Consider the following 288,358-nt stretch of genomic DNA (forward strand, 5'->3'; position numbering starts at 1 on the left):
AACCAATAAACCAAAATATTTTTTCATAACATTTTAATTATATTTTGAATTCTTGATATTTTTTTGAGGTATCAGACTTTTGAACCTCACTTTACCTTATAAACCTAAACCAATGTTGTCATTTTATGTTGATTGAAAAAAATAAGTAATAAAAGAATTACGTTTTTAAAGGTTGATTAAAAAGAATGTACGATATTAGTTACTGCTATAAATATAAAGAAAAGGTTGAGTGGGATGAACATTCAAATCTTAGTGCTGTGTAAGGCAAGATGTGTGAAATCTCCTACCTAACACTGTGTAATATAATACAGAGAAGTGAGTATTGAATATTCAGTGTGTATTTCATAAGAGACCTCAGTTTTTAAAAGTCTCTGTTAAACACAAATCTCCTTTGATGGCTCTCAGGAGAGCGATTCTGTTGAGTGCTCCTGGCTCCCTCCCTAAGAGCAGCTCTCAGATCTCTGCTGTCACTTTCACCAAGATTGCTAAGGCTCCTGAATGCTCTCAGGGTCATTTTGACACTGCACTTTTAATGTGTTGAGTAATATTCACTTTTTCTGGATACAGATTTTCCTTATGGCTTTTTTTCAGGGGATACAATCACATGCTAAGAGGGAGGTACATTATGTTCTGATAAGACTTCAGAACTTGCATTAAAGGGATAGTCCACCCCCAAAAATAATCCTGTCATCATTTATTCACTCTCATGTTGTTCAAGTTCCGTATGCATTTTTCTTCTTCTATGTAACACAAGAAAAAAGATATTTTGAAGAATGTGGGTAACCAAACAGTTTTTGTCCGAACTATGGGACTCAAAACAGTTTGGTTACCAATATTGTTCAAAATATCTAATTTAATGTTCCTTAGAAGAAGGAAACTCATTGGAAGACATTAGGGTGAGTAAATGATGACAGAAAAGTCATTTTGTGGGTGGACTTTTTTCATGTTAACTTCCAAATGAGAAATGTATGCTGCAAAGTTTGTCCTGAGAATATTCAAGATTAAAGGTCATTTTCAACCCAATCAGCAGACAAGATTTAATTCATAAATTGAGACGTGACACACAACAAGTTCCTTTTTGTAATATTGATAATGTACTTCCAGAGTACTAGTGTTGAGTTGCAGGGTTTTCATACAGACTTAGAAGTGGCAAGATTGGTGGTTGTGAAATTGGATGTCTTGCTCTGGCTGTCTGGAAGTAATACAAACACTGAATTCAATTTCAAGGCACTGTTTCTGTTCAGGAAGAATTTTTAGAAATAATTTAAGAGAACTTCATCGGTACACTATAAAACACCTGCCATGATACTTTTCGACTTTATGTCATTAAACACTCAGCAGGTGTTCTTTAATGCAAAAACACTTCTTGTTTTGAGTGGATGCTTTTTGGATTGCCTGTTTTCCCATGCTAATGTGGAGTGAATGTTTTAAGCTGTTCTTTAATGGAATAGTTCACCCCCAGAACATTTTTTGCATATCAGTTGCTCATGTAGTACTTCCAGTTTTTTTCAAGCGCACCAGAAAAGAGCTGTTTAAGATAAGTGCTTAATTTAAAGCGAGCTGAAAATTACCATAAAGTGCCACATATGGTGCTGAAAGATTACTGGAGATTCAGTCTTCTGTTTTTTTGCATCATTATCATTGGATCAAAACCAACCAAGGATTTGACACAAATTATGATAGTTCTCCCATGTCAGTCATTGTAATTGCATCTCTAATAAGACCCAATTGCTCCAGAGCTCCTGTCAGTAGATTTGCATTTCCTTGAGGCATTTCATAAACTCTGGAGTCACAAATGACTGATTTTAACTTTCAAACTGACAAATACATGTCTGAAAACCATCAATGATCTAATCAGATTAAGATTTCTTTCTTTCTTCTTTTTTTTACTTTAATATGCATATCTCATAAGTGATTCCTCAAGATTTGAGACTAAACTATTTATTCTTTTTCCTGAGTGGGCCAGCGGTGCATTTATTTTTTCTTCTGTTTTTCTCCTGCCTGTTCAATCACTCCACAGCTGGTATGTTAGCTGCTGAACAGTCCCAAACACTTCATCGTAGATTGACTGCATTCATTTTCATGGCGAATTTTCAAACACAATTTATTCATCACGGAACAGGCTGTCTTCTGCGACCTCTCAGCTCTTTGACAGTAAAGCGACGGGCATGGTGTTTGCATATACACAGATCACAAAGAGGTTTGCTTTGTTCCATAAAGCAATCTTTTTGCCTTTAATGTTGTCATTTTTTGATCTGTCAACTTCAAAGTAGTAGCTGCTTTTGCACACAGCATACAGAACTACCAATTCCCCCCTTTTTGTTTGTATCAAAGGTTTAATTTGGTTTGTTGTGAACAGATTTCGGACTGAATCTAGTGAGCAGGGGTTTTGTCATATCGGATCATTTGATTTAGGAAGATGTGAGGCTCTCTTCAGTGTATTGCTGTGATTAGTCCGCCAGAGCTGCCTGATCTGTGTCGATGCCAACTTTGTCCATATTTTCTCTAATTAATTGACTTTAGATGAATCAGTGCCTGAATCATTTACATAGCTCATAGGGCCTGTGTCCAACTTTGGAAATAAACCTTTTCGTCATATTATCTTCAAACTAACATTGATTTAGATTGCAATCTAATCTAACCTGACACACTGCAGAAAATCATTTTCTTTATCAGTATTTTTGTCTTCCAGTAAAAAAACATATTTAAAGATCCTTAAAACAAGATTGTGAAATATATCTTGAAGTAAGTGTATTTCTTACCTCATTTGCAAATTACATCTTGGTTTAAGCATGAACCTCAATATATTTGGCCAGATTTATGTTTAAAAGGGGACACAAATTTTATTTTTTTAATTATATTTATTGGATAAAACAAAAATATAAAGATTATTTTATTTTATTTTATTTTATTTTATTTTATTTTTTTTATTTTTTTTTATTTTTTTTATTTTTTTGCAGTGCAGGTTGATCACCCATTTACCTGTAGTTGAATAGCTGCAATTTAATTGCCACCCTTTGTGCTTTGTTTTGTCAATTTACTTTGTCCCAGACGTGTGAGACACTTTGTATGTGAGGTTATCGGAATTTTACAGTAGGGTTTACAGATGGGTTTACCCTTTGCTTTTCGTTTGAAATGTCTGCTGGTAAGTGAGAAGCTTATAGGATCCTACTATAGGAAAGGAAACTGTCTGACCTTTCATTATCAGTAAGTCAAAGGTCTATTGCAGTGTGCCAAGAGCCTCAAGGGTCTGGCCCTGACCCGTTCCCAGGCATATTATGGCCCTGAAGCACTGAAGTGAAAACGGAGGAATGTTCCTCCTCCCTTTCTCATCAGACCAAGAAGACTCTGACACATGTAACAGAGAGAAGGTGATGAAAGGCATTTGTTAACTTCAAATGAATTGACTTTGTTGAGTCAGCAGCCCAAAAAGTGTATTTTGCTTCAGAAAAAAAGTTTGATTTAAACCGCATCACTCAAACAAAATGCTTTTTGAGTTAGAGTGAGGGGGGGGGGGGGTGTTTGATTTTTATGATTTCTATATAATACTCAATGTATCAACTAGGAAAATAATATTTTTATGTTGTACACAGTGAATTCAATTTCTCATACACCTTCCCTATGTAAATGAAAATACAGATGTTGATATAGAATATAATACACATATAATTAATACAGATATGAAGATGAAAAGAAATAAAAATCATGGTTTCCACAAAAATTTCGAGCAACACCACTGTGTACAACATTGATAATAATAAGACATTATTATTGGGCACCCAATCAGCCTATTAGAAAGATTTTTGAAAGATCATGTGACATTTAAGACTGAAATAATGGCTGCTGAAAATTCAGATATATTACCATGGGAATAAATTACATTTTAAATTATATTAAAATATAAAATGTTATTTTAAATTGCAATAATACTTTGCAATTTAGCTGTTATTATTAACCTAAATTATATCCCATTGCACTCAAAAACACAATATCTAAAGGCATTAAAATAGATTCGCTAACAGGTTTTCAGGTTGACTTATGCATGTCATTTATTTTATGTAAACAGCGTTGTGAAGTAATGGATCGTTTGGGTTTTTTTTAAGATTCCTCCCAAACAGCAAATATAAGAGCATGCAAATGAATTCTGGTCTAGTTTGACTCTCTTTAACAAACACAATTTATGATTTAATGTTTAACTCTTTCCTTCTCCCGCTCTGGAATGGAATCCTATCAGGAGACACAGCAGTGTTGTAGTTACAAGCGATGAATATTTAAGCTCACTTGTTTGTTCCACTGCGCTGAAGAACTGCTGAACTCTGCACTTGAGATCAGGGAACTGGTTTATGGTGCATCAGAGCCTCCCCCACCAGCGGCATGGGGCGACTGATGTGGCCTAATCTCTGTCCCGGAGTGCGACACAGCAAATTATGCATTGGTTGGGAACACACACACACTGCCTTTCCACGCAAAATCCACTTGTTATCTTAGTCAGGCAGAAGTGTCCTGATTTTAATGCCTGTTGGAGACACACTCATGATGTGTGAAGCAAATGTGGCGTTAGCACTTTGTGACTAGACTGTGAAGTAACAGCTAAACAGTCAAACTTAATTGAAAAGCTGATCATTTAAATAAAACCACCAGCAAGCAGGCAATGGATTTTTAATAAGTGAGCAATAATCTTGAACACAAAGAAGAGGTGTCTTCCAAAAGGTCTATGTTTCAACATGTACAGTATATGACACACTGTCATTATATTGTACACATCACATCATTTCCTAATAACCCTCCTGAGAATTTTTAATCAATGGCATTTGTGAGTCAGCCATTTGTGATAATTGGTATCTTTTTATGAATATTCACAAATGATGAAACAAGATTATCAAGTAAACAATATGTGTAATATTTCACACAATAAGCATTTCAGAGATTATTTATTAACCTCTCAAGCTGGATATGATTGTGATGTTACTAATGAACATGTCCCAGCATCATTATTGGTGCTGTGTAGTGTTATTTCTTTTTGCTCAAAGAAACATTGAAAAGATTCATGATTTTTGCCTGCTGGAGAGTACGTGGACCAAACAAACAAACAAACAAAAAAACTATATATAGGATTGAAAAAAAAAATGACTAAAATGATTACTGAGATATATAACTCTGTTTATCTTTGGAACACAGTTTAAGATATTTTAGATTTAGTCCGAGAGCTCTCAGTCCCTCCATTGAAGCTGTGTGTACGGTATACTGTTCATGTCCAGAAAGGTAAGAAAAACATCATCAAAGTAGTCCATGTGACATCAGAGGGTCGGTTAGAATTTTTTGAAGCATCGAAAATAAATTTTGGTCCAAAAATAGCAAAAACAACGACTTTATTCAGCATGGTCTTCTCTTCCGTGTCTGTTGTGAGAGAGAGTTCAAAACAAAGCAGTCTGGATATCCGGTTCGCTAACGAATCATTCAGTTCACCAACTCGAACTGAATAATTTTAAACGGTTCGCATCTCTAATACGCATTAATCCACAAATGACTTAAGCTGTTAACTTTTTTTTAATGTGGCTGACACTCCCTCTGAGTTCAAACAAACCAATATCCCGGAGTAATGCATGCACTCAAACAGTACACTGAACTGCTGTGAAGAGAGAACTGAAGATGAACACCGAGCCGAGCCAGATACCGTACACACAGCTTCAATGGAGGGACTGAGAGCTCTCGGACTAAATCTAAAATATCTTAAACTGTGTTCCAAAGATAAACGGAGGTCTTACGGGTTTGAAACAACATCAGGGTAAGTTATTAATTACATAAATTTGCTATCTGGGTGAACTAACCCTTTAAGAGTGAATGCATTTGTGTGAATGTGTGTGTATTTATATATATATACATACATACACACACACACACAAATGCAAATACTCTTAAATATAGCTTGAGCTTGAGCATTTAAAGCAGGAGACAATGTATGGTAACTGCTAATATAGTTATCGTTATAGTTATCGTATTTGGTGTGAATGTGGCTTAAGAGATCACAGATCGATATGGTCCTCACTACAGAACACAAGATCCAGGGGCGTGGTTGGATCCATATCCAACTCCTCCCACCTTACATATCCCTTAACCTACCCGTCTCCACCCACTGATCCCTAAACCCACCAATCTACCACAATAAGTTGCAGCTTATAACTGCATTTTTATTCTTTAGTAACTGAAAAATGCATGTTAAGACAAGCACAGAATATAAGCTAATCAACACAGGTGATTGTGTTGTCGTTGTGTAACTTCAATAATGCTTTGCTCAGATCTGTATGTCCTTGAATTTATTATTACAGAGCAGATGGCGAGGGTGGCAATGTCATACATGCTGTAAATAGAGCAAATGACATTTTAAAGAATATGCTAAGAGGTGACGTCTGTTCCCAACATCCACACGGAGTACAGGACAGAACGGCTCTAAAACCAGTTAACCGAACACAATTAACCAAGCCAGTTGCCAGTGATGAACAGCTCTGCAATGTCGCCAAGTCTTCCTATCTCCCAGAACTGTAAATGAATCAACACAGGAATAAATCACCCCCGCTTTTATGTCAGCATTTTGAAATAACCTTTGTTTCGGCTTTTAAAATGATATGTTTCTCATAAGATGTGTTCTCCTATCATGGAAAAAAGGGCTTGACACAATAAAATCAATCAGAATATATTCGCTGGCAGTATATTAAAAAGATCAGGCATGTGCCTCTTTGTATTCATCACTTTCAGATGTCACTCTGAACAAACAACAGTCGTTTCTTCAGAAGTAAATCACATGTCGGTCGTTTCATCTGAACTTAAAGTGGCAGGCAACGATATGCAGAATAAACCAGTATGGATGAGCTTCAGGCGAATTCACTAATGTCTCACTCTCGTGCAAAGCATTTTAGCCACAAACCAGTTTAACAGGGCACTAAATGCATTTACATTTACATGCAAACATTCTTGCTGTTGATAACTCATTCATTTTTAGGGAATTAACTTTTAAGAAATGCTTACTTGTAGTGGACCCTATGGGAGGATTGCAGAAGCCAAGGTCGTCAGTGCGGTGTCAGCCAGTCAGGAGATCTGGAGGGAGGATTTCACATCTTTAAATTGTACACACACCAAGCTAAAGAAGGTCATATTGGCAATCAAGGGTACAAATGGTGACATAAATCATGTCAAGTGCAGTTACAAGAGATTGACATTCTGATAGTGAAGGTCACAAGACAGTTGATCCCTGTTCCATGGAACACCATGTTCCTTTAGTACAACAGTTTTTACACTACCAAAAGTACAAGTTAGATTTTCAGATAAGAGGTTTGTTTTATGACTTTAGACTTGAGCACACATGAGTTAGGACTGGGGGATATAGTTAGATCAACTGCCTTTTGTTTTACTTCCATTAGAAATGTAACTAGATATGTTAAATGTAAATTTAATTAGAAATGTTTAATGTAAACTATTGTAAAAATCTAATGAGAAATAATCAAAGCATTATTTCTATATATGTGTATGTATACTACTGTTTAAAAATGGTGTGGGGTCAGTATGTTTTTATTATTATTATTTTGAATTAATGAATGAATAGTTTTATTCAGCAAGGATGCATTAAATTGATTTAATGTAAAAGCACAACTGTTTTCAACTAAGATAATAAATTCTGAAGGATCATGTGACACTCAAAACGGGAGAAATGGCTGCGGAAAATGCATAGAAATAAAAAATAGATTTTAAATATAAAAATAGACATTTGTTTTAAAATGTAGTAATATTTCACATTTTTACTTTTTTTGATCAAATAAATGTCTTTTTTAAGCATAATAGACTTTCAGAAACATACATAAATCTAACCAATCCCAAACATTTGAAAATAGTGTAAAACGTAAACATAAAAATATAACTAAAACCCTTTTCACCCTGCTGTCCACTAAATGAGCAAAATAAATAATTATAACACCTTCTGATACATACAAAATACTTATTCAGTACTCAAATGAATCTTGAATCAAAGTTATGAATCAGTTCAATTAAATGGTTTGTTTTAAAGGAAACGTATGGAAATCATTACAGTGTTGCTTAATTTTAAATTGCCAGCAAATCTCCATGAAGCTCTCTGATAGCCAAAAGTTCTAGATAGAGTATGTGCAATAAATATCTGCCAAACAAACAGTAATGCTGTTTTCCTGGTTTCAATTTGTCACTGCATGTAGATGTGTTAGTTTCATAATGCAAATTTCTCTTATCTGAATAGACTCATCTACAGTACATAGCTATGTTTTTGTATTGTTACACCAGGCTCAATACCTTGTTGACTTTCAGGGGAGCTCACAGTAAGATTCTCCTGCAATCAGCAGGAATATTTGCCTCGGCTAAAGTGCCTTTTCCCACTCAGCTTGTTCAGAGGGAATTTGTGGTACATACATATTTCTTGATGTGAAGGTAATGACTCACTCTAAGGCAGACAGAGCGCTTCGTTGACCTCAAGTACACAAACACAGACACATACAACCTAGTCCTGAACGTAAGCAGATACAATGGTGTCTAAGTACAGAACTGCTATTGTCTGGTTCACTTATAGCTCAGCAAACAGTCTAGGTCTAAACATGTGTGTTTTAAAACATGGAATGCATGTATTTATTAGTGATAGTTGTCTTTATCAGTACATTTATGCGTGGTATAAAACTTATACTGTTTTTTTTTTTTTTCGTTTTTTTTTTTTAATAATCTACATGTGTAACACTGTCTTTAATATGCATATTTTACATACTGTATAAACCAGATTAAACAAGTGTGGAAAGATGGTGCAGTAAAAATACACTTAACAATATATATTAAATAATATTTTATGAAGTGCTTGCTTCTCAAATAAAGTTGTGTTGTTTAAAGATTTGTCAATATTATAACAATTTTAGATATTTTAACAAAATATTTAGATGTTTTAAATCTAAATTAAGATGTTTTAAATAATTAAAAACCCTTTTATATAAGGTCATTCACCAAGACATGAATAGTCATTTATTCAATTCATGTCAATAAAAATCTATTTTTTTCATTGTATGGCAAAATGCAGCCTGGAATTTTTTTGTGTGTTTTATAGATAATCATTTTTGACCAGTAAGCTATATTTTTAATTTGACTTAAAACAGTAAAACAACAAAACGATGCCACATTCTTACATATTTATGTCATAACACATAATAGCCTCCTAAATATGTCTGCCTTCTTTTTTGGGTGCAGATTTGAAAAGTAGCATTTCTGTAGAATGAGTTGGTTTTGAATGGTTGCTGATAGTTTGGTGTGCCAGCGGGAGACCGCATCAGATGCTCAGGTTGATTTTTAAGTGTGGAATATATGGCAGACAGTCTGTCTGATCTGAGAGAGTTCTCTGCACCCCTGCAGCTTCACAGAGACTTTCTGAGGGAGAATTTTTGATGTTTCTTGGTTTCCTGTGCCCTGCTTTTAACACCCTGAGACACTGAGGTAAAAAATGGCTGATGGCTGGAGTGCACAGCAAAGTGAGATCTCACGAATATACTGTACAGATGATTGTTTGGACAGTCAGTCCTTACTTTCACATCAGATTTCCTTCAAGATTCCCATATGGTTTCATTTACCAATTTTCATGAGTGCCAGAATCTATTTTAGGCTGTAGAGGATAAAGAAACAGTCATTTTGACCCTCATGTCTTTTCGAACCAAAATTACGTTATTTTTTTTCAACAAATGCACCTTAAAAGTAGTCCTTCAGACTTTTGCAATATTTCAGGTCTCATGAAACCAATGAGAAGCTTTGTGTAATGTACAGATGTAGGTTTAGCTGTAAACTCGCAAACCATTGCCCTTGATTCAGTGAGTTGTTAACTGAAACAGTGAATTAATTGAATGATTTGATTTAGTTACCTTTTAATGAATCAAATATTCATTCACAAAGAACTCTCTCTTGGACACAGCGGCTATTGAGTGAAATATATATATATATATATATATTTTTTTTTTCCGGGGGGTTCAGAAGAACGTAAGTCATACAGAGTGAAAAATAACTGGTGTAGGATTTACTTTAAACCAATTTTCTGAAAATTGCTCGTAAATTTTGAAGCAGAAAAACTAAAACAGTACTGCACATTGTAAAATGTACCTCAGTATTTTTTGTTTGATTTAGAACTTCAACAATAATTTTTATAGTGCAGACTTGGAATGACAGCAGCGTGATTTCATTTTTAGATAAACTTTTTTTTAATGTGATGAATGAATAACATACTGGATATTACTCCTGCAGCTCCACTACAGAAAAAAAGACACACATTTCTCAATGCCAGATTGTTTATTTCTGTAGTGCTCCAGTAAATTTGTTTTGTGGTTTAAAACAGGATGGAAATTAAATTCATTTTTATGTGACATTTTCAGTGTTGTTTGATTTCTTGAAATTAAAGCCACAAGTTGCAAGAGTTCCTCCCTCTATGCAAACGTTCCCTGCACTCAATGTAACAAACTCTTTTTATATAAATACAAAAATATTTGGACTCTGAAACTATTTCCATTCTAGTGCAAACATGGGTTACCCCACAGAAACTTGAACTGTGGTTGATGGAAGTAGTGCTCCACATAACCATCCAGTGAACCAGACGGTGAGAACAAACAAGTCATCTCACCATTAGCATGCTTCTAGGAGGTGTTTAAGATGTTTAGACTCCCTAAAGGGCGGATAGCAGTCCACTATTCTGACAATTTCTGAAGGCCTTGACCACAGGTCAACTTCAGCATTTGACAATAAAGCGGTGTTATTGTGCAATAGCATGAGGTTTTCTTCTCATTAGAAGAACATTCTGACAAGGTCATGGAATCGGGTTTATCTCTGGCTTGAAAATGGTAAGCCGTGTTTAACAAACGGCAAACAAAAATGTAAAGATAGACTTGTGATTTTTCATTAACACATTGGCATGCATGCCTTTGACAGGGAGCAGACAAGTGCAAAAGGTTAGAAGAGAGAAAAGGTGAAATCGACACGGTTTCTCCAAGGAGATCTCACACTTCTTTTCCACAAATAAAGAATCTTTTCATTCAGTGTCAGTGAAATGCCTTGCACTTTAAATAAAGAATGTGACAGATCCTGGGTTTGTGACCGGGTTGTGTCCCTTCCCCTGAGACGTACAGGAGGGTCAAACAGAGGAGAAAATGAATCCCATTTTTCTGATATGTCTTTGACTCATCTGAAACAAGCAATGGTGAGAAAGCTGAAGTAGATGGAGCTCCTCTGTATAGTATAAGCATACTTGAGGGAGAAGGAAATATTGCATATAAGAAAGGGTAAAATATGGTGTTTTATTGCACAAAGCTTAATTGTTACTTTTGCTTTATCATCTATAAAAGAAATAGATGACTGAATATTTACTTTACTTTTGCTTTATCGTCTATAAAAGTACACAATATAAAAATTCTAAATCCAAATCTGAACTATTAAAATTATTGTTAAAGTTCTTAATCAAACAAAAAATACTGAAGTACATCAATACTGTTTTCGTTTTTCTGCTTCAAAATTACCAGCAATTTTCAGAAAATTGGTTGAAGTCAATTCTACACCAGTTTTATATATATATATATATATGTATATATATATGTATATATATGTATATATATATATATATATATGTATATATATGTATATATATATATATATATATATATATATATATGTATGTATATATATATATATATATATATATATATATATATATATATATATAATGTATATATATATATATAATGTATATATATATATATATATGTATATATATATATATATATATCGTTTTTTTTTTTTTTATGACTCCCCTCATCCCCTGAGGTAACAACAACTATATTGAAGGGATTTTATATACAGCAGTGAACAGACGACCTTATAAAAAAAATTATAAATCCTTTTATTAGTTTGTGGATTTGTGGATTAGTTTGTGTCTGCGGTCTTGGGTGGCAGGATGGGGGGCTTATGATATTAGACTTCGTAGCCTATAATAAAAGATAATGAATTTCAAACCTTAACTAAACACATTTTTATTCAAAGATTAACCGTCTGTCATTACTCTTTAGTCTGCCACAAGAAACAACAACATTAAAATCATGAACTCAAATGTCATTGTAAAAAAAAAAAACAATGACTGTTGTAACAGTGCGTAAAACATGCCTTTCTGTAACACTAACGCTAATGAGCTTAAACCACTGATCTATAATATAGATCAGTGGCTTAAACGTATTTTTTGTACACAGTGCCGCGAACTGTCAATCACTCCTGTATGCATGCATCACTGTCCTCCTCGCAGCTGCAGTAACTTGCGCTCTCTTCATCAAGCTTTAAAACAAAAAGGGGACAAAAGGGTCATATTGTCTTATTGCATATAGATTAATTAGATAAATGAATATCTAAATTCGTGCCTATTCGCCTACGGTATTTATTTTTTTTTTTTCTAAAAAAAGATGCTGCAGCCAATGAGCAGCCGGCGGGGGCTGGTTGCAGGGCGACTCAACCTCAGCAGACAGTTTTTAATGTGTATCAGACAATAACTACTCAAGATTTTGCTTTAGTATAATTTTCGGGACAATTAGGGCCAGATTCGGGATTCGGGACAACAGTTTAGATTTCAGGACTGTCCCGAATTTTTCGGGACGTCTGGTCACCCTACCTGAAAGAACTACTGCATTACTTCATTAGCTTGCGTCTGACCTGCAGCGATATCATTCTGACTCGATGGGATATCAGCCAGCGAGTTAGATTGTGTCCGTGATCTATAAGTACTGAGAGTCTGAAGCTAGCAGAGCATATTAAATGTTGTTCTTTTAATTGTTGTTTGCTGTATTTGAATATTTACGAGCCGAGTGTACGCGTTTCACACATCCTCTCCGGCCACGTTGAGTTGTTACTGACAGCCGCAAAAGAGACGCATGCGCTTTTCACTTGTAAAAGAATACTGAAAAGCGGCAGCCCAGGCAAAAGATTAAAACCTCTATTAAAACAGATGTCCAAATCAGCGTACCGGTACGCTAAAAGCACGTTCTGGGCGCACGGAGAGGTGGTGGTACGCTCAAGAGCTATATTTGGAAGTGGCGGTACTGAGTACGGTTGCGTACCGGCCCACTTAAAGCACTGTGTGTATATATATATATATATATATATATATATATATATATATATATATATATATATTCTATGCTTTCAAAGTAATCTTTCGTTAAGTTTCAACAACACACACCCACACACACACACACACACACACACACACACACTTATATATATATATATATATATATATATATATATATATATATATATATATATATATATATATATATATGTATATGTGTGTGTGTTGTTGAAACTTAACGAAAGATTACTTTCAAAGTTTCTGCATCAATGTTACTTTCCTGACAAAAAGGAAAAATATTTTTACTTGTTTCCAGATACTGAAATTATGTTTTCGGCTGAAAACAGAAACTAACATTTTTAATAATCAGTTATTAAATCTATTTAATTACACTCAAGTAAAAGCTACTGCTAAATATGGTTGTGTATGATTTTTACTTTTGAGCACCAAAGTACAATTAAATCCTGATTTAGTAGAAATATTACTTAATTAGAAATATTTTACTTTAACACTATGTTTTTGGCAGTATACCGTGACATATTAATTAAGTGAATATTTGACAAAGTCTCCATGCTATTTAATCCTATTTTTGTACGCCATGATAGTGTATTTTCTGTGTACCCCCTGACCCCCACCCAGCCTCCTTTCCTCCTTCCTCTGTGGTCTTGTATTTGTTTATTTGTGCTGTTTCTTAGTTTGAATTAATATTGATCCTCATCCAATCGTGTAGCTCCGTTGGGATTAGTTCAGTCAATAGCACTAATTACATCCAGCATTCCATGGCCTGTTCCTCTGCAAATTTGACACTGTCAATAAAAATAGATTCTACTTTTGCTGTTGCATTGGCAAAGTTACAAATGGAAATTACAATAAATAATAATGTGCCTTTGACTCACTCTTTATACATAATTAAAGCACAGACATCAAAGGGGTGATGGGAATGACCTTGGGTTATTAATGACCTTCATTTATGGATGAATGAGCGATATGATGGGTTTTTTTTTTCAGAAGAGCAGAGTCTGGGAGTCTCTTGGGTCTGCCAAAACTGCCTTCCTCCTCGGTTTGGCCAATTAACTGAACATTTTTCCATTGTATATAGCTGTATCACGGTGAAAGCATTAGCTGCTCCCTTTTTGTAACAACAGGAGGGAATTATCCGAGCCCAAATATTTCTCTTTCATAAAGATGTTGGTGAAAGTTTACATGGGAGTTTAGTAAACAGACATGAGAGAACCTCAGGTCAGCCAAATCCCTCCCTCAGTGCAGCCAGCCAACAACACAGTCTTCCTGAATATCACAGGAAGCAGGAGAACCTCTTAATGTTTAAATATATGGGAACACTTAGGGAAGAATAAACATTAAGATAAGATTTTTCCAACCCCGGCTCTGACCTCATAGTAAGATGATTAAACCATTGTCCTTTTCCTCCCAATTGTAACAAGTTCAGTGTTTTTCAGAGGATTCATTCCAGCAATATTTGAAGTCTTGCCAGTATTCAGATTCGCATATGCTGCGGTTGCCATTTTATACAACAGAAAATAAGCAGGAAGTGCCGTGAAGGTTTCTATTCTTCAGGATTCTTCATAAATAAGTTGGTCAAAATCATCAGATCGTGAGGTTATTTAGAAATTAAATTCATACTGGCATAATGGGTCTGATTTAAAGAATAGTTCACAATTGATCTAATAGCTGTTTTAAAGCCTCTTCCAAGCAACATAAAGTGGTCGTAATTAGATGCAGCAGACAATGAAATGAACAGCAGTTGCTCACTGGACGGAAGCAAAGTTGATCCCAAATGGAAGGAAATTGGTTTCCAGCATGGTGTACACAACATACGGGCCTGACTAGTTGAAATATGATGGCCATTACAGATTCATAAAACACTGGCTGTAGCTCTCATCAGCTGTGCCCTGTGAACAGCTCAGAAGAGCGTTTCAACCGCCCACCAGCCTACCAGCCTGGGACAAGCAGCAGAGCGTAGAAAGAAGAGCCATGTGTTGAAAAGAACATAACATTTTCATTTAGCATTTCATTTAACATTTAGCATTTCATATGAACCTGTATAGCAAGCCCAACGTTTAGCTGTTGGTGTTTCAAAAATATTTGTATGCCAAAGAATTCTCAAATGCAGATTACAATGCATGTAATAAATCACAAAGATGTCTGCACAGATACTCAACATTTGGCTGATATGATCAAAATTATTGGCAAATTATTATTGATAACTGATAAATGGTAACAGATATAAAAATTCTAAAAGTTGTAAATAAAATAAGATTGTTGAAAGGGTTATTATAGTAAACTAAAATTAAAACTAAATTAAGAAATTGCATTACTTAAAAAAGAAAAATAACTAAAACTAAAATAAAAAACTATATATATATATATATATATATACAACCCGAATTCCGGAAAAGTTGGGACGTTTTTTTAATTTTAATAAAATGAAAACTAAAGGAATTTCAAATCACACGAGCCAATATTTTATTCACAATAGAACATAGATAACATAGCAAATGTTTAAACTGAGAAATTTTACACTTTTATCCACTTAATTAGCTCATTTAAAATTTAATGCCTGCTACAGGTCTCAAAAAAGTTGGCACGGGGGCAACAAATGGCTAAAAAAGCAAGCAGTTTTGAAAAGATTCAGCTGGGAGAACATCTAGTGATTAATTAAGTTAATTGATATCAGGTCTGTAACATGATTAGCTATAAAAGCTTTGTCTTAGAGAAACAGAGTCTCTCAGAAGTAAAGATGGGCAGAGGCTCTCCAATCTGTGAAAGACTGCGTAAAAAAATTGTGGAAAACTTTAAAAACAATGTTCCTCAACGTCAAATTGCAAAGGCTTTGCAAATCTCATCATCTACAGTGCATAACATCATCAAAAGATTCAGAGAAACTGGAGAAATCTCTGTGCGTAAGGGACAAGGCCGGAGACCTTTATTGGATGCCCATGGTCTTCGGGCTCTCAGATGACACTGCATCACTCATCGGCATGATTGTGTCAATGACATTACTAAATGGGCCCAGGAATACTTTCAGAAACCACTGTCGGTAAACACAATCCGCCGTGCCATCAGCAGATGCCAACTAAAGCTCTATCATGCAAAAAGGAAGCCATATGTGAACATGGTCCAGAAGCGCCGTCGTGTCCTGTGGGCCAAGGCTCATTTAAAATGGACTATTTCAAAGTGGAATAGTGTTTTATGGTCAGACGAGTCCAAATTTGACATTCTTGTTGGAAATCACGGACGCCGTGTCCTCCGGGCTAAAGAGGAGGGAGACCTTCCAGCATGTTATCAGCGTTCAGTTCAAAAGCCAGCATCTCTGATGGTATGGGGGTGCATAAGTGCATACGGTATGGGCAGCTTGCATGTTTTGGAAGGCTCTGTGAATGCTGAAAGGTATATAAAGGTTTTAGAGCAACATATGCTTCCCTCCAAACAACGTCTTTTTCAGGGAAGGCCTTGTTTATTTCAGCAGGACAATGCAAAACCACATACTGCAGCTATAACAACAGCATGGCTTCGTCGTAGAAGAGTCCGGGTGCTAACCTGGCCTGCCTGCAGTCCAGATCTTTCACCTTTAGAGAACATTTGGCGCATCATTAAACGAAAAATACGTCAAAGATGACCACGAACTCTTCAGCAGCTGGAAATCTATATAAGGCAAGAATGGGACCAAATTCCAACAGCAAAACTCCAGCAACTCATTGCCTCAATGCTCAGACGTCTTCAAACTGTTTTGAAAAGAAAAGGAGATGCTACACCATGGTAAACATGCCCCGTCCCAACTATTTTGAGACCTGTAGCAGAAATCAAAATTGAAATGAGCTCATTTTGTACATAAAATTGTAAACTTTCTCAGTTTAAACATTTGCTATGTTATCTATGTTCTATTGTGAAAATATTGGCTCATGTGATTTGAAAGTCTTTTAGTTTTCATTTTATTCAAATTTAAAAAACGTCCCAACTTTTCCGGAATTCGGGTTGTATATATATATATATATATATATATATTACTGGTGGGCATAGATATTTTTTTAATCTAGAATTTTAATCTTTAATCTCACTGTAATCTTGGAATTAATCTAGAGTAATCTAGGTTAAAATGGCTCATTTGAATTCTGGCGAAGGCATTCAGAATATGTGTGCTACACAAATAAAATAAAATAAAATAAAATAAAATAATGAACTAATGCCAGGTGGTGCATTAGTTCAGGGACTCATCTCCTGTTTCCAAAATGCATCACAAACTGCTTGAGAAAGCTGTAAACAAATTCCACATTGCACAAGGTGCAAACAACTTTACGGCTGTTTCACACATAATTGGTCTGCAGTGCATATGCGTTTCGTATTTTTTTACACACCCATGTTAACGGATTCCAGCGTTCACGCGGTTGCGTTCCAGGAGCATTGCGTCTGTGAAAGTGCAGCGATCGTTTACATACCGAGTAGCAGACTGCAAACATGTTCTGTTTGAAAGCACAATGAGTATGAGTCCGCAGCACCACATACGTAATGCACACAGACTGCATACGCACTGGAGATGGATTATGCGTGAACCAGGCATGCGTCTTGTCAATGTTTCCATTGGGAAGCTTCTTTAAAAAAAAAAAACATTTCCCTGAAGCAAACCCGGTGGCATCTTAGCTGCATCCATGTTAGCACGCTACGTTTGATGTGGTAATTTCACAGTAGGCATACACACAGGTGCAAAGACTCGTAGGTATACATCCGTGCTAAAATATCAAGGTGAAACGCAGCACGTTAACGCCGATAACGGCCCACCACTAATATATATATATATATATATATATATATATATATATATATATATATAACTACTAAAAATGACAAAATACACAACGATTACTAAAATCTTAAAATAAAATGGAAACTATAGAAATGCAAACTGATTCAAAATCTAAACTATAATAATAGTAAAAAATAAAAACTACAATAGTATCTCAATGATACTAAAATAACAGTATAACTGGTTTAAGTCTTTAAAGAAAAGTCTTTTTACTTCAAAATTTTATATTTAATCAGTTACTTGCAGATTCTGAAATGTGAAATTAACTACCTGTCACACTCTCATGTGTAAGAAGACCCGTTTACCAAGAAATTTTGGAGCACTTCATGCTTCCTTCTGCTGACCAGCTTTTTAAAGATGATGATTTCATTTTCCAGCACACGTTGGGTTGTTTTTTTAACCTAACCGTTGGGTTACACATATTGGGTCAATGTGTTGGGTTATCTTAAAATTTGTTGGGTAATTTTTTTTCGTCGTTAGGTAATTTTTTTTTGTTATTACCCAACTGTTGGGTTAAATATGTTTCCCGCTTCACTCCGGTTCAAATTTGAACGGTCCAGTCAGCGACTCAGCGTGGACATCAGTCTGCCTGATTTTGAAGGGTAAGTAACTGTTAATATAATCGTATGATGTATATAACTGTTATAGCATTAAGTAATGTGTCTGATACATTAATTTTTTTTTTTTATACGTTAAAAAAGGTTTGTATTCCCTTTAGTCCGTTTGTTTCCCCCAGAGAATCAGATCGATTGTAAATTAATGCTATTCCTGTTTGTTCGCCAGCATCAATACATTAAAAGATTAACGTTAGCTGCAAAACTTTTTAGACAAGTATTACTTAAAGTCAATAAAAATGTCTGGTGAAATGTGAAAGTTGACGAAATCATTAGAATTAAGCTAGAAAAGCCACACAGACCATTTATCGGATCGATAGCAATTTTCTGTTATAAAAGTTCAAAACCCAGACGAAAGAAAAGTGCGCAGTCGTGAGGCAATCCGTTCTTTCAGCGGAAATTTATACCAGTGCCCCAAATTTACATAGCGTGACTAACTACGACCAACCTTTAAGAGGGGAGCGTAAAACAGAAGACATATCCGTCTGAGTGCACCAGCACTAATTAATTGTACAGTAAAAGTGTGTTTATATTGGTTTATTCATATTGAATATTGTTTTGCATCTATTAGAATGCCCTATAATTACAGAAATTTCTCTTATGAAGCTAGATTGATTGACATGTTTTTTAAATGTGTTGTACTAAATGTGTTTATACTTATGTTTTAGACAATGGACTTTTTTGTGAAGGAAAAATTGCAACAATGGAATTTCTGCCTGTTGATTTAAACATTTCAAGGTAAGTTACCTATTTAAATTAATGATACATAAGTTTTCTTACTTGCCGCATTCCGTCCAACAAAGCTTCCTTTCATTTACAGTGTACTTTTGTTCCTCCCTACAAGTCCAAATCAATTAAAGGGTAAAGGGTGGTAAAATTTACTCACATTAGCCGCAAATATTGCCACAAGTTTGCTGGAGGGAGTGAAAACTGGTTTAGTCTGTCTCTTAGTGCAAATGATAGTAGATCCCCACAAAGACTGTAAAAATGTAAACTGTATGCTTACTTTTTTTTTACTTGTGCTTTCTCTGTACTTTTGTCATTTAAAGGCCTTCATGCAGAAATTGTCTTTAAGACCCTTCCTGCCATCTGCACCATACCACACAAATGGAAAAATGGTGTGCACATCATACACGGAAAAGAAACGGTCCTTCATTGACATTCAACTTGTAAGTAAAAGCAACACTTAAAATTACAGTGCCCTGTGTAGTCGTCACCTTTATTTATTTTGTATAAGACACACGTTGTACAATACAAATCGTTCCAAGAAGATATTTTGAAAAAAAAATATGACAGATTTTTAATTTTTGGGTGAATTATCGCTTTAACCAATTTGAATTCACTATAGCTTTTAACTCATTTAAATTCACTCATTTGTAAAGTGAGTGTATCAATGAAATATCATAACAATGCATGTTAACTGAACTTTTTTTTTTTAATACTTTTAAGGTTGGCACTAATTAGTGCTGTACTTGAATCACGAGACAATCCAGAATCCACATGTCCTGGTGCTTGGTGACAAGAAAAACTCCTCTCAAGTTTCTATTATTTTAAACAGGGAGACAATGGAACAGAAGACAATACTACAAGCAGTTGATCTGTGTTTCAAACATTTCTTTGTATATGACATCGACTACCTTAAGCCCTCTGCTCCCATTTGAGAATTTTTGGAACACACAGTCTTTAATAGTTTCTTCTGCACACTGTCTCCTCCTTAAAAACTTTGAATTTAGTAATCAGTAAAATACTTTTTTATTTTATTGATCATCAGTAGGTCAAAGAAAGGCCACTGTCAAAGAAACATGGGCTTCAATACCATCTTAGCAGTGCCACAAACTGATCACCTCCATGCCATGCCGAATTGAGGGAGTATTTAAAGGAAAAAGGAGCCCCTACCAAGTATTGAGTACATGTACACTAAATTAACATACTTTCCAGAAGGCCAACAATTCACAAATTAAAAAAAAAAATTTTTTTTATTGGTCTTATGAAGTATTCTAATTTGTTGAGATAATAAATTGGTGGGTTTTGGTTAAACTTGAGCCAAAATCATCACAATTAAAGGAACTAAAGACTTAAACTACTTCAGTCTCTGTGTATTGAACTTATTTAATACACAAGTTTCACAATTTGAGTGGAATTACTGAAATAAATGAACTTTTCCATGACATTCTAATTTATTGAGATGCACCTGTATTATTATCCATATGAAGACAGGCTATCCAAGACAGGTAAACACACAAGGTACCATGGAAGACACCAGTCAAAGAAATCTAAAAATTTAATAAAAAAAAGAAAAAATAAGGCAAATAACGAGGGGTAGACAGGTGAAGGGGCTTAACCAATTATGAACTAACAAGAACAGGAACATAATCAAATAAGGAAAAATATAAAATAGGCCACAGAAATGGACTAAACTAAAGTTCATAACCGTGATTGGAGGCTCTGGCGGAGGATGACGACAACCAAAGCTCAGGGTGGAGCTGATGGAGGGAGAAGCCAGGAGGGAGCAAGAGAACGAGGTGTAGCTGGAGGAGTGGAGACCGATTGTTTTGTGTCTTTACACAGCAATATATCATCAAGAGTCGCAGGGTTTAATTTGGTTTTGTTTGTGTATGTTTGATGACTCTCAAAGCCGAGATTCCCATCCACTTACATTGTACGACTGACAGATTGCAACGGTTTGAGTTAAAAATCTCTGTTTGTATTCTACTGAAGTAACGAAGTCACCTACATCTTGGATGCCCTGGGGGTAAGCAGAAAGGCATAACATTTTAATTTTTGGGTGAACTATCCCTTTTAACGTTTAACTATGTTTAAATCCATTACACAGATTTCTGCAGATTTTCTCATAAAAATGCTGCAAAAAAAAAAAAAAAAGTCATTAGATTGGATCTGGTTATAGGTATTATTCCACACATTTGTCTTTATTTCTACTGTGTGAAATACTGCACTAGTATTACTCAGATGTATTTGTGCAATTTGATCCATCTCCATAGAGCTGATGGCAGATGGGTTTGAACACTCAACTCAACAGAGTTAATTTATGTGAACGCACCCCAGAGCCACACACACTGCTGACTCCTGCAGCTTGCATGTGCTGTCACTGCTATGATGCAAATAATTTGTTTTGATGAGTTTTTCTGTTCATCAGCACAAAAAAATGAAACACTGAACGGAAAGGTAAAACAGGTGCAGGCAGGTCTTGTTGTGCCTTGTTGTGTGGAGGGAGGGGCGGTAGAACGAACAAGTTAGACTGGAGACTAAAATTATATTTTTGACAAGCATCAAGACATGAGTCTCACTTGAGCTCTGCTGCTGTAAACAGCTGCAAACATTCAGCTATTATAAAGTGGTTATGGAATATTATAACAGAGCACTGACACCAGATGCAGAGTTGTTTTGGGCTAAATTTGAAGATGTTTTCATTGTTTACATGCAGAAGAAATATTCAGATATGGATCTTTATTTATACAGTTTGCATAAATAAAAACATTCCATTGTGAACAATTTCTTTTTTTATATTGTTATTTACTATGATTTATTTGTTTTTATTATTCATTCGTATTGTTATTCCCACAAAAATATATATATATACACAAAAAATTGTTTTTCAAAGACATTTCTTATGCCCACAAAGGCAGAATTTATTTAATTAAAAATGTAGTAAAACATTTGTGATACTGTATATTGTTATAATTTAAATAACTTTTAATATTTTAACATATTTTAAAATATTTTATTCCTTAATTTACTCCTGTGATGCAAAGCTGATCTTTCATTATCAATTACTCTCGCCTTTAGTGTCACTTGAACCTTCAGAATTTGCTGATTTGGTCCTCAAAAATATTTCTTATTATAATCAATGTTGAAAATAGCTCTGCTGCTTAATATTTTAGTTTTTTTTTTATTATTATTAATCTCATGATTCTTTAATAAATAGACAGTTCCACTGTAGGAGAGTTAATTTCAAAAGTAATGCATTACAATTTTATGTTACTTCCTTTAAAAAGTGACAAATTGTGTCCTTTTATGAAAAGTTATGAACCTTTGCGTTATTTTTTTCAATTGGGATGGGTTTGCTTGTTTGTTGTTAATAAAAAGGTAATTTTGGCAAATTCAGCAATAAAAATAAAATAAAAAAATGAAACCCAAATGTTTATCTAAAGTAATTTTGACTTATTATGGTTGAACTGGATCATCGAAAGTCAGCAGCAAAAACACTGGTTAATAAAATTTAAAATATAAATCTGGTAACATTATAAATGTCTTTGTTGCATCTAATTATCAGCTCAATAATTCAGTATAAAACATCAAGCTATGTTATAATTTATACCTGCTCTGACCTTCCTTAGACACTAGTATACAGATGTAATTGCTGTGTAAATCCATTGAAAACAGTCAGTGTAAAGACACACAATCACTGCCCCCTTTAGAAGTGCCCTGTACTGATTTTGCAATGTAAATTTGTCAGAAGGCAAAGTTTATTTTTCAGAATGCCAAATAGTCAAAAAATGCCTCCATAAAATTTTCCATGAATGATAATATGAACAGTCGCTGCGATAAATTAGGAACAAGCATATACACGTGTGTGTGTGTGTGTGTGTGTGGAAGCATGCATAACATGTGTCAGTGTATAATTAGTATGCCACAAGGCTGTTTGCAGTTGATCGGATCTTGCAGTTCAGTGCACACTGCATCTGAATTCTGAGCAGTCCGGATGAACTTTGTCAACCTTCAGCTGTGCCCTTCAGATCAGCACTTTCTTCAGCCCAGATATGCTCTAATTATCATCCACTTACAGTATTTCAATAAATAATTAAAGCATAAGTCATCAATCAAGACTGAAACATTGATAACAAGAGAGGACAAAAATCCAATACATGCCAAGCCTCGTGACTCAATATCATAAATAAGTTGTGGGTCGTAATATTCGCATAAATCACGTCCCAAATATTACAGAGTGTGCTGCGAGCAATGAGAATTTTGTTAATCATAGTGGATGCTGATAATTCGATGTGTAAAAATAACACTGCCGCACTCAAGAGCCTAAAAGGCCTCACTCTGTGCATGTAGGAGCCGAATCGCATTTCACTGGCAGTAAAACTAAAGGAAATGCCCGGCTTTTGGAGAGATTGATAGTTATTGATTTAGCCAGAGGCGGACAGACTCGTTCCTGTGGTTCCTGCTCTATAGCAGCTGCGGTAGTGTTGCATATTTTCGGCAAGCACGGACCACCTGCAGTGCATTGCAGCCTGGCAGAGACGCTTTATAAGACTGTGATCCTAAAATTCCACATGATGCAGCTGTTATATGGATTATGGACACAGACGCACGCTCACGTGCATGAAATCTGCAACTTTTGTCCGGTGATGATTGTTGTTTTCTTCTCTCAGTACCTCCGGTGGGTCTTTCCAGATAAGAGCGACTGGTTGTTAGCTGCTGTCACCGGTGGGATTTCGCAATGAGCAGACGCCCTGCAAGGCTCCATATGCAGGAACATTCTGATAAGATGAGTGAAACTTAAGCCCTCAAGCCTCCGAAAACAAGCGCCTGTGGCCTGCACAGAAAAAGTTCTGCAGAAATTACTTTTCCTCCCCGCTGGCTTTATGAGGTTTAACAAACTCATCTGTGCTTGAAACAGGAGGCTGAATGTGATGTCCTCGCCACATTCGAACGAGAGGTTCAGCATTCGTTTGAACCGCTTGACAGGGTAATTGAGGGCTCCACATTGACGCAAATGGGTCTATTATGGTGGCATGATAGCCTTGTCGTGCACTTGCCATTTTAATGAATAGAAACGTAATGGCTGTCAATGGAGAGCAAAGAAAAGACAATTTGAACAACACTAATAAACTTTCATTTAAAGGAATAGTTCAGGCAAAATTGTAAAGTTTGTCATTATTTACTTATGCTGATGAGATCTGAAATCTATATGCTATTATATTTACATTAACATTCAAAAAGGGTAATTTTTGAAGAATCTTCACTCAGGATTTTCATATAATGACAGCTCTGATAATAACAGAAAATCTCTATAGAAGCATTAGTCCATAAAAAATTGCATTCTTTTGAAGCTATATAATAGTTTTGTGTGAGGGGAAAATTGTTTGGTTATCAACATTCTTCAACATATCTTCCTCTATGTTCTGCAGAAGAAAAGAAGAAAGAATTGCATACAGCTTTTGAACAGCGTGTGAGCAAATAATGACAAAATTTTCACCTTGAAAAGGGCTGAAGCTCTGCAGAGTTTAGCTTCAACTCTAATTAAACACACCTTATCCAACTAATCAAGTACTGTAGGCTTATTTGAAAACTACATGATATGTGTGTTGGAGCAGAGTTGAAACAAAACTCTGCAGGGCTCCGGCACTCCAGGAATTGAGTTTGACACCCCTGCCTTAAAGCCTTCATTGATTCATTGAATACAGAAATTACATACATTTTAGTCATTTTCACACTTAAATCTGTCCTATGGCTTCAGATTCAGAAGACTGGAATTTAATGCACATGTTGTATAGACTACTTTTGTAGGGCTTTATAGTCTATTTTGGGTCTTTTTGGAGCGATTACTTTTCACATTTGGCTCCCAAACTCTGGAATAGCCTTCCTGATAATGTTCGGGGTTCAGACACACTGTCTCTGTTTAAATCTAGATTAAAAAAGCATCTCTTTCGCCAAGCATTCGAATAATGTATCTTAAATTGTGAGTGTAGTTGCATCTGATCAAATGCGCATTTTTATTCTTTAGCTTGGGTTAAACTGATTAATTTTACTTTGTTGGATCAGCAGCTATGCTAATGATGTCTCTATTTGTTTCTATGTTTTGCCATGGGATTTACATCCCGTGGTAACTAGGATTAACACAAGCTCCAGTCTGGATCCAGAACACCTGAGAAGAGATGATGCTGACCCTCAGAGGACCTCAGATGATGCCAACCCTGAATCAACAATCAAAACTAACAAATATTGCTACAATGTGACTGCATCATGTAATAATTATTAATTATTAATAATATTAATAATGTTCATCGTCTGGCTGACTACGTCTTGTTTTAATTTTTCTACAAATCCTGTCATACATGCACAAACTGACAGTCACCACTTATAAGCTATTACTAAATATTGTAGAAACATTCTTTTCTGTAAAGTTGCTTGGTAACAATTTGCTTTGTAAAAAGCGCTATACAAATAAACTTGAATTGAATTGAATTGAATTAAAAGCTTAATAACTATGAAAGCTAATTTCCGCCAAAGGATAATTTTTTTTTAAAAAACATAATTGCATTTTTAATCTCACAGTTTAGACTTTTCTAAATAAATGTGAGTTTATATCCCACAATTATGACTTTTTGTCTTGCAACTGTATCAGAAATGTCAAAACTTGCAATTTCAAGTGAATTGTGAAAAATCGCAATAACCTTTTTATTTTAATTTCTAAATTATTCCTAGTTTATATCTCACACTTCAGATTTTTTGTAGCAATTTAGAGTTAGAAATGTCAACATTGTGAGTTATAAGCCTGCAATTGAAAGAAAAAAAATAAACTCTGTATATAAACTGAATATAAACTCAAAAAATCTATAAAAAAAATCATATAAAAAAAATCTGAATTATGAGTTGTAAGAAAAAACACAGTAAAAGTTGAAATTACCTGTTTTATTATATATATATATATAAAATAAAATATGTCATATTCTAGGTTCTTCAAAGTAGCCACCTTTTGCTTTGATTACTGCTTTGCACACTCTTGGCATTCTCTTGATGAGCTTCAAGAGGTAGTCACCTGAAATGGTCTTCCAACAGTCTTGAAGGAGTTCCCCGAGAGATGCTTAGCACTTGTTGGCCCTTTTGCCTTCTGTCTGCGGTCCAGCTCACCCCTAAACCATCTCGATTGGGTTCAGGTCCGGTGACTGTGGAGGCCAGGTCATCTGGCGCAGCACCCCATCACTCTCCTTCTTGGTCAAATAGCCCTTGATGCCTTCAGTGTGACTCCACAATTTTCATAGTCATGAAAATAAAGAAAACTCTTTGAATGAGAAGGTGTGTCCAAACTTTTGGTCTGTACTGTATATATATATATATATATTGTGGCAGAAACAAGCTTCCATAGCTTCAAACTGTAGTACAAAATCTGCATGAAGATCCTATAAAATTTTCAATTTGTGTTTCAAAGAAAAAGATGAAGGCATTGGGGTTTGGGACGACACAAGTAAATACTTACAGAATTAAAAATTTGGTGTGAACTGTTCCTTTAAATATTTTGGTCTTCCATACAGTAGAGCTTGTTTGTGTTTGTGGCTGGAAATGTTTGTACCTGCATAAATTTTACTCTCCCATGAATTCTAATGCATGCTCCCTAATCAGAGTTTGCCTTATATCTTCGGGGCCATGCCATTTTGATGATCGCATTACGATGCTGCAACACTCGCTGTGTTTAATGCGTAATCTGTGTTGCCACGTTAGGAAAATCTCCCTGAACTTTCTTACTTACTGGAGGGTAAAAATGCATCAGCATTGCATCGGTAAATGTGTGATTTATGTGGTAACAGAGATGCAATCAGAAGAGTCCGGAGTCATCAATCACAACTATGTTTTTCTCTTCCCAGGCTGTGTATGGAGATGGTGCCGCCTCCGCAGTGCATTGACATGCAAACCAGATCCCACTAGAGACATGGAGAGAAGTATCAAACCGAGGACTGACTGATGAATGACTAAGGTTTGCTTAAAGGTTACCATCTCTTCTTTTCGCTCTTTTTATCACTCTTTCTCTCTCCTGTCATTCTCATTCCCTCCTCCTGATTAATTTGTCTTGATTATATGCCATGAAATGATTTGACGCAGGACACACACAAATAACTCTGCTCTACTGATGTAACATTAAGCATGTCCGCTCACATCAGTTCAGCTCTCATTGACAGTTCTTTCCTAGTATTTAGTAGCTATTTTTGAAATGCACTAGAACTAGTTTTAGCATTGATAGAGTCATGCTCTCAAGTAATGCATGTATTTACAAAATGATGAGTTAATCTTGTCCATTACATGTGGCCTTTTAGTATAAAACTATGTAATCACCTCATTCTTTTTTTAATGCTATATAACAAAGCTCGATTGTAAGAATTTTCATGGACCAGTGTGAGGAATTCTGTCATTCACTGTGCTTTGGTTTATTGTCAAGTCAAGTCAAGTCACCTTTATTTATATAGCGCTTTAAACAAAATACATTGCGTCAAAGCAACTGAACAACATTCATTAGGAAAACAGTGTGTCAATAATGCAGAATGATAGTTAAAGGCAGTTCATCATTGAATTCAGTGATGTCATCTCTGTTCAGTTAAATAGTGTCTGTGCATTTATTTGCAATCAAGTCAACGATATCGCTGTAGATGAAGTGACCCCAAATAAGCAAGCCAGAGGCGACAGCGGCAAGGAACCGAAACTCCATCGGTGACAGAATGGAGAAAAAAACCTTGGGAGAAACCAGGCTCAGTTGGGGGGCCAGTTCTCCTCTGACCAGACGAAACCAGTAGTTCAATTCCAGGCTGCAGCAAAGTCAGATTGTGCAGAAGAATCATCTGTTTCCTGTGGTCTTGTCCTGGTGCTCCTCTGAGACAAGGTCTTTACAGGGGATCTGTATCTTGGGCTCTAGTTGTCCTGGTCTCCGCTGTCTTTCAGGGCAGTAAAGGTCCTTTCTAGGTGCTGATCCACCATCTGGTCTGGATACGTACTGGATCCGGGTGACTGCAGTGACCCTCTGATCTGGATACAGACTGGATCTGATGGCTACGGTGACCTCGGAATATTGTAACAAAATCTATCAAAATCAGCTTTTGTCGCACGTCTATTCATTTCACTTGACCTTTTTAGATGCTATGAATGCTTATAGTTTAAATTTGTCACAAAAGTATACATTATTTAGCTGATTGACTACTAGACAGGGTTCTGTCGAAATGGGAAAACTTTGAATTATGAAAGCAAAAGAAAATGCTTTGTAAACATCAGTTTGAATCGAATGAAAAAGGAAAAAATCAATACTGCTCTATACCACAAGCTGTTGGTTTGCAGCAAAAGCTGATAAGTTAGGATCTTTTTTTCACAACAAATGTCTGCAAAATTTCCCATTTTGTGTGTGTTTTTTTTTTGTGCAATTATGATTAATTTGGCTTTACCATTTAGGTATCCAAACTGAACAATTTTAGCCTTTTCTCATATCCACCTGTAATTTCTATATGAATTCATAACTGCTTTCAATTTATGGCTAACTTTTGCATTAGTGCACAAGACCCTTTGTACAACATACAAAGAGATAAAAATGATTGTTGAGCTCTGTACATACGGATATATACACTACTAAAAATAAAGATTCCAAAAAGTGGTTTTCGCACCCATTTTGGGTTCCCCCGAAGAACCTTTCAGTGAGCGGTGTCGAACCTAAACTCGCATGAAAACGCGTCTGCTAAGAGGTGTAGTCTACGTGATATGCCGTATTCCCACTAGAAAAAGCCAAGGATTTCCATATACCCACTTAAAAAAGTGTCAGGATATGTAACTTAGTTTAGTTTTGAAGCGACACCGATTGAATCGCGGAATCAAGTCAAAAATGGAACTTGCTGTATAAAGCAGAACATCACAGAATTTGGCTATTTTTGAATGAATACATCTACAGTATGGCTGTACAATGAATCAAATATCGATATGGACTAGTGTATATGAATATTAAAGTTAAAAGAAATTACAATTGTTCTACGCTTGTCTGGGAATGAGCCCTCAATATGTGCATTTTTGTCATTCAAATACACACGATGTTCGCTGTGTTTTCCGACTCCGCCCTCATCTCGCCCCCAACTATGACTAGATGCCGACTGTATGTATAGAATAACCTTTCAGGTAACAGTTCTTAAAATAACAATTTTTTTTCCAAGTGCGAGGAACATTTCAATAAACTGAAGAACCGAAGAACCATGTTTGCTTCAGAGAGGTTATATGGAGGTTCTTCATTGAACCATCAATGCCAGTAAAGAACCTTTATTTACACCATACCTCAATAGCTTATGGTGAAAATCAGGCCACTTTATGACAATCGTCTCATGGTCAAAAAGGTGGGCCAATTAATCTGAATTTACTTTAAACTTTTTTAGATTTTCGTAATTCCTGAAGTTTCATCCAAAAACTTTACAAACACAAGCTCTACAAGTCTTCATAAGGAGAGCAACCAACAGTGTGCTGCTCTTGTGAAGCTAACAACTATTAAACCAACGCTTTCAGCGAAACAAGTCGGCACTTCACATATCCTTCCCCTTTGAAGCCATTCAGATATAGAATCAGGTTGACAGTCCTAAAGATGGATGACATGGTTCATTGTGACTCCGAGAGTAAACCAGCTTCGTTATTTGAGAATATTCCGCACTCTCAGATCCTTTTCCTTTTTCTCCCCTGATGAAATAAGAGAAGCAAGAGAAAACAAAGATGGCAAGAAAAACAAATGTGATTCACTCAGAAAGGACTCACCTAACAAGATTTACAAAAAATGACTAACATTAAAGATTTAACACATCTGTGTTTTCCAAGTCCTCATAGAGCAACTGAAGTGTTAGATTCAAGTTTTGAGTTGTTGTTTTTTCATATATTATTATTGTTATGTATTAAGTACATACGAAGTGTGAACCTCTTCAATAGCATCAGCAGACTTTAAAATGTGTTTATCTTTGGGATGTTTTAACAATGCTTCAGTCTGTATGGAGGCTAAATTCACTTCCTCCCAGTGACATCTTATTACGGTGGCCATTTAAGCCCCAGTGACAAGGTCAAACCAAGACGATTTCACTCGTCACATACTAATCGAGAGAGGCGAGACGATGGCTTTTGTGGATTTTGACCACAACAAGACATCAATATCCTCAAATGAGACACTCTCCAATTATAAGAGCCCCAACCCTTATTAAATATCTGACCTCAAGTATTTCCAGGGCAGAAATAAAAAGTGCATGGTGATTTGGTGACTCTTATGTTTCCTTTTAAATATGGAAGACAGAGCATGTTATTTCCCTTGTCATGAGATAATTTTCCTGCTTTACAGTCCTATTACTATAGTCACTTGTAAATTAATTTGGAGCTGAAATGAAGAAGCCTGGGGACGACCATAGAGAGAATGATATGTAAAACTCCTGCTGCTTATTCTGTTCATGGTGAAGTTCTGTCAAAGCGGTTTGTCGAGGCAATCTCACGGGTCAGTGCACGCTCTAAATTACGTTACACATCCTAATTGCTGCCTGTAGCAATTAGAGCCGAAATATGGGTGCAATAAAATTAATACATAGGCTTTGTTTGACTGGAGAAATTTTGTTTGTGCACTAACCTGATTGTATTTATAGAAGCCATTTGACATGTTGGCTTGCATTTGGATTCAGCATTAACTTTTCAGCGAGTGGAATCTTTCCACTGTGCACAATGTGTTGCTATTATACTTTTGTTTTCTCTAAATACTGCTTATTTTGTGTTTTCCCTTCTCTATAGTAGGTGCAAGTAAACCTCTCATTAACTCCTAAACACCGTAGCATTAAGTACAGAGCTACCAGAGAGAACAGTGCAAGTCTGGAGCAGTTTGGAAGAGGAGAGAACCAGAAGGATAATTATAGAATCTCATGACCAAACACCAGAGAAAACATGTTTTTGTTTGTCTTCTGTGTCCCTTTGAGAGGAAGGGATCCTGGATGTTTGGAATAGGGCGGCAGACTGTGGGTTTTAAACTCTCCTGCCTAATCACGTCGGAAAAGATCAAATATTCAGGACAGAAGGACAGCCTTTTCCTCGCCCACCATTTCTCTGCATATCAAACACAGGAAGAGTTGAAGAAGAGAAAATGTCAAGGGGCCAGAGCCTCGTTTGAACCTAACTTCTGTAATTATCAAGGCTAATTTAAGTTGCTATTTTCCAGCACTTGCTGGAATGTAAAATCTGTGTTTAGTGAGGCAAGTGAAATGTTGAATTAAATGTTACTGGTGTTGACTTTCATTTCCCTGAAAAACTGAAAATAATAATTAGAGCGATGATTAATAAATACAAATAAACAAATTTTATGTTAAGTCTGGTTGCTGCCTCTCTCTATTACTACTGCCACTAAAGGTTAATCACTGACATAAATGTCTCAAAGCTCATAGCTGTTATTATCATTTTTCTGTTGCATGAACTGAACGCATGAACTGATGAAATGTCACAAAATGCCATATTAGTTGCTTTAGTTAAGAGTCTGCCCAATGCATATATATATATATATATATATATATATATATATATATATATATATAAAGTGCATTAAATGGTGTCACAATATGAAACCACTTATGACCACTGCTGAATCCAGCTATCTCTAATATAAAAGCATGTCAATGAAGAGATTTGTTTTACCGTGGTACTTAACATCACATCATTTTCAGTTCTGTTCTGTTTCAGCATATCTTCACTAATACATGACAAGTTCTGTGTACTTGTGGTAACATAAAACAGGTATTTGTGCTAATGAGGTGAAACTTCTCTATATACAGTTTCAGAATTTTTGTTTTATTAGGGGATCTAAAATATTTTACATTAAAAAAAATGTAAAGCGTTGCTATGGACGACAGTAAATATCAGGAAATATCTGATTGCTAGTATAGCAACTGACCAAGATTTGAGTTACCTGCTGCTCATTTTTCTTATTTTTAACAGTAAAAATGAACTTTTATGTAATCATAAATGCCTACATACAAAATGTCTATGCTAATCGATCCTGCTGCTTAGCACTAGTTTAGTTGGTTGCTAACACTCATGTGCTTCTTTATCTAGCCTAGGCTCACTGGAAAAATGGGCTTCTATCTACATCTTTTGCAAATCTTCAAAAACGTAGCTATACATACAGTACAATTCACTGCAGTTTCCAGCTGAAAAAACAAGAACAAAAAAAAAAACACTAGTGGCAGTAAAACACCAACAACTTGTGTTCTGTTTCTCCTGAATTATCATGCTTCTTTTGGCATGGTTGCTGCCACAAAATACTTTTATCATACTGCAGATTTAAACTAATACATTCTGACATTTGCATCACATAGCCAGAATCTTTTTTTTCTGATTTAATAACCTGTGACATGCAAGTCATGATAAAAGATGTCAAAGACTTGTTAAAGCAAACTAACATGGTTGCTTCAGCAAATGTTGATTTTGCAAATGTTGCTTCAGCAAATGATGAATTTTTGAACTGGATGTTGGTTTGATGTGTGTGCCTGCCACCAAGCACATGTAATGAAAATGTAATCTCCTGGTGCTCACGACTGGTTGGACTTTGTTATGTGGCACACCATGTTCTGTTTCGAGAATGGTTAATTTGGAATGGTTTGGATAGTTCACTGTAACAGTCTGTAATAGTGTTTAATGTTTTGCATTATTTGATTTTTGGAAAGGTTTGGTATAATTAAATTGAATAACGCACACAAACCAATCATAAGTCAAAACATGGCTAAATCTGGCTTAAAAAATCAGAAGTGGTACTAAATGAAGAGCTATTTGGGAACTGAAAGAGCTGGATCTTAACTGCTGAGCTGAGCTGAGCTAAGCCAAATGATCTTGCTAAACTTACACTAAAGCTGAAAACACTTCTTATAAGTATTATTGCACTGTGGGATGTGACAAATGAACTGATAGCATAGCTGTAGCTTCTTTCAGTCCTGAGACACCCCTCGATCTCAGCCCTGTCAGATATTTATGAGTTGAGCTACTGTCCACTCACCTCTCAATACAAGCCAGGAAAACACATCTCACCCCCTGACACATGGAACTGGCCAAAGGCCCAGTGATATTCTGTAAATATGAAGAAGTTGAGCATCAGGCAGTTTTTTAACTCCTCTGCCATGGATAGTTGACTCTTTTACTCATTTTCTCCTAAAAGAGTTATTTATTTATTTATTTTTCTTCTGTGGGCTGCTGTCTCCCTGGGCTATTTTTTATACATTTCAGGGAAACATGGAGGTGTGAGCACACTTATTAACGATCTCTCACTTTGTTAATTTGCTGACTCACTAATGAGCGAATATCTGGTTGGAGTCTGTGTGGATTTATGCCCTGAATCCGGGCAGGCATCTCAGCTGTCTGTCCTTTAGAAAGGCTGCAGTGACCGGAGACATTAAGGGAGGTAAAATACTGGTGCATTTAAAAGAGAATGGAATAATACAAATGGAGTGTGTATATCTGTCAGTGTACCTTGCTGAAAGAGAGAGAGAGGGACATTTTTTTGACATTTTCATGCAGGTCTATAAGGTGGTTTCTGTGATCTCATTAGTATTCAAGGGTAGGCCTATTTTTTGTAAACATTTTTAGACATTCATATTCACAAAGTCTGCATAGTTTCTAAAAACATACGTTTTCCCAAAAAGTGCAGTTCATAAAAAAAAGTAATTTTAATGAAAAAGACTGAAAAAATGCTAAGGTACGAACATGTTCCTTGGTTAACAGTAATAAATCTGGGATTATGGGATTTTTTCATGGAATTTTAAAGTAAAACATTATTACATTAATCCACATAGATCTTTATCTATTAGATAGAGAGAGAGAGAGAGAGAGAGAGAGAGAGAGAGAGAGTTGGAGAAGAAAAGAGTAAATGTCTAGCAGAATTTGTTTGTAGGTACCACTTGATGTTGAAATTCTTTTTGTGTGTGTGTGCCTAAACTATATGCAAAAGGAGATCAAATCTGATAAAGATATATTGTTTGTAGATAATAAGTGATGTTTTTATGATGTATTATCCTTTTTTTGGATTTCTAATTCAGTTGGAACAAAGTCTCGTTGCCTCTCTTTGTCTTGTTTGTGTGCGATTAGACAACACTAAATCATCTTTCTTTCATTCTCTCTCGCTCATCATTAATGCATGATCTGCATGGCAGACTATTTAATCTGTTGGCTTGTTGAGACTCAGTTTTGATCTCCCTCTCGCTGCGTTTTCTGCTGATTATATTCACATGCCAGGATTGATTGAAATTGAGACATAATTAGTTTAAACAATCCCAGGCATAAAGAGGCTCTCTTCATATTTCATGAATAAGTCCGTCTCTGCCCCTCCCCTGTGTTCCTGAACACCATGTCAGATCAAGATGGCCCATGAAATAAGAGATGGATTATATTACTTGTGAAATTCAAAGGAGGGATATTTTGAGATGTGAATATTTTTGATAACATAATAATTATAATAATAATAGCAGTTAAAAATGTTAATGTGATGTTAACTTTATATTAAAATATTGCACTGCTTATATTTCAGTTACAGTAAATGTGCTGTATGGATGTATGACTCAAATAATTTGGTACTGTCACTTGACAGGCACCCAAAAAATGAAAATTGTGTCTCAGTATGCACACCCTCATGCCATACGAAACATGAACTTAAAGTAAACAAATAATTCAGAATAATGGTTCTGTGGACTGGATTAAATAATTCAAAAGAACGCTATGTGTTAATGAATCATGAATCATCATGATGTTCACGTTTTTCTCACAAACTCACTAATATTTTAGGGAGCAATTGAATTTCAGTCTGTTGCTCACACTAATTCCTTCAGAAGACTTGGAATATAGTGCAAGAGTCACGAGAACCTCTTTCTTGATACGGTGTGTTTTAGTCATTTTGAAGCTTGACAAGCACTAGTCCCCAGTCATTCTTAATAAAAAAATAAAAATTAAAAAAAGGCACAAAAGAATTAAAAATAGGCCATAAGAAGGAATCTGGGTAAACTGTTCATTCAGTATGAATGTATGCATTCTTAGTCATTTTCATGTATCTGTTGTAACTTAGAAAAACTTTTATACTTCTATTACATTGTTGTCATGTAAACATACCCTCAGATGTCAGTGTACCATGTTAGCTTTAAATCCTTACACTAAGCTGTCATATGGCTTTAGAAGACTTATATAGTGCAATTGTCATGCAAACCTCTTCTATTTTGGATCTAATTTATAAATATTAAAGCTTTTTAACATCATTAAATGTAGATACTGTGTGACTGATAACATCTTTATGGAACACACTCATTGGTTCGCACTGAGTTCACCGTTTTAACGGATCTTTTTCAAGATCTGAGGTAAACTATCTGTTGTTGCTTTCAATATGGCAATAAGGTGACACAAAATTTTATTTAAACTCATATTAGACACTTTTAATTTTGAATAAAGCACATAATCACCTGAGATTATCATAATGTCATATAGTTTGTATGTTGTTGTTCCAGCCGCGACATTGCGGAAATAGAAGGCTAGTTAGGGCAAAAACTCAGTTTAACATGGAAAAGATATACCTTTCATTGCGCATCACGTCACGTGTAGTTGGGACATGGTGCTGGTCTGCGCTCAATAATTCATCACATAAAAAAGAGTGGCCAAAGTATTCGTCCAAAAAATCACCAGAAACAAATCAGACGGCATTTCAAAATGATTTCAGAATTTCATTGGGTACTTTAAGAAAACAATTCTTTTTTAGCAATAGGAAACCAGTTGGTACTACTATCCAGGCTACAGTGCTTGAACTAGCTATGGAAGCGGGTTGTTCTTCCATGTTTTTACTGTTTGGCTTTGGAAACCAACAGAATTTTTCAAATACAGAATCTCTTGACAGATTTGTTCGCTTATGCAGCCACCAGGACTCTTAAAACACCTGCATGCACAGCTCACCAGCCTTGTTTACTGTACCAGTCAATGTCTCACAATGCAATTATATGAATGGAGTCAGCAGCGCCCAATGCTGAGATCAGAAAGAACCACAAACAGAGATGAATCTGCATTGCATCCTGGGTGATCTTTCGTCAGAGCAGTCACCAGTGTGCCTCCCCTCATGACAGAGTCACTTTTTATATCTCTATGCTAATGTGATGAGGCTTCGCTTGGCCAGGCTCATTAATCTCACGGATGAGTCTGCTTGCTCTGGGCCTGAGCCACAAGTTAGACCACAGTGTGTGTCCCCTCCCCGCTCTGCTCAGAACCTGTTCCCTGAGGAGTCATGACAGCACACTTCACTCATTCGCTTTTCCTTCAGTGCCATAAAGATGTGAGGAGAATGCTAAAGCTGCAGTCCTCTGGTACAAAATTTAGTCTGTTGCCTCACAACCTACAAAAGGCATCATATTCACCTTTATAAGCAACTGATTTGGAACGCTCTACGTTGTTAATGGTTTAGATAACATGGTGACTCAAAATGAAGTTTGATTTTAGCGTCTATTTCTGTTAAAATTGTCAGCATAAAAATACAATAATTTTAATTACTGAATTAAATTTGAGCATATTTCTGTTTTGTGCTGTATTTCATTTGTATTTTGTATTTCACCAAAGGTAAAGATTGGGGTCAGTAAGGTTTCATTTCCTTTTTTATTTATAATTTTTTATATAAAGGATGCATTAAATTGATCAAAATTGACAGTAAAATCATAAATTCATAAATCATAATCATAAAAAACTGGCATAAACCCCCCCCCCCAAAAAATGTCTATTTCAAATAAATGCTGTTCTTTTGAACTTGCTTTTCATAAAAAGAATCCAGAATTGTTTTTATCATTGTTTTCAGAAAAATATTTCAACATTGATAATAATAAGAATTGCTTCTTTGGCACCAAATGAAAATAATTTCTGCAAGATCATGTGACACTGATGAGTGCTGAAGATTGTGCTTTGTAGATTGCAATGCAACATTTATTTTAAATTGTAATAATATTTCACAATATTACTGCTTTACTGTATTTTATATAAAATAAATTCAGCTTTGGTTTAACATAAGTGACTTCAGTAACATCTTTCTAAAAAATATTTAAAAAATCTTACTGACTCCAATCTTTTGAATGGTAGGCTAAATTAAGTTACCTCAACTTCAGTTTCGGTCTTTTTGTGACACAAAACTGTTGTATTGCATGAGAGTAAAAAAATTGAATTCCTTCTGGAGCTTAAAAGCTTCATATTCACGTAAGGGTTAGTTATACATGACAGAATTGTAATATTCATTTGAGCTAACAGAATACATCTCTGTGTTGTTAGATACCATGTTCGTTTTTAGCCACTGATAAGCAGACAAGTGTTTACATGAGAAGCTCAGTGGGGTTACTGAACACTTTAAATCACTTGTCCAGCACAACATGACCTTGGAGCACAGACGCACTTACAACCAAATGAAAACTATCAGCAGCTCATAATATGACATCTCTTCAATAAATGAGAACACCTGGGTGAGCTGCAATGACTGATTTTTCTTTCATTAGTTCTATACAGCCTGGTGTGGACAAAGATGCTGCATTATGTTTTCTCTTTTTCTCATTATCATGTTTTCTCTTTCTTTCTTCCCCTCTCTCTCTTCTCCAGGTGGAGAACATGAATAATTCATTTTATAATTCATTCGTTTAACCAACTTGATAACATTTCAAATTGAATGAAAAACCTCAGGGAACAAACACAGGCGCCTTTGTGTGTTTGACAAAGAAAGTTTCCTCATTTGAGCAGGTGAAAAAAAAGCGTCTTAAGAATAAAAAAAACAGGAACTGTGACTCTGTTGCCTTGAACAAGGACACCAGTAAGGGTGCGTTAAAATCAGTATTGTTATATTGACAGGCACTTATAATTTTTGCATTGTACTTTTCAATAGCAAATGCATTTTATGAGAGTCCTGGGCTCTCCGGTGATTGGTGAAGTCAATTTAGTTAATGTTAGATTTGATGTAGCACCATAGATGTGGCTCTTTTGGCTAGTAAGAAACAGAAAACTGTTTCCATGGGTGAGGCTATTACGGAAAAGAAAAGCTTCCCTGTCAAAAGTATCTGCATTTGTTGAATTGCTTCACTGATAGCATAAATTACCAGAGTACTCTTATGATTATAGTCAGTCCTACGCTTTTTCCAACATTAAATTCCACACTGAAGTGCAGTTGAGCAAAAATCCCACAGCCTACATTAATGAACATGATGTGTTATAAATGTCTTTATATTCTACATTTGTTAGATTTAGATGGCTTAAGAGGCATAAATTGTGAGTTTTATAACCAGTTGTCCTGAAACAATTAGACAAATAATAATTTGCGATAACCCACTGACTAAGCTACATTATTTCTGGCTTTTCACCAAATAAATAAATGCACATGAAATATTGACTTGAGACATAATCTTGACTTCATATTATCTTAAAAGATCTGCTAAGAAAAAAATTGTCTACAGTAAGACACGTTAAAACAGCAACGATATGTAATAATATTTTTTACCCTTATTGTTGGTAATTAATACTGAAAGGAACAGTTCACCCAAAAATGAAAATCTGCTAAATACCCCCCCCCCCCTCAGGTCATCTAAGGTTTGGAAGAGTTTAAGAAAAATGTAGCATTATACATAATTTGCTCATCAATGGATCCTCTGCAGTGAATGGGTGCCATCAGAATGAGAGTCTAAACAACTGATAAAAAACCCACAATAGGCCACAAGTTACTCACGACTTAAAATCTGTCATTAAGGTATTTTCATGCTAAAATAATCAGCATCTGTTAATAATATTGACTTCTTAGTGTAAAACTCACCTCGTCTGATTTAGGAGACAGATATTCACAGATCAAGTTTATAACTGAAAACGGTTCAAAACAGATTTAAACAAATATGTCAGTGGATGTTGATGTGAGAAGACAACAGTGGATGTCCTTTTTCACTGGAATCATATTTTGGCCAGAAGTGATGGTTTAAAGTTAAAATATCTTACTGATGGATTTGTTGCACAAGATGTTAACTGATAAACTGGAGTCTTGTGGATTATTGTGAAGACTTAATGAGCTGTTTAAACTCTGACGGTACCCATTCACTGTTGAGAAAGTCATGTAATGCTAAATTTCTCCAAATCCATTCCGATGAAGAGAAAAACTCATCTACATCCTGGAAGGCCTGTAGGTGAGTACATTTTCAGCAGATTTTCCTATTTGGCTGAACTACTCCAATCCCTTCTCTGAGGTTATTTTTGTAACAAACAAATATTTGACAAAATTTGACACCATTTGCATTTGAATGAAACAAGTGAGTGGGAGTTTGTGATATGATATACAGTAGGAGACATGAAAGTATTGTATAAAGTTAATATGCAGCATCGTCATGAACGATGGTGAACATACAGTAAGTTCAACCTCTTGATGCTGTGACTGAGAAATCAAAATCAAATATTCCAAAGAGCTATGGAATAAAGCTAAAAAAAACAATAAATCTCTTAAATCAAATAATTATAGTTTCCTAGGTTGATGTTTATGCCAGAAACTGACTGGCTTTGCAGTGTCTGGTTTCTTTTAATACATTTGCAACCTTCCTCAAATGGGTACAGGTAGCCATATGAGATGATTCAGGGCTTACATCAGAATTTCTTACAATCTAAACTCACACAAGCCTCAGTGTCAGACCAGATCATGTTTCTAGCCTGGCATGGCTCTCTTTTTCTGCAGGGAATAGAGCTCCATTTTCTTCTACGCCAATTCTGGCCATCTGAGGTAAGCAATATTCACACAATCTGCTGAAACACCCCCTTATCTATACAGGCCCATTAATATTACACATTCAGCAACTTAGTAGGCACAAAAAAAATTGCTGCATATAGTAACTATGACCTTACACTCATTTTCTCTCTCACTCTTTACAGGTCTTAAAAATGGCTCTGATATCTTGTTGTCACCGTAAGTGTCAAAACAAGGAATAAATAACTCCCACATGCATTCGTTAAATCTGTGCACATCATTCATTTAGTCAAGGCAGTTGAGTTAATCTAAACGCAGGAGGTAACAGGAACAGTTTAAACCATGAAGAAGAAAAAAATAATTTGGCTGCCTAGGCTAAACATCGAGATATGTATTTTTGGATCTATGACATGGCTAGAATGCAGCATTCAGCTGGTCCAACCTCAATCAAACACACCTGAACAAGCTAATCAAGGCATTTCAGATTACTAGAAAGCTACAGGCAGGTGAGTTTGATCAGGGTTGGAATTGACCTGTTCTCCTTGAATCTTTAAAATCCCATTTTACAGAGGTTGATATTACAGCAACACGTATTCATTTTAGTTTTGTGCGCTTTGCTGTCTGCTTCTTCTGACGCACCAATTCAGTGCATTTTCCTGCAGAGATCACAGGCTAGGAGGATGACAGCTCGAGTGTATTTCTTGTTGACTGCGTGTTTGTTCGGATACTTGAGCATAACTCATGCTATTCAAAAACGAACCACAGGTAAAAAAAGATCTGTTAATTTAATTTCACAACCTGAAGAAATGGAGAAATAAGTGACTCTCAGTCTTTGAAAGTATTTAACATATCTTATGAATGAGTAGTAGGTTTTAAAACGCTTTTGATTTGAAGCAGACATATGTATAAACTTTTTGTATATTGGTTTGAGACCCATTGAGAAACCCCAGATTTACAAATGCTGAAACCGCACTCCCTGGCCTCCCCTAATAATTCTCTTGAATTCTCTAGTGGATGGTTTCTGTCCAGCGACGCTGACGGTTGTTCCGTCCCATCGAGGATGTTCCTCTGATGAAGACTGCCCTGGAGGGCAAAAATGCTGTCAATTTGACTGTGGGCCTGTTTGTGTGCTGCCTGTTTTCAGTGAGTTTCAGTTAATAATAGACGCTAAGGCAAAAAAAAAAAAACACACCCACTAGTAATGCACTGGATTAAATGTAAGTTCGAAGCAGAGACTTTGCCTTTTGTTGTTCACCTCTAAAGTCTGTTTGAATTAATCCCTTAGGATGGTTTTAAGGACTGGATGGCTTTACAAAATAAAGAGGAATAATACTTTGAACCGTGGTTCTCAATTCCAGTCCTGGGGGACCCCTTGCTCTGCACATTTTGCATATCTCCCTTATTTAACACACCAGATTGTGATCGTCAGCTTGTCAGGAAAGTGATCCATGAACTGGACCAACAAGTTGATCTCAATCTGGTGTTAAATAAGGGAGACATGCAAAATGCGCAGAGCAAGGGGTCCCCCAGGACTGGAATTGAGAACCACTGACTTGGAATGTAATTCATTCTGTAGGTAAAACTAGCTATTTGCGCTTTGAATGTTTTGTTGTATAACGAAGTGGCATACTGTCTATATCAGGGTTCCTCAAATCTTGCCCTGGAGATCCAATGCGCTGCAGAAGTTGGCTCCAACCCTGATCAAAGTCGCCTGCCTGTGATTTTTCTAATGATCCCAAAGACATTGATTTGCACTGATTAGCATGCTCAGGTGTGTTTGATTTAGGATTGGAGAGAAACTCTGCAGGAATGTGGCTCTCGAAGTCCAGATTTGAGGATCCCTGGTCTACATGCACAAACTAAAGCTGACTATCTGTGTTCACGCAGTGAAGCCGGGTCAGTGTCCCATACCGGAGATGATTCCACTGTGTGCTAAAAGCTGTTTCAATGATGGCCAGTGTCCTGCCACACAGAAATGTTGCCAAACCACCGGTGGCTTTGCATGCAGTGAACCACGTGGTCAGGGGAGAGGACCGGGAAGCGGCTACGGCGCGGGCCAGGGTCAGGGAAGCGGCTACGGCGCGGGCCAGGGCCAGGGAAGCGGCTACGGCGCGGGCCAGGGCCAGGGAAGCGGCTACGGCGCGGGCCAGGGCCAGGGAAGCGGCTACGGCGCGGGCCAGGGCCAGGGAAGCGGCTACGGCGCGGGCCAGGGCCAGGGAAGCGGCTACGGCGCGGGCCAGGGCCAGGGAAGCGGCTACGGCGCGGGCCAGGGCCAGGGAAGCGGCTACGGCGCGGGCCAGGGCCAGGGAAGCGGCTACGGCGCGGGCCAGGGCCAGGGAAGCGGCTACGGCGCGGGCCAGGGCCAGGGAAGCGGCTACGGCGCGGGCCAGGGCCAGGGAAGCGGCTACGGCGCGGGCCAGGGCCAGGGAAGCGGCTACGGCGCGGGCCAGGGCCAGGGAAGCGGCTACGGCGCGGGCCAGGGCCAGGGAAGCGGCTACGGCGCGGGCCAGGGCCAGGGAAGCGGCTACGGCGCGGGCCAGGGCCAGGGAAGCGGCTACGGCGCGGGCCAGGGCCAGGGAAGCGGCTACGGCGCGGGCCAGGGCCAGGGAAGCGGCTACGGCGCGGGCCAGGGCCAGGGAAGCGGCTACGGCGCGGGCCAGGGCCAGGGAAGCGGCTACGGCGCGGGCCAGGGCCAGGGAAGCGGCTACGGCGCGGGCCAGGGCCAGGGAAGCGGCTACGGCGCGGGCCAGGGCCAGGGAAGCGGCGCGGGCCAGGGTCAGGGACAGGGCGCTGGACAGGGTCAGGGACAGGGCGCTGGACAGGGTCAGGGAAGCGGCGCGGGACAGGGCGCTGGACAGGGTCAGGGAAGCGGCGCTGGACAGGGTCAGGGAAGCGGCGCGGGACAGGGCGCTGGACAGGGTCAGGGAAGCGGCGCTGGACAGGGTCAGGGAAGCGGCGCGGGACAGGGCGCTGGACAGGGTCAGGGAAGCGGCGCTGGACAGGGTCAGGGAAGCGGCGCGGGACAGGGTCAGGGAAGCGGCGCTGGACAGGGCGCTGGACAGGGTCAGGGAAGCGGCGCGGGACAGGGTCAGGGAAGCGGCGCTGGACAGGGTCAGGGAAGCGGCGCGGGACAGGGCGCTGGACAGGGTCAGGGAAGCGGCGCTGGACAGGGCGCTGGACAGGGTCAGGGAAGCGGCGCGGGACAGGGTCAGGGAAGCGGCGCTGGACAGGGTCAGGGAAGCGGCGCTGGACAGGGTGCTGGACAGGGTCAGGGAAGCGGCGCTGGACAGGGTGCTGGACAGGGTCAGGGAAGCGGCGCTGGACAGGGTCAGGGAAGCGGCGCGGGACAGGGCGCTGGACAGGGTCAGGGAAGCGGCGCTGGACAGGGTCAGGGAAGCGGCGCGGGACAGGGCGCTGGACAGGGTCAGGGAAGCGGCGCGGGACAGGGCGCGGGACATGGTCAGGGAAGCGGCGCGGGACAGGGCGCGGGACAGGGTCAGGGAAGCGGCGCGGGACAGGGTCAGGGAAGCGGCGCGGGACAGGGTCAGGGAAGCGGCGCGGGACAGGGCGCTGGACAGGGTCAGGGAAGCGGTGCGGGACAGGGCCAGGGAAGCGGTTATGGTCAGGGAAGCGGTGCTGGACAGGGTGCGGGACAGGGACAGGGCGCTGGACAGGGTCAGGGAAGCGGCGTGGGACAGGGCGCTGGACAGGGTCAGGGAAGCGGCGTGGGACAGGGCGCTGGACAGGGTCAGGGAAGCGGCGCGGGACAGGGCCAGGGAAGCGGTTATGGACAGGGCGCGGGACAGGGAAGCGGTTATGGCCAGGGCACTGGACAGGGAAGCGGTGCTGGACAGGGTGCCGGTCAGGGCACCGGACAGGGCCAGGGAAGCGGCTATGGCCAGGGTGCCGGACAGGGCCAGGGAAGCGGTCAAGGGAATTGACGGGGATGTGGCAAAGGTCAATGTTGTGGTCCGGGAGATGTTCATGGGAATTTTGAATGATACTTTCTGGAGATCTTTTCCAGAGCTTTTATTCAAATGGCATGTTTTCCCAGTTTGCTAAAACAGTTTAGAAAGACTTTGTCTCTCTACCACTACTACCACCTCAAATAAAAAAAAAACTGCTTGATTTGAAGACCTGGTGTTTGGTATCATTTGGCTGTTTTCTTGCATAACTTCTTTTTTTTTTTTTTTTTTTTTTTTGGCCAATTTAAAAGAACTGTTGTGTATTACATTTATTATTGGCTAAGCTGAATAGTCTGCAGTCATTACTCCAGTCAGAAATCATTTGTATTATGCCGATCTGGTGCTGTAGAAACATTTCAGGAATCCTGAAAACAGTTCTTAGGGTGCAAGAAATACTTCCAGGAGCGCTTTTGATTTTTTTCTGAGGCAGTATGTTAAAGACTGCATGTTTCTAAGAGATGTTGATTCTTAAACGGTTGCCCAAATAAATATAGGAGTAGCATAACCAGGTGTTACAGGTCAAAAGCTCATTGTGGACCAGTGGATTTAGAATTGGAATAAAGCTTGGCGTGTTTGTGTAAAATATACGGTTTAAATAAAGTAAAAGAGGCTTTTTTTTAAAATGTTTCATGGTGGGAGTTTCGCGATTTATACCGGTATGGGTGATAACCGGGATATTCAAAGTAACAATTATCGATATAGTGTTAATTTAGTGTGTGGCGATATACTGGTATTAGCAATAACCACAATATTTAAAATTAACTGTTCTCTTATGATTACACAACAGGTTAATACTCCAGTGCCACTACCTGGTTGAGCTTCCAGGTGACCGTATTGTGTCTTAACGCTGACACCTGTCACACAAGAAGACGCAGCCACTCTGTGAAGAGCAGTGTTCATCAGATTAAGTTGCCATTATTTTACTAATCCCAGACTGGGAAATGTTATATTAATCTGTTAACAGCTGTTTTCTGTGTTCATATATTTAAGTAAAGTGTGATTTATTAAGAACCATGTTTTTTTTTTTTACTCGTCTTTGTTTTGTATTTGCAATCAATACGTATTTGCAATCAATACGAAAGGGTTCATTAGATTACATTTATGTATAAATAACAAATAATAATGAACAATATTTCCACAGCACTTGTTAATCTTAGTTCATGTTAATTTCAGGATTTACTTATGCATGAATTAAAATCTCAAGTTGTGTTTGTAAACATTAATGTACTGTGAACTAACATGAACAATGAACAACTCTATTTTTATTGACATTAACAAAGATTAATAAATTGTGTAATGTATTGTTCACTGTTCATTCATGTTAGTTAATACATTAATGTTAACAAAACATCTTATTGTAAAGTGTTACCATTAATATTTATTCATACTGTTGAACTTGACAGTATTTTCTCTCTTGATATTTCATAGGAGCTTCAAAAAAGATATTTATTTTATTTTATATAAAATAACCCCCCCCCCCCAGGTTTCTATAGACATCACGATATATCAATACAATAACCATGATATGAAAAATCTAATATCGTGATACACCGCATGTACCATGAAATAGGGCCGTGTTAGAGATTTAATCTGGATCTTGACTATCCCTGCGAATTGTTTGCTCAATGGAAAAGGAGTCTATTATCCACGTATTTTGTAATTGTGTTTAATTATATAATTATAATTTATAATTATAATTTTATTTATTTATTTTTTTTGGGTGGATGTGCAAAATGTAATGAAAAGGAAAACATATTGCATTCAAGTAAATTAATTTTAATACGTATGTGTTCAAAAGAATATAATAACGTTTTTTGTACATCTTTTTATTATTTTGGGAAAATTTCACATACAAGGTCAGAATCCAAATCAAATTTCATCCATTTTCTTCAGGACACTTGAGGACTACAGCACCAGTTTGGAGAACATTGTTAATAAAAACAAGACTTGTAATTTTTTATTTATTTATTTTAATGAATATAGTTGTTGATTGCTGAATAAATTGTTTGCACACTCTTGTACATTACTGTTGTAAATTTTGTTCTGGATAATTTGAAGAAAAAAAAAAAAACAAGAATTAGAAGAACCAGCACACACCACTTCGGTCTGCGCAGCGCTGCATGAAGTCAAACACCCCTATTGGTACCACAACATTGATCGCTGTAGCTCCTGACCACTGCAGATTCATTTTGCAGTTAATAGTGTCACCATAGAAATGCACAATCCTCTCGTAATTTGGCTAGCTAATAAGATTATTTTTGCAACAGTCTGAATAAAATACGATAACCATTATGCCCTAAAATGTGTATTTGTATGAGTGTGACACACACACACAAAAAATGGATTGTATCTCTTAAAGTCAGAGATGCCTTGTAGGATTAGGATTAAAAATGCATTCAGAGAAATGATAATCCCAGTCTAAATGTTTAGGGTTGTCGTCAACAAGACTCAGGCCTTTATATAATATTATACAGATATTTCCTGGTGATGTTTTCTTAATCAGTCATTTTATGTGAATTGTAGTTATTATCTGAATGAACTTCAGTTGAGTGTCGAGTTATGTTTAGGTTTGATTTTTGTGTGTTTCTCTGTCAGAATCTGTCAATTCTGTCCATAAAGTTTATTTTTTAGTAATGAACTTGAGAATGAATGTTATCTAAATCCTCAATTATGAGCTCTACTCTGGAGAAAAATAACAATAACAACAACAGCATTCCAATGTGCTGCAGTAGAAGGACACAGTGATGCCAGGGGTCAGGGGTGCTCTAGTAAGCAAGTCTCAGGCCATAATCAAAAGCAGCCCTGTGTGTATAAAAGAGAGATAGAGAGGGCTTTTGCCCTTCAGTTCAACTGTGCACAAATTGAAAACAGTTGCGGGAAGGTAACACAGTAAAAGTTGCTTTCTTTCATAACAGAAACAATTCATAACAGAAAAACAGAGATAGTTTGGCAAATCAGTTCTCCCATCATTATTACACACTACAGCTGGGGTTGGCAATTTCATGCAAAGCAAATCAGATTTTGAGTTTGCTTTTAGGAATTTATCAATTTCTTTATACAACAAATGCCATTTGAGATTTAAAGTGATGCTTTGTCCAAAAATTAAAATGTTGTTATCATTTGCTCACCCTCATGTTTGTTCCAAACCTGCAGAACTCCATTTCTTCTGTGGAACACTAGAAAACAATACTTTGAAAAATGCAGTGTTTTGGTGCTATAAAATGAAAATCAATGAGCTCCAAAGCTGTTTGGATCCCAGCATTCTTATACATTTTTTGTGTTCTGCAGAAGAAGAAGAAGAAAAAAAAAGCATTCCTGAAGGTGAGTAACTGATGATAAAATATTTTTTTTAAGGTTTTTTTTTTGGGGTGAACTATTCTTTTAAGTGTATATGTTAGCACCTTTGTCAAACAAAGTCAATGTTTGACTGTTAAGTGCTAAAGATGTATAGTCAATTTGTTGCGTAATGACACAATTTTGTAGTACCTCTCTTTTTATATATATATGTATTTAATTCAAACGTTTCAAATACCAGTGCTCATCTCAGTTTAGCCAACCAAGGTAAATTCTAATGCCACAGATTTGTATCTGTACATAAATATGTATGGATGAACAAGCACCCAATTAAATTATAAAGAGTTTTTTTATATATATATAATATTTTAATTAATACAAAGTGTCATCCTGTGGAGTAAGAAAATTATTAGTTTGTGTGTGATCCTCATTCATTTATGATTCCTATTTATCTCTGTAACCATTTACAAAGTTGGCAAGTGTGTGAAATCAAGTATTTAAAATTAGTCCCAATTTTAAAAGTTTTCTAATGTACAGTCTTTACATGTAAACAATTATTAATGCTTCTACGTATGGTTAATGTCATGGAAGTCTCATACAAAACTCTGAATATCTTTTGCATATTGATCACATATTATACATGATAGCTGGCTAGTATCCCTGTTTGCACAACTGTACATAAACTAGCTAACCTGTATTCAACAAATGCATACACGAAGCATCTACTACGCATTGAAACTGCTGCAACAATGGAGAAATGTACTTAAGTGAAAAAGTTTTGCACGATGGAGTCTACCATGTGGAAACTAGACTTCTATCTGCAGAAGAGAACCAGAGGGCAGGACACACTTTACAATTCATCTCAGTGAAGCTCCTCGGCGACAAATGATCAGCCACAAAGCAGCATTTCCATAGCTTCATTATGCAGTGGGTCCCCGGGCGCAATAATCATGATATCAAATGACAGGCTTTCTTCGGGCCGCCGCTGAAGTTGTAAATAAAAATATGTTAATTTGGCTTGCGGTATTTAAGCGAGCAAGTTGCAAACATCATTTGTTTGAGTTAATTTGTACAATATCAGCGTGTTCTGAGTAGAGAGATATGAGTCAGGGAAATGACTAATGTTAGCTACTGAATTAGCTAAGTAATGTGTGATGGTAAGCATTAGTTTTATATTTTTGTGGAATTATGTCTTGCATGGATGTCAGTGAGTTTTCTCATATGATGACAAAATAGAATTAATGTCTGTGAAAACTGTTTATATAATACCAATATTAGAATTTACAGAATTCAAAAATACATTAAATTCTTTTTGCCTGCTTTTTTGAACACATTCTTTGAAATTTAGTACATACAATTACCCACACAAATATCTAATTAATAAAATGTATTATAAGAGGCATGGTGCTCTTGCACATTCGTGAGGCTAAATCAAAAGTCAATGTCAATGTTAAACTACAGATCTCTACTGTATGTATAATTGAGCAGAGCTCTCAATACTGCCCACTAGCTGTGGTGGAGGAGTGCAGGATGAGTACTAGCTAATCGTTTCTGTTGTTAATTTTATGTTTCACTGTTTCTTCAAGTTAAAAGTGGTCTCTCAGTCTTCATACACATAAAAACATTGTTTTACACTTTATTGGACTTTGTCATTTTTTTCTTTCAAGGCAAGTTAATCTTACAAAGTGTATATTATAACACCCTTTAATGTTACATAATAGAATTTCCCAGCCAGCACTATAAAACAGTTGGAGTGGCTATACACAGCAGTGGTCATATAAAGCATTTGAAAACCTATTGGCTATCTGAGATTGTATCCTCATGTCTGTTGATCATTTATATAGTATAGACATAAACATTTACTTATCTTTTAGACACCTGACAAGTTTTGTGATTACGCTCGAGCCTTTCCCTCTCCACTGTAACGTGCAGCTTTAGTAAGGTTCTGTGAAAAAGTTTCAGCTTTTATTTTGCTTTTATGTTCTCAGTAAGATATCACGGTTTCCTCAAGTGCATCGAAATGATCCATCCTCATAATTTGTAATCAGCTTTGACAAAACCCCTCAGCTAGCACATCTTTTCGAAGTGACTAGCAGCCTTGTGGACTGAATAATGTGCGCTGCATGTGACAAGGCCGCTTGTCGGTTTCTTCTGTAAATCATGAACACGCGATGCCTTGACAATGGACAATACCAGCTTTTGTGACAAAATTGGTTTAGGGTTAAGAACACGGTATATGTGTAGAATATTGCACAGCAGTCAGTTTTTTTTATGTGTCAATTATAGTTTTTTTGCAAATGAACTCTTTGCATGATTTGAGTCATTTCAAGAATAATGTCTATTTGGACATGACTAAAAGTGTTAATAGTGAGAAGTGTGGCATTCAGGCAGATTTGTGATGCACCTGTTCTAATTTGTTTTGTATTTTTTTCTATTGTTGATTGTTTCTCCTGTTTATTTATTTATTTCTATTTTATTTTATTTATTACAATTTGTTTTTGTTTTTTTGAGGGGGCACTGGCTGCTTTGCTTCATGGGGAAAAAACGCCGTTGAGTTTAACCACTTCAGCTGTTATATTGATTTTTTGAAAATTAGGCATATGCAATATTGGACCCACCGGTGGGTATCATAATGCAGAATTAGTCGCGGGCGTTCACTAGAAACAAAACATTGTGCTCATTTGTGTTTGAGAGAGTGGAGCGCGCGCGTGTTGGGAAAGTGGGTGTCGCTGTGCACGCTGCTGGAGGAGCTTCAGAGCGATGTGTCGAGGACTTTAAACACACTGTGTCATACAGTGGTGAACGGAGGGAGATCGCGGAGTACTGGATCGTGTACTGCAACACTTCTGATGCAATGAGTCCGACCGTTCCCATCCTGATCCAAAGTGTCTGACGATTCACTTTCCGCGCGCGATGCACTGATTGCCGTGTGTTTATGGAGACACCCTAAAAAAAGCAGTCAACCGGGAAATGGTAACACATGAACCTCCTCACTGGAAGGAACATGGTTGAGAGGAGCAGTAAATTTCTGTTCATCGTTGTCGGCTCGGTTCTGTTCATGCTGATTTTGTATCAGTACGTGGCTCCGGGGATGATGAACTTCGGCTCTCCGCACGGGTACATGCTGGAAGACGATGCGGATCTCTTCCCGACTCCTGATCCACATTACGTGAAGAAATACTATTTCCCCATCAGGGATCTGGAGCGGACTGTGGATTTTGAAATCAAAGGGGAAGATGTGATCGTGTTCCTCCACATCCAGAAGACCGGCGGCACCACTTTCGGGAGGCACCTGGTCCAGAATGTCAGGTTGGAGGTTCCGTGCGACTGTAGACCGGGACAGAAAAAGTGTACCTGTTACCGACCCAATAGGAAAGAGACCTGGCTCTTCTCTCGGTTCTCCACCGGATGGAGTTGTGGCTTACACGCGGACTGGACCGAACTAACCAACTGCGTACCCGGGGTTTTGAACAAAAAGGAGAACAGGATGAAAAACCAAAGGTGATGCTCGTATAGAATTGTTTTGTCTTAAGTGTTTGACTGTGTCTCAGAACCCCGTGAGCTCTTTACCAAAAACGTCTGGGGCATCATAGGCGTGTGCAGTCACAAAGAGATTTGAAGCACAACCAGTGTGTAGAAGAACTTTAGCGAGTACAGAATAACACTTGCCCTCATCTGCGGTAGGCCTATACAAGACTATACAGTTATATTTATGCATAAATTCATTGGTTACATTGGCTTTTCATACTACACGTGGGTTAACCTCTTTTAAAACTTTGCATAAATGCCAGTACAAGTTAGCACTGCTTTTAACCCTGTAGGTTAACCCTTACACGAGATGCTACAACGTAAACGGCGAGAGTTGTCATTAAATATTCACGCACTTACGTAGGCTTTGTCGCGTAAACTTTCAAGCTCGATAAGTTCTTAAGAGAAAGGGTTAAAATGCCGAACAGTAGCTAATGCTGGCGCGACTACTGATAAAGTATCATGTGTTTTAGCAGACTATACACAAGAACAGCAGATGTACTTGGTGACATTAACGGTGGGCAATAGTTTTTTTTTTTTTAAAAGAACGCGTGCTGTTTTCCCACCTCAACCCATTGAAATCATAAATATGCAAAGAGCTTTAAACCAAGGGTCCTAAGTGTACAGTGTGAGAAATCGGAAACCTAAACATGAAACAAGATAACCCAGGATTAAGTTTACCTGGGGTTAAAACTGACAAACGGTTAACGATTTCAAGTTTGGATAGCCCAGTGATGTTGAGTCTAGTTGGATTTCTGTTTACATGAAACTAGATCTCAGCCTTTCAAAAAATGAACATGGAAACCATATGAGGCCTGCACCATAGTATTTTACTACATGTAAAAATTCAGAAAAGAAACTGTTACTTGAGCTAACTTCTTTCAAACAAGGAAGAAAGCATGTAGCATCTAGAAGCATCTAGAATATAGTATTGGCTCAAACCTAGTGACAAATTTATTGAATTTTGGACAAAACTATGTTTACCATGTTAAAGTTTTGTAAGGTAAAGCTTTCGTGGTGCCTGTCCTTCGATTTCAGGTGGAAAACAGAACTTGCTGTGTTAGATGTTTGTGGCATTCCATTTTGCATTTTTGTGTTTTCTCCAGTGATGGAGGTGGAAAATTACTGTGTTGTAAAACAGCCACTTGTAAACACTGTATTGAACATTGGCTGCCAGAATAGTGGTTACAGACTCACCACATCAGGACACTCCATAGCAGTTGTCATATCAGGAATAACCAGCCACTGGTAGTCAGTGTCATCTTGTTTTGTATTTTGGTTAAGACATGGCTTAATTACCTTTAGACCCACAGCTAGTGGACATTGGAGTAGGTTTTGAAATGTGTTACACTTAGTTTTGCAATAATGTGAAATCCATCTCAGAGCCATGTACGTAGACTGTTTTAGTTTTTAATAGGATTTTGCAGATTAAATTATCTAAGCTCTGCAAAGTCTAATACATTAGATCAGATTTAGCAAGTAATCACCAGCCCGACTCCTCTTCCTGAAAGAACACAGTCTAGATCCAACATCCCCTCGAGTGTAAAACATCCCTCGTATCACAGCGATGCCATTACTCTTGTTGCTTTTGGCGACCTTAGGAATGCAGCACTGATATGGATGCACATTCCTCTCCTTGATTAATCTCTCCTGTGATAAAGGCAGACAGACCGCACCAGTGCTATTCTCCCCTAATTCATCACGCATGTGTACATGTTCGTTTTGTCTGTGAAATTAGCACAGGGTCAGCTGTAAAAGAGGTGAAAGGAGTTTTGTCATTTCGCATTTTTAATATCTGCATTATTCTGATAATTAGATGGGAAATACTGTGCGTAGATAATTCGGATTTGATATGCTGCTTTGTTGCACAGATCAAGCGCTCTTTTTACATAAGTTACAGTGAATTCAAAAGGCCAATGTAGGGTGAATTGAAACTTTGTTCATTGCTATGTCTTGAAGCTGTAGGGAGTTTTTTTGATCTATAAAAATGCTCAGAAATTGGGTGCTTAAGGAAAATTAAAAGGATGAATAAAAAATGTTAAAAAGGCAATTGAGCCGTGATGGCGGTCACAAAGGAGGCTGAGAAAAGCTGCAGTGTTTATGACCCGTGAAATCTCTTGTAGAGATTTTGAGCTGCTGAGGACTGATGGCCTGTTTGTCTTGCTATGGTTGAGTTTTCAGACTTGTGTTTTTAATACAACCAAATATTAACGTGAAAGTTTATGCTTGTATATCTGGCATACAACTAAAAAAAGAAAAGAAAAAAACACATTGTTAGTTGCTAGAATCCAGACTGCTTGTTATGGATTGTTGTTCATAATAACAGTTTTGTTCATCACTGAACATTTCACAGGGATGTGTGTTCATTTTAATAATAATTGTGTGCTTCTTTATTGTCAGAATTATGTGGAACTACGTAATTTACATTTTTGTGAGTAATTCATTAAAAAAGAACCGTTCATAAGGGTCATTTGCTTGTGAATCACACTTTGTTGATTGGTTGCATCTGCTATCATTTTACTTGCAGACTGAAGCTCTAATTATTATGGGTGTTGTCATGATGTTGACAATTAATTTGAACGTTTACTTCACATTTAGAATGGCGGTGAAATGCTTTTTTAGTGGTAGACCGATACATCGCCAAGGCTGCTATATATTGGAAGTTATTTAGGATTTTTAATTTACTGGATTGACGGTTCAGGTTTTTTGTTTGGCTCATGGTCTTCCAATTAAATGGTGTGATATTATATATTATATCAGTTTTATATTGGCCATCAGCTATCCTACGCTCTAAAATATCAGTACTGGCCATCAAAAAATCCATATTGGTTGACCACTACTCTTCTATTTTAATGATTTTAAGATTTATTTGTGAGATTAGGTGCACTTTGGGTGGCCACAGCGCAGAGTTTAGCACCTGTTGTCAGTCCAGTGAGTTTCAGTTCATGGAAGCCAGCGCCATTCCCACCAACAGGCAGGAAGCCATCTGACAGCTGTGCCAATCTGCATGCTTGTTAGACATGTTTAACGGGCTTGTTTACATTTAAATCTCTCTCGGTTAGCGAGACTTTGGAAGCGGTGCCCACTCTCCTCTTCATGGCCATTTATTTGGCAAAGGACAAGCTTTTAATTACACATAGGTCTTATTCGGAATGTTGGGATTTCTAGAGTCGCATTTTCCAAATCGCATTCACGCCATTCTGCTCCCCCGGGGACCTGATGAATGTGAGAGCGATCGGGGCATTTTAATTGCTTAACGAGATGTGTATCACCACATTCTCATTCAGGCACCGGTTTCAGTCAGGAAGCCATCTGGTGAGTGGTGTGTGTTGCTCTCAGGCATGAAGCACAGGGGTTTCTGATCAGATCAGTGAATGGAGACCAGAGGAGAGTGACGTCTCATGTGGGTGTGAGAATTTTTCCCACCGGATGTGTGTATGCAGTCAGTCACCAACGGTTGTGTTTTACCCAACCCCCCACCCATCCACCCACCCACCTCAGTGGTTGACTACCAGTCTGTGGCCCTGCTGCTCTAGATAGGATGTAATCTGTTTAATGAAGGGTCTGTGTCTGCTCTTTGGCCGATATGCTCAGTAAGAATAGGTGAAAGGGGGCTACTATTAGACCTTATGTTGCTCAGAACTAGAGATGCAATGATTCTGTTAGATAAATAGCTGATAATCGTTAAATGAACAGTGAAGCACTTAAAAATGGCTTCAAATGCCAAAAGTGAATTTAGGAATCATTATGCAACATAATGCACGGTATGGAAAATGTATATTCTTTTTGAGATTTGCTAAAGATTACATTTAACAGTATAATGAAATAAAAACAAACAAGACAAAAAACAAAACTTTGCTAATATAATGCACATTCTTACTTAAAATACCCAAAAATAAAATTACTTTTCAAATTTCGAAAATACGGATCCCACACATGTCATGCAAGACAAAATTAAGAAATTGTGTGCATGATTTACTAATTTGTTCCCTGGATGTACTAAAACGTGCACACGATTTACTAATTAGTTCCCTCGATGTACTAAAACGTGCACACGATTACTATTTCGTTCCCTCAATTTGCTACACGATTTAGCAAATCGAGGGAATGAATAAGTAAACCGTGCGGACAATTTATAAATCGAGAAAATGAAATAGTAAATCGTGCGCACGGTTTAGCCTTTTTTTTCATGTATGCCATGTGTGGGGCTCCGTAGGAAAACAATCTATCTTGCCTTATTTTATACAGCAAAGTTGAATGTGACCACTGGCTGTCAGGCTTCAAACAGAACCGTGAAAGTTTTCTGTTTGACACTTTTCTGCTACTTTGTGAGGCTGTTCTGTCGCTTTCACAACATAATTCTAATTTATGGTTGAATTGTCTTCTTTAAGTAATCTATTTGATTTCTTATTTCTAGCCATCATAGATGAATATAGAATCCCAGTTGGGGGTCATCCTGGTTAGGAGGCCTGGCGCAGTGATCAAGCAGACACAATTAACTTGAAATGACAAGGTGCCAATGGGGTACCAGACCACGTTGTCATGTTCCTGTTATACTTGACATTTGCTGTGATTATTTAGAGGGAAAATGAAATTGTATTGTTATACTGGCATGCAATTGTGAGCTGCAAAGAGTAATTTGCAAATTATCATATTAGGCCTTTATGAGCTTGCATCAAAGATTATGGAGGGAGAAAGATCTGTCATCTAATTACTTTAAAAAATAGACGAAATAGATGTCTTAGACCACACTGAAAATCCAATTTAGAAAAAAAGAGAAAATTTTTGAAAAAAGGTGTTGACAACTTAAAAAAAATCTGATATTATGACATTAATCGAATATGAAAATAAAAGAGAGAATTAAGTCATAATTTTTTTTTAAGCTTTATTTTGTTTCAGCTTTTCATGTAATCTGTCATGTTGGCAGTAATGAAACAAATGTATTAAATAAAATTAAAAAAAAAAATGCTAAAAATAAGCATTTTGGTTAGTGGCCTTTGACTTTTGGACCTCACTGTATGTATCTATAAATACAGTATGTATTCTTCTGAGAAAGTGCCCGTGTGTGTTTTTCTGTGCATGTGTGTGAGCAATGAGAGAGGATTCTTGGCTGTGTGCACCTACTGTCATTTTTTATTTTGCCTATGTCCTGTCTATTTTAAGATATTGCAGCAGATTTTGAGTCACAGTCCAGTAAACAGGCACAGAAAAATCCTGCAGTACTGCTGTCAGTCTTTTCTTTTAATTTCGTATATATCCACACTCATTTCTTCAGCCTCTCTCTCTTTCACTCCCTCCATCTCCTCCTGTTCCTTCAGCGGTGTCAGTGTCTAATCAAACAGGCAAGATCATTTTCCACACTGTGGCTTTATGGATATGGGCCGCACCGTATACCCCAAGCGTGACTAGAACATTAGAGGGAATGTATTTTCATGGAAGATTTACTGTAATTTCTAAAATGGTAGGCCCTACTAATGGACAACTGGCTGCCTTCTGTATTGTGAATAGCAATTTTTGGTGTACAGGATACCCCCAGAGTCTCCAATCATGGTGTCATGGAACAATTACATTCTGTTTAGTCTATGTTATTTAGACTTTTGCTAGGTCAGCTGCTATCCTGAGATGAATGTTTTTTTTTCGAAACCTCATGCCTTTAGCCTGGATCACTGTAGATTTTGGCAGGTGAAGTCAGTATAAGTGGACAGGTCATCATCACACTAACTGTCTTTAGGTTGAAGGTTGTAGATGTGCAATTGGACTCTAATCACTAAAACTTGAAAGGGGTTATGCATGGAATATTATGCAAGCAACAGGTACAATTGAGGATGTTTCCCAATTGAATGGACCAGTTTCCCAATTGAATTAGAGGAATAGTTCAACCAAAAAGAAAGAGTTGCTGAATGTATAGTCACCCTCAGACCATCCAAGATTTAAGATGAGTTTGTTTCTTCATCGATTTGGAGAAATTTAGCGTTACATCACTGTACTTGTAAACACACAAAAAACATGTTTTCTCGAGGTACTCTAGAGTTCTGGTGGTTAATATGGCACAGTAGATGATAGTGAGGCAAATGTGTGGAGCACAAAGCACCATTGGTGTAAAGATATTGCATGAAGATGTTCTTCACAACAGTCAGTTCTTGAAGATGTTGTTCTCCATATTTGGCTATGAGGACTAGAAAGCTACATTGTGACTGTTATAGGTCTAGCCCTTTGCTTAAGAGTGTGTGCATATCGGTTTGCCGGTCCACAAATTATAGCCTGATGTGGTTAGAGGTTGTGTGATCTTTGTGGTTTGGAGGTCAGTAGCTCAGAGCTTATAAAATCCTCCAGCTCTCCGTGTGAACCCGGATCCTGGCTCTTGCAGTATGAGCCAGATGGCTTGGCGGTCTCCAGGTCTGCTTGGAGCAGAAAGCGGAGGTTCTGACAGGCTAGTTTTTCCCGGGCCGGTAAGAAAAAGCGCTTGGAGGCAGGCCTGATAGCAGCACCCTGACCTCGATGTGTTAATCCCATCAGATCAGTGTGGATTAAATACAGGCTGCTCAAAGCCCGTTATGTGGTAATGCGGAATCTTTGCCCGCCCACCGTAAAAAATCAAGAGACCCGTGCTTACAGACGAATAGCTCTAAGAACGTTTTATCTCTATGTTTGTGTCCTTTTACACATTTTTACTTCCATTGTGTTATGAATGATTCATCTTCAAGTTGTATTCACAATTAGATATTCTGGGTCTAGGGGTTGAGACACAATGGTTGACTAATTGTCCTACAGCTGACTAGACAACTAGTGAAGTTGAATATTAGATACCTTTCTTTAATTTTTTATATTTTTTGCATAAATAAAAATGCTATGTAAGTGTGTGACATACAATCCTCTCAGAAAAGCTGAGCCTTTAAATTCATCCACTTGAAAGCACTGTCAAAACAGCCATGCATGTCTCTGAGACGTCACATCTCATACTGTTTTTTGAGCCTTCTGAAATGTTGCATTTTTAAGATGGCAGGTCAAGATAAAAAATAATCCAATGTGAGTGTAATCTCGCATATAAAGATGTCACCCGCTGTAAGTAGAGGAGCTCCGATCAGGATTTTTGAGGCCGATCGCCGGTCACAGAATGCTTAATCTGCCGATCCGTTCACTGATACCGATCTTTTTAAAGCCTTCTTTTTATCATGTAGAATTATTTATAGTGATGATCAAATGAAGATTTTTAGTCATTTATTCAGGGCCTGAATTTCATTTTTGAAAATGTATTCCTCTCTTCGGTGACTCTTGTGAGAGGATTTTTTTTTATTTTATTTTTTCATATGAGGGGTGGATGGGGCCATTTTTTCAAAAGTATATATTTATCTCACCTAAATGTTTGCTCATGCACTGTATTTTTGTTTTTACAGTCGCGTAATTGTTGCACAATAGCTTACACAGGGCAATCACAAACATTCTTAATTAAAACTTAACATTGACAGAAACTGCCTTTTCTTTTGCATTTATTTATCTAAAATGCCATGTCTAAAAAGACATTTTAAGAATGTCACAAGATGCATTCTAATCAATGTTAGTATGCTTTGTCCAGCAATTTGTGTACAACACATGTAAATACCCACTAATGAACGTCTAATTCGTGACCGGTGAACTTGAAACCAGCCTAATTGTGTTAGGATTCCTAGTCAGTCAGGCAACACAACGACTGAAAATATGTAACTTTGCACATCCCTTGTACGGGTATCGTAGCAAAGAATGCCTTTTCGCTTAATTTCTATTATAGGATGAAAAGCCGTTTTCATATCACTGGCACTGACTACTGAAAAGCTTCTTGTTTACCTCGTTCTTTGCTGATTATCTTGGCCCATTTCTGCTTGTTGTCTGTGGAGATTCGGTAATTGCTAGACAGCGTTCAATAGTGTTTCTGTTAGATAAGCTGTTTTTTTCTGCTTTTTTCAAAGAAAGTCTTGCGTTAAGAGGTGCTATCACTCACATTTCAGAGAGTGTGTGCTTTTTTTTTTGTCATCTGACATCTTAACTGTGCGAAGACAAAGTGCTAACAGAGATTGTAAGTGTGTGTGAACTGATCTAGGGTAGTTCAAGGGAAGGTCGTGATGGGCTGCCGGTGTTTTAGGATCAGCATACAAAATTAGCAGAGGACGCTGAGCTCCAGCAAATAAAGTGCTTACCCGGAGAAGCTCAGAATGTTTGTGTTCTTTATGAATGTAAGCTTACGTGTGTAAAGATGACATTGGCCTTAAGTTCTCTGCTGTTGTTTGCAATAACATTTCTGTGTTTTATGCTGTTAATGCATTATTAATGGCTTACATAATTAATATTTGTGATACCAGGTTGAGTTTAATGCCTTGTGCTGTGCTGAAAATGGTTAACCTAATTTGGTGGTATCAGTAAAAATTGCTTGCAAGTCTCTAATTACGCTATAGTTTTGGAACTGATGGGTCGTAGGCCTCATTGATCTGAGGATATTCAACTCAGTTTTTTAGTTGAAAAAGCATTATTTTTGGATAATTTTGGCAATGATTAAATGTGCATAAGATCAGTGAGGCCTATACCATCAATCAGTTGCAAAAACAAAAAAGGTACTTTTGTGTGTGTGTGTGTGTGTGTGTGTGTGTGTGTGTGACCCCAGACCAGAAAACCAGTCAGAAGTCGCACGGCCATATTTGTAGCAATAGCCAACAATACATTGTGTCTGTCAAAATTATCTATTTTTCTTTTATGCCAGAAATCATTAGGATATTAAGTAATGATCATGTTCCATGAAGATATTTTGTAAATTTTTACCCGTAAATACATCAAAACTTAATTTTTGATTGGTAATATGCATTGCTAAGAGAGAGATTTTCTAAATTTTTTTTTTTTTTTTTGAGTTTCAAATTGTTGTTTCTCAGTCAAATATTGTCATATCCTAACAAACCATACATCAGTGGGATGCCTTTTTTTCTAGCACTCACTGCTACACTTTTTTTTATTTTTTTTATTATGATGTGTGTGTGTGAGTTTCTGTTGTTTTACCTCACAGCCAGTTTCTTAACTTACTTGCAAGTGCCTGACTGCTGTCTGATAATATGAATCTTGTGGCCCGTGAAGAGAAACGTGCCCTTGAGCTGGACCTAATGTCGGCACTGCATGAATGAGCGCTTCAGTGCCTCCTCTATATCTAATGGCTTTTTAATAAACAAAGACTTGACCACCCTTCAGCCTGCCCTTTGTGTTTAGCATAAATGAATACATGAAGATGAACACAACTTTTCTGCTAATGCTAGACTGTACATGTGCTCACTCTGTTCTTTTTTCTTTCTTTCTCTCCTGCTGTCGCTTTGTATGTGTGCAGTTTTCTTCATCTTACATCCTTGTTTACAAAATGCTCTTGCTTAAAAAAACAACAATTCTCGCTGCTCATCTCTGTCTTTCGCTCTTATTACATTTTTTTCCCTCCTGTTTGATTGGGAATCTTGTTTTCCTAGTTTTGGCTGGTGTAGCACCTTCCGAAACATTGCTGGCATTATGACGGACAGGCTTTGAAGTCTCATTGTGTGCCACGCTGCCAGGTAAAGCCCTTGGCGATGGCACCAAATTGATTTCCGCATGCTGTGGACAAATTGCCTTGCAATGACTAATTAGCAAACATTTTTATAATTCATAATTAGGACCCCCACTCTCCCCGTGTGAGTTGGCTTGCTGCCGAGCCTTAATTTGCAAAGCCACGAGTTCTGCCTCAGAATTATAAAGACTCTCATCCTCCCCCAACTCATGGCTGAAGAAGGTGTCTTAAATTTTGTTAGGATACTGTTTTAGCACTTGTTTATGTATAAAAATGTTGAATATCCTAGGCTGCTCGGAAACCGGTCCATGATGCATCAAGACAGTGGTGAAAGTTTTACAAGTGAAAACAGAGTTTGCATGAACGTGGCCATCATAAAAGATTTTAATACTCATACTTGATTTGGACTTTTCAGCCACTGCAAATTTTTCTCAGCATCCCTCTAAAACCTACCATAATAACAGTAAAATACAGTAGCATGTATTCTCTGCGGCCACTTTAAGTACCATAATAAACAACATTTTAACTCATATTTCGATTTTAAGTGATTTTATGTATTTTTTTGATAAGCAGCCATGTCATGACATGTCATGTCATGATCCTGATCACGCCGACCGTATATTAGGCTATATCTTATGTATTGAAGGTAATTCTTTATAAAGCAGACCCAAAGCAGAACACCGGTCTGCCTACTGAGTGTTATAACTCACAAGTATGGTACAAGTTAGTTATCCACCGTAATAATATATGTATAATACCAGAGCTGTAGGTAAATGACTAAGTACAAAACAACAGAAGTTTCTTAATAATGACTTTATGCACATGAGTTTGTCTTGCGGCTATGTTATTTTATTTTATAAAAGCACAGGTTATTGATTTTCAGTACAGATGCCTCCCACTTAACAAGCAGTACTTTAATGAGCATTTACAAAACCACACAATTTGCATAACAAGCTCCTTCTTATAAACAGATGTTTTACAAACATGATAAAAATGCTGGCACCCTTATAGCAACGTTTGTGCATCTTAGTGTTTTGGTGCTTCTCACTTTAATGTTTTAACATTTGTGATCTAGCTCTTGATGAAATCATAAATAGAAAATACTTTTTTGTTAAATGATGATGAAATTTATGGCAAATTTATTTACTTTATTTTTTTGGGAACAAATGATGATGATTATTTTTTAAAAATGATCATATTTTTGTTAAGATGTCAGCGGTCTCGGTAACCTACTGATGCTCTTTGATAATGTTTATGAGAAGTCAAGGGTGTATAAATAATGTACCTTCCAGTAGTATTGGATCAGTATCCAGTGAATCTGCGAAACATCATCTAGGAGTTGTAGAAAGTAGTTTGAAGTTGCAGTGATGGCATTGGTTTAGTTGGTTAGTGTGCAATGAAATGTGCTAAAAGTTCCTAAAGCACTATCCAGATGTTATTCATTTTCTAAACAATGTTTGAGTTATAATTATTGAGGTTCGATTTCTGTGATTAAAAGTTCACTCAAAAAAGAAAATTTGCTGTAAGTTTACTCACCCTCAAACTATCCAAAAGTTTTTTTTTTCTTTTCTCATCATCAAAACATATTTGGAGAAATTGACATTAATTAAGTTGGTCACCAATGGATTCTCTGCAGTAAATTGGTGCTGCAAGAATGAGAGTCCAAGAATGTGTCTTTTCTGGGGCTGCCCTTGACTAAAGATTTTTCTGGTCAACCAGTAGTTGTTCATGTTAAGCGGTTAGCCAACTAATCGCACGTTTATATTAATAAACCATAAATCATATTAATGAGTGTTTAATTTCCTATGTAGTTTGCTACAAAATGCACCAGAAGAAGTAATGATTATGAATGCATCAGAAAAAAAAGTGTTATAGGAGATGTATGGCACTTGCGTACAGAGTACTTCAAATTTAAAAGTAATGATTATGAATGCATCAGAAAAAAAAGTTTTATAGGAGATGTATGGCACTTGTATACAGAGTACTTCAAATTTAAATTGGGTACAATTAGGGATGTAACAATATCAAAATCTTATGATACAGTGATAATGCCGTATGAAAGTCCATGATATAATTTTTATGTTGATTAAATAAATCATATTTTTTTACATATCAAAGTTATTCTAACTATTGCACTTTGAGAGTTCAAAATTAAGAGCTCCAACCCATGTTCTCAATTAAGAAAACTTACATCAGTAAAAAGTGAATTGACTTGTACCTGAACTTTAAAGAGGGCTCGATCCTCTTTTTATGTGCGATATACTGTATCAGTCTAAATTACGTACACACTAATGTTTTAGGAAGCCAAACAAATTAGATTAGCTATAATAACAACAACAATGACAGTAATAGCCATATATTGTAAAACAAAGGCACTCTAAAACAAATGAAAATTAATATTTCATAGGTATATTAGATTTGCTTTACACTATAGGGAAATTGCAATATCTCTTTCCTAATTTCTACACTTGAAAATGATATTTTGAATTTGAACTGCGTTTAAACTGCTAGCTGTCAGCAATTCATAGTGCACTTTTAAGCTTTTATTTTGACGGAAATGGCAGTTGAGCTTTTATTTTAAAGGAAAACTCCTGCTTTGGTGAAAACAGTCTTACAAAAAAATCATCTCACTACAATTCTAGTGAGATCCTGTAATTATCTGCCACGAAAATGAAGCCAAACTGGTGGCTCTTGCATTCCCAAACGTGCACTAAACTCTCACAGCACATTAAATAAATGTTGACTGCATTCATTCACTGTGAACGTTGAGAACGTGGGTCATTCTGAGGTGCAGAAAACCTAAGCCTAAGTCTATTTAAACATGTTCTGCGTGTCTGTGTTAATGAATGGAGCAGAAGCGCTTCTTCATTCATTAAACACGCGGAAGCGCGCGTGACGCTCCGGTGATTTCAGCGTCTGCTGTCTCACTAAATAAGGACATGAACACATGAACAACATCTCCAGAACTGCTCTGACAGTCACTTCATGAGCATTTGACCGTTTGATTTGAGTAAAACTAGCGTAATCACATACACAGAACTGTAAAGGTATGTCAACCCGTCAAAATAAAAGTCCGGATAAAGACTATTGTTCAGCAGAATGTACATAGCCTACAACTAAAAAAAAAAATCTAACATTTTATTTTTTTTAAGGTTTACTCGCACAACATTTCTTCCATGTTTTATTTTGAATAGTAAATCCCCTTTGTTTACCAAACAGTTAAGTTAATTTTCAATAATTAAAAGATAAATTAAATTAATGTTTTATGTCTTTAATGTTTAATGTGCATCTCAGAAAATGCTTTATTTAAAACCCCAACTGAATGGCACTTAAAAGCACTTAATTCATCTGTCAACTTTATTGTCATTGTTCACAGTACAAGTACAGACAGAGAAACAATGGCGTATAATTAAATGTTTATTTTTGATGCATGCATTGCATTCTATGCATTGAAAAAATAAAAATATTTTTTTTTTCTAAAAAAAGGAAACTTAGTTGTTCATTTTAAGAGACCCAGGAGTCTTATTTTCTATTGCATAATTAATATTGCACTTATTAAGCAAAAACACATTTTATCCGATTACTCTATTAATCGATGGAATTTTTGGTAGAATACTCGATTACTAAAATATTCGATAGCTACAGCCCTATTTAATTATAATATTGTGTATATAATTAAGGGAAGAAATTTCTTCTACAGTGGCCTTTATGAATCTCCTTCTCGAATTTTCTTTTTATGTTGGATGCCATGCCAGCACTGTTGTCATTTTATCCAGAATATTGTCTGTCAGGAAGATGCACCTGACAGGGTTAGTTATAGCATTCAATGAAGATCAAATTAAGTGAAAAGTTAGCCGGAAAAACAGTTTGCTCTTCTTAAATCCTGACAGAATAAAAATTATCCATGCATGTCTGTGAAAATCAAATTTACCTGACCTCATTAGACAAAACTACTTAGTCTTGTCCACGTTGGTCTTAAGACTCCTAGCCACCCCTTCCCAGTGTCCTGTGCTGCCCCACTCTAGAGAGCTCTGAACTGGGGAGGAAAGTTTATTTGTGGAGACCATATAATGGCACATAATGTTCCCATATTATGCACTTTTCTGCTGATACGGCCATGCTGTCGACAACTCCACCGAGCTGGCAGCTCCGTGCAGCGTTATCTGCTAAAGTGAGAGGGAAAGAGAGAGAGAGCGAGAGAGAGCACAAGCTTGATTTATTGCCTCTGCAGAGGAGAGAGCGAGAGAGGAGGGGTGAATAGTGAGAAAGAGAAGCTAGATTCTTTCTTTGACTCACTGGAGTTGAGTGAGACAGGTTGGAGTTTGGGCCCGAGTGAAGGAGGAATCCAAATGAATGAAGAGGTGCTGATTTTTCTCCCTCCTCATCTGCTGGAGACTTTTCTCAAACTTCTCTGCTTCTCCACATCCTCTGCCGGCTACAGATTCTTCTGTGTCCTTCTCCTGGGAACCTGTTATAGACCTCATCTGACCGCTGCTCAACAAAAGCCTCTCGGGAATTACCCAGCATGCTTCTCGGTCTGCAGAGAGTTCTGCCTTGATGCTTTTCTGGCGGTGGAGTAAGAGACGCTCCCCCTCTGCTGAAACCCCTGCTGTGTTATTAAGCCCTGTTTGAGTCCAAACTCAGCCGTTAGAATTCCAAGATAGCTTGTGTGCAGCTTTTCCCACTTTATTCCTGAGTTTGTTTGCACAGAGAAATTGCATAACACCTAATGTATAATTTGTACGATCGGTTACACATTAGCAATGCCTGACTAGGAAAATCTAAGCAAATAAACTTTAGTAAATCATTCACCAAATGTAATAGCCGATTCCAGCACCACTTTTACAGAAACATAACATCTTGTTTTTTTTTTTTAAAACTAGCATGATTATAATACATTGATTTTCTTTTCTTTATCTTTTTAAAAATTTTATTCAGATCTACTAAAGCTTGATTACAAATAGGGCTGAGCAATATGGCTAAAAAGATTATCACAATAATTTTTTTCATATCAGTCGATGTCGATAAGTTGTAGTAACCAGACCATTAATTTTCCTTTACAAAATAAATATCTAAATAGAAACATAAAAATAATTTCTTAGTTTCTACATGTTCTAATGAGTAATATTTTTTCCCAAATCAAGAATCAGATTGGGGTTGCCTTATAATATTAATTGTAATATCACATTTTGTGACCAAGCATTAGTCTCCCATAGTAGCGTACATTTAGATCATGATAAACACAGTTAAAAGCACACATATAGCACCTCAAGTCCATGGGAAAAATATAACTATATGTTTTTTAGGTAGCCTATTTGTATGAAAAACAGTAGTCTTAAAACATTTAGTATAAATACACACATGCTATAGTTTAATCACAAATACGTAATATAATTAACATTACTCTTGTATTAAAATTCAGTATGAATATCCCAAATTTCTGCCATAATACCTTGCAGTGATTGTAACAGAATATTGATGGTAAATGATGGTGATGTGTAGAAAAGCCTTCTGACTGTCTCGTTGCCAGGGGCGTGTCTAGAGCAATTTTCAGTGGGGGGGCAATGCTGGGGCACTGCCTCCAAATGGGGTGGCCGCCAGTGACAAAAAAAAAAATCTACAGTATATTACATAAATCCTATTGATTTTATAATTTTTTTTAACTTGAATAAAGTTACTTGTAAACAAATGCAGTAATAAACAGAAATGCATGTGGGGCTGTCAGGTGATGATTTGAACCTGAAGACTTGTCAGACAAGAGGTGAGGTGAGTTAATCACAGACTGAAGACCCAGGTAAAGAATAAATTAATCTTTTCAGTATCTTATAGCATTTTAGTTTTGTATTGTTTGTAGTGTGATCAACGTTTGCGTAAATACTAGATATGTTGGGGAAGTAACGCGTAACATTTTGCTAAAATGAACGAAATGACTCGAAAGATTCGTTCATTTTGCTGAATGTGACTCAAAAGTCTGAGTCGGTATAATGATCCGAACTCCTATCACTTGTGTCTCGACTTCCAACACTTGATAAAGTAAAAGTCCAAGTCCGCGACGAGCGTTGTTTCTCTGACGACGCTGCACTTCTTTGAATCGCGAACTTCAGTAGAGTCTATAAAATGATTGGCCATAAAATGAACCAATCACAAGACATCTTATAGGGGGGGCACCTGGGGTGACCAATCGAATTTCAGGGGGGGGCGGTGATCGAGTAAACACATCTGCTCTAGTGAGCTCGCACCATGTGGCAGTTTGAACTTTAATTTTCGAGGAAAATTATATTGTGATAATTATTGTTATCGAATTATGGCCCTGCCCTAATTACAACACAAAATAATATTGACCCATACATTAGTTTAAAACAATTAAAAATTATGTTTAAAATAATACACTTACTTTAGAATTAAGACTATGATTTTTTTTTGCACTTTTACTTTCTCTGTCTAAATATATATATTAGAGCTCAACCTAATAAATTCTTTTAAAGCACTTTTACTATAGTTATCATACAGCATTTTAAAGTACCATAGTGATATCCACCAGATTACATCACTTAAAGATTACTTTAAATAGCACAGTACATTTCGATAAGTCATTCACTCCTTTTCCATTGTTTATTTAAATTTTTAACAGATTTGTTCACAAGAAGTGTCTGTTTCCTAAACATTAGAAATGCCATACTCTCACTTGAGTGACTTTACAGATCTCTATTGACACAAAGAGGCTTTATGTTTGGGAATGTTTATTTAATGGACTATTCATATGAAGCACATTCATCTTTTCCTGCTCTCAGCTGTGCCCGCTTGGACCGTCAGTCATCCCGTGTCAGTGGCCCTAGGAGGCAGCCCACAAAAGCCCCTCTCTGTCTCAGTCTCTCTGAGAGCAGCAGGAGGGAGATGGGATCTCTGCTAATGTGAGGCCTCTTAAAAACAAGCTCCCAGATCTCTTCTGTTTTCCAGAGAAAGATTTACATTCTTTTGCATGGAAAAGTGGGGTCATTGTTGGTTAAATCTACCCCACCCTGCGCCTGCAACAAGCTGAAAATGCAACTTTAGCTGTTGCACATACATTTTTCTTTTTAGTGAGTTGGCTTTCTTCTGAAAAGCAAAATTAGATATTTTTTTAGAATGTGTGAGCTGCTCTTTTCCATGCAACAAAAGTGAATGTTAATTTGTCCTGTCAAATTTATATGCTTATTACTTATTAATTTATACAAGTATTTCATTAAATTAAATTTGAAAGTTTCCCCTCCAAATATGTTTTTTTTTCTTTTTTTTTCAGTTATCTCTAAAATTTGAGTTACACTTAATTAATTTTATTATATTTTAATAAATATAATAAATTAATATTTTATTACATTTAGCTTTTTTCATTTAAGTAATTTTAGTAATAAAGCTTAAACTTTCTATGTCAGCCATGGCAACATTTCTAATCTTCATTTAAGTTAAACAATTTCATATAATATTTATTTACATTTATTTCAGCCTCATGATTAAATTGACAAAATCATTTTAATAGTTTTGTTTTATAGTTATAGTTAATAACAGCTATACTGGTTGGAACTGTGGTCTAGAGACAAATTTCCTGTGCATGAAGCACTTGTTCAGATCTGGGATGTGACATTTCCTGGTCCCATTCCTTCTCTCTATCTTGTCCCTGTCAATACAAATGGCGAAAAGCACAAAAAGAACACAAAATGGGGTGTGGTGAAAGCCCTTGTGATTCACTCTGTTGGGTTTAAAGTGACTCCAGTGAAAGACTGAGTACTGACTGCTCTTCAGCCTTTATTTGAGAGTTGACATTTCAGCAGACGTTGATACACTCCATATCAGTGCTTAAGCATGATGGATGACTCACAAGAGCTTTGTTGACTTGTTAGTAGATCACACAGCAGCTTCTGGAAGAAGCAGGTCTGTTCAACGACTGAAGATCACAGTAATGGAGTCATTGGCCAGACATGGAGGCATGAATTTGCTCTTCAAAGATTAAATTGGAGCATTAACTACACAATAAACTGTCAAATTCCAGACCATATTTCACACTTGTTGGGGTGTGTGTGTTTTGGTCAAATTCTGCCTAAATTGCTTTGCACACTATTCTTTCTTTTCTTCACTCTGTTATGTTGGGCTAGATTTAGTGTGGCGGGATTGTCTCTTGAGGGCATATTTAACAACAAGTTCTTACATCCAAATGCTTTATGGCAGATATCTTTTGTCAAGAACTGCTGGTTTTTGCAAATAGGCTAAGATTTCTACATCATAAACTATGTTTCCGTCACCCCGTTTTAAGAATCACATCAGAAGCGAGTGATGGAAACACCACATTTTGAAAAACAGAAAAGAAAAACTCTTAATTTGCAAAAACTTTTTTTATTCTCGATTGGGGTGGTTTTTGACTTGTGCGATAAAGTGTTAAAGGAAACGTGTTAATGAAAGTGTTATTAAAAGATGGAAAAAATTCCCTTATGTACATCAAAAAAGTCATTCAAATTTGCGCAATTGCATTGATATAATATATTATTATATTCAGTAGCTTTTATATTTAGTGATATTTAGTTTATCAGGAAGTGACAATTATGTTCTCTTTGACTCATTGGATGGAAATGGTGCTCATTCGCAAATGTTTTATGCAATATTTCAATTTTGCGCACAAGTTAAATTCTCAATTTTGGTAGGAAACCCATCCAATGTTGAACCACTTCCTAGTAACTTTGATGGGCTTTCACTGCATATGATATTCGAATAATTCTTATTATGCATTGTATAAGAAATAATAGGATTTTTACTAGTTCTGGACAATGATTAATCACATCCAAAAGAAAAGTTTTTATGTACATAATATATGTGTGTGTATTGTGTATATTTATTATGTATATATTTATTATTTATTGGGTCTCACATTTTACTCCCGGGACTAAAACTTACTCGTGAGCAGTCAGTAAACAGATGATCCTGTAAGTTTTAGTAGGTTTATTTGCTGATTTACTTGCTCATTTTGCACCAGCTAATGTGATTTTCTCGAGCACAGGAAGTGGTGCCTGCAAGGCAGAGAGAGTGGATGAATGAGTAAAAGAGAGAAAGTGACTCTGAATATGAGAAAGTGGAGGGACGAAGAGAAAAATGTACGGTGTGGTGGGGCGGGAGGGAAATATTCCGTCGTAATCCTGCTGTTGCTGTGACATGAATCAGGTGACCTTTAGCTGTCAGCATCTCAGTCCATTAGAGAACATGATTTGCAATCAGCAAGAGAAGAGAAATGCTGGAGGTTGCAGAGGAAGCGGGGAAAAAAAATGTATCCACTGACAGAAAGCCATAATGTAAGAACGGGAGATGGAGGGAGGAGGAAATGTGAGTATATGAAAGAGTGAGGGAGAGCAAGTACTTGGCAGGAACACAATGAGATGTCATTTTTTCACTCTGTTTGTATGGTGATGTATTGAAAGGATTTGTCTTCCTTCCACAAGTGGGAGTGACCCCTGTGGTTTCCTGTTGTCTGGATCACTTTTCATTTTTTACACACTCTTCAAGATCCTGATGTCCACCACGCCGAAACCGGGAGGCTCTTACCTGGATCTGTGCGATTTGCACAATCAGATTGAAATGTGTTTGTTAGGCGCTATTGCTGGATCAAACAGAGGGTCATGTGATCTCACCCCTCTTTGCTTGACAAGCGTGCTAATTGAATTGTGGGAAAATGCTAATCATTGGCATGTAGGGGAATGTTGGTTTCTTTCTCGGCTGCCATTGCACAGGATTCGTGCAAACACAAGTGTTATTCACGGTTCTTTAGATGCGATTTATCTACCTTGTTTTTATATAATTCATGATGTAACCAGTCAAGAGGTGCACAACACATCATCAGAATTGTTAGCACAGTATGCAGTGCTAGTTGTGTGGTAAAGTGCAATTTTCAGGGATGGTAAGCAGCCTGTTGCTGGTTTGATTCATGCAAGGAGTAGATTAAGATCTTTCCATGGACCCTTGAGCAAGGCTTTTAACCTCTGTAGTAAGTTGTCATTCTGTAAGGACAATAATTTGACTGGTAGTGGTCTTTTAGCAATGACTAAATCTTTAAATGTAGCCATTGATTATATACCAGAGAGATTTCAATGTGGACCAAATTTTGATTTAGTTTTAGTCATAGTCTTTTGACTAAAATGCCATATAGTTTTAGTCATAATTTAGTCTTCTGAATTGTTTTTAGTTTTAGTCAACTAAATCTACAGTAAATGTAGTCGGCTAAAACCTAATGGGTTTAGTTACTATAGGCCTAGGTTTGATATTAAGTTTTTACCATGATAGACACCGATTTAACTGCTGTGACACACAGCATGCCTTTATGTTAAATTTAAATAAAACCACTTCTCGTAAAGAACAAGAATGTCTTATTTTTAATTAAATGGTTATACAGGCTAATTATTCATTCTTTATAGAAACTTGCTTACCATATTCTTTGTTCTTTCAAGCAGACAAATTTATTTCTATAAATAAGTTTAGATGAATCTTTAGGGCTACTAAAGTTTTTTAGTCAAGAGCAGTGCATGATTTTCTGTCTTTCTTTTGTTGCTTGATTAACATAAATGACTTGGACAATTGCAACTAAATTAGGTTGTTGTTTTGCTGTTATTATATAAGTTTTGCTGCTTAATACATATATATTTTCATGATTCGTTCAAAAGAAGGGAAGTTATTTTAAATATAAATTAGTTAAATTTTTATTAATCAAAAAGCATGTCTAATTAATTGAATTATGAAGCTTACAATATTAAGCAGCAATTTATTAAAGGTTTTACAAAACAAAATTTTTAAGGCCTTATTAATTTTTTTTCTTCTCAAATTCAAATTCTGTTTTCCAATTTATTTTCTGGATTCCATTTGATGATTTCTTTAAATATTAATGACCAAAAGCATCTCTTATTAATTGCTTTTGTAAAACAACAAACAACAATATATATATATATATATATATATATATATATATATATATATATAAATTTATTTATTTTTGTGTTGTGTATTTACATTTTCCTGCTAAATAAATTCTGGTAAATATATTTTTTTCTGATAAGTATTCTTTCAAAAATAATGTTTTAATAAATAATAAATATATTATTAGTATCAGTACTATCATTAGTATTAGTTTGCATTGTGGATATCATAGGGCCCTAATAAATCTTTTAGAATTTTATAAATGCCATATTTGGTGTATTTAATCTGATATATATCTCAGTCTTATTTGGTGGAGTGTGAAGTTCTCGACCGTGGCTAAGGTGGTCCTGGAGTTTAATAGCTGAGTTCTACACTACAAGCAGATGCTAGTGCAAGCGAGAGAGGAAAAGGTGTCTGACAGAAGGAGATGACTATGGCGAAGTGTTTCTCTGCGATCCGTCGTGTCCACCCTCGCAGTCACTTAGCGTTTTTGACAGAGCAACTCAAGCTTTTCAAGCTCCAAGACTCTAAAGTGCACTTAACAGCTTACTATAACAACGTGTTTTCAGCCGCGCACTCGGGGCCTGCGCCGAAGAAGAGCACTTCCTCAGACTCGTCGGGTCAAAGATGATGTGCTTCTCTTTCACTTTTACTCTCTCTCCACCGTGTTTATTTTCACGTCGTCATCAGTCACTTCGCATCTGAATGACAAGCCTGCTGAATCATCTGGAGACGGCTAATGCACATTTCGTGTCTCGCAGGAAGTGCATTCGGTAAAATTCGCCGCTGGAGTGCTGCTGTCTGACTTGTTTTGCTAATATGAGAAGTACTGTGTTGTAATAGACTTGAGTTTTTGTTTTCACACAGCTTGTTTTCTTTTTGGTAGAGAGATCATTATGCTTATAATTTGTAATTATGATGCATAGTAACATTGTTGGAGCTTTAATTCAGGCATTTAAAATGTAGCATGAGGAAGTTTACTTGCATGAATTGCAAGCACTTAAAATGTCTGAGTTGTTTTATGCTTTAATGTCATGAAGCTTCTGTAGGAAGTGAAGTGCTGCTATCAGGAAGAGCTCAGATCTCTGTTTGCGATAGGACATAGATTGGTCTCAAATCTTGTCATGTGATCTTCATCATCTTCCTCAGAGGGATATTTCTTCATATGCAGATGACTTTGTTAGAGGTCAGTGTGCTCCCAGAGATCAGGGCTCCACAAACAGAGCTTTTTTTCTCTTGTGTGCCATTGTATGCACCCTTATTTTAATGATGCAAAACGGATGCAAACATTTAGCTTGGAGTTGTTTGCTTTTACATTTTTGAGTCAAATGAGATCTCTTTAACATCTCAGTAGTTTCGCTTGCATAGCAATATGTTTAAATGGGGAGCAAATGGGCTTAAAATTGTTCTTGCTTCTCTGCTCATAATTTTGTTTTCTAGAGCCTACCAAGTGGGAAAGCTTTAGTAATCAAAGTTTACACATCTCTGGCAAACGCTACTCTATTTACAGTTATGTTTTCATCTGAGATGCTTCTCCTTATAATTGCCAACTTTTTGTCAGCTAAACAACAGCTAAAATATTTACTTGTAGTGCCTCCTCAGATTTGAGCATAATATTTTATTAATTTAACCTCAAATTCACGTTCAAATCTGTTTTTTTTTTTAAGTCTTGTAATGGCAAAGCTGAATTATCGGCATTCATTACTTTAGTTTTCAGTGCCATCAATAATCATTCTAATATGCTAGTTTGGTGCATAAGAATGTTTTTTATATTATTATTAGGAAAGTTGAAAACCGTTGAGCTTCTTGATATTTTTGTGCATTTTTTTCCCTTCAAGACTCTTTGATGAATAGCAGTTCAGAAGAGCAGCATTTATTTAAAATAGAAATATTTTAGAACCTTAAAATATCTTTACCCTCACTTTTGATCAATTGAATGTGTAATGCACTAAATAAAAAGTATTAATTTCAAAGTGTTGAAAAAAATCTTACTGTCCATTAGTATGAGGATTACTATGAGTAATGAGGATTCTATACACCAGGTCATTTGGTCTTAGGAGAATTACAAGAAAGAGAAATCTCTGTCACCAAAATACACAAACCAATGTCAAATGCTATTTTGTAAACCAGGACCAAACTATCTGAGCTATACCATCCACATTTCATTTTATAGCTCTGTATTGTTACTCTATGTCAAAAAGTCCTGCCTAAATGTATTTCGCCCAAAGAAATTTCAGGAGAAACTTATTAGACAAAGTTTAAATGAAACACTGAGAACTCCATTAAGCGCCTGAGCTATGAAAGCGCAACCTCTGAGCAATAAATTTTCCTCAGGGCTCTTCTGGACGAAACCCTGGCGATGGCATTGCGTGAAACAACCAGCTAATAAAAAGAAGAGTGTGATGATTGTGCTGGAGTCCTCGGCGCTCCGGGGCCGTTATCGTCTCATCCATCCGTCTTAACTCTGCTCCTCACAGTGCTCGGAATGGAATTCTCTCCCCCCCCCCCCCCTCTGCCCTTTTGGAGAGCTGGCAAGTGTGAAAAATTGTTAAGCAGCTCTCTCCTCTGTTTTCTCCTTCTCTCTCCCACTCTCTGTCCTTTGTCCTCGAGCAGGCGTGTTCCAAACTCTTGACATCAAAAGAAGGCGTCTCTCACTAGGGAAACTCTTTTCACCGGGCAGCAGAAAGGGGAACACGAGTGAAACAGTATCTGTGGGGGTGATTTGTGGCCCTCTGTATGTGTTTGAGGGGGGCGGAAGGGAGTTGTGGAAACCGAGTGTGCAGTAGCCAGTCTACACTGGGCCGCTGGAAACATAAACATGGGCTCATAATCATGGCGCTGAACACACAAACACACATGGCCCTTATTCGTCAGTTTTTTTTTTTTCACATATGCACCCTCGCTTCTGTTTCTCCCTCCATTAACTCCTCTCTTACAGTCACCTCTGAACTGCTTTTTACTCCTCAATTCCACTTCGTTATGATCTTTATTGGTCTCTTTAACTAATATGCTGCCTCTCATTCTTTTTTCTTTTACTGTGTTTGCTCACCAAGGTTTACTAAGTCAGTTTTTTATTGATTTGATTCATTCATTCATTAGTTTGCGTGCTCTTTCACTTGTTTGTTTGTTTGACATTTTTGATAGCAGTGAATATACATTTTTTGGGAATAGTTTTTTTCTGTTAATATTTATAGTAATTCACAGGTTAGTGTACTTACAGTTTTATATAAAAGCTATTCTGCATCAACAAAAATATAATATTTAGAAGCATCAAGATTGTGTTTAGAGTATCTCATATTTTGTTGGTATTGTAAAGTAGTTGTTCACACAAAAATGAACATTTGCTGAAAAAATATACTCACCCACAGGCCATCCAAGATGTAGATGAATTTGTTTCTTCATCAGAACAGATTTGGACAAATTTAGCATTACATAATTGGCTCACCAATGGATGCTTTGCAGTGAATGGGTGCCGTCACAATGAGGGTCAAAACAGCTGATAAAAATATGACAGTAATCCACTAGTAATCCAAGCAATCCACTAAAAAAGTGTATTGTTAGTAGAAAGCTTGTGTGTTTGTAGGAAACTAATCTATCATTAAGACGCTTTAACTTAAAAATGTCAATTCTGGTTAAAATATGAGTCCATTTAAAAGTGATGTAATGCTAAATTTCTCCAAATCTGTTTTGATGAAGAAACTAAGTCAGACTACATATTGAATGGCCTGTGAGTGAGTATATTTAGCAAATGTTAATTTATGGTTGGACTATTTTTTCAATGGCAGGAATTTATCATCAAACCCAAGTTTGAGCGTGAAGACAATAAATAAAAAAATAAAATAATGGTACATTTTCCACTAAGGTAAATGTTTATAACACTTTGCCTCTAGTAGACCATTTATATTATCTTGATTTGAATGTCTCACATCATTAACATCAGCAAAGGACAAACAACCCACTGTGATTTAAATGATACTGCTTGCAGTTGCAAATAAATTAGAATTCACTGAGAAGTTAATGCAGTAAATCCGTGACATCAGTAAAGTTGAAGAAATCACACTTGCTCTCATTCATTTCTGACATTCTGTCAGACTCTCAAGAGGTGCAAAACAAAGCTAAAAGTGCTAAGACATTATCAAAAATATGCACTTTTATAAAAAAACAGGTGTTTTTTTTATTGCTGCAATGGTCTTAATATTCAAATGACAAGCAATTCAACAAAAGCAATGCAACTTCATAATCCATATCAAGTACATAACCACAAATTGATGTTTAAATAAGGAAAATGTAGTGTTTTAAAAAGCTGGCATTGAAAAATGGTCCATGTCCAAATTCAGTGTCTGTGCTAGTTTGGACACAGCACAAGCTCTATATTCTGTGCATAATAGAATCACTTACAGTATTGCAGATTATAATTATATCTAGTATTGTGCAACACTTGAGTCAACACGTGGGCTGGCATGTCAGGAAACCAGTGTTAACTAGATAACATCCTACCACACAGCAATAAGTGAGTAATTATACTGCCATTTCATCTAAGAGCAAACAATAGAATGATATGACAGGGTCTACAAGGTTTATTTCACACACCGAGCGAATGTTATAACCCTTCGTTGAACTGACATATCAAATAGCATCCGTCGGTTTGGTGTCGGAGATAAAAATCTCTAATGACAATAACAGACGTGAACTTACTCTAATCAAACAGAACACCAAGTTGCCATATTGACATCTTTTACAGCCTGGATCAGAGTTGAATAGAGGCCAAGGCTAAAGTGTGTGTGTGTGTGTGTGTGTGTGTGTCCACTTTAATTATGTTAATGTAGCACTCAGGCTCAGTGAGAGGAGTATTAGTCAGTGGGCAGGGCCGGAGAGTGAATGGAGAGCCATATGGAGCCCTTTGCCAAAGTTATGTTATACAATCTGCTGCAGAAGAGCTATGCTAATTCTACTGACAGAACCATTTCACACTACAGGACGCCTGGCTGAGAGGCCGAGAGAAAGGCATTTTGAAGAGCGGAAAGAAACATGCTGAGTGTGTATGAGTGAATGAAAGTAGGAATAAACAAGAGAGTAAATATATAAAGATATGAACAATTTGAGTGAGTCTCCATTATATTTTACTGACTTTTTCATATTTTCCTTAACATAGCCCTTTTGCCTTAATTATCACTGCATATTGCATTGTTTTTCTTTCTTTTTTTTTTTAAATATACACATTATGTAAACTGCTATCATTCAACACTTGATCAGAATGTGACTTAAATGTCACAAGCTATTTATTGTGATAATAAAGTGTGTTACAAACTTAAAAACCGAACACTTCTGAGGTTAATGAATTAGTAAAGATGTGAGGGAATAAATTAAAAGAGTGAATTAAACGGGGAGTGACTAAATCTTAGTACGCAAATAATCAAATCAAAGAGACAAGTGATTGAGCAAAAGAGCAACTGAGTGGGTGAGGAAAGAAAGGAAGAAAAAGAAAATGTGAACTAGTGAGTGACTGAAATTTAGTGAGAAAGCACACAAATGCATGAATGAGCAAGTGAATGGACAAACGAGTGAATTAAACCTATCAATTTATTAGAAAGAAAGAAAGAAAAAGAATAAAAGATGGCAAGAAAAAGAACAAAAGAAAGAAAAAGATAGTGAGTGAATGAGTGAACTAGTGAGTGAATGAGTGAATCAAAGAAAGAAAGAAAGAAAGAAAGAAAGAAAAAAAGAGAGTGAACAAGTGAATCAAATAAGGGTGCTTTCACTTCTCTAGTTCGGTTCATTTGGTCCGAAGCAAGGGCAAACAATTATACACTGTAGCATTTTTCAGCTTTTTTGGTTCCTTTTCACACCACACTGATTGCTTTGGTCCGAACCAGTTGAAAAGAACCAAAATGCAGTCACGTGACAACATCCACATCACTCATTGGCCATGACGTATTTCCTAAACTGCTTTTCGATTGGTCAGAATTTACATGTGGGAATATTCCAACATAAGAGAGAAAGCCAGTAAACAACATGGAGACAACACAACTATGGAGAGACGACTGCGCGGGCTGGTTTTGTCCCTGGCCATAATCTAGTACATTGTTTGTATACACCACAATATGCAAACAATACATTTCTATAATGAAGCGCGGATGCGGCTTGAAAACAACGGTTTAATGCACTGCAAACGGCGAGTGGGCATCGCTCGTAACTTCAAGCGGAGGCGTGCATTAATTGTTCTTAACTCTGACATGCTCATGGTCTTCAGACCAAATTTCTATGAGGCTCCGCACATCCTCACTACTCCAAGTTTGTCCATGAGCTGCCATGCTAAAGTGCAAACTGTCAACAAACACTTCCTCATCCCATAATGCACAGCGCAGCTGACTACGGCAGCTGGTTTAGTCCAAAAATGATCAGTACTTTTTGCAGTTGGGTCTGTTGAGGTCGGATCACGTTCTCACCACAATGAACCGCTTCAGAGTTCGTTTGAAAGCGTACTGAGACCACCTCTTCAAGCAGGTCTCGGTACGCTTGTTTGGTCTGCTTTTGGTGCACACCCGAGTGCGATTGCTGCTTTCACACCTGCCCAAACGAACGTGTGAAAGCACCCTAAATCAATTCACTGAGAAAGCAAGTGGATGATAAAAGAAATGGAAGGAAAGAAAGAAAGAAAGAAAAAGTGAACTAGTGAGTGAACGATTGAATCAAATAAATCAATTCACTGAAAGAACAAGTGGGTGATGAAAGAAAGAAAGAAAAAAAGAAAGAAAGAAAGAAAGAAAGAAAGAAAGAAAGAAAGAGAAAGAAAGAAAGAAAGAAAGAGAGTGAACTAGTGAGTGAACAAGTGAATCAAATAAATCAATTCACTGAAAAAACAAGTGAGTGAGGGAAAGAAAGTCGAAAGAAAGAAAACTAAATAACTAACTAACTAACTAACTAAATACTGGTCAGATTGCTATATATATATATAGGGTCATAACTGGTAATGTATAATTTATGGCCAGTCAGATTTCTCAATTCAGTTCTTGCTGTAAAATCTATTTTAAGGACGGGCTGCTGAATTGATCTAATGATTTGGCTGTTGGACTGCTGGGAAATGTACATATTTGGTTCAACCATGTGCTTAGAACCAATAAGCAAGATGATCTGTCTCTTCCTCTCTCTGTGTGTCTCGCTCACCTCACTGTCACCTCGCTCCGCCCCTCTCGCTCTTCCTCTGATGAGCACAGTAAGTGTGTGTCGGCTGCGTTTGATTTGTAGATCTTGTGTAAACACTTGCAGATCCCTACATGCTCACTAACTAGACTTCACCCCCATCCTGTCCCCTCTTCTGTTTATCCTGCTTTTCCTTTGCCCCCGTTTACCCCAGGGAGACAAAAGGGCAAAAAGAGTATCTTTCTTCACCTAATCCCCACCTGGAGGCTTTGTCTGAGACCCCATCTTTAAAACACAAGTGCACACACACACACGTGCATTTCTCTTGTTGCATATGTTTCTGCTGTTAATGTATGTTTTGTGTTTTCTTTCTTTAACCATTTTGTGATTATGTCAAGAACGGGGCCCCTACATTGTGAATCATTTAAATGGGTTGTTGTGTGTTTAATAGATTGGTTGTTTCGACACTGTGGATGGAGTCTGTTTCCTCTCATATACTGAGAGAGAAAGAGGCCAAATGAAAGAGTTTAACCTTAGTTTAGATGGAAACAGGATGATGCTTTCTAGACAGCCTCCCACCGATGATACCTTTAAATGGAGTCGAGTAGGTTGACATCTCTTCTGTTTGCTGTATTTAGACAGGGCATTGAGAGCTGGCTTTTATATATCTGCTCTGCCTGTCATATGACAAATTACAGTATTTTTTAAAAAGTATTTTAATTCATAAACAGGTTTATCTTTGTTGAAAGGCCTGTAATTGACCAAAGCTTTTTAGGTTAGCTGGAAGCAGGATGTGGTGTGTAGTATATGCACCAGATGTTTTTATTTTATTTTTATTTATTTTTATTTTTATTTTTTTGTTTAATTTAATGTTTTAATCATTAATTTTTCATTGTACGACTACTGTTTTTTTTATTTAAATGTAGTATTGTTTTTACTGTACTACTTTTAGCTGATATTTTCATGACAAACCATTTGTCATTCATGATTATTATTTAGAATAATTAAATTTTTGGCTGATAATTAAGGATGGTTGCAATGATCGTTACAATTAGTTTGATTTGATTTTATTCTTTAATATTTTTCATTTTTTTAAATGTATTTTTTACTACTGCTATTTTATGTAAATCTTTTCATTTTCATTTTTTTTTAAAAATTGGCTGATATTTTCATGATAAAGCATTCATAATTTATAAATATTATGTATAACAATTATATTATTATTATTATTATGATGTATCATTTATTTACCATTTATGAATATTATTTAAATTTCAATTCAATTATTTTAATTTCAATTGATTTAAATTTTTAATTACATTTTTACTTATAATACATTTTTTTATTAATAAACTTTTTACATTTAAATTAATTATTATTTTACTTCTAATTAGGGCTGGGTGATATATGAAAAAAAATATATCTCGATATTGTAAAAAAAATTACGGTATTCGACATATATCTCGATATATTTGCATTTGCATTTAAATGATAAAACACTGGGGGAAATAAATAAACTGGGTTAAGGTTTTTATTTTTTTTTTACACGTTTTTTAGCTATGAACACAAGTCTGTCTCTGGTTTAAGAGAAGCTCTGTGACTTGAAACTATGCTCCCACTGCCATTAAAAACCTTCTCTATTTGCTGATTGCTAAACTCAGACTTGTTTGTTTTAAGATCCTCTACGGCGGCACTTCCTTGATGAAGAGCGAGCGTTTGCGTGCGCATGGTTGCCAGATTGCTTAAAATAAGCAAAACACCAGGAAGTAATTGTACCTATGTAACAGCCAAGCTTTGATACGGGATATTTGAACTCTTGATATCTGGCAACTGCAGTGTAGAGCAGTTTGCAGTTACATGTTCCGTTTTTTGGACATTCGGCGTGTTCTTTTGGGAAAGTATGCTTGAATGTGAAATATTCAATATTCACAATATTTTCAAATTTTACATTGTCGTCAAAATTATTCAGATATTATTGCTAATATTCGATATATCGCCAGCTCTACTGCTATTAATATAATTTTACATTTTTAAATATATTTTATTTTACTGCTACTAGTTTGCATGATATTTTATTTTACTGCTGCTTGTTTTCATGATATACCATAGCCCATTTTTAATGTTTAACCTCCAGTTGTAGCTCATCTGACTTCTGAATCCTGTTCCTTTAGTCTAAAGTTCTCTCATCAGGCATGTGATTCACCTTAAACCTTCGAGAACAGGGCACTCAAAGCCTGGTTAATCTAACACTCCGCTTACATTGCTGTTCTGTGGCGGCTCAACACCGACCCACAATGCTTAAATATTAATACAAGCATTCTTCCTCCCCAGTGCTCCGTTATCATCGCTGTCACTCTCAGGGGCACGGCAAGCTTATACTATTGTCACACACTTTCAATTTCAATTAAAGTGGGTGCACAGGGATAAGGTGAGTACCGACAAGAGGATGGAATAAATACCTGTTAAAATGCTATGCTTGTTTGAATGGGTGCTGTGGATTGATAAAAGATTAAAAGCGCTGAGAGTGATATGGAGTTTGTCAGCACTTTTATCTGCTTTAACATGCCAGAAAAGATGGGACCCAGTCATCCCTCACATCCCTCTTCCCTTGTTTCCTTTTCTCTTTGCATTTGTCTTTCTCTTCCTTAAAATGATGGGGATTTTAGTGTCTCAGCAGGCATTGGCCTGAGAGAAAGATTTTCGGTAATGAATAGACAGCCCAAAGCTTTTATGACACAATCTTTTGGTTGATACAATTCCATCCATCCATCCATCTTCTTCCGTTTATCCGGGGCCGGGTCGCGGGGGCAGCAGTCTAAGCAGAGAACCCCAGACTTCCCTCTCCCTAGACACTTCCTCCAGCTCTTCTGGGGGGACACCGAGGCGTTCCCAGGCCAGCCGGGAGACATAGTCTCTCCAGCGTGTCCTAGGTCTTCCCCGGGGTCTCCTCCCAGTGGGACGCGCCCGGAACACCTTCCCGGGAAGGCATCCAGGAGGCATCCGGAACAGATGCCCGAGCCACCTCAGCTGACCCCTCTCGATGTGGAGGAGCAGCGGCTCTACTCTGAGCTCTTCCCGGGTGACTGAGCTTCTCACCCTATCTCTAAGGGATCGGCCAGCCACCCTGCGGAGAAAGCTCATTTCGGCCGCCTGTATCCGTGATCTTGTCCTTTCGGTCATGACCCAAAGCTCATGACCATAGGTGAGAGTAGGAACGTAGATTGACCACGACACGTAGATTGAACCTTTCTTCACCACGACAGACCGGTACATCAACCGCATTCCTGCAGAAGCTGCACCGATCCGTCTGTCAATCTCCCGTTCCATCCTTCCCTCACTCGTGAACAAGACCCCAAGATACTTAAACTCCTCCACTTGAGGCAGGAACTCTCCACCAACCTGAAGTGGGCAAGCCACCCTTTTCCGACTGAGGACCATGGCCTCGGATTTGGAGGTGCTGATTCTCATCCCAGCCGCTTCACACTCGGCTGCAAACCACAAAAGACACAATTGTTGTAGTTTTTTTATTTTTTTTTGTAGTTTTTATAGTAGTCAGCGTAGATGATATTGCAATAAGTCAATCAAAAAAAAAAAAAAAAGAAAGTTGATATAATTAAAAAAAAATTATTATTGTTCCTAAATGTTAAAACCATTTCAGAGGAAACATCATTAAAAAAAATAAAAATAATAATAAGCATTTTAATGATAAATGCAGCATAGGGATGTGGATGAACCTTTTTGTGTGACACAAATAATTTAATCAAATTGAATCAGTTTTGAATTGATTCATTGCAATGTAGAGTTTTCAACTGATGCACAAAAATGAATCCAACTACTGATTTTTTTGCTATTGACGTTAATTAAAACTCTTGCCAAAACACCGGCCAAATAAAAATGCATAAAAATTTCCAAATATATTTTGGTTAATGGTAGTGTTGCAGGTGCACCGATACTTCAAAAGTATCGCGATTCTCGGAAATTAAAAACGGCAGGATTCCTAAATTTATTAGTATCGATACTTCAAAGAATGACTGCGTTCCAGATTTGTAAGAGACGTATTTCATGTTGGTGTGTGCAACTTACTCTTCCATGCCTCCCTATGGACGTTTGTGTGTTTTCTCCTCACGCAAGCAGCAAAAAAAAGCACCACAGAGATGGCTGCATTAGTGGCTATACTAAACTGATTTGGCTTTACTAAATTGTGTGCATAATCGCATTAAATAGTTTAAATAAGTTGTTCAGATGAACGAAGCACGAGGTTTCATATATAATATTCACATTAATCAGGGATTAAACGTGGAGTTTAACGTGTTCTGTATGCTAAATATGAAAACGAGCGTAACTGCACAGCACCTATAGCTGCGCTTTGTATCTGCTGATTGCTGATCGAGATTTACATGCTCACTGACCCTGTATAAGCATTAATTTCGTTCATAAACGAGATGTGTCAGTTCATTCAACTCATTCACGAATGAGAAGATCTCTCAATCTCGTTCAGTGAAGGGCGGATTCGTTCACTACATTCAACAAATCACATGCTCCGTCACATCTTGAGTAACTCTTTGACAGGATGAAACAGTTCACAGAGCTGTTCAGGAGCTGCGCATGCGCTACTAATAGCGCTGCACCCGCACGCTGCTGTGGAGGGAAGAACTTCAGTGAACGAGAAATATTTGTAATATATATGTTCATATTTTATTAGGTTCTTTGATAAGGTTACAGTACGAAGGTCTAAGTAGCAACTTAAGTAGCAGGGAAGAACTTCAGTGAACGAGAAATATTTGTAATATATATGTTCATACTTTATTAGGTTCTTTGATAAGGTTACAGTACGAAGGTCTAAGTAGCAACGTATCTTCCGTGATGTCCCCGATGTGCGGGTCGGGGTGGGTAAAGAAATTTTACTTTATTTGCGGGCTGGGGCGGGCCAAATAATTTCATAAAAACGGGACCCGCGGGTTTGACAAAAACCCGACCCGCGCATCACTAGGCTGCATGTGCGAGCACAAGTGATACTGTGGCCGCCGGTCCACGACTGGCAGAAAAAGATGATGCTCATTAAAGCTCACTGGCTGAGTTTTCTCCTCTGAAAGAAAATGTTGCACAACTGACAGAATAGTTTACAATATCTGAAATATTGCTGCTAAATTTTATTTGCTTTTTTTTTTTTTTCTTGAATGCCATTGCTTAAATTGATATTATTTATCTTTTGACATTTAATCTTCTGAGTTCAGAAACATTGTTTAATATAATCGCTGTTCATATTTTTATTCAAAGTTCAGAATCAAGATACATTTATTACTCTTATGTTTCTTATGATAACTGAGATAATGCTGCTAAATTTATTCTTTCTTTACCTTGAATGTCATTGCTCTAATTTATTTTTTATATTTCATATTTTGTTCAAATGTTTAATATATCTGCTGTTCATTTATTTAGTGTGTTATATGATTAGAATGTTGTCCCGGTTTTAAAATAAAGCACAGCAATGATATTTGAGAGTGGATTTTCCCTTTTCAGGAAAAGTATCGAAATCGCAATTCTTGACTTGGTATCGGTATCGAAACAATGCTTTTGGTATCGTGACAACACTAGTAAATGGCTAAAAATGGCTTAAAAGAAGCCATTTGCCAAAAAGATGAGTTCAGGTGATTCATACAGTATGATAGTTTAACTTGCAAACGTTTTTGAAGTCGCTGCTAGTCAGACCTTAGGTTTGAATGATTCTTGTGGTTATAACAACACCCAGCATTAGCACACTTTAGAGAGGGCAGGAAATTATGAGAAGGAAAAGGGGAAACGTGATCTGAAAATCCCTATTTGAACTTACATTTTGCTCTTAAGATCAATGTCCACCAGTATTAGTTTTTCAAAAATAATTATTAATTATCATCTCATTAAGTGTTTTAATCCCAGCATTGAATTTAAGCAGATGTAGAAAGTAAATTCTAACAAAAAAAGGAAGTGGATCTGAAATAGTTTCAGCAAACCACTTCCTGGAGCTTGATTATCTATAGCTATGGCAGCTCTGCCAAATAGATTTTTCTACAGAGGGAGCTGGCAAGCTGTATATTTGTGTGTTATGTGTTTGTATTTCTCTCTTTCTCTCTTCAGGTGAGTGCTGCAGGGTTCATTCTTTTATCTCAAACTCTCCGAAGTATAACTGACAGGTTGATGCACATGAAAACATGAACACTGACAGACACTCTTTTTGCTCGTCCTTCATTTGCACCTGTACAGTTACCGTCTGTGTCAACAGTGTTATGAGCTTCTCGCTGGCAGATTTGGATAAATTGACAACTCCAGTGTTTAATGACACTCTGTTGTACTTATTGTTTGGCCTCTCTTTAGTCTCTTTTGCTTTTGCAGGTGTCCTTGCATATGTCTGGATACTTAACTGCTGCATTATGTTCTATAGTTCTGCCAAATAGAGCCCCGTCTTCATCTCTTCTCAAGACGACGTGTCTTCACGAAGGAAATTGCATTTAAACCTAACAAAATCAGCTCCACATTAAAGACGCCTCACATCCGTTAAGGAAGGAACAAAATGTGTAGGCTATGTGACCTTTAAGAGGAAAACAAAAAAGAAATACATGTCCCATTGATTCAGGAAAAACATTCATTCGAATAGAAATCATCTTTCAAGGTTATGACTCACTCCAAGGCGTCATATAAATCTTCTCTTCTTGTGTTGAAGGTATCGATTGATGAATAATGTTACGAGCGGCTGGGTAATTTCACTTGTGGTGAGAGGATTCTTTGACTATTTATAATGGCTAAAAAGAAGCCAAATGCCAAAAAGATGAGTTCAGCTGATACATATGATGGTTTAACTTGCGAAAGTTGTTGAAGGCGCTGCTAGTCAGACCAAGCGTTTGAATGATTGTCTGCTTTTTGAACTTCAAAAGATCTGATAGTGGATTGACTGCACAGTTCGTTTCTTTTAGATCGACTTCTCTGGTTCAGTGGAAAGGGTCAGACTGTATGGACTCTACAGGGAAGCGCCGTGTGGAAACTCAGGTGAACAAAGTTCTCATTAGCACCATTAATATACCTTGCAAGGGTTCCATGGCAGCCTTTCCGGCTCCTCATTAGTTGATTTCAACCTTTCACAGTGACCCATTATGGATCATTGTTTACCCCAGGATGAGGTGACTTATAACGGAACTTGGAAACTAGGATTTAAAAGAAGCCAGAGGCCTGTGCGCCAATTTAAGAGCTCTCTTAAACTAGAGCCGAGGAGCGTTGCTTGGAGACATAACTTCATAATGAGGAGCTGAGCACTTGATTGATTACTTGTCTTTGTGACGGCTCAGCTGTGTTTATCTTCAAGGTAGTGTGGCGAAGCTTTTGTGTACCTGTAAGGTCAGATTGCATTATAGTGGTGAATGCTTCATTAGTGCTGCTCGTTGGCAACAATGTTTGGTTTTGCATGAAGTCATCTGAAGTATGGTTAAGTTGCGGTAGTTTCTCACTTTATTTAGGCTCTGAAGAGTCAAGGTAACCGTTCAAGAATCCCAACAGGACGGTGTTTAATCTTCGCAGGTGTAGTCTTTTGTTTTACAACCACAACAATTAAAAATTATATAAAAAAGGGACATTTAATTAGCTGGTAATATAGAAGTCCTTCAAGTGCGGTTATGTAACTATAGCTGTGGTTGCTGTGGGCAGATAATGAGCTCCTCATGTTTCTTGATGGTATTAAAGTCGGTTAAACTCAGATCTCTAGAAACAAGTAGATAAAGGCTGCAGCAGTACCAGATGTCAAAGACCAAACTGAAGATCTGAAGCTCTTAAAACTGATATAGTTGTGCTCATAAGTTTACATACCCCTTGCAGAATGTGCAAAATGTTAATACTTGAAACAAAATAAGAGGGATCATGAAAATCGCATGTTATTTATAATTTTTAATTTAGTACTGTCCTGAATGAAATATATCACATAAATATGTTTACATGTAGTCCACAAGACAAAATAATAACATACTCTACATACCCTTTAATCTTAATACTATTTCTAATTTCCTGGATGATCCTGGGTGTTTTTATATTTTGTAATAGTTGTTCATGAGTCCCTTGTTAGTCCTGAGCTGTTCTTCAGAAAAGTCCCCCAGCTCCTGCACATACTTTGGTATGTTTCCAGCATCTTCTGCATATTTGAACCCTTTCCAAAATATTACTGTATTATTTTGAGATCCATATTTTCATACCGAGGACAACTGATGGATTATTCAAACTGTTATAAAAGGTGAAAACATTTACTGATGGTCAAGAAAGCAAAACAATGCTTTAAGAGCTTGGGGTTGTAAACTTTTGAACAGGATTATGATTTGTAAATTCTTCTCATTTTGTTTAACGAACATATTTTTTCACTAAGTACTGGATTTCAGAAGACACATAAATACTTATGTTTCCCAGAAGACAAAACAAGTACAATTTAACTTGATCATCCAATTTTAAAAGTTTACATCCCCTTTAATGCATTGTGTGGCCTTCTTGAGCAGTTAATTATTGAAATAAATTTTTTTATCTTGTGTATTATCTATTAGCTTATTCAGGACAGTACTAAATAAAAAAATAGCATGCAATATTCATGATCCCTCTTATTTTGTTTCAATTATTAACATTTTGCATATTCTGTAAACTTTTGAGCACAACTATATATATATATATATATATATATATATATATATATATATATATATATATATATATATATATATATATATATATATATATATATATATATATATATATATATATATATATATATATATATATATATATATGCTGTCAAACAATTAATTGTGATTAATGTATTTATTTATTTAATTTCATTCATTCATTCCAAATACTGAAGTCATAGTTTTGATCAATTTACTTGAGGGCAAGATTTTCTTAAATATTTTGTTAAACATATGCAATGCATTTAACAAATTTCCCTAATTTTCTAAAAATTTTTCAATTTTCCATCTTTAACCTTAACGCTTCACACCTACAGAACAGGCTCTCACTTACAGGTAAAGTACATTATTGATTATAACAAAGACTGCTGTAGAATCCATGAAAATTATCTTATGCATGTTAGTATTCTTTAATAATTTTTACATTTCAGTATATTTCTTTTATATATTTATATATTATCAAATTATTTGTATATTTGTAGTGGCCCAGTTGAAGATTGATCCCCCTACCCGTCCCACTAAAGGATTGTAAATTAGGCTGAAGGGAGTGTCTGTGTAAGTGTCATGAAGTTGAAGAGTTCATTGACACTCTGGCTTTTTGAAGCTCTTCATTGCTCTTCACTCTGTCTAATTGATTGGAGAGCTGCTTGTCCAGCACTCAAGAACTCCATTTAACTCTCACAGAAAGAAGAGAAGGAGGTGGAGGTGGAGGGGGCTTGCTTAGTGACTGAGTTAAGAGGGGGTTGGTGGGTTGAGGGGTGAGTGCTTGTGTCTCCATCTCCTCACTAAATCTTTGTTCGTTAGATAGACTGTTGGATGGATGTGTTTTGGATTTTAAATGTGGAAAAGTAACATATATAGCAAAGTAAAAGAGTGGCTAATCCTTTGGAAGAAGTGACCTTGTAATCTGCAATCTCTGGTATAAAATGTACGTGCGTGTTTGTGTACCTTCAGAAATAGCATGTTGCCATTGATCACCTGTACACACATGAACGTCTTCACTTTTACTTCCCCTCATAGTCTAGTTTCACTTCTTTGAATACATTTGTTGCTATAAAAACATGGGAAATTATACTGAATAATAATAAAAAAACGCTGATACAATAGTTCTTTGTCTCACTGAAATCTGACTGAATTCAGCGTCGCTCCTGATAATTGTTAAGTGTTTTCTTTACTAATGTCTGCTTCTTGTCTTTTCTCATTGTCAAAATAACAAAATAAATGATCATATGTGGTGACTGGTGAGGAAGTGTAATATATTCATTATGCTGTGTTTTTAAAACAAACAATGGATGCAACTGTCAAGTTCACAGAAAATGCTGAAAGTAATTAATTAGGCTAGTCAAAGGAAATGGGTATTCTGTTATGCAAGGCACAATACAAATGATATAACTTGGTATAGAAGTTGAACTGTCTCTTGTGAGATTAGCATCAGAGATTTGGGCTTCTAAATGCCTTTGCGCCGTCTAAAGAAATAAACAGCAGTGCCAGAGGCCGGGTCAGAGTCTTGAGGTCTTCTCCAGTCTTATCTCAGCTTTAATACCCCCTCTGGGTGGGTCATGTCCTGTGGAGAACACCTGCCTGTGGACGCGGTGGTGGGGGGGATCAAGGAGCTTTTGGTAATCAAGATGACTTGCAGTTCGTAGGTGGACATTGTTTACTGAATTGTACTGTTATTTCCTCTAACAGGGCTGAGTCTCTAATCCGGATTGTGTGTTTAATAGGTCCACTGGCGCTGTCTTTATTATGGTCTTTTTTAAGGAAAGTGCTGGATATACTGCTGAATTTGCCCGACTGTATTGTGCCGGCTGGTGTGGGCGCTCTGAAGATGCCCTCTGGTTATCACACACACAGATGGAGGAGAGATCGCTCCTTCAATGCTGATGCTTCAAGTACAGATTGTAATTATGATATCCGCTTAATAAAGCCTCTTACTCTTTCTCTCTCTCTCTGTCTCTCTCCCTCTCGCTCACTGAGATGTTATCATCTGAGATTTGTTACGTTTCATTTTTTCTTGTCTCATCTCTTCTCATCTTGTCTCATCATTTCTCTTCTCTTTTCACTTTGGCTTTTTCCTATTTTGCTGCTTCTTCTTTCTTTTTTTCTGTTCTAATCTATTCTTGACTCTCCTCTCTTTTGCTTTGGCTGTCTCTCAGATGTGGTCCAAGATTTGTCCCACCTCTTCACATTTTGCGTTGTTTGTTTTTTTCTTTTCATATGTTTTTCACTTCATTTTTCCTGTTCTCCGTTTTCCTCGTCTAATACTTCTTTATTTTTTTTTTTCTCTCTTCTCATTTCACCTTGTCTTTTCCTGTTTCGCTGCTTCTTGCCTCTTCTCATTTCTTCTCAGCTCTTCTCATCTGGTCTCTTCTCTCCTTATTTGTTCTCATCTCTTCGTTCTCTTTCTTTTTCTTTCTCTGAAATGTTATCCAAGACTCTTCTCAACTCGTCCGTTTTCCTCTTGTCTCATTTATTCTCATTTTACCTTGTCTTTTCTGTACTCATCTTGTCTTTTCTCACATCTTTTAACCTAATTTTGCCTGTTCTCTTTTTGCCTTGTCTCCTCCTTCCTCCTGACATTTCTTCTCATCTAAGCTAATCTTTTCTCTTTAGTCTCTCTCTTCTCTTTTCACCTTGGTTTCACTACTTCTTGCCTCTTCTCACATCTTTTAATTTCTTCTCGACTCTTCACATCTCGTCTTTTCTCTCTTCTTATTTCGTTTATTCTTTTTTCTTTCTTTTTCCTCTCTCTGAAACGCTATCCAAGAGTCTTCTCATCTTGTCTGGTCTCTTTTCCTCTTGCCTCATCTATTCTCATTTTACCTCGTCTTTTCTCTATTCATTTAGTCTCTTCTCACATCTTTTCACCTCATTTTACCTGTTCTCTTTTTGTCTCCTCTCTCCTTTCTTGTGATGTTTCTTCTCATCTTGGCTCATCTTTTCTGTTTCGTTTCATCTCTTCTCTTTCCACCCTGACTTTTCTTGTCTCATTTCACCTGGTCTCTTTTGTTCTAGTATGTTCTCACCTCACTTCTTCTCTTCCTTTCTCTTTCTCGCTCTAAGATATTGTCCAACATTTGTTTCTGTTCTCCTCTTGTCTCATCTCTTCTCACCTCTTCTCTCTTTCTTCTTCTCTCTCAAATGTTATCCGAGATTTGTTCCTCTACTCATCATGTCTCATCTCACTTCATTTGCCTGTTTTCTTCTTGCCTCAGCTCATATTTTCTTATAATGTCACTTCTTATCTTGGCTCCTCTTGTCATCTCTTCTTATCTCGTCTCTTCTGTTCTCATCTTTTCATTCCTCTTGTCTTTTCTCACCTTTGCTCGTACAGTCACGCCTTTTCCTTTGAAGTGTTTATAATAATACACCTACATTACTCAATCACTTCACAGTAACCACAGATGTCTTCGAGGTGAGAAGGGAAGTGAAACCAGTTTGATATCGTTGGTCATCATTTATCTCTTGTGAGATGCCTTGATTGAACAAACTAGTCAACACTGTTGTTCTCCATTTCTTCTCCCCCTCTTTTGATGAATCTCGCTCTCTTTTACTCGCTTGTCTGCCCTATATTTCCTGTATTATGCTCCATCTGTGTGCTTTTGTGCTATTCTCTGTCTCTCGTCTCATATTTCTCTCTTTATCTTTATCTTGCCTTTTCTCTGCTCTCTCTTTCCCTCCATCTGCCGTTTTGCAGGCCGTCTGAGAGCTGGAGAGCGCTCTGAAGGTTCTCTGCTGGGGGGAATGCTTTCTGGAAAGCAACAAACGGATTTTTTTAAATAAGTTTGGTCTTTTCCTTATTTGAATGAGCCCCTGAATATTTCCCAGCCAGACAGCCTGCTGCACTTTACATGTTTGTGGATGCGTGGGTTGTTTTTCTGTTCATGGATGTGGTCTGAACTCCAGAAATAATTCCTAATGTACATATTTTATCAGTATTTTGTGTGGTGGCGTATGGATGTGAGATAAATAGGACGCATAAATCTTGTAACCCATTGCTGTTGTATGAAAGTAATTATAGTTTTAGCTTTGTTGAATGGATTAATTTTAATTGGATGGATTAGAATGTAAGTAGAGTGACTCGTTTGTTGCATTATCTTTTATTATTTAGTATGGATGTCTTTGAAGTGTTGACAGAGTGTGTACATGTCATTATAGTATATATATAATAGTTTGCTTATTACATCTAGAAATTCAGTTTCTTTGTAATACTTCTGTTTACATACAGGAAATGTCATTCCAAAGAAAAAAGGGTTGATTACTTTCATCCGATTATTTTCATTTTCTGTTGACATTGGGTATTCAGGCTTTTGGATGTTTAATTAAGCAATTCCTTTTTATATAGATTAACTTTGCCTCCCTTAAAGTTAATCTTTAGAAACATTAAGGATTTAATAACACTGTTAAATGTAATCTTTAACAAAAGTGTTTAACTTATTTAGACCAAATAATTTAATAATATTTATTTAAATTTATTTAAAAATGGTCCCTGTCAGACATTTTATTTTATTTTTTTTTAATTTTTTTTTTAATCAGTGCATCCAAATTGGCTGGTATTAAAACAACCAGCCATTAAAAATAGATATGAATGAATGAATGAATACATTTATAAATGAATGAATGAATGTATGAATTTATGAATGAATGAATACAATAACAGCAACACCGTGTAAGTTTCTTGCATCGACTAATATATTAGTCTGTAATATTAAATAAAAAAATATTATTTTATTTGTTAGTTTTTTTTCACGTGTTGCTCTGAAGAATCTGAATATGCTCATATTTTTCTTGTATTTGTCATGTACATGTGTACACTGTACATATTTCCTCTTGCCTGATTATTTATCAAGCAGCACAAGATAATCATTGAGCGATTTCTGCCGGCAGATATCTCTGCACTTTAACTTATGAGGAAAGTTCTTATCCTCTTGTTGAGCCTGGACAAGAGCATTAGCAAGCACATCAAATGAGAAATGGGGGAAGGGCCTTGTCCCCACAATCCTGTCCCATCTGTTTGGACATTTAGCAAAAAGAGTGCTTAGATCATCTGAACCGCTCTTATTCTGCACCTTCTCAGCGCCTGCCATGAGTTTGCATAGCTCTCAGATTTTTAAGTAGTATGATTTAGCTGGCGTCATTGTGACAACACAAATTAGCAACACTTAAGAAAAAGCCCTTACAAATCACAAACAGCGGCCACACAGTGTGCTGATTGTCGCTAACTGCTAACAGAGACATGGTGTATTTACACATTCAGCAGTGTTTTTTAGCCTGGCTTTTTTTGCACTCTGCATAAGCTGGCTGTGTAATTGGGTGTTGTGATGGGTGATGAGCAGGATGGAGCAGGCAGTAGGTGTAATCTAAGGTTATTTGTGGTCAAACGTTAGATTGAAGATTGCAGTTAGCCTCTGCACCCTCATAATCTGTCCTCAATCCTGTTAGCACTGCGTGAACTGTTATCCTGTGAAGGACGTCCTAATTACAGGTCACGGATTTCATGCAGACTAACACTCACTTACATCAAACAACATTTTAACCATTCAACAATTATTTTTTTTAACACAGAATTGTAATATATACTTAAAATATTATTTTGTAGAGTAATAAGTTATTTGTCCTTATTGTGAGCATATATACGTAATAGATTTAAATGATTGCATTTTTTAACATATGTTTTTATTTTATTTTGTTTTATTTTATTTTTGACACATTAAAGGAAATAATCCAACAACACTGTTTAACATTGCTTAAAAACAGGTGGTACTTTAAGAATTTGCTGTTATCATACTTTTAAAAAGCTATTTTTGTTTCATATTTTGGCCACTAATTTCCATACTTCAATTTATACATTTGAATAACTAGTCTAAAATATGGAAAATGGTATCAATAATGAGCACCAATTGTCTGCTCGAACTTTGGCCGAATCAGATAATTTTAGGATGTTTATCAGATATTTTATATCACTTTTAAAGTTGAATAAACTGCTTTTCCATTTATTCACACTTTTTCGTAGATGTTTTTCCAATTACGTTTAGTAAATGAAGTCAAGTTTAACTTAGGAAACTTGCCAGAACCTTCCTAAAGCAGGGATTCTTGAGGCCAACATTATCAAACCATTATATTATAACAAAAATTATAAAAAATATTAATTTGAGTTGTACACAAAACCAGGCTTCCAAACCCATTACCATTGCACAATTTGCGCTCATTGTCTTGTTTAAAGCAAACTACAGCAGGCATAGCGGTTGCATCCTTGTGCCTTGAGTCCAAGAGTGGTATATGGGCAAGACTTTACTGCTCAGATCTCAGGTGGAGATCAGAAGAACGTGAAAGAGCTCTTTACTTTCTTTTGTTGGAATGTTTGTGCTTTTTCCAGAAATCCCTTTTCTTTAATGTGCTATAACCTGAAAATCCGACTTGAGGGACAAAAGGAAGGAGCTGTAGAGAGGCCTGCTACTTCTGACGGGTCTATGGGGTCATTTTTACCTCTTTGTGCCGTGTTGTTTGGAGCTCACATGCCAGGGCATGCTTTGACTTGCACAGTACTGTTTGTTTTCTTAACTCGATGGGTTCCCTGTAGTTCCAAATGCCTCAATTCCTCTGAATCTGAGTGTGAGGAGTCAGTCTATGCTTTTCTACTCATGTTGGAAGCTCTTACCCCTGAGGGTCTTGTAGATCTTTTCCATGTTTTTCTGTGGAGTACACAGTTTGCGTTTGAATTGAATTGATATTCAGGCCATTCAAAATGTAGTTGAGTTTGTTTTTTATCATAACAAATTTAGGAAATTGAAACATTACATCACTTGTTCACCAGTGGATCCTCTGTAGTGAGTGGGTGCCATCAGAAAGAGAGCCCAAACAGCTGATAAAAAACATTACAATAAATCACAAGTAATCCACTCATCTCTAGTCAACCAATTTATGTTGAGTGAAGTGAAAAGCTTTGTGTTTGCAGGAAACAAATCCATTATTAAGGGGTTTTAATGTTAAACTGACATTTCTAGACAAAATACCAGTCCATAGGGCCTTTCGCACCTTTTTAGTTCCGGTACTAAATGTACAGTACTAAAGTACTGGGATGATTTTGTGCGAACTATGGTTTTGCAGCGTACAGTGTCACAAACAGAATGAGACGATCCACCGGAAAAAAGAATGAATGAAAGATAGGCGAAAGATAGTGTATTTGAATTTTGGCGCTCTCTCCTGAGAGCTTGTGACGCGCTCTGACACACCTGTCAGCTGATGGAGGCGGAACTTATAGCGATCGCCTTTTTCTTTGTTTGTTTTTATTTACAACAGTTTTTATATATGTGAGAGTGTGTTTTATGTTGAATGTGAATGTATCTGCATGATTACCATCTGTTTGAGTGCAAATCAGCCCAAATCAGCTCGCTATTACTGCATAATCAAGGCTATCAAAGTGAACGCGTATATATGAATAGAGAGAGTGGATTATTGACTTTATGGCGCATTTGTGTTATTACCATCTGTATAAGTGGCCATGAGCACATCAGCACTTATTTGCATCGTAATTCATTGTAAATGCTGCATTTCTAGCAATCTCAGGATTTTCTGTAATTGGCAAACAAAGTTAAATCTTTTTTTATTTTTCTTATTATTCTTATTTTTTCTTACTCAAATTATTCTTATTGTATTTTTCTAGTGCTCAAATAAATCACTTATATGATGTCTAAGTTTCTGTCTAGTGTTTTATAATTGAAAAAAAAAAACTATGCAGTGGTATGTTTACTGACTAAATAGTTTGTAGAAGCCTTCAATACTATTGGGAAATATATTTTCTTATATTTGGAGGAGTCTCATTTTTCATGATATCTCATTTAGATTTGAAATAGAAATTCATGAGACATGTGGCTTTCAACCCATTACTTTTCTAGATTGCTCCAGGACTCATTTCATGTATTTCTATATAAAAAATAACAAAAATATTTAAGTGTGGTAAAAAAAAAAAATTCAAGGCACTTCAGTGTCTATAACTTTTAATATATTTGAGCTTTCTCAAATCTGGTTGATAAAAAGTAAATCCCAAAGTGTCATCTTTCCAAAGACACCAAAATTATGTTTGTAACACACTGAAGTAGGAAACTGTTACACTTATAAGTTAGGTATAGGACTTTCAGCTGTGAGTCCCATAATGGGGGGTGCTGGCTAACAGGTTAAAGTGTTGCATTCACATTGACAGTACCTGGAAGTGATGTAAGCTGGTCAACAGCGACATCATTTGTGTGCGGCGTTCAAGAACGTTAACAAAGAAATATAACGTTAACAGCAGGAGGATGGAGGATGCTGTGATCGGAGCTGTATTTTTGTTGTGTCTCGCGGGTTTCACAATAATGGACATGGAATGTCGACGTATACATAAAGCGATTTAAAAGAACGGAAAGGAGGACTAAGAATCTCCAATGACATCTGTCAGTGCTGCATTTGCTACAAGTTCCCACACTTCAGAATCCGTCCATCTATCGCTGTTCATCATGTTTACAGTATGTTTACACAGTGTTTGAAATCATCGTGGGTGAGAGCGTTTTCAAACGCGTCTGGCCAATCAATGTATACTTACGTCACTGGTAGTACCAGTTGTGCTAGTTAAACCCTGCTCAGAAGTAGGAGCTAATTTGGTTTTCGAAAAAGGCAGTCCAGTACTAAAATCGCACCCAGTTCCGGCGGTGCAAAAATTCCTAAAAGTGGGTAGATCCATAATTAGTTTTAGAAACACATGTACGTCTTGGATAGCCTGAGGGTTTGCTGTTTGGGGGAACTATTCCATTTAAATTATTAGTGTCTTTAAAGATTTATTTTAAGTGAGATAATGGTAAAAGTTAGATGATGGTAAAGATAAATGTATGTAAAATCTGAATGTATGATACAAAAATAGCATACATTCTCACAGGAAGTTATTTATTTATTTATTTATTTATTTATTTTTTGCAGTAAATGCCATGTGGCAAATAATTTTTAATCCATAGGAAAATGACTAAGCTGATGGCACCGCAAAAAAAGTGCAAAGTCTCAAGCCCTTCTCTAGAGAATATCCTGTCAGCACACAAGCTGTGACGTGAAAGGCAACAGGCAGGGAAAAAAAGTCCATTTCACGCTCTCCAGGGCCCTCCACAACATCAGGCAATGGCAAAATATCTATTGTTACATAATGAAATAATTGCGATTTATATCTTACTTGCAAAAAATGTCGTTTCGTTAGAATGCACGGCTGTTATATGCTGATTGAAACTATCATGTGGACTGGTAATGGGCTATCACACACCAAGTGCTCCAGTCATTGTAACCTCTACTGTCGGCCCGGCTGTCCTCTCCTCTGCAGTAATTGCATTTCTAACTGACTGCTTTTAGCATGGAGGATCCTGCTAGTTTTTCCTCCTTCATCTTGGGTTCCGTAACAGCTCTGTACAATTAGTCGGGGCCAACGTTTAGCGAAGAGCTACGGCTCGGCTGAACCGTGAGTCCATGTAATTGCGTTTGGCTGGAGGGGCAACCTGACCGGCTTGATTTCACACCTTGCAGACGCAAGTCCATTTACATGCAAACAGCTTCGAATTACAGCTGTGGGGAACAGGCAGGGGACCGTTCAGCCCACCCCGGGCCCCTCGCGCGGCTGGTTTAGCAAAACGGAGAGTGATTGGATGAAGGAAATCAGCCTAATTATTACCCAGCCGCACTCCCACATTAATGACAGGTTAGAGCCAAAGATACAGTAATGGGAGCGAAAGCTTTCTCTTGCCATAAAAAAAAACTCTGATATTATTGCCACATTCGCTCATTCGCTCCGATATCGCCAGGTAGTGTGTAGTGCACTCGAAGCGGAGCCAGGAAACAGCCATGTGGAAAATTAAGTTGCTAAGTGACATCACCTTTGAGATCTCTTCTAGCATGTTTCACAACAGGTGTGAAACATTATAACAGATTTACTGTGAACATATTGAAATAATGTACTCAAAGCAGTGTATTATTAGATTTATAAACATTTATGTACTTAATGCATAGTAATTGTTAGTAATTGCAAAGGTGGCAATAACATAATCTCAAAGAATATAATGTCACATAACCATGTGGAACGTAACCTCTCACGGCTCAAGTCTGCATGAGAAGTGCAACCCCATGCATTTAGCTTTTCCTGTTAATGTAATACTTTATTGGTTTGAGAACGTTGGCCACAAAAGCCAATGTTTCATTCTGGAGTGTTAGTTACAGTCTGTGCCATATTTTTAATAGTTCTCTCTTTCTCAGAGTCAGAGTCAATACATTTTTATTGGCATGACTATAAAGGATTTCAACAAGAAAATCATTCAATTCTTACATGCTGTGGATGTATAAAGCAGGTTGAAGTAAAGGAAAGCAAAATATATAGAACTGAATGATACATGTAAGGCGCGCAATTTATAATTTTATATAATCATTTTAATGTTTTATACATATATATATATATATATATATATATATATATATATATATATATATATATATATATATATATATATATATATATATATATATATTTATCATGGAAATAAGTTGCACCTGACTAACCCGCAATGGGTCAAAATTGCATGGTTTACAGAAAACACAGATAAGTTGCACCGATGTGTAAATCACATTTTATTATAACCTAATAAAATTACGGTAAATAAAACAAAACTTTCTAAACACTATAAATATGTATTTTAGTTCCCGTCACTCCTCAACATATACCTTAAATGTAACAGTATTCAGAACAGGACAGGAGTAAAAAAATGAAAATAAAAACAAAAATAAATTATAGCTGCATTTATATAAATAATATTTATAAACAAAAGCCTATGGCCTAAACATATAGCCTATAGTTTAAGCTAAACTGATACTATTGGCAAAAAAAATATTGGAAATGCGCATATACCTCTCATTCGGCTTTGAGATATATGTCGCATAATGTTTCAGATGGTAAAAAACGTGACTTATATTACAGAAAATATGATATATATATAATTTTTTGTCATTTAATAAAAATAAATATTTTTACACACACACACACACACACACGTGTGTGTGTCAACCTATATTTATTTTCTTTTATAAAACTAACATAGCTACAAAGTGCTGCTGTCATCAACTGTTTTAATATAAACTGAATGTAAACAAACAAGCAAAACATTGTACATGTGTCAGGTCAGATCAGCCCTTATATACGTGCAGCACATTGTATTTTACAAAGCACCCCTTCTGGCTACGGGAATTACATGCTACATAGATGGCAGATACATACTATAGCAAGCTGCTATGGGAGCTGTGTGACCTTTCCCGAAATAATTTACATTTTCTTTTTCTGTTTTCTCTTTCTTTCTCACTCACTACGTACTTCAAAAGGAGTGAGAAGGTCACAGCCCAGCGGTAGCTGTTGTTAATATATCAGCTCCTGTGTTTTTGACTGTAATTATGCAGTAAACTCCTAGAGGTCTGGCTGAAGCATGTGTATATGGGGCTCTGGGCCAAACACAGAGAGGGAATGGAGATATTTTCTCTTTTGGAGTCTGTTTCAAAGCTATTATAGCTCTGAGGCTCTACTTATTGGGGTTCTGTTCTCTTTTTTGTGTGAAATTTAGTGCCACCCAAATTAAGATGAGCTGTTTAGGGTTTTGTAATAGCTGTTTTGCTTGGTTTTGTGTGCAGATGACCTGCAATTGTTTTTTAGATTTATTGGATGCAGCTGGAGGATGAAGTATTGACCTGGTTTGGAAAGGAAACTCTGTTCTCTGTTGTTTATAAGAATACCATCCATCTTTGAATGTTACAAAATAAAAACAAAGGAATAACACAAACCTGACCCCATGGTTCGTTGCCCACATGTGAAAGGCATAATACAGTTTCCAGTTCATGGACTGAGATTGGCACCACAGTGACTCAGTCTGTATCCCACACCAGTGACTGCATTTTTATTAGGGATTCTTTTGATATGCTTAGAGGAAAGCATAGACCTACACTGATTCCACAAGAAGCTTTCTGGAGAATTCAAACTGCTGTCTTTCTCAAGGATATATATAGTCCTTTCTCCAAGAATGTTCCATTATTACAAATTCTGCTTAATTTGTTGACCACAGCTACTTTAGAACTTCCATATATAAATGGATAAAAAGGAATTCTGACAGCGTTTTTTAAAATTGGGCTAATATAATCATATTTTCTTGACCTGTAAGGACTTTAGCCACTGCATTTTTTATCTAACTGTTGCTTGTTTATTGAAGATGCAGGACAACAACCTAGCAGTGCATTACAATAGTCCAGTCTAGAGGTCATGAATGCATGAACTAGCTTTCCTGAATCAGAAACCGGTAACGTTTTTTCTTTTCAAGATGGAAGAATGCTGTTTTTGTAACATGGGAAATTTTGCTGTCTAATGTAACACCCAGATTTTTGACAGTAGAGGAAGTAACAGAATATCCATTTAGTTGCAAATTTTAATCCAAGAGATTCTGTGTATTGTTTTGGTCCAATAAGTAATATCTATGTCTTATCCAAATTTAATAGGAGAAAAGTATTGGTCATCCAATCTTTTATACTTTTAAAACACTCTGTTAGCTTAGATAATTTAGAATTTCATCTGGTCTTGTTGAGATGTATAGTTGAGTATCATCAGCATAACCGTGGAATCTAATCCTGTATTTTCTAATAAAATTACCAAGGGGGAACATGTATATTGAAACATTTTCCCACATAGATTTTGTATTGGGTTGGAGTTGTTCATGCAAATTCACTGCATTGACAAACAGAAAGCTGGTTGATTGGAAAGTGACCTCTTTGTGATTCATGATGTACTATTGGCAATGGACCTTTTTCATCTGTGTAATTTCACCAATGTAACTATTTTGACAAATGTTTTTGAAACAGTTCAATGAAAGCTAATGGGGTCCAGATCAACACAGAACCCTGTTGACTTTAATATGGATTAAAAACAAGTCTTATTTTGCAAATAGGTGTCAAATTGTGGATTTAAATGGGGTGTTTTCCTGAATTGTTAAATTGATTGTTTGTATTTCATATGGCGTTCTGCAGGGGAGTGTACTAGGTCCATTTTTTTATTATTATTCTTTAATGTTTTAAAAATTGCCTTTTCTAATGAGCTTTTCTTATATGCAGATGATGCAGGTGATGATTTCAAATGTTGAAAATGAGTTAAGACTTAAGCACATTCTGGTCTCTGCACGTTAGTAGAAAATATTTTGACATAAAATATAAATCTATGCCATGGAGTTCTGTAGGCTTTTCCCTTAATATGTAAAAAATGTGTTCAAATTCCATTCAGACCAACTCTTAGCATTAGGTGTTGCTCTTCTTTCATGTGTACTGCTGTATTGGAGAGGTGACGGGCATATCGCTGTCTCGCTGCCTGTCATGAGAGAGGGCAGACAGCTGTGCTCTGCTGAGCTCAGAGAGTCGTGTATGAGAATTCACGCGCTGACAGAGACAGATGACAGCTGAAAGGAAGCAGCCTGCTGGAAGAACACCTCCATATCTCACACCGCCTCGCCTAGACCACCCCTTTAGAAAACCCTCGGCCATCACTCTCTCTTTATACTCGCTCCCTCTTTCACTCTATTACTCTTACAGTTTCAAACTACTATATTGGCATTGTTGTTTTGCATACATTTATGTCCTTATACTGAAACAGAATGGGAGAAAATGGGAAGTACTAGTTATGCTAATAAGCATTGTAAATGCAAAATACAATATAAAATTCACTATACTGTAAATTAAACATGAATTTACTTGTTTGATTAAATTATTTTATTACCCTTTTCTCAGTCACAGTTTTCATATATTATATTATATTATATTATATTATATTATATTATATTATATTATATTATATTATATTATATTATATTATATTATATTATATTATATTATATTATATTATATTTAAAATAAATTAAAAGTAGCATAAATGCAGTAAGAAGAAATCCTCATAAAATAAAATAAAATGATACAATAAAACAAGCAAGCAAAAGAAAATGCAATGAAACATTAAAATTGCAAGTTCAATAGTCTTTCTCTCATCCACTCTCATCTTACTTTTCACCTTCCATCTGGCAGAAGTCTTTTTATCTAATTTTCTTTTATTCATTCGTTACCTTTCCATTGCAATGCATACATGATTCATACTCCTTTACCATGCGTTGTCTTTAATAGCCAGGCCTCATTGTCATTTTTGGCACAATTTAACTGTCTGTCTTCTTTCTCTCCTTTCCTTTATGTTCTGCTGTCCTGCCCACTCGTGGTCTTGACCCTCTGCCAACTCACAGGTAAGCCTCTCCATCCAGGTTCCATTTTTAAACGTGTCTTTGTCATTTGATGTTTGAATTTCATGTCCTAGTCTCATCTGAGCTTATGGATTCCACCCACTAAAACAAGGACATCTTTTTGGAACCTTTAAAAGTGGCCAAAAACTTACATTAGCGGATGGGATCAACGAAGCAGAACTTGTGGGCTTGTCTGGTCTGTTTTTTTGTCATACTGTAATGACCTACTTTCTCGTATGTCTGAATTATGAAGGACTGTCATTTATGTATTTTGGATGGAGAAATATGTGCTGAAAGACGGGCAGGAATTTAGGAAATAATGTCATGGTATGTGCTTTTATCAGCGCGAAGAGCTTTCGCTATTCTTTGGGCTGGGATTACATCGAGGTTTAGCTGGACAACTAAAAATGTGAGGTGACAGGGACAGCGGCTGATTTGAACGCTGCTGTATTAATCTGTACATTAAGGGGAAAGTTATAAGTCTGAAGAACGAGAAATGAAAAAGTTATGTAATGAAGGTTATGTAAGTAGAATTGTGTAATTGAATGTTCCTCAGAGACCCCGGCAGCAAGTATCCATGAGTTTGCTGAGCTTTAGAGCTGGGTGATACAGCTAAATATATATTATTACTTTTCATCCACATCAAATTTTTTTTTTATATGTTTTGGCCTTTTAGCACCATTTAATTACAGAAAGCGAAATGACACCGCAGTAGCTTAAAAGCTTGTTCAATTCAATTAGACTAAATGTTTTTATACAAACAGCGGTTGTTGGTTCATGCAGTATAAAGAAATGTTTTAAAAACCACTACTGTTCAAAAGATAGGGTCTTGTAAGACATCTACATATCTACTTATCTATTATAACCTGGAAGCATGACAGACTTTTAGGACTTTTTTTTTACTGCTTTTCTAATAGCTTTGGTCTGTTTTTCTCATAGACTTTTGAATAAGCAGTAAGCAGTGGTTTTTGTGGTCTGTTCATTTAGTCACGTACTTCCTCTGTATATTAAAGCTGTGCAGTAGTGTGTTTGGAACTGCTTTAGAGAGAGTATGTGTGTGAAAGAGGGAATAGGGGTCATAACACCTTCCGCAGTGTTTGATTTCACTAGTGAATCTGAAAAGTATGACAGGATTCTGGAGAGGAGAGAGGGGTGAGAACAAGGAGGAAAGGGAACGATCTGCCCAGGGACTATTTATCTTTAGAGATAGACAGCTGTTAAAAATTCAGTTTATATACAGCATAATCAAATTAATCAATACAGTTAATATCAGTATGTGACCCATTTCAATCTGGTCAATCCTGGAAATAGGTGACATCCTCAGAAACACCAAAAAATACAGCTCTCCACCATAGCTGAGCTTCAAATAGTGGTATTATTTTGAAGAAAAAAAAAACAACCTTAACAAATACATAGATCATGGACAATTTCAGGCCATTTTCACGAATTTTCTCTTGCACCTCTTTTGATCCAATTTTTGGTGCTTGTACCTAACTGAGGGTTTTTCATTGGCACTCACATAGCGAAAAGGCAAGCTTTACAGGGTCGTCCCCACTCTAGATTCCGCCTGCCTATCTTATCGAAAATGATTTGTTTCCTTGTGGGAACTTTTTTTTTTTTTTTTTTTTCACAAGCAGCTCCCAGTGCTATTGTACTGCTATCTCCTCACCTGCTTTTTTATTATTGTGTAGGCTAGTTTAATTGTGCTAAATTTATGTAAACTGCTATTTTAGGCATTGGAAATGAAAAAGGAAATGTCGAAATTTTTGATACTGACCATGCAGACTTTGTACCAAATGTTTTTCCTTCATTCAAACAACATTGAATAATAATAAAATAAACTGTTTGTGACGAGTGGGGCGGGGCCGAGGGACATGGGAGCGAGGCCGGGGGAGTAATTGGAGATGAACTACACCTGTTCGACCCACCGGTCTCGAGGCCCATGGAGGAGATGGAAGGATATAAAAACTGGAGCGACGACAGTGTAGGACGAGAGAGGACCAGGCCTGGGCTTTTAGTTGTGTTTTGGTTTTTATTTTATGCGCACCAGTCGTCCGTGAGGGGCTGGTGCGCTGTTTTTGTTTATTTTGTTATTAAAATGTGTTTGATTGTCAAAAAAAAAAAAAAAAAAAAATTCCGGTTCCCAGACGCACCGCTGCTCGGCCCTCCACCAGCTGGGCGATCTCCTCCGCGGTGGCACTGGACGGCCCTCGGCGGACGGCACGACACTCCTCCGCCGCCCGGTGGACGGCGACGGCTCCTCCGGTTTTGGGCAGCCGGCAGGAGTCCCCCGTTCCCTGCTCCTCCCCGTTCCGGCGGATGGCAGCAGGCTCCGGCCACCTGGCGAACGGCGCCGACTCCTCCGCTCCCTCACGGACGGCAGCCGTCTCTCCACATCGTGGGCGGCCGGTAGCGAGCTCGCCCGTCCCCGGCAACTCGCTCCAGCCCACCGCCTCGAGCGTCCATGGCGGCACACTCCTCGCCAGCTCGATGGCACCGCGGATTCACCACAGCGGCGAGGGATCTTCAGCAGCACGTCCCTCCTTCTCCCGGGTTACCGCACCACTGTAATGATAAACTTCATAATCGTCGGGAAGAAGGAGGCGGGAACCGGCGGACAATCAAAATGAAACTTTAATTACAAAACAAACACAAAACAGCGCACCAGCCCCTCACGGACGACTGGTGCGCGCAAATAAAAATAAAAACAAAAACACAACTAAAAGCCCAGGCCTGGTCCTCTCTCGTCCTTCACTGTCGTCGCTCCAGTTTTATATCCTTCCATCTCCTCCATGGACCTCGAGACCGATGGGTCGAACAGGTGTAGTTCATCTCCAATCACTCCCCCGGCCTCGCTCCCATGTCCCTCGGCCCCGCCCCACTCGTCACACTGTTATAATTCAATCAAATAATTTCACATTTTGTATTAAATTGCAAATACATGAATGAATGAACGAACACACAAACAAACAAATACAATTTTTATTTCTCAAACTTTTGGATACTTTTTTTCCCCTCTCATTAACTAATAAAACCATTTAAACCATTTACTGTTAAGCCAATTACATACTGTAGAATACAATACAGCTTAGTTAAGAGTGATCCCATTACGCCGTTCGTCCTCTGCGTCATTAATTGACTGCAGACTGATATTGTGTGAGTGTGTGTTTGTTCAGTAATGATGTCTTGAGTGTAATCTCTCCCGAGGGTGGCACTTTATGCTCAGTAGGGGTGAACTAGTCAAACAAGGGAATCCCACTGATGTTGGCTTAACTGTCAAATAGCTCCTCCTTTCACCACGTGTCCCACTGCTTACTTATTCCCACCCTGTGGCTGCTGGGAAACGCGGTGAAGATGCTGTTAATTCTCCAGAGAGATTTCCCTCTCAGAGCAGTTAATTGCTGCAGTCATTATATTCCCAGACGCTCTTGGTTTCCTCATTGTTGTGGCAGTGCAGGTGGTCAGCTTCAGGATGTGTCCACCTCCCTCTGGTGCCTCTGCCACTACGCTTTTCTTGCACACTTTTTATTTGTTCTCTTTCTGTTTGTCTTCTCTGCAGCTTACTGTGACATTGTAGGAAAGAAGCATTAAATAATCCATCTAATCTGTATTCTTAATTTTAAATGAATTGGCCACACCCATAAGAAGATCTGTTTTCATTAGATGAATCTGTCTATCATCAGTCTTCTTTCTATTCATCGTTCTTTGTCTCTGTCTGTCATTTTACTTTTAAGTATGTCATGCTGTTTATCTGTCTGCCATTCTGTCTGTCGTTCTATATTGTATCTATATGTCTTTCATTCTCTTTCGCTTTCTGTTTTTTTCTGTCTGTCTGTCTATCTGCTGTTTCGTCTATCTGGCTTTCATTCTGTCTGTCTATTATTCTGCCTGTCTGTCTGTCTGTCTGTCTGTCTCTCTATCTGTCCATTGTTCTGTCTGCCTGTTTATTGGTCTGTATCTGTAAAACTTTCTGTCATCTGTTGTTCTGTCTTACTATCAGTCAGTCTGTTATTCTTTCAGTCTGTCTGTCTGTCTGTCTGTTGTTCTATCTTTGGTCTGCCATCATTTCTGTCTCTCTATCTTTTTGTCTGTTGTTTGTATGCCCATCTGTCTTTTTTTCTGTCTGTCTGTCATTTTTATTGTTCAGTCTGTAATTCTATCTGTCTTTCGGGTAAACACATCTTCTTGTAATTCTTCAAATTATGAACCGTTACATAATAAACCAACACTGCATGTGGATGTCCGTGTACATAAACTAACCCCAAAGACATTCCTGACCTTGGCAAACCCATGTACTTACATCACTTTTGTCCTCACACTCATTGTCTCTTCCTGTCTCCCCTCAGGAGGAGCTCAACTCTCACTGTGGTGACAATGTCATTTCATAATAAATTCATGTAGACTCCATCAGAAGAGCATTTTCTGTGAAGAGCAGCAGGTTTCTGAGTTTAGGGGAGTTTCAAGTGTTGAAACGAAGACTGTTCTTGCTTTTGTGTTTGTAGAAAGCATCATACACCAGATGTATATGCTATAGGTGTATAAAGCAAAAGCTTGGAGAGAAACCCCTTCAGCAGAGCTGCATCTAAAGAGACATTTTGCATGAGGACGACTGAACGAGTACCTGCATTTTCACAATTCTCTCAGGTATACATGCCGCTTGTTTGATCTTGCCTCCACTCTTAGGGAATCTATTTAGTATTTGTACAGCTTGTGTTCTTTGATGAAAACATGGATTTGGATTAGTTTGATGAGCAACATTCATGGTAGGAAGGGAAAATTGCAAGACAAGTGTTTGATGTTTTGGCATTGAATACTCAAAGTAAAGCCTCTATTGGTAAGGAAACATGTACCTGGTGGGTTGATACCTCATTATATTTGAGCGCATTTGTGATCTAGAGAGAGGCATATTGTGTCCGTTAGCTCTCATGTGTATTTAGTACTGTGTGAAAAAGAGCAAGTCGGTTACAGTAACAGCTGGTGTGCCAACAGATGAATGTTAAATTGTGATCCAGTAAAGAGGTAAGAAGAGATCGCCAACATCTACCACATCCGAAAGGAGCAACACCCAGCCAGGAGCTGAACAGCTGTGGAGCTCATTATTTTATGTGTGTGTGTTTGTGTTCATTCCCATTTGCAACTATAGCTGAAAGCACTTTTTGTTTTTAATCTGTGATTGTGTGTGTGTGTGTGAACAGGTGTTAGCAGTATCATCACTCGTCTTTACCAGAGGATTTCAGCTTTGTTAAATAAATGCTCTACTAGTCTACTGTTAATTGAGTTTCTGATGCATGTACTACACTAAATGGCAAGATAGATGGATAGATGTATACATAGATGGATGGATTGGTAGAAACATATAGGGATAAGTGGAAAGACAGATGGAAGGATGGATAGATAGAACTGTTTTTTTCCTAAATGTTCTGCTTTAAGTTGATCGGTTTGCAGATTTTCTTGCCTGTCATTTAAAAATATGAACTGTGATTGGCTGAATTGTATCAGATGTAAAACTCAGACCAGAGCTTTTGCTTTTCATCATGGCTAAACATGGCTTGACAGAGCTGGTTCAATCTTGTGTTTTTAGTCCACTTTTGTAATGAGACCAAAGCACTCAGCACATCCTCAGGCAAGATGTACAGAATTTAATGGGAGAGAAGCAAAATTGATTGACAGTTTGAGGTGAATGCACACACATTCACGTACTGTACCACTCTACTAATACAAACTGCTCATGATTATTTTATATAGGCCTACTACTACTAAATTTACATTAGACATACTGAGGGAAAATAACAGAATTTCTTCTCTTCCGTGTTAGTCTTTGACGTGCCTTCAGGAGAGTACCATGACGTGCGTGTGCATTATGGTGTAACCACTGTTCACATTATTTAAAGCCGTTCATGGATGAATCAGGACATGAAGAGAGACAATGGCTGTGTTTCAGAACACAGTGAGTTGCCTTAAAAGCATTTTGAAACATTTGTACATGCTTTAACTCTGTTTTACACTCAGCCACCTTTGATCTGTGACCTCTGACCTGATTCAGCAAGTCTCATACACAGAGCTATCATTCAAATGATGGACAGTCTCCTCGTTATTGGCTTTTGTGCATTCAGTCGATAGATGTGTCTGCACGCAAGCCCGTATGTGCATGCGCATGCATGTTTAAACAAGTATGACAATGAGGATCATCCCTGAGGCAGCGTCATTAGCTCTGGTGAAGCCCCTCTCTCTCCCATCCATTCATGTTAGCGTCACTCTTGAAGCTTGTGACAACTCCCCAGGCGCTCATCTCGGGAAGGCTAGACTGCGCGTTCGAGGATGCAGCTTCGAATAAAAGCATCTTGCCTTTGAGCCGCGTTAATAGTTAATGTCCTGGCGGCCTCCACCCTGGCTGAAATATTCAGCGGAAAATATGAAATAATCATGAACATTGATGGAATGAAACCTGCTAATTTGACTAACCCCATTTTTTTTTAGCAGAGCAAACAGTAAGTTCATGATTATGGGTCGAGTGTACAGAACAAATGCAGTATTGATAGGTCTCATCGTAAAAAGAATATTGTTCCAGTATTAGAGGAAATTGGAGCTCGAGTCAGACCAGACGTCTTTGAGTTTTTATGAGCGGATCTCCAGACGAATGTACGATACTCAAGTGAAATTCTTCTAGTAGAATTTTATATGTAGGACAATTGTCCCATTTGACTTGAGTTACAGAAACCAAACAACACTCAAATGAGAGAATATCTGACTGAGATATAAATTATGTAGAAGGCAAAGATGATGTAGAATTGTCTTGATTGTCTGCCTTGTTTTTCATTATTATTATTATTATTATTATTATTATTATCATCATTATTTATTAAATTGCCTTTAGGTGCAGTGTGCTGTATGTTTTTTGATTACTAAAAAGGACTTGTTCTCCCATTGACTTGTTCTAGTCATTTGTTAAGCAGTTGGCCCTCACTGATCATTATTTTGATTCACTAAAGAACCAGTTCATCTGAGTCATTTATTTAGAAATAGGCCAACAGTAGCTGTGCTGTATGTTTTTGTTTTATTATTATTATTCATTAATAAGAACCTCTTCATAAGTAATTTTTCACAGCTCAATTTCCACTTCATTTTTCATTAATTTTTACCTCTTCTTGACGTTCTTTTCATTTTTTTGTTGTCTTATATCTTCACATTTTTCTTTCTGTATTCTACTCATCTGGACTCACTTTTTTATTTTAGTTTTGTTTGTCTCTGTCCATTCCCTTTTCATTTTTAATAGTCTCTTTTCAATCCTTTTTTCTAAATTGGCTTTTTTATTCATGAGGTGCAGGTATTGGTATTTAAAATTAAATTTAGTGTTACAGTGGTACTGGCTATGTTCTTTGGAACACAAAACATTTGTGGCTTTTAAATTGATTTTTTTTTTTGGGGGGAGTTGTCTTTTAGGGGTAGGTTTAGGGGATAGAAAATACAGTTTGTAGTATACAACCATTATGTGTACGAAATTTACCCTTAAAACATGGAAACCTGTGTGTGTGTGTGTGTGTGTGTTCTGTTGCAGAAGTATGTCATACATGTTTGGAACAACATGAGGCTGAATAAATGTTGAATTTCATTTTTGGGCCTAACAAGCCCTTTAACCATCTTAATCCCCCTCTGCTCTGTCTGTCTCGTGCAGAGAAACATCTTCATGCTACATCAGCTATTGGCAGTTGTCCATTTGTCTTTATAAGTGTCCACAGGGCGTCTCAGAACCACAGGCACCATGCCACCTTCTTCTCATTCTGAATGTGTGTGAGACCACACGTAGAGAGAGATCTACTTGGTACTTTTCCTCAAAAAAAAAAAGAAAAAGAAGAAAGGATGGGGATGAATGGATGAGAGGGAAGATGTGAGTGCTTGCTGACAGCTTAGTGGGGTCAATATCTAGATGGCAGACATCACTGCCCCTCAGAGCCTGTGAGCCTCTCGGCTATCTCACAGGAACAAAGATAAAGTGTAGGATAAGTTTGTGTTCAAGGGAAAACAGGATTTCTAAATAGGCTTAAATTATTTAAATCAGGATTTAATTAGATTTAACAAGCTGCTCATTTACTGTATCATGTGGTTGCAGTCATTATTTAGCTCTTTTACACTTTTTCATTGAATGAATGTTAAGACACAGATATACACAATAGTACATTAAACAACAAACAAACTCTATCCTGTAGTTTATCCTTTACAGACTCGTTTTCATGTCAAATTAAATGTGGCATCTACCTTGAATCCATTACCTCAAGTGATTTCAATTAATCTACGATTTGATCCTGATTTATTTGAGTACATTTAAGTTTAACTATTTATTAAAAGATCTGGGTTGTAAGGGTTATTTTATTTCAGAAATTGACCCACACTGGTCATGCTTCATGTTTTTTATTGGTTAAAAAGTACTGGTTCATAAGAGGCATCTGTTAAAAAATTGTCCAAATTAGTCACATTGCATGCTTTTGATTCACTAAAAGAATCAGTTCATAAGAGTAATTTTTTTTTTTCTAGCAGTTGGCCCACACTGGTTGTGGTCTATTAATGACTAAACAGAATTGGTTTAATATAGTATATATTTCTTTAGAAATGAGCCCACACTGGTTACACTGCACAATTTTGATGGACTTAAAATAACTGGTTCATCTAGAATGAATCAGTGCAGACTAGAACTGAATCTGCAAGTGGTTTTTTTTCACCACACCCACAATCTCTACCTGAACTGGTCTGTCAATACCTGCATTGGCTGAGATCTATAATCATAAAGTTAACTGTCATGAGGCCCGTTATTCATCTGTAAAGCTGTTAACCTTTAACCATTGTTGGAACTGAAGATTCACAGCCTTCATAGTGCAAACACACAGGTATTTATATGGTGGTGGTTGGCTTATAAGAATCCTTCTGTGCTTCTTGAGAGACTTCCAGCAAGAGAAAGAGAAGAAGGAATAAATAAAATAGGCGTTTGATTGTAGAATGAGCTTAGAATGAAGCTGTCAAACTCCACAGGAACTTTTTTTGTGGCTTCATGTTTGTGATAAACTTCCTGAATTTGCATTAAAAGTTGCTGATTGCATCGTGGTTTTGTTTTGTCCTTGTATTTATGAACTTTGTTGCTCTCTTTTATGAACTCTCTTCCACCTCCCTTGATGGTTGTTGTTTTCTACTCCTTTCACAGTCAAAAGAGACTCATTGTGACTTCAATTACCTGGAGCTCTGTATGTGTCTCAGGTAGACAGAGGCTGAATTGGAAGTGGTGTCAGCTCCTTCATTAAACATTAATCACAGCGGGTCCCTCAGCAGAGCTTCTGAAAGGGCAAAACTAATAAACAGTCTGTCGTGGGAAAGACATGAGCACTTATGGGGGTCCCCTCACAGAGACATGATAGACATCTGGCAGAGGAGATGCTTCTCTTCTCTTCTCGTATCGTATCATATCATATCGTATGACGTTGTATCATAAGGTAAATTATAAATTATTTATCAATATGATTCAACCAGCAAATCATCTTTCAACTAATAATAATAATAATGATTTAAAAAAAAGTAAGAGTCATAAGACAGTTTTTTTTTAGGAATTGGCCAAAATTGGAAAGGCTTTATCTTTTTGATTCTAGAAAGTTCTGGTTCAAGATTGTTTCCTTTCCTTTCTTTTTCTTCCCATTTGGAGTAATTTTTCTTATTTTCTTTTAGTTTCATCTGTGTTTTTCTTTTTCTCTTTGTTTTATCTTATTTAGTCTTGTCTGTCTTTTCACTTGTCATCTTGTTTCATCTTTTGTTGTATTGCTCTTGTAAATTGTTTTTCTCTTCTGTTCTCATTTTATGTCTTCCTTGTCTCACTTTGTCTCATCTTATCTAAAATTTTCTGTTGTCTTCTATTCCTGTCTCATCTTGTCTCAATTTATCTTTTTTTACTCCACTCATCTCTCCTTACCTCTCATCTCCTTACATCTAACGTTTTTCCTTTTTGTCCCATTAAATATAATCTCTCTGTGAAATGTTTTTTTTTTTCTTTATGATAAAAGCTTAGGTCTTATAAACAGAGTTGTATTTGTATTGGTCCAGGTTTTGTTATGTAGACATTTTTCTTTGCCTCCATAATTCCATGTGCATATGAGATTAGGTCACAAGATTACCTCATATCTGGCATCATGCGTGTTATTTCACAAATTCATTAATTATTCACTCCGATGACTACATGTGGTTTGCCATCTGTGTTGAAATGCAGAACAGGGGTCTGTTCGAGTTAAAGAGCTGTGCCGGTCTGACAGGCTCTCTGGTATTATGGCTCTGTTATTATTATGATCGTGTGACGCTGGCAGATGTATTGAGACAGAGAGGGAAGAAGCCTCGACGGGGAGGGCGTTCCGGCCCCGGTCAGTCTCCACATGAACATTCCACCGCGGTGTGCTGGAGGTATCCAGGAGAAAACAGAGGAGAAGTATTTCCTGGTTCCAGAGCAGAGGTGTCAGACAGATGCATGCTGGGATAGAGCTCACACTTATCATGCCCAGAAATTAGACACAACTGGGTTCTAACTCGGTGTGTGTGAATACATCTGTCTCTTTGTCGAACAGATGAGTGTGTCATGTGTATGTTAGTCTGCAGAGAACCATAGAATATCTGCCCTCTATTTCTATATCTCTAGGCTTTACAATGTCTGTGTGCTTTATGTCCTGCAGCAGGTGCCAGAAGAGGGCAGAAAGTCACATCCACGTAATTGACAGGGAGTACAGAATTGCTTCCTGCAGGGTTTGGACTTGAAGCACAAAGCAGATGTTGCTTGGAGGAATTCACTGGACAGTTATTCCAGAAAGTATACATTCTAGTGCTGCTCAGCCAGCTTAGAACGTTCCTCCCAAACCCATGTGAACAGGAAATGAAAAAGATGCAGAGGGGATGATGTGGTACTTCCGAGTGGAAGCTCTCAGGGAGTTGGGTTTGGATGTACGACGACACTTCTAGCACATTCACTTAGCCCTAGACGTCTGTTCAAGGTATTAGTTTTCATATGAAAGATCTCATTTTGTAGATGTAATTGTTAGCTAATCTGTTAAAGTGTTCCCTGTTGAATCTCTAAATGACATTCGACAGATGTTTTCGTGACATTTATGATTTACTTTAAACACCATGTTTAAAGTCGAACTTAATGCATTCTAGATGACTCGCTCCTTTACAGATGTCTCGGCTTCATGCATGTGCTTACATGGCTAGCATGGCTCTCCTCTAATCTCATACCAAAAGGCATTTTTCTTCTCATGTCAGAAGATAAAACTATTGAAACTTGGCAGCGACTTAAATAAAGATATTTTTAGTCAACATTACTTTGAAGTCAATTCCCTTGAGGCATTTAAACCGTAAATCCAGCCCAGTTCCACGCGCTCAAAGCTAAAGCGGTTAGCTAGCGCAGGAACATTCTATTAACATGTCTCTGAGGGGCTCTACCATGTGTATAGCAGTAAGCAATCCCGCGAGTCTCTGTTGTCAGGTGTTTCTCTATTGGAGATCACTGAAGTTTGTCTAATCCACTTTCGCTAATTAAGATTCTATTAATGATGCCTTTTTAAGGTGCAGTTCAAACCTCAACGTAAATATTAACTTTGAAATGTAACACATGTAATTAGTTGTACTTTTTTACTTCCAAAAATTTTACATTTAACAGTATTTTATTGTATGTAATGTAATGTAATTAGATCTATTACAGTTTTTCATCATATACTGTATAGTGAGAGAATTTACGGTTGACCAATTAGGTAGGTTTTTACTGTTGCATTTGTTGTAGTTATTAATGGTAAAAAATTTACATTTAGCCTTACACTGCATGAAATGTATACATTTTCTTAGTTCATGCATGGGACTCAAACCCAATACCTACTGTTTAAACTTCAAAAGCACAACCAGAATAACATGGAGACTTAAGTTTTTGTTTTTTTGACTTGTGCCAGTGAGCATTACCTGCCCACCTTCCAGAGCACTTCAACAACCACCTCGTACAGCCTAGCAACTACATAGCAACATGTAGTATTGCCTAAGCAAAAGATAACACATTTTCCTCAGTAATTGTTAACTTCTATTTTCTTTCTTTTATTTCTGTGCACAGTTTTAATCTCATCTATATAACTTAGGAATTGATTTAAAAAATCAAGAACAAAGCGTATTTACTTAGTAATTTACATAGGAGTTGATTCTTTCTTTTTATTGGAAGTTTAAATTATAGAAACAAAATTTTGCTTTTATCAAGGCTGAATCCACATAAAGGGATTCTAATGCATACATTAAATTCAGTGTTTACTGCTTTTCTTATCTATTTTCCTTTCTTTTTTCTTTCCTGCTTTTTTGGTCCTTTATGGCTTTATTGTGTAAAGCCATAAAGGACCAAAAAGTTGTCATAAAGTTGCATCATGTGTATTTGAGCTGAAAAAAAGAGAGCCAATGACTGGGTGTGTTCAATGTGACATTACATAATCACCACTGCACACTGTAATGAGCGCTTCTTTTGTCTAGATGCGACAGACAGTTTAATGATTTCTAAGGGGAGGCGATGGGCAGGCTCGCGCCTTCAGTCTCTGAAACATTACACCTTCCCTTTAGATGTCTCCGCTGCGGCCTTGACAGCAAGATAAGTGCCGGCGGCTGCTTTTAGGCTCCATCTCAGCCTTGACCACTTGGTACATTAACCTGCAAGTAGGTGGAGAGGTTGGATGAAATAATGGACTGCAGACTCATGGATGATTTTCCTAGTTCACCTAAACCGTTCGGGATGCTCACGTTGATGCATGTTCTGTCAAATAAGTCATAAATATCCAAACCAAGATACGAGAGTGGTTAATTTCCTCCATGAACAAAATATAAATACTTTTGAAATGGAGATGAAGGTTTCATATGCGTGTCCTTTTGTTACATTCTGCCTTAATGAAAGTCTGGTATTCTGCACAGAGCTAAAGTGCTTCTTTGTGATGCCTTGGTGCAGTAATTAGGAACGATGTTAAATGCTGTCTGGGATGTAGAGAGGCGTTCAGTCGCACTCATACGCCGCCATCCCCTGCTGATTAGAGACACGCCGAACAAAGCTCTTTTGTCTTTTTCGAGGCCGCGCGTTTTGGCTCATAGTTGATCTGGGGTTGTTCCTGTGGAATATATCAGTTCACTCTAACTGACTAGTGAGAAACACAAAGCAGGGCAAGAGTAACGTGTCAGTCATGTCAGATGAGAATTCTGGGAGTGGATCTGAAATTGAAAGCATCCTATTAAATGCTTGCCAGTGATTGATGGTTTTGTCACATTACATCGTTTTGAAGTGGTTTATAATTTTTTTTGCTTGCTTGTTCGGTTAAAGGGGTAGTTAATCCAAGAATAAAACCCTAGTTTCATTTACTCGTGTTCTTTCAAACTAAAACTTTGTTGTTCTTTCAAAAAAAAAAAAAAAAGAAGATTGTCTGAGCTGCTCATAAATAATAATGCTCTGTAAATAATGCATTTAAAAATATTGTGGCAATAAAGTGATATATGTGTGTGTGTGTGTGTGCATGTGTGTGTGTGCATATAAGTACATTCTTTGATGTTGGAAACTTTATAATAATGCTGTTACAATGTCCATTACAAAAATGGGAAATATTGGCATATGACTCTTGAACTATATTCCAAGTCTGTGAGGAATTGGTGAAAAATGGTCATATTGACAAGCAAGAACTTGGTGTCAGTGTTGTCAGATTTGTACACCATGCAATGTAAGATTTAAGACTTCTGGTTTGCAACACCCACAATTTGGTCTGTTCCTTGCAGAAAGCTATTAAATGCTTTCAGATTACTTGGAATGTAATGTACAAGTTCTATGGATTCTCTTTATGCTGCTTTTTTAATTTATGTGCTTTCGACAGCCTCTGGTCACAAAATGTTTTCGCTGTATTCAAATGAACATCTTGGAGAGTCTTCAAATATCCACAGAATGCAAAATTAAGTATGGGTTTGGAAATATGAGTAAATGATATTCAAATGAAGCCATTGTTAACTGTTACACAATTGTACTTTTTTGGTCTGTTGCAATATTCTTTGTGTTGACAGACAGTGTGTGTGTGTGTGTGTGTGTGTGTGTGTGTGTGTGTGTGTGTGGATGTCAGCTGGTGCCCGGCTGTAGATGGACATTTGAGCCCGTTTGTGCCTGTTCTGCCTCCCCTGATCCCTTTTCCTGTGTAAATAACACAAGTGAAAGGCATTCTCGATAGGCTGCATTTCCCACATCAGCACAGGTCCTGTGCAGACACTGATATATTTGCCTTAAAGTCTCTCTTGACACTTTCACTTGTTTTTCTCTCTCCCATTCTCTTTCTCTCTCCTGCTTTCTCTTTCATGTGTTAAGTTCTTCCTCACCTCAAACAGAGTTTCTGGACTAAATCTGTCTGATTTTTCACTCTACGCATACACATTATGTACTAAAGTTTGTGTGGTATAGTGGGGTAAGATGAAGAAAGACCTGCAGTATCATAAACATCTGTATGTGATTAAGAAGAGTACAATTTACAAGGATTTTATATGGCATGTTTAATAGGTATTTTGTAGTAATATTATAAGCAAATTTATGAAGGTCTCAAAATGTGTAGATCATACGTGTTGGTGAAAACTATCTATCTATCTATCTATCTATCTATCTATCTATCTATCTATCTATCTATCTATCTATCTATCTATCTATCTATCTATCTATCTATCTATCTATCTATCTGTCTGTCTGTCTGTCTGTCTGTCTGTCTGTCTGTCTGTCTGTCTGTATAAATTATTGTGTCAAAAATATAAGATAAAATAAGCACATTTTAATTCATTCTCTCCTCAATAATAGAAAAGTGCATACAGTACTTTTGGGTACATTGTACAATAATATTGCAAGTATTGCAACATATCACATCATGATATTGTGTCTTGATAAAAATAGAATCCCATTGTGAATTGTTTGTGTCTACAAACTTCCAAAGACATCATTTACACAGCAAAGCACATCTTTCACCTTGCGTTCCTCAAATGGTACGTGCAACATTTGCTACCCACAATCAGAAGTGAATAGGTGCGCATGTTTGCAATGCCGTGGGCTAGTTATGCATAAATACGTCTCACTTTGTATCCCTGGGCTTGAATTTTATTGCCCATTTCCAGCAGTTATAGCCAATCTCCTGGGTTAATGCTCATTGTCAAATGACAAACAGCACTGGGGTTTTTCTCCAGCTCTTCCGATGATTTTATCAGGCAGATATTTTATCTGCTGGCTCTTCTTGCCTGTTTTTCTGTGGACTACATTAGCTTTTTTTCCTCCCAAAGTCTGTGTGGAAACGGGGTGGGAGAGAGACCACCTGCTCCAGGAACTCCGCTGTGGCACACGTGAGCCTGATTCTCACGTTGTGTCATTCTTGAGGAAAATTTTGTTTTATTTATCAAAATATTGCCTCTCAGCTGACTACAAATGAATAAATTACATCGTTTGGCACAGATGTTTCGGCTTTTGTCTTGGCAGAGCAGTCGGCTTTCATTATTGTTCAATTTGAATGTTGGTATTTTCCTGGAAGCATTTTTGATTGCTTACTGAATGGAACATTAGAGAGAAGTTGTAGATCCATAAGATGATTTGATAAGCTGCTTTTCACTTCATTTTATGTGTGTGTGTGTGTGTGTGTGTGTGTTCAGATTTGGAAGGAGAAAAATGACTTTGAGATTCATCTTGTTCTGTAAACAAACACACTTCAAACGTAAAGTTGTATAAGAAAGAAAGTTTGGAAAGACAGCCCCCCCCCCCCCTTTCCCCTCTGGAAGTACTTTTAACACATTTCAGACTTGCCAAAATCAAACGCTGTCATGTTTGTGCATCTGCATGTGATGCTGGAAAAATGGTTCTTCTGGTTCTTCTGGTTGTCTTTTAATCAACTCTGCATGAGGACCCTGCTGTGTCCTTAGACATTCCGTCACTTCTCATGCTGTTTCTCTCTTTCTCATGCACTCTTGTAACTCTTTGTCAAGTCAAGCCAGTGTTACTTGTGTAGCACTTTTCATAGTACACATTGTTCCAAAGCAGCTTTGCGTAACAAATAGTGCAAGCCAGTGGTGAATGTGGCAGAAAACATCTCAACACAACATCAAACAACAAGTATTTAATATTAATAATATAATTTTATTAATACCAATAGGATTATGTTACTGGTCAAAACCTAAAAATGCAGCATTCAAATCTGAATTATGCAATGATATGATTTAAGTACCAGAAAATCGGACAGATTTTGAAGGTCTTATGACAGATTTCACCGCCTTCCCCTGTCAGCGATTGTCTTCTGCCCGGTCTTTTCCGCCTCTCATTTACATGAAGTTGGCATTTGATGTAACTTTTTGATGGCCTCATAGCAACTCACTCTGCTCCAGTAGACACATGCGTTAACAGCGGAAGTAAATAACGGTTCCAGTAGGTTTAATAGCAGAAATCTGAAGCTTGTATTTTTGTTAAAGCACCTATTTATTATTTGAGCTAAAACATCCTTGTAAGGATAATTTTCCTTACATGCAGGTGATCTTCTGGTTTGGCATTAATGCAGCTTAATTTCTGACAGTGGATTTTAGTTCCTTTGGGTATCCTTGTGCACATAATGTGGAGGTTTTCTTGAGTTATGTGGTCATGAGATTGAAGTTTGATTGGATTTAACTTTCAAGGTCAGTAAGCGATTCTGTCGATTATGTATACCTTTGAATTTTGTGTATTTAATTTCATTTATTGTCTGGCCCTTTTACGTCAGTTGTAAATGCCTTACTGTATTGAGATTTTTGCTCAAATATTATTTTCTGTGGTCACCATAATTGACATTATGCCGCAAATGCTGTCAGTAGATCTTAGCTGTTTTGAACCTGGAACACTCTTTTATGAAATAATTTAATATTGTGCTGTTAATTAAGATATTGATTAATCTGTAAGCAGTGAAATCAATCTTGGAGGGCTGTAGGCAGTGAAGCGTCTCTTACTGTCTGACTGGTATAGACTGCAGCTGATGGTAAACATGGCTCCGCCACACAGATGAGGAGGTGGAGGAGGTACAGCTCTGCAGCTGTTGTTCACCTCTGTTGTGAGTCTCAGCACATGTCTGGATTGTGACCACAGCGCTAATGGTCTGAGGTGGATATGTATGTAACGTTCAGCACTGAAGTATCACTCAGAGGTCACTTGAATTTGATTGCTAATTAAGACAGAATTAAAAAGAACTTAAATTTAAAGAAGCTTATATAACTGTAGTTTTTAACTAGAATATCAAAAATTTGTCCTGATAAACTTTAAATGTTGACTTGACAAAGCCTTGTTTGAAAAGTTTAAACAGCCTTGAAGTTTGAATAGATAGACAGATAGTCAAAAGTCGGAAATGCAACCTTTAGAAATGTGATTTTGTATATTTCATTACTTTTTATAAATTCACTTTTCTGAAAGTACCTTACCTATGAATTTCTCACATTTTATTAAAACCTTCTTCCTCTCATTCCAGGTCGACTTCCTGTAGGGTGTGGCCAAATCAATTCAAATGAATTAAAAAAGGGAGGATTTGTAAATTAGATGTTCAATCCTGCTCTGTAAAGCAGCTTTATATCAATTTATTGTGAAAAGTACCACACATGTATGTTTTAAAATTGGACTTGACATACTGTTTTATTTATTCAAAATAAATATTGCATACATATATTTATTTAAAAATGTATTTGTAATATTTACTGTATTTATGTTTTTTATTATTTTTTTTTTAAGCCCCCTGTTAAGCGTTGACTTTTTTTTCTTTTTTGGCATGCAACATTATATTGGGTTTTCTTGTTAAATAGAATTTACAGACAAGTACTATCACAGACAGGGAATAAATGTCATTGAAAAGTCATTTGTATGGATTGCTGATTATTTTCCGCTTGTCGCAGTAGGGTTGCTGTGGAAACCGACCCTTTTGCTTGAGAGAATGTAAAGCGATGCTTTTCTTTCTCTCGGCTTTTCAGGTAGACTTCACTCATTTGCAGGATCTCTCAGATAGCTTCAGCCTCCTCTGTCACAGCTCTGTTAAGACATGTTAAAGGATGGTTAGCTTAGAGGGAGGATTTCTTCGGTTTATAAGTGTGAGGAAAGACCCCGGTAATGGGAACAGCACTCGTGCCTGAGGGAAGCATTATGCATATCCTTTTTACACCATGTGAGCTGCTACTGCACCAATCTCCAGACAACTAACATCTCTTAAAATCAAACACACGTCTGGTCCGGCCTCATTGAGACATGAACCAAACCCTCCAAATGCTTCTTGTGACGTTCCAACCTAAGGCACGTTTCAGCTGTAAAGTGCTCTTGAGAAGGATAGTGGGTGAATTCAGACGCTGTCCTAGTTTTAGAGCTCCAGCGAGGGAAGGAGCCGCGGGCGTACACAGAGAGCCCGGTAACGTGCATGGAGTCCCAATTGTGATGACTACCTTGGATGCCTGCGTACATGAATAACCTCCACTCCCTGGTTGCCACAACTGTTCAAATCAGCTCCTTGACATAGCAGCGCCATTTACATATATGGATTTGATTGTTTTTGTTTTTTTTTGCTTTAGAGAATGTGAGAGTTAGAAAAAAACCCTGCAGCTTTAGACTTTGAAAGGATCCCTGGCCTTAGTGCATTTGATCTCGATTTTTCCTTTTTTATTTCAGACGTTATTCCCGATATGAGCGCAGAAACCTCTTTGCATCCAAAGTCTGCCATGAAAGTTTGATAAGACTGTATTTTTCATACTCTGTGTTATGTGCCGCAGACGTCCCTAACTCTTCTTATCCTCTGAACTCACGACATTATCGGGATACTTGCGGCCAAACAAAGATGTCAGCAGTGGCCGAGGGGAGCAAGAGCGAAGCGAATCAACTTTGGGTTTTCTCCTCTGGTCATCTCTCATTCTCTTCCAACGTTGCTCTCTAAAGACATTCAGCTCTACCCGTTCTGCCTCAAGTCACATATTCTGCTCTGCTCTTTGTGTTCGCTCTCTCTCCCACAGTCTCAAATTTTTCCATCATCTTCCTTGTCCTGTATTTTTCCCTCAAGCATTGTCCCACTATGAATATAAATAAGGCAGAGAATATTAACAGTCCCTCTGTTCTCTCATCCTCTCAAGCTTGACTAAAATAGATGTTTACATGGGCTCACAAATTTAGCATGAGAGTGAAGAATATGGGGGATTTTTAACAGTAAATGCTTGGCTGGCTTCCACTTTTAGAGCGTGCAGGTCGATTTGCATGTTAATATCACCTCGCTGCAATGGAGACCCACAATACGGCTCTGAAAGTGATGCGCTGGTATCTATTGTGAAGGGAAACTTGGGCCTTTGGTTGATAACAGCTCACTCTCCTCTCTTCATAGTCAACCACCTTCACTCGTGTAGCTCATATCAATTTTTTTTTCTTTCAAAGAAGTCTCAGGATCAATGCGAAAGTCCTTTTCTGCAAACGCGCGCCATGGGAGAGCAAATCAATAGAGAGCATGCCATTATAGCGCATCCACCTTGTAAATGTAAGATGAAGTACCGACATCCTTTCTACACACTTTCTAAAGTATCTTTCTGCTTGTTTCCACACAGTCGCCTCCCTGTTTCCCTTCGCAAGACCTCCTCCGCCTCTGCGAAACAAATAAAAAACATATTTTTGGTGGAGTCGTTCTTTCCACTACTTTCAATGTATGTTTCAATGGTCCCACAGCCTCTGCCCCTCTGTCCCTCTTCATTAGTTCTACTTCCTCTCATAGAGAACGCAGTCTATTTGATTAAAGCTGCTCTCAGAGGCCCCGGGCCCAGGTGTTTGTTCCCCCTCCTGAGAACAGCCTTGTCTCCCTTCCTGTATGTTTTTTTTTAATGCTTTTATGAGGGATATGCATTTGTATTTTGTTTTGGCTTTTGTTGGTCCCCAAACAACAAACCGTGTGTCTCAGCATTTATCTTGCTGTCCTGTGACATTAGAGAGCGGTGCAAGTTTCGGCTTCTTTGTTGTTGTCGTCAGGTTTCAGCTCTCTCAGGCTGCCGGGTTACAAACTGCAAAAGGCGACCGTAATCACTTTTGGAGACTTCTCCTCAGAATTTGAATAAAGACATTGCTAGCTTGGCTTGGAAACTGACACGCAAGTAATATCTGGTTGTTCTCCGTCTCCCTGTGTTTGGTTTCAGAGTTATCTCACTGGTTGTTCATGCTAGGAATGTGGTTGTGAGACATCACTGCAGGATGAGACTCAAGAATGTTGTCCTTATGCAGGAGACATGTGTTTAAATAGTATTCAATATCTTGCTTGCACAGAATCCTTGAGGCATGACCTGCAACTTCTGCTCTGCTAGCGGCAGCAAAGCTAGTTTCCGGAGACAAAGGGTTTTCAAATTAGGATGTTAGAGGCTCTGTGGAAATTTTCAGAGAAGAAAGTATTTAAAAGAAGAAAGAAAACAAAACAAAGAGGCAGAAAGAAGTTGCATGTACTGTATTGCCATTAATTTTAGTTTTTCATCTATTGCCAACCTCGAGTTTTTAACATTACAAAAAATATGCATATGGTTTGGTGAAGTATTGCTATACAATTGCTATACAAATGTTTCTCTTGTGAACTGTTTTATGCACAGCACTCTAAATGCATAATCTCTTTCCAGAGACATGTATAGAAAATGGATAATGGATACCATTTTGGGGGTGGGGATGCTTGTCATTAAAAAGATTGAAAACCGCTTTTAAACCATGTCAAAATTTTTGCCAATTTGCCAACTTTATTTTGATGTCAGTAACCATAGTTTTTTTTTTTTTTTTTGTCTTATGTCTTACACATATAGCAGTACTCTTTATGGTGGGTAGAAAAAAAAAATTGTAAAAAAACAAACAAAAAAAGGACTTTTATAGAAAGTAAATACTTTCTTCATTTATTGACAAGACCTTATATTTGGTTCTTTAGACCTCTGGCCTAAACTGGCAAAGATTAATTGTGGAACTAATAGCAGAACAGCCGAAATCTCACACTTTAATAGGACCAATTAGTCTCTTTTGACTATAATTTAATGTGACTAATTTTCTAGATGACGACACAAGTATCTTTTGATATTAATGTCTCCATAATAACCCAAGGCTTCCTCACCTTAAAAAAAACACACTCAGAATCACTGCATACCCGAAGGCTGAATCCCATTCTTCCAGCTTTGTATTCATTTCCCCTAATGGTTCAACAAATGAAAGTGTCAAAACGAGAGACACCTCCTTCCTAAACCCTCATTAACCCTTCAGGAAGGCACTCGAGTGTCAGGACCTCCCCTCCTCTCAAAGACTCCCAAAATCCAAGTCTTTAGGAGAGGAATCTTCAGAGATAGAAAAGGATTTATGGATGACTGTTCATTCTTTTAGGGAGTGGTTCTTTTAAGACTTGCAGTGGTTCTCTTAAGACTTGCATACAGAGGAACCCAAAAAACGTCTCATGCAAGAGGTTAAATCCCTACTGGCCCAGTACCATAAACCTGAAAGACATTAGCATTAGCTTAGACTGATCAGAGTAATTAAGGTCTATAGGAATCTTTGTTGAGGACGCTGTCACAAGCTCTTAGCTTGTTGTCCATCATGAAGGGGACGTGAGGGATAAGGAAGGCTAAAACAGGCCGGGCCAGAGGCACACAGGGGCTCCCCTCAGGGGGCATCCACACTACCATCTGAGCCTGGCTCCACATCTGCTTTTTTCTCTGCCTTCCCTGTGTTTTTTTACTCTTTTATCCATGAGATGGCTGATCTGGTGGGAAGTAGAGCCAAGCTGACAGCTGCATTTATGCTGGAATTCCTCAGCATCTAATCAGGGGTGTTGGGGCAGCAGAGAAAAGCGTCTGTTCCATGTATGTGTGTGTAGGAAGAGGTGTCTTGATGGTTACTGGCAGACCGGAGGGTAGAAGGTCACAAAGCTTAAGGATAAAATAGAAGATGGCCCCCTAAGCTGGTTTACGTTTCAGTGGAGAGAATCTGCCTGTCAGAGTCTTTCAGATCACTTGGATTGTCATATGATGATGCAAAGGCTTTTGCTCTGCCATTTCTTCCCTCTGTTCTTGCCTTCCCTTCTTTATATATCTCTCTCTATATATGTCAGGAAAGTGGCCCTTATATGACTGACAAAGGATCAATTTGTGCACATTATAAGATAAAATCTATCTTAAATGGCTTTGTCTCCAAGTTTTCTATTCTTCTTTGTGCCAGTAATTTTCTATCATCACTTCATCACACCATCTGTTGACTGCTGATGCTTCTTTAAAACATTTAGCAGTGTTGATAGTTGTTCCTCTGGCACTCCAGACACAACTCGCACACCATTAACAATGATAGAATGGTTCTAAAAGATCTCTGAAATATTATAAACAATATTTATTTTTTTCTGCGTATGCCATCTGTCTATCTTTTGTGTATACATAGATTTCTGAAATTCATGGAAGATAAAAAGGTAAAGCATTTTCTGTAAGCAGTGATAGGATGTGTGTTATTTTGATTATTGGCTCTGTATTGCGTCTCATCTCGTGTTATTGCTTTAATGCATCACTGTCAGGGAGGAAGCAGAATACACCATTCTTTCTGCCTTTTGCGTCTCCAGCTGTTTGTCCTGCTTTCAGATCCAGTTCAGTCTTACCTGGTCATGTCCCCTGGGGTCTAAGCCACCGTCCTCAGCAGTGTAACCTTTCATCACTCTGACCTTAATCTCTTGATTAGCCGGTCCCACTGCTCATCACCGCTATCCTGCCTGCAGGCCCATATGCACACTGGCACAGAGCTGAGTCCTGACAGCCAGCCGTTCTTTTTCTCTGAAATCAGCTCTGTTAGAAACTTTTTCCCAGAATTCATTGTTTTTCTTTACATAGTAGTGCTGAAAATGCAGGGTGTGTTGTTTACTCAGTGTCCCTTTATTTGCAATTTTCTACAAAAAAATTTGACAATTGTATAACTCTGCCTTTTTATTAAAGTGTGTGTATATATATATATATATAAACACACACACCTCAGACAGACTTTATTGATCTGAGGGGAAAATTAAGTTGGAAAGACCAAGATGGTGTGGCTGAGATTGCTACTGTTTTGCTGACACTGTTTATCTCACATCGATAACATTAGCCTGAGGAATTGTTGTTGGTATTATGAACTAATCCCTTTAGATGAAACCGATTTATCTAGACAAGACAAACACAGTTCATACAGGTATAAAACCTGGTGTAGTTATCCTTAGACAAAAGTGACTATACAGGTTATTTATTTATTTTATATTGCTGTTTTTATGGAAGTTTTGGACATTTTTTCACTAGTCACCTGGCTTAGCAGTCTTTTGAAAGGCATTTTATATATATTTTTTTAATATTATATTTTTATCGTTTATGTTTATTATTTATCGTTTGGATAAATACTATCGCAGCTTTGTACCTGTTTTGGAAGTCCCAAAAATGCCAGAAAGCCAAACGCAGACGTGTCTGAGTTCACAGCAACATACAGAGGCGCACACAACTCTGTGAAGTTGTATTATAGATTTCGGGGTGCACACAAACAGCTACAATAATGCGCTCCTTCATTTTCTGATTAACCAGATGTGCAAGTAAGCTCTTCGCTGATTGGCTTACGCAAGAACACGTCAGGCGTCACGTGAAATTTTTTAACTTGCACACAAGATGTGATTGAAGTGAATTTCTTGTGTTTGCGGCAAACGTGATGCGCATTTCATGACATTTGTGTCCCCTGGCACGAATTCCCCTCTATTTGCGTCTTTGCATTGACTTTGTATGTAATCTACTCGTGCAAATAATAAAATTATTAATCGTTTGGTGTGGATACACCATAATAATTTGATTATAATCAAAACTTTTCCTGTCAGAAAACATAATACTTGTCTTAACTAAAAAAAACCTACACAGTTTTCTGGCCATGTGGGAATAATTTGCTCTTTTTAAAGAGCAGATAAAAGCCATTGAAACACGGAAAGAGGATTCTCTCCAAAGGTCTTGGCTTCAATCAGGAACTGAAACAGCTGAATAGCTTAAGAGATTGATTTGGGAGAGAACACAGTCAAAGCACACACTTTGTCCTCTAATGTAATGTTCAGACCCATGGTGCCCTCGAATCCAGGAAGAGTGGCTCACTGCATGGTGAGGATTGACCAGAAATCGCGTGGTCACGTTGTGACTTCTAAAGAGCCAATCTGGAATAGAGACAGTCTTAAGTAAAAGGGTTTTAGAGTGAGAGAGCAAGAGATTCAGAGAGAACAGCTGGCCTAGTTATCAGTCTGTTTACAGTCGTTTTTGATAACTGAATAAAAAGTTCATCTTTTCCCAGAAAACTCATTATCTCTAACTTCCCTGTACGTCAGTAACTCATTATTAACCTCTCTAAGCTGTTATTCTAATACAAAACTGCTGTTTTCACAGTAAAACTGTGGTTTGGGGCCTCAGACAAACTCTCGGAAAGTGGGTCATTGCAAACGATAGGATAGTCGATTCAAACAAAGCAGGTAATGCGTGTCCATGTAGCCAGGCAGAGCGAGTCACACAAGGACCAGCGGAACCAAGGTGTCGGGAGGGGGGCCCCGGGGGGTCGGTCCCTTTCTCCTAGGCTCCGGCAGTGTGGTCTCGGATTAATGCAGCTCACCACAATGGGCCTCTTTCACCCACAGCTGTGTAGGAGCACATTCACTCTCATAATGAGCCCTCTGTGCGTCAGAAATATTTCACAATGTTTTTGCACTCTCTAACAATATTTGGCTACGTATCATTGCACGACACTGTTGCGAAGGGGTTTCTTAGTATGCATTTGCCTGTATTTTGATGTTATATGCAGCCTCACCGTGATGTCATTTTGTCGGCAGCTAACCAGATGCACTTTTGCACTCTTCCTTCTCAATTATACATGCAAATCTTCATGAGAGAAGCTCCCAGACATCTAAATGAAAGTTATTTTGAAAGCTATATATATAAATCAGTCGGGCTCTAATATTTTTTGCATACAGATTTTAAACGAGAAGAAAGTGAATAAGTTATGACAGATTTTCATGTTTGGGTGAATGATCCCTTTTAAGCTCAACTAGCAGCATTTGTGCCTTTTTTTTACGTAAATGGAAATGTGGATAATTCCGTGTGAAAATTATAGTTTTATAAAAGCACCATAGTGAAAAAAGATTAGGCACTTAGTTTGCGTGAAGTATACAAATACATGCTTAATAAAAAAATAAAATCCTGCAATTGTGCTTTTGGTGTACTAAACTGATATACTTAAAGTGGAACTATTGCAAGAATACTTCAGGTATACTTTAAATATCTTGCATTTAAAGACTGATATTATACAGCAATTACACAATCCTTATTAAAACACATTAGGCATAACATTAAGAAATGTGCTTTGTTCAATAAAGAACAAATTAAAAGTTATAATTATAATGTAATATCAGTAAGTATTAAGTGATATGCCAATAAATATGTAAAATGCTAAATCCTGTCCATTTAAGCTATAAAGATTTTTAAAATGCCATTTTATTGTTTGATGTTGTCATGACAATGAATTACAATTGGTTATAACCTTTCACAGGAAAGACTAAAGTCATGTTAACATGCAAAATGTTTATGTCTTGGCGCCATTCACTTTCATTGTAAATGCCTCCATTGTTTTTTTTTTTTTTGTTGTTTTTTTTAAGAAATCAAGAAAATATTTTTGGGCTTAGCATTACACTGCAAATGCTGTTGGTTTGAGCGTGGCTTGTATTCAACCCATAATATTATTTTAAGTGTTTCAGTTTACAACTGAATTTCTCTAAATACTAAGTAAATAAATGGATTTTGCAGATTTGCTAAAGATTTGCTTATTTACTCCGCTGTGAAATACAGATATTTATGCAACGTTGATCTAATTTTTGTATGAAACTGAGCCTAACGTTTATGCCTTCAGCGAGAGATTTCTCACTAATGCTTGGTTGATGTAATCCCCTGAGCGCTAATCCTGATGTAATGATTGTCAAACGTTACCATAACATCATGTCCACCCAGTCTCTCATTAACTGATGCTAAATCTAGTGCAGGCCTTTGAAAATGGGGACCGGCCCCCAAATGACCCATACCCCTCTGTCTAAACCTTTCCCAGGATGAGGGAGGGCTTTCCCCCTGCTCTCGGCCCCTTTCAGCCCTGTTCATTAGCCCAAAAGCCCCTGCCATGCAACAGAGACATGTTTGGCAGAATCCCCATCTCACCGATTTAGGATTAATTGGGCATGGAGCAGAGACTTGAACATGTAGCATGAAACACCCTTCCTCCCCTCCACTCAGTTTACCATCCCCAAAGGGACGGCAGTCAGGGTGGAAAATAGACAGCCTCGGGCATCTCGGCCCGCCTGGGTTCTTTTGCAGACCTTTGCTAGATGCTGACAAAGGCTCTGCTGTAGGTTTTAGCTTGTTTGTCCTGAATAGGAGTTTTGTTTTGTCCCTTTTTCTGTAGATGAAGCCAGTCTGTTTGTGTGGAAGCTTTCTGCAGCATCAAGGCCATATTTAACTTCCTTAATCTCAAACTTGATCTAAATGAGTTTGTGAATTAAGGATAGAAAATGATTACAACTACCCTGATTATTATTATAATTATATTTTAATTTATGCAGTATAGCAAGCACCTAGTTTGAGTATATATAAAATATATATACAGTTCCCTCAATAAGTATTGGAACAGTAAAGACAAAATTGTTCTGTTTGTTGCGGAGTCAAGAAATCTGTAAATATGTCATGTGTCATGTGATGTACATGCATGGATGTCTCTAGAACATAACCTAATGATGACTTAATGTATGATGGCAGTAGCAGAATGAATTTGGAAGGGGACAAAATCATCTTGGCTACCAATATTCAAGAAAATGCCACAAAAAAAATTAGAAAGCACTTCATATTGGATCAGCCAGTTTAGTCAAGGACTTTATCAGGGCAAAGAAATTCAAAGTCTTAGATTGCCCGAATCAATCTCCAGATTTAAATCCGATTGAACATTAATTTCACCATCTGAAGATGAGACTAAAGACAGAAACTCCCCAAAACAAGCATGAGTTGGAATTGGCTGCTTTAAAGGCTGGGGAAAAGCATTTCAAAGCATAAGACCAAGAGTCTGGTGATGTCTATGGGTTGCAGAGTCACTGCTCTGATTGCATGCAAGGGATCTGGAACTAAATATTAGCTTTTAATCCTTTTACATCTGCCTTAAATTCAACTGTTCCAATACTTATGCTCACATCAAATAGTGGGATGAACTCTAAAAGTGCTGTCCTTTTAATTTGGTAAAACATGTATTTGTCGAAAGACCTAATAATAAATGTGACATTCTGAAGTTTTGTGGCATATTCATCTTTTAATCATATTTGCAAATGTCTCGACTCCATACATATATATACAGGCTCACAGACTGCACCCCATAAACACAATCAAGCCTAGAAAAAAAAGGAAAATAGAAAAACATGGTCAACCACGCCTTTAAGTTAGTTCGTATCATCATTGCTTGATTTAAACACAAGATTGAAGCCATGCCCTTATCATTATCTTCCTCAATTCCTGCTTTGCCCTAGTCTACAGGATATCCTGTTACAGTGGGATCAAAAGTTCCATTTTCTATATTGCAGTAAAAAATCATGCTGATGCCCTTCTCATTGTGTACTTCGCCACTGACATATCACTGACCCATCGACCTAGTCCTTGTGTCATTGATCCCTATCCGTCAGGCTGAAACTATAGCAGGACTAGATGAGGCTCGCAGTGTATCCAGAGATGGCCATGGCCACATCCCATTAGGAAGATGTTATTACGGCAGCAAGGTGGCATGGGTTGTCCAGTACACTGTGCCATCTGCTTTCTAACGCCTGGCAACTAGAGCCACAACATGTCCGTCCTGTAAGTGGCACTTTATTGGACTGGTGGCGAGGATCATCCCTTGGTTAATCAAACTCTGTGTCGGAGGGAACCCTTTGTTCATGCAAGCATGCACAGACATGAGTAGCTCAGAGGAAGACAAGAAAAGCAGTCCCCTAAGGCTGCTCGGTGTCAGAGGGCTCTGCAGCGACTTGTGCACCATCTCAAAGATGAATCCATCATCTCTCTTATTGCTGGAGTGGTCACGCTGCAGGACACATTCTTAGGAAAGCTGTGTTAGTAACTTTGTATCTAGGAAACCTGTAGAATTTTGTAAATTATTAAAATTTTTGGAGTATCATTTCTGGCCATTTCGGTCTCTAAAGGTGGATCTTATCCAGGTCACTTTTTCCGTATTTTAAAATATGTATATTTATGTATATATAATATATATAATATATATATATATATATATATATATATATATATATATATATATATATATATATATATATATATATATATATATATATATAAATAAATATTTATTTATTTACAATTTTTATTTTTTATCTTCATGAACGTTTCTTGATTATAGGGGAAATGCATTTTATTTACTTACTTTTTAAATTATTATTATTGTTATTATTATTATTATTTCTATTTTCTCTATTTTTCTATAAGAATCTAGAAAAAGTCATTTGTAAAATGCTTTTGTATAATAAATTTTATATAATTACTATTATTATTTATTACTAATTATTATTTTTACATTTTTCAGTTTACATTTTTTTTGGGCTCCTTTTTAATGGTTAAATTAAATAGTATTAAACCAAAAGCATTAATTAAAGTCACGAAACTCAAACAGTTTAACATCAATTTATTAAAAGTTTAACAAAAATTTTGTTTAGGGCCCTATGAAATGTTTTATTTTTTTCCAAACTTATGTTTTATTGTTACCAAATTCAGTGTTTTAGCATTTCTAACTATTTGAAAGTTTTGTTTATTTTTACAATAGCCTTATGATTTTATTTTCCTCAGAAATTCTGTGTTGTGTATTTACATTTTTCTGTTTATCAAATTATGGCAATTTTAATTGATCTTTTAATTAATGAAAATTAAACAAATTATTTTTATGCAAATGAAGGGTATTTAAGATTACAGTTAAAACATTGAAGATATATTGTATAATTATTCTTTAAAAATAAGGTTTTAATAATTTTTGTAGTAGTAGTAGTATGTACATATGCTGACCAGGGTGTCCACGGGTCCTTAAAAAGTCTTAAATTCAGATTTTTGATAAATCTTAAATATTTTTGGTCACATTACCGCTAACATATCTCCAGTCTAACGGACCTAATGACTGTTTACAATCATTGGACAGATCAAGGATTATTATTTTATTTTTCTCTCCCGTGGTATCATCAGAGAGAATTGCAGTAGCAGAATACTAGTTGAACTACATGAAATGTATTTCTAGGAATTATTTGCATTATTTGTAAGATTTTGATTTGGGTGATATGTAAAGGTTTTTGTGAGTACATAGACTTTTCTAGAATTTTTGGTCTCAAATGTGTTTATATGCAAATGTGACTTTGGGGGCAGTGTACATTTCCTCGCAAAATCAAGAAAAAAAAAGTACACTTACATAGTGTACACAAAGTGCACATTTCCAAGTGGAGCTGGAAGGTGATTAGAGTTACTGTGAGTCCGACGGAACGTGTAATAATCCATGTAAATGTAGAACCCACATACAGAGCTGAGAAATGGCATCTCCTCTTAACAATATTAAGCCTAGCAGTACACCATGTCATTTCCTTTTCTCCCAATGTTCCAGAGACTATTTTGTGTTCTGATGACCATTTACATTAGTACTAACCTGTAAAGCGTCACATGGGAAGGCTCAAGTACAGTATCTCGAATCATTGCATTGTGGATTTGTGATGCAAATGTCCCTGGCTTTCTGCATCAAAGCCAAGTGTTAATCCTTGCCGGAAGGTTCCAAGTCTCTGGTCTTGCTCTCTCAACAGCACCATCTGTCTCAGTATTAGCCTCATTAAGGGCCTGCTAACTACGTCAAGCCTCGCGTTGGCCACCAGGGCACTACCGATCATCCATCCATGGATGCAAAAATTCGCTTCGCTTTTCATTTGCCCATACCATTATAATTGTAAAAATATTTTTAATTTAGCAATTAGTAATTTTGATGATTTTATTATTTCTGTTAGTTTTTGTTAGATTTAAATAGATCTATATATTTGAATTAACTTTTATATTAGTTGTAGTTATTTTAGTTCATTAAGTGAAACTATGTAAAAACAAGAATTGTCTTGACAAATAGCCAAAAGTTTTTTATCTGTTTTATTTTTATTAAATTAAATGTATTTTCAAGTAATGAAAAAACCTTATGGATTTATTTTTAGGGAACTATAATAACCCTTCATTTCACTCACAGAAGAAAAACAACTATTCTGTGTATCCATTGTAGATCTCCAGAAAAAATTGAATATAATATTCAATATATTCCTTTAAACTTTTTTTTTTTGGTTTTTTTTGTATTGAGGGATTGTTTTGTGTTGTGTTGTGATAAATATTTCTATGCAGATGGCTCCATCACATGGCTCTAATTTAGGCCCGTGAGACACACATCCCGGCATCTGTGTTTGTCAGCTTGCTCTGTTATTCAAAATATGAGCAGTCAGTATTCTAAACTACTAAAAATGTTTCGGGTCATTTGTTCCTGGACCTTTTGTCTCGCGATTGAGGAGAATATGAGCAGAGTCCTGTCACACAGTGTGTCTGTCCCTCAGGCTGACGGCTGTTGTATTTTTCCATTCTGTCGCTTATTTCAGTGGACTTTTTTCTCAGTGGGGGGCTAACATTTCAGTTACATTTGAGAGGTGCACTGCAGTTGGCAAACACACAAACTCACTCACTCATACACACACACACACACATTCAAATCCCAAGTGAAATTGTGAGTCAAATATCTCTCATACCTGAACCATTGGAAGGAATCTTAGTTTGAACTGGCCTCTCTCTCCTTCTCATTTTCTGCAAAACACAGGGTCCTTCATGTCTCTTTTCCTTTTGTTAGACATTTAGCTGGTGTGCTTCCAGGGGGCATGGCATGAGAAAACACATCTCAGAACATTCCATTAAAAAAAAAAACAGCGTTGGCATTGCCTTGATTCTGGAAATAGCTGTCTGCCAATGCTGGATCCGCATTCCTGCTTATACCAACACCTGCAGGTCACTTTCTGAACCCTTATTACCGCTGCAACACATGCAGGTCTGGAAGTTACATGTCTTTAATCCTAAAATCAATCAAAAGCTTAATAAATCTAAAAAGTTTTGATTCTTACAGGTCACAGATCACAGGTTGTTCAAATTGATTAAATTGATTGGTTAGTCTGCGCCGTGGCCCAGTGGTTAGTACAGAGAAGCTGATACTGGCTCATCATTTTTCATATAATTTCCTGTCTTTGTGCTTCACTGAAATAAAAATGAATTTTCCCTTTTAATGGTTGCATTTCACTTGAGATTAATGCAAACAGTTGTTATTCTTCTTCCATTATTATTACACTGTCCTCCATTAGATGAGGAACTGAGCGTGTGGTTTGTCTCAGAGCAATATCTTGTGACCTGGTTTTAGTGCTCTGTCGCCTCTCAGCTGAAGTTCATGATATGAGGATGTGAAAATAGAGGCCCCACTGAACACCCAGAGGAAAGAGGAGAAACACAATATCATGTTATCATACACAATACGGCTTTCTGTTCCGCTGTGTTAATTGATATCTCTCTCTTTCTCTTTTCATGTCGCCGCCTGCATGCCGTTCCTCCCTCATCACACTTTCTTTGGCTGAATGACAGGTAAGATTCTACAGCACTAAACACATCAGTCAACAAACACATACAATCACATGTTCAGGCTTACGGCCAAGTCGTAGCTTTAAGCTAAGCAAACAAGCTTTGGATTCATTTGCCAAACAATTCTTTTTGAGAGCATTAAGTACAGTAAGAGAGCTAGCGAAATGATCAAATGCAATTTAGGAGAGTCAGCAAAGCGCTGGGTCACGTGTGCACTTAAATATGAGAAGGATGTCAGTGGTTTTGTGCGGCGTGCTCACAGTGTAAATTCCCAAGGGGCAGATAGAACAGTTACAGTTCTTACTTCCACAAAGTGAGTGAACATTTCCCTCCTGAACGGTTCTGAGGGAAACTAGGCATCCCTCCCCACAATCGCTTTTGTTTTAGGCCATAGCCCTTTTCTCTTTGCTCCATATAGAGACGATTATGTTGCTTTTGTCCCAATTTTTAATAAGCTTGGTGGAAGGACCGTCTTCTACACTGTCATAGTCTTGTTTTTCCTTCCTGGAGCACACATATAATGTTAGTCAAGGTTTCTTGTACTAACAACTGTTATATCACTTTAAAAAAAAAGTACCATGAAGTAGTAAGCAAGTTAAGGTCAAATTGAATGAATATGTAGCAAAATACCCTTTAGAAATATATTTTTGGCCGACCATCAAGGTGTCTTTCCTGAGGTAAATGTAATGTTACGTGATATGTTGTTTACAAGCTGTTTTATTGAGGAAACATTGAGTGATTACATGGAACTTGGTACATTTGAGTAATATGTACTATTTATTTCATCATTCCTTCTGATGTTCATTCATGTTTATTTTGTGCTATAATTAGTAGTAAAAAGATGATGATCCCTTCATGGTCCACTTGAATCAAGGCAACTACAGTGATCTGTCATTCCACTTTAAAGAGCGAGATTTATTGTTTGAATTTCATTACAAAATGACTTTACAGGTTGCGTCATGCTGATACGATCATGGATGTGACGTCAACATTTTTATAGTCATATTTTGGTAGCTTAATTGCTTTAAATAGACTTGGTATTGGAGGTGGTGTTGGCGCAGTGGATAAGACACATGCCTTTGGTGTGAGAGACCCGTGTTTGATTCCACTGTGAGACACCAATGTGTCCCTGATCAAGAAACTTAACCCCTAGTTGCTCCAGAGGCGTGCGACCTCTGACATATATAGCAATTGTAAGTCGCTTTGGGTATAAGCGTCAGCTAAATGTAATGTAAATGTAAAAATTGTAAACATTAGAGTATGTCTTCTTAGTAGATTGAATTGACATAAACTGGGCCACTTGATATGTCAAAATGATACTTCCCCTTTAAAGCATTTTGCTTTGATGGTGAAGGTTGAAGCTCATGGAAATTGCTGTAGACACTTTAGAGCGCTTGATCTCCAGTCTACAGCTGCATGCAGTCCCTCTTTATGTGAGGCCTGTAAGACATCATTCCTTATTTTCCCCACATCATTCAGCACTTGCGAGCTACCTCACCCAACAATAATTTCCTCATCCCTTCTATTCACTGTCCTCGTCCAGTCAATGAAGCACTTAAGCCCCCAAATAATACCTTCCAATGACAAATGGATACTTTAAAAGAACATGCTCTGATAGGTCTCCACATGTAGTCAATTTGTCAAAGGGGTTTCAAGGGCTTTACCTGCCTATTCCTCTTGCAAAAAGAAATGGTTTCTTTGGAAATGTTGTTTTGGGATTGATTGTACAGTAAACAGTGGTTGTGTGCCATGCAGAAAGGCTGTAGTGTGTCCTTTTCAATGTGTTTTAAAGTGAGTGGTTGTTTTTTAGCATAATAGTGGATACAATTACACTGGACCGTACAATTAGGCGGAATAGCTCAGTGGTAAAGGCTCGGATGAAAGGTTAATGGAGGAGAGTATAAATGATTTTGAGTAATCAGCCATGGCAGTGCATGCTGACGCTGCAGTAACTGCTGTAGGCCAGCGGCACCGGAAGCAGCAAAAGCACTCTCTGATCTGAGCTGACTTTTCAAGCTGATTTTCAAATCAGGAGAGCATTTGCACAAATGCAGAAACATCAGAAAAAATCCTGTTTTCATCATAATTTAGAGTTGCAGTGATGTCTGCAGATGCAGCTTGCATACGGTTAGGTCCATTAGTCAGATGGATGTGAGGTAGTTTTCCAGCTCGGATGGATCGGTGGTTATGATTGACTAAATTGAGGGCTTTGCTCTCCATACAGTAGAGATCTCTGCAATTCATCATTTCAATGCATGTTTTTGCACTTCAGTGTCTTATTGATTCATTCAATTCAGCACAGTTTTCCGAGATGGCAAAAACACTGCCTTCCAAAGTCAAGTGTGCACTGCAGTTAACTTAGCACTTTATTTGCAATTTTCATTCATACATATAAGCTTTTCATTGATGTATGGTTTGCCAATATACAACTATTTGAATATCTGGAATCTGAAGGTGCAAAAAAAAATCTAAATATAGAGAAAACCGCTAACTTCCGCTTTCAAGCTAACCAAATGAAGTTCTTAGCAATGCATATTACTAATCAAAAATAATGTTTTTTGATATTTATGGAAGGAAATAAAAAATCTTCATGGAGCATGATCTTTACTTAATATCCTAATGATTTCTGGCATTAAAAAAAGACTACTTAAGACATATAATAACAGAATAATAAACTAATTAACTATCCTACGTGAATTAAAATGTAAATTTATTGAGAAAATATTATATCACTACTCATTCAAATTTATGTATGTAATAATAATAATAACGATAATAATATTTTCTACAATGCTACTACTACTAGTAGTGTTGTCAAAAGACCCGGTACTTCGGTACCAAGTCGGTACAAAAAAAAATATTAAAATGTCACGGTACCAAGTTTCTTTAAGTACCGGTGGTACCGAGTACCCGGTCAACCTGGTTCTTGATGGATACTGCGCTATGATTTCCGCGAAGCAGAAAACGCGGACCGAATCTCAAAATCCAGACATGAAAATGAAACTTACATTTTAATATAGGGATATCCCGATCAGGTTTTTTTGTCCTCGAGTCCGAGTCATTTGATTTTGAGTATCTGCCGATACCGAGTCCCGATCCGATACTTCTATAATACACAAAAAAAGAATAAAGAAGAGCGAAAAAACAGATCCAGGATCTTCAATAAATTACATTTTGAAATATATTCAAATATAAAACAGCTATAGGCTAGTAAAAATATTTCAAAATCTTACTGTTTTGCTGTACTTTGGATCAAATAAATGCAGGCTTGGTGAATAGAAGGGACTTCTTAAAAAAAAAAAAAAAAAAAAAATAAAAAAAAAAAAAAACCTTAACAAGCTTACTGTTCAAAACCTTCTGACTGGTAGTATAGGCAACTTTATTTTTTCTCTAATTTCTAGCTTTTAATTGGCTTAGAAATCTATAAATGCTGGACAATAACAAATAATAATGATTTGTTTATATACTACAAACACTGTTTATCACATAATAATGCAGAATAGTTTCTATACTGTAATATGTACTATGTCAATCAGCACTGCATTGTTCATACTTTATTTATCACCTGCTGGAGATGACTTGAAGAACAATTTATTGTCGTGATCGTATATTAATGTCTTCGTGTTTGCATAAATTCGTGTTTGCCGCACGCATTGCTGTTTCTGTGTGGAGTCAAAAGGGTCTAACTCTGTGCCACCGCATAACAAAAGATGTGTTAAAAATTAATGAGAATATATATATATCCGAGTCCTGATTGGGAGGTAACGTCCGATTCCGATCGAGTCTGAAACCACGCGATCGGGCCCGATTTCCGATCACGTGATCGGTTCTGGACATCCCTATTTTAATATGGACAGTCATGGAATTTGTCAAAGTAAGTATAAATTAATCAAATCAAATCTCCATATGGACCAGTATCTGTAGGTGTTAAGCCGCAAAAGTTGGTTGAAATATGAATCCTGCATGTTCTGCACGTCTCTGTGTGAATGAATGAATGGCAGAGACGTGCGGGTTTGTTTACTACATAGACTGAAGTGCGTGACGTTTGCAGTAATTTCAGCATCTGCCGTCTCAATGAGGACATAAATACATACAGTAAACAACATCAACAGTACTGTTCTGAGTCACTTCATAAGCATTTTACTGTTTCATTTGAGTAAAACCAGTGTCAATTTAAAGGTATTCACAGTAACCCGTCAAAATAAAAGTTCTATAATAACATTTTTACATAAAGGCATTGTGCTAGAAATATTACTATTATTAAGTAGAATGTATGAGATACTGCTACTACTGTTGAAAAAATTCATAAAACTTTATTTTTTAAAGAAATAAATCACACAATATTTCTTCCATGTTTTAATTTTAATAGCAAATCCCCTTTATTTACCAAAAAATAAAATGTGTTTAAATTTCATTAATTAAAATACATTAAATTAAATTTGGGTGAAACCTGTTTACTGTTTTTCATAATTATATTAATTGTAGAAAAACTTTAAACCGAATTGTAAATAAGTATAAAGAATGGCATTGTTTTTTTATTTTTAGTGATAAAAAGTGTTAGCATATTTTTGTGTTTTGCTCTGGTACCGAAATTGGTACAGAGAACCGTGGATTTTCACTGCTATCGTACCGAATACTGAAATTTTGGTACTGTGACAACACTAACTACTACTATAAAACATTTCAAATAATTAATAAGAATAAAATATAACAAATTACTCATATTCAGATACATTTAAATGAATGTGTATTATTATTACTATTATTAAATAACATATTATTTTTAATATATTTATTATTAATAAAAAAAATATCTTAAATATTATTAAATGTACATGGCATTCTGAGTTCTCCTCATGTGTTTAGCAGTTTAAGCAGTAATAGCAAGCCATTAATTTAATACCAGAAACAATACCTGTAAATTGATTTTCATTTCAGTCATTTAAAGCATTCAACATCTAAATCTCGTTTTTTTTTTTTAAACAACAAAAGAAAGAAGGATAAAGATAGAACATAATTTTAATTGCTGCATGTATTGGAAATGACCTGTGCAGTTCAGTTCAGTTCACTCACTCATCCCAGCTTTCTCCTTGGCTGTAGATGAGCTTTGATGTACTCCGAGGTTGTCTTGCAGCCAGATCGCGGCAGACAAAAGGCATTTTTGCTGCAGCGTGAAAGCAGGCACTTATTGATTGGCTGTATTATGGAGTGCTGCGGCCACAATGGGGGCTCAGTCATCACCATAACTCTGGCCTGTTCCAATGGGTCGGGAAATGCAGGCTTGGTATAGCACATGCATAATAAAAAGCTTTTAAAGGAATGGATTTGTTGACAGGGGTCCTATCCAGATTCAGCATTTGATTGTTACGCTTTCCCTCTTTTTCCCTTTTAACATTTCAAAAATAAATACTGTTGAATGTAGAAGAAAAACATTAAAAGGAAAGCATTGGTAAAGCTATAATAAGCCTGTAGCCTATACGATTAGTTGATTGTAAATACTTTTGGAAAGTTGATGTGTTCTACAGTTTTCTCCTTCTAAGAATAAAATATTCTTTGACTGAGAATACTTGAAATGTCTTTTTGGTTCATTATTATTATTATCATTATGTAATTTAATAACCATATTAATGGAGAAATTTGATTGAATATTTGTCTGTTTTTTTATTCTTCTGGAAATAGTAATATAAAACAAATAGCAACTGTGCAAATTTAGAACCCACCCCAACCCTGGTAGAATATATTTAAGAAAGATATGTGACGTTCATATATTAAATATTTATAAAACAGAAAGAGAAAAATATAATATAAATTATCTGAATATAGATATATACATGTAAGTATTTTCATATCATCTTTATAAATATACATAATGAATATACACAGTATACACATATATTATGTAAACAAAAACTTTTATTTTGGATGCAATTAAATGCGATTAATCATTTGACAGCACTAAAAAAATAATAACAAGCACTATATCATCCAGGTGGATGCTGCACACTGATGGAGGATGAGGAGATACCCCCTGACAATGTAAAACACTTTGAGTGCTTAAAAAAAGCGCTATATAAATGTAAGGAATTTTTATTATAAATATAAAATAAAACATAATATATACATATAAGTTAGATTAATTAAGTGCACATGGTATTCAGAATCCTCATGCATTCTGCAGTATTAACATTAACAATTACATGTCTAAATTAATACCTTTACTTTTTCATATTGTTTTACTGCCCGCTCAGTCTTTTAAAGTGTTCATCATCTGAATCTGTGCTTGAATAGTGTCTGTAAATCAAGAAAAGAAGGTATGAGAAAGAAAAACATCACTTTAATTAATGCATGTATTGAAAATGACCTGTAGGCAGTGCATTACTGAGTGTGTATCATATGGAAAGCATCAAATCCTATTTTAAGCATTATATCTTTGTGCAGGCAGCATTTATATGTATATAAGCATCACAAAAACATCTGCTGACTGGTAACATTTTAGCACCATATTGCAGATAAGCAAGCTTTAAAAATTGCATCTACCATATATAACCATTCATGGCATATATCTCCTGGTGACGCATGTGTGATCAAGAAATAGGACTTTATTAGTGTTTGAGTTTTAATTGGCTTCAGAGATGATGCACAGGGCACGTCCTCTCAGAGCGCCTTACAGGGAACACACTGAATGTGAAATCAAATAAGTAGAGGTCTCATAGCCCTCATAATAGCATATGGCCTCTAGGTCTTCGGTCTTCTGGGGCTCTGGGGTGAGAATTGGGTTTCATAAAGCTTTTTTTCAACCTCTCCTTCTTCCTTTCGCTCATCACAGTTTTTATTTCATCTCTCAAACCTCTAAAGAAGAACTTGGCCTTCCCATCAACACCTCATCCATCAGACCAGTCCTCTGTGACCAGCTGGGGAACAGTTACATGTCAGAGGCACTATTGTTTCGTTCTTCTGCGGTCAGGAGGCCTTCGGGTGGTCTCTGCTTATGTGAAGCTCATTGAACCGGACATCCAGAAACCGTCCTACCTTTTGTAGTCGCTTTTATTTCTTCTCTCTCTCAGCTATATTAGTCCAGTCTATTTCCTACTGTTTCTTTTCACTGTATTCCCTTGTTCTCTCACTCTTTTACATTCATATTTTTTGCACTTCCGTCATCTCCCTCTGCTCCTCACGCCTCCCTGCGTGTTATTTTCGTACCTCTCGGCCTTCCACTCTTTGGCGTTCTCCTCTCTCCGGTTATCTCCGTTAACCCCGCTCGTCTGAATCCTAAGGCACGATATCGATCTGGCACTGCAGATGCTCCTACAGCGGAGCTGAACGTGGGCAGGCGGTGGACGCCTTGGCGGATCCCTCTCCTTATAAAGGCTGATTGCGAAAGTACCTGTCTCAGGAGCATCTGGGTTATTCCTGTCCGTCTGTCTCATTAAAAGCCTGCAGCACAGAATGAGAGGGCAGCAAGTTCAGGCATGAAGGAACACAGTTGGCCCCGGTGCTCTCTGGTACAAGATGGTGGAGAATTGAACAGGAATTGGTGCCTTGGGGTGTGCAGAGGAAATGATTGGCAGATGCTGGGTTTGATGAGGCAGTTGTTCTGGAAACCTTTGTTTGGAGGCAAAAAGCAGTTGCTTACCAATATTACACACAATTTTTTTTCACTCCTAGGCTGATTCTGAGACAAGATTTGATTACTTTTTTATCTATCTATCTATCTATCTATCTATCTATCTATATATCTGTCTGTCTGTCCATCCGTCCGTCCATCCGTCCATCCATCCATACTGAAGTGTTTTATTCTCACCAAGGCTGCATTTATTTATAATAATTATATTATATATGTATATATTATATTATATAATATAATAATATTAAAATAATAGTATAAACAGTAATATTGTAAAATAAATAAAAAAGATAAATAAATAACAAAATTGCAATTTAAAATAACTTCAATGTGGATGTATTTTAAATTGTCATTTATTCCTTTGATTGCAAAGTGAATTTTTTTTTTGCACTTTTGCAAAATACAAGTATATATATATATATATATATTAGGGCTATCAGTCAATATTTGTTTTTTATTTATTATTTAACGGTTGCTCCTGTTAATTAAAAATACTCCCAAAAGATAATTGAAACCTATTATTGTGTTAAATATTTAGGATACAATGGCAACATGAATAAGATAATTTGAATTTAATATAAATATGACACAATTTGAGTGTTTTTTTTTTTTTGATTTTTTATTATTGAATTTCCCCCTAAACCTAATGTATGGCCTAATGTAAGAGGGCTCCCTATCAGAGCAGAAGATAGATTTTTATCACTCAGAAAATGTTAATTATAATTGAATTTATTATAAAGAAAAGCAATTCCCATTGTAAAATGTAGTCCGTTAAACTGTTGTGATATGAATGAATATTCTGTTGCAGTGCACAGACCAATTCAGACACCATCTTTCCACACCAACCAAATAAAGTAAACTCTGACATCAAATAGCTTCGGGTTCACACCAAAATGTCAATTCTAATTGCTTGTTTTTGTGTTGTAACTCCTGGAGCTGAAAAGTGTCTTGCTTCAGCAGATCTGTGTTGTTTTGCGTCCACGTCTCATTTCTGTTTCAATCCTCTGCTACTGAACCAAACTTTTTAGGCTTTTAAATTTCACTTCATGACCTTCTTCAAAAGTCTGAGTTCTTTGGTGTTGAGTCTAGAACTGAGAATGACCAAGACTTTTCAAAGAAGTCGCAGTCAAAGCTTGTTAAAAACAGCTGCTTCTGATGTCCCTGGACACAGGAACTCTTGAACATCTAAGAAATTCACATGCTGCTCACACTGCGAGAGAGACCGCATGAGAGAAGAGTCCAGATGAGATTAAAGTCGTTCCGAGGACAGAAATGTATGCATTTTTATATGAATCTGTGGGTTATGAACACGTTAGTGTATCTGTTGTGTGCACATGTACTTGAGGCAAAGCAATCTGATTCCTAAAATCAGAGACGCAGATGTTTCCAAACGGAATTGAAACAAATTTGCCATTTGTTAACAATCATCCTGTCAGCTCTGCCTTTGTCTGCTTTTTAGGAGATTACCGCAAATGCTTTTCTGCCTTTGAGCAAATGTAGAGAACACATATTTTTTTCTTTCTTTATTTTGAATAGACTTTACAGCAGTATGTGATGCATCTTTGTACTGCACACAGAAAAGAAAAGACGGTGACTTGCAAATGATTATTTACCAGGCCAGACAATGCCATGCACGTCTCCTCTTTGTGTGCTGGTTCTGTTATGATAGCACCCGTTGGAGTTATCAGGCTCGATAAAGCCCTGTAGGAGCTGAGCTCAGCGTTTCCTCCGTCTGTTTAATGACGACTGGTTCTGTGGTGTAAATCAAAGTACCATAGTATTACCATCTGATATCATGGCTGCATCTTGGTATATCCACGGGATATACAGAAGAACAGAACAGAACAGAAGGCCTTTAGTTTTGATGTTTTATCGTGTCGTCCTTGACTGCTGGTGTGTGTTTGTGCGTGTTTGATTAATATTTGTGTTTTGTTTGAGAGATATAGGCAGGTATGAAGCTGAGGAAACTGATAACAGTGGGATTTCTGGCTCACTGCTTTTCAATGTCAGGCTTTGACTGTGTTTTCTTAAGGAGATAGGTAGTTATTCCTCTGGAAATATGTATTTGTTTATTTTTTTATATCCTGCCCTTGGACATAAAAGCAAATGTTAGCAAACTGACTTGTGCTGTGTATATGTATATGTATATATATAACTAAGCTTTCATATATATATATATATATATATATATATATATATATATATATATATATATATGTGTGTGTGTGTATATATATATATACACATATATTAGGGGTGTAACGGTACGTTTATTCGTACCGGACCGTTTCGGTACGGTGCACGTGTGTACCGAATGACGGAATGCAATATTTTGTGCGCGGAACATAAGTACATTTTCGTGTTTCCAAACAAACATATTAAATGGCGGAAGTCTCCGCGTTCAGCGCAAATCCCGCCCTGCAGCTGATTCTAAGGCCGGCGACACACTGGATGCGTGGCGCAAGCGTCTCAGCTGCGTGGCGTGTCCATTTTTAATTCGGCTCCCATGTTAACAGGTTAGAGCTTGCAGACTGCCTGTGTGAGACGCGCATCTCAGGCGCGGTTCGAGCCGCACGGAAAACGCGTGCATGCTAGAAATAGAACCGACGCCTATTTTTCACGCGACACGCAAGCGTGTTGGAAGCATTTCCAGGCAAAATAGAATAGGAAAATATATTTATATGTCATTTTGTACACAAAATTAATTCATGACACTTTGATGTTTGAACGTCTATAGGTTGACATAAATTCAGATATAAATGTAATTTAAAAAATAAATTAATAATTATCGATGTTCAAATATTGCACCTGTCAAACTTAGTCTATTTTGCCGTCAATACTGTTGACGGTGTCCTTTATCAGTAGGCTTTATATTTATGCTCAACATGAAGTATAAATATTGTTGTCATGAAGACAAGATCCTGGTCTGTCGGCGGCCTCCCTGTCACCTACAGCAGCAGCAGCGCGCCAGCGCCGCGTCAGGCACGGTTCTGGTGAAGCATGCCTACAAGCTGGGATTGGTAATGCTGCACTGTAATCATAGTTATTTATTTATATTTTTCATTTTATTTTATTATATGATATTGGTTTGAGACTGAGAGTATTTTATTTAGTGGAGAACTTTGCAGCAGTATTTTATTTCTTATTCTATTTTTATTTTATATATATTTTATTAAAAAGTATTTTTTTAAAAAGTATATATTAATAAACAACCTGCAGTTTAATGTTTGCATTTCTTTCCCTTACCGTACCGAAAATGAACCGAACCGTGACTTTAAAACCGAGGTACGTACCGAACCGTAATTTTTGCGTACCGTTACACCCCTAACATATATACATATATATATATATATATATATATATGTATATATATATATGTATATATATATAACAGCACATACATATAAATATACATATACATACATATATATATATATATATATAACATGACAGACTTTAAACAGGATGCAGAGGTGTTTTTTCGTGGGTATACGTAATATATACCATCCAATGGTATATAGGTAATATTATGTATTTATGTATTTATTTATTTTTTCGAATACAAATCCTATCAGTTTCTACGAAAATGTTTCTTGAGCCCCAAATCATATTAAAATGATTTCTGAAGGATCCTGTGATACTGAAGACTGAAGTAATGAAAGCTTGGAGGCATGGCATACACCTTGACGTCAAATAAAAGAAATAAGTTACAGTTAAGTTATAAGTAGTTTTTAATTGTAGCATCTGCTAACTAAACAAATTATTATTTTTTTATTACAATTAAAAAAAAAATCATAACGACGGTGGCGTGTGGTATCACCGCCAAAACCGTCTATCGCAGCAAGCCTATTGACTAGTCTGTTGAACAACTAAACTGACTCATCCCTAGTGCTCATTGGGTTCTCCTTTAATTTCCAGTGGATTCACATTTCCACTGATTTGTTTTGCTTTGTGATAATAATTAATGTAATTACTTGACAGCTTAGTTTGGCCGCAAATAACTGTTTTGTTATTTTCTATTTATTTGTGCACTTGTTTGATGTCCAATGCTTATAGCACAGGGGTAGTTATCCACTGGCAGTGCCTACATTGTGATGCTGCCAAGATGAACGCTATGAAAGCTGTGCTCCTCTTGCCAGATATCGCCAGTTTTCTCTAAATCTTCCCATCACTCAGTTCTGTCTCATTGTCTTATCTAACAACTGAGAATTGCCCTCCCACAATGCACTTGTGGGTGACCCATAAATGGAGCTCTAACATGCAATACTAATCCTTTTAGCACTCTGCCTCAACCAGCTCACTGCTTTTGTTGTTATTTTCTTTTTATTTCATTCAGTTTTAAGTGGGGGATGGGTTTATTGCGCTTTATGTGGTGGGTAAAAGCGGTACACGATTAAACAAGATGCTATCAGAGAAGAGTGCAGATGTATGTTGCTCGTTTACGTCAATCTGTGAGTTTTTTTTGTTTTTGTTTTTTATGAATATATGAAGTGCAAGGTTTAAAGAGACAATTCACCTTAAAATGCTAAAGTTCTGTAATCATTTAAAGGAACACTCCGACTTTTTGGGACTTTAGCTTATTCACAGTATCCCCCAGAGTTAGATAAGTCCATACATACCTTTTTCATTTCTGTGCGTTCTGTAAGTGTTATCACTATCAACAGGGCGTCTCGTGTGCTGCGCTAATCACTCCGCCCAAGTAACGTTAGCTGTGCTCCTACGCATAGTGAGAATATAGTTCCCAGTATTTATACGATTAAAAATGGTTTCTGTCTCATATAGCCTTGTTATTTGTACACTCTGTGACTATACAGATCACAACATGTAAATAGGAAAATGTTTGCATTATTTTGTCACTTATTGGGATTATTATGCTACCAGTTTCCATTTACATCCAGTCTTTGTGCTAAGCTAGGCTAGCGGTGGGTGCGTCAAATAACACTTACAGAACGCACAGAAATGAAAAAGGTATGGATGGACTTATCTAACTCTGGGGGATACTGTGAATAAGCTAAAGTCCCAACAAGTTGGAGTGTTCCTTTAATCAACCTTTACATGTTTCAAAAAAGTGTCAATGGGTCCAATGTGTTTTGTTTTCATTGTACGGACAAAATAAGTCCCCTTTTTTGAAAGAAAGAAAGAAAGAAAGAAAGAAGGGGTCAAAAACCCCTTTTTTTATCCAAGTGACTCATCATTGTATAGTCAAAAAAAAATTAATAAATAGTTCAAAATAATGTTTTCAACAGTTTTGTATTACTATATTTTTATTTAGTTTACGGTATATTTTATTTTTAAAAAAGTTACATCATTTCTTTTTTTTTTATCTTCCATCGTTATTGATATTAAGTTATAGGCTAGAAATATTTGTAAATATAAATTAAATTAAATTACATTTAAAAAAAAAAACATAGTATAGCTACATATTTTTTACCTACCTCTGAAAATGTGATTTATTACAAAATTATATATATATATATATATATATATATATATATATATATATATATATATATATATATATATATATATATATATATATATATATATATATATATATATTTATTTATTTATTTATTTATATTTATTTATTTATTTATTTTTTAAGAATGTTTCAATAAACAGTCAGTGGGGTCCAGTTTATTTTTATTTAATTTTACCTTTTTATTTATTATTATTATTATTGTTATTATTTATTTGTTTTTATTTTCTGGACCCCATTAGCTTTCATTGTATAGGGGGGGAAATCACATTTATTGTGTTTCACAAAAGAAAGAAAATCATCAGGTTTGAGAACAACATATGTTAATGGTATTTTAGGGTGAACTGTCCCTTTAAACAGTAATGATAGAAATGATTGACTCATCTTCATGTCTATGACTTTCTGTGTTGGAGTTATTTAGGAGAATGTTCAAGCTGCTCTTTTCATAATATGAAAGTGAATGGTGACCACTGATGTCTCTGGTCCCTAGTCTGCTTCAGATCTTCGGTTTCTCTTTTCAATTCACTGCCTTTTCTCCAGTGTAAATATTCTTTTTCTGCGGATTAGCTTATCTTTCCTACCAAATGAATAAGAAGCTTATAAATCCAAGATCTGGAGTGTCAGGCTTGAAAGAGAGAGAGCGAGCGATAGAAGAATCATCTCTCACTCCACCTGCCCATGTCTCTAAAATGCAATAATAACGAAGCGAGAGAAATTTGTGAGGGATGTGGTGAAAATTTGAGAGGGGTGTGTTGTCGTTGCATATATTTTTGATGTTGCGAAACCCCATTTTAGCTTATCAGTCTCAAAGGCAGTTATAATATTTTGGGATTAATTAAAATCTTAATCGGGCATGTTCATCTCTTCAGCACAGCTCTCTGCAGGCTGCTGCTGACAGCTGTATTTTAGCGCTCTGAAAATGTGTGGAGGCTAAACAAGTTTGGCTGCAGACTCATCACCTCCACAGCAGCCGGTCTCACTCAGAGATGAGCGGCAGGGGATCTGTGATGACTGCGGTTGGGAGTGTGAGCAAAAAGGAGAAAATGTGATAGACAACTATAGATATGGAGAGTGGGAGGATGAGCGTGTGGATGGAGCGGGAGGCAGAGGGAAATAGGCAAAGAATTAAGTCATTTGGAGAAGGAGGGATAGAGTAGGGCAAGGGAAGGGCATTATAGTCTCAAAGGAGCTGTGCTGCCTATTTGTTATATCTTCTTCCAACTTCATTATTGATATAAGTTGCAGAAAGACCAAAAATACTTTTATAAAGGGCTAAAAAAAAAAAAAAACTTATATACTGTATATTAATTAATAAATATCAAAATTGCTCCTTTTTATTTTATTTTTATTTTTTTTGTTACTCTGGCAATTACATTAAAATAATTAATTTATTTTCGGTCATTATTTATATATCTCCTCCCATCACTATCTTTTCTATCGTTATTAATAATTTACAGGCCGAAAATAAATATATTTTTAAATATAGCTACAAATATCCTTTGTCACAACGACTGTTACTATATTTTTATATTTAAAGAAAATATGTATTTCATATCTCCTCCCATCACTTTTATCTTCTAATGTTATTGTCGTATATGTTTTTCTCCCGCTGACAATTTTATTATATATGTAAAATTACAATTTATATATGTGTGCGCACACACACACACACACACACATACATATATATAGTCAAAAGTTTTTGAACCATAAATAAGTCTCTTCTGTTTACCAAGCCTACATTTATTTAAAATACAGCAGAAGCAGTACTATTGTGAAATCTTTTTACTAGTAAAAATAACTGCTTTCTATTTGAATATATTTTAAAATGTAATTTATTCCTGTGATTTCAAAGCTGAATTTTTTGCATCCTTACTCCAGTCACATCATTCTAAAATTCTGATTTGCTGCTCAAAAACATGTATTATTATTATGTTGAAAACAGCTGAGATTTTTTTTTTTCAGGTGAATAACTATATTAATATTTAAGGCTAACCAAAGTTGCTAGCCCATGACAAGTCTGATGTGTGGACCATATTTTTGTGGAATTTCTCAGAATAAAATTTTGACAGGTTTGGAGAGATTAATTTATATTGTGGAATCTGTTGATATCATTTGTATGGCAGTCTTGCTTTTGTCTGTTATTAAGGTCAAGTAAACTCACCATCTCGCTCCCCCTTTTCAATAAAACCTTGCAGTATAAATGAGGATCCTTTTCCAGATCAACAGCAACATTCATATGCATGAGGATACAGGAGGCCATGAATCAGTATCCTGTCATCAAGACAGGTCTACAGTAGATAATTCACCAGCTGTCAGTCACACACAACCTGTCACAAACCCCCCCCCCCCCCACACACACACACACTCCCAGAGTCTTTGATATGTTTGTGTGTATTCATAAGGATAAACCTATCCCCGTGTAATGCATTCAGACGCTGTTTTGGCAGGGAGGTGATTTTACTTGCAAATCCCAAACACTGAAAAATAAAACATAATTCAGTCTCCTGCTTTCTTTTTTGTATGTTGAGAGTTTGTGTTTGACTTTGTCTGTGTGTAAGTGTGTGTTTGTATGTCTTTATCCTGTTCTCCTTCCTTTCCTCACACGGGGTCGGGTTTATTTCATCAGTGAAGAGGTGACTCACTCGAGATGGAGCTGTATCAGGAAAACTTTCCTGCTCTACAGTCTCTCTCCCACCATACACATTTGGAAATACACAATATTTTGGTGTTTGATGTCATTGCAAAACTAGTTTTGTGATTTGCATTGCATGGATATATATAAATCTTGTCCTATCGAATGTAATACCATTAACGAATGTAATACCATTTGTTTTGTGATTTGCATTCCATGTTTGTTTTGGTTTTAAAATCTCATAATGTTGCCTGAAAACCAATATGGTACTGCAATTAATGAGCATCCCTAAAATGCATTTCTCTCTTGACCAACCAGTATCCAGTATGCTGGTGATTTGCATTGGATAGACATCTCAGCCAATTGCCCATTTTTTTTTTAAGCTATATGTGATTCTTTTAAACATTTAGGTTTGAATTCATTTCATTAGGGGCTCCTGAGCAGCAGAGATGATATCATCAAGTCAGTTTGCATCACAGTTACAGACACAATTACGCCAGCATTCATATTAAAATGTGCTCCAGTAACGAGTTCTTCGGGACTAATTATATAATTGTCTGGAGAGTGCGGCCCACCTGAAGCGGAGGAGGACCTCAACTAATTACATCAGTAACTCAGGTTCACATCGCCTCAGGAGCGTAAACTCAACCCTGTGTGTGTTTGCTCCAGTCTGTCAAATCCATTCCACCGACAGGGAATTCTCATTAAGATGCCATGCCCTCCCTGAACTACATCACGGCAGAAGTTTTCAAGACCAGTGACAGAAAAGTCAAAGAAAAAGGCATCCCTTGAGGTTACAGAAGCGTGCAGTGTCCTACAGCAGGGACAGGCTTTTTTTAATCTGCTGCGAAAAAGAGACGGCGTGTTTCCACATGATAAGTGATAAAATGTTAAGCAAAACTGGCAGGCATAACTTCACACACATAGATCTTAATACATGGCACACTGGCGAGAGTGTGCTCTGAGTAGACAGTACTTTGCCCTGCAGCTGTGCTGGAGTTCAGAGCCAAACTTCAGCTCGCAGAACGGGAGAAATGGAGGGTGAGACAGAGGGTGTGAAGTTTAAAGTGCTGAAGGGTTTTACTGCATGAAGGCTCAAGAGTTTACAGAATTCCCTCATGGCAAATTAAAAATGTTGCTTGCTCCTCGGCATGTTTTACAGCCAGAGAGGACAAGGAACAAGAGATTAAGTGAAGAGAATGGTAGGCTGTTTGAGCCTGGATTTCCTTTTAGGAATTTACCATGGTAACAGTACTTTTTGTCCAAATACCATTGTTCCTACATTTATTGTGAAAGCCATAATCCATCCAACCATCCATCCAACCAACCAACTAACTAACCCTCACTTTTTTAATATAGGGCTAAGGGAATCAGCCTAAATTTGTTTTGTATTTCCAAATGGCTTGTCCTATGTAGGGTCATAGGAAATTTTCCATAGGGTCATAGGAATGTCGAACTTTTCCACAACATTCTAATTTATGTATTGAGATGCACCTGTACCTTAGCTTTGCAGGAAGGTCTCTTGAAGCATCTCGGAGACGTTGCCACAGTTCTTCTAAGTTTGTTCTGTTTCTTCATGTTATTCCAGACAGACTGGATGATGATGATGATGATGATGATGATGATGATGTGATCAGATCTCTGTGTGATGCACTGGCTGCTGTCAGACTCATTGCACCAACAAAAATCTTACTGGATCATTACAATTAATGGCAAAATTAATGTTTGGTAACGTAAACTGATATGTCCTACTACCACACTACAGCAAAAGATAGAAATAACTGGCTTCAACCATTTTTAGCTGCTGAAAATACTACTGTTCTAATAATTTTGGGCACCACTGCGTATGAAAGGACTGTGGTGTGATAAGATATCATCTCTATGCTGTAGTTTCCGCTGTTTTTGTCAACGTGCAGTACTAATGTGTAGCATTTTTTGTGGTGAGGTCATTCAGTGGTGTTTTCTTTGCCATAGGAGCAGACAGCAGTGAGGGGAGGAAGGAAAAAGAAAAAAAGTGCCGAGCCTCCCACTGGGGCTTTCACTCTCCACCACAAAAAGTTTTCTATTCTCTCTCTTTCTCTCTCTCTTTTATTCAGGAGTACGGAGGTCACCACTGGGCATCTAGAGAAGGAAACCCTCATCCCCCTTTGACATAACTGCTGTCATGTGGAAACACTGTGGGGGAATTCACAAAACAACCACTTGTGCGTGTGGTATTTCGACACAAAAACCTGTCTTATTCACTAACCACCAATAATCTAGTTTAATCAGGCATTAAATGCACTGAAATAACAGTGAGGTGTATGTAAATGAAGTAAATTTTATTATTTTCAGCGCAAACACATCTCCTTTCTATGAAAATGAGGATCAATCATTATGGATTTCCTTTTTCACACAACCTTATTCCTCTCCTTTCGCTTCCTCTCTTTCCCCCCCAAAGGCCAGTGTTTTTGTGCGTGTGAAAGCAGATCTTGTGGTTAAGTGTGTCTGTATTGTAGTGGTGGGATTAAGTACAGTATGTGGGTCACAGCTGGGATAAGCACTCTCATGAGCAGCAGCAGAAGGCAAAATGTCAGTCAGTGTCACTGTGCTGCTGACACGTCGACGTCTTTTAAAGACAGTCCCGCTCCAGCCAATGGGAACCAACCCTCCTGTGAAGCGCACAAGCGTCTACGTTTGTGATTTTGATTTGTTGCCGCTCAGTATTTGTTCCCATCTTCCTGGCCTTTACATGTGCTCTGAGAGACACCAGATCTTTTTTTTTAACAGAATTCCCTCCGGCACCCGTGACAAGGTTCTTTCAGTATTTCGAAACTTTCAACTCTCTCTTTTTTTTATTCTCTCCTCTGAAGTCACCCCGTCCTCTTCGTGGTGGAATGATATGAATATCCGCTGCAGATTCAAAGAGTTTTTAGTTTTATTCCGTGATCAGTGGGATATATTGTGTCGCATGAGTCATACAGCAACAAGCTGATTTTTTTCTATGCACACACACACACACCAGATCTGACAGCGTAGTCCCGGGTGGAAATTGCTCCGTCCCTCCTGCTGTGTCACTGCGCATGTATTCACATGTATGGCTGAAATGTGTGTGATTCTGGAAATATGAGAATGAGCAGGAACTCTGTAACCTTTCATCCTCTGAGGAGGAAGTGACATCAGCAATGCAGAGACGCACCAAAATCCTCACTTGGGTTCATACAGTACGTTTTGATTTATAGTGTTCATTTGAGAAGGAGAGGGATGGATGATTCTGATTTTCCTTTTTTGCAGTCATTCAGTCTAGTTTTGTTGATTCTATTCATTTCATATGAAGGTCCACTTTCATTATTAATCAGTTTGTTTGTCCATCAGCTTTTATGGCTGCATTTAAACCTGCGGCTTTTGGGTTGCATTGATCTTGCTCTTGTAATAATCCTTGCAGACAGAAATGCTGTATCTATTTACCCAGGCGATAAGTATCTATACAGAGAAGATTATTATTGCCTCACAGATGAAAACTACTTCAGAATGGTCTCTCACTAGCCTTGTGGATTGTCCTAGTTGCCGGGGTTGCAGTTTGCATTCATTTTTATCAGGATTTTTCATTGAGCTGATAGCAGCATGTGTCCGTACATTGGGTTCTCAGGCGAGCGGTGCAGGCAAGCCACGGCCAGCTCTACTTTATCATCAGAGAATGGACCTCCATCTGTTGATACTCCTCTCATATCGTAGTCTTTTTTGGCAGAGAAAGAGAAAAAGGCTAGCAAGTCCCTTTTCTTTAACTTGTTTTAATTGAAATATCAACAATCTATTAATCTTTCTCCGAACATTTCTTTAAACAAAATAAAACTGAAAGAAACATGACATTTTATATATATACAGTACAGACCAAAAGTTTGGACATACCTTCTCATTCAAAGAGTTTTCTTTATTTTCATGACTATGAAAATTGTAGAGTATGTGTGTGTGTGTGTGTGTGTATGTGTGTGTGAGAGAGATAGATAGATCGATAGATCGATAGATAGATAGATAGATAGATAGATAGATAGAAGCTTAACAGTATGTTATTGGAAAGGGTTACAGTATTTTTAATATATATATAATATTAAATGTAAATTTAATAAATAAATAAATATATATATATATATATATATATATATATATATATATATATATATATATATATATATATATATATATATATTTACATATATATTATTTTTTTATCATATTGCTGTTTATGATATTAAAGGGGTCTGTATGGGCAAGATGTCTCAATATTTTGCATGGATGTAGCAGTGACTGTGAATGTGAAAATGTACCATCTTCTTCACAGTAGTACTAGTTTGGTACTACGGTGAAGTTCACACAATGCTTTGTCTCAGTTATATCACAGCTTTGTGCTTCTGCCAGCCACAAAACCCTCCCACACTGCAGGAACAGACTCAGATGGGTAACACAGGCTAAGAGTTCACACTCTCCATTGGCAGATTATTAGAAAAAACGTACAAACCCAGAAACGACGATATGTCAAATGCAATTAATATTCTAATTATGGATTTGGTATTATGAAATGATTGCTGAGTGAAGTGCACAGGCCTGATATTTACCTCCACTTTGAGAAGAAGGGCTTTGTTATTACGCCAATAGTGTGTCTGCCTTCAGCTGTGTGTGTGTGTGTGTGTGTGTGTATGTATGTGTGTTTACCCTTCAAGAAAAAAGGGTCTTTTTTCCTCCCTCTGTTTGGTTTTAGCTTGTCATTCTACAAAGCCGGGCGTGTGACATGTTTTCTCATTAAGAGAAGCAATAACTTTGATAAATCATTCGTGCTGCCAGCCCAGCCTCTCTGTTGGTATTAGAAAAGCTAATTGAAATTCTCTCTCCCTCTTTCTCTCGGTCTCTGTCTCTCACTGACATTGTGGATTTTCTCTTTTCTGTTGTACTCTGTTCGTTTCTCCTGGTGACACTTCAAAGGCTTGCAGTAGTGTGTATGTTTGCTAGTAATAGAGAGTGCAAATATTTGTTCCTGTAATAATACTTCTTTCATTAGAACAACATCTTTGTGGTGTCGTATTTAATTAACTTAATGTGAGGACATGAGTGTGTCAGAAAGAGGGTCAGGTCAAATTAGCCTAATAAACTAAAGATTGTGTTCCGTAGGAAGTATTTGTGGGTATATTTGTCAAAGATTTGTTTAAGTCATATTTCAACACAATAAAATATGCATATTACTGTACATAAACATTAAAATACATCTAAAAAAAATAAAAATAAAGCAAACTACAAAATATAGCATCTATTAATACCAAAAGTGTCAGTAAGATTTTTTTTTTTCATGTTTTTGAAAATTTGTCTTATGCTCACTGAGGTTGTAATTAAAAATACAGTTATATTGAGAAATATAATTACCATTTAATATAAAAAAAAACATGATGCAAAGCTGAATTTTCAGCAGTCATTAATCAAGTTTTGTGTCACATAATCCCTCAGAAATCATTTTGCTTTAAAATATACATATTTTGTAAAATGATGAATATTTTTGTTGTCACTTTTGATGAATTAAGGATCTTGCTGAATAAAAGAAAAAAAAATATTCAGACCCCAATTTGTAGTACATGTAAATGTGTTTTGAATTTAGATTTCATGTTTATTCTTTGTAAAGTGCTGAAAGTGCTATAGAATTATATTAATAATTATAAATAATAATAATAATTATTGTTATTTTTGTTATAGTAATAGTAGAGATCAACTTTGTTAATTGCATACGAAGTTTGATCATGTGACCACAATGTACAGTCTAATAATTAATTGTAACCACAGTTAATATATTATTAAATTTGGTAATAATTATTTACAACAAGATATAATTTATTACAATGCACATTCTGAATAATTATTATGCATTATACCCTTTAATAACCTTTTATAATGCATTATACAATTTAAGTAAAGTGTTAAAACATTTTGAATTAGCATAGAAAATTTGCTTTTAGTTTTGTTATGCAAAAAGGAATATCTTGTTTTTGATTCTGTGGTGAAATGACACATCTTGACAGTATTTGTAAGAATCGCCTCTTTTTTGCGTTATGTGGGTGCTTGTTTTTGAACGTCTGCATTATGTCTTCACGAAATCAAAGATGAAATTTCAGTCAGCAGTTTTTCAACCACCCATTTATGTCTTATCTCTAGTTTTGTTTGTGAGTGCTAACAGACAGAGTTCAGAGTGACTCAGAGGAGATGTGAGCGGAAGACGTCTGAGCACATTATAAATGACAGCCCAGCTTTTTAGTGGCAGGACTAATTTACAGCCGCACACCGACTGCCTGTGGAAGGCACGGCCCATGAGGCACCGAGCAGATGTGAGCGTGCATGTCTGGGTGTTTTTGCACGGCACCATCGGCACACATATTCTGTGGAGGTTTATCTTACATCAGTACATCATGAGAGTTCTGCTGCGATGGAGAATGATTGCACTGCTCGAGATAGAACCAGCCTCATGACTCACTCTCTGCTCAGGGGAGTTGCAGGTAAGAGAAGATTCATATGAAGAAGAAACAAAGCCAAAATGTATTGATAGAGACAAAATGATGACCCAAAATGGAGCTGTGTGTGTGTGTGTGGCATTAGACCTGTGGGAACCTCATCAGCAGTCATTGTTACAATGAGACGTCTCCACTTTCTGTGTCCGCATCTCAATAGCAAGTGATTTCTGAAAAGAGGCCTGTCAATCAAATGGCCTGTCATCTATAGCTCTCTCACGGAGATGCCACAGAGTGTCAGCCTTCATTCACACTCTCAGACCAGACTGGGTTTGATGCCAAGTGTCGGGTTCGATGGAATGCTCTCAAGCTCCATTGGCTCTCAAGTTCCTTCCAAATTAGGGTCTTTTGTGGCCAAACTTGGCTGCGTTTGAAGCGCACGTCGTAGGGAGCTCTTTTCTTTTCAGTGTGAAAATAGACAGATTTCTAGAAGTGAGTCAACCTTCTCCTTTCACAGGCATCACATCACGTGCACGCTTCTCGAAGCGGAGTCAATGGGCTCTGTGAGGAGTGTTTAGAAGATGTAAACAGAGAGATGAGGAACTCGGCTGTACGCTGTTGGCTTTTTGTCTGTAGTGTATAAGGGCTTTTAACTTTGTGACTGTCAGTCAGTGAGTCGAGGGGCCGAGCGCTTGTCTGATTGAGATGAATGCGGGGAGGAAGATGGGAATTTTAAGGGATGGATATCCATGACAGCTGTCAGGTCTTTGGAATAAGGTGGCACACATTGATATGTCCTCTTAATATGCTGCAGCGCTGTGATAGATTGTGTGTAGAGCCCTGTTAGCTGTCAGTCAAATTCTGTGTTTATGTGCTTGATATTGATATTGTCAGTTGTCTGCACAAGAGTATAGCCATAGTCGGGTCATGGTCCTGCAAAAAGACCTCTGCTGCCCCAAATGGAAGACAAATTATCTTATTTTAAAGGAATAGTTCACCCAACAATGAGGAATTGGAGAAATTTAGCATTACATCACTTGCTCACCAATTTACCTTCTGCAGTGAATAGGTGCCGTCAGAAAAAGAATTCATCACAATAATCCATAACACGACTCGAGTTACTGCCTTGTGAAATAAAAAGCTGTTGTAATAAACAAATACATCAAGGCGTTTTCAACTTCAAATCATTGCTTCCAGCTAAAATATAAGTCCTTTATGCATAATGTTTCTTTCTCCAGTAAAAAATTAACTCTGAAAGTGCAGTACATTTTCAGCAAATTCATGTTTTTGGGTGAACTATTCCTTTAAGCACCAGGGTCTGGATTCACAAAGCAATAATACGATTTTATTTAACTACAACCTTTTTTTATTTTGTAAAGTTCTCTTTTTTTCTTAAAACTGCTCTTAAGTCTTTAGACTGCTTTAAAAACCTTTTAAACTTAGGGTAACTAAGATGGTTAATGAATTTATTGGTTGGTTTCAGATACTGAGCATTACAACAGTAGTTTCATATTAAGAGATATAAATAATCATGAAGAACAAAAATAAAACAAGCAGTTTTAAAACTTTGGAAATTATTTAAAAATTGATTTATTTAAAATGAATTTATAACAAGTAGAAATAGAAAATGATTTTACATAAAATACAGTGAACACGTAAAATACAGTGCAATCAGTTCGGACATCGCACAGTGCTCATTCAACAAATGCACAGCTAAACAGATGAGTTTTGAGTCTAGATTTAAATGTGACTAATGTTTTAGCACATCTGATCTCTTCTGGAGGCTGATTCCAACTGCGGGCAGCATAGTAACTAAAAGCGGACTCCCCTTGTTTTGTGTGAACCCTTGGTATTTCTAACTGACTCAATCCTAATGATCTGAGTGGTCTGTTAGGTTTATATTCAGTGGACATATCTGCAATGTATTTCAGTCCTAGGTCATTGAGTGACTTATGGACGAGTAAAAGAACTTTAAAATCAATCCTGAATGTAACTGGAAGCCAGTGTAAGGACCTGAGGACTGGTGTGGTATGCTCAGATTTTCTGGTTCTACAGAATCCTGGCAGCAGCGTTCTGGATGAGCTGCAGCTGTCTAATGGTCTTTTCGGGAAGGCCGGTGAGGAGACCATTACAATAGTCCACCCTGGTGGTAATAAAGGCATGAACAAGTTTCTCCAGGTCTTGGCTGGAAAAAAAATCTAATTCTTGAAATGTTTTTAAATGATAGTATGCTGATTTAGTGACATGACTACTGAAACTAAGGTCTGTCTCCAGAATCACACCAAAATTCCTGACTTGATTTTTAGTTGTTTGACCCCTATAGTCAAGGTATGCATTCACCTTGAAAACTTCATCTTTGTTTCCAAATGCAATGACTTCAATTTTTTCCTTGTTTAACTGAAGAAAGTTCTGGCACATCCAACTATTTATTTCATCAATGCATTGGCAGAGGGAGTCAATGGGGCTGTAGTCATTTGGAGATAAGGCTAGGTAAATCTGGGTATCATCAGCATAGCTGTGATAGGCAATTTGGTTCTTTCTCATTATTTGACTTAGTGGAAGCATATACAGGCTAAACAAGAGCGGTGCAAGAATTGACCCTTGTGGGACTCCGCATGTCATGGACGTCCACGTAGACTTATGCTCTCCTAGACTCACATAATAACCTCTCCCTTCTAAGTATGACCTGAACCATTTGAGTACCATCCCAGAAAGCCCGACCCAGTTTTCCAGTCTCTCTAGTAGTATGTTATGATCGACAGTGTCAAACGCAGCACTGAGAACTAGCAATACCAGCACCGATATTTTGAGTCACAATTTAAGTGAATATCATTTATTATCTTAATGATTGCTGTCTCTGTGCTGTGATGCAGTCGGAAACCAGATTGAAAATTGTCCAGGTATCCATTTGAGTTTAAGTATTTAATTTTATTCAGCTGATTAAAAACTACCTTTTCTATCATTTTGCCTATAAAAGGAAGATTAGATATTGGTCTATAATTGCTCGAAATGGTGTTATCAAGATTGCTCTTTTTCAGGAGGGGCTTAACAACTGCTGTTTTCAGGGAGTTTGGAAATGTCCCAAAAGAAGTAAGGCATTCACCACTTATAAGAGATCTGCTTCTAAACAGTTAAGCACACTTTTTAAAAGGAAGTGTGTCAAGATAGCAGGTTGACGAAAACATTTTTTCTATCAATTGCTTCAAAAATAGACATAGTATCTTTTCGATATTGCGGCCGAATCTGTCTGACCTCTGCATTACTTGAGGATGTGCTAATTGCCTTCATGATATTGATGATATCTAGTTTAATTTAGTAGACTAGTTTAATGTGTGAGGCCACACAGACCGCATATATCTAAAGCAGCACATGTTCACAAAAAAGTGTTCATGAAAACTTTTTAGTGTGACATTTACAGTAGAATCTCAAGAAGAGTTCTGCACAGCACACAAACATATCTGCAATGAAATATACTTGTGTATATATAATTTACGTTTTTGTCAACACATTGCATTCTGGGATGTTTTGACATTCTTATCCATGACAGATAGATACGAGATTATTAACTGCCTAGTTTGGAACAGCTATAATACCAAATGATGTTGTTTAGGAGGTTTTGTGGCAGGTCACTAAGATTTGAGCATTTCTTGTGTGTGTTTGTACATAATTTGTGGCTAAAAATGTGTGTTATATAAGACGTGACATCTTGTTATGTCCCTCTCCTCTGATTTAAATGACGTGATAGCTCTTCTCCATGGTGGAGGTAAAACAGTGTTTTTCCCATATCGGATAAGAGTGTGGCATGTCCTCAACTAGCGTCGCCAATTATCAAGAGTACCTGCAGTTCATATCAGCATGAAGCAGCAGAATCTCATGTACCTTGTCTCTAATAAGAACCCAGAAGGAGGACGACTGCTGAGTCTTACAGGCCACAAAACAACAGCCTCCGTCTCTCTTTCTCTCACACGGACACCTGTGGGCCACCATTCAGAATTAATGCACCTACCTAATTAAAGTTCTTCATGAGCTGATGAAGCTGTTTAGCTAGATGAACAGATGATGATTTAGTAACATATATATAGTATATACATATTTATAGTATTTAATGTATTATAAAAAAATATATACACATTTTTGTTTGTTTTTTCAAAGAAGTCTCTTATGCTGACGAAGGCTACACGTATTTTATCAAAAATACTGTAAAAACAGTAATACTGTAAACTGTTATTGTTTTCTATTTTAATATATTTTAAAATGTAATTTATTGCTAATATTTATTTTTTAATATTATGAACCTTTTTATAGTTTTTTTTTTTTTTTATATATAAAGTTTTCGGTTTTGTTGTCAGAGGGTTAACCACTTTTTAAATACTGCAGATCTGTTTGAGGAAAAGAAAAGTCCAGTGAGCCAAAATTCCAACCGCTTAAACATCGCTATTCAAACTATAATGAGTTTCCTGCTGTGTTTAGTTGTATGTAAGACAATTGAAGCATGGTTTATTTTCGTTACATTTTTTTTGTCATGACTTTAAACTCTCTGTAGTGTGCATTTGTTTGAAGATTGTGAATCCTGATCCCTGTGGCGACAGCGATTCGGAAAGACTTCTTAACAACTCGGGCATATTTGACAGTCAGCAGGACGTTTACATTGAGCTGAACTCACAGTCGCTTCCATTCAAAACATTCCACTGGTCTGATGCAACATGGGTCAGTGTGAATGTGTTTGAGCCCTAGATACAGAAGTTTTCCCAGAATTCTGTGTGTTTGTGTGCATGTCATGGGTGTGTATGTGCGTATCCTACAGTTAATCTGTCTTAACTTGTCACTCTCTCATGTCATTCCTCTGAGCCAGAGGTTGAGGAGTTTACAGCACAGCTGTGAGCTGTGATTGACTTCGTTGTGTTGTGTTCGGCCAATAGAGCACCTGCATCATCAGTCACTGGGGTAAAAATATTAATACACCCAACCTGTTCAAACAAATCGCAGCGCTGACTAAAACACCATCCACCAGCCAACATTTATCAAGACCAGGTGCTTAGGAAACAGATCTAGGGTTGCAGTGTATCCAGGGTCCACAGTGAATATTTTGCCACACCTGCCAATAGTGAGTGAATTCATTGTGAACCTAGAGACACGCTATATATTTTTCCACAGTTGTTTTTTGGAAGGCTTAAAGTAAGGAATATTCCACTTTTCTGTTGCCATATGGCATTTTTATGGAAGCTTGTTTCTGCCATGGGATAAAACACGGTTTATTCGCAGGGAGATGGATTGACAGGAGATCTAACCAATTAGAATGTGGATATTATGTGCTGCCGCTGCTATCCGACTTATTGATTGACAGCTACAGCCGTTCTCCAGAGAAATCCATGTTAAAACGGGGTAAAAAAGACTGAATTAATTTAAGTTTTCATTATAAAAATGTGCGGAGGGTTAAGCTGTGCAGTTGTTTACTGCCACAGTAACGGCAATAAACTAAGGAATTCCTTTAAAGTACTTTTTTTTATGTACCAGAAAATCGGTCATGCCCAGCGCTGTATGCATGGCTCACAGCGCATAAGTTAAAGGAAAATGCCACCGTTTTTCAATATTCCACTAAGTTCTTCCCTCAACTTAGACGAGTTGATACGTACCTCTCCCGTCTCAGTCGCTCAATCGCTGTAGTGTGCGGCGCCACTATGCTAGCGTTTAGCTTAGCACCATTCATTCCTTAGGATCCAAACAGGGATGAATTTAGAAGCTACCAAACACTTCAATGTTTTCCCTGTTTAAAGACGGTTACATGAGTAGTTACACAAGTAAGTATGGTGACAAAATAAAACGTGACAATTTTCTAAGCGATGAAAATGATAACTATAATGTATGGTGGAAGACTACTTCGCAGCACTTCGACCTCGGCGGAGTAATATCATCACTCCTGAAAACTCCCCCTCTCCCTCTAACTTCCATCAATACAACCAACCAACTTTTTTTTTTTTTACAGATGGAGAATATACCTGTATGCATTCAGGAAGATAGCACATCTCAAACACATTAAACAGCGCGAGCAACCTAGCGTCTGTCAGCGGCACATGCAGCCTTTCTGTCAGAGCATATGACAGGGATGAGCCGCTTAAACTAATATGCGAAACAAAACTATAAACTATGTCTTACCAGTTTTTAAAGGCCTTAATATGAAGCTTGTCACATGTTTAGAACAAATTGGATTATTCCACAGGAGCTCAGTCTGTGTCCACCGCTGTATTTTCAGATGCGTTTGTATCAAATTACTGTATATTGATATAAACGTTATTGCCTCATATCGAATGGCTTATAAAGAAAATATTGATATATCTTACAAACTTGATATACCCCCCAGCCTTAGTGGGCTGAAATAGATGCCAGATAAGCAACAAAATGTCTTGCAATCATAGTAGGGCAAAAGTTCAAATTTGAATCCTTAAAGAATACATTATGCCCCTGCCTTAGATTTAAACACATTATCAGGTTTTGGACAGCATTCACAACACTACTTTTCTCATCTCTGACCGGATAATCAGTATAGGGAATTCTGCCCATTGCAGTATTGTTATACTGAGTGTATGTTCAGGCTTCAATCCAGAGAGACATGAAAAATAAAAGTCACAGTCATGCGCTCAGGTTTGGAGTCAGAGGTTGGTTGAGTGGAAGCAGTGCCTGTTCCTTCCTCAGGAGAACTCAAAAAAGCCTTTCCTCTCCAAACAGGAAAGCAGCAGACGCTCTCTCATTGTACTCTCTGCATCTCTCTCAGATGCATATCTTAATGCAATATGTCAGATTTCTATGACAGTTTTATTTGTATATGGCTTCCTGACATGATATTTACATTTATGCAAATATCTCCACTATATTTCCTAGGCTGTACCATCGTGTCATTTCAGAGTGGAGAGAAACTTCTAGTTGTTTAGACATCGATAGTTTTCTTTTTACAGCACTTCACTGAAGTCCATTATCGTATTTGATTACAAACATTGAGAGTCTGAGTCTGAGTGAGAGAGATGGACGCAAGCGGTGGCTCTCAATCCGGAACGCTGCGCCGCCTCGTCCCCAGGGACAGACAGTGGCTAATCAATTTTAGACCAATGGGAGCTTCATTTACATCTCAAAAGCTAATTATTGCAGCCTAATCAATCAGCACATCCTAATTAGCTCAGGGCTTGAGCTGGGACTGCCAGAAAGAGAGAGAGAGAGAGAGAGAGGGATGGGGAGAGATTTCTGCCCTGCAGTACAGAAACGTTTTCAGACATGCTGTTATTACATATCCAGACAAGCCTGAGGTGAGCGACTTTGTTAAACCTACAGAGACAGAACGAGAGCAGCTGACAAAAAGAAAAGATGTATGGATGGATATTCTCTTGTTTTAATAACATTCCCAAAATCCCTTAAATTTTTCCACCCTTCAGGGCTTCTGTCTTTGAGAGGATGTGTAAAGGGTGTGATTAAAGACGTCACTCATTTCGGTGTGTGTGTGTGTGCGTGTGTGTGTGTGTGTGAAGTAGGAATATATATGATATTTTTAATTCAAATTATATGCATGTATGTATATTTATTTATTTATTTATTTATTTATGATCCACCAGTTCATGTTTTGTTTCATGTGACTGACTGACCTTTATCTTGAGCATGACGCACTGAAGGACCAAATGGCCCTTAGCCATTTCCAAACCAAGTGACAGTTCAGAACTATACACATCATTAAACAGCTTCTTCTTAATCTAATCACAGTTTTCCTCACAGACATGAATTATCCCAGCAGTGATTTTACATGCAGATCGGCTCTGGGATTGATTGTTGTTTAGTGGTAGAAGCATGTCCTCATATGACGCATCTTATGGCCTGTTATCGTCATGGGGTTTGGAACAGCTGAAGATTTTACGAGGATTGGCGTTTGAGTTGACATAGTGGATAACACAGTGAAAGAGGTCAATACATTTACATCTGCACTGATTTTCTAAGCAGGTTTTTGAACCAAAGTGACTCAATCAGCAATAATCTGCATAAATTGCAATAATGGCAATTACCATGACAGATCTCTGAGAAATAAGATGGGCTTCAGGTGATCCATGTTGAATTACTAAATCATGTTGCTAGTGAAGTGCTACCCAAACACATTTAGTTGCTAAATAAGACTCCCTGAAGATGAGTACAGCATGTATTAATAGATTTTAATTAGAGGTGTTTGCTAAGACAGTCAGCACTGTTATAATTGCTCATACCTGTGGTTAGAGATCTGAACAAACATTTAACCCAAACATTAAAACATTTTAACATTTATTTAGGTACGTGGAATTGGGCTAGCTATCATTCACTTATTTTATTCCCAAATTCCATTTTTTTCTGTTTTTATTTTTCTAGACTACACTATTTTAATGGTTAAATTAAATTATTAATTGAAATAATAAAACATACAATATTCAATAGCAATTTTTTTTTTCATTTTAATGGTTTCATTAAATTTTGATAATAAAAAGCATCCCATTTTAATAGATTTTCTACCAAATAATTTATTATTTTATTTCTTTTTCTTTCTTTTTTTTCAGAAATACTGTGCTGTGCATTTACATTATTCTGCTACATATTGGCCTATTCTGGTAAATTTTCTAAAAAAAAAAAAAAAAAATCAGTAATAACTTTATTAGCAGAAGTAGCACCATCATTACATTTAAGTAATATTTTTTCTGTCACAGTTTCTTCAAGTTAAACCAAGCTTTTATTTTGAGGGGTTGCTGGGAAGAACTTAAATTTTCTGTTTGCATATATGACGACAGCTTTACTCAAAAGAAATGGTAAAATGCTCATGAAGTGACTCTCAGGGCAGCTCTTTTGCGACTTAATATTCATAGACAGTAATCAGTATGGCATTTTGATTGTACATTTTTGATATATCTGTCTATATCAAATTTGGCAAATTCTGTGTCATACAGTAAATTCCTAATTTTTTCCACCTTTCCGAATTCCAGTTTTTTCCAAATTTCCAAATTCCACCTTTGCTGCATCGTAGAAATCATAGGGCCTAATTAACTTTACCTGTTCTGGTAATTGTTTTTAACATGATTTGTGCACTGTAATGATGAAGTAAAGCAGTATGAGGTTGAGTGATGTAGAGCGAGGGTGTTTTGTGGTGAGTTGTGACTCTGCCGCACTGCTTCCCTCCAGGTGTTTGTTTTTGTGACTGAGGAAATTGCTCATAAATTTCAAATGACGCTTTGCAGAGAGACTCAGATTTCCCCAGATTCCCTCACAGTCAGATTTACGATACAGCAGAGAACTGGTGCTGATATTAATGGATAACGCCCGCATCCGCCTTCTGCCATTTGGGCACAAAAATACACACAAACAAATACACTACCATAGCGACTGTTTAGGAAAATGATTTTCCGATTAAAATAATTACTGCAGTCCTACATTCTTCTTTTAGCTGAACAAATCATAGCTGCATTAAATCTGTCACGTTTATTTAGCCTCCCAAATGATGCTACAGTATTTTTGTCTCTTCAGTGGCGATGACACATGATAGTGATGATGTGCAATTTGTAGCCAGTCCCTATATATTATAAAAATAGGAATATAGAAAGAGTATATATTGTAGGTCCCTGCAGTATGCGTGTATGTGGTGGTGTGACCCTGACTTTGCTGTTTGTCCGTGGATAAGCAGGACGGACCTTGCTACAGGAAAAGTCTTGTCTAGTTTGCATATTGTGTCATGATATGCTTATGCCAGCAATTTTCTGTCATTTTTCCCTGTTGCACTACTAGGACAATGACAATGACCCATCATTACCCTTTGCCCGCTTTTCTTGCTCTAACTGCCTCTCTACTCTGTTTCTCACATGTAGGGCCTAAACAATCTAGCTGTTTAGTTTCTAAATATATTATAGGGATATTTTTTTTGAGGAATTAATTTATTAACATATAAATATAATAGGCATCTAAAATATGTTGATTTGATTTTTGTTTCTTTTTAAAATAATTACAAATATTCATATATAATTATATCTATCTATCTATCTATCTATCTATCTATCTATCTATCTATCTATCTATCTATCTATCTATCTATCTAATCAGGCATTATTATTTCAAAAGTATTAAGTTTAAAAGAGTAAAGTAGCCATCAAAGCTTTCCCTGTCTCTTCTCTGTTTCTTACATGTAGTTTCTCCACCAGTCTAGCTGATTAGTTTCCATTAGAAATCCTGCTTGAGTGGAGTGTAGTTAAATGTGACTGATACCGTGGCTCTAAATTTGTGTTTAATGGTAGCATATGCAAGTAGATCTTAGTTACCCAAAGATCCATGAGAATTCTGTGTGTATATCACCATCGAGTGGCCGTGACGTGAACTGCATGTTAGTAAGCCGCTCACGACCCAGCAATGCCCCAGAGGAGTGTTGCCTTAGACACACCATGATTGAAAACAGAGGAAAAAGGTCACCGGATAGGGTGGCGCTGAGCCTGTAAACCAACAGGAGGGAATACATTAAAAAGAACAAAGAACGAGGAGGAAAGAGCAACTGCTCTGCTCTCAGATCAGGAGAATTCACTAGATTATGTATATTTCCAGGCTGCCACATGCTGGGATCGAAATTTCTGGGTCTCTGCTAGAATTATGCTGAATGCTGCTGCATATGAGAACAACTCAGCTTATTTGATTTGACTTGAGCCATCAGTCAGAGCTCTATGCTGTGTGTGATTTTTTTAAGCATATTCTGTCTCTGTTGGCTCTTTCTGAAAGCATTAAACTGCATCATGCCATTGGCCACACGCATCCTTTATGTGGGTTCAATTTTGACAGTAATTGTGTGTATGTGTGTGTGTGTGTGTTCATATATGTACAGAAAAATACACATTTATATATTCAGTTTATATATATATATATATATATATATATATATATATATATATATATATATATATATATATATATATTACTGAAATATTACTTTTTTATAGCTAATATAATTATGGATAATTTAATAATAGTAATATAATAATAATACAGTCTTTTACTGCTGTCTGTTTTCTTCCTTTTTTTTCTGGTGTTTTTTGCATGCTTTTTTTTGACTCTGTCATCTGTCTGGGACAGATCTGTGTATGAACAGACATCACACGAGGACAGCTGAAAGAGTAGAGTGACGTTCCCAAAGAAAGAGCGTGTTGGAAGTGTTTAACACTGTCTGCTCCACAGGAGTGACTCTGACACACTGTAGGATATTGAACCGTTTGTCAGAGAATAAACACTGAATCTTTTTTTTAAGTGCCAGACAGTAGTGATGGTGTGTTTTATAAATGTGTAGATTGTACGGTGCCAAAGATACTGAAAGAAAAAAAAATACAATTCTGACTCTTGATTTCAACCTAGGGTGTAAGAAATTGAAGCGACAAAGGCTTTTGCTCTTTACATTTAACCTAGGGGTCAAAGCTGTGCTTGTATTTTAGCTCAGAGTATTATTACATTATCTTAATATATGCCACTTCAAGGATGTTTTGATGTTTTGTATAGAAAACACTTTGAAGATACTGATGAGAAATCGGGATTTGTGTTTGAAAGAGATTTTTTGTCTGTGTGTTAACCCTCAGGGTCATCACTATGCGTAATGCTCATAGCTTAGCTTGAATTTAACACAATACTACTTTAATATCTTATGGCAATGTTATTTTAAGCATTTTTAAAGATGTTTTTACTAGAAAACAAACTGAATGTACTGATGAATTTGTTGAATTTTCTGTTCATTTACCCTCAGGGTCAGTGCTTTACATAATGTGTGAGCTTGTGGTTGACTTGTTGCCGTTTTCAGTCCTGTCTTTCACAGATGAATACATTTATGCATCTCAAGCAGAGCTGTTAAAATAAATAAGTCTCCGCCGTTCGCTACACTAATGTCTGATTTATTCTGCACCACGTACGCTCAAGTGCACAAAAGGGGCGCATCCAAGAATTCACTAATTTGGTGTTGGAGTTCAGGTTCAGAATGGAAAAGAGGTGTTGTGGGACGTGTTATGCTCTTTTCATCTGCATTAAGTCTCACTGAAGCATATCAGAATCAAGAGCTCTACAGTTCACTTCCCCTTTATGACTGGTTGTGTTCACACGCTCTGAAATTATTTTAACGCTGGAGGCAAGGATATTATAATTCTTACCTACCAGAGAAAGATTACCATGTGGCTGCTGTTGGTCCTTTACTGCAATACAGATATTTATGATGTGAATAATGTAGCTAGAGTTCAGGTTTATGAGAAAAAAAGATTTACACACTTCTTGCGTTTTAATGAGTCAATAAAAACCCATAAAAAAATAAATGTGCAGAAAATGTTGAAGACACAGTCGTTTCAGCAATGTTCTGTCCCAGCTGTTACAATTCAAGTTATTTTCCTTGTCAGAATGTGCAAAACTAATCGACTAGTCAGTTGGCTGTCTAAACAATTAGTGGACAAGATTTTCTTTTTTTTACTCACATATATTGATCAAGTAAATAACAGGAATATTGCTTACAGCAAATATTGGCAGTAATTGATAAGATTTTTAAGTTTTACAATTATTCAAATTTAGGTCCACATTATTGATGCATTCGAAAAGTGTTTTTTTTTTTTATTTCGAAAGGTTTCTGACAATTCTCACAAAGTTGGACAGTGAACATCATGATATTTTTATTACAGCTATAAAATATTAAAAAAATATATAAAGCAGGCGGAAATGTACAAAGATAACAAAAAGACACATTGATTTAAAAAATGTGCACAGTTAGATCTTTTATAATACACATTGCAAAATTCAATAAAAAAAAACTTTGACATTATTGTTCATTTGTATGTTTGATAATGTACATCAAATCTTAATTCTTAAATGTTTCGCAATTACATTTTTGCATAGTAATCATGAGGGGTTTTGAAATTGTTGCGCCCCCCCATGGGTGAAATTAGTTTTTTTACGTTCAGCATGCGCGTATAGTCTACTGAGCACAAACAACGTTCATTATGGTGATTACGTTCTGGGGTACTCTCCAAAATGGCAGAAGACGGTAACTGGGGAGAAAAACTGCTGAAAAAATTATGTCATTATAGTTTTCTTTGTGCACAAAATGTATTCACGTAGCATCGTAAAATTCAGGTTGATCCCCTGATATGTCACATCGACTATTTTACCGATGTCCTTACTATGTTTCTGTGCTTTGATTGTATTTTTATTTTTGGGCAAATTAACCCAAAGTTTCGAAGTTTCGACTTCCCTATCAGAAGATATAGGTCAATTAGTCATTGTGAACCACACCAAAAAAAACAAACCATTTGGTTATGTGTTATCTATTTGGTTAAACCATTAAAAAATTTACAATTCTTTTGATGACACATTTTCACGAGTGTCTGTAAATTATAAATATCAGGAATATCACCCGAAATGAACAAACTGAAAAAATTCCCTGTTTAACCTTGTCCTAACAATTTCTGTTTCTTGTCATCTTACAGGAAGTTCTACTACATTACCCTGTTACGGGACCCCGTGTCTCGGTACCTAAGCGAGTGGAGACACGTCCAGCGCGGGGCCACGTGGAAAACCTCCCTGCACATGTGCGACGGGCGAACGCCAACACCAGAGGAGCTGCCCCCCTGCTACGAGGGCACCGATTGGTCGGGCTGCACATTACAACAGTTCATGGACTGTCCGTACAACCTGGCGAATAACCGACAGGTGCGCATGCTGGCCGACCTCAGCCTGGTGGGCTGCTACAACATGTCATTTATCCCGGAGAAGAAGCGCGCGCAGGTGCTACTCGAGTCGGCCAAGAAGAACCTACGAGACATGGCCTTCTTCGGCTTGACCGAATTCCAGCGCAAAACGCAGTACTTGTTCGAACGGACCTTCCGCCTCAAGTTCATCCGGCCCTTCATGCAGTATAACAGCACGCGGGCCGCCGGTGTGGACCTGGACAACGACACGGTGCAGCGGATCGAGGAGCTCAACGACCTGGACATGCAGTTGTACGACTACGCCAGGGATCTTTTTCAGCAGCGCTACATGTACAAGCGACAACTCGAGCGAAGAGAGCAGCGCCTAAAGAACCACCCCTCCCTCTTCCCCTTTCGTCGCGGGTCCAGCTCCGATCCTGCTTTCAGGGATGACGTGCCGGAGGCCGAGGCATCCCGATTACCCACGGAGGACTACATGAATCACATCATCAACCGCTGGTAGCAGTGCTGGGGGGAGGGGGACGGAAAATACAGGTTGACGAGGAGGAAAAGGCTGCGATCCCCAGGTCAAATCAAGCGGGAGAGGAGCACGGCAAACGAGAAAGAGACAGAACTTTAGCACCACCATCAAATACGGCCCTCCCCCCTTCTGTTGTGCTCCAGGATATCCTGCGGACGTCTCTGAGAAGAAGGACTAAAAATGCGGGATTCTCTTCATCGCTACTGCGAAGACTTTGCGTGTCAGGTCAGAAATGACTGACTAACTTAAAGCACTGAGCCTGAACTTAAAACTAAGAGGTGAAGACTTCTACAGGCACATTCACCCATAAAAGGGAGAAGAAAACATACATAAAAATTATCGGAATTATATTCACTGCAGATTTTAAAAGAATGAATCGAATGAAATTGTATAGAGGTATTTGCTTAAATGTCTGCCACCATTTCAGCCATGAATTTGTGAGGATGATGGTCTGTCTCTTTATTTTCTAGTTTGTTATGGTCCTATTTCTTGTAATTATTTTTAAAAGGGATTTTTCTTCCCTCAAAGAGGTAAAACTCACACAGCACTGAGACCAACAGAGCTGCCTAACACTTATTGGATGCAATTTATTAGCTTTTCATAATCAGTGATGACTTGAAAAGGTGTGTTCTGTAGTCCTTTTTCTTGTGTATTTGCACATCAGTTGCAAATTTCGATGGACAGACAAAGCGTGGACCATAGCCATTATTTAAGCTTTCAGCATACTGTATGCGAAAATCCCGTGAGCTAAGTGTACTAATATAACCTTACCGAATGTTAGAGGTGTTTCGTTTGTCTGATCTGACAGATGTCTTGCGTGATGTTATTGGCCCAGACAAATTTTAAGTTGTCATCAGCACCCAATTTTTTGGTAGCCGAAGCGGGAACCTGGTGGAGATCCAAAAAGGAAACTGTCTTATTTTAAACTTGGTAAGAATGGGCTCTGCGTTTCTAAATGAAATCGTGGACTCTAAATGTTATTGACTCAGTAATGACACCTATGTGTCAGTCAATAACAGGAGCATCGTACAGTTTGTGTGTAACCGAGTGTGAAAGACAGAGCTTGTGAAACGCAAAAGCAGAATGAAGAAGCAGCAAACGCAGCCTTTGTAAATGTCACCACCATTCCCAATTCCCAGAGACTACTCATTATTCAGTATGCAGGTGGATGGAGGATGACTGTGTGTGTTTGAGATTCTGAGCAGGATGACTGTTTTAAGTATGCAAACATGTTTGGGTGCTACGAATGTGTGCGAGCGTGTGTTTCATGACCAATCTCATGCCATGGTCCTCAGGGACTAAAGCTATTGCCAGTAAGGGGGCAAGAATGATGTCACATGTCTCCCCTTATGCAAATCTTTGAGTTGTTTGTTGTTAAAGGTATAGTTTGCACAGAAAAATTACCATTCACTCATTATTTACTCACTCCTAATCCATGTAACCTTCAAAAGGAGATGTTTTGCAGAATGTTCAAGCTGCTCTTTTTCAAGCTATGAAGGTGAATAGGGACGGGAGCTGTGAAGCACCAAAACTATATTTAAATTCGCTTTATTTAAAGTATTCATTCATTGTACAGTATAGAACAGCAAGAACATTCTGCATAGTGTTTCCTTTTATGTTCCACTGAAAAAAGAAAGAAATAGTGATTTGAGTAAATAATGACAGAATTGTCATTTTGGAGTAAACCGTTCCTTTAAGTTGACGACTACGCAACAACTTCAGAGTAAACTGTATGTGAATAATGTATCAGGAAGAATTACCCCACTGGAAATGTGTCCTTTCTGTTTAACTGACTCTTAAGGTGTTATGAGGGACGTTTTGACTTTACTTAATGCTCTGCAATGGGAATTTGTTTTCTCAGTAACCATAAAGACAGACTACTCTTCACTTACTGCATATTTAACCAAACCTAGAGTGTTGTTATGTTATTCAGGAACAAATGTCTTCTCATGAACGATCCACATAATACATGTATGGTCTTTATGAAGGCAGCCATTTTATTAATATCTCAATGTGATGCTGTCATTCTCTTCAGTTGATATGCTCTTAAAGGAAACCCAGAGTGGGTTGTAGTAATTGTTGGTCTCATTGCAAAATAGTTCAGTGACCAAATTTTTCTCAGTCTTAATTCAACAATGGCATCCAGGCATCAGAATAGAGTACCGGTGTGCTTTAAAAATGGTCACTGCAACCGACTGTCAAATGTTAGGCCGGAAACATACTCTACAGTCAAAACTCAAGAGGGCGACAGAGTCACCTCCAGAAGTCTGTGCCATTAAATTATTTTTATTCAGGTAACTAGCTATATATGGTTTAAATTTTACTAGATTCTCTTCAAACTGTTGCTCAGCCATGAGCCGAAAGAGAAAACTGTTAAAGCCTGCTATAGCTCCCCTTGTGGTAATGCTAAGAATGCAACTTACATCCGAGTTGCATTATCAGTTGTATTCTGATTGTTTTTAGAACAGTCTCTAAAATGAAGCTAGAGGCATTTGCCTTCAACTACTCCTCTAGAGTATGTTTCTGGACTCATGCGAGTCTAGCAAATTGACTTCAACTCTTAATTAGAGAATGTGTGTTTGTAAGCGTGCGAGAGCAGCACTAGCGAATCCCTGAGCTCTGCTCCCGGGTGCATTTATTCATCACATCCAGTTCATCTGCTCTGGGTATTTTTCTCATCATTTCAACAATGGATTGTCAAAAACACCATTAAAAAATATTTCATTTTTATATAAACACGGCAGTGCTTTAATGTCTTTATTTTTAAAGTGTCTCTAAACTCACACAAGCACATTTAAGGTACAGTATATCATGGAATACTTTCTATTTTAATGTATATGGGCATGGATTAATACAGACAGTAAGGTAAGTTTGACTCTTCACTCGGTTTGTGAAAATGAATGAAAAAGTTTTAATAGTAATGGTTTTAAGTGGAAACCTTGAAGGCATGTGAGCAGCATCTTTTGATATTTAAATATTAAATATCAAAAGAATGATTTACCAGCCCTGTGTGTGCAAAGGCACAAAGTATGTCAAAGTCCATTCACCTGATAGCCATCTTGAAAAAATTTTGAACTACTCCAGGTTAAGTGCCAGTCAAAGTACAATAACTTGAGAATTCATGAGTATGATTATTATACTTTCCTCTGTTTCCCCCATATAATAATATATGTCTGGATTGATTTCATTTAGAGTTTAATCAAATATAACACTTTAAAAACCGGTGTAATTATTATGAATTAAAACAATATTCCCAAGAAGACCTTTTGATTAAAGAATTGAAAAATTATATGTGTGTATTATATAAATTTAATATGATTTCCAAAATTTTTCAAATATTAAGTTTAATACACCAAGTCAAAAATGATGGATTCATGAAAATGAACAGCAGGAATGACCCTTGAAACCCACACACACATACACCAGCGCTTTCATGAGGAGCTCAGACATAAAGCTGATAGACAACATCACACACACACGCAGCAGACATCAGCCGCTGAAGCGCAGGCTACGCTGCAGAAGCAGCTGACTCAGACGAGAGTGCTCTCCCTGGTAATTACAAAATACCTCTTGGCACCGATATCAAGACACGCTTCTTAGTCCTGTTGAACTGAACGGCAGAGAAGCAGCGTATCCACAGCCATTATTGTCTGAAATGGATGGGGGTAATCACTCCGGCTCCTCTGAGTTCTGCAGGGGTAATGAATTGCCCCTGTGTCTCTTGGACAAGAGCCACGCCGAGAATTACTTGCACCCAGGCCATTGTTCTGCCAGGATATGATAAGAATTCCCAGTATGACAAATACAGTATGTAGAGAGAAGATGAAATGACTGGGAGAAGAATTAGGAGAATTTCTATAGCTCTGTACAATAAGTATTGAACCTAGATGACGAAGGGCTACAACATACTTTTGTTTCGAGCTTAACTATTATCCATTGGCCTCAGCAGCTTTTTGAATTCATTAAAACAAAAAGAGACCAAAGTTGTGTTTCCATACTTTTAGGGCTGGAATAGACCAGTAATTTTAAAGCGATAGTTCACTCAAAAATTAAATGTACTTAACCTGCACTTTGTTCCAAACTTGACTTTCTTTCTTCTGCAGAACATATTTTGTCACTTATAATGAAAGCCAATAGGGTCCAATATTGTTTCAGACCCCCTCTTTACATTTTTCTTTTACATTCCAAAGAAGAAAAAAGTCAGTTGAATATACATGATGGAAAAACGTTGTTTTTGTTGAACTATCCTTTTAAGCATTAACTATTAAAAAAGAAAAAAGTGTGTGTGTGTGTGTATATATATATATATATATATATATATATATATATACATACACACACATTTTAGTTTTAATTTAGTTATTCTAGGATTTTAACTTTCAATTGAAAGTTTTGCCTTGTCACCTAGCTAGAATAAAATATGAAAATATGTTGACATTATATGTATATATATATATGTATATGTGTGTGTGTATTTATTATATATTCACTTAATGTTTATTTCAAGAGAGTTTTTTTATGGTTTTAGTTGTTAACAATGATAACTCTGATCGGTTGAATACTACTTATTTGAATATTGAGGGGGCAACAGCACATCCCTCTCAACATCTAAAGTGATTCCTGCCTGATTGTATCACAAAATTCACCTCAAAGGGCTTGATTCAAAACTCATTACAGTTTTAGTGGCATTGATCTATAATCATTAGTCATCAATTGCCGCTGTAATTTACATTACAAGTGCTCTCCTCTTCTTAGCTTATGGCTGATTTGAAGGCACGCAGGGGATGATGTGGAACTGCATGGTCATTTCACCTTTTATGTGTGTGCTCCTTACTTGACTTTTAAAGGTGAGACATATAATTTAGCTCTGGGAAATTTAAGTCAGTGCCATGGAAACATGATGTCACGTACTCAAAAAGCTTTTAAATTCGATTGTTATTCCTCTCGAATACAGCACTTCCTGAGGAATTTAGTGGGGAGAGTCGACATTAATTTTCTGGATTGTTCTCTGAAATTTACAGTCGTACAGAATATTGTGCTGTCAGTTCCTCTCATTGTTAGCTTTGAAGGACTTCAGCAAATCACCTCCTAATCAGGGTAATTGATTTTTATGAGCAGCCCCCATTCGCAGCAGGATGCTGGTTTTATAGCCCCCCTCGGATATGAAAGGTAGACGCTCCAGCGGAAAGGTTAACAGCCACTGCGGCAAGAGGAGGGTGGCTTTGCACTAGAATTTTCTCTTTTCTGTCCACAGGCTAATGCATAATGGAGCCACCTTGACCCCATAAAGCACACAGGGCTCCCTGTCACTTCAAAAGCACACTTCGACCTGTCACACTTGATCTATAGTTTAATTTGATGCCGGAGCATGCAATTTCTGCCACACCATCACAGTTTGTGTGGCTCTACCACAAGAAAGGCCAATGGAAGCATATATAAATATCTGGCTGAAACATCAAGCATGCCCTTGTCAGTTTGAGCTTGTGTGGTAATAGCCAAATAGGTCCAGGGTGTCCGATCATGTCCAATATTGATAAACAGAGCATGGATTTTGACATCTGAACCAGCAGTGGCATTGAACTTTTTAGCAGTATCAGAGCATCTCTCTCAGGCTGTTTAATTCTCATGCTGATAGAAACAGGAAAAATAGGCAAATAATAAAAAGAAAATAGCCTAAGGCTTGGTAGCCATGTCTCATGATGCTATGCAATTAGTCTTTTGTTTGATGTAGAATTCTGGTAATAAAAAATCTTCCCAGTTGAAGCTTCAGCCTGAAAACATCATCTATAACTCAATATAAAGATGAATCCCAAGAGGGCAAAATTAAAGTCTAGACGGGTATTTCCTCTGACAAGATGATTGAGAATCAACTATTCACAATGAGAGTCTTGTGTTACTTCATAAAACCAGATGTACCAATTAAAAAAAGTTTGAAACGGAGTGTATTGAAAACATAAAGCCCTATCTTTTTGAAATGAAGATCAAAATGTTTTATGTATTTATCATCATTTTTTAAATTATACCTTCTCTTTATTGTCCTGGTTTGAATGTATCATGCAGTGGTGGGAAATTATAGGTGAAACCAACTCATCTGACCCCTATGTTTAGGCTAAGTATTCCCATTAAGTTAGGCCTAGTACTTGTCATTTAGGAGTGTTTAAGTTGAGTTACATGGCAGATACTGATTTTGTAATTTAATGGAATAAACTGTCTATTAATGAGATTTGGGTTTCTTTTCAGTTATAAAAGATACAATGTAAGTCTAAATCAGTTCTACCACATAATGGTAGAATAATCAGTAGAAACTGTACATGGGTTCAATTTATAGTTGGCTAAAAGTGTAGGCTAATTGACAAAAAAGTTAATTTAAAAATAAATTTACAGTATATATATTTTAAATACTTTTACACAAATTCAGCATGTCACTGCTTGAATATACAATACTATATGGCTTTCAAATGTATTACACTAAGGTAGCTGTTAAAATATTTAAAATGGAAGCAGCATAAAAACAGGCATCATACACAGTAGAGCTATGAAAATATAAAATAGAAAGACCTTGCACAGGGGCGGAGCTAGGGGGTGGCCATGGCCACCATGGAAATAATCATGGCCACCCCACTGGCCAACCCAATCGTAATTGCGATATATTATAAATAATAATAATAGTTTCTTAGATTTTGATCAAAATAACCTCGATCGATCATGGCAAAACGATTACGTTCGGACTGCAAAACTATCGCGACAGTTCAATCACTTGGCACTTACAGGCAACTGTGCAATCGCGAGAGTTTCCGTAGGGCGCGTTTCTTTCCATCATTTGTAAAAAGTCGAGGACTGAGGGAGACGAGTAGTGAAGCTTCGCTTTTGTGCCTGGTTCAACTCGTGTTTGAGCACACAAACACATCTTTTCAGGTGAGTTTCGCTGCTTTTTCTTCTGTGTGGGCGTATTCAAGCCGCGCGCTTCAATGATCTGAATTGAGCGTTCAGCGCGGGGGCGTGGTCACATTAGATATAATAGGCTTGTTTGAGATGAGCAAAATCTGCGCAGAATCGATCACCGGTGATCAGCGCGAGATGCATGCCGGTTAGAAATGTGTCCGAGTGCGGTCCGCCTTGCTCTGATGTCATGCTGACGTATGTCAAAAATCTCTCGCGAGCGCAAGGCGCACCTGTCGGATTCTGCAGTCGCGCGCAGTTGCTCTCCACCGACTGCGCTGATCAAAAGCATGATGGGAAACGACTTGCTGACGACACAGCTTAATGGTCATTGGCAGCGAATGTCAGCTGATATTTTTTTTCCCTTAATTCCAAGAAGTCCATTAGCATAATACTATAAGTATTTAGGACATGTGCTTTATATACCCTTTTATTTTCTTGGTTTAAAGTTCTGTTTGTTGTCATTTTCTCTTTATTGTATTGCATGCTTGTGTTAATTTTGTACATTGAGATTTTTGAACAACAGTAATCCATTAAATAAATTAGTCAATCAAACATGCATATCTAATGTGACGGTTTTACAATAAGGCCTCATGTTTGTGTTTTTATCTAAGATCTTTATCTAGGTATGTCTTATTCCAGGAGTGCAGTAAACAAAACCCACAAATGCATGCTAATTTCTTAATTTAGAATGTGTTTTTGTTTTATATAATTTTTGAATATTAATTAGCTGTACACACTTTTATTGGTCATTAAACATGAAATCCAAACTTACATTAAGGTGACACACAATTGTGTAATATATTTATATGGAATATTTTTCATGTAAAAAAGGGATAGTTCACCCAAAGATTTTTTTTCTTTGGGTAAACTATCCCTTAAGTAGGATATACATCAAGTTAATCAGCTGTGCCATGTCCCACTCTTAAATGTTTAACCCATAATTAGGGATAACAATGTAAATTTAATGCAGCATCTGTTTGCTCATCATTTCTCATTATGGCTTTGATTATAAAAGGCATCCACAAAGTTTACAATTGTAGCAAGATGGAGAATATGTTACTAAAACTATCAGACTCCCAGGGAGCAATCACATTAACAGTAAGCAAAGAAATTGCTGAGAGAATAAAGAATGGTAAGTAAAAAAATAAATAAAAAATTGGTTGCTTGATGATGTAAAAATAATGAATTTTATTTTTATTGATTGAAATTCGTTTTTTATAGACAAAAAATATGCAGCATATATAATGCAACAAGTGAGATCTGCAGAACAGAAACAAGGTAAGGCATTTTTCTTTTAACCATAATAACATTATAACGTTTAGAATGATCATGGGGATTTTTTATTATTGTGTTCTCTTTAGCAGATACTACCCACTGTCCAGCATCTCTGTCTCAGTGTCCCCCTCCTGTTACTACTCTGTCTCAACTTCCCCCTCCACGTCCAGCATCTCTGTCTCAGTGTCCCCCTCTTGTTACTACTCTGTCTCAACTTCCACCTCCACGTCCAGCATCTCTGTCTCAGTGTCCCCCTCTTGTTACTACTCTGTCTCAACTTCCCCCTCCACGTCCAGCATCTCTGTCTCAGTGTCCCCCTCCTGTTACTACTCTGTCTCAACTTCCCCCTCCACGTCCAGCATCTCTGTCTCAGTGTCCCCCTCCTGTTACTACTCTGTCTCAACTTCCCCCTCCACGTCCAGCATCTCTGTCTCAGTGTCCCCCTCCTGTTACTACTCTGTCTCAACTTCCCCCTCCACGTCCAGCATCTCTGTCTCAGTGTCCCCCTCCAGTGATTGATCATCCAGTATCCCTTGTCGAGTGCCCTGTTGAAACAAGGAAAATAAATCTCACACAAACACACAATCTTCAATCCCCTTCCATGCAGTCAGAATGTGAAGAAACCCAACAAGGTATGCACTGTTTCTAATATGTATAAAGTTAACTAATATCCAATATGTATAAAGTTGATCTTTCACAATTTTAAACGGCTGTTTTCATAGAATTCACACACAGGACCACGCTGCTGCTGCTTGACCTCACACAAATGTATCTGCATTTGTACTACAGAAATAAAATAGCATTTTACAAAAAGCTGGAGCAAGCCTTCAAAGAAAAAGGTTACAACATCAGCAATGAAAAATTGCGCAAAAAACTTGGCAACATGATCACTACTTACAAAAGGGCTAAAGACCGGTGTCGGTCAACAGGAGAGGGAAAAGTTACATGGGAGTATTACAAGGTTGGTGTGCTTTTTGTATTGAAATTACTGCAAATCACTGGGTTTACATAAAAAATAATTTCTAAAGCATCTCTATTTACATTGTTTTACATGTTTTCTCAAAGGAAATGGAAGACTTATTTGGGAAATCTGGAGTTGGGAGTGCACCATCAGGCACAATCTGCTCGACTCCTCTGTTCAACACTACCTCATCCCAGACCAAGTCCTCAATTGCACAGGCCACAGGCTCCCAAGAACAGCCTCTCCCAGAAGAACAACCAGGTCCCTCCACTGCTATGCCCTCCAAAGAAATGCACAGAAGGAGACAAACAGCATCAACATTCTGTGAAGTTTATGAAGCGCATTCAGAGAGGAGAACAGCTGCTCTAGAGTCACTAGTGCGGCCTGACTTGGAACGCAGAAGAAGGCTTAAAGAGAGGCGGAGAAGGATGTTTGAAAAAAAATCTCTTACCTGCCTTGGAGAAATCATTGAACAACTAAAAAAAATCAGTAAATCCCAGGAAATGATAATCGATCTATTAAAAAATAAAGTTTAACCATATAATCCATTCCCATGTGTATCATCATTTTATTGCTTATCACATCATTATTATAGAGAACACAAACATTCCTCCCTAGAGAGGGGACAGTGGTTGACTAGCAGAATATATGTCAATCATTTGATAGTAAGTGCTTAAAATAATCCTGTACAATCCCATCCACCACCTCACAAAACAGTTAAATCAAAAACCTTCTTAAGATAAGTTTAATGGAGGGAATTGTTGAAGGTAGAACAAGTAAATGTGATGTTCACAGGCGGCCACAGATTGCATCTCTATAATGTGAAGCATTATTGTGAATGTGGGCTTCTGGTGGGTATGGCTCATCCTCCATAACATCTGCCTGCTGATCCTCGTCAATTTGGTCATTGGATTTCAGGCAGATGTTATGAAGAATGCAACAGGCTGTGACTGCAGAAGAAATGTTCTTTACTTTTTTCATGTGAAGACATCTGAGTCTCCTGAATTTTGATTTTAAAATTCCAAATGCATGCTCAATAACTACACGAGCAGAATTCAGTTTCCTATTGAAGCATCTCTGCCTGAAAGTCAAGTGGCCATTGTCTCTGTATGGCTTCATAAGCTGAAGCGAGAGAGGGTATGCAGAATCTCCAATTATATGCATGCCCTCAGGAACCAGGGAATGTGGATCTTCCTCAAGAAGTCGGCCTACCTCTGACAACCGAAATGCCCTTGAATCATGCCAACTACCAGGGTGACCCACACTGACATGACAGAACCGCCGCTGACTGTCACAGAATCCTGTAAGAATTACAGAATAGAACTGTTTCCTATTGATATAGGCCACAGGATTCTCACAGTGCGGTTTTACTATTGGAATGTGGCATCCATCAACTGCACAGACAGTGTTAGGAAACCCAGCTGTTTCAAATTCTAACTGTGATATGTGCAGGGCTTGTCCTCTGGGCCAGGAGATGTAATGTGACAAATGTGTTATTACAAGAGAACAGAAATCATGCAGGTGTGTTGAAACTGTAGATTTGGTTATGTTAAATCTGTCTGCCACTCCTCTATAGGACTCTTGGTTGGAAAGAGTCCATAGAGAGGCAAGTATACTGTTTGTCAGCGGCACCTTAGTCTGCTGTTTATTCATGTAAAAAGGACCAAGTGTATTAATTAAATCCTGCATTAGGAAGAGAAAAAAAATAGTTATCATATAATAAAACCATGGACACATGAATTTGCATGGGGGGAGCATATGCCTAACATGATGTTTTGTTTGCCTACATACCTCCACATGACCTCTAGAAAGTCTGAAATGACTTTGAAACTCAGAAGGACTGTACAAATGGACCACATTCTCAACAAAGTGAGGAATTTTAGGGACATTCCTAGGAGAGAGAAAACATTTATTTTACGTTTTAATTAAATCCTTTAAACCTTTATTTTATTTAGTGCTGAATTATCTGCAGTCTGGACTGTTTATTTTCATTAGATCTATTCAACTTGCAACATACCAAGACCAGATAGATTTATATCCCTACTATTTACTGAAAAAGCCATTTTAAGTAATGAGCACTTCACCTTAAGTGATTCTCCTCATCATAACCATCTTCGTGCAAAAGCAGTGGTATTTCAATTGCATCCACTTCGTCTGCGATAAAGAACGCGAACGCGATCTCTTCCATTGCTGACGTTTGCAGTCCACAACACAGCGAGATTCAGGAAGTGTCCGGCTTGCCTGCACTTTTTTAACTCCTCCCCTTACTGCAGCCGCCTACTCTCGCTTACAATTCAGGCGAGGCAAGGCGCATCTCAAACAAGCCTAATGAGGGGAGACGTGAAAAACGAACATCGCGTTGTTTTCATATGGATTACTTTATCACAGAATATTTCGGTGGCACTTGTTTAGTTTGAAAGTAGACGTGTCAGGCTTTCTATAGATATATCTCTCATGTCTCTTCGTTGAGTATTCATTGAGTTACAGTTCATTTTAATGACATGTTTGTAAATGAAGATCAGCCCAGACAAAAGCTGCAGACAGCACACCTTGTTTGTTATCTTTATTTTATAAGTGCACAAAGTTTTGTTGTTATTATGTCTGTATACAAAAAAGTAAACCCTTTATAGATTCGATTGATGTTTTGCTCTTATCTGTACGATCAAAACTGAAAGTGTAATTTAAGTTCTTTTCGGGGTTATCAGGAGAAAATGACTCATAACGCGTATACGCGTTAATAGACTCCAGAGGGTTAGATAAATTATTATCTTAGTTCCGTTCAACTATTTGTGACTGAAGTTTTATCATTGTCCTATGTAACAAACAGGTAACGGAGGGAGCAGTTAACTTGGCTAGCTTCATATTAGCTGACTCGGATGCTCAACACTGTGTTTATTTATCTCTGAATATATAAATGTATGTTTTAATCATGAATCATTTAATGTGATTCAACATACCAATATAATTACTATAGCTTCAGTAAAGTTACTTTTCTATGTAAACACGCTAACGTTAGATGGATGTGAATAACCGTTGCGCTCTCATCATATTTTACAGCTAGTAAGTTTGCTGAATTTTCATAGTTTGCACTTGAAATAAAATTCACTTCAGTACATAATTTCTTGTCCTTTTTAAATTTTTCATTATCATTGGGAGATATGTATTCTGTTTTCAAAGTGAATTTCCTAAGTTGTATTTTATTAAATAACTTGAGGGTGAGTAAGATTATGACGCTCAGGATTTTGGTAAACTTTAATAAAAAAAATGCCATTGTAGGCTAGGTATTGTACGTACATTATACATTATTGTGATATGGGCACATACAATAATTTAAAAAGTATTTTAAGGTTGGATAAGTGCCGTGCTTGTTTGCAAAATTATGTTTTTTTGTGCCACCCCAAAGTAACTACTGGCCCCTGCCTGGCCACGCCTGTGAAGAATTCCTGGCTCCGCCACTGACCTTGCAGTCAGATAGCATTATCACGACAAATCCATTTTCCGTTCTTTCCCTTAAAAAAATCTGAGTTAAAAGCTGCTCCTGCGTGCTCTTCTTGAGCCAAAATGGCGTCTATGACTATTTAGCTGTCTACCATATAGCCCGTAAAAACATTGCATAAATGTTGTTGTCTTAAATCAAATTTATGACATTTTATAATCAATGTGACATTCTTTTTTTATTAATTATATTGTTAATGCGGCGCTAATAATATTATATGTGATTTTGCGTATACTTCAAGCTAGATTTCTGGAAAGGCATAAAGAGCAGAGCCTACAAACGAAACGTGGGATGGACCACTCATACAGTTCAAACATGGCAACCCAAGAAAGAGGTTTAGAAGCCGGTGCTGGTATGGCTGCTCACTTTATTCTCTTCATATATATACATATATGATAGTGTGTATGAATACGTCACTTAATGCATTTAGCCACTGGGTCGAAGCAAATGTATGTGAATCAGTCATCCTTGCATAGTTATAATCAATGACTGCCAATACCCTAACGTTATATAGAGAAGTGATTTCATGTAAACGCTGGATCCTTCTTTTTAGATAATTTACTGGTTATTGTGTTCTAAGAGTGTTTGAAATCAATCGCATTTCATTCTCATAACCTGTAAAAATCGAATTGCAATCCTTCGCATTATGATTATATAAGACACATAACGTTACTAACTTCTTTTTACTTTAAAAAAGAAGTTTTAAATTTGGTCTGAGAGCCATGTAGATGCCATTAAAAAGTAATTATTCCTCTTAAAATATGCTTTGAAAGATTTTGTTGTAATGCAGGAAGTTAAATAAGAACCCGGAACTCCTGCTCGATGAGAACGCTGATTGGTGAAGCCAATCTTCATATCCACTATGAGTGCTCTGATTGGCTGCGAGTCAAGTCGCGCTGTCTTCTTCAAGCTGTCAAATGAAGAGAAATACAAACAATGCATGCAGAAACAAATGAAGGCTGTCTGATTACATGTGTAAATTATATTTGCGCGTTTTATGGTTATAGATTGCAAGTATTTTATGTCAGTTTGTTCTAATTTGATGTAGATAAAAAGGGGACACTTTCAACGTTTGTTTCACTTTCTTTTTGAAAGGTTTAACCTATATATATCCACGGTTTAACCACTCCAGTATTTTTAACATTAGTGGTGTACCATTACCATTGAGTCCCGTCCTCAAGCATAGACTAACCTGTATTATTTTCTCAGGCTTTTGTGGGAACATGTGGATGTTTTGTGTTGCACTGCTGGCTCTGGGCTCTGTTCACTCTGCCAATGGGGACTCAAAAGCTGTCACAACAACACTGACCACTAAATGGCCCTCTACACCACTCCTGCTTGAGGCCAGGTTAGCTTGAACACACAATGATGACAGCACGTTTAATATATAGGTTTATGCTCCACTTTAATACTAATAAAACATGCCTATATAATGTTCTTCAGTGAGTTCCTTGCTGAAGAGAGTCAGGACAAGTTCTGGGACTTCGTGGAAGCCAATCAAAATTTTGAAAGTGACCATGATGGTAATGTTTGATCTGAATCCCATCTTTTACTTTCACTTTTTAGACATGCTGAGGCTTGTCAACATGTTTGCCTGTTTTTACGAAGCTGTTACCCTTTATATTTAAGAAAGTGGTGTTGTATTGAACATCAAATAATAAAATAAAGTATACTTTTATGCTGCGGGTATGTTATGCAAACAAAATTAATGTCAAGTTACTTGCGGTTAGTTCCAATAGCAGCAGTATTTGTGTCAATGCTCTTGACATGCTGTTGGCCAATCAGATTACCAGATTGGTGTCCATATTTCAGACACTGATCTGGCATACTATGAACTGATCCTGAAGAGAGCCAATGTGCTGCTGAGCCCGGTCCAGCTAAACCTGCTGAAGTTGGCTTTGTCTCTGAGGGCCTACTCATCCACCGTCCATTCTTTCCAGCAGGTGACTAGGACCTCTCCACAGCTGTTTAATGTAAATGCAAATCTGGAGAAATCATGTTTGACTCTGTTTGGTGGACTGTTTGTTTATGTAGATCGCCTCTAATGAGCCTCCTCCACCTGGCTGTAAAGCGTTCTTCAATGTACATGGACAGATGTCTTGTGATACAGAAAGACTTAAAGTCATGCTGGATAATGCCGTAGAACGGTAAGTAAAAGCAAGACCTGTTGTAACCTCCCCTACAACATTAGGAAATATTATCAACTTTTTTTTGGAATGTATTTATATTTCACAATGTTCCCCAAAAATGTAAAAATGTCACTTTTGCCACCAGTGAGTAAGCCTGGTGAAGTGACTCTCAAAATCAATTTTTGGGAATGCATGAAAATGTTGCTAATCAGGACACAAACAGTAAGCAAATAAGGCATTTCAAATTTCAGTAATTAAATGTTTTTTGAAACGATGATGCCTCCACAGAAGCATAAATAATTTAGATTTTTGTATGTCTAACAGTCAGACTAAAATCTAAATCTATGTAAAGATGCTTTTTCATGTTTTATATGTATTGAGTGTGTAATTTTCATGTCCCCTTTGATTAGAGACTATTTTAGTTTTACACTTGAGTACATTAAAACACTTAAAGGAACACTTTTTTTTTTTTTTTTTTTTTAAATATGCTCATTTTCCAACTCCCCTAGAGTTAAAAAAGTTTAACGTTTCCGAATCCATTCAGCCGATATCTCAGGGTCTGGCAGTAGCACTTTTAGCTTAGCTTAGCATAGATCATTGAATCCGATTAGACCGTTAGCATCTCACTCAAAAATTACCAAAGAGTTTCTATATTTTTCTATTTAAAACTTGACTCTGAACAAGTTTTAAATAGTTTTAAATAAAAGTTTTAAATAGGAAAAATATCGAAACTCTTTGGTCATTTTTGAGCGAGATGCTAACGGTCTAATCGGATTCAATGATCTATGCTAAGCTAATCTCAAAGTACTACCGCCAGACCCGGAGATTGGCTGAATGGATTCGAAAACGTTAAAACGTAACTGTTAAACCCTAGCAAATTTGGAAAATAAGCCTATTTTCAAAAAAGTTGAGTGTTCCTTTAAATCCTACACTTTTTCTTATACAAATACATTTAAACTAAAGTATTGACAGTGTTAACAAACCCAAACACAATCAAAACTTTGTAATGTTTCTTTTTTATTTATTGTTTGTATTATTTATATATTGTTTTGTTTGCGTTCTATGATTTATGTATGTTTAATGCATTATGTATTTATCTATTCATTTTCAGGCCCAAGCCATACCTGTTCAAAGGTGATCACAGATTCCCCTCAGCCAATCCTGATGCACCGGTTGTGATTCTTTATGCCGAGCTGGGCACCAAAGAATTCACTAGATTCCATCAGCTGATGCTGGCCAAAGCCAACAAAGGCTTGATCACTTACGTTTTACGCCACTTTCTGTCTGTGAGAATTCAACCTTTTAGTATTTGAATCATAATTTTCATTGTACTGAATCTCTTTATCCTTTCATCTTAAGATGAATAAATCCATATACTGTACTCTGTCACCCATGCAGAACCCCAGCAAGGGTAAAGTGCACCTTTCTGGATATGGAGTGGAACTGGCCATCAAAAACCAAGAGTATAAAGCCAAAGATGACACACAAGTTCAAGGTATGATGGCAGCCGAACGTCTTTGTGTTGTGGCTTTGAAAGAAAATTAGTATAATTTAAGTACAGATATTGTCTAATTAGCAAACTCATTTATCTTTTCTCCACTTTTCACAGCTGGAGCTGATGCGAATGCCACTGTAATAGGTGAAAACGATCCTGTGGATGAAGTCCAGGGCTTTCTGTTTGGCAAACTTAAGTAATTTGAAACTCCATAAACATTAAAGGTTGCTCTATGTTGACTAAAATGCATCCCTGTGTTTGAAATGACATAACCGTTTATCTTTATATCATGTGTTGTATTTGTTAGGACCATTTATCCTGAACTTAAAGAACAGCTGAAGGAGCTCCGGAAACATTTGATTGAGAGCACCAATGAGATGGCCCCACTTAAAGTCTGGCAGATGCAAGGTGAGTGTTGTTGAACAGGTGAAACTTCTGGCATCTATAAAATTTAAATTAAATGCTTGTTGGCTGCAGGTGTTTATATCGAAGGACACAAGAAATGTACGCTACAGTGTTTTTACCATGGTTAAGGTAGCATAACATCTTGTACTATTTGGCACAATTACATTAATGGCACTACTTCAAAGTCTTTCAATCTCAATCATTATATTACCTGTGACTAAAGGAACAGTCGGGTAGCTCAATACTCATTCTGACGGTATGCAAATGGAAAGTTTTCACATTGTTAATTAGATGTGGCTCTGCTGGCCTTGCATGGTTGTCAAACACAACTCCCTCTAGCCCAGAGCTCATTACTGCTCTATCAAGGTAAACTCATCTGAGACTAGTCACATTTAGCAAAACCTTTGAGCCAACACACACACAGTTGAACGCACTATTCCCAATGGTACTGGAAAAGTGCTTTGGCACATCAAATTCATTATATGTGGAATCTGAGAAATTGGCATGCCATATACGGGTCATGGCTATTTAAAATAAGATCTTGATTTCAGGAGCAGAAATGCAGGTTTGAATAACCTGTGTTCTTTATGCTTCTTCTCAAGATCTCAGCTTTCAGACTGCCGCCCGTATCCTGGCAGCTCCCTCAGTGGACGCCCTCAATGTCATGAGGGATTTGAGCCAGAACTTCCCCACCAAAGCCAGGTAAATAACCACCTGTCCTTTACAAACAGTGAGTCCTATTCAGACATGATAATGCAAAAAAAAAAAAAATATATATCATTGGTTTGAAATCCTACTCCACTACTGTATATTTAACATTGAACATGTTATGAATTGGCTGAGATTTTGCCAATTTGCACAGCATTTGACATTCAGCGAAGGCTCTAAATTGATGCTGGAAACACTGTGTCTTAACATTGTGTGACATAATGTCTTTATATGTGGCATACAGTTTATTTCACTTTCAAAAGCTACTTTTCTTTGTTTATTCATTAATTCCTCATTGGGTCTATAGTAGTAAGTGCTTTTCAGTTCAGAGGCCCTGGCAGCAGACCACTCAAGTCAGCAAAAAAATTTGTTTGAGCTGGATGTTTTGAGTCTTTACTGCCTTCCTAGGTTTAATTAACACTTTAAGGCTAAAAAACGAGCCATCAGCAGTTATGATGAAAATAATATGCTTTATTTGGCCCAGACGGTGCAGCCACAGCTGTTTTTTTTTGGCAAATGTATTTTAAATGTGCCGCCCACACTAAAGAGCAATTTTGTTAAAGTGATCCTTGACATCATGGAGTATAATACGCAGACATGTATTGCCCAGAGCAATTAACTGCAGCTCTGAGTCATCATATATGTATGTGTATATATATATATATATATATATTTTTTTTTTTTTTATGTCTGAATGTAGACTTGCAATGACGTCAGTGAAAGCAATCTCATCTCAATCTAGTTAAACAGCGTTGATTTAAACAGTCAGTGCAGACATTTTTATGCAGATTACAGTAGGCTGTGCATTCAAAATTTGATTATAATGAATCATCATGATGAACTAATAAATCATTTTCAGTATAACCACGCACATTTCTCTCTCCCCTCTCAGGTCCATAACAAAAACGGTTGTTAATTCAGAGATCCGGAAGGAGATTGAGGAAAACCAAAAGGTGAGGGCTACCATTGTCCTTTTTTCAAGTTCTCAAAAAGCTGTGGCGTCAGCAGGTATTCTCTTCACTACGCTTTTTTTGCTTCACTGCTGAGATAATGGACTCAAAGAAGAGGCCCAGTCAAGTCTTTGTTTTTTTTCCCTCATAACTCACCAAGAAAAGTCATGAGAAAGTCTTACAATGATTCTCTCTTCCCATATATTAAAATTATAAATGAACTGTGTTTAAAATGAAAGAAGTATCAGTTAATAAGTTTTTTGGTTGTTATTGGATTGGAGAATCATTCCTCTCCACCTCTGCTTGCTTTTTTTTCACGTTCCTCTGTATTGGAATGTGTGTAAACGCTTTTGTTTTGTCGCTGAAAAGGTAATGAATGAAGTAATTGTGGCGAATGCAGTTTAAACGTGGCTTCGTTCATTGTTTCGGTCATGTCCTTTCTGAGATTAAAGCTGTTTCTTGCCTCTTGTAATGAGGACGTGTAACGGACCTGCTCCTTATTCCTCACTGTAATTGCATGCTGGGAAACTTGACGAATGGAGCCTCTTTAAGGTTCTCTAACGAGCTCCCTCGCTCTAATGCATGTGCCTTTAGCTAAAAACAAACATGAGTGCCACGGATAAAAGCATGAATATATAGAGTGTATATGGCCTAAGGTTCAAAAGAGTGTGTTTGAATTATAGATCATATTGAGCATCTCTTTCAACTTCTGTTCTGCTCTATGAAGTGACAGAAACATATGTTTCATCCAGGGATTAGCAACCCACAGGGCCTGGGAGGTTACATTAAGGCTAATTGTGAATGTCACACCTAATATCTCATGTTTTTATGTCTCCTCTAGTATTTTAAAGGGACATTAGGTCTCCAGCCAGGGGACTCAGCTCTGTTTATCAATGGACTCCATATTGACCTGGATGTGCAGGACATTTTCAGGTAAGCAGCTGGATGTTTTTTTTTTTTTTTTTTAACTGATTTTTTTCTATATGTATTATATATTAAATATAAATATTACATTATAAACAATAATTATTTATACTTAGCAGAAGTGAAAATAATGATTTAATATTAGAAATTTAACTAAAATAGTAATGTAATATTGCAGCATGTAATATTCAACTATTGGTCAAATGTTTGGCACATATAATTGTTTTGGTATGTTTTTGAAGAAGTCTCTAATGCTTCCAAATGGTGCATTTATTTGATCAAAAATACAGTAAACCAGTAATATTGTGCAATATTAATGCAATTTGAAATAATTGTTTTCTGTGAGAGTGTATTTTATAATGCAAGTTATTCCTGTGATGGCAAATTTGACATTTTTTCCAGGATTCTTTGTTCAGTAAAGTTCAAAAGAACAGCATTCATTTAAAGAAGTGAAATGTGGATTTGAAATGTCTTTACTGTTACTTTTGATCTATTCAATGCATCCTTGATAAAAAATAAAAAAACTACATTTCAGACCCTATACATTTGAATGATGTAACATAAAGTTGTATGTGTTTGTTGATGTTTTGATCTGTCATGCTGCAACCCTGTATACTAGGTGACTTTTTTTTTATTTTTTTTTTGCAGCGTTTTTGACGTTTTGAGAAATGAGGCAAGGGTCATGGAGGGGCTGCGTATTCTGCTTATAGACACACCCTACATCCACGACATCCTCAAACTTAATGTTCAGCCCTCAGACTCTGACTATGCAGTGGACATCCGCAACCCTGCTGTTAAGGTGAGCTATGTGTTTTTTTTGTTGTTGTTGTTTTTTCTGGGAGAGAGAATAGAGAATAAACCATTTTTTTCTCTTCCTCCAGTGGATTAATAACCTGGAGACGGATGGCAGATATGCATCCTGGCCCTCTAATGTGCAGGAGCTGCTGCGGCCCACCTTTCCAGGAGTCATTCGACAAATCCGGAAAAACTTTCATAATCTGGTGAGTATCGCAAGTGCTGTGTAAATATGACAGTTTCCTTCAGACATTAACAGTTCACAATGTGAAGCCCAAATACAGTATAGATCTGAATTCTGCGGATCATTTCAAAAATTGTCTGTGTCATTCTGACAGGTGATGATTCTGGATCCAACCCATGAGAACACGGCAGAGCTGATCAGCGTGGCTGAGATGTTTTACAGCAACAACATCCCACTCAGGTCAGTCTGAAAAAAATAGACCAAACAGTATTACAAAAACTTGATTAATGTTTCACAATGTGTAGGAGCCATGGTCCCTCAAATCTGGTCAGTTTCTTGTGCCATTCTCACCCCGTCATTTTACTTTTTTCAGCATCTCTCAATATAATAGAATAAAGGCATTAACACCCATAAACAGTTGTGTGTGTGTGTGTGTGTGTTTATATATATATATATATGTATATATATATATATATATATATATGTATATATTTTGCAATTATAGACTTGGGTGAATGGTTGGTCAACTCTGTAACCTGTCAGTGTAGTTATTGTGTCTTTCTCTGATTTCTGTGTTTCCGTCTTTCTGCAGGATTGGAGTGGTGTTTGTGGTGAATGATTCTGATGAGGTTGATGGGATGCAGGATGCTGGTGTGGCTTTACTTCGAGCTTTCAACTACATCGCTGACGATGTTGACAGCCAGATGGCCTTCGATGCCATCATATCTGTAAGTCAACATCATCACCAGTGCTTCATACAACACCAATTTATTTTGTCTATGTTTAGGAGCTTACTTGACATAAATTTGCCTAAAACTAAGAAAATTATTGTTGATATGTCTTTCAGATGTTGAAAAGAGTTCCCAGTGGAGACAAACTGAAGGTGGAACATGTGGTGGGTGTGTTGGAGAAGAGATATCCCTATGTAGAGATCAGCAGCATCCTGGGGACTGACTCTGCCTACGACAACAACAGAAAAGTGAGGGATTTGTTTTTCTAATGTGTGTTTGAATATTTCAGCAGTGCTCCATCTCATATGTCTCATTCTTGATAAAATTGGCAAAATATTGTGGATGAGTTTTTTTTTTTTTATCCACTGTAGAGATTAAGGATGTAACTGTCAGCCAGAGGTTGTTCCTGTTCTAAAAGCTCTTTGTGTCTCCCAGTACCCATAACCCTTATTGAGGTCATCTCTTCTATGTCTCCACAGGAAGGAAAGGCATATTATGAGCAGACTGGTGTTGGCCCATTGCCTGTGGTGTTGTATAATGGAATGCCTTTACAACGTGAGCAGTTAGACCCAGATGAACTGGAGACAGTCGTCATGCACAAGATACTAGAGACCACCAGTTATTTTCAGCGCACAGTCTACCTGGTGAGAATTGCATGTCTGTCACCTATAGTCTCTGTGGTGTCCTTTTTAGATTAAAATGTAACACATTAAATCTTTGCACTCTTGTACTAAAAAAAGATTCTATCCTGTCTGTCTTCCAGACCAGCTTTAGTGGAAGAACTCGTTTCACGGAGTAGTTAATGTGCCGTATCATGCACTCTGTACTCTTGCATGATTAATCGTAAATATATATTATGTAATAAGTTGTGATTGCCAGGTAGGATTCTGCAATAAATACAATACATAAAAAGGAAAATATCACCCATTATATAAATCCACATCCATATTGTAGGATTACTGCAGGTGTGCACAGTAAATACAAAATTAATAATTAAAATACACACACACTATATACAGTGTATATATATATATATATATATATATATATATATATGTGTGTGTGTGTGTGTGTGTGTGTTTGTTTGCATATTATTTTTTTTATTCATTTTATTTTTTCATTTATCTGAAGTAGGGTTTAGGGTTATTTAATTTTTTAGTGTCATCTTTTGAAATGACTCTTATGATCTTTTCAGGGTGAACTGAACAGTGACCATGATGTAGTGGATTTTATCATGAATCAGCCCAATGTGGTCCCACGAATCAATTCCAGAATCCTGAGCACCAACAGGAATTATCTGGACCTTTCTGCCACCAGTGAGTTCTTGTCTGATTGGGTTCATAACAAAGTAGTGTTTTTTTTTAGTGTTTTGCTGCTCCCCAGTTCTTTTCTGTTGAATCATAAATAGCTTTTCTTCCGGTAAACGAGCTAGTTTGAGATATACAACACGTACGCTCTCACATGCTCTCGGGATTGAATATCTGCCTCATTGTGAATTCTGTGCTAAATGTCTTGTTTGTTCTTGATAGCCCATTTATATACAAAGACGTACAAATGAGACTGCGGCAATGATATTCATAAACTGCTTTGTTTTTGCAAGGAACTTGAAACTGAATTTTAATAGCTTTCGAATAGCATATTTGCAGTCTTTCAGGAAGCTGAGAAAAAGACCCATTTCAATCTGAACTCAAATAGCACTCCATGTTTAGAAATAGCTTCATTTGAAATGGCTTTGGTTGGATTCAATTATGAATGTGAATGAACCTCTAACAGAGAACAAAGCACAACTTTATATTCATTTTCTCCCCTAGTGTTTGCCATCACCTGACCTCCAAAAAAAAGTATTTTCTTTTCCAGACAATCATTTTATCGACGAATATGCACGTTTCCTCTTTCTGGACACCAAAGACAAGAACGCAGCGGTAGCCAACAGCATGAATTACATGACAAAGAAAGGTGAGGTGATTGCTGCTATTGATCTCCGCAAGAAATGCAATTCCTCCAACCTGCTGATATATGAACAATTGAGGGTTTCTCTGTGGGACCTTTTTGAAGTGTATCATTTCCATCTTATGCTAGGTGCACACTGCCAATTTGGCAAACTAAATCAAATTTCAGAAGTTGTCAAAGATTTTTTTGTCTTACTGCCAGATTTAAAAGCGGTGATGGGAGTGGAAAATTCTGTCAGTGATTTAGTGACAATACTGCATTTGTTGGATGTTAAATAATGGTGTAAATACTAGAAAATTAGCCATTGCAAACCTTAGTAAATTAAAAGATTGCACTGGTGCAAGCTCTTAGTAAATCTGGCCCTTGGTTTGATAAGTATGATGTTCTCACCGAGAAAAAAGTAGTTGATACTAGCTTATGTATATTATATGCAACAAATATCTCAGTATTTAGCATTTTATTTGCATTATAACATAAAAATGTCCTTCAGTTTGCTTTGGAGAATGAGCAGTCAAATGCAAATGAAGATGACTAACATGGATTGGTGACTTAAATGTCCAGTAATGACCAAAGACTTGGCTGATATGTATATCACAAAGTCTGACATGAAAGATATTTAATGTTGTACAATGAATACGTTCTGTCCTTTAGCCCAAATTTCATTATATATTCTGACAGGCAACACACACAAAATTACAGTGTACACCTGGTTTTAGACACCAAAAACTGTCTGTGTACCACTAAATATATCTGTCTGCTTTTATTTGTGCTTCTTGAATGCTGATTTCAGGGATGTCAATCAGGGATGCTCCTGGTAATTGCATTGAGCTGTTATACTCACTTAACTGACGGCCCACTTCCCATAGATCTCATCTAAACATACAGTACTGAGTGCAAATATTGTTAGAAAACGCCTACATTAACATCATTAACATAACACTCTCTATTGCTTGAAGGAATATTCTGGGTTATTTAAAACTTAATGTCTGTTTACCACATCTGTGGAATGCTGTCGAGTAGTACAGGAAATAGGCTAACTTTGACTCTGTCTCAGTTTGTGTACACAAATGGGAATGCATTTACAGGAATACACTTATAATGGAAGCCTAGCAGGTCAGTGTGCAACTACTTTGAATAAATATCTATAAATATTTAAAATGTCTATTTTTCTGTCACACTGTTTCAAAAGTACAGGTTCTCTTTGGCTCAGTATGTGTGATACAAGGATACCAGGATGAAAGTATGAAGGGATGTGACGAAATATAGAAGTGAAATAACATCAGAATTTTGTCCATCTAGAAAAGCAGTCCAACCTCAAAAGGACAATTCAGACAAATTTAATGTTGGTGCTTCAACTTAAATACAAGCCTCATATTCTTAAACGCTTTGGCCTGCTAGGCTTTCATTATAAACCAAATGCATTTCTCTGAATGAGTTTTTAATTGTTTAAAATATACGGAGGGACAATGTTAAATTAATTTCTGTAGTAATTGACAGTATGCCATTGAATGATATTGCTAAAGTTGCTAATGTCCCAAAATATTCCTTTTTAAGTGTGTCTGCAAGTTTAAGAGTAGTGTATAATGATTGTTGTTGTTGCTTTCCTTTAACCAAGTGAAGAAGTTTTCTGAAGCTTGCTATTGATTTAAGCACAGCTGTGCATTTGTCATCTGTCAGAATTGTCAGTGTGTGATGGATGAAAGAGATTCTCTTTCTATCCTGTGGTCCCCTGTAATATCTTTCTTTTACAGACGTTTACAGGTTTATATCTAGGTTGAAATTGCCTGTCTTTTGTGTGCCGCTTGGGCACTTCAGATACATCTTGCCTTTTTGACTGTTAAAACCTAAGACAAGCCAGAATGCTCTTAGTTCCTCACATCATTTTCACTCACCTTTTTAGATTGCATGAGGAAACAGCATGTCTCAGCTGTGTAATTTTCTTCAGCCCATGTGTCTGTCCTTCTCTGACTTGCAGATGATGGCATCATCCGTCCAGTGACTTTCTGGGTAGTGGGAGACTTTGACCAGCCCTCGGGACGACAGCTGCTGTACGATGCTATACGTCACATGGTAGGACAATGTCACTGAGCCAGTCTGCCAAAGTTAGCTGTAAAAGATAAAACCTCGTACACAGTGCACAAAATGAACTTTTTGCCACAGTGGTCTGTCTGATGAATAGAAGATATTTACTGGCAATTTCATTATATTTTTGTGAATCTAATCTAAATGTATTCACACTAAGTAGCAAATCACACTACAGTATCAGTACATCAATATTTATAAAAAATAATTTAATTATTATAAAGCGCTATTTAAATATTTGAATATAATCAATAATATCTATGTACATAAAAACATAAACCAGCACACATAGCTTTGTTCCTTACTGCTTATGTTGTTATATATATATATATATATACTATTCTATTATTTATTAATTCACTTACATTTTTTGTTAGTAATTGTGGTAATGTGTTTTTGTCCTTTCTTATTAGGTTATTTCAGATATTTGTACTTAGCTTTATATTTTTATTTTATTTTAATAATTAGTTTTACCAATTGTATTACTTGAACCTATTTCAGATTTATAACAACATTTATAGTTTTCTTTTAATTTTTTCTTAACATTTTTCATCTAATATTTATATTTTATATATATATATATATTTAATTGATTTTATTTAATCACAACACTGGATATTTCAAACACTAAATGTAGTATGTGATTTATAAATATTTCTATGGCAACTTTAAGCTTTTAGCTTTTATCTTTAAATGTGTTTGATAAGAGTGGGGGGGCAAATCTAAACCAATCAAAAATGTATGTCTTTTTTTATTTTTTATTTTATAGAAAACCAGTAATAATGTACGATTAGGAGTGATCAATAATCCCAGCGAGAACCCGTCTAATGAGAAGAGCCTAATCGCTCGAGCCATATGGGCAGCCATGCAGACCCAAACTGCAAACAACGCCAAAAACTTCATCACCAAAATGGCTAAAGAAGAGACGGCACAGACTCTTTACGGAGGGAGTGACATTGCAGAGTTTGCTGTCGGGGTAAAATAAGCTCTCCTGTAATTCATTTACAGTTGTGATGGATTATTTGCTCTGGGTTATTTCACTGCTGCTGCTGCGAATGTCACTTTTAAACTGCAGAATTTAATATAGAACCAATCTAACCAGATGCTTCTGCATTTTTCTGCACTACAGGGCATGGATGTTCCTCTGTTTAAGAGTGCATATGAGTCCCCCAATGTGAACTTCCTGTTGGCTCACTCTGCCTACTGTCGGGATGTCCTCAAACTGCAGAAGGGCCAGAGAGCTGTGATCAGTAATGGACGAGTAAGTTAGAGATTTTGTAAAGCAAGAATTCTGATGCTGTGAAAGCTCTTCTTATTCTGCTTTTTGTCTTTTTCTCTGCAGATCATTGGTCCATTGGAAGAAGGGGAGGTCTTCAACCAGGATGACTTCCTGCTTCTAGAAAACATTATCCTAAAGACATCAGGGGAGAGTATTAAGGCAAAAATTCAACAGCTGGGCATGGTAGAGGACAGGTATGCTAGACCAATCCTGTGCAGCAGGTTATAGACACTTTCGTTGGTAGAAGCAAATATAACCAATAGCAGAGCTCTAAACCACTTTGATTACAGAACACCCTTTTGTCAGGGCTGTAGAAGGATTACAGTACATTAAACATAACCATCACATGTACTCTCTGCAGTAATTACTTCCCCTTAATGAAGTGTGTCGGTCTGCCTTGAAGATGGAGACGTAATAAATGTGCCATTTTATGTGTATTTACTGGAAGAGCAGACTGAGACAGTGACACCATGTTCATTATCCTCTCAGTAAACTTTTAGAGGGCTGATTATTGAAGTGTTGGGTTTAATAGAGGAGGTAGTCATTGTCTTTATCAGGTCTTGAATCTGAATCTAGGCCTCTGTGAGAGAGTTGTCGCAAATATTTGCCTTTTGCTAGGTAGGCTTTGGTTCGCACGTGTATTTGATTAATACACCCACACACACAAAAAAAAAAAATATATATATATATTAGAGTCAAATGCTAGTACATAAAAACAACACATTGCATTTGATTGATTATGGTTTGCAGGACATTTTGAACTTTAAACCTAATATGCTATTTATATTTTAGGGTTTCACTGATGTGAAAGACTCTAACCCTTTAAATGTGTGTGAAAGAGTGAAAAAGCTAGTCTGAACTAACCATCATTTTACCACCATATTATTGCTCACAATATTAATTCAGTCAGAGAAAATATTCACACCCCTCAGTGGGGTAAAATTGTCGTGTTCAAATGTCTGTTCTCATAAAATTATTGTTAATCATATATCTAGTAATACACATGTCTACACAGATGAAAAAAATGAACTAAGTTGCACAGCATAAATCTTTTCGAGCTTGAAAGGTGTTCTGACATTTTTGAATGCGACGACACGTGAAAGTGAGCTTGTTTGCATTCATTCACTTGCATAAAGTAGATTTTGTGTCATTTATCCTGTATTTGTTTGTTTTGTTTGTATTGTGATTTAGAGCTAGTGATCTGGTGATGAAGGTGGACGCCCTGTTGTCCTCTCAACCCAAAGGTGAGGCAAGGATCGAGCACACATTTGCAGAAGACCGATACAGGTACGTCACTTCTTCTCATACCAGGACATCTCTAAATCCTCAGAATCCAGTTGTCAACTTCCTCTCCATTTCTCTTCACAGCGCTGTAAAGATCAGACCGAAGGAAGAAGAAGTGTACTTTGATGTTGTAGCTGTTGTGGATCCAGTGACCAGAGATGCTCAGAAACTGGCACCCCTCCTTTTGGTGAGAACTTCTGCATACCTTCACTTAACATAACTTATGAAAGTAGGACATGTGGACCCAGATGGTTTAGATACAGAATCTACCAGCAGGGGTGGACTAAATCATGCTAACCAGCCGAACCTTGACCCCTTGTTTATGTTTGAGCTATTATTATTTATTAAAAATGTTGGCCAATGGATGTTGATCCAGAATCATGTCCTGCTTGTCTTACATGTTGTGTATATACCTGCATTAGTCATCACAGGACATCTGGTCCCTCTCTGTGACATTTCACAGGTACAGTCAGTCAACAGTCAGTCTGTATTTGTTGGCTCTGTTTCTGAGACCAGCTGTCATTGAGTGCAGGTTCATTTGGTTGTTTCTACCTTGACTCATGTCATGTTTTTCTGTGTGCCCACTCAGGTGTTGAAGCAGCTGGTCAACGTCAACCTGCGAGTGTTCATGAACTGCCAGTCCAAGCTCTCTGACCTCCCACTAAAAAGGTTAGAAGAGAGACACTGTCTCCGTGAGAACACATGCTCCATCATAGAGTCACCTTCACATGTCACGGTTTACTTGAATTTTTTTACAGGCTGCAATAACATGGTGCATGACAAGACATCATTTACTCTGCAGTGCTGCATTATTGTTTTAGGCTCGCTTATGTTTTCAACTTTCTTGTAATATTTTTGTACAATAATTTAATATTTCTGTTTGTTTCTCCTCAGTTTTTATCGATATGTTTTGGAGCCGGAGGTTTCCTTTATGGCAGATAGCAGCTTTGCTCCTGGTCCGATGGCTAAATTCTTGGATATGCCACAGTCGCCATTGTTTACACTCAACCTCAACACCCCTGAGAGCTGGATGGTTGAGTCTGTCCACACACGCTATGATCTAGATAACATCTACCTTGAAGAGGTACTGTAGGAATCCTCATCACTCTTATTGACTCATGAAGTCTAGGTCAAATAAGTTTAAGATATTTTACTTAATTTCATTCAGTGTTTAGAGAACCTTTAAACTTGTCATTTATACATATGGACTTTTGATGTACTTTATATTTACTTGATACTTCCGACTTTTTTGGCAGTTTTTGATATAAAAATTATTATTATTATTATTATTATTAAAAAAAAATCAACTTAAAAGCCTTTCTATTGATTTTAGTTTTTCACAATAGAACGTTATAATTGATTTGTGGTAAACAGTTCCAGTGTCAACAAAGAGTAAAACAAGGTTATGGAAAAAAAAGCAAACTAGACTAACGTTCCAAAAAATATGGGTCAGTGGTTAGTTTTTAGTTATTTTGTATTTTTTTTTTTTTTTTTTTTTTATATAATGCAGACTTGCATACATACTTTACTCAGCAAGGATTAATGTGTATAATAATACACATAATATAAAATAACAGTAACGATATTTATTATTTCACACAATGTTATTTATTTAAAATAGATGCTGTTCTTTTGTATTTTTTATTCATTAAATAATCCTGAAAAAAAATATGTGAAGAAGAAGAGGAAGAAATGTTTCAAATCAGATGATTTCTGAAGATTCATGTCCCACTAAAGACAAGAGTAATGATGCTGAAAATTCAGCCACAGGAATAAATTACATTTTAAAATATATTCAAATAGAAAACAGTTGTTTTAAATTGCAATATTATTTTATTATATTACTTTTTGAAATATATTTATACTGCATGCATATCAAGCTAGTTTTCCTTAAAGCACAGTTACAGACAAGACACCCACATTTTCTTTTTTACATATGCATTTTATCATTAGTATTCGAGTCATATTCTCCTATTTGCAGGTTGACAGTGTCGTGGCCGCTGAGTACGAGTTGGAATATTTATTACTGGAGGGTCATTGTTTTGACGTAACGACAGGTCAGCCGCCCCGTGGGCTGCAGTTCACTCTGGGCACTGCCTCCGACCCTGTCATAGTCGACACCATCGTCATGGCCAACCTGGTGAGTGGATGTCACAGATTCATCCGGGAAATAATTTCTGATTGCCTTAGAGATCATTGTCACTTATTGTGATCCTTCTTTAACAGGGCTATTTCCAACTAAAAGCAAACCCAGGAGCTTGGATTCTCAGACTGCGGAAAGGCAGGTCGGATGATATCTACAAAATCTACAGGTACCTTATTATAACATGTCAGACGTCTGTCTCTCTTAATGTCCTTCTGTCTCTTCACTTGATTGGTCGCTTCACTATTTTAATTCCCCTGTCGCAGTCACGATGGCACAGACTCTCCAGCCGAAGCTGATGATTTAATCGTCGTCCTCAACAACTTCAAGAGCAAGATCATTAAAGTGAAAGTAAGCAATGGGTGTCTGAATCAGGTGTTGGGGTGAGGTCACATGCGAGGTCTTTGTCTCTGTAGTTCGAGGGTATTAGAAGAGTTAAATGTGCTTAGGAGGCTGTAGAGAAGAGCGTGTGAGATATTCCTTCCATTTTTGCTCGACTAGAGAAATGGAGAGCTAGAGTGTCTTTACTTTCCAGTATATATACTCTTAATATCTGACAAGCTGTCACATGTCAGCCGTTGTGTGGGCGTGTGTCCAATGCGAGGTCTGCTGCTTCCTGTGGGGCTGTGGGTGGATTAAGAATGTGGACTGTGATGAGTGTGTGTTTATATATATATATGAATTTTTGACACGTTGTGGCTTTAAGTATACAGCATGGGCCAGAGGGAATATGTTTGTTTATGCAGCAGTGCTCGTCTCATGGTTTGGATTATTGTTTCCTCATCAAAAGTTGGCAGTCGTCTTCACTTCACGTCGAAATTAATTTCACCTGCCAGTCGCTGGTACATTGAGAAATAGATTTAATGTCCCTAATATTTCTTACTGGTTGTGAAACTGCATTTTGCATTTGATTCAAATGTCCATGTAACAAAGGGTGTTTACTGGTGGATAATTTTGAATGTCGCTGCATGGAGTTCAGGAGTTGCAAAAATACGGAAAACACTTTTATCTTCCTAGTTAAACATCCTACTGAGAAGTTATTATTTCATGCATAGATTCTGTTGCCCTATACCATGTTTGCAGGTGCAGAAAAAGCCTGATATGATGAAAGAGGAACTTCTTAGTGATGATACCCATGAGAACGACTCCGGGTTCTGGACATCTATAACCAGGTACAAAGTGTTGCCTGTTGAGTTCTACTGTAGCTGTATTTGTCAGGTAATGGTTCTTTCTTCATCTCTTTCAGAGGATTTACTGGTGGTTCAAAGCCAGAAGAACCCAAACAGGAGAAAGATGGTGTCATTAACATTTTTTCTGTGGCCTCTGGTCACCTGTATGAGAGGTTCCTCAGGTAAACAGCTGCTTTCAGTTGGATTTAACAGTGCCAGTATTCATTGCTAATGACTATTACTGTAAACGTGAAGAAAATATTTGGGTACTTGAATACACTGATATTGCATATATAATGGAATCAGAAAAATACATCAATTACATAAACATATACCAGCTTAACTGATCATTCATGAAAATACATTCAAGTAGTTGTGAATGTCGTAGCTTGATTATTTTAATATGTATAAACTGCTGGCCTGTTCAGCATAACCAATATATTTTTGTTCATCAAATGTTCTAGTGGTCAGGACTGTCATTGTTTTCATAGACAAAAAATATTAGCATAGTGTCCTGTTCATGTTCTCAAATGAATCATGACATTTGTGCTATGACAAATATATGACTTTAATATTATTCTTGTGCAGCAGAGATGGCTACAGTTTTGACATGTAATACAGACAAGTCCTCTTGTGTATATCCTTATGTGATATTGAAAAATGACTCGCATGCATCTAATTTCACATATTAAGAAAATGCAATAACTTTTACATGACCGCCTGGCGTGGGTCACATCTTGACTTTTTGTGACATTTTCCTCCTTATATATATAGTTCTGTTTAGGCCTGTTTTTTAGTGCTGATCTCTGTGACTTGCTATGTCTTATTAGCGGCAATGTTATTGGTTGTGTAATGCAGCTCAGTTTAGAAGGTCACTCGCATAACTCTTCTGCAGCCTGTCACTGCAGGCGCTCTGTGTTGAGCTTTGGCCTCTCTCTGTCTCTGCAGGATAATGATGATGTCTGTGCTCAAACACACCAAGACACCAGTCAAGTTCTGGTTCCTCAAAAACTACCTGTCTCCTACTTTTAAGGTACTGGATTTGAGATTTAACATGATGGCACTGTTACCAGACCCTTTTGTTGTATATATTTTATGTAACGTATATTATATTTTATTTTCAACAGTTCGGCTTTGCTATCAAATAATTAAATGACATTTTAAAATCTAGATTTATATATATATATATATATATATATATATATATATATATATATATATATATATATATATATATATATTATATATTATATACATATTTTTTTTTTTTTTTTTACAATATGACTGTATTTGACAAATAAATTCAGCCTTATTACACAGTATATATAATTTTCTATTTAACATAGAATAAATTTTTTTTTAAATTTAGTTAAAATTTTAACTAATATATTTTATATTTATATTATTTTAAATTGAGTAGCCTTTACTCCAGTATCACATGATCCTTCAGATATCATACTAATATGCTGATTCTGTTTAATTTTATTGTGTAATTTTACTGTGCTTTTTTTTTCATGGTTCTTTGGTGAATACAAATTCTTAAAGAAAAGCATTTATTTGAAATGGAAATCTTTTGTAATGTTATACTGCTAGTTTAATGCATCCTTGCTAAGTAAGTTAATTTCTTATTTAAAAATTACAGTAGTGTTACATATTTTTTGTCTATCTTTTTGTAGGAGTTTATTCCATATATGGCAGAGAAGTATGGTTTCCAGTATGAGTTGGTACAGTATAAATGGCCACGTTGGCTTCACCAGCAGACAGAAAAGCAAAGGATCATCTGGGGATATAAGATCCTGTTCCTCGATGTGCTCTTCCCCCTGGCTGTGGACAAGATCCTCTTTGTAGATGCGGATCAGGTACAAAAACAGAGCAGCGCAGTTGTGTGGCATGAAATCCTGTCTCTAGTGAGCACTAAGCACAAGCCTGCTCTTATGAGATTTATTTTCAAAAGTCTATGTACAGACAGATCACCCATTTGTAGTCACTGGAATTGCACAGCAGTTGTTGTAATCCAAGGTGTTTGTTATGCAAACTAGAGAGGGCATCAAGCACATTACACATCTGATGATACACTGCTGCCACCTCTGGGTAAAGAAAAATACAGCTGAAGATTAAATATAAACAACAATAAATACAAAAAAAAAAGAAAGATTTAGTTTCTTCTGAGCAATGCAGGTTTTCATCTTACCATATCATGTCCTGATTCCATTTCCAGCAATTGCTTTCTTTTGTCTTTGAATACAAAGACACACCAGTCTAGGATTGGCAAATGTTGTTGCTGTGCTTTTCCTACAGATAGTTCGCACAGACCTGAAGGAGCTGCGGGACTTTGATCTGGAGGGAGCGCCATACGGTTACACGCCTTTCTGTGAGAGCCGAAGAGAGATGGACGGATACCGTTTCTGGAAGTCTGGCTACTGGGCCAGTCACTTGGCAGGACGTAAATACCACATCAGGTAAGATTGGTTTGCTAATATTGTTGTCTGGCAATTTTGTCTACCTCATTTTTAATAATGATGATTCATACCAAACTACACTATTTTTTCTGTTTAAAATGCCGCAGTAAAGTCATAAGATCCAGTACATCAAATGATTTGTCTACTGTAAAGCTGCTTTGCAGCTGAAATTTAATTTGTTGCGTAACTGAAAAAATTTATTTTCCTGTTTATTGCTGTGAAGCTGCTTTGAAACAATCTGTATAAAGCTCTATATAGATCAATGTGACTTGATTTGATTTTGTGTGCTCCCCAGTGCTCTATATGTGGTCGATTTGAAGAAGTTCAGGAAGATTGCTGCTGGAGACAGACTGAGAGGCCAGTACCAGGGTCTGAGTCAGGACCCCAACAGCCTGTCCAACCTGGACCAGGTGGGATGTTCTTTCCTTCACAGAAAGGCTTTATCGTTGGGCTCATCATTTAGGCTCCTCATTGATGATGTGTTTTCCCCTCTCAGGATCTGCCCAACAACATGATCCACCAGGTGCCAATAAAGTCACTTCCTCAGGAGTGGCTTTGGTGTGAGACCTGGTGTGATGATGCATCTAAAAAGAAAGCCAAGACTATAGATCTGGTAAGTTAGATGCTCTCTGCACACAACGGTTGTGAATTTGTCAAAAAATTGGTTTGAGTTTCTTTTTTGTTTGCTTGTTGTCAGTAATTAACACTTTGTGTTTGTCGGTCTTAGTGCAATAATCCACAGACAAAAGAGCCCAAGCTGCAGGCCGCTGTGCGTATAGTAGCCGAGTGGAGCGACTATGACCAGGAGATAAAGAGAATCTACAACAATTTCCTGGAGGAGAAAGAGACAGGCACCACAGACCGCCATCAGCAAACCGACAGAAAACACCCAGGTGAGACCAATCTGTCCTTTACCTGTTTGTGTCCGTGAATGTCACTGTGATGTTTTAACCTGTTGAAGGGCACTTTCCACAATTATGGTGGAAATGATTATTATAAATACTAAATAGGACTTTAAAAATGTTGTTCATCCACTACATGAGGGGAAAGTAATTATAAAGTACTATGTCTAAAAACGATTGAAAACTCTGCAATGTATGATTTGATTGGTGTGTTTTTACAATAAACATGACAAACAAAAACAAATAAAATGTATAAAATGGAATCATTCAAAAACATACATAAAACTTATTTAAATAGAGGGAAATTCATGCAATAATTAAACTTTTTTTTTAATTTTGGTAATTGGAATTAGTTAATTTAACATTTTTTCCTTAAAATTAATAAAAAATCTATTCAGCATATCCAAAATATGACATTTTTGTTCACTACCATTTGAAAGCTTGGTGTCTGTGATTAATTTTATATCGAAAACCATTATGCAAATGCATTCGTTTTATATAAAAAGTAAAATTAGTAATACTATGAAATACTGGAATTTGAAATACCTGCGTTCAGTTTTAATATATTGTAAAATGTCATTTATTCCTCTGATGGCAATGCAGAGATTTCAGCAGCCAGTATTCTAGTAATCTTTCTAATATGCTGATTTGGTGATCAAGAAGCACTCCATATTATATTATGTTGGAAATATTTCAGTGGAAACCATTATTATTATTATTATTATTATTTTTCATGATTATTTGATGAATAAAAAGTTCCAGAGAACAGCATTTTTAGAAAAAGACATCATTTGTTACATTTTAATTGTCTAATAATGCTACAAATATAATACTACATATATATTACTGACTTTTAAACAATAGTGCATGATTTTGAGCTGGGACAAAGCCTGTATAGTTAATTAATTAACAGTTTATCTATTCTTATCTAATATCTAGTTAAACAACAACAAAAATCTCCTTAGAACACCAAAGTTTAGCTTAATCGTGCAAAGTGCTGAGTATCTTTCTATAATTATTTTCTTAATCGGAGTCTCTTTCTGCTCTTTCTGTGACATTTTAGTGTCCTTTTAGGCCTACAAGATTAGAAAGATGTCTTCAGAAGATGACGATGGGGGGGAAACACCAACTTCCTTCAGAGAAGCTGCTAGCAGATAATTGCAGGTTGTTGAAATGTACTTTCTGTTTGTTTTCTTTTAGTATCACTGGATTTCAATAAGTCATTGATGTGGTTGCTTTGGCCAAGGTTTTTTTTTTTGTTTGTTTGGTTTTTTTTGGTCATGTCCATTTCTGTGGTAATGCTTTTATAGGTTTGAGAATGACCACTTATTTTAAACATTTGATCATAAACCATGGGCTGGGGCTTTTTTTTGCCTTTAAGCAATATAGATATGTGCACACTTTTCATTCCTGGTTATTACCTGTATAAAGAGTCTGTATAAAGTCCGGTTTTACAGTGAAAAGAAAAGCGAGGCTTGTACAGGGTCTTGTGCTTCGTTCTGTTTGAGGGGTACATTGCAGTGTCTTGTGGTTTATCTACTGTTCTTTTACTGAGTACACTTAATATGGGGAAAATTAAGTCAATCAATCAATCAGTACTATGATGCTTTGGAATTACTGTAAGATTAATTGTGGGATGACAGTATTTTGTAATACAAGATGTACCAAATGGAAGTGTCTATTTTTTACAATCTGCAGCTAATAATTATTTTATTATTATTATAACTATTCATTAAAAATAGTTTTCTTTCCACTACTTTTAGAAAGAGAAAAAGTCCACTTAATGCAATGCATTATTCTACCAAATGATGGCAGCACAATCCAGTAGTGAAACTAAGACCAAAATGTAGAGAGAGAATGATGATGATTATTACTTTTATTTTAAATGCTCTGTCTCTGGCACTAAAACGTCCCATAGTTTATCATAAAACTGGAAGAAAACTTTTAAGCACAAGTAAAACCAAACATTTCTTCAGCCTTTGCATGGACAGATGTGAATAAAAGGAATATATGAGAAATGTTTGGTTTTTCCAGCACTTACTGTGCCTTCTCAAGACATTGTTGCAGATTTAGTGTTGTAAATTGTCATATGTCATTGTAAGCTGCGCTGAATTTTATTAAGCCCATATAAAGTTTGCTTATATTTGAAACTTTAGATCTTGTTGCAGCTCTCTCAAATTTATGATACAATTTTTTGTTATTTGGATATTGTATCTCACATCTGCATTAAGACGGCATGACTGTAATCTGTCCTGCATCGCTAATGTGTTTTCATCATTAGTTTCTTCCAAGTTCTTTTCAGTTTTGTCATTATAATATTAGGCTCCCAAATGATCTTGAATATTGCATTTAGCACACAAATTAGAGCTCATTTTGCCTCAGTGAAGTCAATTAAAGACCTCAAACTCTCTTTATTACACAACAAGAGTGTCCTTGACTCTGATCAAAGGTTTAATGAATTGTGAAGGGTGCAGACGGTTAGATTTTTAGATTTAACACAAACAACAAAGTTCCATGGTACTACTATTATTTGAACTCAGTAACATGGCAATACCATAGTTTTTGGATATGCATCATAAAATTGTTTTGGAATACATGTACATGAATGTACAGCGTACAATCAAGTGTTATCACCAGTACTATGGTATTACACTATACCACTCAAAGTTTGGGGTCAGTAAGATTTATTTATTTATTTTTTAGTGAAAGAAATTCAATACTTCAGCAAAAAGGCATCTATTCAGCAAGGAATTCTGAGAAAAAAAAACACGTTTCACCAAATTATTAAATCTCACAAATAGATAAATATTTTTGAGCACCAAATCGGCAGGTTAGAATGATTTCAGAAGGACGTGAAAAACTCAGAAGTCCATTTTTTTAAATATAGCCTACTAAACTAGAAGACAGCAGAGGTGGGTAGAGTACCCAGAAACTGTACTCAAGTAAAAGTAAAAGTACTTCTAGAAATATTTACTAAAGTAAAAGTACTAGTCTTGAATAGTTACTTGAGTAAGAGTAAAAGAGTATCGGATAAAAAATCTACTCAGGTAGTTAGTTACTAGTTACTTTGGGTCATATATACTGTACTGAGCCTATTTTTATTTAGATATATAGATAAAATGTATGTAATGTATGTGTGCGTGTATAAATGTATATATTTCATCAGCCTTTACTCCAATTTATGTAATTTATTATAAAACCCTGTCTGTTTACTTAAGTAACAGATATAGGTGTCATGCCATAACATATTTTTAATACGACTGACTTTATATTAAATGTGAATTTAACATTGAAAGTTAATGTGATATAAATATTGCTACTAATCTTCCATTGTTCAGAAAGAGAGCAAATAACATTTACATTATTAAAGATAATTTTCACTGACAGTCTAGATTTCAATCACTCTCAGAAACTCCCATTAAAATCACTGAAACTGTTAACACTGTGAAATCAATATCTTAATTAAAGATTCGTACACACATCTGCACTTTGTTGTTTCTGACGAGAGAATTCGCCAGAAAGAGGTATTCAGTCAGCGAGCGAGTGAAGGAAGCACCGGCATTTTAGCGATGACTCATCGGAACACCTCTGATTGGCCAATGCTTTAATAAGCTCAAAAGAATCATGTGTGATTGGTTATAATGCGCAGCGCTGTATAAACGCATCTATCTCTGGCTAAGCGCCAGCAAGCAATCACAGATCTGAATTTAGCAGCTGATAATATGACTCGCTGAACGTACTTGCACAGGTGTGATTGTATTAAAATTAATAAAATCTTAATCGGCTATTTTTTGTCTTTTGGAAGCTGCATTCAACTTGACTCCCCTCTGTTATAAGCCACACACGTACAACAAACTAATGTCACAGTGGTATCGTGTACTGTAATCGAATGTAGCCAAAGTTATTACCTGTTAAACAGTAGACAGCACACGCGGTGTTCATCTAATAAGGATCTCCATCGCTAGCAAATAATAGCCTTTGCAGATTTCAATTCAGTGCAGTTCCAGCCACGTTTTCAACGCTCTTTCTGTTCTTAAACGTTACAACTCCGAGTGAACCACTTCAGATGCTCAGCGCGTGCGGCAGGGAACTGAACGACTCATTCAAACTGATTCATGAACCAATTCACTCGTTTGCCAATTGGTTTGATCAAGCCTTTGAACAGAATTGACTCAAAAGAATGAATCATTCGCGAATGGGCATCGCTCATTGCCCAGAGAAAAGTAGACGGCGAAATATTTCACAGCAGAACTATTTTTACTTTGATCAAATAAGGCTTAATGAGCATAACACACTAAAAAAACAAACATCTTACCAGCCTCAAATATTTAGTTTAGAGGGATCGAATTGCCACCCTAAAAAATAAAAAATGTGCCACCCCACAAATATCACAGGATAAAATATATGATATTTAAATATGTGCTACTTCCGCGGCGATAACAGCGTAACGCAAAATAATATCAAAAACACGCATTTTAATAAACTGGGCACGATGGTTGCACGCGCACGCAGCATAGTCGGCTTCTTTAACAAACGACTCTTTAACTGGTTCTTTTTTAATAAAAACTACAAAGCTCGGCCGAGTTCACCAACAAATTGTTTTACATTTGTTCGTGAATCAGATAATTACTGCTTTTCAGGTAACTCAGAAGTCCTCTGAGAAATCTAATCCCGTCCGGAGATGTTTGAGATCCATCGCGTAACTGCTTGGTGATCCGATTCTCCGACCGCGCGCTCCAGTTTCATCATGGATATAAGCGTTACAATGACATGAAAAAGAAGATGCAGTTCACGGAAACTAATAGCAGAGTTATGTATGAATCTAATCGTTTTGAAGTTTTCTCGATTGTTAATATAACTGATTTTAGCTGGCACCCCCCCCCACCACCACCAAAAAAAAACAAAAACAAAAAACACTGTCATTCAGTTATCAAAACAAAGACACATTTTTTTAACAAAAAGTTTAAAAAGGAGGAAGTTAAAAATTAGGTAGCAAAACTGATGGCACACCAATCAGAATCTCTGCATCCTAACGACGGAGAGAGCTGAACCAATCATGATCTACATACAGTATATTTACAGTAGGCTACAGCACCAGTACATTAGATAATGGAAATTTCACCATTATATAAGTACAGTAAACTGTAGCACATGTTGCACACCTTCAAGCATATGACTGTCAATATTTTTTTTAACCATTTTTTTTATGTGTAGCCTACTGGATTTTTTTTGAAGAACTGCGAAATGACAGCCTAGAAACTGATATAGTACTGTATACTGTAATGAAATTTGGCCAAATGTTCAAAGGATGCAAAATTTACTTTTTTTTAATCTTATTTTTAGTGTACTGTATTGTGGTGCATGCCAAGCGCATACAATTCTTTGGTATTTGAACTTTTCTAGTGCTTTTCATCTACTGCAAGATTACAATAGTTAAATGAAAATATATATATTTTTTCCCCAAAAGTTCATTGCTGAATTATACATCTGTATCTGTAAGTCAAGTCTGCTTTATTGTCAATTCTTCCACATGTACAGTACATACATACAGAGAACTAAACTTGCATTACTCTCAGACCCATGGTGAATACATTAACAGTAGAACATTAAATACAGATAATAAAATATAAAGTACAACTTTACAAATATACAAATAGGTCATGTAAAAAGAAAGATAAGTAAAGCAGCACAACGCAGACAGAGTGCAAACCAGTGAAGTAAACAGTGCAGACAGAAGAGCTTATTCAGTCTGATTAAAGTGAATCATTTAATGTATGTATACTGTAATAAACAATGAGCTGCAGTAGCCTACAGTAGTTGAAGTAGTAGTATTTATTTTTCATTTTAAACAGTATAGATAAATAACTAAAGTTAAAACAACATTGTGTATGTCAGACCATGAATCTCCCCAAAAACTATGCATGGGGGCTTGCTTTGATGTTGCCACCCCTCATAGACCCCATGCCGCCTCTTTGCCACCCTAATAATTATTTTCTAGATCCGCCCCTGCTGTACACTGTACTTTATTTTATAAGGGAAAAGAGTGGTTCCTTTATTCTAATCGCTGTTTCCATTTGTGAGAAGTTTAAAGTGTAGTTTCAGTGTTGAAATCTCCTGGAGAACAAAGAGTTAATGCTGCTATTTACAGAGAAAGAAAAAACAAAAAGTGTGTCAATATCAATTGAGAGCAGAGCTGTGGAGCCAGTAAGAGGATCATTTACATGAAGATGATAGTTTTAGCCTGGATCCATTCTTTCCCCCTTTCTCTCTTTCAGTTCACAGTTACCATGACAACGTGCATGCCATTTATTTCTGTACATTAGGCGCAGACTGCTCTTCCTCTGCTGCTTTGGCCGCTTTTTTTTCTCCAGACCTCTTTTTAGGAGGATGAATTTGCATGTAGATGAGTTTGTGCTGTCTGTCTTTACCCCACTCCCCGTCTCTTTCCCTCTCCCTCTCCCTCTCCCTCTCCCTCTCCCTCTCCCTCTCCCTCTCCCTCTCTTCCCATGGTTTTATCTTTCCTGTCTTTCTTCCTGTCTTTTGTGACCTTTAATCCGCCAGTTTATTCTCCATCTCATCTGTCTCTCACTGCTGTTTCGTTCCTCGATGCTCGCCGGTCATGGTGATCTCGGTCCGCTGAGGCCTTACGAGGGAGAGAAGTGATGTAGCGGCGTCATATTGGACGAGAGAGACCAAGGCGGACAGAAAATGGGCAGCCCTCCTGTTGCTGGGGGAGACTCTGTGGCTCCGGAGCTGGAACTGAGGGAGAGTGTCCATGTCTCTGTGTCTCTATCCAGATGGCACTGGTCAGCCGTTCCTTACTCAGCGGGCACATTAAAACGGATCACTGATAGTAATGACCAACACCCACATCTGTTAAGCCACGTCCCTTGTCTGGGTATATATGAGCATCCCGATGCCTTCTGCCCTTACTTTGATCTCGCTAACGTCTGTCGGTCTGGGCCAGGAGGCTGTCCGTGTGCCGCCTGTACCCATGTCATCCACGGCCCAGCAGGAGAAGAGCCTTAGTAGCATGTTGCCAGCTGGGACTGGGCTTTAAGCTCATTTGCTGCAGTGAATTTGCCGAGTTTAATGAGAAATGCCTGAGATCAGCACAGCCGTTCACAGACCATCTGATGCGTGTGGTAAACATAAATGACAAAAGATTTCTCAAAATTTGAAGAGGCGCTCCTGGTTTATGCTAGCTCAGATTGTTCAGGTTTTATGTCATAAGGTTAGAAAAGTCATAACTGAGGACTGGTTCAGTGTTGTTATTGTTAGCCAAAACTATTAAAATAGTTTTCTTTAATTGAAATCTGAATAAAAATATTAAATTTAGTTTAAATGTAAAAAAAAAAAAAAAAAAAAAAACTAATTGAAAATTAGAAATGTTGTGTCAACTAACTAAAATAAAAAGTTGAAGCAGCCTTACTAAACTAAACTAAAATACTACTAATAAAATACAAATAAACAAAGCATATAAATAAAAATGACAAAAGCTAATAACAAAATGACTTTGAAAACAAAATTAAATGAAAAAAATAAAAATAAAAATATTGTTAAATACAATAATAGTACACAACGGTTTGAAAAACAAATTTATCACATGTTGCCATTTACCCTGTGGGCTTTAACCTACTTGATATGCTAAATCTTTATGTAGCTAATAAGAGTTTTTTATTATTATTATTATTATTATTATTATTATATACATTTTTAATTTTGCCGTATTAAATAATAAAGTGTTTTAATTAGTGTATTCCTTGAAACTTGAAGTATCCTAGCTGCTTTTCTATTATTATTATTATTTTTTATTTTTTATTTTTTTTTACTTTAATACTTCACCTTAAACCTATAAAGGCACCATTTGTAATTTTTTATTTAATTTTTCATCTAATATTTATATTTTATCTCAGTTAACAAAAGCAACTTTTAAATGCTTTTCCTGAGAAGGTGGTTAATTGTCATTCTGCTGCAAGAACTATTCTGAGATGATGACTGCACCTTATTGTAAATCTTGAGGAGCAAAAGGTTTCATCTACTTTTTTTTATAGCAATGATTGCCTTTTCAAGCAATGACTGTTCTGCAGTCCTGCTGTTTAGTCCCTCAACCTTACAGGTGTCTTGGCCTCTGTTTCTAGCAGTCTTCATCTTAAAGCCGGTTGGGTCAGCAGGTGAAACAAACTTGCGGCTCTCCTTCATAACCTTTGTGTCATTCTCACTCCACAGTCTGGCTCTGTGGTTCCATTGTCTTCACTTTTCAATGGAAATTTTCTGGTGGTTAAACGTCTCAGTAGGATGAAAGACACTTGCAGAACGTGTCATTTTAAAAGTTGGCTGTCATATCAAATATATATCTGTATCAAAACACATTAATGATATGTAATGGATGAGTGTTGAGGTTTATTTTAGCATGCAGTCATAGCTCATGATGCAGTAATGTGGCAAACCATTGGGTGGCGCTGTTACTCTATGAGCCACTTACAGCAAACCGTTCACTAGCATGTAAACATGACGAACACAAAGGTTTTTAATAGTTAAATGGTCTTGTTTTTCAAAGAGACTCTCAGATACAAAGATGATGGCAGAGGGCACTTATCTTTTGAGAACATCCAGTGAATGGCTTTTAGGAGTACAACTACAATTTTAAATCATATAGCATACTGCTATACATTGACATCCTAGACAGGGTGAAAGGTGTCTGTTGTTTCTTGTTGGTGGTGTGAATGACGTAATTTTTACACTGCTTGAACAAACAGGGTTACCACAATGATCAGACAAAACCTAATAAGTTGGTATTCATTGTAGCAGTCTAAATTAGCCTCTGTCTAATATTAACCACGACACAGACTCCGCTCTATATTTAGATCATTAGCCTGAAGTCAGCGAAAGTGTGTTCACACCAAGAAAGTCTATAAATAGTCTATAAAGCTATCTGTTAACTTGTCCAGCTATACTAATCTGTTAGCAATTGTGTGTTGCTTTCTTCAGAATGTCCATCAGTTAGAAAATATGCTTTTCATAACTACATAGTAGGCTTTTACCAGCCTGGCCTAACAGGGTCACGCTAAGCCCAGGCTGCTAAAAGCTGCAGCCTAAACAGTTGTTTCCATGGTTCTCAAATTTAGTTAGTGATGCGTATGTCAGCCAGTGAATATATGTGCTCACAGTTGATTAGACAGGCCATATAGTCTGTGAGTTTTCACTTGATTAGCCAAGACTAATAGGTTTTGGTGCCAGAGCTCCCATTATGATCAACATGAAGCATTTGCCGTCAGAAGTTAGAACACAGCATGTTGACTGATGGCTTCAGGATCTCACTGCTGATTAACCAGGTCTGTGAACCCTTCCAGAAATCTAGATCCTCCTCACTGATAAACCAAAACCAGGCACGTGGTTAAAAAGATGATTGCGAGCTTCCACTCTGTATTTGACAATTACCATATTCACATTGCTCCTGCAATGTAGGTTTTCTTAATCTTTCTTTATTTTCTTTCTTTCTTTATTTATTTATTCATTTATTTTCAGAAACTACGTGATGTTTCAACAAGATACACAAGACTCGGTTCCGCAGACTAAGGTAGTGTCCCTCTGTTTTTTCCCTGTTAAATCAGATTGACCAGAATATGATTATATGACCTCTCAGTAATTAGGAATTGAGTGGCATAAAAAGTATGTGGACACTTACAACACATGCAATGTTCGAATGTCTTTGCATTAGATAGCAAAATGTCAAACCAAATGGCATTTATTTTAAAGAAAGGTAGCGCATATGCAATTTTCAAGGAAAACGTTTCACAAATAAAAGTTTGTTAGGTTGACAAATGGCTGAGAAAGTTGGTTTTGAGAAAAAGCCTTGCATCATTTGTTTGCAGCTCGATTCAATTATTTATTAATATAAATGCAAATAAAATCATACCTTTGAAGTGTGCCTTAAAGCGTTCGTTCACCCAAAATGAAAATGCTGTCATCAGTTACTTTCTATGCTCTGTGTATGTGCTTTGATCAATGTTCATATGTAAATAAAAGCCTAAATTAAATCTGTTCATCTTATAACACTACCCTGTTTCTTCAGAAGACTTCAATTAAACTGCTCAATTCATATGGATTTCTTTTATGATGTCTTAATTAACTTTTAGAAGAATCAAAGCTTTTGATGACAGTGACAGAAATCTCTCAGCTCTTCGTTAAAAATGTTTAAATATATATATATTGTGAACTATCCCTTCAAGATTTAAAATTATGTTCAGTGCACTATATCAATGTTTTTAAGTCTGATCAGGTGTGTTAAACATGTTATGTATGAATGAAAGGAGAAGCATATGCCAGTGAATGTCAGTGGTAGAGCAGTTGAGGAGACCCTATTGAAAATGATGAATTACAAATTCTGCACAAAAACAAAGGCTCACTTAAATATTGATTGCTTAATTCTGATGTCCACAGAGAACAAGTACATGTCACTTTCAACAAATGAATGTTTTTTTTTATTTTGTGTGTGTTCACAGTATTCCCAAAAAAATCAAAGGCATGGCGGGGTTCCTCAGCGTGATTCCTATTGTCAGTCTGCCACGAAGGTACACAACAGGACATTGTAAATGCATCTGGCGTGAAAACCCGATTTAAATAAGAGAGTAAATCTGATTAACATTGATTGACATTCTCTAAGAAGTGACAACCGTCAATTAACACTGGGTAAGGAGGCTGTGGTGTGGGATGTGTTTTGCAACCTCATGCCCAGCAGGTGAATAGCAACACTGCATCTGACTGACCTTCAGCAGGTGTTGAAAGAATAAAGAGGTTTGCGCTAACACGTCTACCACACACACGCACACACAGCCCCCTCTATCCTCCGGTGTCCTGCCTGAAGCACAGTCAATACTGATAACTCAGCCCTGAGCTTGTGTTTGCACGCATTCCCTGCCCTTGATCCCCTGTGTCCTCCCTAGTGTGTGTAGCTGTCCTGTTCTCTCTTTAGAACGGAGGAACCAAGGGCCTCAGCCTAATGACTCCATCCAGCCTTGTCGGCACAACAGTGTTTTAAGTACTCAAATGAAATATGGATTTTTTTTTTCATGTTGGACGACATCCCAACTCAGTAAAGAGTTGAATTAAAAAATCTTTTGTTTCCCCACCACTGTGAGGCGAGGGTTAAACAAGAGGTTTAGATTAATTAATCACATCTGTGGTGAATATTATAATATCAGTGAACCTCTACTTATTCATGGAAGGGTGCTTCTGGTCAGTGCAATGTTGGGAAATAAAAAGGAACCGAATTATGCTAAGAGAAGGATGTTAAGAGTGTTAATGTGGTGGATGTTAAGTTTAGATCTATTTTCAAACCAGATGAAGATTTGATTGCTCTGAGGTTGATCTCTCAAAGCTTAGGAAATTTAATAGAGTTCTCACTTATATCTAAGTGTGAGTTTCTTACAGTTTTTCCTCCTAAAACTCTGAAGGAGAAACGAAAACAGAAAGTAACTGCTTAAGAGTTATTGATATATGGATAAATATACAGAGCTTTAAAATTTATGTGGGTATTATAAAATAGGTTTAAGCTGTTCACATTAGTTAGAACATTAGTTTTCTTGGCATTTTCAGCATTTATTAATTTTGGTTAAAATAATATCTTACCCAAAAGTAAAGAGAGAAAAGAAAAATGTATTCACCCTCACGCCATTCAAGATGCAGATGCGTTTGTTACATCAGAACAGATTTGGATGCATTTGGAATTACATGCAGTGAATGGGTGCCATCAGAATGAGAGTTCAAACGGCTGATAAAAACATCACAGTAATCCACACAAATCCAGGCTATCAATTACTGTCTTGTGAAGCGAAAACCTGCATGTTTATAAAAAACAAATCCATCAATAAGACATTTTAACTATTTCATTCTGGCTATTATATGAGTCTCCTATCCATTACTTACAATGTTATGTAATAATACAATATTTATATTTCTATGAATATATATATATATTGATGATGGGTTTCACTTATTATAGGTGTTATTTCATGCTTGCAGGGAAATGTTTTCTCTTTCTCATTGCCAGCCAAATAAATAAGATCTGAGAGTGAGTTATTTGGATGTTTGTTTTATGAGCTGTGGTTGATATTTTGTGTTGGCATTCAAAGCATTATGTGGGTTATTTTAAGTGGGTCTTTTTGTGTGTGTATCATGCATAGTTTAGGATGTAGACAGACTCCTCTTGATAAGTTGGTATTTTGAAGGTATTCAAGTACTAAAACTCTGTAAGAGAGAAAATGTGAGATTGCTAAATTGTTGACAGCCACTACACTAGCCCCACAGCCACTAACACTTCAGTTATCCTTCATTGAGATATCTCTACAACTGAGATATCATTTGTGTCTTTTTAACTCATTTTAGAATCATGGTTGTGTCCTTAAAACGCCATGAAACACTTCCTTCTGCTGAAGAGATGCAGGTTAACAAGTGTGTGGAGGGAAAAAGTGAAATTTGGCAAGACATAAAAGGAAAAATAGAAATCAGATGTGATGGCAGACAAAGGAGGAAGTGTAAGGGGGCATGAAACATGCATTTCTTACCCACCCTTAGATGCTAAATGAAAGCACACAATTCATAAAAAGATGGAAAATCAGTGCTAATGGCCTATTTCACAGGTTTTTCTCTGCCTTGGTTTGTATCCATCTGTAAGAGTCACTTGAGACATGAGACTCTGTGTGCTCTGTGCACAACTATTGATATTGGCTCCCAGTCATTTATGTCGAACAAAGACTTACGCAAATATGTCTGGAACATCAGGTACTAAAATGGCTCAGTATCATTTGCCAGGTTGAATTCAGGTGAAAACCCTGGTCTTTCTCACTGAGGACAGCCATGACAGAAGACCTCGGCCCATTCCTCAGATCAACCAGACATCAATGTACCGGCTATCAGAGGGGGGGCGATACTGCCACGGACTCACATCCTGCTTTAATGTCTGTCAAAGCTTTGAGAAAATCTTCTGAAATCATTAGGAGGAGCCAAGGAATCAGAAGGTGGAGGTGAAGCTGGAAATTGTGGGAGTTTTTGAAGACGGGACCCTACCATCTGGTCTGTGAAGCCAACAGTGTCTTCCTCCTTCTGAAATCTCTCATTTCATTCCATCACAGGTTGTACCGCTAATAACTTCACAAGCTTGATGGATTAAAAGCCATTTTTATAGGATTTAGTCTACAAAACTCCTTGAGTTCAGTGCTGGTTAGTTTATGATTTATGTAGCAGTGATGACAATAATAATACCAGTGTTTTTGCACAAAACATAAATCTAAAATACCCGTTAAGAGGACTAACACTCTGTCCTTGCCAGCGCAAAGAATCGTTTTGAAATGGAAATGAGCATATGGATATTTCGTCATGGCTCTTGTCAAGGTGGAGACGCCTTTCGCAATGCCTTTTAAAGAATCATTGGCACTTTAAAGTTGCTTTTATGCATTAGAGAAGGATTTACGACTATATGCGTGCGAGCGCTGGCCAGTGCGACGTGATCAGGCTAATAGAGTTACTGACACCCCTCCGTATGGCCACACTCTTTCAAGTGTCCATCAATCCATCCATCTCTCTCCTTTAAAAAGGGATTTAGACAGCCCAATGCATTTCATTAAGGCTTGAAATTACTTTTGAAAACAGGGAGATAAATAAAGTCCGTCATGAAAGCAAATGCTAAGCAGACACTTTGAAAGTGAGTGGAGATGCTTAAATCATTGTAATGCCGCACCAAAAAAAGCAGAAGCAAGTAATATCCATTAAGTAAAACAAAATGAAAATGTGATTAGAGAAATGTTCCCTAGCTGTAACACCTCACTCTTCATCATGCTTAGAGATGTTCACATGAGCCAACCAATCAATACTGTTACTGATACTCACTTAGACAAAAATTGCACAGAGATTCAGTCCCACACAGGGCTTTCTAGAAATCAGTTGTGTCTTAGAGTAACAAAATCAAAAGCTCATTGTGACTTTATATCTCCTAATTGTGAGTTTGTCTCTTGTGGTTGCAAGTTCATTCAGACACCTTCAACATTTCTCACATTATCACAGTTTAGAAAATTGTAATAAAATATGACAAGAAATCAGAATTAAACTGTGTTAGAACAAATTCATCTTCATTCAAGCACAAAACATGGGAAATACTGTATCTGGAATATGCTCAAAGGCATTGATATTTAGTTTTCCATATAGTAGAATTGCATTATTTAAATCCCACAGAACAGGATTTTAAGAGCCTGCAAGATCAATATGATTTCTCATCAGGTGCATAGATCCCAAAGGAGATGGAGGAACATTCTCCTTAACATTTAAAAATATCAAATTGTCAGGTAATATTAAGGAAAACATCCTACAGTATTTCCTTTCTATACTTAAATTTATGCTGGGAAGTAAAATTACGAGATCTCTGTAATATCTCAGTTATTTCTCCTATAGAAAGCGATGAGAACAAATGGAAAATTGTGGTTGGATGATTCTTGTCTTTCTTCTGAGAAAGATTTCAGGGCAGTCATCCTGTTATTGTTTGTGTGATTGCATCAAACTACAGCTCTAATGAAAGATCTCATCCAGGCTGTGATTCAGGTCCAGTATTCATTGTTGTTGTTTTTTTGTTTTTTTTCTCGGGGTCTTCATGAACCGTAAGAGAAAAACACACTTGTAATCTGATGATTTGTCTCAATGTGTGATTCTGTAATTATGGAAACAGTAAATAATTAGAAAACAATACATAATTCATTGTTGACTCGGATTCATTAGTTGGAATTACATTAATGAATGTTTCATAAGCGGATGGATCTCATTTTGAAGGTGAGGAGAAGTTTGACGTGGCTGGTTTCGCAAAAAGCGCATGAAGTTCCCTTCAGGACGACTATGCAGATGAGCTGAGAACTCATTCAAGCAGGGACAAACCAACTGGGAGCTCCAAACAGTCCTGCTGTGAGGAATGGAGATGAGACTTTATTTGCTGCTGAAGTCGAGAGCTTAATTCATGCTCTCTTTCAAAACAAATACCAAAAGAAACTCTGTTATTTCTTAAGGGTGTCATGAAGTTACTTTTTGCTTCTCTTTCTGACTTGAATGTTTTGTGCTAACTTTGAATGCATGAATGATTGCCTGAGTTGTTATGTGATCCAGTTCTGGGGAACCGTTCTGCTCATTTCTCACGTCTGTGTAAACGCAGCTGGTTTGCAAAATATTCCAGTTGGCATGTCCAAGAACTGGACAAGAACGGGCTCTGCCTCCAGGACATTTTTGGTAGAAAACGGAGAGTGAGAGCTCACATTTTAGTCAGAGCTCTGTTTTGTAGAAATTTGTTTATCAGCATAGACAATCTTGTTGGTGGAATCTAGGAAAGAAGTCATGGTGTAAAGACCTTATGTTTTGGAGCAAATTTTTTGGGAAAATGTGACTTACCAAGTCACACCAAATGCAAACTGTGATAATCTTTTCGGATTCTAGTTCAGTTGTCATTTAGTTGCATTGAACTTAATATAAAGAGGTTTTATGTAACTTATGCCATGCAGTGTGGACACTTGTTGAAGAGTTTAGTGGTGGAGAAAAAAAAAAAAAATGTCTTTTCCCCCAGTAAATACTTTGGGCTCACTTGTATGTGTGTGCATCAGCCAGCCCTACATTTAATATATGAGACTAGTATTTAGATTTTCCATTTGCAGTCAGACTCATCTTCTCTGTTGTGCAGTGTGCCAGCACTGTTTTACTGAAATACAGGAAACCGTTATCTGAATCTCACAGGAACTGTGCAATCAGTGCTCTCCCTCTGTTCCTATTCTTTCTGCATTGCAGCCCGCCTACAAAAAATAAGGCCATGCGTGGTTTACATGCAAAACATGTCATTCAGTCTATAGCCTATTCAAAACCAGATGGGCAGCATTGACCTGAGAGTGCTTGTTTACCTTGCTTAAATAGTTTTGTCTTCTGCTCGGAACAGACCAGATACCTTCTCCATGGTTTTATTGTCAGTATGTGTTAATTAGTTTAAATTAGACTGTGTGTCTCTGTAAAAACGCTAAATGAAAAGACAGTTGGTAAACTCCCAAATGAGCATCTGGCTTTAACAGTTTACAAACTAGATGAGTGAATTAACTGTGTTTTGAAAATTCTCTTAATTGCTGAAATCACACGAGTTATGTTTGATACGAGGACAAATTATAGTTGAATTCAAATTAAAAGTTTGACTGAGACACAACATAATGTGCTAAGTACGTAGACTGCTTTTTCATCTTTTTTTCTATTTAATTTAATATGTAATGTTAATTAGCACTTTTTAATATTTCTTATCGCGTGAGATCACCAGTGTTGGGGAAACTTTGACTTTTGATCTATGTGTTTTTCTAATAGACTGTATTACCTTCAAAACATTCTAAGTTTTATCTTTAAAACTATAAAAAAATTTCAAACTGTTTCAAACTGGAAACATTCAAACGTTTAAAACTTTTTAAATCTCTTAAAACTTTCTGGTCTGGCTTTCTCAAGCTAACTTCAAAGTTTGTCTTGACAAACTTTTTTATCTAGTTGTAAATTTAAAAGGTCATTTTATTCTCAGTGGCTCACAACACTGTAAGATAAAGTAGCTAACTACTCTAAAGTGTTACTTTTACATTATATAAATTGTTAAATAAATGTATCTGGAATGACAACTATACAGATCAGCTCTGTAAAGCTACAGTTGCAGTACAAAGTGCCCAAAACGGCAGCATTTTATTTTATTGTCACACATTGGGAAAAGCTAAGTTTTTGGAAACTGCTGAACTACTGTAATGCTGCTATAAATGATTATGAAAAATTCTTGTGAACACTAAACATCACATTCATTGCAGTCAGAATGTGCTGGTGCAACTTTAGTTTATAACAATAGAGAAAAGGCGAGTCATTTGAAATGATTGAGTGTGCATTATTTCAGAGAAAATCATTTGTTAAAGAAGTCCCTAAATGGTGAAGGCAATTCTCTGAGGTCATTTTTGGATTCGTACACCAGACTCAGAGCCAAGGTCCATATTAGTGTTCATGGCTAAATTTACAGCTCTGCTACTCAGCAAGCTGTTAATTTTCTTCTTCTTATATTTCCAATTAGACGAGCTGGAAATGGGGATGATTGCCTCCGTCTCTCTACCCTTTACCTTCAGATCTGAGAATTAGAGAGTGAAAGAAAAGAAATGACTGAACGAGGTCATGCTAGATCACATTTGGCCGGTAAATGACAGTCTGAACGTTTGCGTGAATGATGAGGTGACGAGAGCCAGCCAAGAGTCCAGACTCAATGACAGATGCAGACGTTGGAAATTACCTCAAGATGAACCACTCACTCAGTCTTCCCCCACCTCCCCTTTCCTTTCAAGGTTACGGTACCTCAGCTTCAGAATGGCATGTTTGAGTTTGATATGTTGACCTCCACATCTCTCATCAGAAAGCATTCTGTGTGTTCTGTAAGGCAATTTTCTGTGCTCCAATGGGACTGTGGACAAAGCTTTACTGTATACCCACTATGTATGGATGCTGGGATATTGTAGGGATCCTATTGATTGCATGTAGATATTCATGAGTTACCTGCTTCCCGCTGGAGCTCGCTATGTGGTCTTACATTTCTTCAATATTCTATGGACAAATGAATAATGATCGAATCCAGCATGGATTTAGCACACAAATGGGGCCTATTATAGATTCCAGTCATGCAGCTAACACTTGTTAGAGGGGGCAAATCTGGCTATGAAGCAGATTTCTTAGAGCATATTTCTTTCCTGATACTTATGATGTTATATGCTATTTGCATATGAACAACAGGAAGACATTTTTCGATTTCACTTAAAGATAAATGCACAAGTGTTCTATTAGTAGAAAAGGTGCATTGTTTGACGTTATAAAGTGGATTCATTTTGAACATATCAGATTCACCTCTCTCACTGTCAGTTTTTCTCTCTGTGAGAGCTGCTAAATTAAGTCCAGCAGACTCTTGACCTTGGCTGTCAGAGCAGTGAATGGTCAGGCTGTAATATTTGCTTCGGGGGACCGTAAAGAGTGGGACAGGCTAATCTAAATGAAATGAACCAGGATTTTTCACAGATTTTTCCCAGGCTGAGAGAAATACAGGGCTCTTCTCATGTGCCTACTCCAACTCGGATAAAGTTTTTGTAAAGAGAAATCACAGACCCTTTGCATCCTCAGTGAATGCTATGAATGCTTGATTACAAAGAATTTGCACATAATGTGGCCCTTAAAATGCTTAAAAAGCATGTAGTTTGAAGAACACGCTTTATGCATCATGTACTGTATAGTACAGTACTTGTTTTTAGTACTTTTTTATGAATATGTTCACGACTGATGATGGTGATTAATATATATAAGGTATATATGCATTTCTTGCAAAGCAAGATTGAGATGAGATCTGCTTTTGTTAATGTGGTATTTTGATACCTGGCACTAGACTATTAGTTAATTCAATTACCTTTGTTACCAAGTTACCTTTAGCTAGCTGCTTAGGAAATGCAAACATAGTCAAGTTCCCTCTACTGCTTTGAGTGAAATAACACTTTTTTTCTGCTTGTATAGTGACATTATTATGTGATTATTTAATTATACAGTTGTTTTTTAAGGTCAGTCCAATTACATTGTAGAATAAAAGCGATAATATGATGCATTGTAATGACTGCCTTCAACAACTGTTGAAGCCACATGGTCAAAACAGGTTCATTTACACAACAAAGATGTTAGTTACACAATGCTCTCACAAAATAAGTGTGTAGCTGTCTGAAGAGTAGAGTTGTGCTCTTTAAACCCTACACTTTCAAATGTTTTACCTTTATAAGAAAGTTTTATTAAATTCTCTGGGTCTTGAGGGGACAATCTTAAGGCATTTGTTGTGCAAAATTTCAGAGGTTTTTAATGAGAACATTATTTGTTATTCTGTTGAAGTAATGAAAGTAGTAGTTCATGAAATGGGATTTGAATACATCATATAGGTGATATAACAAATATTTTTCCAGTATAGTGAAGCAAAAAGTGTCATCATTGATACAGATGAGCTCTTCATTACTGCTATTGCTGTTCGTCCTTCAAACACAATATTGTGTTAAGTTTGAACAGTCACCTTTAATTTGAGTGTATTTGTATCCATATTGTATGACCACACTGTAAAAAAAAAAAAAAAAAAAAAAAAAAAACACTGGAACATTTACGGTAAAAAAAAACACCTGGAAACTATGGTTGCCAGAATTTTACTGTAAAAATATTTAAAAATATTTGAATGATTTAGATAAAATTTACATTTAAATCCTGCAATTTCATTAACTGATATAATGTTGATATACCAATCTATGGAGGTGCTGATATCTGTTTTGTAATATACTGATAACCACCAAAAGAAGGTGGTGATGAGAAAGTCATATGATGAACCAAAGCCCATCATCTCAAGCAGCTTTTAAAAGCTAACATATATAGAAGGTGCACAGTGTCATTCACATAAAAACACTAAACACCACATGGTGACACACATGAAACTGAAATATGCAGTAAACATTTCATTTAACATTAGATGTAACACCCTAATGCAGAGGTTTTTTAAACTGTGGGTTACAGAGTGGGACAAGATGGGTCACACAAATTCACTTGCTGGCTGAACTGGTGGTGAAACTGAAGAAGAGGAAATGTCCTGCTGACTGTGACGCTGGAGCTGGAGATGTGCATTGTGACGTCTCTACTGGAAGAAAATACAAAGCCGTCAAGTCCTGTCTGATGTGTCAGGAATTTTACTGTCAAACTCATTTTGACCATCATGAGGAACTTCATTCACGTAAACCACACAGACTGATTGAAGCCACTGGACGACTGCAGGAGATGATCTGCCAGAAACATGAGAAACATTTGGAAATGTACTGTATTACTGACCAACAATGTATTTGTGAGCTGTGTACAAAATATGAGCATAAAAACCACAACACTGTATCAGCCGCAGCACAGAGCACAGAGAAACAGGTATTTAACACTAGCACTTACACTTATGATGTGAAACAAGCTTATATCTCCATTTTAATTAATGTACAATTCATATCCTGCTTCCTGCTTGCCTTGCTGCTGGTTTGTGATTGTAGCTCTTTGTAGCTCAGTGTAGCTTTGTTTTTCTGTAGAATCTCTTTCTCACTATCACTCTCTGTTGTTTAAAGTTATAAAATTTAACTTAATTCCCACCATATTTCTGATATTATATATATCAATCTAATCTGATTAATTTGATCGTTCGATTTTATTCTAAATCTGCGATGCACCTGCATCAGGTTAGCATTCTTTAGCTTGTCATTAGCATTTCCATCCTTCTGTTCTGATCAAAACATTAAACAGGTTCTCCCCACTCAGTGATGCACCCACTGAGAAACCTGATGAAAGTGCTCTAGTTATTGGCGATTCCATTGTGCGGAACGTGAATATAGAGACACCAGCCACCAGAGTTGCAATATTCTTTTTTAATTTTTGAATCGCAATTAAGTCACCTGATAAGCTAAGAAGAAACATAGTTACTTCAACGAAAAAAACATCAAATGTGAAATGTAATGCAAGGAATTCTTGGAATTCAATTTACAGTTATTCACTGTAAATTATACATTCCTTTTTCTCTTCCACAAACGGTATACTACCGTAAAATTGCATGTAGTACGGCAACTTACCGTTAACCAATGAATAGGTTTTTATTGTAGCATTTTTACACTCTTTTACAGTTACAATCACAGTCATTTTTACAGTGCAGCACTGTCAATCAATTTTCACAATTTTCTCATTATAAATAGTGAAGCTATTGCATATACCAAAGCTGTTTTATTGATAAAGTAGATATTTAGAAGTTGTGTGTCTGGCATTTTCTGTCTGTGTTTAGAACGAAAACTGTGATTTACTGTATGTGAAAGAATAACTCTTTTTATTGTGTTACTGTCACTGAATTTATCTAACAGGTTAGCAAAATTATTTTAGTAATTATTTAGAAAAAGAAAAAAGAAACTCACTTTAACAAGAAATTAAATATTTCTGTTGACATAATATACCACTGAATCTAAAGTTCCTGCATTTTATACAAATGTTCTCATAATGGAATGAAATATAGTACAAACATAATAGCAGTCACATTCTGCTTTATAGTCAAATAAATTGTTTAATCTAGTTGAAATAATTTTGCTGATAGGAACAAAATAGGCCATTTCTGAAAAATACCACAATGATACCTTTGAGGTATCATTTATTTGCACATTCTTGTTTGTGCTTGTGCTTCATCACTTCGAGATTTTCCCTGGAGCCCTTCATTTTGGCTGCTGCATCACTGTGGAAAGCTTGTTGCATGTCTATATCCTTCTACTTCCATGTGTTTTACATAAAATACTAACACATGTATGACCTCAGCTGAACCCTGGCATTCTCTCGCTGTACATTAAGTTTCATTTATGCTTATTAGTTCAGAACAGAGCTCACAGTCTAGCGCTTTGACCACGTGTTATCATATGAGAGACCACCGGAGCCATCCTATGCTGAAAATAGCTGGTTTGAACATGTATAAAGTTGTGTCGATTCTTTATTAAACATATTTTTAGCTCCCCGAGTCTAGTCTTGAAAGGCTGTTTCATGGAGAGCCTCTTAGATGAACGAAAAAGACTGTGAAAGTGGCTGCAGAGTGATGTGTTGCCTTTTAAAACATGCTTGTTACCAGACCGTTTTGAATTCTATGAAGCCGTTATAAATACAAGTCAATGGCTGTTTGTCTCTGAACAATATAATTGACATTCTGAATGGCTAATGTTACTATATTAGTTGCAGATTGCACTCACATTCTGTCTGTCATGAAGGAATCTATTATAATAGTATTAGTGTAGTAAAGTAGTCTGCCTCATTGAAAAAATACTGAGGGAAGCCTGTTTATAAGAAATCAGCTTGGCAGTGACAAGCACAGATTTCTTTCTCCTTCCACTCAGTGGATTGAAACGGTTTGAAAAATAGCTTTGAGAGACCCTCTTTGTAAAGATGTCTATGCCGCCGTCTTAGCTATCAGATTTGTTAGTTCTCATTTTGCCGTACGTCCGATTTTCTGTGTTTTCAGGATATGAATCAGCTCATCTTTTTTTCTTCCTTTCTTATCAAATAATCTGAAATGGATAGTTTCTGTCATCATTTTCGCGCCCCATTTTACTTCAAACCCATTGATTTTCTTTCTTCTATAGAAAAGATGTTGAGCTGGATGTTCGTGCTGCTGTTTTACATACCGTAAAACTACAATCTGTATATACATGTAATGTGTATACTGTATGTATTTTGTCTTAAAGGGCAAGTTCACTGATTTTCACCCAGTTTTTATTGTTACAATGTCGATAGTTCAAGTAAATGCACAATATATAATTTTTCTATTACCTGCATCTGTCAGGCGCGAAGAGAGAGGACTCAAACGCAGAGGATAAAGTGAAACAGTTTATTTGTACAACCGTGAATCCAAACATAATCCAATGTGTGAAGACACACACAGGAACAAAAACCCAAGTGTAACAACAAGAGCCGTCTGTACAGTCACCTGCGGACACAGGCTGTGGAGACCACCACTGGTGCAATGCCCAACGGGATGTGGAAAAACGAGACAGAGGATCTCGGGCATGCGGCCAAGGTAAGACTCCTCGTCTAGACGTCCTGAGCAACACAGTGGAAAACAGGTAAGAAAACAGACACACGGTACTGTCACAAAGTCAACACGAAATCTACTGACAACAAGGGACAGACACAGCAGGGAATATAAGGGAAAATGGGAAAAAGCGAAAGGTGAGAGCAATCAGCTCGTGATCTGCACACACCAGCGCCGATGTATCAGCGCTGATTGCCCAGGTCAAGGGCTGCAGACAATGACAGGACACAGACAACAGGGAAGCCGATGAAGCACCCTGAACCGTGACAGCATCAAGATATCCCAGTTTTTGAAATTAAAACTAAACACTCATGGATAATCTGTCATCCAGTGCATTATGGGCTTTATAGTTTTCATACCTTTCTTTACCGCAGCCTTTAGTCTCTGTTTAATCTTATTTTTTCTATTACATAGACAGACGACTTTTATTAAATCGTCATCTTGTTAGCTGTGAATTACCCTTTTAATATTTGCACATTCAAGACTGACATGTCTAAACATGCCATGTTTAATCTACACAACATAAATGAAATTTGACAGTTTAAATTTCTGTACTTTCTCCGCGTTATAGCGCATGAGTATGAACCACTTTTATGATACTTTTTGGAGCTTGAAGGCATTTTACCAACATTTACTTTCATTTTCTGCTAAAACACATTCTTTTTTTCTAAACATAAGAAAAAAAAGTCATGTAGGTTTGGAAACAACTTTTAAGGTTTTCATTTTTGGTATGGACTACGCCGTTAAAATCTTCCCACATGAGAAATAGCTTATAGAGTATTCTTGCATTGCTATTCCGGAGCCGTGATTGCAGCATGCAGTAAGGTGGATGGAACATCCCAGAGGAGCACAGAGGCCTTCTTACTTGCCTTCTCCATTGAATTAGCACTAACTCACTTTGACTTTGAAGAAAAAACAACAATTGATCTGTGCATCAGCGGCTTGGTGAGGGAGAGAAAAGATTCCTGGAGGAGGGCATTGACTCGCTGAGACAGATCAAAGCCGAGCCGGGTAAGCGATCACAACTTCTTCCTAATCAGGAGAAATGGAACAGCTGTAACATCGTATTTTCTTAAACTGCTCCTTGAATCCTCCCCAGCAGCCTCCTAAATTCAACTTAGATGAGTCCAAAATGTGAGAGTTTTGCATTCAGAGCTTGCAGAAGCCACAAGAGTTCTGTCTCAGAAAGGTTTCTCATTAAAGTTTCTTTCCATCACTGCAGAAACTCTGCATCATTTTCTTCGCATATTGATTTTTCTTTAGATCTATCGAGAAAGTCTGAGTTATTGCTTATGTACGCATCTAATGTGTTTGCTCTCCCATTTATGTGCTTGTCAAAAGTTAAGTGAACCAGAGAAAAGCTTTTGTTTAGCATGCTCAATAAGACCAGCGTGATATAAGCAACTTTAAAATGTAACTCTCATACTTGGCAGACGTCCACTGTATTGCTGTAAAACTCATTTTAAGATTACTTACTGTAAGAGGAATCTGTTAATCTGATGAGCAAGAAATGACATTTGAAAGCCGTCATTCCTCACTCAAAAAGATTTTCAGCAATTATAAGACTACTCAGCACAACAAATGGACCATATTTTTAATATAATACAATATTATGGAGAGGGCCTAGATGTAGTTGCTTTTGCATTTATTTATTCTCTATCATTAGCAAGGTATATTCTCTGTGCCTGACGATTATTTATGCCATGTGTTTGCTTAAGCAGGATAAGGGTGGGCTTTTATATACAGCTCAGTGTCTCTTTATGAGGATTGCTCTTTTATAGAGAGGCTGGTGAGGATTATGCCACTGCACAAAGGTGAAAGAAAAGCACTTATGACTCCAGACGGTTTTACATTGAAATGTCCTTCAGTTCGTACTCAATTGTGGATGAAGGTAAATTAAGTTCTTAGAATGTCTTTAAAGAGTAATGAGTTGCTTTTCATCAATAAGTACATTATTTGAGAATTACCTGCCTTGATGGCTGGAATTTAAAGGGATAGTTCTCCTAAAAATGAAAGGTCAGCTCTGTAGCTGTCTGTTCCTCGTACAGAGCAGGGGTCTTCACTGCTTAACTTTTTCAGCCCACCTGTGAGGAAAGAGAGATGGGGCAGTAAGTGTTGCATTTTAAGACCAGTTAAATGCCATATTCATATATTAATGTACTTGGTTATAATTGCAAAATCATCAAAATAATCATTATGGTGTAGCGAAAGGAGAACCATTTTAATTTTACTTAATCCATTTTAATGTATGAAGAACAATGAAACATTTAGCTGAACTTACATTACCCTTAGCTTTGGTTCAAGAGCATGTCAGTCTGCATTTACTCACCCTTATGTTGTTGACTGTGTGACTGTCTTTGTTTTTTGAAATATATAAGATGATGTTTTTGAGAGTGTTGGTATCCAAACTATTTAGGTTGCATTCTATTATATGAAAAAAAATACAAAGAAAATCATTAGGGGCTAAAACTTGTTGGTTATCAGCTTCTTCTAAATATGTTTTAGTGTTCTGCAGAGGAAAGGAATGCATGTATGTTTGCAATGATTTAAGTGAATCGTTTACAAAATGTACAATTTTCTGTGGAATATCTCTTTAATGCATTTTTGTATAACAGATTTTCTATTCGAAAAGTAGTTGGAGATGAGTTATTATACTGCAAGTCCTGCTGCACATGGGTTACTTTCTTGTCATTCTTTGTTGTTTGAGTAACTTTAAAGCCATTTTGAAGAATTTTGGCTTCCAGTTTTTTTGTTGCCATTGGCATCCATTATATAAACAAAGAAATCCAAAGGAAATCAATAGGAACAGTTTGGTAACCATTATTCTACAAAATATTGTTTGTATTCTGCAGAGGAAAGAAATGCATACAAGTTTGGAATGACTAAATTTTTGGATGGACTGTCACATATTTATTATTTATTTTATTTTCTCAAAAAAAAAAAAAAAAGTTTAAGATGAGATAATATACAGCAACTACTGCAGTGCAAGACATGGGCTACTTTTGTAGACTTTTTTAGTTTTTTTGGTGAATTATTATATGCTTTAAATTCTTCACTTAAGTTTCAAGGCTAATTGAATTTCTTATAACATGCTATGTTTATTCATTATTCCCTCTTGTGTTGGCATTAGCAGCGATTTGACAAAATAACCACTCCACAGGTGTTCTCCAGTGGGAAAGCATGCCAGTCTGCTGTCTCATGCTGCTTTTTATTTGTTCTTATCGTGTACCTGTCTGTCTAAAGCAGAAGTCCTTTCACGGCCCATGTAGGGCATTAAAGGGCAGGACTTGCGTGTCTTTGAAGGTATCAGATAGGACAGAAGATGTGTGGACAGAACTGTACCCTACTGAGAGTGTGTGTGGGCTTGGCTTCAAAGGAAGGGCGTACTGACCTTTTCATCACATCAGAGGGGAATAGCATAACCTGACTGCTGTCCTCTCCACAGGGCTTCTTACCAGCCTGGACTTCGCATCCTATGATACACACACACACACACACACACACACACACACACACACACACAGAGACACACCCTTTAGATAACTCACCTTGTAGTGAAAACTATGCTGTTTTTGCACAGCCATTTCAGTCATTTTCATTTTATGTACAAACTATGTTTACAAACGAAGTCATTTTAAGTTAATGTTTTTATTAGGAATTTAAGGGGTAATTCACCCAAAAATGAAAATTCTGTCATTAACTTCTCACTTACTCACTCTTTTTTAATAGAAATTGTTTAATAAAGTCATTATTTTTATTTTCTTCACACACAAATTAAATTCTCATAGCTTCATTAAATTAAGGTTGAGCCACTGATGTCACATGGGTAATTTTATGTCCTTACTACCTTTCTGGGCTTTGAATGTGTCAGTTGCATTGCTGTCTATTCAGGGTCAAAATGTTCTCGGATTTCATAAAAAAAATCTTAATTTGTGTTTTGAAGATGAAAAAAGGTCTTATGTGTTTGGAATAACATGAGTGTGAGTAATTAATGCCAGAATTTTCATTTTTGGGTTAACTATCCCTTTAATTCTATTCAAAGTGTATATAATTACAGGTCCCTCTCAAAAAATTAGCATATTGTGATAAAGTTCATTATTTTCCATAATGTAATGATAAAAATTAAACTTTCATATATTTTAGATTCATTGCACACCAACTGAAATATTTCAGGTCTTTTATTGTTTTAATACTGATGATTTTGGCCCTACAGCTCATGAAAACCCAAAATTCATATCTCAAAAAATTAGCATATCATGAAAAGGTTCTCTAAACGAGCTATTGACCTAATCATCTGAATCAACTTATTAACTCTAAACACCTGCAAAAGATTCCTGAGGCTTTTAAAAACTCCCAGCCTGGTTCATTACTCAAAACCGCAATCATGGGTAAGACTGCTGACCAGAAGGCCATCATTTACACCCTCAAGCGAGAGGGTAAGACACAGAAAGAAATTTCTGAACGAATAGGCTGTTCCCAGAGCACTGTATCAAGGCACCTCAGTGGGAAGTCTGTGGGAAGGAAAAAGTGTGGCAAAAAACACTGCACAACGAGAAGAGGTGACCGGACACTGAGGAAGATTGTGGAGAAGGACCGATTCCAGACCTTGGGGGACCTGCGGAAGCAGTGGACTGAGTCTGGAGTAGAAACATCCAGAGCCACTGTGCACAGGCGTGTGCAGGAAATGGGCTACAGAGAAGCAGCATTGGACTGTTGCTCAGTGGTTCAAAGTCCTTTTTTCAGATGAAAGCAAATTTTGCATGTCATTCGGAAATCAAGGTGCCAGAGTCTGGAGGAAGACTGGGGAGAAGGAAATGCCAAAATGCCTGAAGTCCAGTGTCAAGTACCCACAGTCAGTGATGGTCTGGGGTGCCATGTCAGCTGCTGGTGTTGGTCCACTGTGATTTATCAAGGGCAAGGTCAATGCAGCTAGATATCAGGAGATTTTGGAGCACTTCATGCTTCCATCTGCTGAAAAGCTTTATGGAGATGAAGATTTCGTTTTAAAGCACGACCTGGCACCTGCTCACAGTGCCAAAACCACTGGTAAATGGTTTACTGACCATGGTATTACTGTGCTCAATTGGCCTGCCAACTCTCCTGACCTGAACCCCATAGAGAATCTGTGGGATATTGTGAAGAGAAAGTTGAGAGATGCAAGACCCAACACTCTGGATGAGCTTAAGGCCGCTATCGAAGCATCCTGGGCCTCCATAACACCTCAGCAGTGCCACAGGCTGATTGCCTCCATGCCACGCCGCATTGAAGCAGTCATTTCTGCAAAAGGATTCCCGACCAAGTATTGAGTGCATAACTGAACATAATTATTTGAAGGTTGACTTTCTTTGTATTAAAAACACTTTTCTTTTATTGGCCGGATGAAATATGCTAATTTTTTGAGATAGGAATTTTGGGTTTTCATGAGCTTTATGCCAAAATCATCAGTATTAAAACAATAAAAGACCTGAAATATTTCAGTCGGTGTGCAATGAATCTAAAATATATGAAAGTTTAATTTTTATCATTACATTAGGGATGGGACGTTAACCGGTTTTATTGATAACCGTGATAAAATGTGCTAAAGGTTAGTAATATCGTTTAAAAATGAATTATCATTAAAACCGTGTTTGATTATCGCGGTTTTAATAACTCACTATTAAATCATGTCCAGCCAGCAACAGTCTGACGCAAGCGCAGCGCACAATGTTTTTTTTGTTTTTTTTCGAGAAGGAATGGCGAAAGTCAGTGACTTTTCTATGCTTTTCTATGCTTCTACACTTTTCATTGTAAGGAAGGAAATGCCACAAAATTTAATCTTTCTTTAAATTAAGTGCATAGAGTTGCTTGTTTTATTAGTTGTTTGTTGATTATTAAATATAAAACTTGCTGAAATGTTTTCAGTGTGAGCATCAACTATTTTTGAACACTTTTATCTCGTTTCAACAAAACCGTGATAATATTGATAATCGTGATAATTTTAGTCACTATAATCGTGATATTAAATTTTCATACCGTCCCATCCCTACATTACATTATGAAAAATAATGAACTTTATCACAATATGCTAATTTTTTGAGAAGGACCTGTATATATATATATATATATATATATATATATATACAGTACAGACCAAAAGTTTGGACACACCTTCTCATTCAAAGAGTTTTCTTTATTTTCATGACTATGAAAATTGTAGACTCACACTGAAGGCATCAAAACTATGAATTATTCTAGGTTCTTCAAAGTAGCCACCTTTTGCTTTGATTACTGCTTTGCACACTCTTGGCATTCTCTTGATGAGCTTCAAGAGGTAGTCACCTGAAATGGTCTTCCAACAGTCTTGAAGGAGTTCCCCGAGAGATGCTTAGCACTTGTTGGCCCTTTTGCCTTCTGTCTGCGGTCCAGCTCACCCCTAAACCATCTCGATTGGGTTCAGGTCCGGTGACTGTGGAGGCCAGGTCATCTGGCGCAGCACCCCATCACTCTCCTTCTTGGTCAAATAGCCCTTGATGCCTTCAGTGTGACTCTACAATTTTCATAGTCATGAAAATAAAGAAAACTCTTTGAATGAGAAGGTGTGTCCAAACTTTTGGTCTGTACTGTATGTATATGGTTGTCACAAGAAATATTGACCTCACAACCTTTATCAACATTGATACTTGTTAGAAAGCACCAAATCAGAATATTAGAGTATATACATAAATAAAGAATAAACATTTTTTCTTTGAAATCTTTTAAAAGATATCCAAACATACAAAACTGTAGTTACATATAAACATCATATTAGATCTCTTATCTTCATCATTTGATCATCACTTGAATAATTACTATCAAAAGAAAAAAAATATTATGGAACATTTTAGGCATTTTGGGTAGGAGGCATGTTTTACTTTGTAAGATTCATTTTAAATACTCAGATGCTTAGTGAATTTGCTTCTCTGGCTTTTCCAGTCAGCTAAACCAGCCAAAAATAAAACATCTATCCAACTTCACAACAATTGGCATCACTGATTTACAACTTATTGAATCATCTTAGTTTCACTGGGAATATAATGCCCCGGGATCAGTCAAAGCCTTGACAAAAAGCTCCTATTTTTCCCCACCTCCTCATTTCTGTGTTCTACAACTCACCATTGCAGTGTTTCTCAGCAGGCATTTATCCTCTGTAAATAAAATTTATTATTTAAGTTGTGGAGCTTTGTTCACAAAGTGTGAGTTATGAGTATCATAAGTCTTGGTGTCATAAACGATAGCTTGTTGGATGACAGAATATGTTTATATGTGTTTCTTGTTGCCTAGAAACTGGTGTTTGCTGTAATTCAAAACAATCTTTTGAAGCAGCTCGCAACAAAATCATTATCTGAAGTGGATAATCTCTCATGCATGCATGCACATGAAAAAAAACCCCTGCTTGTTAAAGCATTCACCTTGACATGCTTAATCTGATCAGGGATGTTGCTGAGAATGCAGATTGTGCTACGATTACAAGATTATGTGTAGATTCTATCCTATTTCCTGTATTGATGTCGTAAAATGTCTTTGTTGTTCTCATTCAGCGAATGGCACAATGACAATGCAGCAACATCAGGATCTCCGACACAAAATGTTGGGATGATAACGGCTAATCGGTAAAGCTGTTATCTAGAAATCACATCAGTGACATTGATGGAGCCCTAAATACATCTATCACACCTTCATTCTGTCTGTTCAGGTCCTGTGGTTTATATTTTTCTGTGAATGTCACCGTCCCCCTGAAGTCTCCTCCCCAAGTCAATAACTTTTGCTAGTGTGTGGCCAGTTGCCCTCCCACCTGGTCTGGTTTGTGTTATACTCATGCTGAATCTTCTGTCCTGAGGGATAGAGCTTGTGAAAATCCAATATTGCAGTTATTGTTGTGTGGGCTCAGCATGATTGAATGGACTAGTGGAGAATGGGTCACTTCTCACGACAGAATGAGGCTGGAAAGACAGATGGAGAGGTGCAGAGGGAAATTGTGAGGCAGATAAAGTTTGGTGTGGATCTGTGTTGACTGAATTCACAGATTAGTACAGAGCCCAACAAAGCACATGTTTATGAGTTCAGTCTGCAGTAAAATGCACCAAATGTTTCAGTGTACCACTAACGGACCTTTAACATCTTCAGACAATGATGTAGGCATTTGGAATGTGCAGGATGAGAGTTCTTACTTTTTTGTTAGACAGTTAGTTATTGATTTGTGCCACATGTCTTAGAATGTAAATGAGCATCAGTAGAAGTTGTTTAATTAGAATATAGAGCCAAGTGTTTTAGAATGCATATGCATTTCAGTTAGTCAGTTAAACAGTTAGTTGGTCGTGCCAATTGTCTTTGAATATGAGTGTCTTGTAAATTAATGTTTGTATCAGTTAGTGGATTAGATAAAGTAGAATGCAAATTAATTTTTATTAAAGATTACTTATACGTCTAGTTGTGCCAAATGTTTTAGAATATAAATTAATTTCATTATAAGTTAGTTAGTTGTGACAGGTTTCTTTAAATGTGAATGCATGTTAGTACAACCCGAATTCCGGAAAAGTTGGGACGTTTTTTAAATTTTAATAAAATGAAAACTAAAGGAATTTCAAATCACATGAGCCAATATTTTATTCACAATAGAACATAGATAACGTAGCAAATGTTTAAACTGAGAAATTTTACACTTTTATCCACTTAATTAGCTCATTTAAAATTTAATGCCTGCTACAGGTCTCAAAAAAGTTGGCACGGGGGCAACAAATGGCTAAAAAAGCAAGCAGTTTTGAAAAGATTCAGCTGGGAGAACATCTAGTGATTAATTAAGTTAATTGATATCAAGTCTGTAACATGATTAGCTATAAAAGCTTTGTCTTAGAGAAGCAGAGTCTCTCAGAAGTAAAGATGGGCAGAGGCTCTCCAATCTGTGAAAGACTGCGTAAAAAAATTGTGGAAAACTTTAAAAACAATGTTCCTCAACGTCAAATTGCAAAGGCTTTGCAAATCTCATCATCTACAGTGCATAGCATTAAAAAAAGATTCAGAGAAACTTGAGAAATCTCTGTGCGTAAGGGACAAGGCCGGAGACCTTTATTGGATGCCCGTGGTCTTCGGGCTCTCAGACGACACTGCATCACTCATCGGCATGATTGTGTCAATGACATTACTAAATGGGCCCAGGAATACTTTCAGAAACCACTGTCGGTAAACACAATCCGCCGTGCCATCAGCAGATGCCAACTAAAGCTCTATCATGCAAAAAGGAAGCCATATGTGTACATGGTCCAGAAGTGCCGTCGTGTCCTGTGGGCCAAGGCTCATTTAAAATGGACTATTTCAAAGTGGAATAGTGTTTTATGGTCAGACGAGTCCAAATTTGACATTCTTGTTGGAAATCACGGACGCCGTGTCCTCCGGGCTAAAGAGGAGGGAGACCTTCCAGCATGTTATCAGCATTCAGTTCAAAAGCCAGCATCTCTGATGGTATGGGGGTGCATAAGTGCATACGGTATGGGCAGCTTGCATGTTTTGGAAGGCTCTGTGAATGCTGAAAGGTATATAAAGGTTTTAGAGCAACATATGCTTCCCTCCAAACAACGTCTATTTCAGGGAAGGCCTTGTTTATTTCAGCAGGACAATGCAAAACCACATACTGCAGCTATAACAACAGCATGGCTTCGTCGTAGAAGAGTCCGGTTGCTAATCTGGCCTGCCTGCAGTCCAGATCTTTCACCTATAGAGAACATTTGGTGCATCATTAAACGAAAAATACGTCAAAGACGACCACGAACTCTTCAGCAGCTGGAAATCTATATAAGGCAAGAATGGGACCAAATTCCAACAGCAAAACTCCAGCAACTCATAGCCTCAATGCCCAGACGTCTTCAAACTGTTTTGAAAAGAAAAGGAGATGCTACACCATGGTAAACATGCCCCGTCCCAACTATTTTGAGACCTGTAGCAGAAATCAAAATTGAAATGAGCTCATTTTGTGCATAAAATTGTAAACTTTCTCAGTTTAAACATTTGCTATGTTATCTATGTTCTATTGTGAATAAAATATTGGCTCATGTGATTTGAAAGTCTTTTAGTTTTCATTTTATTAAAATTTAAAAAACGTCCCAACTTTTCCGGAATTCGGGTTGTATCAGTTAACTAAATAATTATGCTAAATGTGTTTGAATGTCGATGAATTTTAGTATTAGTTACTTAGACTGTAAATAAGTGTTAATATCAGTTAAATATTAAATTAAATAATTATTTTAAATGTTGAAGAATGAATTCAGCATAAGTTAAACTGTAAGTATGTGTTAGTATCAGTTAGTAAATTGAATAACTACTGTATAATTAAAATGTCAATTATTTTCAGGCTCAGTTGGTCTTAATTGTCTTTTACGTTTACTTTTCTTTTCACTTGTGCAGTAAGTCATTTAGTTGTACCAAATGTCTTTGAATGTAAATATGTCTTTGTATCAGTTGGTTAATTAAATAATATTCAAAATATTTCAAAATGTCTTAGAATGTAAATTAATTTCAGTATTAGTTAGACTGAAAATGATTGTTAATATCAGTTCAATCATGACAACTTGCGTAACATTTTAGCATGGTGATGGATATGACAATGTTATGACATTTATTTGGTCTTGGTGGAACAGATCTGCTACAATGCTGCTAAATTTGCTGCTGCTTTTGGTTATTGCTGTAGTTGTAGATTATTGCTGTTGCAAGCAGGTAAAGGAACTTGCTACTGTCAATGCATATGGCGATACGGTGCCATGAGTATTTAAGACATACTGCTGCTGCCCAAATAGCAAATAAAATAACCCGTAGCAGATCTTTACAGGTGGAGCTAGGGAAGGTGGAGGGTTTTGGAGAACTCTGAAAGTGTGCTGCAGGAATCTCGAGGAAATACTAGCCAACCATTTAAATACAAGGCAGTAAGCTCATTAACCAAACAGGTTGTGCCAAGTTGTTTAACTCTCTGAATATTATCAGTTAGGTTGACACCCCGTTAGCCAGTGCCACTAAGTAGTTAAATTTCTTAAAATGTCAATGAATTTCAGATTTTGTTATTCTGTGCATGAGTGTGAGTATCAGTTAATAATTATGGTAACACTTTAGCATAGGGACCAATTCTCACTTTTAACTATTAGCATGCCTATTATATTATTGACTGTTTATATAAAACACATATTCTGCATGACCATATTTTAGCCTCCTAACCCTGCAATGCCTAAACCTAACAACTACCTTACTAAATGTAAATATGCAGTAAATAGGAGATTATTGAGGCACATGTAATTAATAGTTTGTTAATGAGACGAAGGACCCTAAAATAAAGTGTGAACAGTATTAATAACAAACGAATTAATAAACTATGGTAAATGTCTTACAATATTTCATAGGTTAGTTTAGTAAGTTGGTTTAGTTAGCTAGTAAGACAGTCATTTAGTTGTACCAAGAGTCTTAAAATTTAAATAAGCATTAATATACAGTAATTTAGTTAAACAGATAATTAGAATTAGAATTAGAATTTGAAAAGTTAAGTCGAAAATTAGATAGTTAGATTGTTAGACTGTCAAGAGCATGCCAAACCAACAGGTGGCGATATAATCTCAACCTTAAAGCCATGTTGGCCAATCAGAAGCCTAAAAAGTTTCCAGTAGGCTACGACGTCACAAGCCAAAAATTCAAATTTTGCTGTCTACACGATAACACTGCAACCAGAGTTTTTTTTTTTACATTTTTTATCTTCACCCTGACAGGCGTTTTCCAAGATGTTCCATTTCATTGACCTGGTGCTGCCTTTGCATGTGGACGAACGGCCAAACCACATAGAAAAAGCTGTGGTTTTAAAAATAACCATGCTCCTGTGGAAAGGGCCTCAGTGTAAATGGACCAAAACTGAGACTTTTGAAAATGATGGTGTGGATGCCCACATTTGCTCTGCATATCCTTGATGACCATGTAAACAATAACATCCTGCTCGATGTACCTGCATGAATGGTCATGTGACATGCATTTTTTTTATTTTTTTTTTATGTGTAGTGTTGATGAAGATCGTTTCTGAAATTCAGTGAAAATGCCAGTGTGTGACGGTGGGGTGAAGGAAAGGCTGGAAACAAATGCGAGTTAACAGTTTTTAATGAAAATAAACAAACAAACAAACACGAAGGGACAATGATGCTGGGAAGACGACAATCCAAGATGGTGGTGAGGAGATGAGGAATCCGGATGATGGAGAAGGCAGCAGGAGAGGATGGCACAGGAACTGCGGGGAATAGAGCCGAAGGTAAGAGTTTGTAGCTGAGTGGAAGTGCATAGAGTGGATGAGGTTCTGGGGAACACGGACATCCAACGCAGACAACACTGAAGCCGACAAACAGGGTAAACAACATTAAACAACGATCTCACAAACACAAGACGTGAGACAAGCAAATATATAGGGGATGAGTAATGAGTGATAGCTGCTGCTGATGACAATTAACGGAGACGCCTACAAACTAATCAGTGCGGACGCGAAACACACAGACTTCACCATAAAGTGTAAACACCCAGAGATCACGGTTTACCAACCGTGACACAGTGTAGACGAGGATCATTTTCATTGCAAAACCCCATTTTAAATCGAAAAAGCACTAGATTATACAAGGCCTAAGACACTCAGAACAACTAAATAACTAACTTTTTAAAATTAACTAACTTATACTGACATTCGTTCACATTTTACAATACTACCTACTCCACCAAACTAACTCATGACTGAATGAACAGGTACAGTACTGACTCGTATTTATATTTTAAGGTATGAAGCACTGACGCTGTACACCAAATGGCCGCTTGACCATGCAGTATTGTGCATCACACATCATCCTGATGTCTCCATAATCTGGTTGCCATTGGAGATGTAGCTCCGTCCACCACCTCTGGTGAAGTGCACTGTACGTTGCCTCCGGCATCGCTCTGTTGTCTCCCCTCTGTGATTGCTGAAACAGACCCAATCAGGTAGAACAAACCGAATGAGCTCTGCTCCTGTCAACTCTGCTTTCTAATTTTCAGCAAACTCTCAATGTTTAAACACCTCGCATGCATCACAGCAAACCACCAAGGCTTAGATCTTTCACAGCAGTTGTTAAAGCATGCAGCAGAAACAGACTGTCCCCACAGTGCCCTCTGTTTTTCACCTTCTCTTTGTCTCTTTATCTCTCTCTCTCTCTCTCTCTCTCTCTCTCTCTCGCTCTCTCTCTCGCCTGCAGCAGGCTGTGCGCAGACCATTAGGTTTGGGGTTACTAATGTTCCTCTTGCCTGTTCTGCTTTCCATTATGACCCCAGGCACTGTGACCTGTTTTTCTCTGTTCTGTGTCCCGTGTTCTATCAGTGTAATTTCCCCCTGATTGAAACCCCTCATGTTCCTCTCTCTCGTCCACTACCCATATAAACATAGTAATGCACATTTCTGGATCTATAATAATGTGAGTTTGCATTTATTTTTATATTTTCACTGTTTAGTAAAATTTTAGTTTAATTTGTTAAAGTTTAAATATAAGTAATTATTTTGTTTTGACATATTTACAGACTTTTTATATTACTAAATTAATACATAATATTCTTCATTATGTGGGTTCCTTCAGTTTTAGTTTGTTTTAGTTATTTGTTTCCAGTTAATCATTTTCATGCTTCGGTCTAAAAATATTCCTTATTTTAAAAAGTAATAAATATTCTATATTATTTCAGCTTTATTTCAATTAACAAAAATGTTTTTAATATCTTTAGTTAATTTTAGTTTTAGGTTATGATAATAATCATGCTGAGACTGCTATGGAAAATCTCCACAAGTTTGCAATACCAGATGATCATGTTCAACAGCAAAATTTGAAAATGTTAGAAAATGATCAGTGCTTTTCTTTCATAAATTAATTTCAAAATAGTTCAAAAGCCTAATAAAACTTTAAATGAAAAATTTACATTTTAAAAAGTTTATTTGATTTTCAGATTTGAACGCCACAGTACAATTTTTCTCTCCGAAGGTCTCCTCTCCGTGGCTCCCCTGAAATGAAAGTGTGGTTTATCTCTGGTTCTGTGCAGTAGAGGAAGCCCTGTGGATCGATCAGTGGCCTTCCATCAGGCGGCTGCTAATGAATGAGATGAGAGTGGGAGGGTGAGTCTAGTGAAGTATTGCTCTCCTCAGCAGAGTTCTTGTCTCCGGTTCTGACAGCATCCTCCCCCCGGCCGCTTCACCACTCTCTGTCCAGTCACTATCAATTACCAAGCTCTAAAACATCCTGCACCCTGTACACCTTCCACGGCAAGTGTGGATGCACATGTCGGGGCCTTGACCTGCTGTGTGTGTGTGTGTGCTGCATGTCAGGAAATGAGAGGTAATGCTATAGAGGCAGGTGGTCACCGAAGCATCTCGCTATCCATTTTGTGTAATTGTGGTCATCTCACCTTGTCAAATGTGTGTGTGTGCTCTTGTCCTCCTACAAAGGTCACAACAAAGTTTTGGAGCTATGAAACAATGGTCAACCCATGCAGGTACACTAGGACTGAATCCAGCCTGCAATGTTTCTTGTATTCCTAAACTTTTTCCACCATATTTGCTGATAAAAATAAGGAAGTACAACAATTAAATACAAGTTTAATTTCTGCTGAAAAATAAAAGGTTAATCTAGCTTATTGGTTTGCTGTTTTTAGCTGGTTTAGTTGGCATTCCAGCCTGGCGCTGAGCTAGTTTAGCAGGTTAGCAAGCTAGGTTCCCAACTCACATGTGCCAAAAACACTTTTAAAACAGGCTGGGAAACCAACTAAGCAATCCAACTTAGGTTGAGGACAGAAAAACAAACCGCCCTTTTACTCACCTGCAATTCAAACTACCCAAAGACCAAAACAAATGATACAAAATGCCTCATACTTGAAGGAATTACATCATTTTGCAGTCTCACAAACAAACTTGTCTCAATTATAAGATTAAATTCGTTCCTTCAAACATGCTCTCACATCGTTGAATGCGTTTCTGTATAATCATGCTTGATTCTTGGCATGAAGAACCGAGCTGAGGAGCTCTGATTGCCGAAGTCACAGTCTCAGAGTGACTGATGAACAAGGCTGAAATTTCATGTTTCCTCTCCAGAGCCCTTAAGCAGATGTCACATTCTGGCAATTTTCCCTTCAGTATTAATGGAAAGGCTCAGCTGGCCAGAAAGAAATGGTTATGAGTCAGCTGCCGAGAGGAAGAGGACGGTAACGTGCTTTTGGAAAGTTTACGATATTCTCCACGAGCTCTGAAGGTGAGTAATGACAAATCTAATCAATTCATCATTATCCCTTTATATGTGCTGAGAGTATCCATTCTATCATTCTGTTATGCGTATCTCCTTTGGACATGAGGAAGACCAAATGGAACTCCATTATCAGAATGTGTGTTTAAAACACCTTCTTTTCAGAAACCGTGTGCCATGCACAATGAATAGGAAGGTTTTTTTGTCTCTTTGATTTAGTTCCTCCGGCTCCGAGCCGAGAATATATTCTTTTCATGCTTGCATGTCTTATTTTGCTTGAAGAACTAGCAAGAAAGGCATCTAAGCCGTAAATTATTTTAAAGAATGGGCTCTAATGACCTAACAAACTTTAATGTAGCCTATATTATTGAGTCGCCCCATTAAGTATAGCCAGTATTTCCTACCCATGCATTCATCATGCTGCGGACAACATGGCTGTTGATTTATACTGCCATTTATTCCACATGAAATGAGCAGAAATTACATATTCTATTCAAATTCATATAATGGGCTAACTGCATGTGTGTCTGTAAAAGAGAGTGAGTGCTTTTTCATGTTCTAAAAGTTTACCTGGCTCTTTTTACAATTTACATCCAACCGTTTAGCAGGAAGTTCACACTCTACAACAATGTTGGTGGTCTGGGGGCTGAATGTTTTTTTTTTCTTTCATCTGTTATTTACAGGTATCACCGGAACAATTAATGTGGGAACTCAGTGTCTTTCTCTTTCAACTCATACACAACTCATTGTCATGGGAGTCACTGTCAGTATAAGCCGATTACCTGCAGCTAAATGGATTTCTGGTTGGTGATCACCAGCTTTGTACCAATGTGCTTAGCATTCATGGTCTCCCCCATTGGAAAAAACAGGCCATGTGGTTATTTTAAAGTCTAAGGTGGTCTACCAACCATAAAAAGCTTAACCAAAATGATCTCTTAGGTCTACCTCGGTCACATTGACTGGTTGTCAACCATCTAGACCGTTAACAGACCATCCCTGATAACTTTTTTTAACCCACTAAGTAATGATTGCCTTTGAAAGGCTGAAGATCCCTCATCTAGACTGCCTTTGGTTGATAAAAACCATGTACAGTGTAAAACCCACTCTTCAGCTGGATTTTGCTGCAGTGTCATCAAAGGCTTGTTAGATCACTGCACCACCTGACACCAATCCCAATTCTCAATCCATCACACCTCTTTCATTCGAAAATGCTTGTTTTGATAACTCGAGTCACAAACTCACAACCAATATTTTCCCAAATGGCCTTTTGGCCACACGTTTCAAATTTTGCAGCTGCAGCCATGCCACACAAGGCTCACTTCATTCCACAATCAGAGAGAATCTCTGGCAAGCCAGAACTCTCCAATCACTTCTCTGGTTCAGAGACGGATATAGAGCCTTGATTGAAGAGCACTGGTAATCAGAATGCTTTGACATTCTTTCCCCTCATCAGGGCTGGAGGTTTGGGTGTCTTGTGTTGGGCCTGCAGAGCTGACAGCAGACTCCCCCTCACAGTCTCACATGCTCTCCGCAGGCATCGAGTAGGAGAGGACCCTCTGATTACAGCTCCGTAACCTCTTCAGCCTCATGAATCAGACGTGACAACTAATGATGACAGACAGGTGGCTCTATCATTTCTTTTTAACCAAAATGATTTAGTCTCTTTAGCCATATTTTAGAACCAATGAGATTTAAGTCACTTTACAAAGTACTTTTCTTGCTTAAAACACTTGAAACATGTATGTGTGCAAATGCACAATACTGTTCATAATTTTATGGTCAGTAAGGGTCATGATAATAATAAGTTTCTTGAGCACTGAATGAGCATATTAGAATAATTTCTGAAGGATCATGTGACAATGAAGTTTGGAGCTATGGATGCTAAATATTCAGCTTTGCCATCACATGAATAAAATAGAAAAAAAAAAAAAAAAAAAAAAAAAAAAAAAAAATATATATATATATATATATATATATATATATATATATATATATATATTTTTTTTTTTGTAATTGTAATAATATTTCATAATAATACCTTTATTTTATTTTTGTACTTAGTAGTTAGTTTTTTATCACTTTTTTTACTATAATAATTGCCTCTGTGAGCATAAGAGAATTCTTTCAAAATCCTACAACATCATAACGACCCCAAACTTTTGAACTGCAGTGTATGTGGACATGGTTACTTACAGTTGTTATGAAAAAAAAAAAGATTTGATTCAGATTAAGTTGTTGACCATATAGAAGTGTGACGTGAACTTGCAAAATAATGATTAAAATACCCAACAGTCCTAATTAGTTTGTACACAGTCTGAGATAGCAAACTATCTCCCAGTTTTCCTCCGGCTCCAAAACAGCCAGCCATCAAAGAACAGAGGGCGGGCTGACAGCCGTGACGTAGACGCTAAGCGCTGAATTTAAGATTGTAGTGTAGGTTAGGGAAATTAAATACGACAGCAGACATGGAGACACGGGATGTGAAGAATATTCCTGGCATTTGCCAACTGAAGCCCGAACAGGAAGAGTGTTTGTTTCACATTTTGAATGGAGGTGATGTTCTGGCCCTATTCCCGAGTCCCGACAAGTTTTGGAAAAGGTTACATTTATCGACTGTTACTGATCGTCAGCAAGAAACTGGGGAGGCCAAAGTCCGGCAAGGCGATAATTGTGATTGTGAACTGCCAAGTTCACTCCGGTATTTCGCTTGGTTTGTTTTCGCAGCATTCCTGCGTTTATAGTGGAAGTTCAAAGTGGCAGAGCCGGTGAATAACACACGTCATAACCAAATGTTATGTGATTGGCTTACGGGTAACCAATGATTTTAAACTTCAGACAAGACCACCCCCCCCCCCACGAGAAAGTAAACGCATGTCAATTGTGGCCTTCCAGACTCTGTCTACGAAGCAAAGCGAAGTGCAGAGTTTGGTATTACCAGGCTACTAATTAGTAATATTTCTAAATAAAACAGAATATCCAACCAGAAAATAATGCACAACAGGGTTTGATTTTAGTAATTGGGAATTGATTGGATTGTGAAAAATGGCTGTTTTATATACCAGAATGTAGTCGAATGCATGTTTGCTAAAGCAATGCCTACATTCGGTCATCATTATTCAGTTGGCAGATTTCCTTTTTTCAAAATAAAGTCAGTTTCTTTGGAAATTTAAATTTCTTTGCAGTTGAATTATAAAGAAGAAGACCAGGAACATGCATTAAGTACATAAGTCAATTTAGATTTTGGTAACATCCATTGATTCATCTTATTATGATCAGTATGCTTTTTTTCTTCAAGACTGTGCTTCTAAAGCTTAATCCCAATAACCAATCCTGTATGTTGTATTGACTCTTAGAGCTATTTTAATGTAGAATAGATATCCAACTTGACTTGTTATAAAAGCATGTCAAACTTCTTCAGATGAGCTGCTTGAAAAGATGTTCCTCAACTTTAAATTAGTTATTTAAAACTGTACGTTGTTGCCCTAAATGACTGAACATAACAAGTATCTATTGAAGCACAATACTAGCAGCCTTTCGGTATAAACAACCTCTCAATTCCGCTAATGTGTCGTTTGAACAGATGTAGCTGGACGTTGTGCTGTCTGGCCCCTGCTGTCATGGTGATCCCACGCTCTTGTGTGAGGATGGCATTAATCTCAGTGCCGTGAATGAGGATCACAAAGGCCTGAAATTAGCGGCACGCCTCCAGCCGCACTCAATGTCACATTTAACGGAAACACACATACACGCACATAAACACTTTGCCAGGAGTCATTAATTTTAGAGCTGAGCCTGGAAATCCAGCTATGGCCTTTTCATACCCGGCTAATTGCCTTTAATTGTGCTCTTAGCAGGTGTTGCGCTGAAGTGGCGAGTTCTGTCTCTCATCCCAAAGCCAGGCTGGCCCTTCACCCTCACAGAGAAACAGAGGTGATGTCACTGTATTCAAAAACAACAAGACAGATTGCTATCCATCATAACTTATACAGAGGATGTATTTTTTGTGTCCTTGAATGTTTTTCTGTGATAGTTTTGACTATTCTTGTAATGGAATACTAACAGGTTGTTCACTGCGTACTGCAAAGTAGCTTGTGAACTGCCTATAAACATGCAGCAGTATTTGGTATTATAACATCAAACGTCTTTTGTTCTATTCCAGATGAAAGTCGTCTGGAATAGAACAACAGATGTTTGATGTTATCTAATAGTCTGATGTTTATGCCACTTCAGTGAGCAGCAGCAATTAACATAATGCAAATATGCATGAAAATTCAATACAGCTTAATAACAGTAACACACATACAAAACATGCAATATTACAGTAAAATGTAAACCTACAATCAACCAAACCTGTTTCACACAAGTTAACAGTCCTGACAGTCTCCACAAATCTTTACGGGCACTGTGCCACAGTAAGCAACCATGAGCTTTTGCAAAACATATTGCCACATGACCATTATGCTGGAAAACGTGTTAGTATTTATTAATATTTTTAATATTATATATATATTGTCAGTGCTCAGCGCTAAACTAGTCAGGCCATACATGAAAGCAGTCCCATGAAGCTTGCCCTCTTTGGACATTTCAAAATTTTCTGTGTCATTAAAACATTGGAGGCAGAGGAAGTTATATTATTGCCAACTTGACCTTTAAAGGGTAATTGCCTTTTCCTTACCAAAGGATAAAAACCCTGAAATGTTCAAACGAAAATAGGACCTTCTTTACAAGCTACAATAAACCAAACAATAAAAAATATGTTTCTCCATGAAATGCTAGCTATCTCACTCAGGAAGAGATCTTAAATTGCTTTTAAGGGAAAAAAGAGCCACAGTATGTATGGTACTGATTTAACTTTCCCCACTGAAATGTTCCCTGTATAAAAAAGGTTGCATTTGAATAAGAACAGTTTTATACAAATCAAACGCGTATGTTGGTCACTTTAGAAATCACACGGTCATGTGATATGTATTCCATGTTGTAAGAAAATTTTAAAAAGGGAAGGCTTTAAAAGAGTAAAACGCTCTTTGGAAACAGAGTCAAAGTTTTATCCTGAAGTTTATGGGAAACTCTGGCTGCAGAATGAAAGCGTTCCACTGCAGCTGTCATGAAAGATAGACTTTAAAGGGCACTTTTCAGACTATTGTCACATCAAAGCACTGCGGCTCTCTTTGGGGTATTGTGCTACTTTAATGATTTTTTTTCTTTTTTGAGTTGGCAGGAAGCTATCAAATATAGAAACCACCTAATCTGGAAACAGTGCAGTGAAAGGAACTGGAAAGATGCTTGGAGAAGACCGACAACTTGAAAACATGAAAACAGAATAATTGAGAAAATAGCTCAAGAAAAGTATGAGAAATTGATTGATTATAATAATAAACTGAAGATTATAATTAGGCCTATTTAAAATGAGTGCACAGTTCCTTGAGATGTGTGTAGTTTATACACATACTAACACACATAATATTGGCCCAAAAAGTATTTGGACACTCAAAGTAATAGCTCATCCTCAGACCATCCAAGATGTAGATGAGTTTGTTTCTTCATCGGAAATATTTAATATAACATAATTTGCTCACCAGTGGATCCTCTGCGGTGAATGGGTGCTGAAAGAGAGTTCAAAAAGCTAATAAAAACATCACAATAATCCACAAGTCATCCACACAACTCCAGTCCATCAGTTAACATCATATAAAATGAAAAGTTGCGTGTTTGTGAGTTACAAGTGCATAGTTATTTCAAATTAAAAATGGTACAAGTTCATAATCTATATCTGTCTATAATCTATAATCTATATCAATCTATCTGTTTTCAGTTATAAATGGTTCTTTATCTGTGCATATTTCTCTCCTGATTTATATAAAAAACTTAGATAGAGTCATATTTTAGTCGAAAGCAACAGTATTAAGTTTGATGAAACAACAGTTAAATGTTTGATGATGGATTTGTTTATTACAAACATGCAGCTTGTGGATGACTTACATAACATGTAAATTATTGTGATGTTTTTACTCTCATTCTGATGGCACCCATTCACTGCAGAGGGTCCATTAATGAGCCAGTGATGTAATGCAACATTTCTCCAAATCTGTTCTGATGAAGAAATAAACTCATACACATCTCTGATGGCTTGAGGGTGGGTGAGTAAATTTAAAACACATTTGTATCCAAATCTAACTTCTGGGGTCACTGTATTACAGACTCAGCCTTCCAGATGCTCACTACAGAAGCCGTCACAGGAGCTACAAGCTACCATTTCCATGGGGAAGGTCTACAATTTGCTGAGGTTCTGTAGCGCAATACAGTGTTTTGAACATTGGAGTTGGAAGGAAGAAAATTGACCACTAGAGTCCAGCGCGGACAGAAAAAGGTCAAGAGCTCCCCTCCTCTCATCTCATTCTCCTGGTGGAGGTGCTGTTCCCATAATTACAGTGTAAGCAGTGCCTTCTAAGTGCGCCTAAAGCAAACATCATCAGGCTGACGGCAGTAATTTTATATCATTACTGAATATGACTGGGTAGGGACATTAGCAATGGAACATTAAACTGCCTCATGCCGCTTCCAAATGGTTTGTAAAACAACGTACGATTCCCTTTTCATGATTTATGCAACTTTCAGGAGACCGGCACAGAAACGGGGATGGAAAGAATGGGATTCAGTATGTGCTGATGAAGACGAATTCAAGAATGATGATGATGACATTGATGATGAATCATGATGAGTCATTGTAAAAAGTCAGAGACTAGTGCAATGTGGTGGTGATAATAACAACAGCTGTGGTCATGAAATGATTCAAACATCTGCTCCCCATTCAATACTTTGTTTACTCTCATAATGAGGTAACAGCTTGTTTAGCATGTTTTATTATTACTGAACTAATCAATGCAGGGGACTGCAGAGTGTGTCCCGGGTCAGGTTCATTCACTGTGGCTTACTTGGTCAGCCTGAAAAGTTTCGAAAGCTTAGGGTGTACTCACACTAGCCAGTTTGAACCGTGCCCGAGTGCGTTTGACCACCAAAGCGCAGCTCGTTTGACTAGTGTGAGTGCTCCGTACCGTGCCCGGGCGCGGCTCGATTGGCCGGCCCTGGCCCGCTTGGAAGAGGTGGGCCAGAGCACGGTTCAGTTGGACTCGGGCGCGGTTTGCATGCAGTGTGAGCGCTAACCGTGCTGTAGCACGGAACAGGACGCGTGGCGTCGCGGTTTTGCGACGCTCCTAAAGCTCAGCTGGTACCTTGCAAACCTCCTCATACGAGCAGCACGATTACGTGAAAATTTTCGCGCCACTAAGGCGACACATCTGTTTAACAACAGGCTGTGAGAGGGCTGTGGACCACCGTGGAACGACACAAAATTATCCACAAAGAAAACAGAGCGATGGACTCCATTGTGTTCAGAGAGCGCCGCTCTTCCTGTTTATCCCGAAACCGTCGCACCATAATGACGTAAGCGTGCTCCGGCACGAATGCTGAAACCCTCCTATGTGAGTGCAGGCCAGAGGGGGAGTGGGGAGGGGGGACAATCGTACTCGGGCCCGGTTCATGGCAACCGTGCCTAGTGTGAGTACACCCTAAGTCACTTCATCAAGCCAAGCTTAAAGTTTGATGAGCTGCTGGGCTGCTACACTGTATCCATATATGTATAATAGAAAGAAAATGCTCTGACTTTTCACACTTGCTCATTTGCTGTGTTTTTGGTGCACAGGTTGATTCCACATTAGTAAAAAAATATATCATTTAAATTTTTAGACAACTGTTCCTTTAAGAAAGCATTGCTAACTATTACCTAGTGTACCTTATAACTCATTATTGCATTTCTGCACAGTGAAGCAAGCTTAAGGAGAGAAATACAATGGGAGGTAAGAATGAAATTTAGCAGAGTATTTATGAAACTCTCTCTCAGATATTCAGAGCAGCGACGGATAAAACGTCACTGAATGCCGAAGTGAAAAATCCCATTTCTCAGACACGCGGTGTGAGATTGAACATGAAGGGGATCATTTCTCTGCCGTGGCTAATGTCTCTTCTTCTGAGAGTCCTCTTTTTGCTAAATTAATTTCACTTCCTTTAAGTGCATGTATACTTTAAACAGCACCGAAGTCCCCTGACAAATGCATTTCTTTCTCATCCCCTGAATGTTCAGATGCTCTCCAGGTGCATGTAGAATTCAAGTATGCCCAAAAGACATTTTGTAGCCTTTATTCAAATTGCAGGTTGCTACATCATTGAAATCTGTGCCCACCCGTGTACAACTGAAGTATGATGGCTGGAGAGTGTGTTTACTGTGCTTTTATCAGGGAGTGTAAAAATCCAAACATCAAATCCCTTTCCGTCATTCGAAAACAAGCAGGTAGTGTTATGGACTAAACTGAATAAGTAGCACATTCTATTTGTTTACTATTGTCTTTTTAGAGCCGCTTCACAGCAGAATTAAATTTTGTTTCCATTATTAAATCACAATTTCCTTAAAACAATCTGTATTGTATAAAACGCTGTATAAATAGTGTGATTTGACTATTTTTTACAATTTCACCAGTGTTGCCAGGTGTGTGTAACAAAACTAGCCCACAGGACAATGATCATATCCAGGGCTCGAATTGAGGGGGGATTGCGGTGGAATGGAATCCCCAACAAAATGGTTCAAGCGTAACTTTTGAAGTTGAAAAGGTATAATTTGTCCTTGATTGTAATTTAAAGACATTCCCTGACATTATGTTATTGTGCTGTATGTGTGACTGTGAGGGATTGAGAGACGATAGTCTGCCTGTCTAAGCCTGTATATACTTGTGTGAGTCAAAGATGGTTGATTGCTTGTATTTGTGTTTATTTATATATATATATATTTTGTGCATCTTTTTCCGGCAGAAAACAGGAGTCCCTCCTGGAAAATGAATTACATGAAATAATGAAGTCACTGAATTAGATCATTAGCTTGATTAACTCACCCCATATGTTGCAGTCATGGAAGAATGATGAAAAAGCAGGAAAACACATCAGCGCTTGTGAATCATAATTAAGAAATGCTAATTGTGTTTTTCATTATGGGAAAATCAATGGCTAACTCTGGAGACGTTACACTTGGTTTATTTTGTTTGGGCCTAAGATTTCATTTTAGAAGCGCAATATTATGATGCTGAACGCTTAGAAAATATATGCCATTACTTTGAAGTTCAACTGTCACATAGGCTACTGTACAGTAACTATAAAAAGATCTCATTACATGTTTGACAGAAAGTTATTTTGCATACGCATTATTTTGTCTATTTTTGATGCAAATAGTATTCATCAAATTTTCATTTATAGGTGCAAATTGAATAAAGTGTCACCATAATATCATACACCCAGTGCCAGGGAATACCGCTTAGCTCATGTATTAAAGCTGACTACTTAGCCATGGCCTTGCTTTGAGTCAGTAATATGCTGAGATGGGAAATCTTTGGATTGTGCATTGTTTGCAGGGTCACACACCATGTAATTATATTTTGAACCTGCTGGTGAGTTGAGACAAGAGCATACATTTGAATATACAATAGATGACTGCAGAAAGAAAATCTTTTCTATAATGGCAATAAACCATATAGACTAACATAATATGTGCATGCTCAGTAAAAACCAAGGGCACTGCAAACATAATGGTTAGCTTGTATAGCTTCAATGCGAGTGATCTAGGCTTGCATAACTAAATTAAATGTGCTGACAAAAACTAATTTATCTAATTGGTATTTTTGATATTTTTCTTAGCAAAGCTACTTCAAGATCAATGGGTAAACATCAGTTACTATCATATCAGCTGCTTCACTCAAATATAGGAACTTATATAGGAAGAGGTCTTAACCCCTTATACACTGAAAATAATTCACTTTTGAGATACCAACATACAAAGAGGTACTATTACATTATAGTACAGGAACAATAGCTCTTTTCCATTAACTAGACTAAACTGTTAGGGGCTGCATGGCTTATTGAGCAGCCCACATTACTCTGTGTTGTGTGTGAGACCCTCTCTGAGAGGTCTGTCCAGTGATGCCTCGGCCCCCGCATCCGTTGCAAGGTTAATTGCTACACCTTAGCTCATGTCCTTGTTAATGCAAATGAGATCTTTTGACATCCCGAGACGAGTTTGTGTGGTGGAACAGAATAGGCAGTGGCTCCGGAGCTTGTAAGGGAAGGTGTGTAACAAAGGCTGCTTGTCTGAGTAATCACTCTCCGTTGTTTGCCAAGGAGGTCGCAGAGGAACAGTATATTCATGAGCGGAAAGATGAGGGAGACACATTTGTTTCCTTCCTCAAACTGAAAGGTAAAGCCCTTGTTCTATCAATGCTCAACCCTGCAGTCTCTCCTTGAGTGGATGTGACATTCAGTGACAAATGAAGTGGAATAAAATAGGTTTTCAGCTATGTGACAAGCACAGGAGACGTGTACCACCTTAATTTAGCAGCTAATTAGATTGTTTTCAATTTTTAGGCACAAATATTGTGTAGGAGAGGCTGAGGGCATTTCTCCATTGAATGTTTCTCAGGGTAGATTTATTTTTTCTGTATAAGCACACACCTTAAAGAGTTGAATATATATATATATATATATATATATATATATATATATATATAACCTTGCTACATGTTAAGCCTACCGAGACTTCTTATTTGCACGTTATTTATTTATGGTTGATTTCTTATTAGTTTAAGTACTTGGTACATTATCAGCGCAGCGGGAGACGTTAAAATTACTATTATGTAATTTACGTCTCTATGATGATTGGTTGATACAGAAGGGAGGCTAGCCGCCACTACGATGTTTATTTTCTCAACACTCCTCATCGTGGAAAGTGAACACTCAGTGCTGATTGGTTTAATTTTTTTTTTTTTTTTACCATCGAAGGCATGATAAATCAGCGCTCCCCCGGCCACCCCTCCTCTGCTCTTTCACTTAGTGGTTGTAATTACATCTGCAGATTCAGCACATTCACAATAAAAAAAACTTTAGTAACATGTTATGGCATTACAGCTGTGAAATTACAAACAAAAATTACACATTCTGAGACATGAACTGAACATAAAATGAATTGTGAATTTTATTAGCATTAAATCGTCCTCATTTTCACCTCAAAATTTTGGTTAAGCTGTGCCTCCCCTGACAAGCGACCACTGCTCTATGCTAGTGTAATTTTTACTTTGTTGACATGTTTTACCAGTTGTGTGCATACTTGTGTACTGTTTCTGTACCGGTCTTGTTTTTCCACACAGGTGACCTTGTGCACGTACATAGAGACATATGATCACACTGCTGTTTACCATATCCACTTATAGAAGCCAAGTCAAAGCACTTTTTCCCCTCCATGAGCTAAAGGTGATCTTTACTGCGGTAGGAAATGGCCAAGATCTGTCATAGCGCTGACAAATGTAGGCCAATTTTGCAGCGTTACACTTTGTTAAGGCTTGTGTCCCCACAAAAATTCACCTAGCAGCTGTGTTAACCAGTCTACTGGGAGGGAATCCGATACAGAGTAAAAGATCAAGGAAGTGTGCTGTTTAGCCTGGGTCATTTAACTTAGCTTTTCCTCTGCTTCAGTGACAGCATGCTGCAATATCACAATGCATTTTGCATGACATTTATACACAAGCTTTAGTTATTGCTTAATCAATTTCATTATAGTCTGTGATTCGTAGATTGCACAGAAAACGTGCCTGACACTTTCAAAAGGAAATGTTTTAACACTGTATTTTTTTCTGAAGCTAAATCTTTTTTTTTTTTTTTTGTTATGCTGAGATGTTTGTTCATATAATCCTTAAACAGAGAATGACAAAAAATTGCATCTGACGGGATGTGAATAGTTTTGTGTGTGGTGATACTTTCGTGTCATTTAGTCAGACCTGGTTTGAAAAGCTTATTCATACTGAAGCATGTAAGAATTATTTTTCCCTCCTATAATCACAAAATTGACATCACTGGTAGAAAACGGGATCAAGATGCTCATTAATTTGGAGAAATGCCAGAAATGTGTGATTAAATAGCAACATATAACCCTTCTACCTGAATTGAAAAGGTTCATGGGTAGTTCACATGCAAATTAAAAGATTTGCATAATGACTCCTTTATTGTAATCTTCTGAGATTGGATCTGTGGCCAAAGGTAAATTAAATTCATCACATTGTGGGATGATTCTTAATAAAAGTGGGAAGAATCTGAAAGCTATGATATTTTACAGCCAGTATTTAGTATCGTCATCACACAGACTTTTTTTTTTTTTTTTTTTTTACCTGTTTCAATAAAAAAGTAAATGACCTCAATTGATAGGAATGTGTAAATTCACCACATTACACTTTTGGTCCTGATTCAGTCTTCATTCATTCTTTATAACCATAGTACAATCCATAGAAGTCTGGAGTTTTACAATGATGGTCCACACAGTCATTCCCGAACTGTGTGCATTTCCAACACAGTCTGTGGTAATTCATTAAATGATGTAAATCATATCGTAACATAGTTTTCATAATGTCACCCAAGCCCTTTCGGATTTTTTCATAACATCTTTTTTTCTCATTTTCTTCCAGGTTTTGGACAACATGCCAGATTAATTTAGAATGAAGTCTCTCAAGGATAAACACTCACAACTTCTGTTTTCATGTGCTTTTTGTCATAAAGCTGTTATTATAAACCACAATTCTTCACATTTCCATGGTTACAATAACATTTACAAGGCATCTTTTCAATGTCCTTGCTTTACAGAAAACATGAGAGTGAATTGTTGTATTTACAAAAGAAGATGTGTGTCTCTTTTACAGCAGGGGAGGATTACGCAAGGAATGGAGAGGAGAGAATCGGAGCAAGCAATGCATCCTCTGAGTCATGCTTATACTGTATTTAGCTCAGGCCAAGCAAACAATGCAAACTGATTGTCTAATAGATAAAGACAGCAGTGTTCAAGCAGTGCACATGCAGAGTACTTTTGGGTATTGTTATTTGAGCAGATTAAATGTTTAGCAAATTATCTCACAAGGTTAAGCAATTTGTTTATTTCTCTCTCTCCCCGCCTATTATTTACTTTCTGCACTCACTGCATGTTTAAAGCAGAACGCCTACTTCTCAAAGAGACTCGTAAACTTTTATATTGTGTCTTCACTTAATTAAAAGCATGTCCTTTATTGACTGTCTCTGCAGAAAGTTGACTGACATCCGTTTCTTCATTTTCCAGTCAAGTGTGATGGGACTTTATGGTCCAGCTGGGCACAATGGAAACTCTCACTCGAATGTGGATCATCCTTCATATCCCAGTGACAACAGTCAATAAAGCTCAGAGAAACTGAAGATCTTTTTCCTTTCCGAGGCCAAATTTTATATAGGCCTTTTGATTTTGGCTATGGGGCTGTGTTGCCGTGATTTAATATCTTGTGTTCTCACATCCGGATCCTCGTTGTTTTATCTCCACACAGATTGAATTGGGCAGTAGTGATACATTACATCAGGTCATGACACAATGATTTTCTTTCTTTTCTTTCTTTAAGGGAAAACTTACTGGAATTCTTATTCAATGTTTTATTATATCTCTATGCATTGGAATTATATTCATCTGGTCAATTTTTTTTATTAAAACATACTTATATAACCTTGAGCATTTCAAGAGAGGATCCAAACTGCAATAAATGGATTTACATAAATTAATAATACACAGGGCTGAAATGAATCCCAAAAATAATCCCCTTCCTTTGGCCATTGAGTTCTTCACACAGCATTTATACTCCACACTGTGCCATAATCTCTACCCGCAGTCTTTAAAACCACACTTGCTTGTGTATAAGTATTAAATGATTAGAAATTTTTTAGAAATTGTATCCAGAGATTCTGTAACTTCTGGTTTGTACAGGTTGATAATAACAGAAGAGTATTTTTGGGAAGAAGAAGAAGAAAAAAAAAAACGATATGGCCTGCTGCATCATTTTGAGTCTTTTTGATTCAGAAACACATTCTGAGTTGTACTGAATGAAAAATGAAAGTCTATTCTTTGTAATAATATTATTATTAAGGATAGTGGCTGTCAAATAAATAAATAATAATAATAATAAAAAATTCTTCCTAGGAAATGTCCAGACAATAGACATATTTTTTTATTTATATTCATGCATGCTCCGTGCTGGCATTTGAACTGAGGCAGCTAGATTGATTTGTCACAACAACGTAAAAAATCGTCAAAAAGGTATTTATTATTTGAGTGTCCTAATAAAATCGACATAATTTGAAATACATAACATTTATTTATAATTGCGTTCCTCCAGAAACGGTTAATTGTAAAGCTGCTATTTAGCAATAGATATTGCGTTTTATTTGTGTAAATAGCTTATCGTTAAAAAATACTGCTATAAATTCTATTTACATTATTTCAAAATAGCTAGATTTTCTGTTGTTTATAATACTTATTGCAAATTGTGGCAATTATCTGCACATCAGTATTGTAGTAGGCCTACATTATAAAATAGTACTCAATAATAGCGTATTGAGTGTAAATTATAATTTTAATTCAAAGTATTAAATGGATCTCACCTTATTGGGACAATAAAGCCCTCCCTACACCCTAACCCTACCCAATACTTTATTTTCAACTTTTTTATTATTTCCTTATTTTTACCTTTCCGATGTAATATAATATTTGAAAAGGGAGAAAAAAAAGTTTGGCAAATGGTGAACTCGAACTCAGGTGATTTTCTGTAAATAAGATACAGTACACCACCTACAGTATGTGCTTACTGTGATGTTTTAGAACCAGAAGTTCAGTTCCATTATACTAGCAATCCACAAACACATTTCACAGTGACACATTTTTGGTCCTAGCACATGTGAGTGAGTAAAGCGGGCATTTGTTTAGTTGCTCCCCCACTGACACCAACTCACCACACTCCAGTACTAAAATTCAGCTCTGCCTGTAGAAAACAGGATTATTGTGCATGTTTTAGCCTCTTGTGATGTAACATATGAGCCTGTGCTGATAACCAGGACCTGGGACCACGGCCTGGCTCTCTAATTGAGCCACAGATAATGGGCCCTTCCCGTTCGCAATACGAGAAACCATATCCGCCAACTCTGATTTAATCAGGTGGTGAAAAGAGAACTGGCAGGAGGTCTCTGATTAAAATATTGTTTTTTAGCACTGCCTGGGAGAGCAAGGCTCCTTATTAAAAATTGATCCTCAAGCTGTGTCGCCTTGCATTTCTGCCTTGCTGAAGAATTCATTACCTCTGCCACGCACCATGTCGCCTGCCTGGTATTCTTCATGTCACTGCACCCCTCCGTAACCCCCACCCCCCTTTCGTTTATCAATTCTGAGATGCAAACAAACAAATATTCCAGAGGGAGGAGAGAGGAAGGGAAAGACGAGGAGGGAGGTTGAAACAAGAACACGCTGCCCCAAGGCCTTTTCAGCACTAAGTACAAGACGCTTGATCACCGGCATGAAAACCAAATGCTATTAATAATAAGAAAAAATAAGAAACCAATATGAACTTGTATAAGTTCACCTCTTTATGCCCTATGAGTAATCCTCTTTTTTTTCAGTTTATTAGTTCATTGCAAGTGTTGTTGTTGTTGTTGTAGGAAATCTTCCCTATTAGCTATCAATAAATTTATTGATTGATAGCTTATAGGAAACAATCACAAACACAAATGAGACAGTTCTCTCCGATGGACAACAATAAGATTGAATTGAGACATTTGTAAGTCTCCAGTTTGTCCATTTTTCTCTCTTTCGAAATAATGTTATACATGACTATTTGTTCAAACTGCAAAAAAAAAAAAAAATGCAGACAAGTCAAAAACAGTAGAAACTCAAATATTTCTCATTTGTTGCTCAAAGATCAAATTATTAGCTGCGCTATTTCACATTCATTTCATAGGTTGCTTATAGGTTATCCTAAAAAGACTGACATTGCAAAGGTCTCTGTGATATTTCTTAGACAACACGTATTAAATTTTTATTCCCAAAAACATCTGAGAAGAAATTGGAACATAACTGAGATTCCATTAAATCTCCTGAGCTATGAAAGAACAGCCTCTGAGCACATACATTTCCCCTGGATTCTCTCATTTTCCTGTTGTTCTTTTCTCTATTTTTCTCCCTCCTTCTATCAGACTTTGTTGATTAAGAACTAATGCAAATGATGGAGCCTCAGCGTCAACTGCCACAGGAAATCAATATCCTGCAAACCCCTGCTCCGTCCCCCTCATTCCTCCATACCGATAACTAGAGCCTCCTCAAACAAAACAATTAAAGACTCAACCTTAAACTCATTACCCACACCGCTGAACAAGAAAGCCTATTCTAGGATGACATTGAGTGCTGTTTGCTTTTCATTGTGAGCCTATTTGATATTCAGCGCTTGTCTGAGACCTGTTTAAATACTCAGATTAATTGTGTTCATGTCCACTTGTCTTTGCTCACACAGGTGTGCCTCTGTGATTGATTTTCTGAGAGCTTTGTATTTCGTTTCCAATAATTTAGCCAACCAATTAGAACAACCTATAAGAGTACATGTTGGTTGAATGACTGAAAGCAAAGACCTTAACTAGAGTCATTAATGAAAGGATTTGAAATAATCTTTACCTTGACTTTTTATTGCAGATACTTAAATGATAATGAACATTGAATCTAGTGTTGATGTGTACACCTTGTGTCTAATAAAGTAACAAAATGAGTGCGCTAGTAAAAGACATAAAGGCTGCTGTTCCTAGAATTCCTGTTTTACTTTATGACTTTATTACTTCATAGTGAAGACTGAAGCTTCCATTCATTAGAGACGCATCATTGCATGATGACATTTCCTTCTTTTCACCGGCAGGCAGTATTAATTACCTTTTGGCACCTTTAGCGAATCTACATATTGGAAATAGTGACAGTGAATCCTCTGTTAACACCCATGTCTCATCTTGTCTATCAAGATTATTAAATAAAAAGACCTTTGAACCCACCAAATGGTAAAACCTTACTTTTTTAAAGTCAATTTGCTGGTGATGCACTAGATTCATATAGCTATCTGTCTCCAAAGCTTCTCTTTTTAATTCTTTTCATTCGTATGAATCATCAATATGTGATTCTGATAAATGGGGTTTGGGCATTCTAGAATGAAGTTTTTTGTGCACTTCTGCTGCACATTTGGTTGTTGAATTACCACTGGGTCTGTTGTTCAGTATGTGTCCAAGAACTGAGTCATTAAAAGCAGGATAAGTTGTTAATGCCATAATAAGGATTTTATCATTGTGGGAAAGACTCTTGCCTGTCATTTAAATTACACCTTCATTCAGTACTGTACAACAAAGCTCTGGAATTTTATATTTTATGAAAAAGTAGTCAAGGAGTTAACAAACTATTTTGGCTGTTAGAGACACAAAGTCTAGGGTATTTATAGAGAAAAACATTTTCTTTGACTCAGAATATTTACAAGCAGTTGAATGGGTGTAGCCGTTTAAGTATATATATTTTTTATACTTATGATTTTTCATTTCAGTCTCTTTCTGCTTGTATTTTGGTGTAGTGAAACTTGTTACATATGAGTCTTGTATCATACAGTCACTTGTGCTCAGACAGCACATGAGCAGGTGGTAATCACAACAGTGTCCATTTAGATTACAGTGTTAAACGCTGCTCTGATAGATTACATTTCATGGCCCATTAAGCTTATGACTGGTAAGAAAATGCAAAAAAAAAAAGCAAGATTTTTGTCCCATATTTGCTGATCTTGCTTCATTTTAGGCATCACAAAAATAGCATTTCACAAAACTCAAGCCAATCTATCAGTGGAAATACTGAAGAAGTCATTTCCAGATTTGGTCCACCTACAACCCCAACTGTAAACATGATAGCACACAGAAATAAGGTGTGCTTTGGAATTAAGCAGAAAAAAAAAACAAAAAACAAGAAGAGACGAGAAAAGAAAAACAACAACAAAGCAAAGCAATCTCCTGTAGGGTAGCGTCTGTAAATTAGCAAACTTAATGAGCCAGTGACAGCATGACGGATCTTTAGCATCTGGGCTGGGGTGACAGTGATTGATAGATGTTGGATGTCTGCGGGCTGATCTGATGGCTGATTTATGCCGTGCTCGGTGCTGATTACATAAATGCCATTAGAGCTCCCAATGGCAGCACTGGAGTGCGGCGTCAGCCAGACGTGATGGAGGAGAGGACAGTGACCGACCTGACACAACTCTACCTCCCGCTAAGTGCCCCCAATCCACATTGACTTGAGATTATTGTATCATTTTTTAAATGATTGTTTTAGTATTTGATTATCTGTCCTCTGATTTCCATCATTTTTCATAGTCTTATATGGAAAGAAATAACAGCACTCTCTGTGATAGCTTTTTATAAGACTCGGACTGATATGCAAGGCAAACAATCTTTTTCCAGTCTGGGAACTCGGATGCCTGTTTCAGGTCGTAAACCTCAGCATCCAAGCATATAGGCTGTGCACTGGTAACGACATTTAAAGTAGAAGCTTGCATTTGTTTAAAATTGTAATGGAGCTAGTCATGTGATAGATTGCAAAATAAGGGAATTTTCGTCTCTTAAAAAACAAACAAACAGGAAGGAATATGAAAAAAGTAATGAAAATATAGATGAACGAAACAACAGTTCTGAAGCAATGAACAACTGGGTACAAAGAAATTATCTTTGCAAACTATGGGTTTTAGATTCTTTGATCCCTCTTTATATATAGATGTATGGAATGTAAACCCTGTAATATATTGTAATTTTTTTTTATTATTTTAAGCCTGACAAAAACCAAAACAACTGTCTCATACATATACAGACCAAGCATCAACCTCCTGCTCTCTCTCGTGAAGCCCATATCTGGAAGTGACTTAAACTGTAATTCGTCTGGCTGGCTGCAAAAGGGAGTCAATCCCATAGACTCCCCATGTTAAATGTTACCCCAATGTTACAGCAGAAAAAAAACAAAAAACATCCTGGTTCAAAAAATTTATTTGGTCTATATAGCTAATTTTGCCCTTCATGACAACTGTGAGGGTGGTGAACTTTTTTTTATTTTTTATAATTCACTTAAATAATATTAAGCTTTAAAGTTCTGCATAATTAAGGGCCCAGCCACTTGAGTGACTGGTGGATTGCCGCTGGCTGTCACCACGGTCGAGCTAGGTAGGCGTGGTTTCACCAACCAGCTCCCACCTCTTTGCCCATTTTTGATTATCTGGGAGTGATGTGCAGTGACGGGCAGCCAAGATGGCGATGGCAGCCTCCGCCCACTTTTGGCTTCGGAAACCTATGGGTGACATCACCTCCATGCTTTTATACAGTCTATGATTCAGACAGATCTGACCATAGACAGTAAAAGAAATGGACACAGCGACCGCATTGGATTCAACGGAGACAAGTGAAGTCAATTAGAAGCACGCACTTCCTGGGGGTCGAGCATACTGCGCAGACTCAAACTGAGCTTGATGACGTAGATGTCATGTGAGCAACCTGTCTGACAATTGTAAGTCTTCTAATAGCTGTGCCAAGAGAAATCTGAATCGCCCACCGAATCTTGCAGAGAAGGTGAGCGTGAACAGGAGCAAATTTTGGTAAGTATTCTGATTAATTATCTCCCTTGACTTTATGCCTCCGCGTCCCCCCGATAGCCTCATAGACAGTAAAAGATTGCCTGCGAGCTTCTCCTCCTGTCAATACGGTAATTTCTCTACTGTGCGACAGAGAGTCACAGGTTATGACGCAATCGTTAGCCTATTTTTCACAAAAACTGCTTCTACGGGACCATAACGTAAGATACAAGGTAATGGAGCCTTTTATACATTTTCGTGTTTCTTTAGAAATAATTAATGGACAAATGAAGACTTTAAATGCCTCAGATGTAAAGTTATTTGCTGTCAAAGTGACGCCAAAATGAATGGGAGTCAATGGAATGCAAACAGCAGGTGGGGGTCCGCTAGCCAATGGCGGCGCCCAGGGGTGCTTCAATAAAATATGAAACCCTGCCCCCCTGGACCTGACTCAAGCAAATCACCAAAGGGAGGTAAGCTAACAATATATAGTAATGTTCATGTAATCTTTATTTACACCAACATGCACATTTATAACTAGACAAATACACAAATTTATCATTAAAAACGGTTGCCAATGTTGTAAACATGTGAATGAGGTACTTATACCACTTATACCACTTATTTTTTTTTTAAATGTTCATTATAGTAAATTTTCTTGCTAGATTAGAGCTACTAGACTCCAGTCCAATAGGTGGCGGGAACAGACCTTTAAATTTGATTTCCAAACTGCCATTAGAATCAAGAAAGACAAGAAACCACAGAGGAAGAGTATACCCCATTTTTACTGCTATTACCTGCAGTTTTCCCATTCAGAGCTGAATTGGACTCTGGTAAAACAGCTAAACTTGTATTATTTAACAATAAGTGTGCATCAATTTGTGTGTTTAATATGCTTTGACCTGTGTGCTTATTTTCACTTTATGTAAAATCTTGTCACAAAAATGGTTGACCTAAGACTAATTATGAGATGATTAGGTTATTATTATTATTTTCTCGAAGGGTGGAAAGTAAACTACACTAGGCCAACCAGGCCACATCTTCACATCTTCTTAGAAACTGTTTTCCACAATAGCAAACCTGCATCACTAAATGACACTAAATGCTTGCTTCATAAAATATGTTTGTCTGTACAGGGAGGAAAAATGCTAATAACTTTTGGTGGCCGAATTAGATTTGGGATCGGAGGCAAGGAAGGAAGAAATGCATGAAAGAATTTAGCTGTGCAACTCATAAATAGTTTACCAACCTAGTGAAGATTCATCAAGTTGCATAAGAGATAAATTATATTTTCTGGCTTTGCATTCTCACCCTCACACCGCCTTTCCACCAGAGGAGTGAATTGAATAAAAGATGAGGGATGGAAATTGTGTCAGCGGCACGATACCAAGGCTAACTGCGGTTTATACCTGCCGACGCTCGTGAAATCCCGATATCTATGATAGGCCACATTTGGAATGGGTGTCACCGATGCTATCGCCTTGCTGTGAATGAGGAAATATTGACAGCAATACAAAATCCCTTCCATGTGCACCGCAAAACTATAGCCTACCCTCAACCTCCAGCAAAGCTGACATCTGCTAGTTTTTGCATCCTGAAATGGAGGATGTGGAAGAAATCCACCACCAGTGGTTTATCAGATCTCTATTTAACATAAGGCAGGCCGCTGATGAAATCATTTCTTGCACAAACCAAGAGACATGTCTTTTTGTTATTCTGGAAGAGTTAGAAATGGCTTTAAAAATTCAGTAAGTTGGAGACCAGTTCCCTCGCTAGATGTCATTCTGTGTTCGCAGCGATGAAGGAAAACAAATTTTCTGAACAGGAGACTTTGACTTTTTGCAAAAGTTAGAGAACGTTGTGGAAAACAGATGACTAAGCTAACCCGCCATAAGCAATTTCTGTCATTTTGGTGCATACTTTGCACAGCTAATAACACACTAGGTGCGTCAGTTACAAGGGTATTCCACTCCCTTCATGTAGTTAAAATCCCAAACTTCCCACAAATTTGTGCACATGCCTGCATGTTGTTTGTTGGCAACATGTTAACAAACAACATAAAGGATGAACTTCCAGTAAATTTTACACTGATTTGCAAAGAACACATAAAAATAAATAAATAATTGTGATTCTTTCTTTAACAGCTTTTTAATCAGTCCACAGAGTTGGGTGTTTAAACAATTTTTTTTATTAAAAGCAGAAAAGTTTTCATGATTTTTGGTCATTCATTTACATAACATCAGCATTTTAAGTTTTAAAAAAATGATACAGTTATTGTATCTGTGTAGACTTTTAAAACATGAATTAGTGAAATCAGTGACATCATGCACGCATATTATCTGTTCAGTCCATAGGTATGTGTGCAGGTGTTTCTTTACAAGTGACATCGCCAACTACTGGCCTGAAATGTGTAATACAGCATTTATAGTCGTTTTCAAAGATCCGTATGTCTTTATGTGAAACAAACAAACAAACAAAAAAAAATCAGTTTATGATGTTTTATTAACAAAGTTCCAGAGGAGCACGTTCAGATAATTAACCTTATTAACATGAGAGTAGCACAATCGTTAATCAACCCACTTTGCGTTCGGGCAAATACCGAGCTCGGAGCCCTCTCCCTTGACAGCACGCCAAATACGCATAACCTTTACTCTGTTTATGAGGCCTATATGTAAGTGTGAACTCATGAATTACTACAATTGTTGTTGTGCAAACGTAACCTTAGATAAAGTTGCAAAAGAACAGTTTTCCAATGTGTGGATATTTTATATGTTTCTTATATAGCACATTCGTACAACATAAAAGACCTCATACAGTGTTTAGCATGCAGTGACAACTATAACAGTTTGTGTCCAGTCTATGTAGTGTGCACATGGTTCCTTATAGGGTAAGTCATTAATAAAGCATTTGCTGGGATACAAACTGTGGCCTAAGTGGGCAGGAGGTGAGATGTGAAACTCTTACAGCAATTTTTGGAGAAAACTAAATCATGAGGGGTTGAAGTCAATTGCATTTGAGTTAGTTGTGGTCTCAAGTGTCAAAAAAGATTTAGATTCTGTGTTGTCAAACAGTCATCCACTTCCCTTTGAAAGATATCCCTGACTTTGAAAGCATTACTCTGTTTTGCAGTGGCTAGACATGGTATCTATTGTGACAGAGCTCTTCATTTATCCAGTCTGACACAAAGCAGTGGCTTATGCCCAATGGGAGTCCTCTGGTCTGAGAAAGCTGAGATGATTGGTTGTGTGTCATTTAGTGATCAAAGAGAAAGACACTTTTAAATCATCCTCCATTTGGCCATAGATTACTCAGCTAGACAGCGTTCAGACAGAGAATTGAATGTTATATGTGTATAAGACTAATGGTTAAACTCTGCACAAGGCTGACCACCTCTTTTAATGCATTTAGTTTGATTAATAGTTTTATAACTGTACACTGCATGCCAGTCTCTGCTTCTGATCTAATTGGTTTTATTTGAAGTGGTGTGTTCTGAGTTGATGGTACCATTAGAGTTTTGCTTGTATTGAAATGACAAACACATATGAAAATAACTGCAGTGCTATTAAATTCTGAAGTCCAAGGCATTCATCATATCTCTATTAATATTAGGTTAGAATAACTGTAAGCCCACACTGTTTACATATATCTGTAATTTGTCTCATAAAGTTTCTGACAAGCTACAGAACATGAATGACTTGAATTAGTGCTCAACATGAACATCATTTCACATAAGCACAGTCTGCGGTCTACAGTGTCTACAGGGTCTGGGTTTCTTCCATCCAGACTGTGAATCATTTTTCAAAAATGTATATAATTATGAATATATAAGTATTTAATTGAATTCTCTTAACCAGCAGCCATGTCACCCTGTAGCCCAAGATCGGTTGCCCATTGAAGCTAAGCAGGGTTGAGCCTGGTCAGAACCTGGATAGGAGATCTCCTGGGAAAACTAGGTTGCTGCTGAAAGAGGTGCTAGTGAGGCCATTAGGGGGTGTTCACCTTGTGGTCTATGTGGGTCCTAGCGCCCCAGTGTAGTGATGGGGACACTATACTGTAAAAGGCACCGTGCTTCGGATGAGATGTTAAACCTAGGTCCTGACTCTCTGTGGTCAGTAAAAATCCCAGGATGTCTTTCAAAAAGAGTAGGGGTGTGACCTCGGCATCCTGGCCAAATTCACTCATTGGCCTCTGACCATCATGACCTCCTAACAATCCCCATATGTACTGATTGGCTTCATCACTCTGTCTCCTCTCCACCAATAAGCTGGTGTGTGGTGGGCGTTCTGGCGCAATATGGCTGCCGTCGCATCATCCAGGTGGATGCTGCACACTGGTGGTGGATAAGGAAATACCCCTGACTATGTCAAGCGCTTTGACTGCTTAGAAAAAGCGCTATATAAATTATTAATTATTGTCATCTGAACAAGTAACAAGTCTGCCAAGTTTGTTCATGCATCGGTGGCGGTATATAAATGTGGCTGTGAGTGACGGTGGCGGTATATAAATGCATCATCATTCATTAATGTACAAATTTACAGTTTAATGTGATTTAAACTTTAAAAGTACATTAAAATAGAAACAACACAAAGTTATTCAACATGGAAAGCAACATAAATGTAGTAACTAAGTAATTTCTCCAGGCTCTGAGGAGGAGATACCCCCCGACAATGTAAAGCGCTTTGAGTGCTTAGAAAAAGCGCTATATAAATGTAAGAAATTATTAATAATAATTATCTTGCTTGCATGAGTTGTGTGCCTGCATGGCTTCAGCGCAGTTGAATCTAATGTTTTGAGTATGTGTGGCAGTCAGTCCCTGCTCCTGTGTGGATATTTGCAATCACAGATTCTAGCCTACGTCTTTGAATTTATGACCCAAATAAGAATTTTCACTGTATATTGTCATCTGAACAAGTAACAAGTCTGCCAATTTTGTTCTGACCAACTAAAGAAAAAAGCATTACAATAAATTGTGCTACCAATGGTGATTTAATCTAAAGAAGAGTTAGCTCATATAACATCAAATTAGGGATGTCAACAATTAATTGATGATCAATTAATTGTCAATAAGAGAAGCTATCGATTAACTTATTTAATGTTGCTGCAAAACGCGTGCGAGTGGCTGTGAGTGATGGTATATAAATGCATCATCATTCATTAATGTACAAATTTACAGTTTAATGTGATTTAAACTTGAAAAGTACATTAAAATAGAAACAACACAAAGTTCTTCAACATGGAAAGCAACATAAATGTAGTAACTAAGTAATTTCCCCCAGATAACTGTTTCATATCGGCTCTGTGTTTTGCAGGGCTGTGGGACACAGGACAGACAGGCTATAACTTATTAATTTGTGGCAACTGTTCATTTTTCATAAATTGTATTCCTTAAATAACCCATGATTTAACTGACTTGAGGGAACAAATTAATAAATCGAACAAATTCTTAATTCATGAAAAAAATGGGATGATTTAAGGAAAATGAATAGCCTATGCAAGTATCCTAATAGGCCTAAAATAAAAATAACAATTAGTTTTCACTAATATGCAAAATATATCTGACTTAAATAATTAAGATAACAGACTTAAAACAGAAGTGTGTTGCGTCGCTCCATAAACAAGTTCACGGAAAGGAGAGGATGACAACACACATTGTGTTTGTTTACTTTATTTTACAAGAGCACAAATCTTATGTTTTTATTGTGAGTGTGCACAAATAAAAGTAAACACTTTTGCACATTATATACTCCAAGTGGTTGGTTGTTTTTATTTTTTATTTATTTATTTTTTTTTCTATCGAGCTGGCTCCTTGCACACACACACCCCACATATTCTAGATGGAATGGAAATGATAAAAAATTGACATCCCTACATAAAACCATGCAAATTATTATTATTGTTATACTTTATTCTCAAATTATTAATGTTATCAACATTAACGTTGCCTATAGTGTGTATTAGCATGTAAATTTAAATTTCTGTACAGTCTAATCTCTAATTGTCATACCATTTGAATTTCATATTAAGAAATTCTTTTAACCCAAAAAGCAAACTATGATCCCTTCGAACTGGTTGTCTTTAAAATGCAAATCTTGTGTAAACCCAGGCTATCTGTAATCAGAAGCACATTTAAAATTGGAATATAATTAAATTTCATTCACATGTGTTTCATAGACACATAATCCTTTCTGGATTAATCTGACCTCAAAATTATACATTTAATTATTCTAGCTGCTGTGAGAAAAGGCTAAAAACGGTCCGCCACCTGCAGGATCCTCACATGCGATGGCCTAGTAGCCGGGACAAATTCTTTATGTTTACAGACATGACGTAATGACGCAGCAGCATGCTCTACATGTATTTTCCAGTGAAAACCTACCAGTACCACTCAGATTAGAAAACATTTTTGTAAACTGACCGTTGTGAATCGGGCTAAAGTAAGGCAATGGTTTTGAACAATGGCTGGTTATGTACTCGCTCAAATACTGATTTTGGATCATTTTTAACCAAAAGAAAGTTACAGACTGCTGCTTTACTGTTACAACAAAGCCAGCTTGTGCACATTTTTGTGGTCTCCAGTTTACTAATTTAAATAATCTTTGGTTTCTATCTTTTTATGTAAGGTACAGTACCTAAGGTTATATTTGTAGCAATGTTAACAGTTAGTAATGCTTACTGTTTTGTTATTCTATAAAATATCTTATGCAAAGGCATTTTAATACCAGTTGATTTCCATTGTAAAAGTAGATAATTATTTGCCCATTAGAAGTAGATTTTCACTTTTTACAATAAATTCTTGACAAAGCAACTGTTTTGGACTATTAATTGATTGATGGACTGTACTATATTAAATATTTTAAGATTTTATGTCTTCCTTTACAAAAGTGTTGCTGCTGCCAGATTGGATAAGTATTTAAAAATTTTGCATTTTACAGTTGTTCATCCCAGTAATTAGCTAGTGAAATACTATAGCGTGAGTTATGATTTTTCAGGGTGGTGCAAGGCTTTGTTATCCAGTTTTCAAGTTTGTTTCTCCTGAAAATAATGTGCATCTTGCAGTATAACTTGATGTCATTGTTTTCTTAGGGGAAAGTCGTGGCCTGGTGGTTAGCGAGTTTGACTCTTAACCCCAAGGTTGTGGGTTTGAGTCTTGGGCTAGCAATACCATGACTGAGGTGTCCTTGAGCAAGGCACTGAACCCCCAACTGCTCCCTTACTCTGTGTGTGTGTATGTGTAATATATATATATATATATATATATATATATATATATATATAAAAGAGGTGGGCATAGATTATTTTTTTAATCTAGATTAATCTCACTGTAATCTTGGAATTAATCTAGATTAATCTAGATTAAAATGGCTCATTTGAATTATGCCAAAGGCATTCAGAATATGTGTGCTACCTAAATAAAATAATGACTAAAAGTAAGTCTTTTAGAACGAGGTTTCTGAAGCCAGGTGGTGCATTAGACCAGGGGCTGTTTCCTGTTTCCAAAATGGTTTCCATTGGGAAGCTTCTTAAAAAAAAATCCCTGAAGCAAACCCAGTGGCTTCAGCTGCATCCATGTTAGCACGTCATGTTTGATGTGGTAATTTCTAGGGCTTGGGCGTCGTGACGTCATTACTTGGCGTGGCCGCCATGTTGATGGCCTCCTTTACTGCTACTCAGACTCAGGGGGGCAGGGTTTTTATATATTTTTTTTGAAGCACCCCTGGGCGCCGCCATTGGCTAGCGGACCCCCACCTGCTGTTAGCATTCCATTGACTCCCATTCATTTTGGCATTACTTTGACAGCGAATAACTTTACATCTGAGGTGTTTAAAGACTCCATTTGTCCATTAACCCCTTACTAGTCACCCCCCTTTTTTGGCATGGAGACAGAAATGACATTTCTGCTCATGATTCTTTCTGACTAGATACATAATCAACATTTTTTCACAAAGCTGACACTTCAAATTTTACTGTTCAGGAATCAGAATCACTCAGACTGTTATGATAATAGAGATATACTGTATAAGCTCAAACATAAAAACAAAAATAAAAATGTTAAAAACATATTTTTTTAAATGTATTTAAAAATTGTTGATGTAAGATATGAGTTTAGAAATACAGTGTAGCTAAAGCCACAAGTCTTTCAAAACTTCATTTGAAATTTCATAATCTAATCTGTAAAACTGTGAATTTTATGAAATATTTTCTAAGGCCATGTCATGTGTGTTTCTTAGAGATGGCTAATCAGATTGATTTATGGCACTTTTCATCTCTGTAAGAACTCACATGTAAACATTCCTGTGCTCTCTGTATGTGTGTTGGCTTTGAAAACTCCCCGTTTTCATGTTTCTATTGTTCTCACCAAACGAGTCTTTCACACCTCTGCCAGGTATGACACATTATCCGCATTATTCTTTTATCATTATTCTTTTGTTTTTATTGTTTTTATTTTATCAGCCTTTTTTGTGGAATTTCAATGTTTACAAAGCAACAAAGCGTCTCCGGTTACTGTCGTAACCTCGGTTCCTTGAGAGACGGGAACGAGACATGGCGTTAGAGCCTTGGGGACTCCCTTCCTTCCTAACCTACCTAAAATCCTATTGCACAATGCCAGTGAAGTTGCAACTCTCACTGGCCAATGCCAGCCAAGACAGCAAACGAGGCGGCGGGACCTCGCCACTATATATTGTGCCGTGTTGGCGGCATAACCTCAGAATCTTCCGACTGAGTAGACGGTACAGCAGATCCGAGCAGTGAACACGGCGGCCTATGCCATGTCTCTTTCCCGTCTCTCAGGGAACCGAGGTTACGACAGTAACCAGAGACGTTCCCTCTCGAGCGTGACGTTACAATCACCTGGTCCAAAATGCATACAGTCCGCATTCACAGAGAGCGCTTGCAAATCCCCCACGCCCTTGCACGAAGCAAGGACGAGCAGCGGCGCGGTTTAAGCATGAGTTCCTTCAAGCCGACAGACTGAAGTGGCTCGAATGGCGGGAGGGCTAGAGCTCCCAGCACCAGAGCCAGATCCCAGGATGGCATTGTAGGGGGGCGGGAAGGTTTTAGTCTTCTCGCGCCTCTCAAAAATCTGATCACTAGATCATGTTTCCCAACTGAGCACCCGGATAGCTGCAACGTAAACCTTAAGCGTGGAGGGCATACTGCCGCCATCCATTCGTTGTTGCAGAATGTCAGACACGGGGCAGCTTACCGGGTCCCGACCATTCGATTCACACCATCTCTCAAAGACTGTCCATTTACAAGCGTACAGTCATCTCACAGAAGGGGCTCGCGCCTCCGTAATCATGTACATCACGCGGCGAGACAACGAACCCGGGTTTACTGGTTCCCGCACACCATCCACACCTGAAGTTTCCACCATTCTGGGTTGGGGTGCCATATCGAGCCGTCTGCCTGAGACAGGAGATCTCGTCTCAGCGGGATCGGCCACGGGGGAGCCGTTAGTATTTCTAGAAGATCGGGAAACCAAGGCCTGTTCGGCCAGTACGGAGCGACCAATAACATTGACGCCTTCTCCTCTCTGATTTTGTGCAGCACTTGTGACAAAATCTTTAACGGGGGGAATGCATACAGACGGGCATCCGGCCACGGCATTGTGAGTGCTCCCCGCCCAGGGGAGAGTGTGACAGCGAGAAGAACAGAGGACAATGCGTGTTCCTTGAAAGCATATCCGCACCACTGTTCAGGCATCCTGGAACGTGCGCTGCTCGAATGGAGAGCAGATGGTGATCGGCCCACAGCAAACGGTGTGCTGCCTGACTGTAAAGGGCTTTCGAGTGTACTCCGCCCTGGAGGTTAATGTACGATACCACCGTCATGTTGTCTGTGCGAATCAATACGTGGTGCCTCCTGATTTGCACCATAAAACTCTGAAGGGCCAAAGAAACCCCAGCCCGTCGTCGACGCGTCCGTCGTGACCACTTTGGTACAAGTGGGGTTCTGCCATGGTTTCAGTGTGCTTAAGCACCTGCGAGTGACCACAATGCGGGCACGGCCCAATTTCCACGCCCTTCTCGGTACTTGTGTTTTCAGCCATAACTGGAGTGGGCGCATATAGAGTAGACGGAGGTGACAGACCGTTGCAGCTGCCGCCATCCGCCCCAAGAGCCTCTGATATTCCTTCAGTGCAACGGGACGGCCCAGTCTGAATGCGTTCAGAGCGGACATTAAATCTTGTACGCGCTCCTGGCTCAGACGCGCCCTCATTGTTATCAAATCCAACTGCACCCCTAGATACATGATTGTTTGGCTGGGGCGTAACACGCTTTTTTTGTACGTTCACACAGAGACCCAAACTCTCCAGGTGACGTAACAGAGCGCGTTTGTGGCTGTTGAGCACATCCTCTGAATGTGCCAAGATCAGCCAATCGTCCAAATAGTTTAGTATGCGCATCCCGCTCGCTCTCAGAGGGGAAAGTGCTGCATCCACACATTTCGTGAACGTACGAGGCGCAAGTCCTAGCCCGAACGGCATCACCATGAACTGATACGCTATGCCTTTGAACTCAAATCTCAGAAAGCGCCTGTGACGAGGAGCGATCTGGATATGAAAATATGCGTCTTTCAGGTCCCCCGAAACAAACCAATCTCCGGTTCGAATTTGTGCCAGTATCTGCTTTAGCGTTGTCATTTTGAAAGCGCGTTTGTACAACGCACGGTTGATGGGTCTCAGGTCTAATATTGGACGGAGACCACCACCTTTCTTGGGAACGACAAAGTACAGACTGTAAAACCCGCTCTCTCTCTCGCTCGGCGGGACCACTTCTATCGCGCATTTCGCGAGGAGATTGAGAATTTCCTGCCTCAGAACCAGCTCATTGTGAGCCGGAACCGTCTATATGACCACGCCATTGAACCGGGGTGGTCTGCGCCGAAACTGAAGCATGTAGCCGTTCTCTATGACGTTCCCCAACCAAACCGAAATGCCCAGAATGGATCGTCATGCGCTTGCAAAAAGACACAGAGGGCGAAGCGCCTCGCCCTCTGCATTCTGAACGACGCTGCTGTGTACCGGGGTCGTATTCAGAAAACTCACGGGACGAGTGGGAGTGCTGTGTGTTAGGGGGGGGTCGCGCTTCGCCGATCAGCGGGGTGCACGAGCCTCCTGTTGAATGATTGGATGACACGCAAGTGCGTGTGTGCGAGAAGTCGAAAGCAAGCCGCGGCTGCGGAGGTCCGACACCTGACACCGGGGCGTGAGCCTTGCCAGATACACGGGGAATCTGCGCGCCCGATTCTATTGACGGTTTTAGGCTGTTTATAAGGCCGTTATCACTGGAGGAGGAGAAAAATGCTCTTTTTGTGAGGGTGTCACAGACTTTATTGCATTTTGAACATACACAACACAGACATTCTTGTTGTCGCCTGCAACCACCAATGGGAATTCGCAAGAATATCTTGGACGCTTCGCAGCGGGCCCGCCGCTCAGCGCTCTCCTCCTCCATGACCTCTCATCAGGAACGAGGTTTTTGATCCGACGGAGGAGCTCCCCCGGGACAGTTCCCGCCTTACTTGAAGCTGTGACGCCTTTCCTTCGGTGTCCTCTGCCACGGAGTTTTGGGGCGAACAGATGGCTCCAGATCTGGTTCTGATGCAGTGGAAGCAGCGGGGGGTCGCTTCAACGGCCGGTTGGAAGCATATGAGGATCTACTGCACGCGGAAGGCTGTGCTGCAGCCCGGCGCATCAGGAAGTGATTCATCGCCCTAGAGCGTTTCTGTGCCTCCGAGAAACGCTCCACAATAGCCTCGACTGAGTCTCCAAATAGGCCAGATGGAGATACAGGAGCATTGAGAAGCGCCCTCCTGTCCGCATCCTTCAGCTCAGTGAGAGTAAGCCACAGGTGCCGGTGGAGCACAACCATGTAGCCCATGCTCCGCCCAATCGCCTGGGCCGTCTTCTTTGTGGCTTTGATTGCGAAATCTGTTGCTGCGCGTAGATCTTTAAACGCCTCTGGATCCGCCCCGCCCTCGTCCAGGGATTTCAGAAGCTGTGCCTGAAAAACTTGGAGCACTGCCACCTGCTATTTGTAGCATTAGAGGTAACGTTAGCATTAAGATACATCAGACAATTTATTAAATTATTAGTACACTTTTACTCAAAACTCACTTTGAACCCCGATCGAGTGTTTGTAATAACATCCTTTTGCGATCACGGGTGGAATTTGGTCGTTTACTGTTGTAAAAATATGCTATTTGTAGCCTTTTTCATCGCTGCACAAGTTAGCATTTCCGATGTACATTTTTTTTTATATTTTATAAAATGCCCCAGATCTCAAGAAAATCTCATACCAAGCTTTTCTATCCTAATCGCGGGTTTATTATGGGACTGTTAGATTGACAAACCGAACGTCCAATCATAGTCTGTCTGGGTCACAGCTCGAGTATACGGAAGCAAACACACAGAGATGGCACTGGGAGAGGCTATTTATCATCAGATCGCATAAATCAGTGGAAAATTAATAGGAATGATGATTCTGTCTGAAAAAGTATGAAGTAAACATCAGTAAATATATCCATATATCCCCGCGGATATGCATCTTTGGTCTATAAATCCTTATCGACGCTGTTCAGTGAGTCAATGTGAACACAAATAAACCACTGCAGACGTGACTGAATATGAGTGAGTGGAGAATTTCTATTCAAAATGTGGCATAATACGGATTTATTATTTTGCACTCCTGACATAAATTACTAAATAACTGTCACTGCAACAATGTTTTATCAAAATATAGATTCTTTAAACTTCCAATTGATGCACAGTTTGTCCAGATCAAGTAAGAGAGTGATGTTTAACGTGCTGTGAAAGTGAAACAATAATTAACTGGGGCCGTTGGCGATGTTTGCAAGTAAAGAGGTTAATTATTTAAAAAAAAAAACACGAAAATGTATAAAAGGCTCCATTACCTTGTATCTTACGTTATCGTCCCGTAGAAGCAGTTTTTGTAAAAAATAGGCCATCGATTGTGTCATAACCTGCGACTCTCTAATCTTTTACTGTCTATGAGGCTATCGGGGGGACGTGGAGGCATGAAGTCAAGGGAGATAATTAATCAGAATACTAATCAGAATAATCAGATAATTAGCTCCTGTTCACGCTCGCCTTCTCTGGAAGATTCGGTGGGTGATTCAGATTTCTCTTGGCACAGCAATTAGAAGATTTACAGGTTGCTCAGGTTGCTTTTTACAAAAACTGACTTCTATGTCATCAAGCTCAGTTTGAGTCTGCGCAGTACGCCCGACCCCCAGGAAGTAAGTGCTTCTAATTGACTTCACTTGTCACCGTTGAATCCAATGGGGTCGCTGTGTCCATTTCTTTTACTGTCTATGCTCGGACTACTGCGCAGTGTTTAGAGATACTCCCTCTCATCCGTGTGTCTTAATTTGATTAATTAAAAATCTATTTCAACCATGGTAAACCGTTGCTGTATTGTGGGGTGTAACAGCGCAACAAATAATCGCCATGGGGGAAAATAAAATGAGAATGGATTAACTTTCCACCGCTTTCCTGCTTGGACGCGCGACCACGGAGACCATAACATATATTCATTTATATAGCTTAAGTCAAAATTGAACATTGAAAATAAGGGAAATTTCCCGGGTTACTCATATAAAATACGGGACATTTCAACATTCATCTTTCTGTTACTATCCCTCTGCTGGCAGCAGAAATCCGTACTACAAAACTGCTGCATTAACTAACGTTAAGCGATTTGTGAAGCTAGGTCTGACATAACTTTGCTTACAGATATGCGTGAAATCGTGCTCTCACAAAAACCATGCTGTTATCTTAAAAAGCCCAACATCACGCTAAGGTTGCTTTCAAGTAAGCAAAACGATGCTTTGAAAACATCTGTTCACTGGAAGGGCAAGGAGTAGCAACAGGACAACAGCACAGAGACTTGACAGGTCTGATGGAGGGGCTAACGGGATATTTTACAGGAAAATACTAAAACGGGAAGACAGCGGGAAAAGAGTTCAAATACGTGATAACCCCGGAAAAAAAACGGGAGGGTTGACAGCTACTAACTACACTTTTGAAACACATAGTTAAAAGTCCATGTGTGAATGGTTGTTAGCACTAACAGTTACTAAACTAGCAGTTAGGTAGAGCGCAGCTTACCTTTGTCTGGATTACTGTATACTGTTTGCCAGTTCTATGATCTGCAGCCACGATTTTAACATCTTTTTTCTTTCTCCCAACTCTGCTTCTTCTCATTCAACTTGTTGTAGGTTTACATTCGCGAGGCCATCAACATGGCTGCCACGTCCCAGAATGCAACGCGGCGCCCAAGCCCTGTAGGCATACACACAGGTTCGAAGACTCGTTCTCGCTCCCTACAGTGCAATTCGGTTAGGTATACACCTGCGCTAAAATATCAAGGTGAAAGTCATCATAGCTCACCTAACATAGACCCAGCTCTTAACCCAACTTTGAGAATAGATTAACGGCAATATTTTTTTTATCTATAAGAGTCTCCCGTTAACGCAGCACGTTAACGCCGATAACGGCCCACCACTCATACACATGAATGAAATGTCTTGTTTTTGGTAACATGCAGCATCACCTTAAATAGATCTTTCAGCTTTATTTTATTTTATTATATTATAAAAGTCCAGTGTTGATTTGGTCCCCACTGATTTCATTGTTTGGACAAAACATTCTTTAAATTACTTATTTTGTGTTACACAGAAAACAAAACTCAAAAACTTTTGGGATGAAATGACAAAATGATGACAGAATTTTCATTTTTGGGTGAACGTAGGGTACATTTCTGTTTACCCATGAGCCCATCTCATTAAAAGTTTGCCTTGTAGTGAGAAATAGCTCTGGCCCACTCAACAAATGTCTCTTGCGATACTAAATTCATTTAGCTCTTGTAAGCTATTGTAAAATCATATTGTTTTTGAACAAACAAAGCATCCCTGCACACCATTCATGTTCTGTAAATTCTTTCTAATGCCATCCCTCTCGTTCTTTTTTTTTCTCTCTCTAGTTTACTTTTGTGGCATAAGCCACAATTCTTAAACCTCTTCCATAGGGCCGCTCCATTCTCTGTAGCGGCAGATTTTCATTACAGAAGAAGTCAATCATCATCAAACCGCCCTCTTGCCTTTATCGCTGGAATCTATTAGAGTTAATCCTTTTAGCGGCATTAACCACGGCCCTGCGAACCTTCGGCAACCAATAGGCAAGAACAACATCCCCTGATGACACGTCTGAGCCCTGCGCTGAAAGACCTGAATTGATAGCTCTGCAGGTAGATGAATACCAAACAGAGAAGGCCCCCGCCCCGGCTCAGGAATGGAGTCCCTTACTGCATCTTAATGGAGCCCGAGCTTCTCTGCAGAGGATGGGAGGGATTGATATGCTGCCCGACAGCTCCTCACTGGCTCCCATTGTGCTATAGGTGATATAGGAAGCAGTCAGGGAATCAGAGTGGATGTTGCAGGGGTAGCTGAAGACAGATTGCTAACTCTGCCTCTGAGGTGTTGGACACACTGAAGGGCCATTGTGATGAGCTGAACTCATGCCTGGGCAACTAAAGCATGCCAGTGTATTATGTGTCCTCAGGCATCACAGTGCAGGAGAACAGCATGACGCTTTTCTCCCTTGAGTGACTGTTTAATGTTAATAAAGAACACAGACAATGAAATAATTTTAGTCCTATCCTGCATCATTGATTTTCCCACTGAATTCACCACTCTACCACTTTTCTGCTAATGCCTTAACGAGGGTTCATGAGTAAATTGGTGCGAAAGATTGCGTTTTTGTCTCTTATGGCTTGGACTAGTAATGAAGCAGTAAAGAGAGTGGCCATGTTCTGATTTAGAGGGAATACACTTGTATCACTGACATGTTTACATGGATAATTTAGCTGCTTGATTTAGTAGCCTGCAAATTAAACATGTTAAAAACATGTACTTGTCACTTGCCACATACAAAACAGATTTACATACAGTGTATGTCCTCAGTGTATGTCTTCCCTCCAGTGTATGTCATCCTTCAAATATTCAATTATACATTGCTTAATGTATATTAGCATTTGGGGAAAGGGTGATTTATTTATTTATTTTGAAAGAAAGAAATCAACACTTTTATTCAGAAAGAATGCATTTAATTGATCCAAATTGTCATAGTTTCTACAGCTGCACAACAGAAAATCAGCATAGTCAAAAGATTTCTGAAAGGATCATGTGGCACTGAAGTCTGGACTATTGGCTGCTGAAAGTTAAACTTTACCATTGCAGGAATAAACTATATTTTAGAACATATTAAAATAGAAAAGTTATTTTTACAGTACTAATGTTTTATTGTAATTACAGTACTAATGTTTTAGTGTAAGTTTGATCAAATAAATGCAGCCTTGATGAGCATAAAATACTTATTTCAAAAACATTAAAAATACAAACCCCAAATTCCTGAATGGTATAGTACAGATATATGAAGACTGTAGCTTTTAGTGACTATTTGTTACACACCCCTAGTCTTAGGGTGTATTCACACCTGTCTTGTTTGGTATGATTGAAACAAACTTGTTTCCCCCTTTGGTGCAGATCTTTTTAGCAGGTGTGAATACAGCAATCGCACTCTGGTGTGCACCAAACAACCGAACCAAGACCTAGCTGAAGAGGTGGTCTCGGTTCGGTTCCAAACGAACTCTGGTATGGTTCATTTATATATACAGTACAGACCAAAAGTTTGGAAACATTACTATTTTTAATGTTTTTGAAATACGTTTCTTCTGCTCATCAAACCTGAATTTTTTGATCAAAGATAAAGAAAAAACAGTAATATTAAAATAATAGTTTTCTATTTGAATATACTTAAAAAAAAGTATTTATTTCTGTGATGCAAAGCTGAATTTTCAGCATCATTACTCCAGCCTTCAGTGTCACATGTAACATCCAGTCTATCACATGATCATTTAGAAAACATTCTAATATTCTGATTTATTATGAGTGTTGGAAACAGTTCTGCTGTCTAATATATTTGATGAATAAAAGGTTAAAAAGAACTGCATTTATTCAAAATAAAAAAAAAATTCTAATAATATATATTCTAATAATATCATTTCTTTACTATCACTTTTTATCTATTTAACACATCCTTGCTGAATAAAAGTATTGATTTTATTTAAAAAAAAAAAAAGAAATAAAAAAAAATTACTGACCCCAAATTATATGTATATTGTATATTGTTATTACCAAATATTTATATTTTAAAAACATAGCTTCTTTTTTTTTTTACTTTTTATTCATCAAAGTATCCTAAAAAAGTATCACATGTTCTGAAAAAATATTAAGCAGCAGAACTGTTTCCAACTTTGATAATGAATCATCATATAAGAATGATTTCTAAAGGATCATGTGATAATGATCCTAAAAATTCAGCTTTGCATCACAGAAGTAAATGATCATTTAAATATTTTAAATTGTAATAAAATATCACAATATTACATTTTTTCTGTATTTTTGATCAAATAAATGCAGGCTTGATGAGCAGAAGAAACTTCTTTCAAAAACATTAAAAATAGTAATGTTTCCAAAATTTGGTCTGTACTGTGTATATATATATATATATATATATATATATATATATATATATATATATATATATATATATATATATATATATATACCTAATCCATCTTCTGCGCCATTGTCAGTATGCCATGGTAGGCTCACATAAGAGCATGATCTCTCTGCCGGAACCATCTTGCAGCACTTCTTCGTCTTCCCAAAATCCTTGTTACAACATCGTATAGATGACACTGTCTCATCTGATGTTCATAAGTGTCTTCATATTGCGTTTGTAGCTAATAACAGAAAATCTGTAAAATAATAACAATTGCACTACAAAAAATCTCCATGATTAGCCTGTTTTCAAACTTACTGATTTTCTCCAATTTCTGTCCAATGAATGGATGAACTTAGCACACGTGTGGTTTTGTTTACAATTTTTGGTTCACTTGCAAAAAGGGCAGTATGAAAGCGAACCGCAACAAACCAAAAAAAAATCAACATTGTATTTGGACCAAAGCAAGTGAACTAGCGGACTTTACTTGTGTGAATACATCCTTAGTGTTTCTGAAGAGCTAATGTTTCTGCAGTATCCTCTGGGTCTTTCTCAAAGTATAAATGTGATGAAAACAAATTCATCAACATCCTCATTCACACATACAGATTAAGGCAGATCCAAAGCTGTACAAGTATATTTCACTTGTGTCTTGTGAATCGATACCGGATGAATCTATTGAATCTTTTTCTTTCCTGACAGACATTCTGGGCATTCCATTTTTAATTCTTGTACCTGCTCTGTAAATACTCTTCCTGAACCACAAAAGTGAACTGTAATAGAGAAAGTGGTTTGTTTCTCCTTAAAAGCATTTCTCTGTCTGTTTATTGATGCTGTGGAGAGACTTGGTACTCTGAGCCTTCAAAAAGGAGAGCTTATTTCATTTTTATTTTTACATTTGAGCTCTGTTCTTTGGCAAGCAGAATAGAATCAAATTACACATTTTATATGTTTTTTGTTTTATTTTTCTTTTTTTCTTTTTTAATCTAATCCTAAAATGTAAGTAAATTATTTCTGAGGAATGTTTATGCAGGTTCTGATCTGTCATAGAACATTTGTTTGAGCTTTAGTCTGGTATTTAAATGATGACTGGAAGTCATTTATCTGGTTTGATGTGTTAAGTTACTTTGAATGTTTAACGTTTGATATCTGATCCTCCTTCAATGTAAAACTGTACAGTATTCCAATGTGCTCAAATGCCTTATTTAAAGGTATCAGAGCCGGTGTTCACATTCACAGTAAGGTCAGGGTAAAAAATTGCTGCACAGTAATCTATTCATATCCCAATAAACAAATACCAAATAATCTCTCGGATAAACCTCATCATGACCTACTTCTTTAATTGACTCCCCTGAGATCAGCTGTGTTCAGTGGATTGGCTCATGCAACTACGTTCAGTTTTTAAGGCACCATAAATGATTAAAATATAGTTAAATTTATTAATAATTCATCAGAAAATGTCAACACAAAGCTGTTTGTCACAGGAAGTCACTCCATCTGCAGTGTGCTGGTAGTTTTACCAAACGCTTCTGTCTGGTTCGTAAGTGGGGGTGAAGTGACGCTGTGTCTGACCTCAGATTCACCCCAGGTTCATTGGAAGTTCAGTGGCACTTTGTCTCATCACCAGCACTAAGCCTGCAGGGCTATAACCCTCCTGTGTGCGGCTCCTCAATATTACATAATGTGACGGCCCCAGGATGGCACTACTCACTGGAGTCAATTAACCACTGAAGGACATAGTAAATATTCTGTAATGCCTCTTTAAAGAGGTCTCTTTTAGTTCGGCTATTGGCAAAAAGTGATATGAAACCACAGAGAATATGCAACAATGGGGAATGTGAAGTCAGGCGTTCATGTAGAAACCAAGCATGACTTATTTAAATGACTGAATATTTCATTTGGACTTAATTTGCATTTGATTGCTCTCAGTGACATTAGGTTTATTATTTTAACATCGACTTTTAGGCTGAGATTTACCTTTGATTTTAATAAGAAAAGACACATAACTTGGCTCTACTGTTCTTTTCTGCTGTAGGTTTTGACCTTGGTTTTTGTATTTGGCAGACATGGCACACCGACTCTGCAGGGACAGCCTGTGACCACGCTATTACCTCTATAGTAAATTATTTAGCTACAACAGCCTTGTCTAGCCACCTACAGAAACCCAGAAGGTGAGGTGTGAACGGCTAAGCTGGTCATCACCTGCCACCAAATTGCGAATTCCAAAAAAATTTTCAAGTTAGAGGGCTTATACAATACATTTGAATGTTTTATATGATTGATATTTTTGTCAGCGTAATTAGAAATATTCAGCTGCTTGGAGGGCAATACATAAATTATTTTATGGCTGTTTCCCCCCTTTGATCACTCCAGTTTGTATTAAACTCTAAATGAGATTTGCCTCAATTTACCAGCAGAACCATAATTGTTTCAAGCAACTAATAAGTCAAATAAAGTTTGACAATCTACAGACTACATTTTTAAAATAAATTGCATTTGAAGAGCAGCATTTTACTTGTGAAAGACAAATCGAGGTAGATCTCAAGGGGGGCTTTGAACCTCTGGTCTCCACAGAAATCTTTGTCAAGAGAATGACAAAGAAATTGTCTTTTGTACATATATATGGACCAAAATGAACTCCAAAATGACCTCTAAATGAATATCAGTCCATCGCTTCACTCCATATTCATTTATGTGTAACCCACACATTTGACTATCATGTTATAATCACTTATTGTGTATGTCTTTTAATAACTATGGGATAGCTTAAGGATACATATTCATGTCTAGTATCTATGTAATCGAATCTGCTTGCTTGAAATAGTCCTGACAATCAGTTATTTGTCAAATGTATCATATTCTTGTTATAGGAATCATGTACAAAATTATACCCTGCAAGAGCGGGAAAATTCGGACCACATGCTTGATAAGATAACATGATTTATGATACCCCCGAGCCAAGACAATATCTGATTGGTCAAGACAACTTTTGAGGTGTGGCCAACAGGCCAGTTTAAATACTTAGGACACCATAAAATCTTGCTTTTAGCTTCTAGCTTTGCTCTGCTATTAGTCATGTATGCTTTTAGTCTCTAGCGTTTAGCTTCTGCTATTAGTCATGCCTGCTTTTAGTTTGCTTTTAGCTTTGCTTCTTAGCTTTAGCTTTTAGCCATGCTGTTTGTCATCACTGTTCTTTGAGCGTGGTTCCAGCATGCTTCGGCCTGCTCGCCTGCTGCTACTTAGCCACGATGAGAAGGAACACCACCTAGTCTCGCCAAACTTTACTTCTTTTCTTTTCCGTTTGAGAGTTTCGTGTTCGGAGTTAGGTTTTGTAACGTCGAGTTCAACTTCAGCCAGCTACACACAACTCTCTGCATCTTCAGCCAACGCCCAACCACGGGCTTCTCAAGACGTCACTTCAACGACTACTGAACTTCCAGCCAATCAGCGACAACAAAGGGACACCTTTACTCAGGCAATGTACCTTCAGACATTTGTACTGGACTGGTGTATATAATATAATTTTAACCTCATTGAGGAACTCAATGCGAGGGTTAATTAGGTGATTGATGGTTGTTCATGTCTATGCAATTTAACGTATTGCTGTTAACTTGGGATTCCACATTTCCATTCTCTTACTCATCTTTCCCTAACTTTCGATCTTCCTGCAACTTGTGTGAATGTGTGCGTGCGTTTATGTGTTAGATTAGTTTATATGTCTTAGATTTATCTAATAAAGCCTTATTCATATTGGAAAGAGAGGTATCTTGTATTTTGTGCTTACAAGTTAATGTCTTAAACTGCCGATCTTGTTACTTTGCAAATTGATCAGCGATCTCAGTGATCAGCCGTGAAACAGTGATTCTGTTAAAATTCCCTTTAAAATCTTAAATGATTCCCTTTGAGCTAAATTGACCTGTTTCCCTTACACAATCAAACCAAGGTTAAGTGAGTTAAATGATTAGCTTCATGTTAATATCTTTTCATATACCAACATAAAAATGGTAATTAAGTCTATGTCCTTATAAAATGAAGGTTTGCTTCATTGTGGCAGCAGTAAAGCAAGAATGTGGGGAAGCATGTGGCATTTTTGATTATCCTTATAGGCTTTTCACACTTGAAATGGTTAACCCTGGGGCATTCTAGACCCATAGTTAATCACCGATATTCATAATGTTTCATGCCACACAAAATTTGCTGTCTTTGGATCAATTTAAAGAAGTCCTTCGGCAAATGGAAGATAATTCAGTGAAATGTAATTGTTTTAAGTCTTTTTAGTTTGTTTGTATTGTCTGTGATGAAACTTATTGTATTGCTGCTCATCTTGGCCAGGTCACTCCTGTGAAAGAGATTTTTAATCTCAGAGAGTCTTTTCTGGTTAAATAAAGGTTATTAATTAATTTGCATATTTCAAGTGTGATTGGATGAATGGCTCTTTGCGCATCCTTGATAAGCTTTACTATCAAGTTTTTCCTGACTTTTTGGACTTTAAAGGTGAAAATAATCTCTTCCTCACTCCAATTATTATTCCTTCCATCACCATTTGACATTTACCCTCAAAAGCTGAACAGTTTATGCAACGCGGCATGTTTACGTGATGTATAAAGCACACGATTGGTGTCTGCTGCTGAGCATCTATTAAAACACGCATTGCTGCAAACAGTACATGTTTAAGAACCCTGAATAAAAAGTGGTGAAACGTTCTTTTACCTGGGGTTTTAAAATGATGATAACCTGGGGTTAGCAGTGTGAAAAGCCATATCCAAGTCACATTTCATAAAATACATATTCTCTCAAAGCCCTGAGAGAACTGCATGTTTTATATGAAAACTTTTCCTAAAACATAATGTTTTACACTGCCTTCGGCTCAGTTATTGAGATGACAATCAATAACCTGTACAACAAAATAGCCTGCACTTCACCAGTGCCAATACACACTTTGAAAACAGTCAGAAACAAATGGACAAATATTGTTATAAATTATTGGACATAAAATGTCATTTGGTATAATACTGTATCTATTGGAAATCTAACTATAATATGTTGGGAGGCATCACATTTTATTTCTTATTCATAGCTTTGTAAAGGCATTGAGTGCATACAGTGTGGGTGGCATCAATATTCATCGTTACAGGAATTTTCAGGGTTATTTTCAATGGCACAAACAGTATTTCTGTATTATTTATAAACTTTGAAGGGTTCTTTCAACATAGACTGTGAAGGTTAAGGATAATTAGATTTAGTTTTACCGAATAGGAACTATTTTACTTCTAAGTTATAAAGTATAATGGGAAAAATATAATTTTTAGTTGTTTAATTGTATCATTCCAAACATGTAGAACACAAAACAAGATGTTTTGAAGAATGTTTAAGTGTCCACTGAGGTTCAGTGTTGTTCAATCTGTATGGACAAACATATATTTTTCTTCAGATAGGTGCAGTTTTTTTTTTCAATTTGTACATATTTTAGAAGTAATCAAGGTGAGTTTTTGGCTTCTTGGAAGCTTTTGAAGAATATTGAATGCTCTGAAAGCAGTATCATTCCAAAGTTTATTGTCTTTGGAACCAAAAGAATACAATATTGTATAGACATTTTTTCCGCTTCATAGTAAATTATATACTTAGTGTCCATGTGCCTGGGACATCTGTCTGGCACTAAGCAATTTTAGGTAGGGATTAAGGGGTTTCTTCACATGACACATCCAGAAGGCCTTGACAAGCAGATACTTGAAGCTGTCAATCAAACTGTTTGTATCTCTCCTCCTCTCTCTCTTTTTCCATCTACAACGGCCTCACTGATGTTCCTCCCTGCTGTCAGCTCCTTTAACCCCTCCATGTTTAGCAGAAATGTTCTGTCACTGCTCTCACAAGAGGAACAAGCCACATGACAGGGTGATTTTATGGAGGGAAATTGTAAGGAAACTGTCTGTCGTACAATGTGGGGTCTTTTTTCATGCCTCATTTTTCTTTCTGGACACCACAAGTGATGACAGTTTTTAAAGTGGCAGGAGTTTCAGTGTCCAAAAATGACAGTGCTTGTTTCAGTTTGAAAAACAACTGCTAGAAACGTTACTTATTATCTCTCACATATCCTGTTTGTGCATGCATTTTTAGAGGCAAGGTCAAATTGAATGAAAGAAAAAATAGGATCTGTATATTTGTGCTACATATTTTCAGTACAATTATAAATTGTGAGCATTATTAAAACAAAATACTGTACCTTTTCTCATGTTCTTTACCATACTGTAATTTCTTACAATAACCACAATTCTTCAAAATTTCACTTTTTATGTCCTACAGCCAAAGGTTGAACAGGTTTTGAGCAACAAAAGGGTGAGAAAATTTATGACAGAATTTTGCTATGGATTTATATAATATTTATTTATTTATTTATTTATTTGTTTATTTTTTTTTGCAGTCTTGATGAAGACAGTTAACAAAGTCAGGTTCATATTGTTTTGTTGTCTTTCAGACCGAAGCATTTGAAGTTTATAGTTTTGAGGACACAGGTGTTGCACCTATATTGCTTTCTCAACTGAAGTTGATACAGGAATTAATGTCCATTACTCACTCTCCACAGATTTATTAAGGCAGAAAGTACAACCGTTGGTGCTGTGCACATCCACACAGATCATGTACACACACTGCCATCATGGTAAAAACCTAAGGCATTGAATTTGACACATTAACTGGTCCAAACATCATTTCTGAATCTATTTCAGGCAGCATTTTCCACAGAGGAGGATAGAGCGCTTTATTGATGATGTCTACTACAGAAAGGGTCATTGAAATGTCACGTTCATGAATGATGTACCATCAACATCCGTATCCATAATAAGGGACCAACAGTTGCATGATAGAAGTAAGGAGAAATAGCCCTGTCCAGTGGACTCTAAAGGATGGACAGTGACATTACAGTTTATAGGCTCATTTCTGATGGCTAACACATTGATAGCATCACCAAACAGCACCTGCGGTATGTGATTTGTCAGTGATATTGTGGTTTTTATTTTATGACACACTCTAAAATCTGACAGGAAACTGCTCTCACAGAAATGCTGACTTAGAATGCACATTATTTTAGAATCAATGACATGCTGGAGGGAGCTGTGGCATAGTGATCTGCTTTGGTGCTCAAATAGAAAATTCAGGTTCATATTTGTTCTGCAACATTTTCTTTCTCCTTCTCTCCTTTTCCTTTGTATATGGCTCAAAAATATTTGAACACTTAATCCACACTTAAGTATTTTATTGTATTTGATGGGAAAGTATTAAACTAAGTTGCACAGCATGAGCTGAAAGCTGATTATCTGATTATGGCACCACAAGAACACGCACCATTTCCAAAGCCCTTCACTAGTGACTGTCCTCAGATGTGAAAGGCAGCAGACAGGGGAAAAAAAAGTCAATTTCACGCTTTAAAGATCCCTAATAAAAAGAAACGGGCACGGGTAAAACATATTATGTAATATAATGAAATATTAGCAGTATATACCAGCATTCAAAAGCTTGCGGTTGCTAAGATCTTTTGGAATGCTTATGAAAGATGTTTCTTATACTCTACCTTTATTAAAACACAGTAAAAAAAAAAAAAAAACATTAATACAGTGAAATTTACACTTTTCTATTTTATTGCATTTTATTTGTTTTATTTTATATTTAAAATAAAATGAATATTTATAAAATTATATTTATATTTTTGGTGAATTTTCAGCAGGTATTGACATTTTTATTCTTCTGTTTCACATTATTCTACATAATTCATTTTAATATTTTAATATAATGATTAAATATGTGAAAGATTTCTTAATGTTGAAAAGAGAGTGTTGCTATATATATATATATATATATATATATATATATATATATATATATATGAAATACATATCTGTCTTTATTATAGATGTCTTTGCACCTCAATTTTGATAAATTTATCATCATCCTTGCTCAGTAAAAGTATTAATTTCTTTTCAAAACAGACAAAAAAAATTATTCTGTCCTCGAACCTTTGAATAGTAGTGTATAGCATGTTTTCACAAAAAATTGTCAGAATGCACAACTGCTTTTGAATAACTTTCAGTGTAGAAAACAATATAGTTAGTTAGGGCATCTACCAACAGGGGCTAACAGGGTCATGCTAACCAATCAAACTTTGGGCCCTATCATACACCTGATGCAAGGCACGGCGCAAGTGCATTTGCTTTTTTAGGCCCTTCGAAGTTCTCATCTTTCCATCCTGCAAATGTTGTTTAAATAGAAAAAAAAGATGTGTTCAGACTCGTTGCTATTTTCAGGAACTGGAAATAGACTGCGCCATTGACCAACAAAAACCTGTAAAAGTTTTTTTTAATAAATGCTGACTCACGCATATGATCTGCTCCGTGTGATCGCATCTCTGGACCAGAGCCAAAGTTCAGATGTGCGCTGCCACGGTTTGCATGAAACAACGTGAAACCAGACCTCATTTGCGACAATCAAAAGCATATTTACACTGAATTGTTCCCTATCGCCTACATTGTGCACTACGAGCCATTCAAGTGACTGATCTAGCCAGCGCTTCAGTGTATATATGGTGCAGGAGGCGGGAGCTTCGTATTTTAGAGAGCATCTGAGTGCACCTGCACCGTACACTTTAGACCATGTGCTTAGATCATTGAAAAAGGGGCCCTTTGACTCCATGGTTGGCACAGCAAAATTAGAGTCAATAAGTGATTGCACTGGCAGCCTTTCTGATGGACAACCATGCTGTGATGACAACTTCTGTGCTTTGTCAATATATCACCAAGAACAATCTCCCGGTCTCTTATAACCAGCCCTCTGGTGCTCATTTTGTCCACAGCTGCCTGCCTGTTCACCAGCAATCAGTCAGTTCCAAAGAGTCTGGCACTGAGTAAGTAGCGCCAACTGCCTGAACAGTGTGTTTGTTTCATTTCATTTCGCTTTCGGGTTTTGGATCCTGCCCTCCATGAGCTGCTCATTGCGTCCGATGAAGCTAAATGAAGGTGTCGGAATGAGTAATGTGTGTTGACAGTTGAAAGTGGCGAAACAGCACTAAAATCTTGTCTATCCATCGTTCTATCTCTCTGAACAAGTACAGCAGGACAAGTGTATAGATGCTAGACAGCATTATCCATCTTTCTTGAGGAAGGAGGAAGCTGGAGAAGGAATATAAGAGAGGAAGGGATCGAGGGACGTCTGTCCTTGAGTGTCACAGCAGAGGTCAGAGTTTGCTCCATGCACATAAGTGGCAGAAAGCAGGGAGAGAGAGATTGTAAAGAGAGTTAATTTGGTCTATAGATCATTGTCGCTGTCCCCTGTTGCAGTGCAGTGAAGGTATGAGCATTGAACAGCATGCAGGAAATTACCATGCATGAGATGTGTGCAAACATGTGTGTGTGCACTGCTTAAGAATAATCTGTCACCCTGACATGCCATTTAAGGGGAAACAGGAGAGTATTTTA

The 288,358-nt window shown here is 37.2% G+C and overlaps 2 protein-coding genes and 2 long non-coding RNA genes across 5 annotated transcripts; all 4 read left to right on the forward strand.

The window, feature by feature from the left end:
- Positions 1 to 23,974: 23,974 nt before the first annotated feature.
- Positions 23,975 to 27,617, forward strand: LOC132095740 (uncharacterized). Its single transcript, XR_009422491.1, has 3 exons — positions 23,975 to 24,287; positions 26,751 to 26,786; positions 27,184 to 27,617. It is a non-coding gene; the product is annotated as an uncharacterized LOC132095740 (long non-coding RNA).
- Positions 27,618 to 50,002: 22,385 nt separating this feature from the next.
- LOC132096226 (heparan-sulfate 6-O-sulfotransferase 1-A-like) lies at positions 50,003 to 170,012 on the forward strand. The gene is made up of 2 exons (XM_059501466.1): positions 50,003 to 50,797; positions 168,830 to 170,012. Exons 1-2 carry the CDS (start codon positions 50,277 to 50,279, stop codon positions 169,551 to 169,553), a joined length of 1,245 nt encoding a protein of 414 aa, XP_059357449.1. The 5' UTR covers positions 50,003 to 50,276; the 3' UTR covers positions 169,554 to 170,012.
- Positions 77,921 to 78,179, forward strand: LOC132096227 (uncharacterized). Its single transcript, XR_009422565.1, has 2 exons — positions 77,921 to 78,019; positions 78,082 to 78,179. It is a non-coding gene; the product is annotated as an uncharacterized LOC132096227 (long non-coding RNA).
- Positions 170,013 to 182,535: 12,523 nt separating the features above from the next.
- On the forward strand, positions 182,536 to 205,508 carry LOC132096228 (UDP-glucose:glycoprotein glucosyltransferase 1-like). 2 transcript variants are annotated; one of them, XM_059501467.1, is made up of 40 exons: positions 182,536 to 182,597; positions 183,455 to 183,593; positions 183,689 to 183,768; positions 184,058 to 184,188; positions 184,280 to 184,392; positions 185,486 to 185,660; positions 185,773 to 185,869; positions 185,984 to 186,065; positions 186,177 to 186,277; positions 186,877 to 186,976; positions 187,875 to 187,935; positions 188,774 to 188,865; positions 189,505 to 189,655; positions 189,738 to 189,857; positions 189,990 to 190,075; positions 190,428 to 190,563; positions 190,683 to 190,814; positions 191,046 to 191,210; positions 191,762 to 191,882; positions 192,424 to 192,522; positions 194,492 to 194,586; positions 195,368 to 195,574; positions 195,728 to 195,859; positions 195,941 to 196,071; positions 197,069 to 197,164; positions 197,246 to 197,348; positions 197,751 to 197,830; positions 198,056 to 198,245; positions 199,143 to 199,301; positions 199,388 to 199,473; positions 199,571 to 199,655; positions 200,388 to 200,476; positions 200,551 to 200,655; positions 201,422 to 201,506; positions 202,150 to 202,332; positions 202,772 to 202,932; positions 203,228 to 203,342; positions 203,429 to 203,545; positions 203,660 to 203,825; positions 204,909 to 205,508. In XM_059501467.1, the coding sequence occupies exons 1-40, from the start codon at positions 182,537 to 182,539 to the stop codon at positions 204,920 to 204,922; spliced, it is 4,641 nt and encodes a 1,546-aa protein (XP_059357450.1). In that variant the 5' UTR covers position 182,536; the 3' UTR covers positions 204,923 to 205,508. The 2 variants fall into 2 exon arrangements, with proteins under 2 accessions (XP_059357450.1, XP_059357451.1); XM_059501468.1 differs by lacking the exon at positions 182,536 to 182,597 and adding an exon at positions 183,135 to 183,218.
- The last annotated feature ends 82,850 nt before the right edge of the window (positions 205,509 to 288,358 follow it).

The sequence above is a fragment of the Carassius carassius genome, chromosome 20 (assembly GCF_963082965.1).
Source record: "Carassius carassius chromosome 20, fCarCar2.1, whole genome shotgun sequence".
Classification (NCBI taxonomy): Eukaryota; Metazoa; Chordata; class Actinopteri; order Cypriniformes; family Cyprinidae; genus Carassius; species Carassius carassius.

Bases quoted from the DNA above. Each gene is read 5' to 3' on its own strand.
- LOC132096228 (XM_059501467.1), top strand. From the start codon at position 182,537: ATGGACCACTCATACAGTTCAAACATGGCAACCCAAGAAAGAGGTTTA. The intron at 192,523-194,491 runs GTGAGGTGATTG...TCTGACTTGCAG, and splicing joins GAATTACATGACAAAGAAAG to ATGATGGCATCATCCGTCCA. The intron at 197,349-197,750 runs GTGAGAACTTCT...GTGCCCACTCAG, and splicing joins AACTGGCACCCCTCCTTTTG to GTGTTGAAGCAGCTGGTCAA.
- LOC132096226 (XM_059501466.1), top strand. From the start codon at position 50,277: ATGAACCTCCTCACTGGAAGGAACATGGTTGAGAGGAGCAGTAAATTT. The intron at 50,798-168,829 runs GTGATGCTCGTA...GTCATCTTACAG, and splicing joins AACAGGATGAAAAACCAAAG to GAAGTTCTACTACATTACCC.